At 53.7% G+C, this 278,075-nt stretch overlaps 12 protein-coding genes and 3 long non-coding RNA genes across 32 annotated transcripts; 4 read left to right on the plus strand and 11 right to left on the minus strand.

Moving 5' to 3' along the window:
- Window positions 1-7,707: 7,707 nt before the first annotated feature.
- Window positions 7,708-22,528, minus strand: LOC311523742 (RNA-binding protein 4B-like). 4 transcript variants are annotated; one of them, XM_084634038.1, is made up of 4 exons: window positions 22,461-22,528; window positions 20,382-20,804; window positions 11,946-12,665; window positions 7,708-8,330 (listed from the first exon to the last, which is right to left on the minus strand). In XM_084634038.1, exons 2-3 carry the CDS (start codon window positions 20,791-20,793, stop codon window positions 11,953-11,955), a joined length of 1,125 nt encoding a protein of 374 aa, XP_084490164.1. In that variant the 5' UTR covers window positions 20,794-20,804; window positions 22,461-22,528; the 3' UTR covers window positions 7,708-8,330; window positions 11,946-11,952. The 4 variants fall into 4 exon arrangements, 3 of the variants coding, with proteins under 3 accessions (XP_084490164.1, XP_084490165.1, XP_084490166.1); XM_084634039.1 differs by lacking the exon at window positions 11,946-12,665; XR_014712412.1 differs by lacking the exons at window positions 7,708-8,330; window positions 11,946-12,665 and adding an exon at window positions 14,327-14,436 and having other exon boundaries at window positions 18,780-20,804.
- A 1,565-nt stretch (window positions 22,529-24,093) lies between these two features.
- Window positions 24,094-87,191, minus strand: SPTBN2 (spectrin beta, non-erythrocytic 2). Of its 4 annotated transcripts, XM_084634247.1 has the most exons (38): window positions 86,943-87,191; window positions 71,506-71,614; window positions 67,868-67,938; window positions 67,517-67,702; window positions 55,693-55,844; window positions 53,559-53,732; window positions 53,065-53,156; window positions 52,786-52,866; window positions 52,476-52,591; window positions 51,673-51,785; window positions 47,142-47,329; window positions 45,823-45,940; window positions 45,287-45,445; window positions 44,743-45,045; window positions 44,044-44,197; window positions 40,688-41,558; window positions 40,196-40,333; window positions 39,060-39,816; window positions 38,442-38,644; window positions 37,893-37,983; window positions 37,663-37,809; window positions 36,664-36,927; window positions 35,998-36,222; window positions 34,622-34,711; window positions 33,974-34,234; window positions 33,349-33,479; window positions 32,553-32,757; window positions 31,715-32,089; window positions 31,057-31,301; window positions 30,507-30,645; window positions 30,026-30,110; window positions 29,564-29,760; window positions 28,551-28,699; window positions 28,199-28,274; window positions 27,642-27,880; window positions 27,214-27,387; window positions 27,001-27,043; window positions 24,094-26,173 (listed from the first exon to the last, which is right to left on the minus strand). In XM_084634247.1, the coding sequence occupies exons 4-38, from the start codon at window positions 67,671-67,673 to the stop codon at window positions 25,940-25,942; spliced, it is 7,146 nt and encodes a 2,381-aa protein (XP_084490373.1). In that variant the 5' UTR covers window positions 67,674-67,702; window positions 67,868-67,938; window positions 71,506-71,614; window positions 86,943-87,191; the 3' UTR covers window positions 24,094-25,939. The 4 variants fall into 4 exon arrangements, with proteins under 4 accessions (XP_084490373.1, XP_084490374.1, XP_084490375.1 ...); XM_084634248.1 differs by lacking the exon at window positions 71,506-71,614; XM_084634249.1 differs by lacking the exons at window positions 71,506-71,614; window positions 86,943-87,191 and adding an exon at window positions 82,849-82,994.
- Window positions 87,192-89,206: 2,015 nt separating this feature from the next.
- On the minus strand, window positions 89,207-97,703 carry LOC311523911 (acylphosphatase-2-like). Of its 2 annotated transcripts, XM_084634455.1 has the most exons (5): window positions 97,584-97,703; window positions 96,188-96,281; window positions 94,798-94,814; window positions 91,970-92,079; window positions 89,207-89,806 (listed from the first exon to the last, which is right to left on the minus strand). In XM_084634455.1, the coding sequence occupies exons 2-5, from the start codon at window positions 96,240-96,242 to the stop codon at window positions 89,692-89,694; spliced, it is 297 nt and encodes a 98-aa protein (XP_084490581.1). In that variant the 5' UTR covers window positions 96,243-96,281; window positions 97,584-97,703; the 3' UTR covers window positions 89,207-89,691. The 2 variants fall into 2 exon arrangements, with proteins under 2 accessions (XP_084490581.1, XP_084490580.1); XM_084634454.1 differs by lacking the exons at window positions 94,798-94,814; window positions 97,584-97,703 and having other exon boundaries at window positions 96,188-96,331.
- Window positions 97,643-151,316, plus strand: TOP6BL (TOP6B like initiator of meiotic double strand breaks). Its single transcript, XM_084635100.1, has 14 exons — window positions 97,643-97,730; window positions 106,215-106,356; window positions 106,444-106,497; window positions 108,312-108,421; window positions 109,627-109,710; window positions 110,937-110,992; window positions 115,166-115,237; window positions 130,166-130,404; window positions 134,308-134,474; window positions 135,269-135,379; window positions 138,114-138,212; window positions 146,635-146,752; window positions 148,751-149,034; window positions 151,198-151,316. Exons 1-14 carry the CDS (start codon window positions 97,707-97,709, stop codon window positions 151,249-151,251), a joined length of 1,614 nt encoding a protein of 537 aa, XP_084491226.1. The 5' UTR covers window positions 97,643-97,706; the 3' UTR covers window positions 151,252-151,316.
- Window positions 151,317-156,275: 4,959 nt separating this feature from the next.
- On the plus strand, window positions 156,276-164,383 carry RCE1 (Ras converting CAAX endopeptidase 1). The gene is made up of 8 exons (XM_084634453.1): window positions 156,276-156,507; window positions 159,486-159,588; window positions 160,281-160,364; window positions 160,904-160,982; window positions 161,544-161,711; window positions 162,355-162,426; window positions 163,509-163,571; window positions 164,056-164,383. The coding sequence occupies exons 1-8, from the start codon at window positions 156,314-156,316 to the stop codon at window positions 164,283-164,285; spliced, it is 993 nt and encodes a 330-aa protein (XP_084490579.1). The 5' UTR covers window positions 156,276-156,313; the 3' UTR covers window positions 164,286-164,383.
- Window positions 163,569-165,336, minus strand: LOC311523912. Its single transcript, XR_014712448.1, has 3 exons — window positions 165,237-165,336; window positions 164,679-164,752; window positions 163,569-163,667 (listed from the first exon to the last, which is right to left on the minus strand). It is a non-coding gene; the product is annotated as an uncharacterized lncRNA (long non-coding RNA).
- A 4,557-nt stretch (window positions 165,337-169,893) lies between these two features.
- Window positions 169,894-211,584, minus strand: ACTN3 (actinin alpha 3). 2 transcript variants are annotated; one of them, XM_084635555.1, is made up of 24 exons: window positions 211,546-211,584; window positions 210,732-210,792; window positions 210,282-210,354; window positions 209,835-209,949; window positions 188,402-188,516; window positions 187,676-187,795; window positions 187,100-187,186; window positions 185,454-185,541; window positions 185,052-185,130; window positions 184,444-184,525; window positions 182,460-182,545; window positions 182,000-182,092; window positions 181,356-181,586; window positions 180,636-180,783; window positions 180,074-180,224; window positions 179,570-179,678; window positions 179,280-179,420; window positions 178,032-178,214; window positions 177,630-177,764; window positions 172,873-173,052; window positions 172,472-172,618; window positions 171,740-171,805; window positions 171,431-171,589; window positions 169,894-170,574 (listed from the first exon to the last, which is right to left on the minus strand). In XM_084635555.1, the coding sequence occupies exons 3-24, from the start codon at window positions 210,344-210,346 to the stop codon at window positions 170,416-170,418; spliced, it is 2,739 nt and encodes a 912-aa protein (XP_084491681.1). In that variant the 5' UTR covers window positions 210,347-210,354; window positions 210,732-210,792; window positions 211,546-211,584; the 3' UTR covers window positions 169,894-170,415. The 2 variants fall into 2 exon arrangements, with proteins under 2 accessions (XP_084491681.1, XP_084491682.1); XM_084635556.1 differs by lacking the exons at window positions 209,835-209,949; window positions 210,282-210,354; window positions 210,732-210,792; window positions 211,546-211,584 and adding an exon at window positions 200,084-200,401.
- On the plus strand, window positions 202,520-208,482 carry ZDHHC24 (zDHHC palmitoyltransferase 24). Of its 5 annotated transcripts, XR_014712471.1 has the most exons (5): window positions 202,521-203,038; window positions 203,610-203,887; window positions 204,526-204,838; window positions 205,889-206,298; window positions 208,330-208,482. XR_014712471.1 is itself a non-coding variant. In XM_084634749.1 (4 exons), the coding sequence occupies exons 1-3, from the start codon at window positions 202,764-202,766 to the stop codon at window positions 204,834-204,836; spliced, it is 708 nt and encodes a 235-aa protein (XP_084490875.1). In that variant the 5' UTR covers window positions 202,520-202,763; the 3' UTR covers window positions 204,837-204,838; window positions 208,330-208,482. The 5 variants fall into 5 exon arrangements, 4 of the variants coding, with proteins under 4 accessions (XP_084490875.1, XP_084490873.1, XP_084490874.1 ...); XM_084634749.1 differs by lacking the exon at window positions 205,889-206,298 and having other exon boundaries at window positions 202,520-203,038; window positions 203,766-203,887; XM_084634747.1 differs by having other exon boundaries at window positions 205,889-208,482.
- A 2,075-nt stretch (window positions 211,585-213,659) lies between the features above and the next one.
- LOC311524448 lies at window positions 213,660-214,350 on the minus strand. Its single transcript, XR_014712560.1, has 2 exons — window positions 214,254-214,350; window positions 213,660-214,011 (listed from the first exon to the last, which is right to left on the minus strand). It is a non-coding gene; the product is annotated as an uncharacterized lncRNA (long non-coding RNA).
- Window positions 214,351-217,346: 2,996 nt separating this feature from the next.
- On the plus strand, window positions 217,347-231,283 carry LOC311524447 (serine/threonine-protein kinase D3-like). 3 transcript variants are annotated; one of them, XM_084635559.1, is made up of 18 exons: window positions 217,347-218,177; window positions 220,555-220,693; window positions 220,986-221,114; window positions 221,480-221,634; window positions 221,995-222,190; window positions 222,870-222,953; window positions 223,969-224,122; window positions 224,412-224,535; window positions 224,918-224,995; window positions 225,165-225,414; window positions 225,875-225,903; window positions 226,135-226,207; window positions 228,086-228,192; window positions 228,548-228,709; window positions 229,323-229,421; window positions 229,723-229,990; window positions 230,441-230,526; window positions 230,871-231,283. In XM_084635559.1, exons 1-18 carry the CDS (start codon window positions 218,037-218,039, stop codon window positions 231,060-231,062), a joined length of 2,466 nt encoding a protein of 821 aa, XP_084491685.1. In that variant the 5' UTR covers window positions 217,347-218,036; the 3' UTR covers window positions 231,063-231,283. The 3 variants fall into 3 exon arrangements, with proteins under 3 accessions (XP_084491685.1, XP_084491683.1, XP_084491684.1); XM_084635557.1 differs by having other exon boundaries at window positions 217,347-217,587; XM_084635558.1 differs by lacking the exon at window positions 224,918-224,995 and having other exon boundaries at window positions 217,347-217,587.
- Window positions 231,284-231,460: 177 nt separating this feature from the next.
- TMEM223 (transmembrane protein 223) lies at window positions 231,461-232,962 on the minus strand. The gene is made up of 2 exons (XM_084634900.1): window positions 232,535-232,962; window positions 231,461-231,983 (listed from the first exon to the last, which is right to left on the minus strand). Exons 1-2 carry the CDS (start codon window positions 232,911-232,913, stop codon window positions 231,691-231,693), a joined length of 672 nt encoding a protein of 223 aa, XP_084491026.1. The 5' UTR covers window positions 232,914-232,962; the 3' UTR covers window positions 231,461-231,690.
- A 439-nt stretch (window positions 232,963-233,401) lies between these two features.
- NXF1 (nuclear RNA export factor 1) lies at window positions 233,402-243,389 on the minus strand. Its single transcript, XM_084633059.1, has 21 exons — window positions 243,213-243,389; window positions 242,380-242,593; window positions 241,829-241,994; window positions 241,406-241,489; window positions 240,907-241,011; window positions 240,499-240,579; window positions 240,336-240,405; window positions 240,142-240,230; window positions 239,912-240,019; window positions 239,712-239,821; window positions 238,042-238,078; window positions 237,883-237,951; window positions 237,605-237,660; window positions 237,307-237,414; window positions 236,773-236,831; window positions 236,320-236,435; window positions 236,032-236,074; window positions 235,824-235,896; window positions 235,131-235,313; window positions 234,982-235,042; window positions 233,402-234,546 (listed from the first exon to the last, which is right to left on the minus strand). Exons 1-21 carry the CDS (start codon window positions 243,241-243,243, stop codon window positions 234,508-234,510), a joined length of 1,902 nt encoding a protein of 633 aa, XP_084489185.1. The 5' UTR covers window positions 243,244-243,389; the 3' UTR covers window positions 233,402-234,507.
- Window positions 243,390-245,793: 2,404 nt separating this feature from the next.
- On the minus strand, window positions 245,794-261,507 carry STX5 (syntaxin 5). Of its 2 annotated transcripts, XM_084633062.1 has the most exons (12): window positions 261,018-261,507; window positions 252,169-252,285; window positions 249,936-250,146; window positions 249,764-249,834; window positions 249,397-249,452; window positions 248,941-249,011; window positions 248,629-248,745; window positions 248,373-248,429; window positions 248,185-248,257; window positions 247,854-247,954; window positions 247,639-247,760; window positions 245,794-247,375 (listed from the first exon to the last, which is right to left on the minus strand). In XM_084633062.1, exons 3-12 carry the CDS (start codon window positions 250,125-250,127, stop codon window positions 247,216-247,218), a joined length of 1,020 nt encoding a protein of 339 aa, XP_084489188.1. In that variant the 5' UTR covers window positions 250,128-250,146; window positions 252,169-252,285; window positions 261,018-261,507; the 3' UTR covers window positions 245,794-247,215. The 2 variants fall into 2 exon arrangements, with proteins under 2 accessions (XP_084489188.1, XP_084489187.1); XM_084633061.1 differs by lacking the exons at window positions 252,169-252,285; window positions 261,018-261,507 and adding an exon at window positions 251,529-252,149.
- Window positions 261,508-261,643: 136 nt separating this feature from the next.
- Window positions 261,644-266,685, minus strand: WDR74 (WD repeat domain 74). Its single transcript, XM_084633060.1, has 11 exons — window positions 266,533-266,685; window positions 266,326-266,432; window positions 266,122-266,243; window positions 265,367-265,424; window positions 264,956-265,099; window positions 264,484-264,585; window positions 263,664-263,764; window positions 263,203-263,258; window positions 262,755-262,897; window positions 262,530-262,586; window positions 261,644-262,288 (listed from the first exon to the last, which is right to left on the minus strand). The coding sequence occupies exons 1-11, from the start codon at window positions 266,591-266,593 to the stop codon at window positions 262,106-262,108; spliced, it is 1,134 nt and encodes a 377-aa protein (XP_084489186.1). The 5' UTR covers window positions 266,594-266,685; the 3' UTR covers window positions 261,644-262,105.
- Window positions 266,686-270,033: 3,348 nt separating this feature from the next.
- Window positions 270,034-277,797, minus strand: LOC311523341. Of its 3 annotated transcripts, XR_014712320.1 has the most exons (12): window positions 277,740-277,794; window positions 276,641-276,667; window positions 275,923-275,965; window positions 275,133-275,172; window positions 274,842-274,875; window positions 274,569-274,592; window positions 274,142-274,185; window positions 273,865-273,908; window positions 273,408-273,447; window positions 273,077-273,127; window positions 272,713-272,747; window positions 270,034-272,428 (listed from the first exon to the last, which is right to left on the minus strand). It is a non-coding gene; the product is annotated as an uncharacterized lncRNA (long non-coding RNA). The 3 variants fall into 3 exon arrangements; XR_014712318.1 differs by lacking the exon at window positions 274,569-274,592 and having other exon boundaries at window positions 277,740-277,797; XR_014712319.1 differs by lacking the exon at window positions 274,842-274,875 and having other exon boundaries at window positions 277,740-277,796.
- Window positions 277,798-278,075: the final 278 nt, after the last annotated feature.

Consider the following 278,075-nt stretch of genomic DNA (forward strand, 5'->3'; position numbering starts at 1 on the left):
TGTGTTATAAGAAGGAGTAAATAACACTTCCTTACTTTCTCCACACCAGTCATGATTTTAGAGACCTCAATTATATGGCCCTTTAGTCATCTCTTTTTCAAGCTGAAAAGTCCCAGTCCTTAATCTCTCACCATACAGAAGCTGTTCCATACCCCTAATCATTTTTGTTGCCCATTTCTGTACTTTTTCCAGTCCAATATATCCTTTTTTGAGATGAGGCAACTGGGTCTGCATGCAGTATTCAAGATGTGGGTGTACCACAGATTTATATAACGGTAATATTTTCTGGCGTCTTATATATATCCCTTTCCCAATGATTCCCAACCTTCTTGTTAGTTTTTTGACTGCCCCATCGCAGTGAGTGGATGTTTTCAGAGAACTAATCACAATGACTCTATGATCTCTTTCTTGAGTGGTAACCGCTAATTTAGACCCCATCATTTTATACTCCAAGAAGTAGTACAAGTACCTAGCACTCCTTCCTCACTAAGCACAAACCAACCCTGGCTTACTGGCAGTTGAGTTGTCATAGATATGCCACAAACTGTAAACAAATGGAACTACATGTGCGACTCCAAATTTTACCCTATTTAGCACGAAACTGCCTGCTACTAACTGCTACCTTTATGCTAATATTGTGCCAATTAAGCAGCAGGCATTTCCACTCACTACCATTAGGCTAAATCTGTTCCAATAAAGCAGAGTTAATACTTCATAAGTACACAAGAAAAATCAGAAAGTAACAAGTGATCAGTCAGGCTACCCAGCTTGGGTCCAGCTAAGGGAGCAAAACAGTTACCCTTCAGGAAACAGGAAGGCAATAGAACATAAATGGTGGCAGGCAATGTGCAAGAATGAAATTAGGACTATGAATTTGAACAAATAACTAAAGGGTGTTTTTGTTGTTTAAGACAATTAACGAAAGCCAAAGCTGGAAACCTGTGGGGATTTAGGAATGAAGTGGCTGAGCTGCTAGGAAAAATGTATAATGCAGGGGTGGCCAAACTTACTGACCCTTCGAGCCACATACGACAATCTTCAGACGTTCAAGAGCCGGGGCGGGAGGCACCTGCTGGGGCTCAGGGCTTCAGCAGGAGTGGAGCTGAAGCCCTAAGACCCCCCTTCCCGCTGGGCAGAAGCCCCTATCCCACCACCCTGCTGCAAGGCAGAGGTCCCAAGCTCCTCTCCCCCCAGAGTCTGGTAGGTGGAGAATGGGGGGTGTCTGTGAGCTTCACTTTAACTGTAAAAGAGCCATATGGGTCTGGTGAGCCAGTTTGGCCACCCCAGTATAATGCTTTATTAAAATCAGTTTTTGGATTGGAGAATATTAAAATAGTGTACCTATGTTTGAAAAAAAAGACTCTAGGCATGATCTAGGGAATTACCAGTCAGTCAGTCTCATTTCCGTCTGGTAAATTAGTTGAAAGGATAACTTACTAAAATACCTATATCATATTAAGATAGACTCCAACCAACAGAGCTTCTCCAAAGAAAAACTGTCTCACCCAGCTATAAAAATTATTTGAATGTGTCAATAAGACTGTCATTGAAAGAGAAGTGGGTGATATACTTTGTTTTCAAAAGGCTGTTGACAAAGGCCCTCTGTAGAGGCTAATAAAGAAACTATTGATGATGTGAGATGTAAAGTACCATCCTGAATCAAAAACTGGTTTAGAGTAGAAATAAATGGTAGTATGGCCAGAAGTTGACAGTGTTGTGATCTGAGGTTCTGTATTAAGATGGGTGGTGGTAATATATTTGTAAATGATTGGGAAAAGGAAGCGAGCAGCCAAGTGGCAAAATTTACGTATGCCACAATGTTTTTAGGTCAGTAAAGACCAGAGAAGACTCTGAGGAACTGCAGAGAGCCCTAACTATGCTAAGGGAAAGGGTAACCTGATGCAAAGTAATGCATGTTAGGAGGGAGTTCTTTAAACTACTTATATACCTTACTGGATTGTAAATTAACTGTATCCACTCTAGGGAAAGCCCAGGGCATCACTGTGGACACTAAAAACCACTGATGAATGAATAGCAGCAGTCAAATAAGCAAACAAAATGTAGAATGCTTAAGGAATGTGACAGAACATATTCTATTGCCATTATAAATGGGTCATCCTCATCTGGACTACAGGGTGGTATTGGCTCTCATCTCATCTCCAGAGAGAGAGCAGAATTAGAGGGGATTCAGAGACAGGGAAGGAGACTGATTAAGATACTGGAAAAAATACATATGAAGAGAGACTTAAAAGATTGAGACTGTTTAGTGAGACATGATAAAATTATACAAATAAATGACTGGCATTGAAAAGAGATCAGAAACTTCTATTTTACTAACACAAGGACAAGAGGACAATCAAAACTGAAAGGTGGCAAATTCAAAGCTGATAAAGGGAAATACTTTTTCACACAAACACTCTGCACCCATTAGCCAGTGAAACTCATTGCTACAGGACAGTGTTGCTGAGAGCAGAGTTCAGTAAGAGACTTGATGTTTACATGGGCTGATGCTCTCACCCTTCCAGCTATGGAGATCTATGTATCAGGAAGGTGTGTCAACATATCCCTCCAAGCTGGAAAGCATGCCCAAGTGGGTCAGCAGATGGAGCATAGCATGCAGGACCCAGTTTGAGTGGGTAGATGGACAGATGTGTTGGGTGCATCCTAAACCCTCAGGGTGTGTCACATGACTTGCCCCCAAACACTGGCTCCACTCTGGTGGGTGAGGAGTGGCACAGAAGCAAAACCCCCTCTCCCCGAGAGGTGTGAAGAGTATAGTAGGTGGATGGGGCAATGGGACTGCTTTTGGCAAAGGTAACTGTCCAGACTCTCAAAGTGACTGAGGTGCAGGGGGAGACTGGGATATTAGGACAGCATATACAGATTCCATTCCTATTCCTACCCCTACCCGGGGCTTGGTGGCACACAACAACAGAGACAGACCCAGGCTGAGAGAGCAAATCTTAGTGTATGCACAACATGCCTCAGGTGGCATGTGACCAGGATTCATCACCAAATTTGATCTGCTGGTTGGATCATTAACTGGGCCGGGTACTGACGGGAAGTACAATGTGAACACTAATCCATGCCCCTCAGAAAGCACTGATGTAACTGCCCACCTGAATATTTCTGTTCCACCAGAGCCAAATACTCCAGCCTGCCTGCACACTTTTAGAGGCAGAGGGAGCTTGGCATACATGGGCCTAGTCTGCTCTTCACAGCTCCAAACCTGGGACACAGCTACCTTTCCCCATTCAGCACAGAATCCCCCCTGCACCATTAGCTCGGATTCCCCCCTCCTGAATGCACCTGTATGGCCCATTTACAACAGAGAGGTCTCCATAACCAGGTGAAATTGCAACTTCCCAGTGAACTCTGATTTCCCATGCCAATAACAAGAGCATTAGGGTTATAATCCCATTCCCAAAGCAGGCCTTGGATTGAAAACCTGAGTGCTTCTGAAAAAGGAGGGAAATGGTGGGTTCCTGAGAGAGAACTTTTCATCCAGCAAACCGCTAGTGGGAAGATGAGAGGTCAACCATCCCTCTGTTAGCACTGGTATTCCTTGGAGGGGATGAATACCTAGTTTAACCTTAATACTCCTCAGGATTGAGTTTCCCTCCACCATACAAGTCCACTCAGTGGCCCCTCCATACTCTCTAAACCTCCCACCACTGTGGTGGTTCAGCCCAAGGAGAAGTTAATTAAAAGCCCCACCAGCTGCACAGGAAGCAATGAGGACTGTAAGGGCCACGGTCTGAATGGCTGCCTATAATGTTGGAGTGATTAAAGCCCGAGCCTTTGGGGGAAAGGAGAGCATGTAGACCTGGGACCCTGCACTTCAGTCAATTACACCAGCGTAAAGTCCTAGCACATCACAGCAGCAGCATTCTGCACACCACTGGTACTGGTGTCAGAGACCACACAAGCCCCCCTCTTTCTCCAAAGAGTGGATGGTAGGAACAATGCCCCTGTGTTGTATCAATTGAGAAAGGCGGATTTTCACATCAAGTCTGGCTGCTTATTTTTTGTGTCTAAATGGGAGCTGAGTGCTTTAGAAAAAAAACCTGCCTGCCAGTCACTATCAAACACCTTAAAATTTGCCTCCCAGCATTTAAACACATTAAGAAAAGGAGATCCAAGCAAGGGGAAGATGGTGCATCTTTTGCGAGACAGCTGCCTGGTGGGAGTGAAGGCATATTTAGGACTGAGAGAAGCCTGCTGTGGATTTTAAATGTCTGTTCTGATAACATTTAACAGAATAAGTAGAACTATGTATGTGTAAGAAATTGTAAAATAATCGTGTTTAGTGTTGCACATGTGTAAGAAATTGCAGAATAATAGTGTTCGTAAGAACAAGAAAAGATAAAGTAACCGAAAAGATCAGTTTGAACGAAACTAAACTTGTACTGACAGGGGAAGGGAGTTAACATGGAAATGAGAGCCTAACACAGATGTATAAGAAAAAATAAAAACTTATTTATGTTTGTGTAATAGAGGGAAGTTGAAACTGTATTGTCCACTGCTGAAGGCGACTGTGATGAGATCAACCTGCTGATCTTCCCACTTGTAACTGATCACTACCTGCTGAGTGTTTTGCCTTAATAAAGATTTTAGCTCCATCTGCTGAGAAAGTGAATCTTAATCCACCACCACCCAGCCTAGCAATCATGAGAGGGCATCAACACTTGAGATAAAAACAGCTCTTCTTTTGGCTCAAAACAACCAGACTATGCACAAGAAACCATAAACTGCCCTCTCTTGCCTGCAAAGGGTTAGAAATGAGCTTACATCAAGTCTGCTCCTTTGTCAGCCATGCAGATTTTCAGTGGGCGTATCTGCTTTGGGTACAAGCTTCTGCCAAAACAGGAAGAGGAAGAATGGATCACACTTAGGGTTCATTTACTCCAGTTTCTTGTCTCCAAGAGCAGCCAACACCAGATAGTTCAGGGAAAGGAAATCTGCAGTAGGCAGTGACGGGCTAACTGCCTCTCCCTGTAGTTAGAAGTTGGCTTATGCCCTCAGTACTTCCAAACACCTGCTTATTTTTAATGTCTCTTCTAACTCTGATTATTCTCGTTAACTATGTAAGTGTCTGATATCCTGCAGAGCTTATGGCCTCAATGATGTCATGTGGCAATGAGTTACATAGGCTAGTTCTACATCATCTGGTGGCTTGCAAGAAGTGAACTGTGGTGGAATTCAGTCCCCCATCATTTAAATCTGCAAATAGAAATTGGACATATCTTTTTAAAAGCTATGCTTTAGCTCAACCCTAAGCAATTGGGCTTGATGTAGAAATCACTGGGTGGGGTTCTCTGGATTGTGAAATGCCGGCCAAATGAGGTGATCACAGTAGCCACCTCCAGTTTGAACTTTCATGACTGAGCAGGTGCCTGCATGAACAAAACCAATACAATTGTCACTCACTTGTCAGTCTCTTAGCCCAAAGGCTGACTAGTATTTAGAGTACTCTGAATGCAGTAATGAGGGGCTCCCCCCCCCCCCACTCCAGCTATTTGACAGTAACCAACATCTGTAACTCATATTGCTGCTGCCTACAGTGTATTTGTAGGGAGACAAGTAAGACTTCAATCTCAAGATGCCCATGTAGCCACCACGAACAAATTCAATTGGAAAAAATGATGTTTCACAGGGAGGAGAAGGGCTATTGTCTACTGAGCAACCTTGTACCCCAAGGTGTGTGTTTTCTGTAAGGGTGGAGTCTTTCTTGAAAGCAAGCAGCATTATTAATAATAAAACACATTGCAAGAGCAGCTAGAGGCTAACCAGCTCAGTCTCACCATGCTAGGCACTGGGCAAACAATTGCATATTGTAGAAGCCTAGAGACCGCAGCATAGTAAGCACTGTATAAACACACAGCGTAAAGAGAGACCCTGCAGCAAAGGACCTACAAAGAGACATGGCAAACAGAAGGTGGCATGATAAGCAGCAGTCACAGCATCACATGTGCCGAATGTTGAGCTTTTTGTAGATTGCATGGTAGAGGAGAGTTTTAAGGAAGGTATGTGAAAGATGACATAGGTGTTGAATGTTTATAGAAAATGCCCAAAGAGCTTAGGTTCACACATCAACAGTATTTGAGGATCCACACCTTATTTTTGTTGCCCTAATGTAGCCAGAAAGGCAGTGATCACCAGCTGCATAAGAAGGAAGTTTTCAGGATGTGTTAGTTGGAGGATAAGGGGATGATGGCTTTCCAGATTTGGATAGGGAGCTTTTCCCCACAGGAAAAAGGCAGCATAGGACAATGCAGAAAGGTGGTGTGTGAGAGAGGATATTTAAAACACAAGAGAGTGGAGGAGTGTAGAAAATGGCCTCAGCTGATCAGATGGGACCTGTTGAGGCTTCTTACACGATTTCTGTTTTCCTACTCATTTATTCACTAGACTAGATTAGGTGGCTAGATTTGAGGACATCAGGGATCTTGAGACAGGGGCGGCAGCAGCAGGAAACCCCACCCCCAGGAAGAGAACCAAGTACAATGGCCTACTAAGCAGGCCACAAGGAAGCAAGACTTAATAGCAGGATGGCTATGAGACAGCTTTGGATAGGTTCAAAAAGCTAACAAAGTACAAGGGGAGCAGTGGTTGGGAATATCAATGCCATGGAAAAAAAAACCCTCCTTGTTCTAAGCCTACACCAGCTCAACTGCTGTTTCTTCACTAAGCAGATAAGGCCTTTGTTTGTCACCTTGAGACTGCTGAAGTTAACAGGCAAGATACCTGACTGAGAAGGCAACGGCTGTGAGTGTACCTCCATGTACTCATCTGGGAATGCACGTCAGAAGCATTTCTTGTATCCACACTTTTTGTGCAGGATCTCACTCAGCTCAGGAGCTTTTCCTCTTTTGCAAATAAATCATAAACTGCCACTAGCCACCTCACCCCGCTTTCCTTGCGGACTACAGATCTGATTAGAGAATGGTGGTAGTAAGACAGTCAGAGTAGACTAAACTAGATGGAAATAGATTTGTTCAGGCACCTCCAACTCTGAACTTGGCTCATGCCCTTCAAGTTTATCAAGAGAGACATAGAGCAGCTCTCTTCAGAGGGATTTGACAAGAGCTGGGCTGACCGCAGCAGGGTTGCTGCTGCAGAGATCTACTTACCTCCTTATATCTTTTTCAAGCTGCAACTTCTTCACAAGAGGAAACTACTGAGAAGCAGTGACATCGGCCTGTGGCTCTTTCCCCATGCAGCATGGACCCTATATACCCTGAAGAGGGAGTTCCACATCAAAGTAGCATGAATAAGGCTGTTAAGTCCTGCAACAGCTGACCACTCAGAAATTCCTGCCTACTGTTGCCTCTCAAAGGGTATAGCTTAGACCTAGACAATGCTCAGAGGTGAACTAGAAAGGACTAGTGCATAATGCAATGGCTGAGGACTCTGGGGACCTGAGTTCAATTGCCAATTGAGCTACAATTTTTTCCTAGTGTTACTGAGTCCCTGCTCCTGCCCCTTGTCTTGTCTATTTAGATTGTAATCTTTGTGATACCTATATGTATTTACAGTGCCTACCACAATGGGACCCCCACTCTCCTTTGAGGTTCCAGGCACTACTATAAATAGTGGCTTAAGTACTCTGTCTTGAACTGTTTCGTTCCATAAAATCACTCCCACAAGCTTAGACCAGTGCACCATGCATGGTTCTGATTTACACAAGACACAAGTATACTCTCATCTGTTATAAGTGTTTATTTTGCTGGAAAAAGAGAGGTGGTCAAACGATGCTAAACTTCAGAGAGAAGGAGAGTTACAGATTATATTCCAAAAATAATGTTGGGGCAGAAGAGATGACTCCAGAGTGCAGGCTAGAACTAAGGGGAGCAGGCTTTGCAATACTACGTTAAGATTAATATTTCATACTTAACTAAGACTGGTTATTCACCTTTAAAAACAAACATACTATTAAATAGGCAAGCTACAAACTGAACTGCAAGAGGAAGACAGTAATCCCAAGCACGTCTCCAAAAAAGAGTTAACTGGCATTGCAACTACTCTAGCTCAAAAGCTGGGCTTAGATTGGGTAAAGGGTACTAACGTCCCAAAGAGCAGCAGAGAATAATGGCTCTAGGGTCATTGGAAAATAAAAGGCCAAAAAATTATTCAAAGCATTTTCTGAAAAATAAAAAAAGAAAAGGAAGTTAAGTTACTTTTCACTACACTTTGACGAGAGACAAATGTCCATTATGAGTAAATGCATTAGCCGCGATCAGTATGCTTTGAAGCCCAGCACAGTTTGACACGTACGATATAGATTTCACGTGCAACAGGAACCCGACGTCCAGCCGCACATATCCTACCTGAAAGATAAAAAGCACAATTCATTCAAAGGCCTGAAGACAGATTTCTGCCCTCAAATACACTCAGGCCACCTTGAGTCTCCTGTACAAAGAAGAGGCGCATTTCCTAGAGAAGAAGTCAACCTATTTGTTCCTGAAAGCCACAAAAATCAACATGAGAAATCCTTAATGGTTATGGTATTAATGAGGTTCCTGTTTCCAAGCTCTGTGTTAATTGGGTCCAAAACCAAAGACATAAATTGAGCTTCATGTTTACTCCTTGGTCTTGGCTGTGGTTTGGTCAAACAAGTCCAGGCTTTTGTTTTACCACGAAGAGCTGCTCGTTTATAGAATTCATTGCATTTATAGAGAAAACTACTTCATGTGTAATTATACTCCATTTATTTCCTGTTAGAGGCAACTGTATGTAAACTGAGCTCCAAACACTGAAAAAAAACTAAGGTTATATTTGTACGGGAAGGGTCCTTAATGATCAACGACTGAGTTTTGAAAAAAGTTACTCCACAGCACGTGCAGGCAGCCCTCCCACACTGGAGTCCATTTCAAGTTCTTTCAGTTAAAAGATTAAGTTTCTAGTCTTTAGACAGCCTTCCTAACCTGACCAGTACAGCACATCTCTGAGTCCGCAGGCAGATCTAGTGCTTCTGCTGATGCTCATCATTTTGCCAAGCAGCAAAACAAAATTAACTAAACCAATTCTGTTCATTGCTGCTGTTTAGAACTCCTTACCCAGAGCTAGGAAGCCAACAACCAAGTCAGTTTCACTTTATAGCTGCTTGGCAAAGCAAACACCACCAGCAGGGGCTGGAGCTGCAGAATCCTCATCCTGGCCCTTCCCTACCAACAGCCAGCTGGTGTGGGAAGAAGAGAAAGCTCCTTTTTCCAGTAGTTAGAGGGCAATGGCACTCCAAGCCAACTGGACCTCTAATAGCCAGAGCCTGATACCGAAGACCAAATGTTCACATGGGGCCCAGGATGGACATCCTGATTAAAATCCCTGTGCTCACCCCCATTACTGGGGTGACAAGAGGAGCACAGAGGGCTTCCATCAGTACACTGACCTGGTCCTTTACAATAGGCCCGCTCCACCATACCTACTTCTAGGTTGCAGGGAATATTTTTCCAAGGACAGAGAGTAGTTCTGCTTCTTAGAATGTGCCTAAACAGAAAGTTTTAGAGAAGGCATCTGCTGTGCTGTAGCTATTGGTATGACTGGGCCAATTAAAGAATCACTGTAGTTTAATACAGTTAAGTGTAGCATTCAAGTTATGGCATTAACAAAACCCTGTTCAAATATCTTCTCTGAAATGCAGGAGCATCAAGACCTCCAGCCCATTTAGAAGCTCATCTTCTTGCCATGGATCTAAGTTTCCAGAACATGGACTAAAAATAGCTCTCAGGGTTGAGGATGTTCTTGCTCACAATTCAAAGACAGCTTGAATTAAACAAGAAGAGAAAGAATTAAGAACTCGGATAACTCAGTCTCCAGAAGATTTTGGGTGAAGTCTTCAAAAGCACCAAAATGACATAGGAACCCAAGTCAACAGGGGTTAGGCACTTTTGAAAATTTTGCCTTTTGGCCTTTAGACAATGGCCAAGAAATTTAGGTTTAAAAACCCCATTTACTTTACACAAGGTTTCTTTTAAGTTTAAAGTGCCTGAGGACCCTGCTTACTTGCAGAAACTGCTTCCTGAACACAGACTCTCAGCAGCTGACTTTAGGGATTAAGGGTAAAATGTTCCAAAGTGCCTAAGTGATTTAGAAGCCTAAATCCCAACAGACATGGTGTCTTGTATTCAGCTTGGTGTCTTCTTGCACTGAAATTGAAACCTATTACAAGATTCATTGCAACCCTACATGAACCTGACAGCTAATGCACTTTTGAGAGAGGATGCAGAATGGCGTACTCAGTGGGGGAATCAGTAGATAACTCCCCAATGCACTGTAACAGAAGTAACCCCTGGAAATGCACTACCTGGGCCTCTTCTGCTGTAGTCAAAGAAGTCATTGAAGAACAATATGCTACTACCTGGGCTAAGCTCAGCTCAGCGTACAATGCTGTTATTTGAGTCAAACTTCTGATCTCTCTCATTACTTTTACATTTGAACCCTGGCCACATGCAACAGGAGCCCTGGCAGATTCCCAGGTCCTTCCCACTAGGCGTGGTGCAATGACAAGGCAAGAACCTTTATGCAAGGTGAGCTGAGTGAAGAATCCAACCCTGTAAAGTGAAGTCCCTCCCATGACAACAGACTGGGAGCAGAACTGGACACACCAGCTACACCAGGTGTGTAAGAGGGGGCTCAGATTTAAGATGAGAATTCTAATCCTCCATCACCTGTCAAATCCTCTGGCCCCTCCTAGGTCACCTAGTATCACTGGAGGCCATGCCACAAGCTTCCAACTGTTTAAACTGAGGCAAGTTAAAGCAGTTGTGGGTGAATGCTCCTGTTCCTTGGGAGCAGGCATTATGGTAAACAGGATGCTCACTGGCAGGAATGAACGAGACAGTGACCATTGTCTTCAATGTAAGACACTCTCCTGACTCTCAGGCAACTTACAAGCTCCAAATATTATTTTGTGAACAGTATTTGTGATAGTTCAGACAAGTAAGACACTGTCCCTGCCCTCAAGGCCTTAACTCCCTGACTCATCTCTGCTCCTGAAGTCCCAAGAGGAGCAAACATGTGCCAGTAACTTCTTTCATCTTTGACTCATTCAGCACATGTGCCCTCCCACTTCCTAAATTAGACTACTACAGCTCCCTCTCTGTGGGGGCTCCCACAAGGCCATTGGGAAGTTTCATCTACTGCAGAAGAGATTGATCAGAGGAAACTACACCCATGCTCCACACAATAGTTGTAAGTCGTTTCACCTGGAAATTCGTGCTTACTGCAATTTACAATGCCCTAGATATTCTGGGTCCTAAATAGCTCCCCACAACATCATGTCCCAGTGCATGAGTTTGAAGGATCACCACCGCAAAGGGGGGGAAAGAGCTCTCAAAAACCCTCTCATCATAAGGCTGAAATTGGCTATTCTTAGAGTACAGTGACAACTGTAATCATGCTCTAGCCTTTAACTGCAGGAATTTGAATCCCCTTGACAATTAATCCCCTGGCTGTATCCCCATAATTCCATTTCTGGCCTTATTAATGTAGCTGTACAGTAGCAGCATTGGTAATATAAAACATGCTCTATTTGGGGGAAATGTTCCAAGCCCTACATGTACACCTGTTTCAGTTATATGCACAATGCACTAGATACTCTTGTGACAGATACCTCTGAAAAACATGCAGTATGTCTAGATTTGACTCAGTTTACATTTCATTTTTAGATCCTGGCTTTGGAAAGTGTCTACTTCCAGGTGAAAGGCCTGATGTATTATTAATGTAAAGTCCTAACAAGGGTCAAAGCTTTGCCAAATGCCTGACAAGTGAAATTCAGAGTTTAATAGGTATAAGGCACTTTTTGCTACCATCCAGTGATACAGGGTCAAATGTGCCCCTGTAGCACCATATATGTTAAGTACTTAGAACCTAGGAAGAGGATCCCCAGGTCCTCAAAGTATCCGGGACAAAAACCTATGAACTAGACCGGAAAGTGCTCTCACCTCCGACTCAAAACGCAGAGTACCGCGCCCTGTCCGCATACGACTCCCGCCCGAACCGCTGAACGTCGTAGAGGGAGGCCCGAGCGACCGACGAGACTGGAGACAGCTGACAACGTTCATAACCGTACGCCTCTCCGACGGTGGTGGCCGCGGTTGCCGTGCGACGCAGGGGGCTTCTATCCCGGGTGTAATAGGTGGAGGATGCGGCTGCTGCAGCAGCAGTTGCAGCTGCAGCTACTGCCGCTGCGGCTGCTCCTGGGGTTGGCAGCAGCGCTCTATCGTAAGGGTCTAGGGTAGTAGTGAGGCGATTGGCCATGGCTGTGGTGGCGGCCATGGCTGTGGTGGCGGCCATGGCTGTGGTTTGTACTTGGGAGTATTGCGCGTACTGCGAATACTGGGCCATTGTTTGCTCTGCATAGGCGTCGTATGCAGATGCCGTAGCATAGGGCCTCACGCGGTATCTTTTGTAGTAGTCGACCATTGCTCCATACCCATCATCGTAATACATGGTCTCCCCATAGCCCGCGGGGTAGGGAGTGCGCACCGCTCCGTACTGCTCATTATAGGTTTCGGTAAAGTCAGGCACTTGCCCCGTGCGATCTACCGGACACTCTTTAGACCAGTGCCCTTCTTTCCCGCACCGATAGCAGCCACTCTTGTCTCCCATCCCGGGCGCGGTCCTGAGCCGACTGGTGGACAACTGCACGTGCATCCGCTTGCCTTTAAGAAACAGACGCAAGAATGGTTGCTATAATAAACTGATGCCACATGGAAAACCACAAGATTTGTAACAAAACAAAGCATATTAAATCTTGATCTAAAAATGTATCAAGACAAGCTGATCGATTCACCCCCTCAGTACATCTAACCAGATAGCTACAACTATTGAACATTCTGCCCATGAGTCAAACCAACAACTTTACCCGTCAGCTTTTACGGGATACTGGCTCCTCACTGTCTACTAAGATTTACCCACGTGAAGTGGTACAGAGCCCCAAGAACAGACAGAACTCCCAAGATCTCCAGTGATTGTATCTGACTTGGAATGGTTATTGATGGAACTCCGGAAGGAAACATCCTGACAAATCCCAAGATGACTTTTCAGAAGGTATCCATATAATGATTGTCAGAGCAGACAAGGAACACTACAACATGAACTACCATACTTAGCAAGAGAGTTCAAGTTCAAGAAAGTTACATACATTGTTAGCCTATGTACAATTCAAAATGGCCTACAATCTCTGGCTTCTGCTTCCAGGCCTGGTGAAGGCTGGGCATTAGCAGAGACGTACAATAAGCTCACACCACAGCAATCTTATGGCAGGCGATTTGCAGAGAAGCTAAACAAAAAGGAGCCACATGCTGACCATCCAGGCCACAAGGGAGACCAGGAGATGTTAACTGGCAGAAAGGGCACTGGTTACATTGGGATGGCTCCTAGCAATGTCCAAAGAGATCTTTAACCCCCTTTTTAAAACACAAAGCCTGCAGCACCTGATGGGAAAAAGTAGCAGGATGTATATAGATGTCATGGGCTCTGTGGACAAAGCATTGTACGACTATTGCATGTGCTTGTGGGTTTCCATTGCTTATGGTCAGGTTTGTGGAAAAACATTTTCCTCTGACACTGAAGTCAGTGGGAGCTGCTCTGAATGTCAGGCCACTTATTTAGATGCCTTTATAGCAATCTTGATATGTAAGTTTAGACCATCAAGTTTGAAAGCACTAACCAAACTGTCAGGCAATCTTGCCATTAAAGTTAGCTATAAGCCTCTGGATCATTAACAGTTTTGTAAGAGCAATTTGCTCTTCCACCTCAAATGAAAAAGCTACACACACACGAAATTTCTCACACTGCAAGCACTTTGGCTGCATGTTTAGTCTGTGAACCTAACCTAGAACGGTTTTCAGTACCAGTGAGTCCTGCAGAACTCAGTGCTAGATTTTTCTTTGGCAGTTTTCTTTGCCAAGATGTCTCAGGTGATTGCATACAGCAAGTGAGCTTCTCCTTGCAGAGGACGCAATCTATTCTATTTAGATTCTTATACCATGCACCTTAGAACAGCAGGAATGCTGTAGTTGCATGCTAGATGTAGATGATGTACTACAAAGAAAGTGGATTTGCCAGTTAGCCCAAAGCAAAGGAGCATTTCAGACCAGAAACTGTCTACTTGTCACTCAAAGTTTTGACTGTAGGACAAGAGACTGAATATAGACACTACAAAGGAGTTCTTGGTGTGAAACAGCCAATACTTCAAGGAGCATAAATGTAGGAATCCTTGTGGCTTTGGTATTAAGTGCAGATTTAAGCATAGCACTTTTGCCGGCTAAACTGAAAAATATTTAATTGTTTGAATTACTGAGTTACTTGCTACTTTCAGTGAATTAAAGCTATTTATTGATCACCATTCTTGTGCTTTGCAATGTACAAAAGCAGAGGTGAGAAGATCTCTCCAACCGGGTGACACTGGAGGAGCTTCTGCACATAAAGCTGGAAGAGAAAAAAGCATTGTAACCATAACATGCGACGTCTCTCTCTGACATAGAATCCGGCCCTCAGCAGCATTCAGAGAGTCAGAGCCCAGATTATATTCTACATCAAGACACCATTTCATTTAGATGTTACAGAACATAAATCACAAGAGAATCCAGTAATCCTTTAGCCAGAGAGTCCATAAAACAGTCCCAGTTTAACTGCACAAGTTGATGGGTGACCTCTTGCCAACCTGACTTACCTTAAATTACAGAGATATAGCCACTATTTACGGTAGCAAAGCAACTTACCACTATGGGACTTACCTGACAGAGAAGGACACCATGGCATTCGCCCTCTACTGTGCTTCAAGTGTTTGAGACTGATACTAAACAGGTAGGAAAGTGCTGCAGGCTCAGGGCTGGAAAAACTATTTATACGATACTTGACTATAGCAAGCTACCCGTGTCACTTTTGAAAATAGGTCTTAAGAGGTTAAGTGACTTGGGCATTTTTGAAAATGTTACCCCTAGTGGTGCTTGTGTTTTCAGAAGTAATAAAGCTGCTCTCAGAAAAAACCACAAGTAACTTCATCTTTTATATATTCTAGATTTCCCACACACACTATGGTGTAGTATACGATATTGGCAGCTCTGAAAACTGAAGTCACTTATCTATAAAACAGGTTTGGCACTACCAGTGCCCACACAATGTGCCAGCACCCTCACCCAGCCAATATGTCTCAATCCTGACCTGGAAGGCCACTTTGAAGAGAAGCGGGTTCATCCTCTATGGCCAGTTCAATCTTTGGACTTTTCAATAAAGCACCTGAATGCAGTGTTTATGAGAGGTGCACAGTTGTTCAACAGGAACTGGGCTGGGACCCACCAGCTTATTTCATGGGAATTATGGAAGTGCAATGAGTAGGTTTGGAAGAATTTGATTTTTAATCAGAAAACATCTATTTCACTGTACAACAGTGGTTCTCAAACTTTTGTACTGGTCACCCCTTTCACATAGCAAGCCCCCTTATAAATTAAAAAAACACTTTTTTATATATTTAACACCATTATAAATGCTGGAGGCAAAGTGGGGTTCGGGGTGGAGGCTGGCAGCTCGCGACCCCCCATGTAATAACCTTGTGACTCCATGAGGGGTCCCAACCCCCAGTTTGAGAACACCTACTGTACATACACTAACCATTGGAAAAAATATTTCCATCGATTAAAATTATTATTAAAATTTACAAATAGGCAACATAAGAAAAATGCTGCTTGAGAACTTAAAGAGTTTGATTGAAGGATATTTACTTTGTATAATTTGATATGTGACGTTGACAATCTGTGTTTTAACTGTTATAAATCTTTAATGTTTTGAATCTCAATGTCTACTGTCATTAAATAACTATTGTCTGACCCTCCCTCCCTTAATTTCACACAACTGTGAACATTTAAATCAACAAAAATCTAAAAAAAATGTTTAAAAATAATATTATCCACCAACATTTTATAAAAATAAAAATATTCTGCCAGGCCTAGCTTGGGGTGTTAACAGCTTTTGGTCACTGAGCCTGGGACAGAAGAATTAGTGGCAAGGTGCAAAATACCCTAGTATTAATCTGTCTGTCTCTCTCTCTCTCTCAACACCCTTTGTTGAATATCATCAGTGAGAGTTCTATTTCTGCTTGTCGCTAGAAAATGGAAACCAAATGTCTTAGCCTACATACAGTGCAGGGAAGTTTATTAGTAGAAACATGAAACAAGCTCTCATGCATGAATATCAGCACTGCCACAAGCTTCAAATGGCTAACTCCCTAAGAGCCGATTAATTTCTATGTAGGCCGTATGGGTGTATGCAATGCTGCGTCATAGACCCAAGACAGTCAGGCCTCCAGGCACACATCCTTTCTTTTACAGAGTTGCCTAAAGATACACCTAGCTGCTACTTCTAAGAGAAGACAAATATTCTGTTCTAAACAGAAGAGCAGCTGTTTTTTTTACTAGAGATTATTTCTACAAACCCCTACCAGGTTAACTTTTGGGATGAGGTGTTGAGAGATGCAGCATCACTTTCAATGGTGATACCAGACACGCCCCTTAGCTGCCCTCTCTGAGGTAGAGCTTCACAGCCTAACTCCCAAGACTAGATAGGGCTTATCCATTGTAGGACCCAAAGATCTGTGCACAGGTGTAACACTACAGTCTACAAATCCACTTGCTTTCCACATTGCACTAACAGATGGCTTTTGTACTGCTAGAGCAGAAGACAGCTTGTGCAACCAAAACATTGGAAACAACAAAAACTGCATGTCTGCTTTGTTGCCACTGCTCAATGTTGATAAATGGAAAGTATTCCCTGCTATGTGCATTAATCTGAACGCCTATTGAATTCCTAAATTATCGGGATCAACTCTGTAAGAGGTCTGGGCACCACTCTGGGCAGGTCAATGGAAACCTCTGTGCAATGTGCAGTAGCAAAGTTCCAAAGTACCATAAGGGATGGGATGGAGAATCCTGAAGATACAATACCTTTCTATAAATCATTGGGACATCTCCACCTAGAGTACTGTGTTCTATTTTGGTTGCCCCAGCTCCGTAAAGTATGTATCAGAAACAGATGAGGGCAAAAGACAGGTGATGAGAATTATGAGTCTGAAAAAACTCTCATATGAAGAGATTACATGAATAGGGCCGTTTATCTTAGAGACAAATGAGAGAATGTGATAGGAATACATAAAAAAACTAATGGAATAGAGGCAGTAGACTGGGCGCTACTATTTACCCTTTCATCATACAAAAACATGGGGATATTCCACAACACTGATAGGAGCAACATTAAAACAGGTAAAAGGAAACACTATTTCCACACTGAGCACAATTCACACGTGGAACTCACTGCCTCAAGGTATCACCAAGATCAAAAACTAAGCCGGATTGAAAGAGTATTGACCATTTACATGGATAAGGATAGCCAGAACAAGAATAGTAAGTAATATAAACAGATGTAAGTTTTGGAAGAGATTTAAATTCTCCTGCTTCAGGGCAAGAGCTAATCTCTGCTGGGGTCTAGTTATCCCATCAATGCTATTACAGGGTCCCTTGAACCTTACGCTGAAGCAGTTGGTATTGGCTGCTGTGAGAGACAGAATACCGGACCAGAAAGACCACATCTCTGATCCACTTTGGCAATTCCCATGCTCCACAGCTCAGAGTTCCAACAGAACACGTCAATATCAATTCATCCTCTACCTTGAACTCCCACTTTTTAGTTGATTAAGTCAATTTGTCTCAAGCTAAGTTTGAAGGTACAATCTTCAAGACACCAGACAAATGACATTTTAAAAATTCAGCTGGTTCTCTTTCAGCCTCTTTTAAATGCTTAAGGCAGCCAGGGAGGTTTTAACTAGGCTTGGTAAGTCAGTCAACTGACTGGTCAAATAATGTCAATTGATCCCCTATTCAGTCAAATACTCCAGCAAGATTGCCATTCTGATTCCATTATGGTCCATTCTTTCATTTTTTAGACCTTCTACTCCTGAGGGAAATCTGCACCAAAAAATTAAATAAGCGCACAATATTTTAAAATTCTGCAAATTGTATTTATCAATAAATAAATGTATCTCCAGCATGGCAGTGGGGAGCACAGGCCACCCACTGGCTGCACTGAGGTGGGAGATCACCCTGAAGCCCCCACCTCCCCTGGGAACAGGGACTCCACAGTGAGGCTGCACCTAACCTGCTACAATGCAAGGTCTGGGCCTGCCCCAGAAACACCCTGGGGCCCTGCCCCTCTGTGCCAGGTGCACCAGATGTGGGTGGGTGGGCAGGCTCAGCCCAGCAGGATCTAAGTGTGGAGGGGCTTGGGGGGGGGGGAACAGGTGTGGGGCAATCTGGGTGCACAGAGGTTCGTTGGGGGGTTCCAGTTCAAGGGCAATGGGACTCTGCAGGAGATCTGGGTGAAGGTGAATGGGGTTCAGCAGGGAGGTCTGGGTGTGGGGACATGGGGCTCAGGGGGGGCTCCAAACGCCAGAGGAGTGGGGCTTGATGGGGTGGGGGGGTCCCGGTGCAGCTGCTTGGGGAATCAGTGGGGTGGCAGTCTGGGGGGCTCATCAGAGGGGTCCAGGTGTAGTGGGGAAGGGCTTGTCAGAGTGAGGGTTCCATGGGCCTGCTTAATGGGGGAGCCCGAGCTGCGGCCAAGGGAATGCTGCATGCCCGTCTCCTGCTCCCCTTGCAATTCCCCTATCCTCTTTACTTATCCATCTCACTCCCACATTCCCCTCCCCTTGCCCTATTCCACTCCCCTTCCTTCCCCACACCCTCATTTCCCCCACCCCCCTTACCCACCCCATTGCAGGCACTCACTGTTGCACAGAAAACAGGAAGGCTCCTAGCACACAGAAGCAGAGCAGGACTGGCACTAGGACCCAGGAGGTGGTGTTCAGCTGCAGAGTCGAAGACAGCCTCATTCAGCTGGGTAACTCTGTGCTTGCAGAAATGGGGAGGAGGGGAAAGCTCACTGGCTTGTAACCCTATGTGTCACCCCATGCCTCACCTCTGTTTCAAGGGGAGCAATCCCCCGCAAAAAACTGCACCCATGGTCGCTCCCCCCCCTTTTACTTCCCTGTTTGCAGGGAAGCACAGGTATTCGGGGATGGGGGGGGCCCAGTCACACAGAATCCCCCCAGGAGTAATCTTCATTTCACGTTTTTTCACATTCTTCTGAGTTAAAGTAACTCAGTTAAGTAACTTGTATTTTTGTAATTAGGCTAACTGTCTAAAGCTAAACCTATTGGAGGCCGTAACATCTTATGCTTGTTTGTTCCTGTTCTAATAAATTGGTGGTTTAAAAAAAAATAGACAGTTTTTGTGGACCAGTCTAATGTCTAACACTGGTCTTAACCTTAGAAAGATCAGGAATGCAAGGATCTGATCTTCTTTGGTTTTGCAGGACTACTGGGAGATCTCAAAGCTCTAACAATTTAAAGGAGAAATTAATAAAGGCTTCCTTATTCAAAAGGTTGATTGGTAACCAAAGTTCATTAGGAGTTAACACAGAGAAAGAAAGTTATTGTCTAACTAAAAATCCCTTCTCCTCTTGATACCTCAGCTTTCACTCTTCACTTTTGTGAGGTCATCTCTGTCTCATGATTAGAGAGCTAAACTCACACCATAAACAAAACCCAAATTTCTGATGTAAAAAAAAACAAGCAGAGTTTTAATTTAATAAATCTGTTCAGACCAACTTTATGTATCATAAAAAAAGCAGACAAGCCCATTTCCACCCCACCCCTCCTTGCAGGTCACCTTTAACGTGTTTTGGATCTCTTGTTTAACACCTTTTAAAAACTGCACAAAGCTTTAAATACTCCTAAAGATGAGGGACCGACATGTCTGGTCTCATGCAAGCTTCCTCCACATTTCTGTCATGCCCCACAATCTCAACCCTGCTATTCAAGTCCTGGGCTTCTGCAAACACACAGTTCTGCCCATGAAACTCAATCATGACCCACAGTGCACCCTGCTATTCCAGTCCTGGTCTCCCCACAGCTATGTCAATACCCTTCAATCTCCTGTAACACTTTTTCCAACCATAGTTGCAGCCACAGGACTATTAAATGTACAACAAACAGTTCTCCAGAGGAGCAGCACTGAATTACCTAGTTCATTAGCTAGACATGTACTTAACTGAAAGTATTTCTCAAATCCAATGAAAGCACTTTTCTAACTTGAACAAAAACTATGGTTTATCCAATTCCTAAACACCTCCCCAAGAACCCTGCACTTCTTGTGTTCATCTACACTGAAAAACTCATCCAGACAACATGATCAGTCTGAACGCCATTATTCATTCAGCACAATTATGACCCCATCACCAACAGATTTCCACCTGACCTGATCTTCTGGACAGAACCTGGCGCTACCTAGTCCTAGCGAAGGCTGCACTTTCCCTGGTTCATGTTTCACCTTGGAACTCTGTGTTGTCTAGGCCCCTGATGGCCTCCACCGCATCCTCAGCCCGCTCCATGTGCACAAATGCATAGTCCTTCACTATGTCGCACTCGATTACCGGGCCATACTCTTCAAACTTGGCCCGCAGCTCCAGGTTCGTGCAGGTGGTGCTGATGTTGCCCACATGCAGCTTGGTGGACGCCTTGCTCTTGTTCTTGCTGGCTTCCACGTTGATGCAGACACCATGCAGTTTGTGGTGATGCAGGTTACGGATGGCATCTTCGGCCGCTGTCTTGTCTTCGATGTGCACAAAGCCATAGTTTTTGATGATGTCACATTCCAGCACCTTCCCATACTGCTCAAAGAGCGACCGGATCTCTTGCTCCGTTGCCTCCCGGGGTAGATTCCCAATGAAGAGTTTCACCATCTTGGCAGAGCCTGGGGGAAGAAGAAAGTGGTTTAAGAAGAAGCACCCATCCAAGTGCAATGCTCTTTTACATCTCTGTACTTATATGGCCCTCTTCACCACAGTATTGCCCCCATTTTATAGATGCAGGAGCTGAGGCATAGGGTAGATTAAATGACTCGCCCAGGGTCATGCAGAGAGTATAGCTGATCTGGGAATTGAACCCAGGTCTCCAGAGTTCCAATCCAGTGTCCCATCCTTCCTATATAAGCTTTACTAATACTCTTCAGTGATAGGGTCCTATCCACGTAGTCTATTTACATGAAAGCTAAGTACAATCAGGAGAGACGACCCTATGTCCCATTAAAATTGTTCTTGACAATTAAGTAGGAAGTTTGGTATCAGTGGTTTCGAATGGAGTTCTAGGCGCTTTGCTGTTGGAGATGCATCTTTTGTACGAAAGACAGAACTAAGGCCGGGACCAGCATAATTCACTAAGATCCTATGCTACATTTTGTATAAACAAAGATGGTAACTGCAGTCTCCGGGTCAAGTCCTAACTCAGATAATTGCACTCTGCTGCCTAAATCCTCTCCTTGCACCTTCAATAAACATTTGTCATTTACTAAAGGGCTGAGCATAGTTTGGACACAATGCCTCTATTTCAACGACCTCACAATTTTATCCACATTGGACAGAGTGAAAGTATGGTATGGGCTTCCTGCACTGCTATGGTGATTTAGCTGCTGGGGAGAAGGTGCAATACTCTGATTTTGAAGGTGCTCAACGAGGACAGATGAATTAAGAGCGTGCGCATGTGCAAACAACCTTGTCTCAGGACTGCAGCATCTTACATTCATTCTGAGTACAACACCTGCTCTGCCATCAACACTTTAACCCAGGTTCACCCCTTCCTTCCACATCCCCAGACCCTGAACTACCTGATCATCTGCATCCATGCCACCTCCACCCCTATCTCATATCCGCCCTTTGCCCTGTATCCCCTATACATAAAGCCAACGCCCTCACCGCCTCTCCTGCCCTGACTCCACCATGTACAGCAAAGCCTTCATTGGTGCCCCATATATTCCTGTTTCCCATATACCCCTCCTTATACACACTATCAATGGCCCTCATTTTCCTCAGCTGCCCTCCAACTCCCACTTCTGTAACCCTCCCTACCCAGGCAGCTCAAAGGCCTGACGGCATCCATCCCCAGTTCCTCCCCCATACACATCCAGAGCCCCCACTGGGACCTCTCCCACCCCACAATCCCCCACCCCGCCGCCACACACACACAGCCCACCTCGGTACCTCCCTCCCGCCCCCAAACACAGCCCACCTCGGTACCTCCCCCCCCAACACAGCCCAGTCGCTCATGCTGACGCCTGCCCTAGAACCCTCACGTCCTCATAGTGCCCTTTGCTGTATAACCCCCCCACCTCCAACCTTGGCCCTACGCAGGCCCTGCCCCCCATCCCCCCCACGCACAGAGCCGCAGGGTCTGGATAAGCCCCACCCCATCCATAGCCGCATCCCGGCCCTCAGCTCCACAGACCCCGCCCCAACCCACCGACACAGCCTGGGCCCTCGCCCTCCCCACAGATCCCTCCACATACTCCTTCCCTCGTGGGCCCACACAGTAGCGCCCCAGCGCAGCAACAGGCCGGCCCCAAACCAAGACTAACCTCGCCAGGGACCGCACCTCCTCTCCCCGCGAAGCACACAAAATGTCGGCTGCAGCGGCGCGAGGCCCAGTCCCACCCACTCACCCCTCCCTCCGCTTCCTCATTGGCCAGCCGAGTGTCCCGCGCGCCTACTGGGCAGCGCTGGGTGTCAATCAACTGGAGAGCCATGCAGAGCCCAAGGATAGGGAGTGGGGCTCCTGGGTTGGGGGGGAAGGGAGGGAGGAGATTCACCAATCGCGATCGAGCGTTCCAAGGGTGAACCCGTCCCCCCACTTCTCTAGAGCCAATCACACCGCCGGAGAGGTGGATTGCACCATTGTTGTTTTAGGGAAGGGGGGGACAAGTGATAACATTGTTCTATTGTGCCTCTGCGTGGAAGGGGCGGAATGTGGCGCTGTTGTGCATGGGGGGCGGGGGTAAGCTGTTATGATGGAATGTCCTATTGTGGATCTGCACGGGGGGGGAGGGAGCGGTGATAATGGTCCATTGCAGCTCTCCATGGGGGAGCCGTGATCGTGGATTGTTCTATTGTGCCAATCCGAGGGGGAGCATTGATTATTCCAATGCTGCTCTTTATAGGTTTCAGAATCCACAAAAAGAACAGGAGGACTTGGGGCACCTTAGAGACGAACACATTTATTTGAGCATCAGCTTTCGTGGGCTACAGCTCAGGAATGCAGCCGATGAAGTGAGCTGTAGCCCACGAAATAAATTTGCTCTTTATAGGGAGAGCAGTGAAAATGGATTGTTCCATTGTGCCTCTCCATGGGAGGGTCAATAGAAGGTTGTGCCATTGCGGCTCTGGATGCGGGAGTGGGGAGTGCAGAAGTGCATTGGGCTGGAACCAAAAGACGGGTTCAAACTAGCCGCTTCCCCTCCCCTGCTCTACAGATCCGGTGGGGGGGGGGGTAGCACAGACAGGGCTCTGCTACCCCTCCTCCCTCCCTTCCCGTGCGTCGCCCCCAGCTGCAGGGAGGTGTCAAGGCAGGGAAGGGGTCGATTCTTAATGGCAAAGGTGGGTTTGCCCCCCTTCCCCGCAAAATTCCATCCTAATACTGGAAATCTCCCCCCCCCCCCCCCCGGTGCTGCACAGTAGGAAAGATGCTGTGGGAGCAGGTGGAAGGATAGTTACTGCCGCACTTCCATACGCCCTGCTGACAAGGAGCGTGAAGTGTTCTAAAGCTTTTTGAATCCCAGCCTCCATTGCCACTAAATAATTGACCAACCCCCATGTCTGACCCTCCACCATCTCCCGCAACTGTGAATATTTAAATGGATAAAAACTGAAAAAAAATGCTTAAAATAAACATTGATATTATCCCCCAAAATTATTAAAAAAACCAACACCCACCTGCCAAGCCTATTTGTAAATGGCCAGTGGTGGCCACATATGACCCGGTGGTTGGAAGCTGGGCATGCTCCAGCTAGCAACAGGCCACTCTGCCATTATTGTCATCAATGATTTGTGTTGCAACAATCCTGGGAGCCAGTTGCACTGGCACTGTGACACTAGGTGGCTGCATGTGTGATATTCCTGCATTAACTGCACCCACCATGCCCATCAGCCCCCAGGGAAGTTGTGTGAGCAGACATGCTCTCGTCCCCATTCCTGCTGGGAAACAAAGCCTCTTGGTCTCTACACAGACTCCTTTATTTCAGAGTTTCTGTCAAAAATTGGAACAGATGCCACTGCAAACACATGAATAATGTTTCCCACAAGCACAGAAAGATCACCAGGATGCGCTCAGGGGATGTCCCAGCCAGGGGGTGCGAGGAGCGAAGTCATGGTCCAAATGCAGCAGCGACATCTTGTTTCCAGGCCTCCCGCTGCAGGAAGCAGGCCCCGCCACCATCCAGTTCTGCAATCCTGCCCACCCCTCGAGCTCCAAGCTGCCTGTCCCCAGGGCCCCAGAAGAGGGAGGAGACTTGGCTCATTTCACAGTCATAGGGGCGAGGGAGCCATGGTGCCCTACCCTGGCAGGGATACGGTTTCTCCTTAGACAGGGAAAACCAGGGGAGGCAGAGAGCAACCACTCATAGCAGGAAGGCACAAATCATTTCTGGGCCACAGACTGGGAGATAAAGGCAAAGGAAACCAGCCAGGGCTTGGGAGGGGTGGGTGGAAAAAGACACCAGATTGGGCACTGGTGGGGAGGAGGGAATCTTTCCCCCAGTTCACCCCAGGAAATCCTATGGATGACTGGAGACCAGTGGGGTTAGGACATTGGGAAAGTCAAAGGGGCAGCCACCTACTGAACAGGGGATGGATTTTCAGCTCAACTGTTTGACAGGCCGGAGGAGACAATTCTGAGCATCCAGCCTGACCTCTGCCCACCCCCGGGTAACCCTGGCTAGAGGATCCCACCCAGTGATTCTGCTAGCTGAGCGGGGTTGCTTGGTGAGAGACACTCTGTCTCAATTCAAAGGCCCCACACAGCAGGGAGATTTCCAGAGACACCAGGAGCCCAGCCCCCTCAACTTTCAAGGAGGATAAGGGCTCCCCCTTTGTAATTTCTCCAGCTCTTAGGTCCTGGATTGCCAGAAGCACTGAGTCCCCCTGCTCTGAAGTCCATTGTTTGGGGGAGCTCAGCCCCTCTGGGAATCCCATGCCCCTTTTGGACAGCAAAGCCCTCAGTGTGAGAAGGGCGGTGAGAGAACTGCCCGCCACAGCTGTCTGCATCCTCATGCAGGGAATCCCTGGTACTGCTGCTGTTTGCAAGCAAAAATAACCCCACTCCAAAGACCGAGCCCCAGCCCTGGGAACCTGATCCCATCCCCATCCTGTCCAGCTCAGCCACAGCTTCCCTGTGAGGGTGTGGCTGTCTGCAAAGCAGGGGGCACGGAGTGGGGGCCTCACTATGGTACGGATGCACCATGGACCCTGCCACATGATCTGCTAATGTAGAGCAGCTGTAGAAAAGGGGTGGGGGAAGATGTACCACCCCATACTAGGGCAGCTCCAGGAGATGGGGGGAAGCAAGGAGAGAAGGTTCATGGATCAGAGAGACAGGAGGGGACAAGGCAAGTCAAACATGTCCCCAAATGTGCATCAGCCCAAATGCCCCTCCCCCACCATGCCTGGGTCTTGGCAACCTAAATACTCTTCCCCACACAGCCTGGTAACCCTAATGCTGCTCCTCCCCTGCACTGGTGCAGAAGGTCACAGGGAGGTTTTTTCCCAGCTTGGCTTCATGGCTGATGCACTCCAGCATTCCCCAGTGTATGGGGGAGTCAGCAGGGATCTCCCCAGCGGCTCCCAGGGTGGGAGGGTTGGTTGAAACTGTCACATTAGCACAGCTACCAATCTAAAATGCAGCATCCCCATCCAGGACCCAGAGTTCCACTCCCTGCTCCGATCCATCTGGAGCCCAGAGTCTGCCCCCCCTGTGCAGAGCCCCTTGTCCCATCCCGTGTCCTTCCATCAGTTCCATGGATTAAATAGCCGGGCAGTGCCCCTCCAGTAGCAAGCCCCCCAGACCCTATTGCTTCTTCTTGAAGAAGCTGAATCTCTTTTCTCGGTCCTTCTCCTTGCCGTCCTTGCTGCGCAGGGCCACGGAGACCTCAGTGGTGCTGTTGGGGGACACGGGTGGCATGCTCACGGCCCGTGTCATGCCCTTGCCAGTGAGTGAGGGCGGATCCTCCGTGTCCTGTTGGGGCGTCGGGGTGCAGGCCACTGAGGCATTGATCACTCGCATCCAGGTGCTCATCTCAGCCTGGCGGAAAGAGAAGGAGCTGTCAGCCGTGGGTTGGGGCAGGGAACTGGAGCACAGAGAGGGCAGGGCACTGGCTCTGGGAGGAGACAGGGCACCAAGAGGGGTTGGCAAGGCAGAGGGGTGGGACTTTGGAGCACAGACAGGGTGGATCTGGGAGGGAACAGAGTTGGGCAGAGCTCTGGGGTAAGGCCCAGGATTCAGAACTGATGAGGCAAAGGGACTGAGAGAGGGTGCAGCACAGGAAGCATGCAACTCAGGATGGTAGGGGGCAGGGCAGAGTGGGGAGGGATATCTGGGGGAGGGCTCTAGGGCTGGAATGGGGCAAGGCAGAGGGTCCAGAACATTGGTGAGCATGGCAGAAGGACTGGGAGAATCCTGTAACCTGTAACCCAGGTGTTTGGCTACTGGCCCCAGGTGCATGGAGGAGAGGCTGTGCGGTTAGCCCTCTCTGCCCCCTACAGACCTCCCCCACTAGAGAGAGAGACATTACAGCATAGCAGACTTGGATCCCCGAGCGGGTGGCGGCGTGTGCATGTAACACCGACAGACCTTAGTCGGGATCCAACCTGGGACCTCTGGAGCTTAGTACATGAGCCTCTCCTCCATGAGCTAAAAGCTACATGGCCATTAGCTAAGGCTGTAGCAGACTCATTAATCTCTAAGTGGTCTTGGTGCCAGCACCACACCCAGGAGGTGTATGGGTTACATGTGTGCACACACGTAAACCTAGGAGCACTAGGAGGGGCCACAAGGAGCTCAGAGGCCAGTGTGCAGGGGTGCCCCCATGTGGACAGGGCAAGCAGTGCCCTCATGCGTAAGAGATTCACCTCATCCTTGGCCTGGAATAAATACTCTTTGCCGTCACTCAACCTGCAGAGAGAAAAAAAACACAGGTTACGTCACCTCCCCATGGCTAAGCCAAACCCTGTCTTGTTCCCTATTCCCTTCATCCTATCCCCTTCACCAGGTCCCCTCCTTCTCATACGGATACCATCCCACCACTGCCCACCCTGTGTGTCTGCCACAGAGGCCGCTCCTACCCCAGCTTGAAGACATGCTTGCGTTTCTTGTAGTCCAGTGCCACGTTGCACTGCGCCCCCTGCAGGCTGATGGGCACCTCGCCATGATAGGGGACACCATGGCTGGCGTTCTTGGCGTCTTTGTAGAAGCCTAGGCTGCCTTTGTGCAGGACACAATACACGTTCTGCCAGGACCTTGGGAGGAAGCACAGAGCCGTCAGAACAGCCACGGGGAGAGGGAAGAGCTCAGAGCCATCAGCACAGCTGGCAGGGGAGCACAGAACCATCACCACAAGGGGACCAGGGGTAGGATATAGCCATCAGTGCAGGCGGGAGGGGCGGGAGGTGGAGCACACAGCTCCCCAGCTCCACCTCCAAGGCCCTGCCCACCACAGTGGCAGCTGGTCCCCAGGCTTCCCCAGTCCAGTAAGGGACAGAGCTTCTCTCACCTGTTGGCTGCCTTCTTGCCCTGGGCTTCCATCTCCTGCTTGCGGCACAGCGCCCCCTCCATGTGCTCCTGGGCAGTGGGGTCTGGTGACCGGAGTGGCAGCGTGGCCGAATGGGCAGGCTCAGGGGTGAGTGCCGGCAGCTTGGTGCGGGCCTTGGGCGAGGGGGCAGGGCTGTGCTCCTTCTCCTCGGCCAGGGCATCCGTCCGGGCGCCGCTTGTCACCTCCGCCATCTTGGACATCTGGAGGGACAGAACAGGTCTGTGACAGGGAGCACAGCTCCTAGATTCCTCCTGCCTGGAGGAGCCGTCTGCCTCTCCAGGCTCTGCCCCACCAGCCCAGCTGACCCCCTCCAGACCCCACTCTCCTCCCAGAGCTGGGGATAGAACCCAGGAGTCCGAGCTGCGACATGGAGTGGATGGGGCTGAAGGTGGCAGAGGCTCCCCCCACACACACACCCCGTTCCAGAATTGGGCACCTTAGCCCAGCTGCTGTTTGTGGGCCCTCCTAGTCCCAAGGTAGCCCTGGCTGGGGGGCTGCGTCTGGGGGAGCTGCATTACCTGGGGGGACTCGGAGTCAGGGTAGATCCCATTCACAGCAGGCAGCTCCGGGAGACGGCTCTGCAGAGTGGAAGTCCTGTGGGGGGTATGGGGGGACGGGACAAGAACAAGCATTAGGGGCTGGTGGAGACCCATGAGAAGGACTGCCACCAACCTCGCTGCCACTCCAGGATGTACCCCACATTACTGGGACTTCCCCCCATCCCCGCCAGCCTGTGCTCCCCATGCCACCCTCCTCCCCTGATGCCAGGACCCCTTCCCATTCTCCCCCGAGGCTGTACTCCCCATGCTGTCCTCCCCTAGATGCCAACCCCCTACACAGCTGGTGCTCTAGGCCAGGCCCTGCTCTCACCCATCAGCAATGCTCAGTCCTGGCCCCTGCTGGCTGTCAGGGGGCAGCACTGGCTGCACCGTGACCTCGGGCTCTGGCTCGGGTGGTGTTGGGGGCCGCCTCTTCCTCCTCTCCTCCTCTTCGTGCCGCAGCTGCTCCTTCTCCTCCAGCTGCAGGGGAGAGGGGCACACAGAGATGGAACAGCCTAGTCCCTCCTGACAAGGCCCCCGGGCTGGGAACACAGGCCAGGGGCATGTCTCCACATGGTACAGTGCAGGGCTTGGGGTGGGGAGCGGCAGTTCCATAGGGGTCTGGTTCTGATCCATATCAAGGTGGACGGCCAGAGGCAGAGCTGGGAACCTGCCCCCAGTGCCAAGGCATTCCGAACTGGGGTTCCAGTTCCGATCCGTTTGGCAAGAGACGAGCCGTAGTGGCAGAGCTGTCCACAACTCAAGAGGGTCCAGGGGTTCTGGTTCTGACCCATACGAGATAGACCATGAGGGGCAGAGCTGGGATCGACACCTCCTCAGAGTGAAGGGTGCTCCAGAATTGGGACTGCAGCTCTGATTGGCCTGGCAGAAACAGGCCTAAGGGGCACCATGCAGATCAGACCTGCTCCAGGGTAGGAGTCCAGATCCAGGGTTCTGGTTCTGATCCATCATACAGACTCAACACAGACACACCCATTGGAGGCTCCATTCACCAAGTTGGGTGGGTCTCAGGCCTTAGTTCCAATTGGTGGCCTCTGTGGCAAACCCAGCGCTACCTCTGGCCCATGGAGACATCCTAACCCTGGGCCAGGGCTAGGGTAGAGCACAGGAAACTGTGTGGGCTGGCAGTGTCACACCAAGGCACAGCCAAGGGCCTCAGGGGGCCATGTGTGGGACTGCAGCATCCCCAACCCGGGCATACACCAATGGCTCAACAGCCACCCCCCACCCCGGGGCAGAGCAGCAGGGATGTGTGTATGGGCGTGCAGCATCCCTGCCCCGGGCACACACCAAGGGCCCCCGAACCTCAGGCAGGCCTCTCACCGTGGTGAGCTTTTCCAGTGCCAGGAAGCGCTCTTCCCAGGCAGCGGCCAACTTCTGGAAGCCCTCGTGCCTCTTGATGAGGTTCTCCACCTCGTCTACGTTCCCGCCCAGCTCGGCTGAGCGCACAATGGGCTCCTGGCTGGACAGCCAGGCCTCAGCCATGCTGGCATCGCGCCCAAACATCAGCACCTCCATAACTGCAGGGGGACAGACCAGATGGGTGGGGCACTGCTGGGGACAGGAGCCCAGAATACCAAGCTGCCATCCCCCAGCAACCCACTAGACCACACTCCCCTCATGGTGCTGGGGATAGAACCCAGGAGTACTGACCTCCCCACTGCACCCCTCTGCACCCTACCACATCAGATTCAACCCTACAGCTGTGCTGCTGCCCCTTTCCCTCCTTGGTGTCCTCCCGACACATAGAGCCCCCTCTCTTCCCTGCCCCTTCTCCTCACTAACCAATCTGCAGCCAGTCCATCTTCTCCTGCCACCGGTCTCCGATCTCCTTGCGCCGCTCCTGCAGCTGGGACAGCTTCTCTGAAATCTGAGCAGAGGCGCTGGCTCAGGAAAGTGGGGGGCCCAGCCCACCCTGGAGGAATCACAGTTGTGTTGGTCACATGGTCCCACTGCTAGGAACTAGGGCCCAGTCAAATGATTGGCGGTGAGGAATGGATCGCGATGTGGGAAGGAACTAGAGCCCAGTCAAATGATTGGCGGTGAGGAATGGATGGCGATGTGTAAACCCTACGCAGGAGAGGGGCCTTTCAGGGGATGACTTGGGAACAGACTGGAGGAGATCCTGACCTGGATCCCAGCATAGGGGTGCGGGTACGAACTAGAGGGGACCCAAGACACCCAGTCCACACAACACCTGGGGGTAGTGTCAGGGGGCAGTGCTGGGATGGCAGGGGCATGGAGGGCTGTCACCTGGGGGTCTCACCTTGTCAGAAGCGTAGTGGCCCTTGTCCAGCAGTGCAGTGCCCATGGCTATGCAGGAATTGAAGCTGTCCGTCCGGGCCTCCACCTCGGCCTTGATCCCTTGGTGGTTCTTGATGACCAGGTCAGCCGAGGACACGTCCCTGGGGAAGGAGGATAAGGAGGTACCCTTCAGCATGGCTGAGCTAGCAACAGCCCCCCACTCACCACTGGCTGGCTGGGCCCAGGCGATTCCCTCCAGTCTCCAGACTTGTGTCCACTGGCACATGCTGTTCTGATCCCAGCTGGGCCATGCTAGCTGGGGTGGAGGCCTGGCCAGTCTGTCCTGAGCTATACTGGTCTGTGCTGGGCCATGTCAGGCTGAACTGGGATAGACTGGGCCACGCTGAGCTATATTGGTCTGTACTGGGCGATACTGGTCAGTCTGGTCCACACTGAGCCATCCCAGTCTCTGCTAGGCTGGGTGAGCTATGTTGGGCTATATTGACCTACACTGGGCCATGCCAGTCTGGGCTGGGCTATTCCAGTCCGTGCCCTGGGAGCTCCCTGCTCACCTGGGCTTCTCCTGGGCATCTATCTGCAGGTGCACCCCGTCCATCCACAGCATCAGGTCTCGCACCATCTTGAAGAAGCGGAACTTGTCCACGGTGTCAAGCAGCAGCTGCCGGCGGCCTTGGCTGCTGCTCAGCAGCTCAGCCCAGGCCTCGCTCACGGCCTGCTCATGCCGCCGGATGTCGTCGGCCTTCTCACCCGCATAAGCCTTCTGCAGCCGCGTAGCGTCCTCCTGCACCTGTTTCACCTGGGGAGCCGGGGGTCAGAGTGGCATCCCGCCCCCACCCCATGCCACCCTTCCCACTCGTAGGGGAAGTGTATGTAGAGAGAGGAATCCCTGACACTGCCCCACACTCCATCCTGCCCATCTCCCTTTCCTTACCCCATGCCCTGTCCCCTGTCCCATCCTGCTCTCCTCTCCATGCCCCAGACCCCCCCAGATCTTGCCCCCATCCTACCCTGCTCCCCTCCCCTTCCCCACCCCAGATCCTACCCCACACCCCCTCCCCATCCCACACGGCTCCTCTTCCCTCCCCCACATCCTACCCCACACCCTGTCCCCCCATCCCACCCCACTCCCCTCCCGCTGCCACAGACCCTGCCGCCACCCCCCTCCCCATCCCCAGACCCTGTCCAATCCCACCCTGCAGCTGGCAGTACCTGTGCACTGAGCGCCTGGATGTCATGCTCGTAGGCTGTGTGCATGCGCTGCATGGCCTCGGCTGTGTTCAGGTCGCGCCCCACCTCGTCAGGCAGCTGCTTCTGCTTGTGCTGCACCTGGGCCAGAGTCTGGCGGGCGTCGTGGTAGAAGCGATGCAGCTCGTAGGAAGCCGCCAGCATCTGGCTGCGGGTGTCGATGAGCTCCAGCAGGTCGGCCCAGGCATCGTTGAGCCCGTCCTTCCACTCGGCAATGGTGGCGTTCTCCGAGTGCCCTGATGAGATCAGCTCGTCCGCCAGCAGGTTCACGGCGTCCACGCGCTCCTGCCCGATGTTACTGGTGTCACGGGAGAACTCCCGGAACTTGTCCCGCAGCATCTGGGGAAAGAGAAGGGTCAGGGAGGGCCACGGGCCCTGCTGAGGGCAGTGATGGGACCCAGGTCTGGGGGGAGTGGGAGAGGGGGTCTGGAGGGGAGGTCAGGAAAGGGTCGACAGGAGAAGGGATGGGCTTGCGGGATGGGAGGTGCACCGGGGGAGGTGATGGGCTCCAGGCGCATGAGGCTGCCTCAGCTGGGCTCCACGTAGGGCTACCTCGGCTAGTGCTGCAGAGAGGCTACGCCACACTGCGTAGCCAGCCGGGCTCTGGCACCAGCCTGCACAGGAGCCCAGCCTGGCGGAGCCTGGGATGGTTCAGCATGGACCAGTCTATCTCAGTCCAGACTGACCAGTATCACCCAGTACAGAGCAGGATAGCTCAGCATGGACCAGTCTAGCCCACTTCAGACTGACACAGCCCAGCAGAGACCAGTCTAGCTCCCCCTGCTCTGCACCGGGCACTCACAGTGACATGCTCGTAGTCCTGCCCCAGCTCGTGGGAGGCAGCCACCACCTCACGCTCCGAGATCCACTGCTCCAGGTCATCCACGTCGCGCTTAAGCTGGCAGAGGCGCTGGTGCTCCTGCAGCTTCCCCCGCCGCTCCTCTGCCAGGTCCTTCAGGCTGGCGTACAGCTTGTCCACCTGGCCCTGGCGCAGGGTAAGCCGCTCACTGCAGGGGGAAGAGCCACTTGAGCCACAGAGCGGTGCCTGCCCCTCGCCGACTGGAAGTGGCAGCACTGCCGGGGAGCAGGGGCCGAAGACCTGCGAAAGCCCTGGGGCTAATGCGCTGCCCAAGAGGCTGGGGGTTCCCATGCTGTGGGGGCTGTGCTGGCATGGGCCATGCCACGCTCGACAGGGCTGTGCCAGGCTCGGGGCGGACCACGGCAAACAGGAAGAAGGGGGGCATGTTGCTAAGGGAGTCTCCACCTCCATCCCAAGCGAGAGGGACTGTAGGTTCCAGGTCTGATCTCCCCTGGACAGCCGCGGTGCCCCTCTCTCCATGCACAGCCATGGCGAATGGTGTCTGGGCACAGAGCATCGGGCCACAAGGTCTGTGATGCAGGCACAAGCAGCATCTAGCCGGGCTCAGGCCCTGCTGCGGGGACAACTTGGGCTCAGCGGGGCGGAGGGACGGGGCTTTCGACTGGGCTCCTGGCAACCCATGGGAGGCTATGGACTCACTGTCCCCCAGTAGCACAGGGCCATGGGACCTGGATCTGTGCCCACTGTTGCGGGGGGGAAGGGGCACAGGGGGTCTCACCTCTCTGGGTGCTCACTGGCCACCATGTCGCGGCTCTGATTGGAGAGCTGGTGGATGGTCTGGGCGTAGTCGTCCAGCGCTTGCTCCATCACCAGGTGCTTCTTCACCATGGCCTGGGCAATCAGCTCGTCCTGTGGGTGCCGGACAGAGAAGGATGGAGGGTGCCACGACGCAGGGGCAAAGAGGGGGAGGGGCGGGGGTGCCATGATGCAGGGGCAAAGGGAGCGGGTGGGCAGGGCTGTCCCCAGCTCCTAGGATGGTGGTCAGGCTGAGGGTCACTCAGCTCTCACAGGCCCACTGGCTTTCATAGGTGCGGGGTCAGGGTGGATGCAAGACATCCAAGAGCAGCCTTCTCCTGAGACATCATGTGCAGCTTCTGTGGCCGGGGGGGTAGCACCCAGCGAGTGAGAGGCACCCCAGCTCCCGTGGGTATCAGGGAACAAGGGGGCTCTCAGAGGCAGAGAGGGGGTGGGGCAGGCTGGGCTCTGTGCCCCCCGTACACCTTTGCCTTCTCTTGGGACATCGTGCACAACAGTTGCAGAGGGGGGGCACCCAGTGGGTGGAGGGGTACACCTGGTTCCCATGGAGGGGTGGGGGCGGGGCCTCCACTCCCTTTCCCCCAGACCTTGGCCTTCTCCTGGGACATCATGTGCAGCTCCTGCTCGCCCATCCAGGCCTCAGCTTCAGCCACGTCGAAGTAGAACTGCTGGGCAGCGTGTGCCCGCTCCAGACGCCGGTGCCGCAGCTCCGCCTGGTGCCCCAGCTCCCGCCAGGCCTCCTGCAGCTCTTCCACCCGCTCCACGGGCCCGCAGCGCGCGAGCCCTGCCCGCCGCCCCAGCAGCTCCTCCACGCGTGGCTCATGGCCCTGGATCTCCTTCTGCAGGGTCTGGGGCAGGGAGCATGGGCGAGGGGGGTCAGAGTGTGGCATTCACCCTCTCCCCTATGCTGAGCCCCCTGCTCCTGACCCTCCCCACCCCCCAACCTCAGCCTTCAGAGTGCTCTTTCAGTAGAGTCTGGGAGCAGAGAGGAAGGGGGGGGTCATGGTACGTTCACCCCCAGGCCTCACCACTCTTTTGACCCTCCCCCCAATTCACCCCTCCCTCATCTCCATCCCCCATCAACCCTCGCCCACCCCCTCCTCCTTTCATATTCCCCCTGCCCCCAACCCTCTACTCCTGCCTTGTCAACACTGCGTGAGGTAGGGAGCACCTCTGCCACTGAGTGGGGTGAGCAGACTCCAGCCCCCCAGTCCCTCCCCAGCCTGGCACCACACCTGGTTCTTCTTTATCAGCAGCTGGACGGTGGGCAGGTCCTTGCCATGGTCGGTGGAGATGGCCATCGGCATCCGCTCCCTCACCCACAGCTGAAAGCACAATGTGGAGCAGGGTCAGGGGCACACGAGGGGCACGTGGGGGGACTGTATGGGGGGGCTTCACAGTGAGGGATGCAGGGAGAACTGTGCAGGGTGGGGGCGAAGCATGGAGGCTTCATTGGGGGCTGCACAGGGTGGGGGATATATGGGGGGCTGAACGGGGGTGCACAGGATGGGGGATGCATGTAGGGCTGCACAGGTGGGTGCGCAGGGTAGAGGATGCACAGGGGAGTACACAGGGTAGGGGGATGCATGGGGGCTGCACGGGCACTGCACAGAGTGGGGGATGTTGCATGGGACAGGAACTGCAAGGGGGTCCATGCATGGGCAGCCTCAAACCTGGCAGCCCCTCCACTCAACATTGCAGTCTGAATATCAGAGTGGGAGATTAATGGAATTTCCCAGTTTAAATTTTTTTCTCCTCCCACGCAAAAGTCCAGCCCATGGACCCAGCCTGACCCCCCACCCCATCCACTTGTCACCAGCCAGGGTGGGACCTCCACACATGCTGCATAGAGCCCCACTGCTGAAGCTAAAGGGCATCACCGGCAGGTGAAGCAGGGACTGGCCACTGGAGGGGGACGGAGACTCACACTTAGCCAGTGAGGGCTCTATTTGTTCAAGAACACTAGGACACTGGGAGTCAGGACTCTTGAGTTCTCCCGCCAGCTCTGGGAGGGGTGCAGGGCCTAGTGGGTTAGAGCAGGGGGCTAGGAGTCAGGACTCCTGGGTTTTCCCCCTGGCTCTGGGAGGGGCGCAGGGCCTAGTGGCTTGGGGCTGGGAGTCAGGACTCCTGGGTTCTCCCCCCGGCTCTGGGAGGGGCGTGGGATCTACTGGGCTGGAACAGGGGGGCTGGGCTCTGTCTCTGGTTCTGGAGGGACGTGTGAGGCAGTGCAGCACAGCCAAGCCCAAGGATCTAGCACATTCATTCTGAAAGGCAGTGTGGCTCCGTAACTGAGACTCAGATCTGCCCCATTAGAGACCCAGGGCTTAGTGCTAGTCCCTAATAGGGACCCATCATTCAGCCCCAATACTGTCCAGGGGGCACAGTGGCCTGCAGGAGAAACCCAGCCTAAATGCCCCCTACCCTGCCCCCTGGCATGGGGGAGTGCTGGGTGCAGCGGTGGGGCTCTGCACTCCTGTAATTCTAGGCTGAGGCCCATGGAGTAAAAGGCAGCAGTCTCTGGGGCTGGATCTCATTCCTGTCTCCCCTCTCCAGGCCCCATTTCCCATCCTCTCCCCACACAGCAGCACCACCTGCACTGCCTGGGACTCACGATCTCGTCCTCCAGGTCACGGTTGAACTGGTGCTCCTCCTTGGAGGCCAGCAGCTTGTGGCAGCGCTCCTCCAGAGGGCCCCGCAGGTCCAGGAACTTCTCCTCCACTGCCCGGAACTTGCCTTCCACCTCAGCTGTGTTGGCGTCCTCCTGGCTCAGGGCTAGTGCCTGCGACTGGATGGCCTCCACCTCCTTCTCCCGCACGTCCATCTGATTCTCCAGCATCTGAGGGGCAGAGGACAGCATTACAGCCTTAGGGACCCCAGCAGAGAGCCCCAGCCCAGGGAGAGCAGGGAGTCTGGCCCTTCTCCCCACTGGTGTGATGCAGCCATGGGTCCCCCTCTGCTTCCCCATGGTGCTTGGGGATCCTGCAGGCAACTAGTTCCACCTTTGAGCCGTGGTGCATGGAGGGGGTGGTGTCAGGGATGAGGCCAGTCTAGGGTTCTCCAGTGCGGTGGCCAATGGAGCAGGCTCCCTCTGCCAGGGGATACCCAAGGCCTTGGAAATGGGAGAATGGGCTCTGGGATTGAGAGGGTCAGAGGGCCAGGATCTCCCATATCTCACGGGCCTTTGGGACCTGGAATTTTGGGTCATCTTGGAGCCCCATCATCCCTCACCCCAAGAATCTAGGCTGCCCTCCCCTCTATTGCACCTGCCACCCCAGACCTGTTGCTTCTTCAGCAGGATGTTGACGCTGGTCAGATCCTTGCCGTAGTCATCAGACTGGAGCTGGGCCTGCAGCCCGGCCAGCCAGGCCTCCAGGGCAGAGCAGCTCTGGGTGAAGAGCTCAGCCCGGTTGGCATCGAAGAGGCACTGAGCCTTGGTCTTGGTGGTGGACTCCAGCTCATCCCATAGCCGGTGGAGGCTGTCCAGCTTCTCCTTCACCACGAGCTCCAGCTCCGGCTTCTCCGCCATTAGCTGCTGCCCCTCCTGTCAGGGACCCAGAGCACTGGTTAGGGGGATGAGGCCCTGCATGTGCTGCAGGGTCTTCAGGCCCCAGCAGGCCTGGCCAAGCCCAGATGAAGGCCAAGTTGCTACAGCCCTGTGCCCTGCCTCTTGGAGTCATGTGATCACAGTCACACCAGAGTCTGCAGGAATCCTGAGACAATGGCTCTGAGAGGGGGGACCTGCCCCATGCATCTCAGTGGGGTATTAACACCCAGCCCCACTTCTCCAGGGGCCTGGCCAGCTCTATCCCAGCAGGGGGCTCAGTATGAGGCAGGAGCAGCAGAGTCCAGTGGGCCCAGCTCCCCCCTCAGTCATGCACAGACAACCCGACTGGTGGGACAAGTCCTGGGGGCCCTGTTGACACCCCAGCATCTCTGGGACCAGAAGTGGGAGGGTCCATGGTCTGCAGCAGGGGGTCCATGGGTGAGAGGGTCCATGGTAAGGGGTGGGACTGTGGGGGCAGGGCCATGGTCTTAGGGCGAGGCTGTGGTAATGAGTCCATGGAGAGGGGGCAGAGCCATGGGGCAGGTCCATGGCACTGGGGAGTGGCCATGGAGTCAGGTCCATGATGCTGTGGCAAGTCCACCATGAAGGGGCAAGTCTCTGATGCTGGTGCATGGCCATGATGGTAAGTCCATGGCAAGGGGACAGGGCCACGGTATTCGGGTGCAGCCATGTGGGGGGGTCCCCAATTTGCCATACCCTAACCGCCCCCACCTTCTCGATCTTGTCCAGCCAGTCCTTGTTGGAAGCCAGCTCGGCCGTGAAGGCCTGGTGCTTCTGCCACTTGGTGTGCAGGTTGCGGGCCTCGTCATAGGACATGTCCTGGGCTGTCAGCATCTTCTCATTGATCCACAGGGTGAGCTGGTGGGGAGGCAGAGGACAGAGTGAGGATCCCCAGACCCATGGCCCCCTTGCCCCTCCCCCACAGCCCCCCCTCCACTCACCTCCTGGCAGTCCTGCAGGAAGTGCTGCAACTCCCGGTTATCCCGCAGCCGCCGAAGCAGCTCGTTGGCAGCATCCCGATTCCGCTTGTGCCTGGGGAAGGAAAGCAGAGACTCATGTGATATTCACCTGCAGGGTGAGATCGGGGCCTGTCCTCTGTATGTCATAGAGCCAGCACTGCCTTTGCTCGTGAGGACTCTCCACTACCTCGGGCACTAGCAACTTGTGGTCTCTGAACAGGGCAAGCTGAGATCCGTCCCACAGGCTGCTCTGACCTCCTGGGCCAGGTTTGCCTGGCTCTGGCCAGGGAGGAGCTCCTAGCTCATCACAATCATTAATCTCAGTATTGTCCTCCCTGTTTAACTCCAGGGGGAAGGGACCTGTCCTAAATCACAGAACTGGGGATAGAACCCAGGAGTCCTGACTCCCAGCCCTCCCTGCTCTAACCCACTCGACCCCCCCATCCCTTCCTAGAGTGGGGATAGAACCCAGACAGCAATGACACAACAGGGTTCCCACTCCCAGAAGCCCTTGTGGGGCTGGGCTCTCACCTGCCATCAATGGAGTCAACCTTCTCCTGGACTTTGTCTGCATGGACACTGTCCCCCACAATCAGCTTCCGCCCGGCGTCCACCAGCCCCTTGATCTTCTCCCCATTGGCCTCCATGGTGGTCATGAAATCTTCATGCTTCTTAATGGAGGCCTCTGCCCCTTGCAGGGTGCTGGGCATCTCAGTGTGGGACAGTACGTACTCCTGCAGGGGCGAGCCACACAGAGCCATGGCACTGGGCACAGCTTGGCCCATGTTCCAGGCCCCTGCCCTGAGTGAGATGGAGATCCCAAGGGAGGAAACTAGGGGCCAGTGGGATGGAGAGGTACTGAAACTGCTAAGGGTGGGTGGGGATGGGGTGATTGCGGGTCCTAGGGGACTAATACAGTGACAGGGATTTGGGTGGGAGTCTTGGGCAACTGGAATGGGGGGGTGGAGGGGAATACCAAGCTGGATGGGTCCAGGAGACTGATCAGGTGTCGGGGGAATACTGGACTGGATGGGCAGATGGGTCTGATCCGGGCCAGAGAAGGGGGTGGCATACTGGGCTGCATGGGTCTGTCCTATCTCCAGCACAGGAACCAGCCTCCCCCAGACATGCTGGTCGCCCCAGCCTCACCTGGTTGCTGAGCACGCCCTCCACCTGCTTGGTGTCCCGCAGGAAGAGCTGGAAGCTATAGGCCTGGGACAGCAGGTGATGCCTATTTTCCCACATCTGGCCCAGCTCCTTCCAGCCAGTGTCCAGGGCCTCCAGGCGTTGCTGCAGGAACATGTACTGGGCATCGGTCTGGCCCTGGGTCACCTCCTGGCCCATGGCCCGCATGCTCTGGTAGTCGTCCTTGTAGTGCTCGATCTCATTACGGATGCTCTCGTGCTGGCTCAGCAGCTGCTCAGCCTCAGCCAGGGTGGCTGGCACGTCCTCAGAGGCCACAGCCGTCTGTGTCCGTGACAGCCAAGCCTGGAAGTCATCGAGGTCACGCAGGAAGCCCTGCAGCTTGCTGGCCTCCCCCAGCGACTCCTCGCGCCGCCGCATGGTCTCACGCAGCTCGGCCCACACAGCCTTGATGTCCGCCAGCTGGTCTAGGATGGGCGTCGCCTGGCCCGGGTGCTCGGCTGCCAGCGTGGCCGCCTCCCCCTGCAGGTCCAACACCTTGCCCTGGATAGCCTCCAGGTCCCGCTCCATCCCCGTCAGCTTCCTCTGCAGCGCCATGACACCCGCCAGGTCATTGCCCAGCTCCTGCGTCGACTCAATCACCTTGGTCTTCTCCCTCATCCAGGACTTGGTCTCGTTGCACTCCAGGTAGTAGTTCTGGATGTTCAGGGCCGAGGTCAGTGCGGCCTTCTTCTGGTCGGCCAGAGTGCGGAACCGCTCCCACCTGGAGAAGGGACAGGGAGGTAGGTGCGGGGCCTGTTCCCACTGACCACCCTGGAGCTGCCGAGCCCACATTGGCGCTGCCAAAGGCAGACCTCCCAAGAGCCCTGATGCCTGTCACTGGATGCAGATCCCCCAAGAGTCCTACTCATCCCCATGGGTCAGTCAGAACCCCACACACAGCCTCTGACGCTGAGCTGCCTGCCCCCACTCCCAGAACCAAGCAGCCTGCTCTCCCCACAACCTCCCTGGTGCCAAGCCGCCTGCTCTCCCCATCTCCCCCCAGCACCGAGCCGCCTGCCCACCCCATCTCCCCCTGGCGCCGAGCCAACTGCCCTCCCCATCTCCCCCTGGCACTGAGCCGCCTGTCCTCCCGCTCAGACCTGGTGTTGAGCTGCTCCTGCGTGGCCTGGATGCTCTCTTTGTTGCGGTGGTCAGTGCTCAGCAGCTGCCCAGCAATCTGGTTGATGGCCGCAATGCGCAAAGCCAGGTTATTCATCTCGGGCTCCAGTGTCTCAAACCTGCAGGCCCGGAGATACAGGCTCAGCCAACAATGCACTCAACCCCACTCTTGCCCTGGCGAGCCAACCCCTCATGTTCCCCCCAGCACAGCACCAGCTGCTGCTGATCACGCATCTGCCCTAGTGCCTACTGGGAAAATCCAGGCTGCTTTCCCATAGGGCCTCAGCATGGATATAGCAGCCAGAGCATCATGGGGGAGCAATGCATTCTGGGATGTCCCACCACACAGAGAGCTGGGAGACAGGGAAGGGGGCTAGGGCCACAGTTACTCGTTGGCTGCAAGGGGCAGCGGGGTGTGGGCCTAACGAGGCTGGGCCAGGTGGTGCATGCGGGCCTGGTCAGCCCCCACTCACCTCTGCTGCACCACCTCCAGGTCCTCCAGTTTCTCAGGGATCTCCATGGCATGCAGCCATTGCTCCTTCTCACCAATCCACAGCCCGCAGGCATCAGCCTCGCTGAACATCTTGTAGAGGTTGAGGGCATCCTGCAGATCCTGCTTGCGGCGCTCAGCCAGAGCGGCCAGCTCCTGGTAGCGCTGTTCCACAGCGGGCAGGCGCCCTGCCACCTCGGGTGTATGGGCAAAGGCGGGTGGCAGGCTCTGGGCCTGCTCATGTAGCGCAGCGATGGCGGGCCGGTGGTTCTGGATCTCCTCTTCCACGTCCTTGTGCTTCTTAACCAGGCTCTGGGTAGAGTACTCGTCATGGCCCACCTCCGGGCTGGACACCAGCCGCAGGGCATCCATGAGCCAGGCCTCCATGTCGTCGGCATCAGCCTGGAACTGGTAGAGGCTGGAGGCCTCATGCAGGCGCCGCTCCCGCTCGCCTGCCAGCGCCTCCAGGTGTTGCCACTGCTCCTCGATCTCCCGGATGCGCTCGGCCACCTCGCGTGCCCCAAAGTGCCCCTCACGCACCAGGCAGTGGCCCTGGGCCGTGGTGTGCTGCAGGGGTCCATAGCGGCCACTCATCTCATCACGGAAGGCATTGTGCTTGCTGATGAGGCGCAGCACGCTGGTCAGGTCCTTGCCGAAATCATCCGACGACAGGATCTGCTCCTGCTCCCGGATCCAGGCCTCCTCCTCACCCATGTCCCAGAAGAACTTCCACAGCCGACGTGACTCCTCCAGCTTGGCCCGGCGCTTGCCTGCCAGCTCAACCAGCTCCTGGTAGCACAGCTCTAGCATGTCCACCCTCTCCTGCACCAGCTGGGGGTCACACGGCTTGTATCCTGTGGGGGGATGTGGATGTTGTAGCCCACAGGTTGATTTTACGGTAAAGGATAAGAATAGCAATGCAGAAATGCAAGAGACTTAGCGGCATAGACCTATAAGAATAACTTAAGCTGTTACCACAGCTATAAGGCCTAACAGCCTGCATAGGAGCAGTTGCTTAGGTTAGCATAAGTAAGTAAATCAACAGGGACCTTAAGTCCCAAGATGGCATAAGCTTTTGTTTTACTTGTTTTGTAAAAATCACAAGTGTTGAAAACTTCTGACAGGTACCTGCAAGAAGGCAGTTTGCACAAGTTTAGGGTATTTTTGGAGGGAAACATGAGAAGATGCCTAACCACAGGTAACCATGGTAATTTAATTGACATGTATGCTACTTATCCCATTAGTTTGAACTAATTAATATAGTCACTTATGGGATAAGGACACCCCAACATTACGAGGGTGAGAAAGTCAAGATAGTAAAAGAGGGCGGAGCTATTTATACATATGCACCAAAGGCCTATAAAACATCTGGTCTTAAGGAGAGCCACTGGAGTTCTCCATTGGCATGCCAGAGTCACACTAGGATCCGTCTCAACTTTCTGAGCTCTCCCCAAGGATACGGTGAGAACACCCAGTGGTGAGCTGGAGCCGGTTTGCACCAGTTCGCTGGAACCAGTTGTTAAATTTAGAAGCCCTTTTAGAACCAGCTGTCCTGCGAGGGGCAACCGGTTCTAAAAGGGCTTCTAAATTTAACAACCAGTTCTAGCGAACCGGTGCAAACCCGCTCCAGCTCACCACTGGGTGTACTCACCGGTGCTGGAGCACCCACGGGGAAAATTTGGTGGGTGCAGAGCACCCACCGGCAGCTCCCCACCCCGACCCCAGCTCAGCTCCACTCCGCCTCTGAGTTACCCTCCGCCCCACTCTGCTTCTCCACTCCCCCCTCACCTCCCCCCCCCCCCCCCGCTTCCCGCAAATGAGCTGTTCGCGTGGGAAGCCAGGGAGGGCTGAGAAGCAGGAGGCAGTGCTCAGGCCCAGGGAGGCGAAGCAGAGGTGAGCTGGGGCGGGGGGGGGGGGCAGGGGAACTGCTCCCTGCCCCAGCTCGCCTCCCCCTCCCTGGGCCTGAGCGTGAAGCTGCCACTTGCTTCTCAGCCCGCCCAGGCTTCCCGCTCGAACAGCTGATTTGCGGGAAGCAGGGGACGGGCGGAGAAGCAGAGGAGGGCGGCGCGTCCGGGGGGGAGGCGGAGGTGGAGTGGAGGTGAGCTGGAGCCGGGCGTGGGGCAGGGAGCTGCCAGTGGGTGCTCTGCTTCAGCCCTGGAGCACCCACAGAGTTGGTGCCTAAGGCACCACTCTTGATGTGATCAGTAGGGGGAGAGGCAGCTCCCCCGGCTTCCCTCCTAGCTATGCTCATCCACCCCTTGGAGCCAGAGGGACCTGCCAAATGTTTCCCGGGAGCCGCCCCAGGTAAGCACCGCCAGGACTCCCCACCTTGCCCCCCGGCAGGTCCCTCTGGCTCTTAGGGGCAGAATGGGGTGGGCACCCACTATAGTGGTCCACAAGACCCTCCTGCCTGGTTCCAGGGGCAGTCAGGGGACAGGGGAGGGGGGTGGATGGGGTAGGATCCTGGGGGGCGGGGGCGGGCCACGACTCCCTCGTGGGGTGAGGAGGGAACCGGTTGTTAAGATTTTGGCAGCTCATCACTGAGTACACCCAGGTATTGGGGTGGGTCATACTTACAGCATTGTATTATCTCACTTTACTTGTTTGAATAATTTTATTTATTGGACTGATCATTGTGGTAATAAAACTCCTACAATTACCAAAAGTCATCCCTGAGTGCGAGTGTTGCTGCTACTGCCATGGGGCTCCCAAACAAATAATAATTCTGGAGATACTGGGCCTGATCTTGGGACAAGAACCTACCAGATTGCAGAGTGCTAACTGGGGAAAATGAAATCAGCCACATAATCAATACATCAGGCAACAACATGGGATCCTTGCTTACAACCCCTCCTTCCCCTGCCATTTGCCCCACAGGAAGAGCCATGGGGCTCCTGACCCTTGGGTCCTGGGGGCAAAAGGGGGCCAGGGTCATTGGTAATGGTGCGTATGAGGCAGGGGAGACAAATAGGGGGCCCACAGCGAGTAATAGGGGAGGGAAGGCCCTTTTGCTCAGGCTATAGAGTCAGGGCTAGGCACAGAGCAGGGCTCACACCAGGCAGGGAACCTCCACAGAGACGCAGAGGGGTGAGAAGCTCACAGGGTGGCTTAAGATATGGCATTGCCCCCTGCAGATGTGGCCACCCCAAACTCAGCTGGGCTCTGAGCTGTTCTCTTGAGGAATGGGATGTGGGGGCTGGGGCATGGCAGGACAAGCACATGGAGGAGCAAACATAGAATGGGCTGGGACATGGCAGGGCGGGGATGAGGTAGGGGCCTGGGATGCGGCAAAGCTGAACACGGAGGGTGCTGGTTGGCTGTGGTGAGTGGAGCTGTTACCTTCTCCAGGGGTGGCGAATCTCTGTGCAGCAGTGCCAACAGCCTTGATGCGCTCGGCCTGCACGGCGATGTCGGCCTCCACCAGTGCATGGATCTGCAGCAGGTCTTCCACACCGTGCAGATGCTTCCCAAAGTCCTGGGACTGCAGGCGGCCCTGCGGAGGGACGGGCAGCTGCTGACTGCATGGGGAGCCCTCCCAGATCCCACCCACCAGTGCCCATACCTTGGCCCTGTCAGGGGAGGGGCACGCCTACAGACAGAGCCAGGCACCCTCCCACACTCTGCCCCAGTCAGGAGGACAGACACAGCAGCAGGCTGCACTGGGGTATGTGGGCACAGTCCCAGCTCCCTGCCCCCTGCAGCACAGGATATAGCACCCAGGGCATCTGAACTCCCCTTTGCGCCAGGGCATCGCTATCCCCTGCTCCCTCCCCTCCATTACAGACATTCAAAGCCTTCTGCCCCACTGACCCCCATGTACCCCATGTCTGAGCTGGCAGTGCCCCCAGCTTTACCCCCTTATCCTTTCCAAGAGGAAGGCCAGCCTGCCACTCCGCCTCCCCCTGCTGGAGCTCCTGGGGATGGGGCTGGCAGAGAGCACCTGGGACACCTACCCCAGACAGCTGGGCCCCTCGGTGGTGGCAGATGGTGGCGGCCCAGGCTGGGCAGGCTGCTCCCAGCCCCACTGCCCCCACATACCTTCATCTCCTCCATCCAGTCCATAAGGTAAGCCAGGTCCTGGAACATCTTCTGCAGGTCCAGGTTGAGGAGCAGGCGCTCACGGCGTGAGGCCACCAGCTCCCGCAGATAGTCCCACAGCCGCACCACGTTGTTCTTACGGGCCAGCACGCGCTTGATGTCATGGTAGCACTCCGCCTCCAGCTCGGTGGCCACAGCATTCACGGCCTGCACGCGCTCACTGTAGGCCACGATGTCTGTCTCAATGGCCTCATGCTTCCGCACCGCCGCCTCCACTGCCGAGATGTCCACGCCAAAGTTATCCTGCGGGGGAGGGCAGGCATCATGCCGGGGCAGGGCTGGCTGAGGGGGTCACTGCACAGCTCCTCCCACCTACAGGTCATGGAACCAGCCGCCTCTCTACCGGAGAGAGCACTGGGCTGGGAGCCAGGACTCGTGGTTCTATCCCCAGCTCTGGAGGGAAGTGGGGTGTCGTGTGTTGGGTGGGGGCTGGGAGTCAGGAGTCCTTGGCTCTAATCACATGGTTTGTGGGTTTGGGACTCACCTGGGACACCAGGCGCTGGTTCTCACTCAGCCACGTCTCCCGCATGGCTGCCTTGCGGTCAAATCGCGCTGCCAGCTGCTCCAGCTTTTCCTGGCGGATCAGCTCGTTGCGCAATGCCAGCTCCCGCTCGTGCTCCGCCTTCTCCAGCCGCTCCCAGGCCTGCAGGGGGGAGGGGGTTAATTACAGCAGGGAGTCAACATCTAACACAGGCCAACAATTAATGACAGCACCAATGACCATCTCCCAGGGATCTCTCTCCTGACATTGAGATGCAGCCGCCTCTGAGGTGGCGGGGCAGGGACTGTTTATACAGGGTTCCCTCGCCTGGTGCTGAGATGCAGCTGCCTCTGAGGTGGGACGTGGGGGCTGTTTGTACAGGGATCCTCGCTCAGCGCTGAGATGTTTTCTATCACATCCAAAATATGACACCTCCAGAAGCAAAGCCCCCCAGCACTGAGTTGAGGGAGGGGGGCCAGCACTGGCTGTAAGGGGAAAGCACCCCCTACTGAGTCCTTGTCCTGCCCTCTGCTGCTCACCTTGTTGATGTCAGAGATTAGCTTGCCCTCACGCGGTATATACACCTTCTGGTTGTTGGCGCGCATCTTGCTCTGGATGGTGAAGAGCAGCACCTCCAGGTTCCCCTTCTCTGTGAACCTGAGGGGTGGGGATAGGGTAAAGGGTCAGACAGAGTGCCAGGGGTATGTGTCTCAGAGGCTGGGAGCTGATCCAGGCGGGCTGGTCACAGAACCTGGGCGGGGGAGCAGGAGCCCATCAGAGCCCAGGGGACAGGGGCAGGAGCAGCAGTTCCTGAACCCAGAACACATATCCACATCCCTTCCCTCCTTGTGGTTCTCTTCAATCTGCCACCAGGGGGAGCTCATGTCATGCCAGAGGCTCCCCAGTCAGGGTCCTCACTAGGTCATCTAGTCCAGTCCCCTGCAGTCCAAGCAGGACTAAGTAATAACTAGACCATCCGTGACAGGTGTTTGTCTAACTGCTCTTAAAGGCCTCCAATGATGGAGATTCCACAACCTCCCTTGGCAATTTGTTTCAGTGCTTAACTACCCAAACAGGAAGTTTTTCCTAATTTCCAACCTAAGCCGCCCTTGCTGCAATTTAAGCCCATTGCTTCTTGTCCTAACCTCAGAGGTTAATGAGAACAATTTACCTTGTTTCAAACTTTTACATACTCTGATGGAGAACCCGACACACTGCTACCTCCCCCAGCGCCATTCTTCTGCTCTAACTCCCCAGACAGGCTGGAGACCACTACATGCTTTAGTCCCCACGTGGACTGGGAGGGAACCTGAGTCAGTCCCTCCACCTTGGGGTTAAAGTGGAGCCAACGCCCCCTAGAGGGGCAAGGCCCCACGTGCCATTCCCCACCCCCGTGAGCCAGCCAGCAGGTAGTGCCACTGGAACACACAGGGCACTGGAACACACCAAGATTGGGAAGTGACCAGCTCATACAAGGTCCCTCTCCCACAGGCTGGAATGGGGTAGGCTCCCTGGTCACACACAGCATGGTGGGCACCTGTGAGGGCAGTGCCGCCAGTGTGAGTAGCTGGACATGATGTGAGCACTCTTCCCATGTTGTGTAGGCGGCAGCTGAGTAACCAGCGTAGCCAGTCTGTCTGTAGCAAGGCATCCCAGAGTGCACTGCGCCCTGGGAAAAACACCCACAATCCTCTGCTCATGCCAGAGGTGGGGCAGGATAGCAGAGTGGCACAGATCTCTCAGAGTGCACCAATCCAGGTGCTGATTACAGTCCTGGGGGTTCCCTGTGCCGTGTTAGCTGTGCCAGGGCTGCCAAGTGGTGGCCCAGGGCCGACTCAGAGGTGGGTAAGGGACTCACTTGGGGGGCTTCTCGACAGTGCGATAGGTGTTGAAAGCCTGCAGCTGGTTCTGCACCCCGCTCAGGGAGTTGGCCAGCTTACGGTCGTTGAGTGTCAGGATGGTCTGCTCGATCCACTGCAGCAGGTCAGAAGCCAGCGTCTCGTACTTCTCGATCAGCTTGTCAGCCTCAATGGCATAGTCCAGCACCTGGCCAGGAGGGGAGGGGAAAGGAGGGAAGGAGTCACTCACCACCAAGCCAGCATGGGTCAAGCCTGTTGGCTGACAGCCCCCTCCGAGATGGATGGCAGCCTCAAGAACCCAAGAGGCCCCAGCCATAGGTACCAACTTTGTGGGTGCTCCAGGGTTGGAGCACCAACGGGGAAAAATTAGTGGGTGCTCTGCACTCACCAGCAACCAAACCTCCCCTCCCCCCACCTCACCTCGTCCCCTGAGCACACCGTGTCCCTGCTCTTCTGCCTACCTCCCACTGCTTGCTGCCACCAAACAGCTGTTTGGCAGCATAGCAAGCTCCGGGAGGGAGCGAGGAGGAGTGGGAATGTGGCATGCTCAGGGGAAGAGGCAGGGCGGGGATTTGGGGAAGGAGTCGGAATAGGGGCAGGGAGGCGGCGGAGTTGAAGCGGGGACTTTGGGTAACGGGTTGGAATGGGGTCAAGGCAGGGGCGGAGTCAGGGCAGGGCCGGGAGCAGAGGGGGGGTCAAGCACCCACCGACGTGAGCAGAAGTCAGCACCTATGGTCCCAGCAGCCCATCCTTGGGCTCCATAAGAGCCAATGCTCACCAGCGACTCAGAATTTAACATCCAGTAAAGAAACCCTTCCTCCCACACCATCCATCCATCCACCCCATCAACTCTTTCTCCCACTCCATCCATCCATCCACCCCATCAACGCTTTCTCACACTCCATCCATCCACCCCATCAACCGTTGCTCCCACTCCATCCATCCATCCATCCTTCCCATCAACCCTTTCTCCCACTCCATCCATCCATCCCATCAACCCTTTCTCCAACTACATTCATTCATCCACCACATCAACCCCTTCTTCCACTACATTCATCCATCCTCCCCATCAATCCTTTCTCCCACTCCATCCACCCACCCCGTCAACCCTTTCTCCCACTTCATCCAGCCATCCCATCAACTCTTTGTCCGAATCCATCCATCCACCAACCCCATCAACGCTTCCTCCCACTCCATCCATCCATCCTCCCTATTAACCCTTTCTCCCACTCCATTCATCCATCCACCCCATCAACCCTTTCTCCTACTCCATCCATCCACCCCATCAACCCTTTCTCCCACTTCATCCAGCCATCCCATCAACTCTTTGTCCGAATCCATCCATCCACCAACCCCATCAACGCTTCCTCCCACTCCATCCATCCATCCTCCCTATTAACCCTTTCTCCCACTCCATTCATCCATCCACCCCATCAACCCTTTCTCCTACTCCATCCATCCACCCCATCAACCCTTTCTCCCACTCCATCCATCCTCGCCATCAACCCTTTCTCCCACTCCATCCATCCTCGCCATCAACCCTTTCTCCCACTCCATCTATACACCCCATCAACCTTTGCTCCCACTCCATCCATCCATCCACCCCATTAACCCTTTCTCCCACTTCATCCATCCAACCCATCAACCCTTTCTCCCACTTCATCCATCCATCCACCCCATCAATGCTTTCTCCCATTCCATCCATCCATCCACCCCATCAACCCTTTCGCCTACTCTATCCATCCATCCCATCAACCCTTTCTCCCAATCCATCCATCCACCCCATCAACCCTTTCTCCCACTCCATCCACTCATCCTCCCCTTCAACCCTTTCTCCTACTCTATCCATCCACCCCATCAACCCTTTCTCCCACTTCATTCATCCATCCACCCCATCAACGCTTTCTCCAATTCCATCCATCCATCCACCCCATCAACCCTTTCTCCTACTCTATCCATCCATCTCATCAACCCTTTCTCCTACTCCATCTTTCCTCCCCATCAACCCTTTCTCCCACTCCATCCATCCATCCATCCCATCAAGGCTTTCTCCCACTCCATCTATCCTCGCCACCAACGCTTCCTCCCACTCCATCCATCCATCCTCCCCTTCAATCCTTTCTCCCACTCCATCCATCCCATCAACCCTTTCTCCCATTCCATCCATCCATCCACCCCATCAACCCTTTCTCCCATTCCATCCATCCACCCCATCAACCCTTTCTCCTACTCCATCCTTCCTCCCCATCAACCCTTTCTCCCACTCCATCCATCCTCGCCATCAACCCTTTTTCCCACTCCATCTATACACCCCATCAACCTTTGCTCCCACTCCATCCATCCATCCACCCCATTAACCCTTTCTCCCACTTCATCCATCCAACCCATCAACCCTTTCTCCCACTTCATCCATCCATCCACCCCATCAATGCTTTCTCCCATTCCATCCATCCATCCACCCCATCAACCCTTTCGCCTACTCTATCCATCCATCCCATCAACCCTTTCTCCCAATCCATCCATCCACCCCATCAACTCTTTCTCCCACTCCATCCACTCATCCTCCCCTTCAACCCTTTCTCCTACTCTATCCATCCACCCCATCAACCCTTTCTCCCACTTCATCCATCCATCCACCCCATCAACGCTTTCTCCAATTCCATCCATCCACCCACCCCATCAACCCTTTCTCCCATTCCATCCACCCATCCACCCCATCAACCCTTTCTCCCATTCCATCCACCCATCCACCCCATCAACCCTTTCTCCTACTCTATCCATCCATCTCATCAACCCTTTCTCCTACTCCATCCTTCCTCCCCATCAACCCTTTCTCCCACTCCATCCATCCATCCATCCCATCAAGGCTTTCTCCCACTCCATCTATCCTCGCCACCAACGCTTCCTCCCACTCCATCCATCCATCCTCCCCTTCAATCCTTTCTCCCACTCCATCCATCCCATCAACCCTTTCTCCCATTCCATCCATCCATCCACCCCATCAACCCTTTCTCCCATTCCATCCATCCACCCCATCAACCCTTTCTCCTACTCCATCCTTCCTCCCCATCAACCCTTTCTCCCACTCCATCCATCCTCGCCATCAACCCTTTTTCCCACTCCATCTATACACCCCATCAACCTTTGCTCCCACTCCATCCATCCATCCACCCCATTAACCCTTTCTCCCACTTCATCCATCCAACCCATCAACCCTTTCTCCCACTTCATCCATCCATCCACCCCATCAATGCTTTCTCCCATTCCATCCATCCATCCACCCCATCAACCCTTTCGCCTACTCTATCCATCCATCCCATCAACCCTTTCTCCCAATCCATCCATCCACCCCATCAACCCTTTCTCCCACTCCATCCACTCATCCTCCCCTTCAACCCTTTCTCCTACTCTATCCATCCACCCCATCAACCCTTTCTCCCACTTCATCCATCCATCCACCCCATCAACGCTTTCTCCAATTCCATCCATCCATCCACCCCATCAACGCTTTCTCCCATTCCATCCACCCATCCACCCCATCAACCCTTTCTCCCATTCCATCCACCCATCCACCCCATCAACCCTTTCTCCCATTCCATCCATCCATCCACCCCATCAACCCTTTCTCCCATTCCATCCATCCATCCACCCCATCAACCCTTTCTCCCATTCCATCCATCCACCCACCCCATCAACCCTTTCTCCCATTCCATCCATCCATCCACCCACCCCATCAACCCTTTCTCCCATTCCATCCATCCATCCACCCACCCCATCAACCCTTTCTCCCATTCCATCCATCCATCCACCCACCCCATCAACCCTTTCTCCCATTCCATCCATCCATCCACCCACCCCATCAACCCTTTCTCCCATTCCATCCATCCATCCACCCACCCCATCAACCCTTTCTCCCATTCCATCCATCCATCCACCCACCCCATCAACCCTTTCTCCCATTCCATCCATCCATCCACCCCATCAACCCTTTCTCCTACTCTATCCATCCATCTCATCAACCCTTTCTCCTACTCCATCCTTCCTCCCCATCAACCCTTTCTCCCACTCCATCCATCCTCCCCATCAACCCTTTCTCCCACTCCATCCATCCATCCATCCCATCAAGGCTTTCTCCCACTCCATCTATCCTCCACCAACGCTTCCTCCCACTCCATCCATCCATCCACCCCATCAACGCTTCCTCTCTCTCCATCCATCCATTTATCCCAACAACTCATCCTCCCTATCTATTCATCTAATCCAAGGGTTCTCAAACTGGAGGTTGTGACCCCTCAGAGGTTGCGAGGTTATTATGTGGGGGGTCATGAGTTGTCAGCCTGCATCCACCAAACTCTGCTTCACATCCAGCATTTATAATACTATTAAATATAAAAAAAAGTTTGAGTACAAAAGTTTGAGAACCACTGCTTCTAATCCATCCAACCCAATCCATCCACGCTCCCAACCCACCCACCTAGCACACCCCATACAGTGACAGCACTCCCTGCCCTTGGTTTCTGCCCTTGGTACCTTTCCAATGCGCTTTCCCTCCACAGCCAGTGCTTTCATTTTGGAGAAGTAGTGGTAGTAGGTCGCCACATATGTGATGATGGACTTCTCATCTGGCTGGTCCACGTTGACATCTGGGGGCAAGAGCCATGTATGTCAGTGAGGGAGCCGCATCTCCCATTGCCTCCTCACTGTGAGGGAGGGCACATCAGCACCAGGCACTTCCTGGCAACTAACACCTAGATGCCCTGGTGTGGGGGTGAATGGGAAGCAGCAGTAATTTCTCTTCAGTGGGTGGGGATTAACCAGTGGTGTCGTAGAATCATAGAATATCAGGGTTGGAAGGGACCTCAGGAGGTCATCTAGTCCAACCCCCTGCTCAAAGCAGGACCAATCCCCAATTTTTGCCCCAGATCCCTAAATGGCCCCCTCAAGGATTGAACTCACAACCCAGGGATTTGCAGGCCAATGCTCAAACCACTGAGCTATCCCGGAGCCCCTACTTCCAGCCATGAACCTCCCTCTTCGTGTATATGAGTGCAGGATGGGAAAGTGGTCTGGATTTTCCCAAAATGCACTGTACCATGGAAAAAGACCCCTCTGCTTTCAGCAGCACAGAGGCAGGATGGGAGGGGAGTCTGTCCCCCTTGTAACAGTGTTTCCCAGCAGCATTACCCAGCCACAAACTCCGCCCCGACCTCCAACCTGGATGAACGCATATGAGAAAGGCATTTTCCCCCATACCAAGAATGGACGACCATTGGACTGAGACCCCGGCTCACCCCAGCCCTCCCTCCTCTAGGCCCACACAGCTTGACACCCACCTTCGGGGTCCAAAAGCTTGGTCAGCCCCAGCTCCTTCTCTGCTACGTTAAACGCATTCTGCAGGTTGTAGTGGGCATTGCATTTCTTCAGCGTGTCAATATCTATAAGGTCCGGCCTGCAGGGGGCACCAAAGGGCATACAGTGAATGCCAGGCCGGAGGCTCCACCCCCACTCCCCCATGTCTCGCTGACCCCCATCAACCCCATCCTAATGCCCCACCCTAGGCCAATGCTAGAGGACAGTGGCAGCACGCGACGGGTCCCTGAGATCCTGGTGTCCCCTGCGCATCCAGACGTGGCCCACACTGACCTGTGCTTGTGGACAATCGCATTGAAGGCCAGGCCATCCCTCCAGCTGGTGGTGAAATTGTGAACGTTAACATTCTGGTACCTGTAACATACAGACACAGCAGTGAGGGGGATGGAGCTGGAGCCCCTTACAGGGGAAAGGGCCCATGTCCCATTCCCGACCCCCTCCCTCCCCCCAAGCCAGCCAGTCCTCTCACCATGGGGCTGCATCCGAACCAGCATCCCCTAGAGAGAAAAGACCTGATACTCTATCCCCCGATAGCTACCCTTTACCCCTTACCCTGCCGTCTTCATCTGGCACCAGAGCAGCAGGGCATCCTTGGCCGATTTCTTCTCCTTGTTATCCTCAGTCTCCACGCTGATATCCTGGATCTGGGGAGCAGATACAGAGGCAGGTGCAGGTTAGTCCCACCAGCACCAAGCCTCCCGGGCCATGGAGAGAAGGCTCCATGCTCCCTGGCCCATTCTTTCTAACATCACACGATTGGGAGGGGCTCTTTCCCCATGGGCAATTTGAACCAGGGATCCAAGTGGTCCCCAAGCAGCCACTCGAGTACTGGCATAACACAGGCAGCCATAGGGCAGTGGCCTGCAGCCGTTAGGGGCATGACCACTCCACCATGCCAGCAGGGACAATTGTTCCGTTGTCACCAACTCTCACCAGGGTTGGCTCTCCATGAGGGGGAGAGGTTGGGGAGCTCTGAGACTGCAGAGGGATAGAGGGCTTCAGGTCCAGGGTGGGGAAAGGGGTGGAGACTGAGCTGCTCCAGGTACCTGGAAGCGGAGGATGATGGTCCAGATGAGGCCCAGCGTGAGGCGGTGGTTGCCATCGACAATGTCATGGGAGCCCATATTCTCCAGATGCACCTTCTGCTCCTTGAGGAACTGCAGGGCCTTGTCTACGTTCTCCAGGCAGTGGATCCGCATTCGCCCTTTGGTGGGCTTGGGCTGGAAGGTGGGAGTAACAGGAAGGGGATCCCCCTGCCACCCACCTACCCTGCTGCCAGCACCCCTCTTCAGTATTTCCCCCAGACTGTGCTCCGCATACCATCCTCCTCTACTACTGGGATCCCACCCCAGCCCCCCTCCAGCCTGCACTCCCCACGCTGCCTGCTTCCCTGCTCCCAGGATCCCACCTCAATCCCCTACTGGCCTGTGGGCCCCACACTGCCTGACTCCCCCTCTGCCAGGACCCCCTTCCCTGACCTGCACTCCTCACTGCTGGTTCAGCATCCATGCTGCTCGCAGCAGGCAACAATCCAGGTGCTGGGCCGGATGCACCAGCTAGCTCTGGCTGGGAAGCCGGTTTAACAGGTCACCCACACAGACCAGAGCATGCTGGAGTCTTGGCCCAAGGCCCTTACAGCTCTGAGACCAACGAGGCAGCTCAGCCCAGCCCTGGGAACAGTCTGCTCTTGGTCCCTGACACAGGGGAGAAGCTGAAGTTGCGGCAGGGTTTGGTGCAGGAGCCTGACACAGGGGGGAGTTAGGATAGCTGAGCACAGCATGGGGCACTGACCACCACTTTGCATGCTGCACTGGGAGCCAGGATGCCTGGGTTCTATTTCCCGCTCTGCCTCTGATGTTGGGCAAGTCCCTTCCCCTCTCAGTGCCTCTGTTTTTCCTCCCATCTCTATTCAGACTGAGGTCTTCAGGGCCCAGACCATGTCTCACTCTGTGTCTGCGCAGCGCCCAGCACAATGGGGTGGTGATCTTGGTTGGAGTCCCTAGACACTGCTCTTCCCAGAGCCAGGAATAGAAGTCAGGAATCCTGGCTCCCAGCCCAATGTTCTAGACACTACACACCACTCCCCTCCCAGAGCTGTCAAAAGAAACCAGGAGTCCTGGCTCCCAGCCCAGTGTCCTACACCCTGGGCCATACTGGAGTCCACCCTTCAGCATGGAATTTCCATGCCTGCCCTCCCCATGATTCTGGCTGCCCTCGCCCGCCCTGGGGCTGGGTGCTGTGGGAGCCATCTCCCTGGTGCCAGGAAGCCAGGGCTCCAAAGCAGAGAGGACCTGGACCGCAGCACCTGTGGCAGTGAGGGCAGGGGCGTAGGGAGTGATGTGCCCCCTGAAGACAGGGTGGCGGGCCAGGGGCAGCTCAGACAGACACAGCCAGGTGGCTCCAGCACCTGACCTGCCCAAGAACCAGAAAAACCACCAGAGCAGGGCTGGGCGTGTAGCCAGCCTGCCCCACCCAGCCCAGCACCTGGCATGTAGGCAAGGAGCTGCACTGCATGCTGGGAGCAGGTGCTGAGCTCAGAGGGCAGCCAGGGCATGAGTCACAGAACCAGGAGAAGCCCAGCTTGACAGAGGAAGACACAGAATGGGCTACAAAGCCAGGCACAGGGAGCTGTGGGTGCTATTGGGTTCAAGTCTGCACATAGGTGGGGACGACCAGAGAGGGAGCAGAGCATAGTGGTTACAGCAGAGGGGGGCTGGCAGTCAAAACTCCTGAGTTTTACGCTGGCTCTGGGAAAGAAGTGGGGTCCAGTGGGCTAGAGGAGGCTGGGAGCCGGGACTCCTGGCTTCAGAATTGTAGGCATCAGTTGGGTCAATCCTGGCTTGGGGAGCGTCCCTGTAGTGGCATGTTCTGTGGGGAAGCAGAATTGGGGATAGGCACCATGGCTGCCCGTTTCTGAGGTGCCCTCCGGTGGCCACTTCTCTTGCAGATGAGGGTAGTGGGTCAGAGCAGGCAGGCTGGAGGTCAGGACTCCTGGGTTCACTCCTTGCTCTGAAAGGGGAGTGGGGCCTACTGAGGTGACTCCAGATTCTCCCTGAGGTAATTAAGATCTGAATTCGGCCCTAACCGCACTGGTATATGAAGCCTCCAGCAGAGGTGAAGGAGCCCAAATATCCCATGGCACTGCTCCCAGGGTGCCCTGTCCCCCAGCCCCACACTCACCAGCTGCTCACCCGACAGCACCTCCAGCAGGCGGATGAGCATGCGCCCATCGCGCAGGTCATTGTACAGGTCTGCGATGCGGCAGGTCACACGTGCCAGGTGAGAGTTCACCCATTTGGTGAAGGTTTTCTTCTGCACGGCCTCGCGCTCATCTGCAAGAGAAGCAGCCACCAGAAGGCTCCTCAGAAACGGGTGCCCTGGCGTCTATCCCCAATCCTGCTCTCCACAGAACACGCCATTACCGGAGTGGGGGCTCCCCAAACCAGGATCGACCCAACCAATCCCTACAATTCTGGATCCAATCCCAGCCTAGCCCCCTAATACTCAATGCTTCCACTCCCCCACAACTCAGTACTGGATCCCCAACCCCACTGCCTCCTTCCCCAGCCAGCTCACACCAGTCAGCTCTACCCTACAGTAATAAAACAGTACCTGCAGTCCCGAGTTCCTGGGAGACCCTACAATAACAATCCACCCTACTCAGCTCTAGTGCCTCAAGAGATCCTACAATAACAAACAGGTCTGTACAGCCCCAGTTTGCCCAAGACACAATACAATAATAACCAGTTTGCCCAGCAACAATGCTCACAGAAGACCCTACAATAACAAGCACCACTACAACGCATGCCTTCTTCCTCCCCTGTAATAACATTGGGGCTGGGGAGGGAGATACCAGCGGGGGAGGAGTAGGTCTGATTCTAAGGGGCAGGAGGCATGGGGGCATGGGGTCAGCACTGTCTGCAAGGGGAGAGCGCCCCCTGCTGAGCCCCAGCCTGCTTCCTGCAGCACAGTGCAGGGTGTAGCTGACAGCTTCCCAGCCCCAGGTGCCATGAGAGGCATCTGGGAGAAGCGCCCTGAGCCCCTCCTCAGCTGACAGGCCCTGGGGGTTCCCCCGCCCTGTGAATAACTCCACTCCCTAACCGCATACTTATTCCCAAGGCTCCTATTTATCCACAGCCCCGGCTGGGTGGGTCGTCCTGGCAGAAGCCCGGGGATGGCACAATACTATCTGTTCTTCCAGACCTGACGTAAGCCAGGAATATGGCGAGGGAACCGGGCTGAGCCAGAGCTCCCTGCAGGCATCCCACACCAGGCACAACCGGATTTACCTTCACCTTGAATCAGCTGAGGGGGATGGGACAGGGCAACTTTCCCCTCTAAGGGGCACCAGCTCCAAGCCACCCCAAGGTCCTCCCCTAGAGCTTCTGTTTTCCCTCCTGCCCTTTGACTGTTAGACTGTGAGCAATTTGAGACAGAGACTGTGTCTGGGCAGTGCCCAGCCCGAGGGGGCCCTGATCACAGTTGGGGAGGTCTGTGCAGCACCAAGCCCAGTGGGGACCCCAGTCTCATCTGAGCCCCGTCATACACGTAACAACAATGGGAAATGCAGGTGCCATGAGGCTGGGCCCTGTCCTGCTTGTATCTACCAGAGATCTGGGAAGGGGATGTAGGGGAGTACTGTTTGCATATGATACTGGGTGTTTCAGTTGGTCCAGGCCAGGGAGGGCTGTGGCCCAGGAAATCTGGGAGGAGCTGCCCTAGCTGGGAGTGCAGGCAGCGTGAGGGTAGGGCGATCTTAGGGACTCCCACTCCCAGCTGGGCTCCAGAGTGACTGTGCAGTTCAGGGAAAGGCCAGGCCATACTTGTGGGCGGCTCTGCACAGCCTGGCTCAGTGGGCAGTGGGTGCCAATGCCCGCAGTGATGGGATGGTGATGGACCAGTGTCTGGGAGCGGGGGGGAAATGGAGGCTAGGAGCCCCCAGCCCCACAGAGCACTGAGGCACCAGGACAGCAGGGCAAGGAGGGACTTGCCTGCTCCAGAAGGGGATTCCCTGCTCCCCTCAGGCAGCCCAGCGAATGACAATCATTAGAAGCTTCTCCAAATGTTAACTGAGCTATTCACCACCAGAGGCTGGGGAGCAGCATGGTCAGCCACAGACTGGGAAACTGAGGAACTGAGCTGGGCAGGTCAAACAGGGAGTCTGTGACTGAGCTGGGGATAGAACCCAGGAGTCCTGACTCCCAGCCCCCTTGCTCTAACTGCTAGACACCACTCTCCTCCCAGAGCCAGCCAGACAGCCTTGCTTGACTCTGGCTGCATTTACTGAAGGGTTTGTGCATCCCAGCCTCTCTGGAGGGGTGTGTCTCTGTTTGTCCCTGAAATGCACATTACCCCCCACCCCCACCATTTGGTCTGATGACTCCTTGTCAGGGCTGCTGCTCTGAGCAAACACGGACCCAGCCTTGGGCAGCCCAGCCAAGCCCAGCTCCCTCCTGCCCTGACTGCACCGGCCACAGGAGCATGTGTGTGTGGGGGGCGGGGGGGGTTGTCACGTACTGAGGCGAGAGGAGAGTGTGTTTGTGCAAGGGCGAGAGGCAGTGCGACCTGCTGGGGACAGTGCGGGGGGGGGGGTGCGTTCATGTGCGCTCTCCAGTGTGTTTTTGCCCTCATCTGAGCAACCCTCAGACCCCCCTCAGGCGTCTCATCAGTCTCATTTGTTTGGATGCAGGTTCCAGCCCCAACTTGTCAGCAGCTGCTCCTGTCAGGGCCCTTGTGTAACAGGCCAGACCTACTGCAGGTCCTCACTCCAGCCCCCACCCCACCCTGATCTCTTGCCCCCCAACCCCCTCCTCCACCAGTTCCTGCTCCTCTCCCTGCCCTCTCTGCGTCCCTCACTCAAAACCCACAGTCCTCCGGCTCTGCCAATGACCCTCAATCCCAGTCTGCAGTCCCCAGCTCTGCCAATGCCCCTCAATCCTGACCCTCAGCCCTAACCCCGGCTGCAAAGCCTGTCTCTCTCTCTCTGTTGCCTCTGAGAATCCCTTTAGTGCTTAATCCTGTGCCGTTTTCTGGGCACTGTGGGCAGAGCCTGCCTGTGGGATGTTAGTTTATCACCCCAGGTTCTGGCAGATGCCAGAGCCCACCCACCCCACACCTAAGCCAGAAGCAAGTGCCAGCATTTCCTGTTTGAAGCTGCATGTTCAAAGCCAGGAGCCCAACACTCCCATTTCCAGGACCGCAGTGATGGCCAGTAGCCCACACAGGTACTCAGCAAGTCACCTAGGGTGGGGGCATCCCCACTTTCCCCTGGACTTGGCCTGGCTTGGGAGACGGTGGGAGAAATCCACCAGAAACTCTCTCCTAGTGCCACATTCACTGAGTTTGTTGCATTTACTATTCAGTGTTTTCCCAGTGAAAAACTCCAGAAAAGGGAAAATGGGGGGATCTGGAGTGGGAGGGACCTTTTCCTAGGGCAAGCACAGCACAGGGCAAGCATCAGCTGCCTTCCGCCACCTCCTCACCCCACAGGCCCCAGTGTAAAGCATGGGGCCGTTGCACCTGGAACTGCATGGGGACCCAAGGATGCTGCTGGGAGGCAAAGAAGCCCTGGGGCTGCTCCCATTTACACTTGGGAACAGGAGGTCTATGTCCAGGAGGCAGCATATCTCCAGCCATGATTCTGTTTGTTGCCTTGAACGCTGTCATGTTAAAAGGCCCTTTCCCCTCACTGAGCTCTAGCCTCATGTGGATGTGTTTGTGGGGGCAGTTCTGGGGATTGGCTGGAGACTGGGGGTGAAGATTAAGGGTGCATGAGAGAAGCTGGCTGCAGGGAATCCCTTTGCATTGTTGGGGAGGGACTCCTGGGTTGTATCCCTGGCTCTGGAAGGGGAATGAGGTCTAGTAGTTAGAGCAAAGGGGTGGGGGGATCTGGGAGCCAGGACTCCTGGGTTCTATCTCCTGCTCTGGGAGAGAAGTGGGGTCTAGTGGGTTAGAGCAGGCAGGGAAGGAGACTGGACTCCTGGGTTCTATTCCTGGCCCTGCCCACAACTGGGCTGGGTGGCCTCAGGGAGCCCCTTCCCCGCTCTGTGCCTGTTTCTCCTGCTATGGGGTTTGTCTGCAAAGTGCTGTGAACTCCTGCTCTGGGCTGTGCTCCACCCTACCCTGCTGGCTTCTGGTCTGGGGCTGGTTCATACTGGGGGGGCAGGTCCTGGCAATGAGGAAACCTCTGCCCTGCAAACAGAGTGTCTCGTGCGGGTGGAGCCTGGTGGGACTCCTTAAGAAGAGGAGTGGGGGATCCTGTCTGAGAGCACAGCCTTGGGAAGGGTCAGGGCTGACTGTGAGATAATCTGGGCTGGGGGAAGGGTAGCGTCAGTAATTGGAGGAGGGGGTGGCTCCTGGACAGGTGCCCCACAGTTACTGGGTGGCGAGGAGGGTGAGGGATGGAGACGTTTTCCTTTCGGAACAGTCTGAGACCAGATCTCAGGGCAGAAAGCACCTTATAAATGCTACCTGCAGGCAGGTTCACAGCAACCACTCCATTACAAAGGCGAAACCAAGCCATAGATCAGGGGAGGGACTCGCCCCCATGGCACTCTGTTAAGTCAGGGCAGAGTCCTGACAAACCCACCCGCCATCTATAACCACTAGATCCATTTCCCCTCCCAGAGCCAGCAATACACCCCAAGAGTTCTGGCACCCCCCTCACTTTAACCATGAGCCCCCTCTCCCCTCCCAGAGCTGTGGAGAGAGCACAGGAGTTTAGGGAATCCCCTCACCCTCACCCCCACCCAGCTGCAGATCACAACACTCAGCCTATTTGCATGTGCGATCTGGGCTGTACCTACCTAAACAACAGGTGTCTTAGTCCGGAGGCTGGGGGAGGGAGGCTCCAAGAAAGCACTCTGGGGGAGAGCGCCAGACTGAGTCACCCATCCACAGCCAGGCTGGGAGGGGAGCACCCGAGACTGGTTAGAGGAAGGGGGCTGGGTGCTAGGACTCCTAGGTTCTATTCCAGTTCTGCGAGGGGAGTGGGGCCTAATGGGTTAGACGAGGGGGTCTGGGAGTCAGGACTCCTGGGTTCTAGTCCCAGCTCTGCCTCTGAGCCCAGTCCCTTCCCCTCATTCACTCCTCTGCTCCAAACCCTGAACCCCAACAGTGCTGACTTCAGCCTCAGCCTGTGGGCTCTCCTGGCTGCAGGCGGGGCCATGTGCAGAGACGACCAGCAAAAGAGGTTCACCTGTTCCCCAGGAGCTGCCTGCACAGGGCAATGTAGGACCCTGAGGAGGGAAGTGGGGATGGTTAAGGTCTGACTGGAGCCTGAATCCCAATGAGAAGGGGGCAAGGCCACAGGGATTGCAGGCTCCAGGGCCTGTCTCATCCCTGCCTCTTGCCCCCCTGCATCCCTCCCAGCTCTGTCTCACTCTGACCATCAAGGTCCCCATTTGAACCTCTTGACAGCTCCCCTGTGGGTCTCCACCCACAGATGTTTCAACTGGCTCCCCCATCCAGACACATCCACCAGGGACGTGCCATCCCAACACTGCTGCCAGAACCCCGCATCCAGAAGCTCTCACCCAGCTCCCACCAGCAAACCCCAAGACATCCCCACCCCATCTTCAGCTGCTGTCCCCTCCTGTGAAGAACACCCTCCGAGCCCCATGGGCTTTGCCCAGAAACACAGCTGTTGCTGTCCCTGCTATGGACACCGGTGGGGGCAAGGTGACCCACATGGCACTAAATTAGGGGATGGCCAGGGTAGGAAGCCCAAAGCTTTTCTCCTACTGCCCCTTGCCCAATACCCACACATCCCCTCTGCCTCCCACTGCTACCCCTGACACGGACTCCTCTCCACAGCTTGTCATCACTCCCTCAACACAGGGCTCATGCGCCCCCCAGACCCTCCCAGCAGACCCTGGATGCCCAGGCCCCACAGAGAGCAGCCAGCCAAACCCAGCCCAACCATCTGCTGTCATTGTTCCTTGGGACAATGAACCTGGCCAGTGGCAAACACTGCTCATTCCATACCTGCCATTAATAAGCAAGTGATGGGGGCAACCAGGATTGACCTGGCCAGAGCAGAGCCAGCGCCCACTAGATGGGGAAAGCCCAGTGTTCTGTTCCCCACCGCCCTGAGCCAGCCAGTCCCCTGCTGTGGGGCTGGACTGGAGCTGGGCCCCTTAGAGGAGAAAGGCCCTGTGACCTATTCCCCACCCTCTGCTGCTGTTTTCGGATGAGGGATAGTTCCAAGGTTTTACCCTGGCAGGCCGGCATTGCTTTGTCGCAGGCCCACTGGGCCGAGTGCGATCTTGGGGATGTTGTCATCCCAGTGTGGTATTTACATAGCCTCCCGTGTGCCTGGTATTTACCCATTTCTGGTCCTGCTGCCTCTGCCAAGGTCCATAGCCCTTGGCCCCATGCAGGGCAGATCGGGGAGTGGAGCCACAGTGCCCGGGGACGCACTCCATCCCCTTCCTGAACCTGAGCTGCTCTCCTCATTGCACCTGGACATACGGCCCCGCTTCAACTCCCATTTCTCAATCTGAGTGGTTTCTCTAAAACACAGCCAACCCTGGATGTGGTATCCCAAAGCCATCCCTGCTCTGAACCGGACCCATAGCTGGGCAATAAGGGCAGTATGAATTTCCAGAGAGCTCTTCCCCACTGCACTAAAGTGACATCAATGATCCAAGCCCCACAGCCTCAGGTTGCAGTGCCACTGGTCCCCTGTTACTGAAAGGGAAACTGAGGAACCAAGGTCACATAGCAGAGCAGTAGCACAGCCAGGTATCTAGTCCTGGCTCTCAGCTCTCCCTAAACTAACCCACTCAACCCTGCACCCTTCCCAGAGCTGGGATAGAACCCAGGAGTCCTGGCTGCTAGTCTCCAGAACACCCTGAGGCCCAATACAACAAAAGACCCCTGAAGTAAGTCATATTCTAGGCCAAGATTGCAGCTACGCATCCCAAGTCCTGCTACATCTCAGCCCACCTGCATAACCTTCCCAGACACAGGCATCCAAACCCACCCCATGCCAGCCAACCCCTTGTGCAAAGGAGTAGTTCCTCAGCCCCAGCACACAGAGTGGCCCTGGATCTCTCCCCTGCATGGAATTTACGGGGAAGGACTGGGGGAGATGGGAGGGGTCAGCTGGAGTATGAGGCCCCAGTTTTGGGTGGGGGATAGAAAATTGAGTGGAAAGGCTGGTGGAGTCCGTTTGGGGATGAGAGTTTGGAGGGTTGTTTTCAGTTTGGGGTGATGGTTTCAGGGGGCAGGGTGAAGTTTGGGTGGAGGCTTCTGCAGTGATAGATGAGGGGGTCAGAGTCTGAGGTAATTGTGGGATCAGTGGAGTTGTGGGGTGATAACAAAGATGGATTGAGTTTTGGGCTGATAGTTGGGAGTCAGTGGGACTTGGGGTGAAGTTGGCTGGATATTTGGGGGGTTAAGAGTCTTGGGGTGACAGTTTGAGAGGAGGTACCTAGACAGAGTTTAGGGGTGACAAGGAGGGAAGTGTTGGAGTTCAGTGTCAGATCTGGGGTGCAGTGCCTCATCCCCCTATCCCCAGCATGTGGCCCTCATTGGGGCGCAAGCTGTCACTGTCTGTCAACGCGCCTCAGTCCAGATCTAAAGGGGAAAAACAGGAGCAGCAAGTGCTGGGGAGGCCTGGAGACGCCTATGGGGGCAAGGGGCTATCACTGAAGAGAATGGGGCAGGCACAAAAGAATCTCAAACATGCAGCCGCTTTCCCCCCTGCAAATCCCTGTGGAGCGGGAAGCTAATTCCCAGCAGCACCTTGGAGATTAGGGCTCAGGGTCCTTGATGTGGCCGCTTGAGCAGGATAAAGCAGGGAGATTTCAGGGCGCCTGATCCCCCTCAACTTTTACCTATTGCAGTCACTCCCTGGATCAGCCCCACCCGTGGCGAGCTGGCCAGGCTCCTGGGCAGCTCCCAACACCCCTTAACCCCAGACTGCAGGGGTCGCTGCCCCCTGCAATCTTACCTTGCAGCTGCTTGAACCTGCCTTCCAGCACATTGGAGTATTGCGCGGCATTGATGAAGGCGGCAGGGGAGAGCACAGGCGATGGAGGGGCACAGGGTACCTCCATCTGCCCCAGCTCATGCTGGAACATCCTGGGGAGGAGTGCGGGGAAGGCACCTCTCTCTCCCTAGGGGAGTGGAGGCCGGCAGGCGCAGCTGGGCCCAGGTGCTCTGGGGGAATCAGCTCAGCGCTGAGTGTGCAGAGGCTCTGCCCTCCTCCCAGCCAGGATGGGAGGGCGGTCCTGGGCAATTTACATAAAAACAGGTTGGGCCGCTCTATTGTGAAAGGTGTGTGTGTGTGTGTGTGAGTGTGCAGGCAGCCTGCCCAGGGGAGCAACAGCTCCAGCGTTAGAGGCCTGAGCGGACAAATCCCAGAGCTGGGATCAGGCCAAGGCAACGCCGAGTGGAAAGGTGGCAGCGACTCAGTGCATAGGGCATTACACTGAAGCCAGGACTTCTGGGGTCTATCCCACTCTGCGGTCTGGTGGGTTAGAGCTGGGGAGGCTGGGAGCTAGGACTCCTGGGTTCTACTCCCAGCTCTGGGAGGGGTGTGGGGGCCGGTGGGTTAGAGGCTGGGAGCCAGGACTCCTGGGTTGTACTGCCAGCCCTGGGAGGGAGTGGGGTCTGGTGGGTTAGAGCAGTGGCAGCTGGGATCCAGGACTGTTTATCTGAGCAGAGCCTAACGCAATGGAGCCCTGATCTCAGTGCAGGTGTCTACGTGTGGTGGCAATACAAACAATGACCAGGGGTTCCCCTCCCCTCTGGAGCAAGATTCTGACTCCTGGTCCCCTTGTGCCGAACCCTAGAGGATGCATTTGGACTTGCACTGCACTCTGCAAGGATGTCTCTCACTGGGCACGGGGCAGCAGGAGCCCTTTCTTGCGAGGGAGGGGTATGTGCTCAGGGCCAGGAGACGGTATTTGCACTGGTGGAGGAAGGGAGGCTCTGAGCTGGGTCCCCTGCAGCTGAGGCCCCTGCCCCCCCTTAGAGCCACAGCCATGGATAAAGCCCATTAGCTCATGCAGCACATCGCCCTGACAACGGAGGATTTACACCCTATTGTACAGAGCCCTGGGCTTTGTTCTGCCTGGATTCAGGCAGGCCCAGCTCTGGAGCTCCCACCCCTCCCCAGTGGGTAGGACCAGGTCCGTCGGGGTGATTTCTATGTGTTTCATCCTCCCATATCTCCCCCAGTCTGGATGCTGGCCCTTCACCATGTGGTGCCCCACTGCAAGCCCCTGTCTCACTACCTGACCCCCTACCAGGGCTTAGATGTGACTCCTCCATGCTGGTATCATGTCATTACATGCTGTTAGCTGTGTCTCCCCTACTGGTATTCCAGCCTGGCCCAGAGACCCTGCTGTGCTGGGCAGGGCCCGTTGCCCACTCCCAGAGCTCCGCCAAACCAAATTTCTACCACAGGCAGGATTTTGCAAGTGAGTAGGTATACCATGGCACTGCCGTGCGCCTGCCACGCACAGCCACTAACCTCCTGCTTGGGAGGCCTGGTGGTCAATTCCTAGCTCTACCACTGAATCTCTCCAGACCTCAGTTTCCCCCAACTGTAGAATGGGTTTAGACAGTGATTTCCTTGGGGCAGCGACTGTGTCTGTGTGGCGCCTAGCATGATGGGGACCCCAATCTCAGTCGGGGTCTGTGCAGCACACCGGGAGCCCGAGTCTCGGTCAGTCTCGTTACTCAACTGTAGGACACATGCCAATAGCTATGCTACCATGCTCAGCCTACAGATCCTTCCCAGTGAAGGCTGGTTACAGGAGCACTGCACTGGCAGCTGCTATTTTCCTGCTATTTCAGCAGACAGTGCTTCCTGCTGGGAAAGAATCAGGGCTTTGATGTCAAGACCAAGTACAGGATGGAGCCAGAACTGGCGGGTTTGGAGATAGTGCGTGAGATGGTAATTCCAGGAGACCCTGGCTGAGACAGACCCAATCGCTCTGGGCACTGCACAGACTCACACTGAGACACACGCCTTGTCCCAGGAGCTCACAATCTAAACAGACAAAGGAGGGGAGGGGAAAGGCATCAAGAGGGCAAGGGATTTGCCCAAGATCAGTGGCAGAGCACATGATAGAACCCAGGAGTCCTGGCTCCTAGCCCCCGCAAATACATGAGCCCCTACTCCCCTCCCAGAGCTGGGATAGACCACTGGAGTCCAGACTCTTAGCCCAGGGCTTTACCCACAAAACTACACTGTGCCTCTCAGCTTTGCAGCCTGATCCTCATCTCACTGACCTTCCTCCTGCCCTCCCCGCACCCAATACCTTTCTGTCCTGGTGCCCCCTGGCTCCCAGCCTCCTGGGATCATCCACCCCACACAACTTGCATGTGCTTTAGCTGTATTATCTTCCCTGACTCCAGGCCAATTGGACTTTGTCCATCCATGAACTGCCCGGGCCCGCCCGGGCCCCACTGTCCCTGCTCCCTGTTTACTCCTGAAGCATTGATCTGTTTGGCCTGTGAAGGGCGTGTGGGGAGCTGTTTACTGTCCTGCCTTGGCTGCCCACCAAGATCAGATCCAGCCACTGTTGACCCCTCTCCCCCCGCAGGAACCAGTGTGACTAAAGCCACCTGGGCAGGGGCAGGGCTGGGGCAAGACTCCCCCTAGCACCCCTCAATCCCAAAGGCCCCCAGAGCAGGGAGGGAAGGGAACTATGCCTTGGGGTTGTAGTGTCCAAGTGGGATGGGACAGGGGAGGGTTTATCAGCCCCAGTTTTCGTACCGATGCCCCCTGCCTCCTAATGGTAGGTCCAGATGGGCTGGGACTGCAGAGGGGAGGGAAGGGGAGGATCCATGGAATGGTGAGGGACAGCAGGGCTGGGCTATATGGGGGGGGCGGATCCTGGGACAGAGAGGCTGGAGGGAGGATCCCCAGGAGGGGGAAGGACGGCTGGGCTGGGGAGGGAGGATCCCCTGGACAGGAGGGACAGTGGGGCTGGACTGGACTGGGCTGGGCTGGGCTGGGAAGGGAAGGGAAGGGAAGGGAGGATCCCCAGGACAGGAAGGGATAGTGGGGCTGGGCTGGGGAGGGAGGATCCCCAGGACGGGGAGGGGAGCCTAGTCCAGCCCATCCCTGGTGTCAGGTGGCTGCCAGGCAAGCGTTGCTATGGGAGCTATCAGGCTGGAACGCAGTTAGACTGGTTTGTTTGTGCTGTTGGGGGGGGGGTGGAGAAGGCAGGGGCAGAGTGTAGGGTGTGTATGGGATGGATGGACGGACAGAGGCTTTGGATCTCTGGGGTTCAGAGTCTCAGGAGGATCAGTCTGCCCTCCTGCAATGCCCCTTTCCTGTGCTGCCCCGAATTCCCCACCTGGATATCCCCCTCCCACTACAAGGTAGCTGAGCACAGGGGGCTGGGCGGGGCTCAGCTGGGCAGGGCACCTGCTGCCTCTGCAGGCCTGTGCTGCTCTCTTGTGGCCAATTGCAGCCCCTTCTTGTGACTGTGATCTTGGTGGGGGTGGATTCCACAGGAGCATTGGGGACTGGCTGAATGGGAGCGGTGGAATAGGGGGGACATCTGAGAACCCCATTCTCTGCTCCCAGCAGGGTCACCCCAGGGCAGTCCAAGTCAGGGCTGGCCCTGCCTTTTGTGGGGAGGGTGGATGTGGACACACAGGCCAGCTGGCATCTCCTGTAGCTCCACAGGGAAAGCTCCACGCCAGGGACAGGAGCCTGCACTCTGGATGCCTGGCCTGCAGCTTCCCCAAGGATGTCCAGAGCCTCTCAGCATGCCCAGGGCAGCAGGGCATGAGAGAGCCCTGCTTGGACTCAACTCGCTGTATCCATTGGCATTCAGACCTTTCACCCATCTCAGAGACAGGAACAAACTGTCCCCCGCACTCCAAATTCCCTGCTGGAGCCACACCCGGCACCCATATTCCCTACCACTGCCACCCTATGAATTACACATCCCCTTCCAGAGTCAGTGCTGTCTCCTGCACCCAGCCCACACCGGGAAGATACACCCACACCACTCCACATGGTGCCCCTCACCTGCCAGCGCTTTGATGCGGGAGCGCTCGAAGAGGCGTGCTGAGCTGTTCTCATTGTCCCAGTCCTCATCTGCCAGCTCCCACCGGTTGTTGATGTCGTTGTACTGTTGCTGGATCTCCAAGCTGTCGTAGTCCGTGGGGGATAGGGTGCTGCTCATGGTGCCTACCACAGGGTCTCTGCATCCACCTATGGGAGACCAGAGAGCCGTGAGTATCCTCTGACCCCCCTCCGGCCGGTTCCCCACCCCACAGCCAACAAGTCCCCCTACCCTGGGGCTGGATTAGAGTCGGCGCCCCCTAGAGGGGAAGGGCCCTGCATCCCAGTCCCCACCCCCAGGGGCTGCGTACCTACCTGTGTGGCCAGGGCTCTGTCTGCCAAATCCTCTGCTGAGCTACAGCATGGCGCAGTCTCCCCCCGAGAACCTGAAAGCAAAGAGGTAGCAATGTGAGCCTCCCGGCGGGGACCCCACTCCCAGCAGCACCCCAGGGGAGAGTCTGCATCTTGCATCAACCCCCAGGACCCCAGACAGGCAAGAAATGCTTCCCCCACCCTGCAGCAGGATGACCCCACACTCCCAGTGCAATCCAACCCCCTGGCACCCAGGGCAGCCCACTCCTCAATAGATCTTGCCCTGTCCACTCCCCACACAGCCCGAGCTATCAGTGCTTCTGGGCATGGGGACTGCAGCCATGTCCCTTCCCCAGGGCCACACCTCCACCGCTGCCTTGGGACCCACCAAAGGCAAATGGTCTCTCCTGGGTCAACTTTCCCCTGGATGGAGGAAGCCAGGTTGGGGGGAGGGGCCTCCTGCTGCTCCCTCCCTGACATAGAGAGAGGCAGCCAGGCCAAATTTGAGAGCGTGGTGCTGCGTGGTGCTGCGATTCGACATGCCAGGCTGCATGAGCCCAGCCCTGCAGGACAGGAGCTGCCGCTGTGGGGTTAGTAGGGGGTGGGCTCACTCGCCAGCCCCCACCCTTAGCCTCCTACCCTCCTGGCTGTTATTAGGGTTGCAGTGCATGGTGACAGGTGCTGCTGTGGATGGGTGGTGCCCCCTCGGCCCTTTAGTATAGTACACTGACTGAATCAGGAGGCCACATCTGTCCTTGGGGCATGGCAGTACATAGCATGGCTCACCCTCAGGCTCTGGGTATCCCAGCCATGCCCACAGAGCCAATCCCTCGCTGGGCTCATTGCAGGTCCCTTGACTGCTCTGTGCTCCCAGCTACAAGGGAGGCCCCGTTCCCACCTGAGCTGTGATACTCCTGACCCACTCACCACCCCCATCAGCCAGGGCAAGAGGGTTTAGCACTGGACTGAGCCTGGAGGACAGGAGCAAGAGAGACTGAGCCAAAGAGCAGCCAAACTCTCAAGCTGCTGATTCTGAGATGAGCAGTGACTACAGGAGGGCTGGAACTCCAGAGCCATAAAGGGGCTGTTCTCTAGCTGCTAGAGCCCACTCCTCTCCCAGGCCCAGGGATAGAACCCAGGAGTCCTGTTCCCAGCCCCACACCCACTGTAATCCACAAGACCCAACTCCCCTCTCAGAGCTGGGGATAGAACCCAGGAGTCTTGGCCCCCAATCCTGGGCTCTAACCACTAGACCAACTACCCTCCTACAGCCAGTAATAAAACTCAGGAGTTCTGGCTCCCAGACAAAGCTGGGTCTGAGACCAGGGCCCTGTCACATCAGGCACTGCACAGACACAGTCCCTGCCCCAAGAGCTCATAAGCTAAATAGACAAAGTTGTGGGAGGGGAAACAGAGGTACTGAGAGGGGAAGAGACTTGTCCAAGATCACACAGCAGGTCAACAGCAGAGGCAGGAAGAGTACCCAAGTGTCCTGACTCCCCATGCCGTGCCTTACCCACTGGACCATGCTGCTTTTGGCTAGCTCGTCCACTGGCCATAGTCTTCCAGGAAAAGCAGTGTGGGCACGACCTGTATTTCTAGGCAGGGTAACAAACCATCCAGGCTCCATGACTGCACTGTTGTGAAGCCAGTTACAGGCCCAATGTTTCCCCAGCCATTCCACACGCTCCCTCATGCTCCAGGCTCGCAGCAGGGCCCCAGGGATGGGCTGGGAGCACAGCCTGCCTGTGTCTCTATGGCAGTGGCTGTAATTGCATTAGAACAATGCAGGCTAGGCTAGCGCACACATCCCATCCATGTCACACCTGGCTGGGGCTGTCAGCACTCACTGGCATTAGGGAGGGAGACCCATTGTGCTGGGCTCATTGCTATTAGAGGCTGGAATCTGGTAACAAGCAGCCTCCTCTAGCCAAATGATGGCCCTTGAGACCATGGGGACCTCCAGCCCAAAGCTGAACCCTGACAACCCACTGGTCTGCCCAGTGGTGCTGGAACTAGGGCTGCTGGGAGTGCTGTCACTCCCCCTGGCTTGAAGTGGTAATAACAAAACACCAAATACAGGGTTTCCATCAGCAGCACCCCCACTATAAAAATTGTTCCAGCACTCCTGTCTCTGCTCCTGCCCCAGAGACACAGTCCTGTTTCTCAGCAAGGGTGGGAGGAGGTCTAGGGGTCAGAGCAGGGGGGCTGGGAGTCAGAACTCCTGGGTCCTGTCACAGTTCTGGCAGGGGAGTGGGGTCTAGTGGTTTAGAACAGGGAGGGCTGGGGTTAGGACTCCTGGGTTCTATCCCTGGCTGCGGTAGGAGAGTGTGGGCTGGTGGTGACAACCAGGCCACCTGGGTTTTGCCCCAGGTCACTATGTTTCCTTAGGCCCTCTGTGCACCTCAGTGTTCACTATCTTTCTATGAGGGATAACAACACCAGTCTACCCCCGATCACAGAGGGTTGTCGTAAATGAATGGCTACCTGCAAAGGGCTCTAAGGGGCGCTGTGGCACTGAGGGGAGCCTTCGGGGTGGGCTGCTCTAAGTTGTCCAAGCCTTGGGCTGGTTTCTCTCCCCCTCCAGCCTCCACCAGTCCCTGCCCTGTTCTGTGTCTAACCTGCCCCGCCTGGTGCCTGCTGACAGGGCCCATCTATCATCTCCCTTCCCCAGGACGCTTGGCGCCCTTTGTTTACGCTGTTGCCGAGTTGTAGGGGGGGCACGGGCGCCATCTTGGTTCCTGTCCTGCTCTTGCTCAGAGTGATTGAGAGCTAGGCCCATGGCTGTATCAACACAGCAATGCCTGGAACTGAGCATATCCTCATCTCAGTCTGCTGGGCCTCCTAATAGAGCTGGCCTCTGCATCTCCCTGCTGGTGCACTACATTCCCCACCCAGCCCCAAGTGCTAACAGCAGCTAAAAGCAGGAAACAGCTGAGCAGATCCAGCCCTGAGTCCCAGAGGCATCCCATACCAGAACAGGGAGAGCAAAGCTCCACTCTATCCCCTCACTCCATTGGTACCCCACATGCAGCTCTGGGCCCTTAGGCCCAAGAACTGGGTGGAATTCAGACAGCAGTGGATCCCAGGACAGCTCCTCATATGGCTTTGTCCACTCTGGTTCTTAGGTGTGGCCCATCACCATGGTATCAGATGCCCTGTCTGCACAGACCCTAACCAAGATCAGGGCCCATCGTGCGAGGCACTGCACAGACTGAGATCAGGGCACCATTGCGCTGAGTGCAGTACACAGCCCGGCCAAGATCAGGGCCTCATTGTGTGAGGTGCTGCACAGATACATAAAGACAATCCCTGCCCCAAAGAGCTTAAAATCTAAAGAGACAAGGGGTGGGAGGAGAAACAGAGGCATTGAAAGGGGAAGGGGTTAGCTCAAGGCCAAGAGAAAAGCCAAGAATAGAAACCAAGAGTCCTGACTCTCAGCCTTGCCTCTCTCTAGGCCACTAGACCCAGGTCCTAGCGCAGAGCCAGGATTTAGACCCCAGCAGTTCTCACTCCCAGCCCCACTTTTCTAACTGTTAGACCCCATTTCCTTCCCACAGCTGGGAATACAACCCAGGAGTCCTGACTCCCAGCCCAGTGTTCTGGCCAACACACCACACCCTATGAATGCTAAAGGCCACCTGCTGCTGCTGAACTGGGTGTCTTGCTGCAGTGCCACGTGGTCAGGATTGCTCGGCTCTGTGGTCTCTATTCCTATAGCTGGATTCCCTTCATGGGCATCACTCTGTCCTACAGACCAAAAGGAGAGTCAGGAAAATGCTCACAAAGAATCCCTGTCCAGCCCACACATCTCTGGGGGGTGAGGGCCGGGCAATTCAGGGCCCAGGTACCCCGGGAGCTCAGTGTTAACTGCTGGTTATACACAGAGCTGGGGCAGCACCACCCAGTGGTTTTCAAACTGGGGTACGCAAACTCTCGTAAGGGTGTACGCAAGAAAAATCCTGTAACGGCAGACAACGCATTTCATTTAGTAAGACTTGGCAATCTAATCAGCATTTAATCTCCTTTCAATTAAAACAGCAGCTGCATTGGTGTACGTTTTCTTTCTGCTGTGCAACTCAGAACGAGAGGTTTTCAAACTGGGTGGCCTGCTGAGGTGAGTCAGGGGGTGGAGGTGGCACTCCCTTCCCAAGCCCTGCCATGCGGGACTGGCCTGAGCCGCTTGGTGTCACCGCTCACCTCTCCAAATGTTCCTAAGGGGGTGCATCCCACGGTTGGAAAACCTCTAGAAGCTGTTGCTAAATGAAAGGCAGAAATCGCGGGGTGGGGGGGAGACATATGACCCCGCCTTCTACCCCCCACGTGTCGCCTCTGCCTATCTCAGCCCGGGTGCATGGCAGACTACCTTATTTGGAAAGGAGTACACAGCCTAAAAAGTTTGAAAACCACTGATCTATAAGTAAGGTTGCCATTAGAAGACCCTGGTTTTGGTTATTTATAACTTTGCCAAACTTCAGTTGTCCAGTCCTGAAATTTTCCTGGTCAGGACTCTGCCTCAGGCTGAAACTTTCTGGGAAGTTTCAGCAAAAATGGTTCACCTGTTTCCAAAGATGAAACTAGGGAAAAACTGTTTTGCCCATGTTAAAAAAAATCTCAGATCCATTTTGCTGAGAAGCTCTAGGGCAGGGGTAGTCAATACGTAGACCACAGGCCAAATTTGGACAGCCAGATGCTTTTGAATGGACCGTGACATCTTTTTATTTACTTATTATTATCAGTATTGTTATTAGAAAAGGAGTACTTGTGGCACCTTAGAGACTAACCAATTTATTTGAGCATGAGCTTTCGTGAGCTACAGCTCACTTCATCGGGTGCATACCGTGGAAACTGCAGAAGACGTTATATACACAGAGACCATGAAACAATACCTCCTCCCACCCCACTCTCCTGCTGGTAATAGCTTATCTAAAGTGATCATCAAGTTGGGCCATTTCCAGCACAAATCCAGGTTTTCTCACCCTCCACCCGCCCCCCCCCCCCCCAACTCACTCTCCTGCTGGTAATAGCCCATCCAAAGTGACCACTCTCTTTAAAATGTGTATGATAATCAAGGTGGGCCATTTCCAGCACAAATCCAGGTTTTCTCACCCCTCCACCCCCCTCCAAAAACCACACACACAAACTCACTCTCCTGCTGGTAATAGCTTATCCAAAGCGACCACTCTCCCTACAATGTGCATGATAATCAAGGTGGGCCATTTCCAGCACAAATACAGGTTTTATCACACCCCCCACACACACACAAACTCACTCTCCTGCTGGCAATAGCTCATCCAAACTGACCACTCTCTTTACAATGTGCATGATAATCAAGGTGGGCCATTTCCAGCATAAATCCAAGTTTAACCAGAACGTGGGGGGGGGGGTTAGAAAAAAACAAGGGGAAATAGGCTACCTTGCATAATGACTTAGCCACTCCCAGTCTCTATTTAAGCCTAAATTAATAGTATCCAATTTGCAAATGAATTCCAATTCAGCAGTTTCTCGCTGGAGTCTGGATTTGAAGTTTTTTTGTTGTAAGATAGCGACCTTCATGTCTGTGATTGCGTGACCAGAGAGATTGAAGTGTTCTCCAACTGGTTTATGAATGTTAGAATTCTTGACATCTGATTTGTGTCCATTTATTCTTTTATGTAGAGATTGTCCAGTTTGACCAAAGTACATGGCAGAGGGGCATTGCTGGCACATGATGGCATATATCACATTGGTGGATGTGCAGGTGAAAGAGCCTCTGATAGTGTGGCTGATGTTATTAGGCCCTGTGATGGTGTCCCCTGAATAGATATGTGGGCACAGATGGCAGCCGGCTTTGTTGCAAGGATAGGTTCCTGGGTTAGTGGTTCTGTTGTGCGGTATGTGGTTGTTGGTGAGTATTTGCTTCAGGTTGTGGGGCTGTCTGTAGGCAAGGACTGGCCTGTCTCCCAAGATTTGTGAGAGTGTTGGGTCATCCTTCAGGATAGGTTGTAGATCCTTAATAATGCGTTGGAGGGGTTTTAGTTGGGGACTGAAGGTGACGGCTAGTGGCGTTCTGTTATTTTCTTTGTTAGGCCTGTCCTGTAGTAGGTGACTTCTGGGAACTCTTCTGGCTCTATCAATCTGTTTCTTCACTTCCGCAGGTGGGTATTGTAGTTGTAAGAATGCTTGATAGAGATCTTGTAGGTGTTTGCCTCTGTCTGAGGGGTTGGAGCAAATGCGGTTGTATCGCAGAGCTTGGCTGTAGACGACTGATCGTGTGGTGTGGTCAGGGTGAAAGCTGGAGGCATGTAGGAAGGAATAGCGGTCAGTAGGTTTCCGGTATAGGGTGGTGTTTATGTGACCATTGTTTATTAGCACTGTAGTGTCCAGGAAGTGGATCTCTTGTGTGGACTGGACCAGGCTGAGGTTGATGGTGGATGGAAATTGTTGAAATCATGGTGGAATTCCTCAAGGGCTTCTTTTCCATGGGTCCAGATGATGAAGATGTCATCAATATAGCGCAAGTAGAGTAGGGGCGTTAGGGGATGAGAGCTGAGGAAGCATTGTTCTAAGTCAGCCATAAAAATGTTGGCATACTGTGGGGCCATGTGGGTACCCATAGCAGTGCCGCTGATCTGAAGGTATACATTGTCCCCAAATGTAAAATAGTTATGGGTAAGGACAAAGTCACAAAGTTCAGCCATCAGGTTAGCCGTGACATTATCAGGGATAGTGTTCTTGACGGCTTGTAGTCCATCTTTGTGTGGAATGTTGGTGTAGAGGGCTTCTACGTCCATAGTGGCCAAGATGGTGTTATCAGGAAGATCACCGATGGATTGTAGTTTCCTCAGGAAGTCAGTGGTGTCTCGAAGGTAGCTGGGAGTGCTGGTAGCGTAGGGCCTGAGGAGGGAGTCTACATAGCCAGACAATCCTGCTGTCAGGGTGCCAATGCCTGAGATGATGGGGCGCCCAGGATTTCCAGGTTTATGGATCTTGGGTAGTAGATAGAATATCCCAGGTCAGGGTTCCAGGGGTGTGTCTGTGCGGATTTGATCTTGTGCTTTTTCAGGAAGTTTCTTGAGCAAATGCTGTAGTTGTTTTTGGTTATTGTTTTTGTATTATTTTCTCTGGAGTCTGGACCTTGACCATACCTTGACCAAGAAATTTTGACCTTGCCAAAAAATAATTGATTACCCCTCCTCTAGGGCCTCAATCCATTGGAGCACGGAGTTGAAATTTGGCAGGGGGACCACTCTGGGGTCAGGAAGATGCCTTTTGCTGTTTCCATGAAGATCCACCCAAATCTGGCCTATTTATGAGCCTCAGGGGGAAAAAATTCAGTTTTCACATGCTAAGTAGAGACTTGTTAAAGTTTGGCAGCTAAATTTTCTAAAGATTCCACTGCGCTGAGCATGCTCCAGACCTTCACATCAGAAGTGAGAGCAGGAAAATGGTCTCTCCTGTGCTCTCAATGCTCCCCCATGCTGGAGAAGAAGGAGAATGCAGCCTCACTAGAGTGCAGAGGGGAGCAGAATAGATGTGGGGAAGAGATGTGGGGGAGACAGGGACAGAGGGAAGATAATGGGGGCAGGAGCCAGGTGGGGGGCATTGGGGTGGGCATCCCCACGATGGGAAAAGAGCAGAAGGGGCTGGCGACAGGAGCTACATACAGGGAGACAGGAGTGGGAGACGACTGGGGGAGTTAGGGAGCAGGATGAAAGGGACAGAATGGTCTGTAACCACTAGCAAACATCACCTATAAAACCTGGAACTAAACCCAGGAATCCTGAGTCTCTGCATTCCTCTGCTGACAGCAAATAGTCATAAAACCCACTTGAAAAGTATGTACCTTACTCCTTCTAGAGCCTAATCCACAGAGGATAACAGCCTACTACTCCTACCTGTTATGCTGTTAGCTCAAGTGGTAGAGAATTAAAGGTTGCAGCACTGCTGATGACTCAAACTGGGGGATGAGTATGGTTCCTCATGATGACATTTTTTGCCTGTGCAACCTCAGTTCGTCCCCCTGTGCGTATCCATTATGATATAGTCTTTAATTACATGATCACATACTATTTTTTCACAGGACCCCTGCTTTGTCAGTGTACAGAACAGACATGTTCTGGACATGGATCAAGGTAGGGTAGTGAAGAAAGCTATTGTCAGACCCCTGCTTCATTTGTTGTAGAAGCTGGAAGGTGGGCAGTGAATGAGGCAGGGGACTGCAGGAAGAAAAAGGAAGGTCTGGCATGGTTAAGGCAGCTGAATGCTGCCCTATAGAACTGGACTCTGCTACAAAGTTCCTGTGTGATGCTGGGCAAATCACTTACATCAAACTTTTCACAGGTGGGCACTAACTGTGTGGGCCTCATTTTCTGAGCACTCCATTTGAGATCTTGGGTTCTGATTTGCAGAAGTCCTGAGCACTCACAACTGTAACTGAAGTCAAGGGGAGCTGTGCTCTGACCATAAAAAGTGCCATATAATGCTAAATTCCCTGAAACAGAAGGCCCTATGCATCTCATACTGGGCACCCAAAATTAACTGACCCTTTTGACACTTTTGGCCTTAATCTCTGTTTCCCATCTGTAAAATGGGGATAAACTGCCAAGTCATCTCATAGGAAAGTTGCAAAGATAAATTCATTCACATCTGTAAAGCACTAAGATAGTACAATAAGAGCAACACTGAAAAGCCCAGGGGGAAATTACTAATTCTGTATGAAGTGTGGGGTTTGGATAGTGTGCAGTGAATAATGCATGGCGCCACACCTAGTTTATGTTACTGTCCATCCTGTGCATTGAACAAGGCAGGGGTCCTGTGGAAAAAAACCAACATGTGATCATGTAATTAAAGACCGTATCATAATGCATAAACACAAGGGGGTGCAAATTAACGTTGCACTCTGAGGGCCGTATTTTAAAATCTTAACATAGTTCTTTGGATGTAGTGTTCTGGGATATAAAATAATTGTTGCAGTGAGGTAACTCCTAGAGATGACTGGGCTCCGGGCCCCACTATGATCGGTGATGTACAGGCACATGGTCAATGAAAATGCTCTGCTACAAAGAGCTTATGCTCCCCTTGTCACCATAGTATCCAAGTGCCTCACAATCAATGGATCTTAGCTTTATGAGGCAGCGAAGCATCAGTCCTATTTCACAACTGAGGCAATGGACATGACTCATGCAAGGAATCAGTGGCAGTCCTAGGAATAGAATCCAGGTACCCTGCATCCCACTCAAGTGCCCTCCCCACTAAACCACCCTTCCCCACTGCATGTATATTTATTGCTGCCTAATCACACTGCATATGCACAGCCATGCTGTCAAATGCTTCAAACATGCATCTACCACCACCTACACAAGCGTAGCTCCAACTGCATGATACTGGAGTATCAGCTGACAAGTATGCCCTGACAGAAAGGGAGTGGGGTCTAGTGGTTAGAGGAGAGTGAGGCCTGGAGTTGGGAATGCTGGATTCTCTCCCAGTCCCTTGAAGGAAAGTGGGGTTCAGTGAGTTATATCAGGGAGGGCTGGGAGCAAGGACTCCTGGATTCTATCCTTGGGTCTGAGAGGGAAGTAGGGTCTAGAGCAGGGGTGGCCAACCTACACCTGAGAAAGAGCCAGAATTTACCTATGTACATTGCCAAAGAGCCACAGTAATACCTCAGCAGCCCCACATCAGCTCTCCCATGCCTACCAGCAGCCCTGATGATCAGCACCTCCCCCTCCTTCCCCATGCCTCCTGCAGCATGCAGGAGGCTCTGGGGGGAGGGGGAGGAGTGAGGGCATGGCAGGCTCAGGGAAGGGGGCAGGAAGGAGTGGGGGCCTTGGGCGAAGGGGTAGGGCCTGTGGCAGAGTCAGGGGTTGAGCAGTGAGCACCCTCCCCCGGCACATTGGAAAGCTGGCGTCTGTAGCTCCAGCCCCAGAGTTGGTGCCTAAGCAAGGAGCCAGATATTAACTTCTGAAGAGCCACATGCGGCTTTGGAGCCACAGGTTGGCCACCCCTGGTCTAGAGCTTAGAGAAAGAGGGCCGAAAGCCAGGACTCCTGAGTGCTATTCTCAGCTATTTTACTCACTCACTCGTGCCTCAGTTTCCCTCTAATTTCCACAACAGAAGCTGAGAGGGCATGCAGGGTTAGTGTTTGTAAAGCGATGTGCACAGCTGAGCAGGGGCACAGGATTACATGATATAAAGCCCAGAACACTCCTGGTGCCAAGTGACGGGGGCAGGGGAGGGTTGACCAGTGCAGTGGGAGGCATTAACCCAGCTCTGCAAGTTGCCAAGATGGCCAGCCAGCATGCCCAGGGTAAGACTGGGGTCACAGGGCTGCTGATCCTTTAGATGCAGAAAGACACCAGCAACATGGCACCAAATCCATGTCAAATGGCCACCACAGCTGACTTGGCAGGAGTCACTGGAACACTGGCAGGAGGCCATTGAAGTCCATGGGCATCCCAGACCAACTCCCATCTAACATCAACAGCTGCTCCCACAGAGACAGCACCCTCTACAAGGTGTATATGGGCCCCAGACAAATGACAGCCATGCAGGAGAGCCAGTGGATGGTGGCAGGTGACTGAGTGATGCCACTTTGCTGCCCAGAAGGGGGGAGGCAACTGCATGGACAGGCTTGTACAATCACAAGCAAGATCACTTCAGCATGAGGGCTGGATTAGTGCAACTGCACACACAAATTCCTACTGACACGAGGGGTTGGTTAGTGCCATTGTGTGTGCACGGATTCCCATTGACACAAGGATTGGGTTAGTGCAGTCACACATGCACAGGTTCCCGCTCACATGAGGGGTGAGTTAGTGCAATCACACAGACATTCTCTCTGCCTTGAGTGCTGGGACTAGGGACTGGCTAGTGTGACCGCCAACATGCAAATTACCTCCAGCACAAGGGCAGTGCATGCACAGATTTACATGAGGGCCAGGTGAGAGTGACAGCACAAACAGATTCAGTCTGGCAATTGGGGTGGGTAAAACAGATAGTGAGGTTGAGGTGACTGGGAATTGGGTGACGATTCGGAGTAATGGAGAATTTGGGGCAATTGGGGTAACAGGGATTTTGGGAGGTCAGGTAATTGGGGGATTGGAACAATGTGTTTTTGGAGGATTGGAGCCATGCATATTTGTGGGTGTTTGGGATCAGAGGGGTGAAAGGGATTTAGATTGGTGGTGATGTAGATGTGGGGCGATTGGGATTTGAGGGATGTGGTGATGTGGTTTCAGGATGAGTGTATTTTGGGGGTTGGGGTGACATTAATCTTGGGGTAATAAGGGACTAGGGCAATTTGGAATGCAACAAAGGGGATTTTGAGGACTGGTGATTTGGGATTGGTGGTAATGAGGATTTGGGGCAATTGGGTTCAAGGGTGATGTAGATTTGGGGGATTGGGCTGATGCAGATTTGGGGGTATCCAGAATTGGGGACAATGGGGATTTTGGGGCACAGGCAGCTGACAAGGAAACCTAGCCTGGCTGGCAGGGTGACCCCAATGTCAGGAACCCCTGAGGAGAGGGGGACCTAACTGGGAGAGCTGGGCAATGAGGAGTGGGTTAGAGGGGTGTAAGGCACAGGGGGAGGAGATGAGACAGAGTGAAAGGACTCTGAGGGGGAGTGCGGTTCTGGGCTGCTTCCTCTCTCCATGAGCTGAGAGGGCTGGACCCTGGCCTACCACAAGGCTGTAGAGGGGAAACCAGGGATGGGGCATGAGGTAAAACCCAGCCACCTCCTGTGCCCAGCCTCCTCTGTGGGCCCTGGCCTAGCGAGTGTCTGGGGGGAACCCCTGATGCTGCCCAGCTGGGCCCAGCCTCCCCAATGGGTCCTGGCCTAGCGAGCATCTGGGAGGAACCCCTGGCGCTGCCCAGTTGGGCCCAACCTCCCCAGTGGGCCCTGGCCTAGTAAGTGTCTGAGGGGAACCCCTGGTGCTGCCCACCTGGCTTGATCCAGCTTCCCTCACAGGCCCTGGCCTAGCGAGTATCTGGGGGGAATCCCCAGTGCTGCCCAGCTGGACTCAGCCTCCCACACAGGCCCTGGCCTAGCAAGCCTCTGAAGGGAGCCCCCAGCACTGCCCGGCTGGGCCCAGCCTCCCCCACAGGCCTAGCCTAGCGAGCGACCGGCTCTGACCGTACAGGTCCCAGTGCCACATTGCGGTAGCCCCACCCGCCCACACAGAGGACCCATGCCAAAGGCCAGCATCTCACTGCAGATCATCCCCAGATTACACTGCTGATTGGGCATCTTATTCTTAGCTGCACAGCCCCAAGGAGGCTTATGCTCTTAAGGCCGAAGGATAAATAGCCCAACTCCCTGACAGCAGCCAGGCCACCTCCCCGATAACGGCATCCTCCCCCCACAGCCGGCGCCAATGCCAGACTGAGGTAATTATGCCAGCAAGTGTTCCTGCAAAATCCAATCAGCACTGCCATTGCTGGCACTCAGGGACCAGCCTTTCCAGAAACAAATGAGGGGAGACAGGAATTGGGCCTCCTCTGTGCTGGATAAAGAGACCTCAAGGAGGATGTTTGTAGGGGAGGAAGCATGGGCCAGTGGACAGAGCACTGGCCTGAGAGCCAGGACTTCTAGGTTCCCCAGCTCTGGGAGAGGAGTGGGGCCTCATGGCTTAAAGCCAGGGTAGTTGGAGAAGGTCAGGACTCCTGGGTTCTATTCCAGCCTCTTCCACAGCCCTGCTGTATAGTTTTGTAGTATAAATATAGCAGTGGGCCTGTTATGCCAGGTACTGCACACTCTGTACCTCAGTTTTCCCTCCCATCCTTGGCCTAGTGAGATTGTATGTTCTTCAAGGCAGGGACTTCCAGTGTGTGTCTGCTGTGCCTTGCACAATGCGGGGCTTTGATCTCAGCTGGGGATGCTGGGTACTACTTTAATAGTACCGATGATCCCTCACTCAGACCTGAGATGCAACCATCTCTAGGGTGGTGCACTGCCTCACCTTGCACTGAGATGCAGCTGTCTGTGAGGTGGGTTCTTTAACCCTGAGACCAATGTCTCTTACCAGCCCCCTCACTCCCACACAATGTCCTCTCTTTGCTCCACTTCCCCCCATACACACCATCATCTTTAGCCACCCCTCCCCTGTGACTTTTGAACCCTCTCCCCCAGCAGGCCCAGCCCCTGCTCCCCATGACTTCTGATCTCAAAACCATTGGGGTCCTCTGCTCCCTCATTCCCCAGACAGAGGGCAGGAGGGGAGGGAGTGCAAGTAGAGAGGAGATGGGTCTAACCAGACAGCTGCTCCCACTCCCCTGCAGTAGCCCAAGCCTTACCTCACCCCATCATAGGCCCCCTACTGCTATACTGAGGCACTGGTGTCAATACTATCAAAGAAAAGCACCACCTATTCAGCTCCTACACCACTGCATAACATACACACACACCCAGCACTGCATCAAGGCACCGGAGCCAGCACTGACTCCACAGGGCGAGCATTCCTCACTGAGCCCCCACCCTGTCCCCTGCAGTACAGTGCCCTGTAGTGCTGAACTGGGGCACCGGGGTCAGCACTGACTGTGAGAGAAAAGTACCGCCTACTGAACTCCCACTCCCCTTGCTGCAAACCACCCCAGTACTGTATTGGCTCTGCTCCCCTGGATCTGTGACCGAAATACCATGGCTTGCATCCCTACATTCAGGAATAGGTTGGTACCACCCAGCCCAGCACCTCTGGGCTGAATTGGAAGCCTATTTGCCCCATGTTCTGTGTTAACATGCCCAGATCTCCATGGGGAAGTGTGATCACTGCATTAGCACAATGGCACCTGCACATCGCTAATGCCACCATAAAGGCTTTGAACCACTCAGTCCCAGGCAGGCCTGATAATCTGGATTCAGCCCCCAAGATACTCATCCCCACCCCGGGGCTCCCTGCACCATGGAGTTCTTCCCAACACACATCTGAATTGTGCACCCAACTTATGACACCGCCGCCCCAGAAGCTGGGCGGCTTGGACCCCCTGTATCAGAGATTGGAAAACTATTCAGCCCAATCAAGCTATTCTTGACTTTCCCTTGCCAGCCCCTCTCCACGCTGCAGACAGGGCTAACCAGATTGTTCCCATTGCATCATTTGCATCAGTTCTTTCTGCATAAAACTCAGATCCCACTATTGACCTACTAGCGAGCTCAACCCGGACCCTAAATGCAGCGCAGGGCCCTGCCATGTGGCACTAGCTGGCAGAGCCATCTTGCACGCACACACATGCCAAACATTTCAAAACAGAGGCTTCCAGTTCTGCCCCACAGTGCAGATTTCTGTTCCTGAGTCAGGTGGCCAGACTTCCGAAAGAACTTGTACCCAGCAGCTCCCAGTGTTGGCAATGGCCGCCCAGTGCCGGGGCACAGCACGGCCAAAAACAAGCCCACACGTACAGAGAGAGGCACACACCAAGACAGATAGGCAGGGATAGAGACACAAATCTATGTATGCACACTGTGAAACACCCCAGCAGAGCTGCGCACACAGCCAGCTCCACATCCACACACACATACAAACCCTCACAGCCAGATATGCATGCAGGCAGAGACACATACTCCAGCAAATACGGAGACAGGTTCACGCACCCAGATACACAGAGGTGCAAACACAGAGAGCTATTGCCAAACAAAGGCACCCAGAGACACACAAAGAGCCATGCACACACCAGAGGGAATCCAGCTCAATGTGCGCGCACACCCGGCATCTCAGACTGGCTGCTCCCCCTGCCATTCCCCAAGGAGCATGCTGGCCTGCCTCTCCCTCCCCCACAGCCCGGCCTCGCGTCAGGCGCAGAGACCGGCTCTAGCCTACATGCCCCTCACTTCCCAGGTGCCTGCATCCGGGTGCCCCCACATCCCTGCCCCACCTGGGCATCCCCAGCCCGCCTCCCTTCCCCACCCCGAAGCGCCAGGAGCAGCCGGGAACCCCTCTCCTCCTCCTGCTGCCAGGGATGCAGAGACAATAGCAAGCCCCTCCATCACCCAGGAGCCCGGCTCACCTCCCTCCGGGGGACACCCAGGGCTCCTTCCCCTCGCTCGCGTCCAGATTCCACAGCCAGGGAGGCCCCCAGCACCACGCGGGCAAGCTCGGGGACCGGCGGGGAAGGGCTGGCTGTGGCTGCTGGCTGCGGTGCTGTGAGCGCATGGATCTGCGTGTGTGAGCGCGCGTCACCCGCAATAGGGAGCCGGCAGGAAAAAAAATCACAATAGCATCCTCTGGCGCCCACCGGGGCTCCCGCAGGACTCTGCCAGCCCTCCCCAGCCAGCCAGCTGGTCCTGCCACGGCGGGGTCGGGGGGTTGGGGGAGAGGACAAAAGGAAGGGGCTTTTCCCAGCTGCACAGTGGGAGGGAGCGGGGAGGAAAGGCTGGACATGGGGCCTAGACAGGGATGGGTAAAAGCCATGTGGTGCTCATCCAGCACCCGGATGCAGCCACCTCTGGGGTGGGGTGTGGGGGGCTGTTTATACAGGAATCCATTGCCTGGCCCTGAGCTGCAGCTGCCCCAGGGGTAGGGAGTGGTGGCTATTTATACAGGGATCCATTGCCCCAGTGCTGAGATGAAGCCACCTCTGGGCTGGGAGCAGGGCCTGTTTATACAGGAATTTTTCACCCCAGCCCTAGATGCAGCTGTTTTTGGGGTGGGGAGAAGGGCTTTTTAACAATATACAGTAGTGTAGTAATGTTATACAGCTGTTTAGGACAAGGGTGAAAGGGGAGGATCCCAGGGACAGTGACACCCTCAGTCCTTGGTATCTGTAATGATCTTAAATAGATCCTTGCTCCAGTCGATGTCCCCAAGCCCCCCCTCCCACATGGTCTCCCACTCCTACCTAAAGGCCACAATCACAGCCAGCTCATTCCTAGCACCATAGTCTATGGTGTCGACTCAGAATGCCCCCTCCTGGAGCACACTGCTCTCTGTACACCAGCGGTTCTCAAATTGTGGGTCAGGACCGCAAAGTGGGTTGCGAACCTGTTTTAATGGGGTCGTCAGGGCTGGCATTAGACTTAAGGGTCCGAGCCAAAGCCTGAGCCCCACTGCCCAACCCCTACCACCCAGGGCCAAAGCTCGATGGCATCAGCCCTGGGTGTCGGGGCTCAGGTTACAGGCCCCCCACCTAGGGCTGAAGCCCTTGGGCTTTGACTTTGCTCCCCACTCCACCCGGGGAGGCTGGGTTTGGGCAGGCTTACACTTTGGTCCCCTCTCCTGGGGTCATGTAGTAATTTTTGTTGTCAGAAGGGGGTCGCAGTGCAATGAAGTCTGAGAACCCCTCCGTGTATTCAATGAGTGTCCTCAGCTGCACACCACAAAAGGGGGCTTAAGGTGGGTGCGAATGGCCCCCTAAGCCTCCCACTCCCCTTGAAGGGAGCATCTGGTAATAGGGCTCCTAGCCCCCCATCCCAGTGTATGGATGCGGTGCAGTGCACACTGGCTATTCACTGCATCCCCACCGCTATGGGACACAGGATAAAAGATCCCTTGCAACTGACACACCTGCAGATGTTCGGAATGCAAACTTGTGTTTAATGATAACTTGCACCATATCTTACACGTTAGAAGAGCTTTTCACTATAAAGCCTATTTGAAAGGACTCCTCGCTGTGGGAATTGCCCACCCTAAAAGCAGCTGCACCTGAGTGCTGGGTGAAGGTGTATAAACAGCCCCCACACCCCAACCCCCAGGTATCTCAATGCTAGGCATTGGATCCCTGTATAAACAGCATTGCACACTACCCCAGAGGTGCCTACAACTCAGAGACAGGTGAGGGATCTCTGCATAAACATCCCCCTCTGTCCCATCCCAGAGGCAGCCGCATTTTAGCACTGGGTGAAGGATCCCTGTAAAAGCCCTAATTTTGTGAATTACCCAAACCAGCTGTTTAAAAAGAAAAATAATCCCCTGTTGCTTGCAACTATCACATTCCCCCATAAGTCATGAACAGAGCTTGACCCCATAACTTTCTGACTTGAGCATAGACCTTTGCCACCCGAGCTACAGGAGTAATTGCTGCATGAATTAGCCTCTAGAGTAGGGCTTTGCATACACTTTGCCAGTGGGTTACACAACTCCATTAGCACTTTTCCAAACACCAAAGTTGTCCCTCTTTGACTACTCCATTCTAGTTGAAGAGGTACAACCCCTGCTAGTGTGGATATGGTTATGATGAGATAAAAGTGCTTATCCTGGTATAGCTATTCCTGTACAGGAAGGGGAATAAGCTATCCCAGGATAAGACATCTTTATATCAGTATAGCTGCTTCCACACTTGGAGTTGTCCTGGCATAACATACGGGTAAAAAAAAATTCCCTCCCCAACCAAAATAGTTATACCGGGACAAAATCCGTGTGTAGAGTAGCTCTCAGATAGCAGTAGGCTATTAGAACACTGCATGCTAGCCCTGGGTCTGGGAGGGAAGTGGGCAAAGCGTTTAGCAATTGGATAACCATGGCACATATATTTAGCACGTTCGTTCTAAAAGGCAGTGCAGCAGAGTGGCTCCGACACAGCTCTGAGGTGTTAGAGTGTGGACTCAACTCCCAGCTCCACCTGAATTGACCTTGTGTAGCCTCTCTTTTAGATTATTTGCAAAATGGAAGTGGGGGGCTAATATCTGAGTAATTAAATAGTGGGGTGGAATGTTGTCTTGGTCAATAGTAAGGTCTGGGAAGTGCCTGGAAATATAAAAAGCAAAAAGCAAAGGGGAGATGTGAAGGCAGGAGCTTCTGGTTCCAAGCTCAGTGCACATTCCCCTTGACTACAGGATATGCAGTGGTGCCATCTGCTGTCTCTCAAAAACGTTGGGTAGCCTGATTGCATGGACTGAGTATATATTAGAGCAGCTCTGAGGCTGCTCTCATTTACACCCCAGGAAAAGACCTCATAAGCCCCCTTAAACCCTTCTCCTGTATCTGTGTGCTGAGAGCAGGACTGAAGAGGACAACCCAGCTCTGGGGAGACCCTCCCTCATAGACTCTGCACTCAATTCTGATCCCCTGCCTTTGAGAAAGAAGGTCAGAGTGGGGCCTGGGGGTGGAAACCAGGACTCCTGGGTTCTTTCCTGGGCCAGAATCATCACACTGTCAGCAACCTGTTCAACTAATATTGTCCATAACTGGGAACGGGTGACGGGGGATGGATCACTTGATGATTACCTGTTCTGTTCATTCCCTCTGACGCACCTGGCATTGGCCACGGTCGGAAGACAGGACACTGGGCTACACGGACCTTTGGTCTGACCCAGTATGGCCATTCTTATGTTCCCCGTCCATATTCCATGGCCCGCCTCTCATTTGCACCCCATAGTAATCCCCTACCCCCTAGGGTGAGTGCTCTTAGAGCCTGCAGTAGGTTACCTGACCTCCCTCTTGCCAGTGTTCATTATGGGATACATCAGCATCTCCCTGCTGACTAGCAATGGAGCAGCCTGATAGCGCAGCATAACCCAACAACATCATAACCTAACATGACTGGATGACTCTGCTTAGGAGAAGCCCGGAGCTGGAATAGCAGGGGGCTGTGGGCTGGGACTGGGGGGCTCAGCAGAGCCATGTGTGTTTGTGGGAGCCCAGGGCTGGGATTTCACCAGGGTGACTGGTCAGGACTGAGGGGCACTGGCAGAGGTGCAGGGGAGCCCAGGGCTTGGGTAACAGGGGGTTGCAGGTCAGGATTGAATGGCACTGGCAGAGCTGTGTGCAGAAAGCCCATGTAGTGAGCAACTGGAGCCAATAGTATGAGCCCCCTCATCCGCCCTGTTTTCCTGGCACCCTGGGAGCAGTGAGGCAGGGAGCTCTGACCCTGCCAGCTGCAGGCAGACACCCTGGCCCCCATCCTTCCCCAGATATATCAGGTGGGTCCACTATGGTATCAAAGGCCCCTCAGCCCCTCGCAGGACCTGCCTTCAGATCCAGAGACCATCCCCTGGAGATACCCCACTGCACCCATCCACTCCTTCCCAGCCCCACTTGGGCATCCCCAGCCCAGCTCCCACCCTCCCCCGCACCATGGGTAGCTGGGATCCCCCTCCCCTCCTGCTGCCAGGGATGCAAAGACAATAACGAGCCCCTCTATCCCCCAGGGCCCGACTCACATACCTGGGGGGTGGCATCCAGGTCTCCTTCCTCCCCGCCGTGGGCAGACCTCACTGCAGGCAGCGTCTGGCTACTTGGAAGCTAGGGGGCTGCCAGTGGGGGGCTCCTTGTGAGTCTTAAGGCTGATCCGATGAGGTCCGAATCACCTGTCCCATCCCCCGTCCCTGATGGGGGTGCAAGCATCACATGTTGCGCTTGGGTGAAACCCGGCGTCCAAGGGCTCAGCCCGAACGAGCAGTCCTGGGCGGCAGAATGGTCCGGCCAGGAATGGCTGGAAAAGCGCCCGCCTCCCAGCCACGAGGCACAGCCATTGGGCGCCTTCCCCACATCAGTCACACACAGGGAAATGGGACTGGGAGACGATTGAGGGGGGGTTGATTGGGGGCTGGGCTGCCCTATCTCACCCAGGGGATCAGAGCACAGAATGGGGAACCCCCTCCTCATATCTAGGAAATGGGCCCGATCCTGCTCTCATTAACCGTGGTGTAAATCCAGAGTCGCCCAAACAGATGAGGACAGGATCCTGAGGTGGAGATTAATCCAGAGTGAGTCCTGATTGGGTTTGTACAAGCGCCATGGCACAGTCAGGCCTCATTAGTTGGGTGTGAGGGGTCTGACCTGCCAGGGGCTGAGTGTGGGGCACCTCCCCAGGAACAGTGCTCACATCCCAAGTGCTAGGAGCAGGGTTTGGCCAAAGAGATCCAGTTTGCATCCTTGCAATCCAGCTCCCTGGTGCTTAAGGGCATAAGAGCGAGTGCAGTGCAGCAGGCTGGGACCCAGAGCTCATGGGTTTTCTTCCCACATCTGTCACTCACCTTGGTCAAGTCTCCACTCTCTTCCCCTCTCTGTGCCTGTTTCCCCTCCTACCCTTTTTGGTTTCAACTGTGAGCTCTTCGGGGCAGGGAATGTCTCTCACTGTGTGTCTTTGCAGCACCTGGCATGGCAGGGTCCTGACCTCAGTCAGGGTCTGTGCAACACCCCACACAATGGAGGCCCCAATCTCAGTTGACATTTGTGCAGTGCCTGGCACCATGGTGGCCCTGATCTCTGTTGGGATCTGTGCACCACCTCGCACAGTGGGGGCTCCTGATCTGATATGGCACTACCATATTACACATAACAATAGGATTGTGTCATCACAGGCTCCAAACCAGTGAAGCCAGAGCTCTTGGGGAGGAAGGACTTTACCTAGGCTGTGGAATGCCTTTTGTGTTAAAAGCCCATTTAACTCAAAAACCAGCAAACACTTGGCAGAAAAGTGTTCTCCATTAATCACTTAGGCTCAAGTTTTCCAAAGTGACTCATTTTGGTACCCAACTAGCCTTGACTTAAAGGGCCTTGATTTTTACTTCACTCCTGAGCAACAGGCCCCTTTGAGGTGTCTCAAATTGGGCATTCCAAAGACTAAGGCCCCCCAAATGTCCAGTCACTTAGATCCAAGCCCAGAAGGGATCATTAAATCATCTAGTCTGCCCTCCTGTATAGCACAAGCAGGAAAATATCCTCCAGACACCCCTGCATTGAGCCCAGTCACTTGTGTTTGACTGAAGCATTTTCCAGAAAGGCAGCCAGCGTGGACTGGAGATGGAGACTCCACCCCTGCCCTTGGGAGTTTGTTCCAGTGGTTAATCACTCTCCCTAGCACACGTGTGCCTTTTTTCTCATTGGAATGCGTCTGGCAGCAGCTTGCAGCCACTGGCTCTTGTTCAGTCTTTCTTTCCCCACAAGGTTAAAGAACCCCTACCTCGTACCTGGCACCTTCTCCACATGAAGGCCCCCAGGCACCATCATCAAGTCACATCTCAACCTTTTTTTTTGATAAACTACACAGATTGAGTTCCGTATGTCTCTCACTGTCGGGCATTTTCTCCAACCCTTGAATCATTGTTGGGGCTCTTCTCTGCACCCTTTTCAATTTTTCACCTTCCTTTTAAAAATGTGACCACCAGAACTGGATGCAGTATTCCAGGCTCAGTCTCACCCCTGGGCAATCCCAGCCCGTCTCTACTCTGCTACTGAGCCCATCACTGTGGGATGGGAGTGGTTAGTACAGACCCCTTCCCCTTCCTTCAGAGGCTCAGGGACAGCCCAAGCCACATTGCTGAATCGCCGCCAGCCCAGAGAAAGGGGAAATGAGGCATGATGCTGCTATTTCTAGATTAAAAACCCAAGGGGAGAACACCATTCCCCTTGGTTTTGTATTTTAAAATCCACCCAGGCAGACCCCACCCACCCAGGAACCAAACATAAGGGCACAGGCATCAACCTTCTCGCTTTCTCAGGTCATCTTTACTGAGCCCCTCTGCAGAAATACAGTGTGCAGGTGGGAGGGGTATGTTGGCAGCATAGGCAGCATCTTCTTCACAGTGGGGGTGGATTAAATAGTGGGGGGCCAGTGCAGCCATTTGTATTAGTGCAAAGCAGGTGTGGGGTGGGGCTCAGGTCCCGGGGTGGGACCTTATCCACAGAGCCAGGCATCAGGTGTAGGGGTTTCAGGTGTTCTGGGGGCAGGGTCCCTGCTGGGGAATGGGAGTTTAGTGAGAGGCTGGCAAAGGAAATCACAGGTCCACGTGCCGGGAGCTAGGCCCACACCCTGACGTCCGGGAGCAGCAGGGGAAGACATGCTCAATGGCCAGGCTGGGATGCAGGGGTCCTTGCATTCCACCCTGGAGCTGCAGCCAGCCAGCAGAGGTCACAGTCATCTGTCCCCCAAGGAAGGGGTAAGGAGTTGCTGTGGTCCTGGCCCCACCTCCTAGTACTTGGTGGTGAAGTTCGAGAATTCCAGAGTGGAGATCTCCCTCTCATTGGAGAAGACAGCCCGGTCAATGCGGGACATGGGGCTCCCTACGTTGCGCAGCCAGTTCTTCCTGTGCGGGTAGGGGGTAGAGCATCCATAAAGAGAGCTCGGGCTCCCAGCCCCATTGCTTTAACCACTAGACCCCACTTCATTCCCAGAGCCAGAGATAGAACCCCAGAGTCCTGGGTTGCAGCCTCCCCCATGCCCAATACATTCCACTTCCCTCCCAGAACCAGGAATAGAACTTAAGAGTCCCAGCCCCTCTGCTCTAATCACTAGACACCACTCCTTTCCCAAAGCTAGGGATAGAACCCAGGAGTCCTGGCTCGCTGTTTACACAGCTGGCATTTACCCAGCTATGATCCCACACAAACAGGTTCAGCCTGTAAAGTCCATGTGGAACCTGTTTCCTCTTTTATCTCCTTCCAGGACCTGAAGCAAAGATGGGGGAGACTGGTTGCTATAGAACCTGCCTTTCCCCCATTATCTCGTTCATGAAAAGGGATGGGGGAATGAAGCAGACTGGCTGTTATAGAAGCAGCCCCAATTTGTTCAAGCCCTGAAGGTGGTGGAAATGGGGGGAGACTGGTTTCTATGGAAACTGTTCCACTTCTCTCTCTGTCTCCAAATGTTGAAGGTGATGGAAGGGGGACTTGTTGCTATGGAAACTGTCTCCGGTTGTCATCTCTGAAGGTGACGGAGCCGTTGCTACGGAAGTTGCCCCGCCTGCCCTTCCCGGTTGCCACGGGTGATGGGGGATGGGCAGGCAGGTTTCTATGGCCCCTGAAGAGAGAAATTAATCAGACAAATTCTCTGTCCCTTCCTGAGGGGACGCTAATTGGGGCCGAGCCAAGGCCCAGATTTTCCAGCCACTGATTGGCTAGGGCAGCAGCACCGGGGGAACTGCCCTAGTTAGAGGCAGGAGGGTTTCAAATGGGGAATGTGACAGTCTATGATCCTGCAGCTTGGACCTAGGGATTAACCCCTTCCCTCCTGCAGGGGAGGGGATCGGACTTGCCCCCCCCCCACACCACCCCTGCAGTCTGGCCGACACCTTGGGCCTGCATATCACTGGAGGCGCCAGAGAGAACATAGGTCTTTGGAAGCGGCTTTGCTCCTTCACAAAGGGATGTTTCCCATCTTGGAGATCTCAGGAATGTCAGGTCAGCTCTCAGGATCAGGCACTTTCACAGCTCTTCTTAGAGAGGCAGTGTTGCCCAGTGGACGGGGTGCTGGGACTTAGGATTCCATTCCCAGTGCTGCCCCTGACCTTGGACAAGCCCCTTCCCCTCTCTGTGCCTGTTTCCACTGCCACCATTTGTCTGTTTAAACTGAAGTGTGTGTGTGAGAGGGTGCGCATGAACTGTCTATGCAGCACCCTGCACAATGGGGCCCCAATCTCAGTCAGGGGGTCTGTCCGGCACCTAGTATAACAGGACCCCGATCTCAGTCTGCAATGCCTGGTACAAAGGTCTGTGTGGCTCCCAGTACAACAGGTATCCGATCTCAGTCAGGGGCCTGTGCGATGCCCAGTACAACGGGGCTCTGGTCTCAGTTAGGGGGGGGTCTGTGCAGCGCCCACAACAAACAGGGACCTGATGTCAGTCAGGGGATCTGTGTAATGCCCAGTACAATGGTCTGTGTGGCTCCCAGTACAACGGGGACCTGATCTCAGGCGGGAGGTCATGTGCTGCAACCAGCACAACAGAAAGGATCCTCAGTCGGGAGGGTTTGTGCAATTCCTGGCATGAGGAGGTCCTCCTCTCAGTCAGGGGGGTCTGGGCAGCACCTGGTGTGATGGGGGACCTGATCTCAGCTGGATGCGGGTGTGCCACACCTAGCACAATGGGGAACCCGATCTACAGGGAGAAGCTGACTGGTGGGTGGGTGGAAAAGTCTGGAAGTTCTTCGAGTGGGGCAGGTGCTCAGCTATGCTACAAAGGGCCTTCAACACTTGCAGCTTGTGTTTGATGTACACGGGTGAAGGAAGAGCTGGGGATACACAAAGAGGAGTCTTTTCCGTATCTCTCCACATCCTGGGATCCTTTATCTCCTCTTTACGCTGGAGTGATATCAGCAGCTCCCTCCCGCACCACTAGGGGGAAAAAGCAGCTCCCCAACCCCAACCCTGGCAGCTATTCACCTCCCCCTGCTCTGATACCCGGAAGGGTGAGCAGCACCCATGTTTAACACTGAGCCAACTGGTGAGCTAGGAAGCCTAGCTGATACTCACATGATCTCAATCTTCTCCTTGGGCCCTTGCACCTGCCCAGTCACAGTCCCACGGGAGGTGTTCTTCACCCAGCCTACCACCCCCAGCTTCTTGCCCTGGTCTTCTGTGTACTGGAGAGGAAGAGACAGGATTATCAAGGCCTTGCATGAGCCAACAGAACGGGCATTTGCCTCAGTCCCCAGCATACAGCCTCTCCTGCCCTGTGCACTGATCTCTGAATGGCACAGCCCGGGCTGTGCACCACCCAGCATGTAGCTCTCTACATATCCATGTGGAAGTGCAACTCTGAGGGGAAGGATTCTAGCTCCCTCAGGTCTATATGGGGAGCTTCCACCCCAGAGAGGGTGGGACAAACTTGGTTTTCTCCCTGCCTCCTGCAAGGCTTCCAGCTTTTCATATGCCTTTGCAGATGGGTAACCACATTCCTGTCTCGGCTTGGGTATCAGCTGCCAGCCAGGGGCACCAGCAGGAGGAGGAACAGTCAGCATTAGACAGGGCGCTCCCTACAGGCTAATGACTTCACAAGCACTTGTCCTGGGTGGTGGCCTGAAGCCTCATTGCAATTATCCATCTACTGCCTCTATTCAATCCCTATAGACAGAGAAACCAGCATCCTATGAGCTGAGCTAGACAGGTGGAGGGGTGTGTATGGGGATAGATAGATCACTAAATAGACAGAGGGATGTTTATGGAGGGGGGGGGTGGATGGATGGACGGCTAGAGACAGACAGCATCTAAGATTACTAGAATCTAGGCGAATAGCTGGATGCAGTAGATAGAGCCAAATATTAGGAGAAAGGTAGCTAAAGCAGGCCAGGAGGATTGAGAGAGCACAGCATCTGAGATCTATGATGATAGCTGGATCACAGAGGCACTAGCTATGCCAGAGTTCAATCAAACCAAGCTCTCATGGTAAGAGCCGACGTTTCAAAGTGCTCTAAAATTTACGCACACACTAAGTCTGGAAAATTGCTATGCCCCACCAGGGTCACCCCCGAAAACTGAGCTCATCCAATCAGCTTGGACCAACCAGCTTAGGCTCAGCAGTCAGTCCAAGGTCCTGGAAGCAACATTAACATTATGAGAGAGTCTTTTGGGCAATATAAATTGGCATCCAGGATGGATGCACACCAGAGAAAGGATTTGCAGGTACATCATCGAGATGCATTGGGCCATTCCTTCCTTTTAAAGCTATTGTCCCAGGCTCTCTGCAGAATCTAGCAGACACTGCTGCGTCAGTTACACTCAGGGAAATTCCCCCTCTCAGAGCTGTTGTCTCAGATTCAGGCAGATTCTCCTGCAGTTGCTTCACTTGGGGCATGTTTTGAAGCTTGTCTTTCCAACAGTAGCATCAGAAACTTTCTTTTTTTTCTTTAAATGGCCCTGAGATTCCACTGCAATCAGATGGCTCCAGTATCTGGGGCCCAAGGCACAGCCCTCTAGCACTTATGCCTGCATCTGGCCCTGATTCTACATAGTGATGCCATCCAGTCACGTTGCAGAATCCCAAGTTTCAGGGCAAGAATCAGGCCGGCTCGTTGTATTCATGGCTCTGATCAGCCCTGCTTCAAAAAGGAAGAGGCTTGGGCTTACAGGCAGTATGGATTTGGCTCCATCCACCTGATCCACACTTCAGTTATACCCACTGGCCTTTTCTCTAGTAAATATTGGAAAGAGATTAGAGATTTGGTTCAGGTGTGTACACAGATTAGAATAATTCCCTTTCCCCAAATTTGCACCACCACCACACGTGGGGGATTTTTAAATGGTAAATGGCTCAAAAACTTCCCTTCCTTAACCTGGAATCTCATCCAAAACACTATTTATTATCATTAATATTTTGAAAAAGAGATGGAAGGTGATGGATTGAAACAGACTCTTCACTGTTTGGTAGGGGTGCAGCAAATGACTGAATAGGAGTGGATCATAACAGGGGACCCATGTTGCCCAGTATCCCATCTCCCGCAGCAGCCCAGTCCCTGCAGCTCTGAGGAAACTGCAAGACCTCTGTTCCCAGGGGAAATTCCTTCCTAACCCCAATAGTTATAAATTGGCTCATGCCCTGAAGCATGTGGGTTTAGATCCCTCTCAGACTCTTGTCTCTTAGTTAGTATTTACTATATTAACTCTGTACATTCTCATTACACATAGAAATGGCCAGTTCTTTTGTGAACCCTGCTCAGCTCTAGACCTTAATAAGATCAAGTAGCAATGAGTTCCACAGTCTAACCATGCACTGGGTGAAAAAGCTTTTCCAAGGGAGGTCTGCACCAGCAAACTCAGTGCCCAGGAGGGAAGCAGGGTGGCTGGGGCAGGGAGGTCCAGCACTTGTATTCACTGCATCAAGCTCCTGAGAACCCACACTAGGGCCTTTCAAAACTTCTTGTAGCGTGGGTTGCTGGCCATAGAGGTGCGCATGCTGATCAGTGAGGGAGTTCTCCTCTCCCTGCACATGTTGCTCTATCACCAGAGACTTTTCTCCTCTAACCTGCTCCTTGCATCCGCAAGCCCAAGACTTCATCTGGTCCCCTTCTGCCTTGGACCGTCCTCTCCAGCAAGCAGCTCCTGATTTTGGCTACCGTTTTCAACATTACTGCTGGCCTGGGGACCCTGACAGCAGCTCCTGTTTGGTAGCATAGGCCCTTAGTGCATCCAACTATGGCTTCTCCTCCCTGCCCGCAGCTGCTTCACACTGGCTTGGGAAGGAGAGTCTGGACTAGGGGCAGTTGGGAATCAGGAGACAGTGTCATGCGACCCAGCATGCTGCCCCCTCCAATGGGCTGTGCTCTAAAAGCTGGCTCCCGCCTCGCCCGCTCACACACCCTTACCTTTCTAAAGAAGACACCTGGTGGGAAGAAAGAAAAGATGAGTCAGTTGCAAATAGACAGCAAATGCTGGGCATTAAATGCCAGCTCTGCTTCTTAATGATGTGGGAACCGCCAGCCTGGACCAGGCCAGGAGCCATCTATCCTGGGATCCTGGCACTGTCCAGCACCAGCTGCTCAGAGGAAAGTGCAGAAAACCCTGCCGTGCTGAAATAACCTGCCTCCTGGAGAAGTCCCTGCCTGACCCTTCATTAGCTCATGCCCTAGAGTATGATGGTGTCTGTCCTTGCCACAGCCTTGTTTGGTTTGTAAGATTTACTGCTCTAACTCTGGATAGTCCTGTTATCCACAGGAACATCCTATCTTTGTTTGGCTCCTGCTCAGTGCTTCAGCTCCTGTGGCAATGAGTTCCAAAGGCACCCAATGAGCCCACAACTCCACAGCATGTGAAATTTACTTCAGCATCTGAGGTATGAATGCAAATGAAACACTAGGCCCTGGCATCATCTAATTTACACCAAGGATCAGTCCTTCTATCTGGGTGTAAAGAAAACTCCATCAATTCTGAGGCCAGAATTGACCACTGTGATAATTCAGTCGGACCGCCTACAGCATCCAGGTCCCAAAATCTCACCCAGCGTTTCCTGCATAAGGCTAAGACATGAATGGACCTCACAACATCCAATGTATCAGTGAAGCACAGTGAGTTACCAGCAGCTGCCCACCAAATCAGTGGCAGAGCTAGGAAGAGAACTCTAGAATCTGGACTACCAATCCTGTGATTCAGTCATGACACTTTGCTTCCTCCCAGAGCAAAGAATAAAACCCAGGAGTTCTGACTCCAATCTCCCCTGCTCTAACCACTAGACCCTGCTCCTTTCCCAAGAGCTGGGTCTAGAACCAAGAAATCCTGACTCTTAGCCCCCAAACTCTTGCTTCAACCCACTAGACCCCACTCCTTCCTGCCTGAAAGAGCTCTACTGAGGGGTTTTACAATGTGCAATGGATGAAATCTCTGTTTTCTTCTACCGAGGGGCCCCAATCTCAAAATAGTAACCCAGGTGGGGTCTGCCCAGAGCTGGACAGAGGGAGACAACCTCACTCCCATGCTGAGAAATATCTCTGCACACACTGCTCAAGATGACAGTGGCATGTCTGGAATTGCTCCCTGTTCCCTATCCCTGGGATACTGGCTTTAATCAGATCATTTGGGGCTCACTGAAATCCTCCCAGCCATGCTGCATGGTAGCAGCTGTCCTGCTGCTAGTGAGATTTACTCTCCTTTCATGGGCTATTTGCAGCATTTGTGGCTAGAGCCAGCAGGGGAATGATCCTCTCCATTTGCAACAAAATCAATGCAGCAGGGCAACAGTGCAAAATGCAGCACACTTACCTTGCACGTCCCCATGGACCTCATAATCCAGGGCCCAGAGTCCTGAGGAAGCCATGGCACGGCATGGGCTAGTGTGGTGGGCTGCAGATGGAAGCTGGTGGGAGTGAACAAGGGTTTGCAGCACAGCATGTTATATGATCTGCTGCCGGCAGCTCCGTCTGCCTGTTTCTAAATTGGGCCTTTTGGATGGAGGCAGCATGGTGAGGAAGGAGCAGGCCAAGTCACTCATGCCACCCCCACCCTTACCCCTGCACCCAGCCCTCTCCCACTGCACTCACAAGCCCCACAGCAAACGCCTCCTCCTTCAGGCTCAGCCCCCTCTGTGTGGTTTCCCAGCTCCCTTACTTCCATACTATGGGAATTCCCCCCCCCCCCAACTCCCAGTTACCTCCCACTCACCCCAGTGCTAACCTTCTTTCCCAAATACCCAACACCTGTATTGGGATAGGGCACTGGACTGACATGCAGGAGCCCTGGGTTGGCCACTGATCTGCTCGGTGATTTTAGACAAGTCACTTTCCCTCCCTGTGCTTCAGTTTCACCATCAGCTAATGATACTGCCTCCTTTATAAAAAGAAAAGGAGGACTTGTGGCACCTTACAGACTAACCAATTTATTTGAGCATAAGCTTTCGTGAGCTACAGCTCACTTCATCAGATGCATTCAGTGAATGAAGTGAGCTGTAGCTCACGAAAGCTTACACTCAAATAAATTTGTTAGTCTCTAAGGTGCCACAAGTACTCCCTTTCTTTTTGAGAATACAGACTAACAGGGCTGCTACTCTGAAACCTGCCTCCTTTATAAAACACTATATAAGAGCTTGGTATCCCTCATGCTCAGTGCAGGGGTAATCCCCTCCTGTAACACCCACTCCTATCTCAGCAGCAACCTCCCACCCCTGTGCCAACCCCCTCCCAGCTACTTCAGACCTGCCCCCCCACCCCCACCTGATCTCTATTGCCCTTGGAGAGCCGGGAGGGTTGGGCCAATTTTGGGGGGGAGGGAAGGATTGTGTGTGTCGAGCAGGGGGTAGAGCTAGGCGTTAGGGTCTGGAGTGGAATAAACTGGGGGGTTGGTCCTGGAGACGGTGAAGTATGGGGGCAAGACTGGGGGGGTGGCTGGGGTAGAGCTGAGGGCTGGGGGTTCAGTGACGGGCTGGGATGTGGGGGATTCAGCGCGGGAGCTGGATCTGGGTGGGATGGGGGGAGCAGGCTCGGGATGGGGCCAGGCGATCAGTCCTGGATGGTTGGATCTGGGGTCTAGGGCTGGCTGCGAGGGGTCTGGCTATGGCGCTGCGCTGTGAGGTTTTCGGGGGGGCTGGCTGCGAGGGGTCACGTCTGGGGGTGGAGGTGGGACCGGGGAGCTGTCTCTGGATGGGGCGGGGGGCGGTTCAGACCTGGGTGGCTGGATCGGAAGGCGGCGGAGGGGGCTGCGAGGGAGTTGGAAGCACAGGACGGTCGGCGCGCGCTCCCGCGGCTCCCTCGGGCGGGAATGAGCGTTCCCAGGGCGAGGCGGCGTAATGGAGGGAGCGGCTACGCGCACGGTGCGGGGGGGCGGAGGGTGATGGGAGGCTAAGTTGAGGGGTCAGGGTGGGGGGTGCTGTGGGGTCGGCTGGGGGAATGAGGGGATGAGTTAGGTTGCTGGGTGCAGATGGGGTTGCTGGGACCAACGGGGGCACTAGAGGATCAGGGATGTCATTATGGAGGGTGGGGTGTGAGGAGGGTGCCGGGGGTGGAGGCATTTCTCCCACTGCCTTTGAGGGCAGGTCCCTAGTATAGGCCTCCCTCTCTGCGTGTGTTGGGGAGGGGGCATCTTCTCTGGTATTAGGATCTAGAAAGGTCTTCCATTCCTCTCCACCACTGTACCCCCCAGCATACACATCTCTATTGCCCCTGGGAGCAGTTACCCTCACACTCACACCCCGCCCCCCAGACCCCTGTGACCAGCCTCACTGCCCTAGCCACCTAAATACATCCCCCCTCCCACACCCGCCGATCTGTGCCGTGCTTTACTGCACCATTATCCTCTGGCTCACTGGCCTTGATGGTGACCATGACATGGCTCACTGACCCTTCCAGTCTCCTTCGACCTGGGCAGGCTGGACATTATACACTCACTGGCTGCTTTTTTGTTTTGTTTTGTTGGGGATTTTTTTTGTTTGTTTTTTTAACATACAACTTTTCTAAGTGTTTTAAAATCCACATGCTTATTTGAATTGTCTTGAAATTTGTCGTGCTTCATAAGTGCCTGGGATTTGGGTAGTGGTCTCAATTTGGGGTCATGTGAATACGGGGTTTCTGACATAAATTCCCTCCATAAAAATCATGTCATATCAAAAACCTCTGATTCTTATAATGTTTTTTCCACATCCCTGAGGCTCAAACTATGGTTCTGATCTTGCCCACTTGGCACTGATCTCAGTTAGTGCATGGCACCCACTTCCTTCTGGGGAAGCAATATTTCAAAAGTAATTGAGGGTAAAGTTGGTAACTCCAACACGGGTTGATCCTGCTACCTATCACCCTTGTGAGCTCTTTCCATCTAAAATCAGTGAGTCCCTAGTGGACTTTGTGGCTCATTCCACAGAAGTGATCCCTAAATAGATATGATCTGTGTATAGACCAGACTAGAGTGTGACTTTAGAATCCTAGTGAGAAGAGCAGCAACAAACAAGGAGATTTCAGGACTGCAATGCTTACAGATTTGATCATGTTGACAGAACCCTGTTGTGCTCTCAGGGATCAGACAGTGATGTGACTTTTGATGGAAAAAGTATGATTTCTTCGCAACTTCAGCCCAGGTAGAGAGAACTAGAAGTGCTTTTGGAATGAAAAATCATTTATAGACCTTGGAGTATTTAGTTGGGCCTGCAGGGGAAATAAACTGGAACCAGAGAGCTGCAACAAGGCTGTGCGAGATGAGAATACAGGCTGAGATTTTCAACAGGGTCTAGTGATTTTTGGGGTGCCCAATTTGAGACAGATTAAACGGGTTTTCAGAGGACAGTGGCCAGTCCAAGAGGGGAAATGGCTTTGTGGTAGTTACCTGCTTTGCTACAGACTTCCTGTGTGATCTTGGGCGAGTTACTTAGTCTCGCTGAACTGTTGTCACCCAGCTGTGCAAAGGAGATAATAGCCCTGCCCTGCCTCCCAGGGGGGATGTGCAGACAGATGCAGTAGAGAGGGCAATGTGCTCAGATATTCTGGTGATGGAGCTGTAGAACTAGCTTAGCCATCTAGAGACGTGCTCAGGGCTTTCTGAAAAATCAGGTGTCTTAAGCTCATCATGTCAAACATTGAGGCATCCGAGATCATTAGTAAAACAAACATTACAGAGTCCTGGATAGGCCATAACACTCATCCTGAGGCTGATGTAAAGGTGGCAGCTTCCACAATGGAGGACTGTGCTGTTGCAACAGCTCCGCAAAACAACAAGGGACATAGAAAACTCCCCAGTTTATTATTATTAACATCACAGTACCTCTTAGAAGTCCCAGCTGAGATCAGGACACCATTGGGCTAGGCATTGTATAGCCGTTCAGTGAGAGAGAGAGAGTCCTTACCCCTAAAGAGTTTACAGTCTAGAAGGACAACAGATAGGAGAGGAAACAAGCATCAAGTGTGAACTTGCCCACAGTCAGCAGCAGAGCTGGGGTAACATAAAAACATAAGAGCAGCCATACTGGGTCAGACCAATGGTCCATCTAGCCCAGCATCCTGTCTTCCGACAATGGCCAATGCCAGGTGCCACAGAGGGAATGAACAGAACAGGTAATCATCAAGTGATCCATCCCCTGTTGTCCATTCCCAGCTTCTCGCAAACAGAGGTTAGGGACACTATCCCAGCCCTTCCTGGCTAATAGCCATTGATGGAACTATCCTCCATGAACTTAGCTAGTTCTTTTTTGAACCCTGTTATAGTTTTGGCCTTCATAACATCCTCTGGCAAAGAGTTCCACAGACTGACTGTGCGTTGTGTGATGAAATATTTTCTTTTGTTTGTTTTAAACTTGCTGCCTATTAATTTCATTTGGTGACCCCTAGTTCTTGTGTTATGTGATGGAGTAAATAACACTTCCTTATTTACTTTCTCCACACCAGTCATGATTTTAGAGACCTCAATCATATCCCCCTCTAGTTGTCTCTTTTCCAAGCTGAAAAGTCCCAGTATTATTAATCTCTCCTCATACGGAAGCCATTCCATACCCCTAATCATTTTTGTTGCCCTTTTCTGAACCTTTTCCAATTCCAATTTATCTTTTTTGAGATGGGGCAACTACATCTGCATGCAGTATTCAAAATGCGGGCATACCATCGATTTATATAGAGGCAATATGATATTTTCTGTCTTATTATCTATCTCTTTCCTAATGATTCCAAACATTCTGTTCACTTTTTTGACTGCCGCTGCACATTGAGTGGATGTTTTCAGAAAAACTATCAACAATGACTCCAAGATCTCTTTCTTGAGTGCTAACAGCTAATTTAGACCCCATCGTTTTATATGTATAGTTGGGATTATGTTTTCCAATGTGCATTACTTTGCATTTATCAACATTGAATTTCATCTGCCGTTTTGTGGCCCAGTCACCCAGTTTTGAGAGATCATTTTATAGCTCTTCGCAGTCTGACTGGGACTTAACTATCTTGATTAGTTTTGTATTGTCTGCAAATTTTGCCACCTCACTGTTTATCCCTTTTTCCAGATCATTTATGAATATGTTGAATGGTCCTAGTACAGACCCCTAGGGGACACCACTATAGCTCTGAAAACTGACTATTTATTCCTAACCTTTGTTTCCTATCTTTTAACCAGTTACCAATTCATGAGAGGACCTTCCCTCTTATTCCATGGCAGTTTACATCGCTTAAGAGCCTTTCGTGAGGGACCTTGTCAAAGGCTTTCTGAAAATCTAAGTACACTATGTCCACTGGATCCTCCTTGTCCACATACTTGTTGAGCTCCTCAAAGAATTCTAGTAGATTGGTGAGGCATGATTTCCCTTTACAAAAACCATGTTGACTCTTCCCCAACAAATTATGTTCATCCATGTGTCTGACCGTTTTGTTCTTTATTATAGTTTCAACCAGTTTCCCCGGTACTGAAGTCAGGCTTACTGGCCTGTAATTACAGGATCACCTCTGGAGCCTTTTTAAAAATTGGCATCATATTAGCTATCCTCCAGTCATTTGGTACAGAAGCTGATTTAAATGATAGGTTACAGACTACAATTAGTAGTTCTGCAATTTCACAGTTGAGTTCCTTCAGAACTCTTGGGTGAATACCATCTGGTCCTGGTGACTTATTACTGTTTAGTTTATCAATTTGTTTCAAAACCTCCTCTAATGACACCTCAATCTGGGACAGTTCCTCAGATTTGTCACCTAAAAAGAATGGCTCAGGTTTGGGGATTTCCCTCACAAGCTCAGCCATGAAGACCGATGCAAAGAATTCATTTAGTTTCTCCACAATGGTCTTATCATCTTTGAATGCTCCTTTAGCATCTTGATCATCCAGTGGCCCCACTGGTTGATTAGCAAGCTTCCTGCTTCTGATGTACCCCTTCTGATGTAACCCTGGTGTCCTAAGTCCTAGGCCTGTGCCTGAGCCACTGGTCCACGTTTCTTTCCTGAAATAAAGAGCCTGTAGTTTTCTTTCCCTGGTTCTCTTGTAAGTTATGAGCCTCAGAAATTCAGAATCATGAAAGTGAGGTGTAAGTTTCCTGCATTAATAACTGTGTGTCCACATGTGCGTGTGTGTGTTCATGCTGCATGGGCCTTTGCAGGTGGAGAGGTAGGAATGATGCTCTTTCATGGACTATCCAGGGCTTTAGCAAGTACCTGCAACCTATGAGATACTGCTATGCAGGCTAGCAGTGTCATATGGAGTTGGATGCATATAGCAGAGGGGGTGCCTCTGCAGCTAGGAAAAGTGTTCAGTAAATAGCACTGGCTTAGGTCTGGGTTCAGTTCCTGGCTTAGCTGTGGATGCCATATGCGACCTTTGTGCCTTGCTTCCTCCTCTGTAAAATGGAGAGGATATCTTCCTGCCTCCCAAAGGTGGGGGAAGATCAAATCCATTAATGGTTGAGATACTATAATGAGGAGGGCTGTAGCAATAGGCTGCTAGTGCTGTGTTCTCTCTCCTAGGATCTACAGATCCGTGTGCCCGGGGATACACATACGCTGCACTGGCTCAGCCTGTGTGTGTGCACTCATGCCTCAAGTAGCAACTGGAATAGCCTGCTCAGAGCTGGATGAGCTAGTTCCAGGGAGCCTCTGCTTTTGCGGCTGAACATCTGGGTTCGATCACTATGGTGTCTATATGCACGTGGCCACAGTTTATTGCATGCCCATCCTGAGGTCTCTAATGAGAGCCCAGGAAACAGCTGCTGTCTGTCTTCCTCCTTTCTGAGCAGCGGGAGATCCCTTTCTGAGTTCCCAGCCCTTCTCCCTAAGTAAGGCCTAGAGCAGGGGTAGGCAACCTATGGCACATGTGCCAAAGGCGGCACACGAGCTGATTTTCAGTGGCACTCACACTGCCCGGGTCCTGGCCAACCATCCGGGGGGCTCTGCATTTTAATTTAATTTTAAATGAAGCTTCTTAAACATTTTAAAAACCTTATTTAGTTTACATGCAACAATAGTTTAGTTATATATTAAAGACTTATAGAAAAAGACCTAAAAACGTTAAAATGTATTACTGGCATGCTTTTAAATTAGAGTGAATAAATGAAGACTCGGCATACCACTTCTGAAAGGTTGCCGACCCCTGGCCTAGAGGATGTCAACAGGTCAGTGGTTGTAAAGCTGCTTTCCCACCTCTCTGCAAGGATTCACCCCTGTCCACATTCCTTTCTCTGGCTCCATCGACCTCAGTAGGAATGTTTTCCCAGGATTGGAAATCTAAGAGGTTGTCGAAGGGGAAAGAGAGGCCCAGTGAGGGTAGAGGAGGTTATGAAACTGTGGCCTCATACAGGTAACCAGCAGAGATTGAACCAAGGATAGGCAGCACCAGGTCTTCCCAATGAGGTGGGTGAGAGGGAGGCTGTTATAGTTATTGAGACTATCATGATCACATGAACTCTGCCATAGTGTTACCCCAGTGCAGCGCCAGCTGAGATAGACTCCTTCCTCACAACACAGCTCCCCAAACTCCAGGCCTTCAGCTCTGAAACCCTGTGTGGCCCCCCACAACTCAAACCCTATATCCTTCCATGTTTAAAGGCTCAAGAGCTGGCCCTTCCAGGCTGAGCCAGTTGCAAAGGGGTTAGTATGGCAGATCCAGTCGAATCAAGGTGCATGTTTTGCAACCTCCTGCTGGCTGTGGCATCTGCCCAAAGAGGGAAATTGTTTGTGACACTGGCAGAGGGGGACCTGCCATGAGAGATCTTAATCTACTTTCCATCCTGCTTCAGGGGATTATACAGCAGCAGAGTCTGGGGTGGGGGCAGGGGAAGAGAGGAGTCTTCTACTCAATGAGATTGGCCTGTATTTTTCCCCCCAGCTGCCTATTGTGTGACAGAGAACTTTTGTTTGTTAATAAGGACTTTCTCCCTTTCCCAGTCCTGTGTGGATTGGTGTGTGACTGGTTTCATAGTAACAGCCGTGTTAGTCTGTATTCGCAAAAAGAAAAGGAGTACTTGTGGCACCATAGAGACTAACCAATTTATTTGAGCATAAGCTTTCGTGAGCTACAGCTCACTTCATCTGTGAGCTGTAGCTCACGAAAGCTTATGCTCAAATAAATTGGTTAGTCTCTAAGGTGCCACAAGTACTCCTTTTCTTGGTGTGTGACTGATTTCCCAGCCCATCTACAGGATTATGGGCATGCAGCATTGGTCTGTAATGCCACAGGCAGTGCATGGCTCAGTCCCTGCCCCAAGGGGTTTACAACCCTACGCGTGGCCCTAGCATAGAAAGGGAACAGGACATGTTTGTGAAGGAATAAGATGTTGAAAGTCAATAGCAGAAGGCAGCATGGCCCTCTGGCTAGGGCACAGACTGGCAGCCAGGACTCCTGGCTTCTAGGCCAGGCTCTGGGTGAGGAATGGGGTCTAGTGGGTTAGAGCAGGGGAAGGCTGGGAGTCAGGACTTCTGGGTTCTATTCCCAGCTCTGCCACTGACTTTGGCCAAGTTCATTCCCCTCTTGGTGTCCCTATTTCCCCTCCCACCCTGTGTCTATTTAGACTGAGCGCTTGGAGGCTTGGCCTGTAGGCCTGCTCCACACATACATTTATTGTATCAGTATAATTATTTTGGTCAGGAATGGGCTTTTTTACCAGTATAATTATACTAGGACAGCCCCTACTGCAATGCAGTTATATTGGGATAAAGGTGCTTTATCTCGTTATAACTTATTCCCCTTGTGAGCTATCTTGGTATAAATACATTTACCCTGGCTGGCTGCATCCACACTAGGCAGGTTGTAATGCTTTAACCAGACCAAGAGAGTTAAAGCAGGGCAACTTTTGTGTGCAGGCAGGACCTTAGTATGTGTTTGTACAGTGCCTAGCACAACTGGGCTCTGCTCTCCACTGGGGCCTGGAGGTGCTACAGTGAGACTTATAGCAATGGTCACTCAACTCCGCATGGATCAGAGGAACGGAGAGCCTGTCTTACGAGCGGAAACTTAAGAGCTGGTTTTTCTAGCCTGGCAAAACAAAGGCTGAAAGGGGATCTGATTGCTCTCTCTGAATACATTGGTGGGCGGGGCCCAGGGAGGGAGAAGAGCTGCTGAAGCTCAAGGACAGCATTAGCACAAGAACAAATGGAGATAAACTGGTCAGGAATCAATGTTGGCTGGAAAAGAGAAGAAGGTTTCTAACCGTCAGAGGAGTGAGGGTCTGGAACAGCCTTCTAACAGGAGAAGTGGGGCCAACCACCTAGTTCTAACGTGGATTCTGGGACCGAGTTGCCTGCAGGGACTGGACTCAGTAACCCAGGAGCTCCCTGCTGTTATGTTTCTGGCATACACACAGGGAAATTAGTCACAACCATAAATACTCTTGCTGGAAGATTGCATCACACTACGCTATTTCTTAGGGCTTGGCTACACTTGCGAGTTAGAGGGCATTAAAACAGCCCCAGGTGCCCTAGCTCACTACCCATCCACACTGGCAAGGCATGTAGAGCACTCTGACTCCACGGCTACAGCATTCCTGGTACTCCACCTCAGCGAGAAGATTAATGCTTGTTGTACCTTGGCTGAAACACCTGGGTGTCAGTGTGAACGAGGTGTTGCATTACTGCGCTCTGATCAGCCTCCGGAAACGTCCTATAATCCCCTTAAGTCAAGTGGCCACTCTTCTCATTGTTTTGGAATCGCTGCAGGAATGCGCCGTTGAAAGCTCTGTTTCTGACAGCCGGCGCTTATCTTTGAGACAAAGCAACCACTATTGTGGAATGCTGTGTGTGAGAGAGAGAGAGGCAGGGGGAGGGGGGTCTGCTGCTGTCTGAACTTACAAGACAGCATGCTGATATGCTCTCAGCCCCCCAAAAACCCACTCTCTTTCCCCCCACATACACACAACACACTCTCTGTCACACTCCACCCCACCCCAGCCCCCCATTTGAAAAGCATGTTGCAGCCACTTGCATGCTGGGATAGCTGCCACAATGCACTGCTCTCTGTGGCTGTTGTAAGAGCTGCTAATGTGGCCACGCCAGTGCGCTTGTAGCTGTCATTGTGGCCAGATTGCAGCGCTTTCCTTACTGCGCTCTACGAAGGCTGGTTTAACTCAAAGCGCTCTACATCTGCAAATGTAGCCATGCCCTCAGTTTGCACTAGGCCCAGATCATATGCTTCCCTACAGAGTCCCTTGTCTGGAAGCAAGACCAGGAACCCCCCTAAAAGTTTAAAGTGATAAAGGACAATTTTAACACGGTTTTCAATATGCCATATCTGCCAGCCCTATGTCCCTATGTTCAGCAGCTCTGACTCAGCATCTCAACGGGCGTTTTTGCTTTGCTGTTCTCGTGCTTTCCCAGAGGGGCCAATCACTTTCTCACAGTCCCTACCATTTCAGATTTTAGAATATCTCATCATTTGCCTTAAGAGTGAGGAAGAAAGGCAGCTGAAAGGATTAGCCCTGGAAGGGATAGTGCTGGTTTCCATTGATCTGAGTGATTCTACGCGTGGCACAAGCCAGCGCCGGTGCACGACCACTAGTGAGTAGAGTGAAACATAATGAGGACTCTGCGGTGTCTGTGTTGTTCCTTTGGGTTTAACGCTTGCCTTGTATTTTCTTCCTACAGTTGCTGCAGCAGGGAATTTTTGCTCTAGACGCCTCAATGAACAGATCTGGAAAGGTAAAAACAAACAAACCCTCAAATCTGTTTCCATAGACCTGTGGCGGATCCTGGGGAAGCTGTTCTAGGGGCTGATCCTCCTCCCTGTTAAAATATGTTCCTTCTTTGTACTCTGAGTTCTGCTGACTGCAACTCCCAGCCATTGGATCTTGTTTGGCTAAATCAAGAGCCCTCAGTGGGAATTAACCCCTTGCTTGCTGGTGAAATCATGGCTTTTCGCACTCAATGGGAGCATTACAGAAGGGACAATGGGACTGCCAGATTGGATCAGACCAACGTCGTTTCAGTTTTATGTCTCTGTGGCCCCCTACCACATGCTTCAGGGTATGGTGTGAGGAACCACAAAATGAGCTGTTCTGGAGTCACCTGTCCATAGGGAAAGTTTAATCACCTAGAGTACTGGTTCTCAACTGCTCAGGACCCATTTGTAAAACTTTGTGGCCTGTCATGACCCAGACACCTTCCAAGATGCCCTCACTGGCAACTAGGCAGGAGGGGCAGTGAGCTGAGACCCCCCCCCACCTCAAACACATACTGCCTCCCCATAGCCCATGAGGGAAAGAGGGTGTGGTAATTTGGGGGTCTGGAGGTGAAATGGGGAAGCCTGGGGGTGTAGTGAGGAAGAAGTTGGGGTTTTGGGGAGCCTGGGCATAGAATGCAAGGGTAAAGGGGTAGGGAATTTGGGGACAGAAGGGGCTTGGAGTGCACTGGGGGAAGATCTGGGGGGATGGGGGCCAGAATGAGTGATATGACAGATGAGGATTTGCCCTGCTGTGTGGGAGAGGTACATCTGGGTTGATGGGCAGAACAGGGAGTAAGAAAGATGGGGTGTAGCCCAACTGCAGGGTGGGAGTTCATAGTGGGGCTGGTACTTACCAGAGAACAGGACATCAGCTGCTCCCTCCCAGCTCCTGACATACAGGGCTGGCTGGACTTAGCTTCCTCCTTTTGGCTTTGTAATCACCAGGGTCACAGTGCTGCTCAGATTTGGTCTGGCCCCACATCTGGCCAGCCCAAATTTGTGTGAATGGCATTGCAATCTGGCACCTGGGATCGCAGCACCACTCACTTAAATTTGGCCTGGCCAGCAGGTTCCCCCATCCTCATAATGGAGGAGTGGCTGGGCCAACCTGAGCAGCGTGGTGATCCTGTGCATCAGCTTGCATCAGCGTGGGGAGCTGAGCCCAGCTAGCCCCGCAACTCTTTGATGCGTTCTGGTGACCCAGTTTTGTGTTGTGACCCATGGGTTGAGAAACCCTACTTTAGAGGTTGGCTTGTGCCCTGAAGCTAAAGCGTCTCTATTCCTAATTTATCTGCAGTGAGATCTCGGTGTTCATAGGGCACAAGATTGGGCATCAGGACACCTGGGTTCTGTTACCAACCTGTGGTGTGACCCTGGGCCAGTCTGTTCCCCTCTCTGTGTCCCCACCCGCCATGTGTCAAATTAGCTTGCAAGCTTTTCCAGGCAAGGACCATCTGTCACTGTGTGTCTGTGGCACTCCCAGTACAATGGAGCTCCATTGGGCGGGTGCTGCACAGACTCCTAGTGAGAGAAAGGCCCTGTCCCAAAGAGCTCATAGGCTGAACTGACACAGGGTGTGAGGGGAAACAGAAGCACTGAGAGGGGCAAGCCCAAAGTCACACAGAAAGACAGTGACAGCTGGAACCCAGGAGTCTTGGCTCGTGCCGTACTCACTAAAGCACCACTCTGCGTCTATGGGAGCCAGTGCTTTTAATTGGTTTCAGTAGCATGAATTTTCAGATTGAACTAGTTTGTTCTGGCATATGTGACCCAGAATCTCTCCCTTATGCAGAAATGGATGGGATGCTGGCTGAGCTCTCTGTGCCCTGGACCAGGCCTTGGACAGCAGGTGGATGTAGCCATGAACCCCTGGATTCTACCGCATTCCAGCTGGCCTTCGAGGTTTGACTTTCCTGCTTACCTGATCATATTTCTCAAAGTGACTTGCAAGTATCACATGGCACCCAACTTGGGGCCTGACCTTGCTAGGTGCTGAGCGCCTCCTGGGAGACGCCGAATACCCTTGGCTTGACTCTAGTGGAATTTGATAGTATGCCACACCCTGCAGGATTGGGTCCCCAGAGATTAAAGATGAACCAAGTATTTGTATTAAGGTAACACCTACAGACCCCAACCAAGATCGAGGTCCCCGTTGGGCTGGGCACCACACAGACCCCAACAATGATCTCAGTTGAGATTATCTTCAGGGCCTGAAGTAATGGGCCGCCGATCTCAGTTGGGCCCTCAAAGTGTTACCGTAGTACAAATAACATCTTTCCTGAAGCAAATAATCACTTTCTAGCAGAGGTAATCTCAGGCTGATGACTGTGTGATAATGGAGGAAGGATGGGGACTGGGACCCCTACAATACACCCTACAACCAACCGCTCCAAAGTCCCAAGGCGCTGGAGCGCAGCTGTTCTGGAATCTAGGCCATTTATTTAGGTCCCTAAATATAAATAGAGCGGACTGATTTCTTGTGGCATTCTGCTGTCATTGGTGGGAGTTGTGGGTGCACACAAATCAGGCCATGAGTACCCGACTTCAGGCACTCACATGTACATGGCTCTTTCTAGCATAGTCTTGGTTGCTCTTGAAGACACTGAATTCAAGACTAAGGGCCAGATTCTAGTTCCTGATCCAGCCCCTTTATGCTGTTGAGGTGGACGGATTCTGGCCATAACTCTGTCAGCATAAACCAAGCCATCACCATGCCAGCCAACCCTGGCATCGGAAGCAGGCTAGAGACACCATGGAGCTGAGTGGCATTATGCTGACAAACCACTGGCATATGATAGACCTATCTGTCTCTTGGTGGCTCTAACTGATGCTGGGGCTGGGCTGGCTCTGGATCAATTTGCTGATTATGGTTCCCTGACTCAGTGCCGGCCTGGTCCCACAGAGCTCAGACACAGGGAGAATTGAGCCCTATTATTAGTTAGGAAGCTTATTTTGCCCGCCAATGATGACGTCCCACTTATTTCTGTTCTCCCGTGAGGTGCTCCTGTTTCTGTCCCTAGGGGTTTTGCAGCAACCTTGCAAGCAGCAGTCAAAGTCACGGCTGTATTTTAGGGCATGGAAAAGCAGCTTCTTTATTTTATTCTCAGCTCCACGAAAGGCCTGGGGTTCTGATGACGGACTGTCTGGCAGTAAAACAGTTCATGCACAAGATCAGCATGGTGCACCCAAAGGTAACAGCACCTGGTTTTCAGTGACTCTAAGGCCCCTTTGTGCTGCCCTGGGGGGAGACATTCCCCTGAAAGTCCCCTCTGAGCAAAGGGCCTCCCGACTGGCATGAGAGTTCACCTTCGGCCCAACCCCCCAGGGTAGTGGGGATGTGACTGGACCACATTGTACAATGGGTATTCCAGGAAGCAGAGCAGCCCTGGGGTTACTCTTAACTTCCGGGGGCCGGGCTGCACAGCCCCAGAGCACAGGTAGCTCCCTTCTCCCCACTCAACAATCAGGGCCTGTTTTAATTACTCCTTGCAACATACATGTAATCCCTGGGCCAATGTACATTCCCTGGCACAGCTCCATCAGCTCCTACACAATTACTCCCACAGAACTTGCCCCAGTGCCTATCTATTGGGCAACACCCCTTTGGCTTTGTCATTTCAGCTGGTTTAATTGTTGTTCATTACTCTGTCGGGATGAATCCTCCTACAAGATCTTGTATTATAGCCCATCATTATCCCCTTCCATGGCGTTACCTTTTCCCAGACAACAGTACCCCCAGCTTATCCACTGGGCCTCTGCACTAGTCTCCTCTCTTTTGCACAGGTGTTTACCCCAGTTTTTGTGACTGGCACCAGCCCTCTCCTAGGTTCTCCTTCCCTCAAACACAGATCTCTTGCCCTTCCCTAGTTGGGCTGGCAGCAGCAGGAATTAAATCCTGTGCTTTGAGATTTGCAAGCAGGATCTGAGCCACAGCTTCTTGAGCTGAAGGATCCAGTTCCTAGTGCCAAAAGGCTGTAGCAGACTCATAACCCTCTCCATGAGGCCTGGGTGCAAGAAGGCAATGGGAAGTGGCGGGTGTGCGATAGGCTGCCTGGCCCTGCTTGGCACTGGTCTGAGAGGTGCAGGGTACCACATGCTCACCCAGGGCAGCAAGGGTGCCTGAGGAATGTTTTTGCTTCCCTGTGTAGACAACTCATATTGCTGAAGCCCACACAGCTAGGGAACACCCAACCTTGTCTGTGCTTAGCATGCCAGCCAGGTGAGTGGGCAGAGCAGTGGGCAACACGACAGGGGTCCTAATCTCAGTCAGGGTCTGTGTGGTGCCCGGCATGATGGGGGCCCTGATCTCAGTTGCAGTCTGTGCAGAGGCCAGCCCGGAAGGGCCCCAGTTGCAGCTGGGATCTGTGCAGTGCCCAGCATGACCTCCTGACTCTCCTGATTCCTTGTTGATTTGCAGATCAGATTCCATTACTGTGTGAATGTGAATGGTGCTGTGTCTGCGGAAACGTACTGGTGAGTAAGCGAGTGATTGGAATGCCCGTGTGACAGGTGGTTGCGTATTTACGAGACGGGGCTACCTGGGCACTTCACACAGGCCAGCACTCATAGGAACTTAGGCGTTGCCAGACTGGATCAGACCTTAGGTCAGGGGTAGGCAAACTTTTTGGCCTGAGGGTCATATTGGGGTTCCAAAACTATGGAGGGCCGGGTAGGGAAGGCTGGGCCTCCTCAAACAGCCTGGCCCCTGCCTCCTGTCCACCTCCTCCCACTTCCTGCCCCCTGACTGCCCCCCTCAGAACCTCCAACCCATCCAACCCCCCTGCTCATTATCTCCTGACCACCCCCTCCCAGGACCCCCTACCCCTAACCGCCCCCCCCGGGACCCCACCCCCTATCCAAACCCTCCACCCCCCATCCCCTGACTGCCCCGACCCCTATCCTATCCTGAGATGGTCGAATTCAGGATCCTGACACAAGGAAGAAAGGAAAGCAGCAGAATACGGACCCTGGACTTCAGAAAAGCAGACTTTGACTCCCTCAGGGAACTGATGGGCAGGATCCCCTGGGAGAATAACATGAGGGGGGAAAGGAGTCCAAGAGAGCTGGCTGTATTTTAAAGAATCCTTATTGAGGTTGCGGGAACAAACCATCCCGATGTGTAGAAAGAATAGTAAATATGGCAGGTGACCAGCTTGGCTTAACAGTGAAATCTTTGCTGATCTTAAACACAAAAAAGAAGCTTACAAGAAGTTGAAGATTGGACAAATGACCAGGGAGGAGTATAAAAATATTGCTCAGGCATGCAGGAGTGAAATCAGGAAGGCCAAATCACACTTGAAGTTGCAGCTAGCAAGAGATGTTAAGAGTAACAAGAAGGGTTTCTTCAGGTATGTTAGCAACAAGAAAAAGCCAAGAAAAGTGTGGGCCCCTTACTGAATGAAGGAAGCAACCTAGTGACAGAGGATGTGGAAAAAGCTAATGAACTCAATGCTTTTTTTGCCTTTGTCTTCTCGAACAAGGTCAGCTCCCAGACTACTGCACTGGGCAGCACAGCGTGGGGAGGAGGTGACCAGCCCTCTGTGGAGAAAGAAGTGGTTTGGGACGATTTAGAAAAGCTGGACGAGCACAAGTCCATGGGGCCGGATGTGCTGCATCCGAGAGTGCTAAAGGAGCTGGCAGATGTGATTTAGAGCCATTGGCCATTATCTTTGAAAACTCATGGCGATCAGGGAGGTCCCGGAAGACTGGAAAGTGCCCATCTTTGAAAAAGGAAAGAAGGACGATCCAGCGAACTACAGGCCAGTCAGCCTCACCTCAGTCCCTGGAAAAATTATGGAGTAGGTCCTCGAGGAATCAATTCTGAAGCACTTAGAGGAGACAAAAGTGATCAGGAACAGTCTGCATGGATTCACCAAGGGCAAGTCATGCCTGACTAATCTAATTGCCTTCTATGACAGGATAACTGGCTCTGTGGATGAGGAGAAAGCAGTGGATGTGTTATTACTTGACTTTAGCAAAGTTTTTGATACGGTCAACCACAGTATTCTTGCCAGCAAGTTAAAGATGTATGGGCTGGATGAATGGACTATAAGGTGGATAGAAAGCTGGCTAGATCGTCTGGCTCAACGGGTAGTGATCAATGGCTCCATGTCTAGTTGGCAGTCGGTATCAAGCGGAGTGCCCCAAGGGTTGGACCTGGGGCCGGTTTTGTTCAATATCTTCATTGATGATCTGGAGAATGGCATGGACTGCACCCTCAGCAAGTTTGCAGATGACACGAAACTGGGAGGAATGGTAGATACGCTGGAGGGTAGGGATAGGATACAAAGGGACCTAGACAAATTAGAAGATTGGGCCAAAAGAAATCTGATGAGGTTCAACAAGGACAAGTGCAGAGTCCTGCATTTAGGATGGAAGAATCCCATGCACTGCTACAGACTAGGGACCAAATGGCTAGGCAGAGGTTCTGCAGAAAAGGACCTAAGGGTTACAGTGGACGAGAAGCTGGATATGAATCAACAGTGTGCCCTTGTTGCCAAGAAGGCTAACGACATTTTGGGCTGTATTAGTAGGGGCCATGCCAGCAGATTGAGGAATGTGATCGTTCCCCTCTATTCAACATTGATGAGGCCTCATCTGGAGTACCGTGTCCAGTTTTGGGCCCCACACTACAAGAAGGATGTGGAAAAATTGGAAAGAGTCCAACAAAGGGCAACAAAAATGACTAGGGCGCTGGAGCACATGACTTATGAGGAGAGGCTGAGGGAACTGGGATTGTTTAGTCTGCAGAAGAGAAGAATGAGGGGGGATTTGATAGCTGCTTTCAACTACCTGAAGGGGGGTTCCAAAGAAGATGGATCTAGACAGTTCTCAGTGGTACCAGATGACAGAACAAGGAGTAATGGTCTCAGGTTGCAGTGGGGAAGGTTTAGGTTGGATATTAGGAAAAACTTTTTCACTAGGAGGGTGGTGAAGCACTGGAATAGGTTACCTAGGGAGGTGGTGGAATCTCCTTCCTTAGAGGTTTTCAAGATCAGGCTTGACAAAGCCCTGGCTGGGATGATTTAGTTGGGGACTGGTCCTGCTTTGAGCAGGGGGTTGGACTAGATGACCTCCTGAGGTCCCTTCCAACCCTGATATTATATGTTTCTATGATTCTATGATCCACACCCCCGCCCCCTTACAGGTCCCCTGGGACTCCCACGCTTATCCAACCCCCCCTGTTCCCCGTCCCCTGACTGCCCCACCTCCAGAACCTCCGCCCCATCCAACTGCCCCCTGCCTTCCCCCCCCCCCCCCGGGACTCCCTGCCCCTTATCCAACCCCCCCGCTCCCTTACCGTGCCGCTCAGAGCAGCAGGACTGGCAGCCGTGCCACCCGGCCGGAGCCAGCCATGCCACTGCGCTGCCTGGCAGGAGCTTGCAGCGCTGCTGCCCAGAAAGCTGGCAGCACAGCGCGCTGAGGCTATGAGGGAGTGGGGACAGCAGGGGAGGGACTGGGGGCTAGCCTTCCCGGCCAGGAGCTCAAGGGCCGGGCAGGACAGACCCGCGGGTCGGATATGGCCTGCGGGCTGTAGTTTGCCCACCTCTGCCTTAGGTCCATCTAGTTTACTATCCTCTCTCTAACAGTGCCCAACACCCAATGCTTCAGAGGAAAATGTATCTATAGTGACTGCGTGTGGACAGGACTAGCAAGGCAATGTTCGGGAATATGCAAGAACCCCACAGTAAGCACATGTGGGACAGTCTGCCCCCAAACAGCTGGGCCATGTCTACACTACAGAGACTATAATGGTATAACTACATCACTGTAGCTATGCTGGCATAGCCCCGTAGTGTAGACACAGCCTACACCAATGGAAGGGGGTTTTCCATTGCTATGGGAACATCACCTCCCAGAGCAATAGTAGCTAGGATGACGGAAGCATTCCTCTATTGCCCAAGCTGCGTCTACACCAGGGGTTAGGTCGATTTAGCTACATTGCTCAGGGTGATAAATTTTTTGCACCCCTGAATGATGTATCTATGTTGACCTAAATTGTAAATATAAGCTAGGCCTAGACTCACCCTGATCTCTAATAGTTAGAGATTGGCTTAAGCCCTGAGCGAGGAAGTTTAAGTATCCCTGCCAAAATTATTGTCCTTTTTCAAGTCTTCATCTGTGTATATCCCGCTCGTGGTGCATATGTATCTCACCTGCATAAACGCACCATGAGTGGGGTCCACCCAGACTAAAGATCTGGAAAAACCACAGTTTTGTAATGCAAGCAGGCATTCTTTCTCACTTACAATGCATACTTGGTATACTCTTGATATCTTTATAAGCATCTGATCCCTGTTTGATTTGTGCTCAGCTCTTAGCTGCAATGCCACCCCATGGCAGTAAATCCCATAGGCTGATAACACGTGGTGTGAAAAAGGATTTCCTTTTATTGGTTTTGAATCTCCCACCTTTCACTCTCACCAAATGTCCCCTTGTCCCTGCATCAGGAGACAGAGAGAACGGAAGCTCCTGTTCTCCCTTTTCTAGACCAGCCATTGTAATAGAATGATCTCATCTTTGTCCCCTTTCTAAAATAAGGATGGGAGGAGCTGAGTGAGTTGCCTTATTTAAAAATGGTTTGGTGATACTTAGAAGTGATGCTTACTGGGTTAAAATCCTGTTTTGTTAATTTCTGCTCTCTAGTGGGGAGAAGAGAGAGAGTACATGTGTTCTGAATGGAATAAAGCTCCTTACTGACCAGAGACACTATATAAGGTAAGAGACGACTTGGTCACAGTCTATAAGTACCAACCTGGGGAGATGATTTCTGATAGCAGACCTCACAGACAAAGGCAGAACAAGTTCCTATGGCTGGAAGTTGAAGCTGGATAAATTCAGATTAGAAATGAATGCACATTTTTAACAGGGAGGGGAATTAACCATTGGGACGGACCTAGGGACAGAGTGGATTCTTCATCAAGACTGAACATCTTTCTGAAAGCTCTGCTACAGCTCAGCCGCCAGACCTGGGCTGGATGCATAAATCACTGGGTGGGTTTCTGTTACCCAGGACATGCAGGAGGTCGGACTGCACTATCAGAACAGGCCCTTCTGGCCTTCAGACCTCTGAGTCTTTCAAATAGTGCAAGTGCTGTGTTATGTCGATTGACATGCTAGTTATTGACTGGACTCTCAGTACTGCCGTAATATCAATAATGAGTAAATGATCATATCTCTAGTGTCGTCATCCTACTAGTTCTACCTTTGTCCAGAGAGTCTTCCTGGAAAAACAGGTTAGATGGTTATTATTACATTAGCACTTAGAGGTCCCAGCCGAGAGGGGGACCCCCATCATACAGTGTGCTGGACAGACCCCAAACAAGATTGGGGCACCCATTGTGCTGGGTGCTGCACAGATCCTGACTGAGACTGGGGCCCCTGTCATGCCTGGCACTGCACATGAACATAGAGCTTACAGTGTGTGAGGAGAAGCAGAGGGCAGAGATGGGAAGAGACCTGCCCATGGTCATACAGCAGGCAGTGCCTGAGCTAGAAACAGAACCCAGGTGTCCGGAGTCTCAGTTCAGTGCCCTCACCACTGGACCACACTGCCTCAGACGAGACCTGAATTTCTAATGTGAAGATACACACACACAAGAAGTATTATTCCTTCTGTATTTAGACTGTGAACTCTTTGGGACATGGACCATCTCTGTTGTGTGTTTATACAGCACCTAGCACAATGCCATTCTGGTCCATGATGGGGGCTCCTAGGTGCTATAGTAATACAAATTATTAATAATAATAATAAATTATACATTAGAGAGAAGCAAAGCCTCCAGAAAGGGAACAAAGCTGTGTTCTTTTCCACTGGCCTCTCTGGGTGCACAGTGGAGGGGAGCTGCTGTTACCATACAGATAGCCTTGCCGTGTGGTGAATTCTCCATCGCTTGGAGTCTTTAAATCCATAGTAGGCATCTCTGTACATCAGTGGTTCCCAAACTGGGGTTCGTGAACCCCTGGGGGTTCTCAAAATGTTACAGGGGGTTCTCAAGAAAAAATTCCCTAATGGCGGACAGAGCTGTCTCTAGGGACCCCGGGCAGTATGGGGCCAGCAGCCTGGAGCCCCTGGACTTCCAAGAGCTAAGCAGATCAAAGCAAGCATATCTATCACACTGAGGAGATTTAAACTTCAAGACTGCTTATAAGAAATGGAAAGGGAGGTGGATAATTTTTGCTGTTTTTTAAATTAAATAGGCAGCAAGTATTGTTTTTAAAATTATTATGAAGAACAAGTTTAAGCTTTGTTGTAATGTGCGTTGCTTGCTTGGACTGCTCAAGACCTGAATGCTTGTGTAGAAAGAACTTTTTGAGTTGGCTTCTTAAATACCTTCATGCTGTTTCACATCTGATACTCCTTGATGAAACATAGGACCCTTGTCATATAACAGGCTTATTCAAAGTGATACAAGCTACGAAAGTGAGATCTTGGAAGAGTGTTGCCGTTTTCATAATGTAATAAAAATACTGTAATGATAAATAATAATTAATAATAAATAGTGTATAATAAGCGTGTCATAAAAACAAATTTTATATTTCTAAGATCACTGCTTTTATAATTTATACTCAGGTAAAGGAGAAAATCCCTGGAAATATTCATTTTTAGGAGGGGGCTTACGAGACTTTGACATTTTAGTGAAAGGGGTTCACAGGTTGTTAAAGTTTGGGAACCACAGCTGTATATGATACGCTGTAGCTCTGCTGCAAGTGATGGCCCATGGGATGCAGGGGATCAGCCTTGATTATTGAATGGGCCCCCTCTTGCCTTTAGGAAAAAGAAAAGGAGGACTTGTGGCACCTTAGAGACTAACCAATTAATTAGAGCATAAGCTTTCGTGAGCTACAGCTCACTTCCTCAGATGCATATCGTGGAAACTGCAGCAGGCTTTATATATACACAGAGAATATGAAACAATACCTATTCCCACCCCACTGTCCTGCTGGTAATAGCTTATCTAAAGTGATTTCCAGCACAAATCCAGGTTTTCTCACCCTCCACCCCCCCACACAAATTCACTCTCCTGCTGGTGATAGCCCATCCAAAGTGACAACTCTTTACACAATGTGCATGACAATCAAGCTGGGCTATTCCCTGCACAAATCCAGGTTCTCACATCCCCCCCACCCCCATACACACACAAACTCACTCTCCTGCTGGTAATAGCTCATCCAAACTGACCACTCTTCAAGTTAAAATCCAAGTTAAACCAGAACATCGGGGGGGGGGTAGGAAAAAACAAGAGGAAACAGGCTACCTTGCATAATGACTTAGCCACTCCAAGTCTCTATTTAAGCCTAAATTAATAGTATCCAATTTGCAAATGAATTCCAATTCAGCAGTTTCTCGCTGGAGTCTGGATTTGAAGTTTTTTTGTTTTAAGATAGCGACCTTCATGTCTGTGATCGCGTGACCAGAGAGATTGAAGTGTTCTCCGACTGGTTTATGAATGTTAGAATTCTTGACATCTGATTTGTGTCCATTTATTCTTTTACGTAGAGACTGTCCAGTTTGACCAATGTACATGGCAGAGGGGCATTGCTGGCACATGATGGCATATATCACATTGGTGGATGTGCAGGTGAACGAGCCTCTGATAGTGTGGCTGATGTTATTAGGCCCTGTGATGGTGTCCCCTGAATAGATATGTGGGCACAGTTGGCAACGGGCTTTGTTGCAAGGATAAAATCAATGAGTTTCCACCATGGGCAGAATTAGGCAAAGAGAGGGTTAAATTAGCAAGTAAACCAGCAACACCAAAGGGCATGAACCTGAGCTCTGGGTGGAAGTTAGAGAGCTGTGTGCTTTAATCCCCAAGCACAAAACCTCACAGATGCCCAGGTTACCTCACTGGAAAAGTACTGGGTTCGAAAGCACTGGGAACAGAGGAATGTTAGTCTTTTTTTGAGTGATTGCTTATGTGCATTATACTCGAGGTACGCGTGTGTCCCAAGCAAAGTCACTGGAATTTTTTCCCCTCAGTGATACCCGTCAGGGCGGCTCGAGCACCCTCTGCAGCCACATGCTTATAGCACTGGTATAAAGCACCCAGCCAACCCTGTGCCCCCTCAGTTCCTTCTTACTGCCCGTGACAGTTGCTGGAATTGCTATCCTTGCTTCGGCAAGCTCTCTCAGTGGTCTTCTTTTATTGTATCTGTACATAGTTGTAGTCAGTTTTAGTGAAGTTCTGTAACTTCGTGTCTTAGCAGAGTTTTTGTCTGTTCCCCGGTGCCATGACATGCCTCCGCCACCAGGCTTTAAGCCCTGTGTCTCCTGTAAAAAGACTATGCCCCTTAGTGACATGCACTCAAGCTGCCTGAAGTGCCTGGGAGAAGCTTACGTTGGGGACTGTTGCCAGATCTGCAGAGACTTTAAGCCTTGCACAAAGAAGGACCAGGAGGTCAAACTGAAGTTTTTGTTCGTGGAGGCGGCACTGAGACCTCCATCTGAGGCAGACCAGTCGGACTCAGCACTGAGTGCCTCGGTGTAGGTAAGTAGTGCTCCTCCTACCATACTGGAGTCCGAGCACCATCCCCAGCACCTAGGAAAAGGCACAAGAAACAGTCAGCCAAGAGGGAACAATCCCCGTCACCAAAGACGGCCAGACATGGGGATCAGAGTAGAGTGCAACCTAAACCAGGGCACTCTTCTGTCTTGGTACCACAGAAGTTGGCACCATTAATTCCAGCACTACGCAGACACCATTGAGTCCGGTACCAGATGAGCCATCTACATCTGCAGCACAGCTTGGTACCAACGACGCTGGAGGCGTTGGCTGCTGCCAGAGACTTTCTCTCGCCGTCGGTACCAGTATCACCAGCAGTACAAGAGTTGGTGTTATCAGTACCAGCCGTCAGGAAGGAAGCCATTGGTTCTGGTCATTGTTCGGTTCCATGCCTTTGGGTGCCATCAAAAGGGAAACTGGCTATGCTTACTTCAGTGTGGACACCTCCACCTCAACAGCAGTCTCTGCCAGTGGTGGGAACTGCACCACCATGGTCACCGGACAAAGATTCATTGTCATTTGAGTTGGAGGTGGAGTCTCACTCCTCCCGTCCTAGGAGTCGTTCCCGCTACTCCCTCAGGCATTTCTACCCTTCCATGGACATGGGCATCGAGTACGTGCCCAGGAGGTCATTGGGGACCTACACCAGTCCTGTGGCCCTTTTGGAACATGTGGGGTTTTCCCCCAGTTTCCAGGGCTTATTCCAGGAGCTCCTATTCAGTGGCCTTGGAATGGGAGGCGGCATCATCCCATCAGCCAGCACCCAGCCTGGACTCTGGAACTGAGCCTGTTCTTGTACTGCAAGACCCGGCACAGCAGGATCCTACAGAGGCAGAAAGGGAGGAAGTGCTTGCACAGCCAGTGCTGGCCTCCACCTCCTCCCATGATGAGGCAGTCTCAGGAGGGGGCGTCACCTCCCCCTCCCCCCAGTGACTATAAATCTCATCAAAAGTTGCTAAAGAGGGTGGCCTTAAATCTGGGCATACATGTGAAGGTAGTGAAAGTGTCCTCACAAAGCCTACTTGATATTTTAACTGCTGTGGGCCCTTCAAAAGTAGCCTTGCCTCTCAATGAGGCTATTATGGACCCTGTTAAGCCCTTGTGGTAGACCCGCACATCCCTTCCCTCCACATCTAAAAGGGCTGAACCCTGTTCCTGCACAGGGTTATGAGTTCCTGTACGCCCATTGCCCCCCACCCCTGGATCCCCAGTGGTATCTGCTGCCAATGAGAGAGAAAGACAGAGTCATCAGGGTACAACCCCAAAATCAATGGATTTGGTAGGAAAATGTATTCTGCTGCGGGGTTACAACACAGATTTGCAAACCAGGAGGTGCTGCTGGGCAGATTTGATTTTAATATGTGGGACTCCATGCAGAAGTTCAAGGACTAGCTCCCTCAAGAGGCTAGGTATGAGTTCTCCTCGCTGGTGGATGAAGGAAAATCAGTGGCAAGGATCTTGTTGCAAGCTGCTTTGGATGTGGCTGACTCAGCAGCCAGGTTCATGACTTTGGCAGTGGCCATGTCCAGAAGTTTGTGGCTACAGTCCTCAGGACTCCTGCAGGAGGTCCAGCAAACCCTTCAGGACCTACCTTTTAAAGGAGCTTTGCTCTTTTCAGAACAGACTGATGCAAAGCTTCATGGGTTAAAAGACTCCAGGGTATCCCTTAAGTCCCTTGGATTGTACACACCAGTGCCTTCAAGGAAGCACTACAGGCCCCAACAGCCATCCAGTACTCTGCCCTGGCTGCCTGTCAGAATCTGCAGAGGAAAAGAAGCAGGGGTTAGACTACCCGTTTCTACCTCAACGTCAATGCCAGCCTCACCCAGACATCCAGGGGGTTCTAAGCAGGTGTTTTGGCAGGATGCTCGAGGATGCCACACCAGTTCCCGTGATGCCAGACCCTGTTTCTCCTTTGTTTACAAACTGTCTTTCCCACTTCTTCAGTGCATGGTCCTGTATCACCACGGACCGTTGGGTGTTTAGCACAGTGAATGTGGGATAAACCCTCCAGTTTATTTCTACTCTTCCTTCCCACCTTCCCTCCCCGTCTCTCTTCAGGGACCCCTCTCAGGAAGAACTTCTGGCCCAGGAGGTTCAATCTCTCCTTCAGGTGGAAGCTGTGGAAAAGGTGCCACTGAATTTAAGAGGGAAGGGGTTCTACTCCCATTATTTCCTAATCCTAAAAGCCAAGGGAGGTCTCAGATGAATTTTAGACCTGCATCAACAACAGCTCAACAACTATCTCAAGAGAATAAAGTTCGACATGGTCACCCTGGCATCCATTATCCCTTCCCTGGATCCCGGGGATTGGTACGCTGCCCTTGGTTTAAGAGACGCCTACAGTAGAACCTCAGAGTTATGAACACCCCGGGAATGGAGGTTGTTCATAAGTCTGAAATATTTGTAACTGTGAACAAAATGTTATGGTTGTTCTTTCAAAAGTTTACAATTGAATGTTGACTTAATACAACTTTGAAACTGTCCTATGCAGAATTAAAATGCTGCTTTCTCTCTCTCTTTTTTTTTTTAGTAGTTTACATTTAACACAGAACCGTACTGTATTTGCTTTTTTGTGTGTGTCTCTGTTGCTGCCTGATTGCGTACTTCTGGTTCCAAATGAGGTGTGTGGTTGACTGGTCAGTTCATAACTTTGGTGTTCATAACTCTGAGGTTCTACTATATTTTCGTAATTCAATATACCAAGGACACAAAAGGTAACTCAGATTTGCAGTGAAACACTCGCACTATCTATTCATGGTCATCCCATTCAGCCTGTCTGCAGCTCCGCAGGTGTTCACAAAATGTCTGGCAGTAGTGGCAACCTTCCTGACGAAGTTAGGGGTGCAGGTCTACTCTTATCTAGATGACTGGCTGGTCGAGGGTCGGTCAAGGGCTCAGGTAATGTCCGACAATTGACTCGTCCAGTCGACATTCAAGGCCCTAGGCCTTCTGATAAATATAGAGAAATCTACCCTCACTCCGGCACAGAGGACAGAGTTCATTGGGGTGGTTTTTGACTCTACTCAGGCCAGAGCTTACCTCCTAGAGGGACGTTTCCAGTCAATCGGATCCCTGATAACGCACCTCAAGGGTCATCTAATCACAACAGCCCGAAATTGTATGAGGCTTTTAGGTCACATAGCCTTGAGCACTTACATGGTACAACACTCAAGGCTGTACTTCAGGCCCCTCCAGACATGGCTGGCCTCAGTATACTCAACAAACCTCCACCATCTGGACACTGTACTCATAGTAACTGCTTGGGTTCTTATCTTCCTTAGTTGGTGGTTGGATCTACTCACTGTTTGTGCAGGTGTTCCCTTTATACCCTCTTGTGATAAATGAAATGGGGCCGGGGGGTAGCTCCCTTTGATGGACACCCAGCCAGCCAGTTAGCTGTAAAATCCCTCTTGGTCTGTTTTATGCTTGCTTCACCTGTAAAGGGTTAAAAAGTCCCCCAGGTAAAGAAAAAAAAGAAAAAATGGTCACCTGACCAAAAGAGCCAATGGGAAGTTAAAACTTTTTAAAATTGGGAATGAACCTTTCACTTTGTCTATTGTTCTCTGGAGAAGGAGAAAGGGAGTAGCAATGCTATAAGCAGGAATGCTGTGTAAGGCTTGAACCAGGTATAAACATTAATCTTCCATACCTAGAAGAAATCATTGGACAGGGCATGTTTAAATAGACACGATTAGGTTTATTTCTGTTTATTTTTTAAGGCTTGTGGATTCCTCTGTGCTAACCCCAGATGCTTTTGTTTGCTTGTAACCTTTAACCCCCAAGAAAGCTATTTTGGGTGCTTAATTTTTGGAATTGCTCTTTTAAAATCTAGCAAAAGCCTAAGTTCCAGATGTATTTTCTTCCTTTTTGTTTTTAATAAAATTTACCTTTTTTAAGAACATAATTGGATTTTGGGTGTCCTAAGAAGTTTGTGCATGTTGTTTGATTAGCTGATAGCAAGGCTAATTTCCTTTGTTTTCTTTCTCAGCTCTTCCCCGGAGTGGGGTGAAAGGGCTTGAGGGTACCCCACAGGGAGGAATTCCCAAGTGTTCCTTCCTGAGTCCAAAGGGGTTTTTGCACTTGGGTGGTGGCAGCATCTACCCATCCAAGGTGAGAGAAGCTGTGACCTTGGGAGTTTAATACCAGCCTGGAGTGGCAAGTATTAATTTTTAAAATCCTTGCAGGCCCCCACCTTCTGTACTCAGAGTGACAGAGTAGGGATTCAGCCTTGACACCTCTCAACCGTCAATGACAATTTGGTCTTAGAGGCATCAGCACTAGGGTGGGGATCTCACCTGGGGCCCCTCAGAACTCAAGGCCTTTGATCTCCGGAGGAACTTTCGCTCCACATCAATGTCAGGGAACTCTGAGTGGTTCGCCTAGCATGTCAGGCCTTCCGGCTCCACATTATGGGCAGAAACTTGTTTGTTCTCACAGACAAAACTGTAACCATGTTTTATCTCAACAGGCAAGGAGGAGCTCGCTCTTCCCTTTGTCAAGAAGCGACTCAGCTATGGGGAGTTTTGCACAGCCCACTCAATCAACCTTGAGGCCTATTACCTTCCAGGAACAAAAAACAAGCTGGCAGATCACCTCAGCAGGTCTCTTGCCAGTCACCACGAGTGGTCCCTTCACCTGGATGTAGCGAGAGATGTTTTCCGGCATTGGGGGATTCCCCAGATAGACCTATGTGCAACTAGGTACAACAGGAAGTATCACCAATTCTGCTCCCTCCCAGGCCACAAACTGGGTTCTATCATGGATGCCTTTCTGCTACCATGCATGGGACATCTTTACTACACTTCCCCCCCATCCCTCTTGTGCACAGAGTACTGCTAAAGATCAAGTGGGACCAGGCCCTTGTTGTTCTGATAGCCCCAGCATGGCCCCACCAACACTGGTTCTCTTAGGCCTCTCAGTGTCTATTCCAATCCCGCTTCTTTTACACCCGGACCTGATCTCTCAGGACCACGGTTGGCTGCTCCACCTAAACCTGAGCTCTCTTCAACTAACAGCTTGGAAGCTCCATGTCTAAATCCCAGAGAGCAGACTTGCTCAGAGCAAGTTTGTCAGGTTCTGTAATAGAAAGCCCTCCACCAGGGCTACTTACCTTTCAAAGTGGAAGTGGTTCTCTCTCTGGGCATTCCAATGCAGAGTCTCACCATGCAGTCATCCTTACAAGAAATACTTGAATATCTACTGCACCTGAAACAACGAGACTTAGCAATCCTCTATCAAGGTTCACCTTGCATCAATATCAGTTTTCCACCCTTGGGTGGATAACCAGTCCTTTTTTCCAATGACATGTATATCTGATTCTTCAAAGGCACAGAAAGATTATACCCTCAAGTAAGAGAGCCCATTCCTCCCTGAGACCTGAACGTAGTCTATTCAAAGCTTATGGGACCACCATTTGAACCTTTGGCAACATGCTCCTTATTCTACCTCGCCTGGAAAGTAGTTTTCTTAGTGGCTATCACTTTGGCCAGATGGGTCTCAGAGCTCCATGCCCTCATATCAGAGCTTCTGTACACAGTCTTCTTTAAAGATAAGATGCATTTATGTCTTCACCCCAGTTTCCTCCCAGAAGTGTTTTTGCAATTCACAGCAATCTACCTACCTGTCTTTTACCCAAAGCCATATGCAAATAGGAATGAACAGTGCCTTCACTCATTGGATGTTAGACGAGCCCTAGCTTTCTACATATACAGGATTAAACCATTCTGAAAGTCCACCTAACTGTTCGTAACTGTAGCTGACAGGGTGAAGGTCTCCCAATCTCTTCATAGACAATTTTGTCATGGATCTCTTAATGTATTCATACTTATTACAATCAAGCAGGTGTTTTGCCACCTGCTAACCTGACCTGCTCATTCCACAAGATTGCAAGCATCCTCAGCAGCATTCCTAGCGCAGATCCCTATTCACTACATTTGTAAAGCAGCAACCTGGTTACTGGTGCACACATTCTCCTTCCACTACACCGTCATTCAACAGTCCAGAGATTATCCCAAATTTGGTCGAACTGTTCTGCAATCAGTGTGTCGATGAACTCTAATCCCTCCACCTATTCAACTGCTTGTGAGTCACCTAGAGTGGAATACATATGTGCAATCACTGGAAGAAGGAAAAACGGTTACTAACCTTCTGTAACTGTTGTTCTTTGAGATTCTGTGGCCTGTGTTGTGCAGGAGGTCGGACTAGATGATCATAATGGTCCCTTCTGACCTTAGTATCTATGAATCTTTGTGTTGCACGTGTCCATTCCCTGACCCGCCCTCCTACCCCTCTACATCAGAGTTTTCTGGAACGAAGTAACTGAGGGGGAGTGGGGTCATCTGGGCACGCTATACCGGTGCTATAAGCGCGCTGCAGTAGAGGTTGCTTGAGCCTCCCCAGTGGGTACCACTGTGGGAAAACATTTCTGGTGACTGTGCTTTGGGCACGCGCACACCTACAGTGGAATGGACATGTGCAACACCTTTCGAAGAACAACAGTTACGGAAGGTTAGTAACCGTTGTTTATTCTACACCCATTATGCTTTAGCCCCATCTAGCCAGCTTCTAAGGTAATGCACTCCTTTGGAAGGCCCCAATTCAGCAAAGTACTTAAATATATGCTTAAGTCCTATTGCGGTCAATGGGATTTAGGCACAGATTTACAGTTGAGCACTTGCTTAAGTGCTTTGCTGACTGCTGGGGCCCCATCCTATAAACACTTATGCATGTTACAGAAGTTGTGTATAAAAAGAAATATGTATATGTGTGTGCACACAGGAAGAGACCTGGTCAGAACCCAGAATTTTTGTTCCACTGGAAATGCTGACATTTCGGGGGGGCCGAGGGGGGGGGGGGACAGCACACACACGACTCATTCCAAATCCAGATGAGAAGCCAAAATGTTATAACTTCCCATGAACGAAAACTTCTGATTCAGGACCATCAGCAAGTTCTGTTTGGATCATGTCAAATTGCATCATTTTATAATGTCAGAATGTTTCATTCTGATAAGGTATGTCATTTTGACTTTGATTAATTTCATTTCGACTTTTTTATTATTTTAAAATATTAATTTAATATATTTAATATTTTAATACAATAGTGGAACAAAATTAATCAAAATGACAAAGTCAAAATTATACATTTTTACTGTATCAAAATGAAATGTGTTGTTGGAAAAAAACGAGAATCCCATAAAAATGTCATTGAAATTGATATGCTGCCACAAAACATTTTGATTTCAGCTAAACTGCATTTTGACAGAAAACGATTCCATCAAAAATTTTTCAACCAAGTGCTAATGTCTAGTTGGTACATACTGTACTGTGACAAAGTTCCTGGTCTACCTTGGTGGGTCTTGCACTTATTGGCGGATTTGCTCGCCTTGGAGCTTCACGGCAGCCCTCAGCTTGCCGTTTTTCTGAATTCACAGTCCAGGTCGACTCCTCCTATATCTGACCAGGGTTCCAGCCCAGGGCCCTGTGGAATGCAGCTGTCTAGAGTGCCTCCTGGAACAGCTGTGCGACAGCTACAACTCCTGGGCTACTTCCCCATGGCCTCCTCCCAACACCTTCTTTAACCTCCTCCCAACACCTTCTTTAACCTCCTCCTCAACACCTTCTTTAACCTGCCTCCTGGTGTCTGATAATGCTTGTACACCTCAGTACTCCAACAGTCCGCATTCTCACTCTCAGCTCCTAGTGCCTCTTGCTCCCAGCTCCTCACACGCACACCACAAACTGAAGTGAGCTCCTTTTTAAAACCCAGGTGCTCTGATTAGCCTGCCTTAATTGATTCTAGTAGCTTCTTGATTGGCTGCAGGTGTTCTAATCAGCCTGTCTTAATTGTCTCCAGAAAGTTCCTGATTGTTCTGGAACCTTCCCTGTTACTTTACTCAGGGAAAAGGGACCTACTTAGCCTGGGGCTTATATATCTGCCTTCTACTAGCTGTCTCCAAGAGTTTTCCATCTTAAGAATGAAGGTCTCATCTGTACAGGTGGTAGCCCTGAGCTTTGCCGTTCTGGACTGGTTCTGGTCTTTGTAGTTGAATGTGGCAGGTATACAATAAAAACCTGGTTTGGTTGGGGAAAAAAAAATTACTCTCCTATAGCCATCTGGCCCGACCCTGTCAGAGTACATAAAGACAGGTTTCTGAGTAGCAGCCATGTTAGTCTGTATTCGCAAAAAGAAAAGGAGTACTTGTGGCACCTTAATGACAGGTTTCAGAGTAACAGCCGTGTTAGTCTGTATTCGCAAAAAGAAAAGGAGTACTTGTGGCACCTTAGAGACTAACCAATTTATTTGAGCATGAGCTTTCGTGAGCTACAGCTCACTTCATCGGATGCATACTGTGGAAACTGCAGCAGACTTTATATACACACAGAGATCATAAAACAATACCTCCTCCCACCCCACTGTCCTGCTGGTAATAGCTTATCTAAAGTGATCATCAAGTTGGGCCATTTCTAGCACAAATCCAGGTTTTCTCACCCTCCACCCCCCCACACACAAACTCACTCTCCTGCTGGTAATAGCCCATCCAAAGTGACCACTCTCCCTACAATGTGCATGGTAATCAAAGTGGGCCATGTCCAGCACAAATCCAGGCTTTCTCACCCCATCCCCACCCCCTTTTTTTTTTCTTTTTTTTCCCGGGGACACACACACACACACAAACTCACTCTCCTGCTGGCAATAGCTCATCCAAACTGACCACTCTCCAAGTTTAAATTCAAGTTTAACCAGAACATCTGGGGGGGGGGGTAGGAAAAAACAAGGGGAAATAGGCTACCTTGCATAATGACTTAGCCACTCCCAGTCTCTATTTAAGCCTAAATTAATAGTATCCAATTTGCAAATGAATTCCAATTCAGCAGTTTCTCGCTGGAGTCTGGATTTGAAGTTTTTTTGTTGTAAGATAGCGACCTTCATGTCTGTGATTGCGTGACCAGAGAGATTGAAATGTTCTCCAACTGGTTTATGAATGTTAGAATTCTTGACATCTGATTTGTGTCCATTTATTCTTTTACATAGAGACTGTCCAGTTTGACCAAAGTACATGGCAGAGGGGCATTGCTGGCACATGATGGCATATATCACATTGGTGGATGTGCAGGTGAACGAGCCTCTGATAGTGTGGCTGATGTTATTAGGCCCTGTGATGGTGTCCCCTGAATAGATATGTGGGCACAGCTGGCAACGGGCTTTGTTGCAAGGATAAGTTCCTGGGTTAGTGGTTCTGTTGTGTGGTATGTGGTTGTTGGTGAGTATTTGCTTCAGGTTGCGGGGCTGTCTGTAGGCAAGGACTGGCCTGTCTCCCAAGATTTGTGAGAGTGTTGGGTCATCCTTTAGGATAGGTTGTAGATCCTTAATAATGCGTTGGAGGGGTTTTCGTTGGGGGCTGAAGGTGACGGCTAGTGGCATTCTGTTATTTTCTTTGTTAGGCCTGTCCTGTAGTAGGTAAATTCTGGGAACTCTTCTGGCTCTATCAATCTGTTACTTCACTTCCGCAGGTGGGTATTGTAGTTGTAAGAAAGCTTGACAGAGATCTTGTAGGTGTTTGTCTCTGTCTGAGGGGTTGGAGCAAATGCGGTTGTATCGCAGAGCTTGGCTGTAGACGATGGATCGTGTGGTGTGGTCAGGGTGAAAGCTGGAGGCATGTAGGTAGGAATAGCGGTCAGTAGGTTTCCGGTATAGGGTGGTGTTTATGTGACCATTGTTTATTAGCACTGTAGTGTCCAGGAAGTGGATCTCTTGTGTGGACTGGACCAGGCTGAGGTTGATGGTGGGATGGAAGTTGTTGAAATCATGGTGGAATTCCTCAAGGGCTTCTTTTCCCTGGGTCCAGATGATGAAGATGTCATCAATATAGCGCAAGTAGAGTAGGGGCATTAGGGGACGAGAGCTGAGGAAGTGTTGTTCTAAATCAGCCATAAAAATGTTGGCATAATGTGGGGCCATGCGGGTACCCATAGCAGTGCCGCTGATCTGAAGGTATACATTGTCCCCAAATGTAAAATAGTTATGGGTAAGGACAAAGTCACGAAAGCTCATGCTCAAATAAATTGGTTAGTCTCTAAGGTGCCACAAGTACTCCTTTTCTTTTTGTGGCACCTTAGAGACTCACCAATTTATTTGAGCATAAGCTTTCGTGAGCTACAGCTCACTTCATCGGATGCTTATGCTCAAAGAAATTGGTGAGTCTCTAAGGTGCCACAAGTACTCCTTTTCTTTTGACAGTACATAAAGTTTGCCACCTAGTGGTATGTATGAATAATAGCATCTGTTGCATTGTTCGTTGGCTTATGAGTTCAATAAAGTTGTTATGATTATGAATGGCTTCTTGCGGGCAGCTCTTAATGCTGCACATGTTTAGCTTTACCCATGTGAGGCCTGCTGACATCTAAGGGCTTATGGGTGTCAGTGGTTTTATACTCAGAGCTCCAGACCCGTCTGTGCCCAATCCAGAGCTCTGCGTGTTCTGGACAAACTGTGTAGGTATGGGAAGCAGTTGCCTCCCTGCCTGCAGGGACTGTAGTGGAGCACTACATCCTGTGAAAGCAGCCAGGTTGGAGTCACATTATAGGGCAAGTGCCTTTTAAGGAGTGTGCACTGTTCTGCCTGTAGGGACAGGAGGTGTCTTGCTGTCGCAATCCGTTTTCCTAAGAGAGGATGTAGCTCAGATGGCAGTTATTTGTGTTGCAGTATCACTCCAAAGGCCCAAATGAAATCGGGCCCCCCCACTTGTGCCAGGTGCTGCACAGACCCTGCCTGAGATTGGGGCCTCCCCTTGTGCCGGGTGCTGTACACACCCCAACTTAGATTGGAAGCCAGTTCTGCTGGGCAGTGCACAGATCCCACCTGATATATGGGCCCTATTATGCCAGGTACTATACAGAACCTGCCAATCTCGGTCAGGATCTGTGCAGCACCCAATGTGATGAGGTGTCTTGGTATAGGAACCTGCACAGCACTTGGCACTACAGGTATTAGTGTAAAATAAGTAATAACAGCTGGATCATTGCTCTTGGCCTGTGAGGGGTAGAGACCAGATACAAGAGTAGATGGGTCATCGGTCTGATCTGTTGCAGCAGTGCCTCTGTTCTTATTTCCTTTTGTTTATTTCTGTCCCACATAGGGTTGTGGACAGCTTGGTGTCCTGTGGCGCTAACTTCCTTTGTGACAAAATCCACCCTGTGCTGGGCAGGGCTATCAGCCTCCTGATTCCCCGTGAAGTGGCTGAAACTGGCTTCACCGGGGAGCTGGAAGTCACGCCGGCTGCTGCGCTGTGTCCCTGCCTGAAGCTGTATCCCAATCAGCCTGCTAAGATAGTTGCTGTCTCCATATCCTTTACAAGAAAAAATATTTCCACATGGGGCTGACCAGGGCCTCAGGGGGCCATGGGCCTGCTGCACAGAGGTGAATTGCACCTGGGAGGGATGCTCGAAACATAGGAGTCGCTTCATCAGGAGCCACCATAGCAGAAAGCAGTTTAGCCTGAAACTGTGGGCTGAGCTTCGGTCCTTTGTATTTGTCCAAGATGCGTATCTGGCCCCCACCACTGTAGTGTCTGAGCACCTGAGCATACTTTTACTGTATTTATCTTTCCAATCCCCCAGGAGGCAGGGCAGTGCTATTAGCTGGAGAACTAAGGCACAGAGAGGCCAAGTGACTTGCCAAGGTCACCCAGTGCATCTGTGACAGAGCAAGGACTTGAACCTGGGTTTCCCGAGTCTCATGTTAGCACCCTCTGCACTGCAGTGTTCTTCTTCTCAGATAGGCTCACGAGCCATCTCATCCTACTGCAATTTTCACTGGTCACAATGAACAAAGGAGTTAGTTTTAGCTCTTGTGGGGCTCTCATTGATCCTGAGAGACACTGAGGTGTGGATCCAGCACCCCTCAGGGTTAGACCATCCTGAAAAAACTGCCACAGAGAAAATGTGCTGGGTGAAACTCTCATGTGCTGTGTAGCAGGCAAGATAAGGAAGTAAGAATGGTCCATTGGGCCTTAACATCCACTATAATGTAAAGGGTCAGCAGGTCTCCAATATCACACTGCTCCTGGAAATTGCTGTACCTTGTAGTGCCTAAGAACACTAGGACTGAAAGATCAAAGGGTAAATACACATGTCTTTCCAAGGGAGAGGGAAAGGTGTTTGTTGTGCTCAAATTGCTTTGCATTAAGCCTCACAGTGGTTTCTTCCTTAGCCAACAATACATATTTTTTTACGACCCGGCGGGTCTGCCCATATCATTCTATGCAAAGGGGAAATCATCTGTGTTTTTCAATGACCCATCGAACTTAGCAGAATGGGAGAAATACAGCTATAGTACAACATTGGACTCAGATCCAAGGCAGGAAGAAGGTGCTGTCATTCTCAAAGGCAACTGTGTAGAGCTCACAGCCTTCTCAGATTCCAAAGATCTAACCAAGATCAGGCCCCAATTGTGCTGAGTGCTCAACAGTCCCCAGCCAAGATCGGGGCCCTGTTGTCCTGGGTGCTGCACAGATCCCAAATGAGATTAGAGCCCATTGTGATGGGTGCTGCACAGATGCGTATTTAGAGCTTCCCATATTGGCTGGCTCAGATCTCAAGACAAATCAGAATTTGTCTGTAGCCAACAGCACAAGCATCTGAAAATCCATTGATTTGTCACAAAGGATGCACTCAGACTTGAACTGGCGATTTTGTGGCAAAATCTGACCCACCTCACTCCAATCCTGTTGTGTCAATTTGGCAGGGGTGGCCAGTGGTAAAGACAGAGAAGAGAGGAAAGGTATGTCTACACCGCAAAAAACCCTGCGGCAGCAAGTCTCAGAGCCTCTGTCAACTACAGGGCTAAATATAGCAGTGCAGGTGTTCAGGCTTGGGCTGGAGATCAGGCTGTGAAACCCGGTGGTGGGGGTGGGTCTCAGAGCCTGGACTCCAACCCAAGCCCAATTGTCTACACCAGCGGTTCTCAAACTGTGGGTCACGACTCCATTTTAATGGGGTTGCCAGGGCCAGCATTAGACTTGCTGGAACCCCTGGCTGAAGCTGAAGCCTGAGCTTCACCCCCACCCTGGGCAGCGAGGCTCAGGCTGTGGTCCCATCTTCCCCCACTTGGGGTGGTGTGGCTTGTGATCTGCTCCCACCCGGGGTCATGTAGTAACTTTGTTATCAGAAGGGAGTCACAGTGCAATGAAGTTTGAGAACCCCTGGTCTACACTGCTAGTTTTGTCCCCTTGCCTCAAGCTCAAGTCAGTTGACCTGGGCTCCGAGACGGGCTTTTTCTGTGGTAGACATACCCTCGGGACAGAGCTGTGGAGTGAAGTTGGGGGGCTAGACAGGCAGGCACAAGAATGGGACTCAGGACTCATGGCTTCTATTCTGTCTCCTGATATTAACCTTGGGCAAGGCCCTTTCCTCCTGGTGGCTCTGTTTCTCCTCCCCCTTTTTGGAGCATGGACTCTCTTGTGTGTCTGTGCGGGGCCTGGCCTGGCAGGGGCCACAATCTCAGTCCAGGTCTCTGAAACACCAGCACAATGGGGCCTGGATCGTAAATGGTGCCTCTAGGTAGCACTATCATGCTATTAAGTAGCAGTAATACCCAGTGGTCATTATTAGAGCCCCTTCTTTCTCCATCATGCCATTTTGTGGCACTGAGAAGCCCTGTGGCAGCAGGATCCCAAAGTTCTTTTAGGTACCTAAATGAGGGCAAGATTTTCCTGAATGCTTCTACCCTAAAATACTGAACAAACCATGCCATTCTCTGTCGCCCATTTGAAAAATTTCCCAGCATGCACCTTTGCGCTTTCCCCCATGCTGCCCCTTCATGCATGGTGAGAGCTGCCTGCAAACATCCTCAAAGCCATCTTGCTGTCCTTCCACCCCTATTAGCCCCCATTTGCTGTGCACTGCAAAACGTTCCCCAGGGGCTGTGCAGCTGGTGAGTTGGGAGTGCTGCTGAGTGTGCAGATTGCAAGCATTTCATTGCTTCTCTTTGCTCTTCCTGTCTCTTGGTTTTGCCGGTGGCTATGATCTAACATCAAGGCTTTATCTGCTCACCCAAGTTGTGCTGTGCCTGGGTAGTTAAGGTGGTGCAGCCCCCTAGTGTAGACACAATTATACTGGGATTAATGTGCTTTCGGCCAGTATAGTTATTCCCTAAGCTGTACCAGGATAAGGCACCTTTATCCTGGAATAACTGCATCCACACTAGGAACTGTCCCACTATAACTAGATCAGTTAAACAAATCACCCCTTGGCATTGCTTATAGCAGGAAGAAGGCTGGATGTAGACCTGGCTATTGAGTGCGAGCTCTTTGAGTCAGGGAACAGTCTCTTTGTTTCGTTTGGACAGCGCCTAGCAGAACTGGCATTACCACAGTGCAGCCTAAGTGGGATCAGAGCGGTGGGAAGTCGTGGATGCTGAGCGCCATCCTAGCAGCAGCGCTGCACCAATATCATGAAGCCGTTTGCTTGATTAAAGATGGCAGCACTGGCTGTGTCTCTGTGTATAAAAATGCTGCGTGATGTTCCATTGCCCCCCAGATCGAGTGAACCCAGACGTCAGATATAAACTTCACTGGGAAGGTGGAAGCCAAGTAGATGATCCGGATACCTGGGAGCAGACCCTGTTGCTCTTCCTCTTTCTCCACTACTCAGACCAGTTTCAAGATAAGCCATTTTACGATTTCTGTATGTATAAAATCGCTTGGCTGTTTTCCAGGGTAACATCCCAGCCCAAATCTTGGGCTTGTCTTCCCCTAGAGGCTGGAAACAAAAACTGCAGTGTTGTATATGATTAGGTCCTAGAGCCCCAACCAAGATCGGGGCCCCTGTTGTGCCAAGAGCTGCACAGACCCCAACTGAGATCAGTGTCCCAGCGTGCCTGGTGCTGCACAGACCTCACCGAGGTGGGGGCTCCTGGCATGGCAGGCATTGCATCGGCTCCAGATGAGATGGGGGTTCCTGGCATGACCGACATTGCACCGGCTCCGAAGGAGGTGGGGGTCCCCAGCATGCTGGGTGCTGCACAGACCCCAGTGCAGTGCTAGGGGGCACTATGCTGCAGGGAACATGAGAGAGCCCTGTTGATGTTGCGGGGTTTGTGCAGCACCTGGAAGGACAGGGCGCTGCTCTCACTCAGGATCTGTGCAGCACTGGGGACCTGGTCTTGGTTGGATCCTCGGGGCAGCCCTGCAACATAAATAATAACTGATTTGCCTTTGGGATTTTGACCTGTTTTTTGACTCCTTGGATCATCATCGCCTAAAAATGACTCTTCCCTAAGCAAACCAAACCCCATGTAAACGAACCCCGAACTGTTGTGACTCAGGGGCCCGGCGCATGATTGCATCCTATATGGACCAGATTCTCCTGTGCAGCCAGCAGGCAGTGAAGCGCGGAGTCCAGGTTGTCATTGACGCAATGCTAGAGGAGCACTGCAAGAGGGGGAAGGTAGGAGCTTGTACTGGTATGTGTATTAGGCAGCACTGAACCCATGAATCTGAGATCACAGGGTTAGCTCTTCTATCCGGGCTCCTCTCTCCATCCTCTCTGAGCCTGCTGTTGTACTGGGGTGAGTTGTGCTCTTGCCTGCTTTTTCTGTTCTCATTGTTTTATTACTGGGTCAAGTTGGCTTTCACCACATATCCTGCAGCCAGACTCCTGTGAACTGTGCTCTCAGGAGATTTTGCCAGCTCAGCAGCTTGGGATTTGGTTAGGACTTGGGTTGGAAATGTCTGCACAAAACTTCAGATTCCACAAGAAGTGGTGTGGGTGACTCAGCAGGAACTGCTCCCTCTTCTGAGTCAGTGAGCTGCTGCAGACACTGTGCTATAGAGAGAAGGGTGGGGGAGCCGCAGGGGGCGCTCTCCCTTTGGAGTCTGTGCTGAACCCAGTGTGGCATTAGGGCATGCTGTGCTAAATGGAACAGTGCCAGGCCCTCAGTAGGGGGTGCTGTCCTCTTGGGATTAGTCCCAGCCCCAGTTCTCCAGGGCTGTGCTAGGCGATGCTGTACTGCTGCGGATGACATCATCTGAAAGAGACATAAACCCGCTATATGCATGGTGCTTTTCCTAGGTGTCAGGCTGATCCCACAATGTGCTGAGCCAATTTCAGTAGGACTGTCTCATTCTGACCCCCCAAGCTTCCCCACCACAGGATCTGCCTTGGTTTTCTGATCTGTCCCTGGGTGGCCAGGGGTCGATGGGAATGGAAATGTTCAGTAAAATGTTCTTGGCCCTTCCCAGAACCAGCAGAGGTTGAAGCTGTCCCTGCCCGTCATCCTAAGTGCCATTTCCAGCGTGGTGTCTAGCAGCACTAACAGCCAGTTCAGAAGGGAATGTCTACAGAGTTTGCAGGTAACTATTGTATGTGGTGGATTTTTTAGGATATAATTCTCCATAAGAGGCAGCATGGTCTAGTGACTAGCTGTGCTGACTCAACTGGAACTCAGGGCTACTGTGATCTATTTATGGCTCAGCCACTGACCTGCTGGGTGATCTTGGGCAAGTCCCTTCCCCTCTTGGGGCCTCAGTTGCCCCTCCCACCCTTTGTCTATTTAGATTGTGAGCTTTTCAGGGGAGGCACTCTATCTCACTATGCATATGTGCAGGGCCTGACATAATGGGGGCCCCAGTCTCACTTGGGGTCAGGGCAGCTCCTGGCAAGACAGGGCCCCCAAGCTTGGTCAGGGTCTGTGCAGCATCTGGCATAATGATACCCTGATCTCAGTTGAGGTCTGTGCAACCCCCAACAGAATTGGACACTGATGAAAGTGGTAGCCTTCCAGGGCTACTATAATATTAATAATGTCATGAGAGGAGTCACCAGATGGCACTCAAGTATCAGGGGGTAGCCATGTTAGTCTGTATCCACAAAAACAATAAGGAGTCCGGTGGCACCTTAAAGACTAACAGATTTATTTGGGCATAAGCTTTCATGAGTAAAACTCCACTTCTTCAGATGCATGGAGTGAAAATTACGGATGCAAGCATCATATACCGACACATGAAGAGAAGGGAGTTACCTCACAAGTGGAGAATCAGTGTTGACAGGGCCAATTCAATCAGGGTGGATGTATTCCACTCCCAATAACTGATGATGAGGTGTCAATTCCAGGAGAGGCAAAGCTGCTTTTGAAATGAGCCAGCCACTCCCAGTCCCTATTCAAGCCCAACTTAATGGTGTTAAATTTGCAAATGAATTTTAGTTCTGCAGTTTCTCTTTGAAGTCTGTTTCTGAAGTTTTTTTGTTCAAGTATAGCTACTTTCAAATCTGTTATGGAATGTCCATGAAGATTGAAGTGTTCTCCTACTGGCTTTTGTATGTTACCATTCCTGATGTCCGATTTGTGTCCATTTATTCTTTTACGTAGGGACTGTCCGGTTTGGCCAATGTACATGGCAGAGGGGCATTGCTGGCACATGATGGCATATATAACATTAGTAGACATGCAGGTGAATGAGCCCCTGATGGTGTGGCTGATGTGGTTGGGTCTTCTGATGGTGTTGCTAGAGTAGATATGGGGACAGTAGGCAACAAGGTTTGCTACAGGGATTGGTTCCCGGGTTAGTGTTTCTGTGGTGTGGTGTGTAGTTGCTGGTGAGTATTTGCTTCAGGTTGGGGAGCTTTCTGTAAGCGAGACCTAGCCTGTCTCCCAAGGTCTGTGAGAGTGAGGGATCGTTTTCCAAGATAGGTTGTAGATCGTTGATAATGTGCTGGAGAAGTTTTAGCTGGGGGCTGTATGTGATGGCCAGTGATGTTCTGTTATTTTCCTTGTTGGGCCTATCCTGTAGTAGGTGATTTCTGGGTACCCGTCTCGCTCTGTCAATCTGTTCCCTCACTTCCTCAGGTGGGTACTGTAATTTTAAGAGAGCTTGATAAAGATCTTAGAATCATAGAATATCAGGGTTGGAAGGGACCTCAGGAGGTCATCTAGTCCAACCACCTGCTCAAAGCACAACCAATCCCCAATTTTTTTCCCCAGATCCCAAATGGCCCCCTCAAGGATTGAACTCACAACCCTGGGTTTAGCAGGCCAATGCTCAAACCACTGAGCTATCCCTTGCACCCACCCCCAAAAAATCTTGTAGGTGTTTGTCTCTGTCTGAGGGATTGGAGCAAATTTGGTTGTATCTTAGGGCTTGGCTGTAGACAATGGATCGTGTGATGTGTCCTGGATGGAAGCTGCAGGCATGTAGGTAAGTATAGCGGCCAGTAGGTTTCTGGTATAGGGTGGTGTTTATGTGACCATCACTTATTTGCACTGTAGTGTCCAGGAAGTGGATCTCTTGTATGGACTGGTTCAGGCTGAGGTTGATGGTGGGGTGGAAATTGTTGAAATCCAGGTGGAATTCCTCAAGGGCCTCCTTCCTGTGGGTCCATATGATGAAGATGTAATCAATGTAGCACAAGTAGAGGAGGGACGCTAGGGGACGAGAGCTGAGGAAGTGTTGTTCTAAGTCAGCCATAAAAATGTTGGCATACTGTGGGGCCATGCGGGTACCCATAGGAGTGCCACTGACTTGAAGGTATAAGTTGTCCCCAAATCTGAAATGGTTGTGGGTGGGGATAAAGTCACAAAGCTCAGCCACCAGGTGTGCCATGGCTTTATCAGGGATACTGTTCTTGACAGCTTGTGTGGAATATTGGTGTAAAGAGCTTCTACATCCATGGTGGCCAGGATGGTGTTTTCAGGAAGATCACCAGATGGCACTGTCATACAGTCTTCCAAGTTGTTTAAGTCCCCTGTGAGCAAGTTTTTAGTATTTGAAGAAATGCTGTGATACTAGTGTTGTGATGCCACGGTTCTTGGAGAGATGTCATGGCAGGTGGCAGAGAGTTTGCTGTTTGCTCTGTTCTCTGGATTTGGAGGCAACTCTTGGGCTTCATTGCTCCCCCCAGAATTCTGCTCCCCCCCAGCAGAGGGATGAAAACATCATCATTAGATGAAGTGCTATTTTAGTGCTTGTAAGGATAAAAGTAGCTTAAGATCTCGTGCAAACCATGGAGGCATGAGAACTCTTCAAAGGAGAGGTCTCAAGAATCCAAAGCACCTTTCCCCAGGTGACTGTATTCTACTAATGTGTCCAGGTTTCAGATACCCCAGAGCTAATGGCAGCCATTCAAACAGCCTTTGAAAATGTCACTCGGAAGCGACTGATGCCCAGTGGCACATGCAGCATCACAAAAGTAAGTCAGTTTCACCCTGTGGCTCCCTCTTTGAGGCCCTGTATACTGATCTGTGTCTGTCACCTGTCACCATACATATCCACCCACCCACCAACTCCATGCTCGTGACCATGGTATGTGAGCACCTTTTAGTCATCAGAGATAGCAGAGATGGAAAGCGTCTACTGAATCCCATGTGGCCCGAGTCCCTACAGACTATTCCCTGTGGATTGTTCCATCAGAGATGGAGACACCCCACATCAGATCCCATCTACCCCATACCTCTCTGGGACCCAGGGTAGGATTACCCCCCTGTAAATTATCCCCCAGGATCTTGTTCAGCCGGTTTTCAATGCCCTTCAGTCTTATATTAGAAAAATATCTTCATTCTGCTATCACCTGCTGCTGGGAAAAAAACAAACAGTTACTCTCTTGTATTGTAACTGTTGTTCTGCAAGATATGAACTCCACTCAGGTGTGTGTGCACCCAGCACTCAGAAGTCAGAGAACTTTCCCTAGCCATAACCATGGGTTGGTGCTCATGTCCTATGGCCCCTTCGGCCCTCCCCATGCTGTTTAAGGGCTCCAACCCCCCCTTATTCCTTCACACCAAACATTACATGGTAACACTCCAATGCAGAGGGGACAGAGGGTGGGGCATGGAAGACACCTCTTCACCCACATCTCGAAGAACAACAGTTACTGTCCAGGTAGGTAACCACTCTTCTTTGAGTGGGTGCAGACGTGTATTTCACTCAGGGGACTCACAAACCAAGTTAAGGGGCAGGGCTCAGAGTCTACTTAAAGAACAATTGCAGCACTTGCCTTCCCAAAATTTGCATCTGATCTAGATGCAGCCCTAATAGCATAATGCTTGGTAAAAGTATGTATGACAGACCAAGGAGCTGCCCTGCAAATGTCCAATATCGAAACATCATTGAGGAAGCTGATTAATATTGCTTGGGCCCTTTTGTTCAGGCTGTGCTTTCATGGTATGTATACTGAGCGCAGCCATCCCTGTAGGCAGCACATGTGTAATCGAGAGTGTTTTCCTACGAAGGTGGCGGCCGCCATATGTCCCAGTAGTTGAAGGCAGGTGTGTGCTGATACTCGTGAGCTGTTTGTGACCACTGATATGAGAGTGGTTAGTGCACGAATCTGGTCATTGGTGATGATGCTTTGGCCTCTACGAGTCTAGGTGTTCTCCAATAAAGTCCAATTGTTGTACTGGTTTTAGAGTAGATTTCAGCATATGCGCTCCTGGGCTGGAGCACCCACAGAAAAAAAAAATAGTGGGTACTGAGCACCCACTGGCAGGCCCCTCTTCCCCCCAGCGCCAGGTCCCGCCGATCAGCTCGTCCGCGTCGCCCGCAATGCCTCCCGCCAGCTGCCATCAGCTGTTTGGCGGCGTGCTGTGGGAGGAACAGGGGGCGGGCCTGGGCAATGCATGGCCCAGATGCAGGGAGTGGAAGGGACAGGACTAGCCCCTTCCAGCCACTGAGATGCTGTTCTCCAGCCCTGCGCAACAGTTGCCTGAGAGAGCATGGCTGGGGAGGTGACTCCCACTGCCTGCCAGGGTTCGGGTGCTGGGATCCCTGGCAGCTAAGCCAGGCAGGGAGTGGAAGCCAACTCCTCCCCAGCCAGGCTCTCAGACAGCTGCCAGGCAGGACTGCAAAGCAGCGACCGGGAGGGGCCGGCGTTAAAAGCAGCTCCCTTCTGCTCCCCTCTTGGACTCCTGGGGAGCAGGGAGAGCAGCACGCAGTGGGAGGACAAAGCCCCCCCAGGTAACATGGGGAAGGGAGAGTGTGCTGGCCCCGGGGCTGGGCGCAGGGGGACACACACGTGACCTGCCCTTTTGCTTGTGCCCCCGCACTATGGGGAGGCACCAGTTGAATATGGGGTATCCTTGGGGGACAGGGTGGAGCAGGGGCAGGAAGAGGTGGGGTGGGGCATTGGGGGAAGGGGTGGGGCCTAGGATGGAGCAGAGGGTTGAGCTGGGAAATCTGGAAGTCGGTGCCTATGGATTTCAGTTTCTTAATTTGTAACCTAAGGGTGTGAAAGAGGGTGATATTCCTCTGGGGAATATTTATTGTTTCTGCTTGAGTAGGTCCTTTCAGTGGGCAGTTGTCTAGGTACTGGAAGATCAATATTCCCTGTCTGCGTAAATGCACCACTACTACTGCTAGGGTTTTGGTAAAAACTCTCAGGGCCGTCAAAAGTCCGAAGGGTAGCACTCTGTACTGGAAGTGGTCTTTTCCTGTTGTGAATCGTAGGAACCGTCTGCATGCGGGAAGGATGGTAATATGAAAGTATGCCTCTTTTAGGTCGAGGGCCGAGAACCAGGCCCCCTTTTCCAGCACTGGGATCACTGAGTTTAATGTGACCATCTGTGGATACGGACAAACTTGTTAAGTTTTCTGAGATCTAATATGGGTCTCCATCCACGGTTTTTGTTTTGAGTCAGGAAATAGTAGGAATAAAATCTCTTCCCCTTGTGTTGTGTTGGAACTTGTTCCACGGCACCTAGTTGTAGAAGATGATTCACTTCTTGTCGTAGAAGGTGCTCGTGAGAAGGGTCCCTGAAGAGGGACAGGGAAGGGGGATGGGTAGGTGGAATGAAAATAAAAGGGATGGTATAACCTGTGTGGATGATCTCTAATACCCAGTGGTCTGTGGTGATGGAGGCCTGCGTATAATAAAATGGTCATAGCCGATGACCAAAGGTCTGGGTTGTTTGTAGTATTGGCGCTGGTTGTTGGGGGAGGTCAGTCAGACCCTTGACCAACGTTTCAAAATTGCATCTTGGCTTATGGTGCTTGGGACGCCACAGACTGAGACTGGGAAGGATAACGTCTCTGTGGCTAGTGTCTTTGTCTCTGGTTGTCGAATTGTCTCTGTTGTTGTTGCAATGTATTGTCTCTGTTGCGGGAGTATGGTTGGTATTTCCTCCTTCTGTTTGGGGTTGTGTAAATGCTGAGTGTTCTTAGTGTCGCTCATGAGTCCTTCATGGAATGTAGGACCTCATCTGTCTTGGTGGAGAACAGCTTATCCCTATCAAATGGGAGGTCTTCTACCTTAATTTGAAGTTCCCTCAGGATTCCCGAAGAATGTAGCCATGAAGCTCTGCACATTACTATTGCTATTGTGCATGCGGCTGTGTCTGCGACATCGAGGGATGCTTTGGGTGCTGTTCTGGCTACGAGCTGTCCCTCGTTAATGATGGCTTGGAATTGTTCCTTCTTGTCCTCTGAGATTTCATCAAGGAACTCATTCAGTTTAGTGTAATTATTGTGGTTTTTGTTGCTAGTAACGCTGTGTAGTTGGCCGTGTGGAATTGCAGAGTTGCCAAAGAGTAGACTTTCCATCCAAATAGATTTAATCTCTTCCAATCCTTGTCTTGGAGTGTGGATCAGGATTGTAGTTGTTTACCCCATTGGTTGCCCCCATCCACCACTAAGGGTATGTCTACACTATAAAATTGATACCCACATTGCCAGGGCCCGTGCTTTGAGAGAAGTCTTTGTCCATGTCCTCATCACTCTCGTCACCGTGCTGACGTTGCCTACTCACTCAGCCGTTTTTCTCACCCCACTGGATATTGCAGTCCTTAATATACAGGTTTGTTCCTTAAACCTGGGCCAATCTCCTGTGTTGGAGTCTTGTCTTCTTCTTCTCAGTGTCTTGGCTTGCAGCATAGGTGGGGGCAGGAGAAAGGCTCAGTATGTGTCCACTCTGTCTGTTTTATACTCTCAGTCCATGTGCTTGGAGAGCACAAGTCTAGGCATGTCTGGAGGGCATTGCTGAGTCTCCTCAAGCAAAGGTTGAGCAATTCCCCTTGTGTGGCCTCATGCAGGAGAGTCATTGCTTTGTAGCTCCCTTGCTGGGCAATGGCTGTTGATGGGTTGTTTGGCACTCCTCCCAGGCGTTAGTTACTTTCCTTGCTGTTGCATCTGGGGAGCTAATATCTGGCTGAGTCCCCAACTTACAGCATGCTTTAGTGACCACCATATAACACAATTCTCATAACTTAATATGCATTAATGATACACATATATGGATAGATAAATGTCTTTCAGCAGATCATAACCTTTCCCCTGATACCTTACAAGGCATACTTTATATGTAAGATCATGATTATATGAAAATGAGGAATATGGGGGTTACACTATGCTCCCCCAAGGTATAGAATGTCACAATGGTATATCTGATAGGTTTCAGAGTAGCAGCCGTGTTAGTCTGTATCCGTAAAAAGAAAAGGAGTACTTTTGGCACCTTAGAGACTAACACATTTATTACAGCATAAGCTTTCGTGAGCTGCAGCTCACTTCATTGGATGCATCTTTTTAATGGTATATCTGTATTTCAAAACTTGTGCTGTGTTTCTGGGTGACACCCCCAGACAGATTGACATCAGCAGTGCCTAGCCTGTTTGATGGCCCATGATCAAGGGTCATCAGCTTAGAAACAACCCACTGAAAGAAGCCAGGGGCTACACCTTATGAGTCAGCAGGACTTGTAGGGGCATGCGTATGGACAGAGGACTCCAAGGTTTTTCCATGCCGTGTGCTATGAGTTTGTGTATGGGACAAAGGAAGTACCAAACACATGGCAAAGGATATAAAAGACAACTGCATCATCTCCATCTTGTCTTCAATCCTGCTTCCCACCTCTGGAGTAATTTCTCTACAAATTTAAGCTCTGAACAAAGGACTGAATGATCCCATCCAAGCTGTGGATGTGTTCCAGAGGGACTTTCAAGCCAGCAAATTCACCAATACTGCTGAGAACCTGATATATGCACTTTGAAGTCTCTGTATATATGTGATTGCTTTACCATTTAAAATCGCTCGTCTTGTTCTTTCTTTTTTCTTTATAATAAACCTTTAGTTTTAGACACTAAAGGATTGGCTGGCAGCGTGGTATTTTGGGTAAGATCCAAACTAATATTGACCTGGTAACATGGCTGACCCTTTGTGGTTAGAAAAACATTTTGCATAGTGAGTAGAGTTTTTAAATAACTTCTCACTGTACTGGACCTGTGTGCTGATTGGGAGCCAGAGAACTGGAATGCAATAAAGGGGGCTGTGTGATTTCTTTTTTCAGCTTCTTGATAACCAGTGTGGGGGATCAGAAACACAGTTTGTGACTGGTTGGTGAGTTTAACTTCAGTGTTAACCACCAGTTTTGGGAGTATCTGCTCTTCCTTTTGCAGCCTGAACAAAAGCCTAACACTAATACCAAAAGTCCAACACTTCTTACAATGGTGGACAAATCCAGGAAACATATGCTCAGGGACCCCATTCCAGCAGGATCCACCTTCCATACTGATCACAACGGTTGCTCACCGATTTGCTGGGGCACCCACCGAAACCAACATACAATCCAAGAGAATCCGCAGTGACACATTTACACACCAACCTGCTTGAATTATGCACAGTTCGCAATGCATGCAACCATTTCAGAACAAAACAATAAGAGTCATGATGGACAACATTGTATGTATGTTCTACATAAACCGACAGGGCGCAGCACGATCTCGCTCCCTATGCACAGAAGCCATAAAACTATGGAACTGTTGCATAAAACACAACATCACCATTACAGCATCATACCTCCTGGGTCAGCAGAACATGACGGTGGACACATTAAGCAGACAGTTTCCTCAAGAACATGAATAGGAACTGAATGACAACATAACACAACACATATTCCACATGAAAGGGTTCCCACACATCGACCTATTCATATGAAACAACAAATGCCCAAAGTTTTGCTCATGAGCAGGACTGGGAACACAATTCCTAAGAGATGGCTTCCTCGTCAGATGAAACACACCTCTCCTGTAGCATTCCCACTGACACGGTTAATCTCCAGGGTAATACACAAGATATGAAACAACGAAGCCAAGGTCATACTTATAGCCCCGACATGGCCCAGACATGGTTCCCATACCTGAGATGCATGGCGATCTGCGCACCATACACTCTCCCACGGTGACGGGATCTTCTCTCACAAGACGCAGGTCAAGTCCTCCATCTGGACCTGGAGAAACTTCACCTGAAGGCATGGCTCCTCCAGGGCTCCAACACGAAGAATTAGCCTGCTTAGAACAGGTTAAACAGGTATTACTAAACAACAGAAAGACATCCACTTGTGCAACATACCTACAGAAATGGAAGAGTTCTCCATGTGGTGCAGAAACAGATGCATAACTGCACTTACAGCACCACTTCATTTGATCTTGGAGAACATATTAGAACTGAAACAATCAGGACTTTCCATAAGTACGGTTAAAGTACACCTGCCAGCCATAGCTGCTTTCCACCATAAGATCGATGGTGTCTCAATATTCACACACCCGATCACAAAGCATTTCCTCACAGGTATAACCCAGAAATACTCAACCCCACATCAGCATGGGATCTAAACCTGGTCCTTAGAGGCCTTACCAAAGCACCATTGGATCCATTCATGACTTGTTCTCTACTACACCTCTCAATGAAGGTAGCATTCCTGGTCACAATTACTTCTGCACAAAGAGTAAGTGGACTAGGGGCTCTCATGGCCCACCCTCCATCTACCGTATTCGTCAAAGACAAAGTGACACTACAACCACACCCAAAATTTTTCCCCAAGGTATCATCATCCTTTCATCTCAACCAACCAATCACTTACCTACATTTTACCCTAACCCACATGGGACTGTACAAGAGACAGTCCTACACTCTCTAGATGTTAGATGCGCATTAGCATTTTACCGAGATAGAATGAAACCATTCAGAAAATCACTGAGACTGTTCATCTCCACAACTGAATGATCAAAGGGATCCGCAATATCAAAACAAAGACGTTCAAAATGGATCTCCAATTGCATCCACCTATGCTAACAACAACAAAAAAGGGAACTCCCAGTGGGGATCAGAGCCCATTTGACGAGATCAATATCAACCTCAACAGCCTTTTTGAATAACCTACCACTCACAGAGATATGTCGAGTCACCACTTGGGCATCCAAACACACATTCATTAATCTCTACGCAATAATGCAAAGCTCAGGCTCAGATGCGATACTAGGCCGAACGGTGCTAGCACCAACTATGCATACAACTCCGCAGCCCATCCATCGACAGTAGGGCACTGCTTTACAGTCACCTGAAGTGGAGCATCCACAGGGATAGTACTCAAAGAAGGAGAGGGTTACTCACCTCATGCAGTAACTGAGGTTCTTCAAGATGTGTTCCCCTATGGGCGTTCCACTACCTACTTTTCTCCCCTCTAATTCGGCGTTCGCATTAAAGACTCTGTGGTAGGAAAGGAACTGAAGGGGTCAGGCCGTGCACATGCTAGATGAAGCGCTAATGGCACGGCAAGCCAGCTACTGCGCATGCACATCCTGACCAGGCACTGCTCCCGAAAATCTCCCATCAACCAGCGCCAGGATGCACCAACACCTGAAGTGGAGCACCCACAGAGATACTCATCTCGAAGAGCCTCAATTACTGCACAATGCGAGTAACCCTCTCATTCCTCTTTTCTGAGATATGCTTCTACTGTAGTCAGGCATTTGGTAAATACCCAGGGAGCTAAGGACAGGCCAAAGAGAAGCACGGTGTACTGATAATGCTGATCTGTCATTACAAATCTCAGAAATCTACTGTGGCTTGGGAAAATCAGTACATGGAAGTAAGCGTCCTGAAGATTGAGAGCGGCAAGCCAGTCATTGTGATTCAAAGAATAGTAGTTAGCGTGACCATGTGGAACCTCATGTAATTGATGTACTTGTTGAGACGCAGACTGAGGATAGATCTCACCCCCTCCCTTGGACTTGGGGAGCAGGAAGTACCATAAGTAGAATCCCTTTCTCCAGTTCCGAAGGGGAACCTCCTTTCTGGCCACTGAAACCTGGAAAGAGTGTGCAAAATCTTATCTAACTATTAATAATAAACTAAACTTAAGGGCACTGGTAAGCTAGCCACAACTAAAAACTATATACAGAAAAATCACATCACTGTGGAATAAAGCCTGAGGAGAAAACCACTCTGACTCAAGCCATGGGAGATGAGAAGGAACTAGGGAAGAGTGTTGTGAAGCCCTTAAATAGCCAGGGGAGAGGCTAAGGGGTCAGGGGGTGCAAGTGCTGCCCCATGTGTACTGTTAGGTAAAGTTCTCTGGCTTTGGTGCACTGGGCACACACTGACCTGAGCAGAATACACGTCTGCAACCACTCTGTGGGATAGCTACCCAAAATGCACTTGTACTGCCAGGCGTGCTGCTGAGAGCACCGTGCTTGGCTGTGGGGAGCAGTGCAGTCAGTTCTGCATGGCTGCTGGGGACTTGCTGCACTTTTGCGTCAGTTCAGCCTCCCCTACCCAGTTTTCCAGTGTAACCAGGTTGGCAGAGCTGTCCCCTGCTCATCAAACTTAATGAGGGTAACTTTCAACAGCAGGTACCTGAAGATGCCAACCCAGCCTGGCTTGCTGCGTGTGACTTACCAACAGCTGGCCAGAAGCTATCACAGGAAGAGGCATCTGACAGCATCAGTTCTCTCAATTCAGAGCCGGGTAAGAAAATGTACAGAGGACACACATTCTCTCTGCACACTGTGACAAAGTTCTGTCCTTGTCTCCGTGGGTCCCGCGTTTCCTGGCAGATTTTGCTAGCCTCAGAGGCTCACTGTGACCCTCCACATAGCCCTTGTCTCTCTAGAGGCAAGGGTCACAGCCTACTGAGCCATTTTCATCATAACCCAGCGAGGGAGGTGAGGAGAAGCTGTCCTCCCTTTCACAGTTTCTGTTGTCTCCCAGTCTCAGTGAATAATCAGAGGGGCAAAGGGGGGAGCCCGGGTCCACCCTCTACTCTGGGCTCCCCCCTTTGGCCCTCTGATTATTCACTGAAGATGCCAACCCAGCCTGGCTCGCTGCGTGTTTCTTACCAACAGCTGGCGAGAAGCTATCACAGAAAGAGGTATCTGACAGCATCAGTTCTGTCAATTCAGAGCCAGGTAAGAAAATGGGACCCTAATAGTATCAGCTATGGTAGCTGACCTTTGAGAAACAGGACACATACAATTCCCTGGGCTACTTCCCCACAGCAGTCCCCACTTCCTCAAGTTCCACTTCACCCTTACCTCAGGGCCTCCTTCCTTGTGCCTGATATGGTGTGTACTGCTCAGTCTCTTCAACAGCACAACTTCCTCCCACAACTCCTGACATGCACGCCCACCTGACTATCTGGGAGGTTTTTAACTAGTTTCAGCCAGCCTCTGATTTTCTCCACTGCTTTCTGGAAGCTATCTCCACTGCTTTCTGGAAGGATCAACCTAGCTGTCTCCACTGCTTTCTGGAAGGATCTTAATTGGCCCCAGGTGTCTTGCTTAACCTGGAGCAACTGCCATTTGGTTACCATGTAACAGGGATTTGTTTAGCCTGGGGCTAACATACCTGTTTCTCACTACTTTCCTATAACCATCTGGCCTTGCCCTGTCACAACACAAACACACAGCTCCTCCAGGTGATAGCCACCCAGACACCCCACAAATCCTCTTTCCAGTGACCGCACTGGGGCTTGGATCCAGCCACATTAGTACTAGAAAAGTAGATAAACAGGCCAGCAGTTCATAGAACAACCACAATCATATTGCCTGTTATTCTTTGCATGACTGAATTAAGGCCCCTATTGTGCCAGGCTCTGCACAGACCTTCCCCGACTGAGATCAGACTCACATTAGACTGAGCACTGCATAGACCCACAGTGAGAAACAATCAGAATAGACACAGAGTGGGAGGGGAAACAAAGGCACTGAGAAGGAAGGGACTTGCCCAAGGTCATGCCGCAGGCCAGTGGCAGAGCTGGGAATAGAGCCCAAGAGTCCTCTGCCCTGCTCCCTGGGATGGGCTGTCTCTACTCTTAACACCCTTTAATATCTTATTCCTTTCTCTAACCCCCTCGTCCTCCCTTCCACACTGAGCAGCCCCACGATGGCTCCGAGATCATTTTCCTGTGCAGTTTCTATTTCACTTACCACAAGCATTGGAGCTGATTGAATGGCATGCTCTTATCTGCATTTACACATGCTCACAGTAGATTTTGCCCACCATTCATCCATAGATTTCAAGGCCAGGGACCATTCTGACCATCGGGCATGACCCCCTGGCCTGTATCAAACAGGCCAGAGAACCTCACCCAGTGATTCCAGCATTCAGCATCAATCCTGTGGTGGAGCTAGACCAGATAATTCAGGGAGACATCCGGTCTGGATGTGAAGCCGCTAAGGGATGGACAATCCCAACCATGGGATTCTCCCTCCTGGCTAAACATTTTCCCCTTATTCCTAATGTGAATGTATTCAGACTTCCAGCTGCTGGCCCTGCTCAGTCTGTGTCTACCAGATTCACGAGCTCCCTAGGGTTACATGTGGCCTTTGCCAAACTTGGCAAAGAGGTCCCATTCGCCTACAGCATGGTATGAGACACTGGGTAACTAGCTCTGCAGCATTTCCCAGCGATAGAACAGTATAAGACAGTTATCGTGAGAGCATCATGTTCATTTTATGTTTACAGCCTCTCTGCTGGACAGAGCTGACTTGTGGGGAGAAATGAGTGAAACTAAGAGGAGGAAGACAGCAACCATGGAGAACAATGCAGGTGGGGCTCTGGAGCGAGAGCCACTGGGTGGCTTGCAGGAGAGGACGGACGATCTCATGACAGACTTTGGTAGCCAGCTGAGTTTTTGCCTGTGGAGTCCCAAGGAAGGAGCAGATGCCAGCATGTTCCTACGTGAAAGAGAGGAAGGCTTTACAGCTGTATCAGAATGCAGAGCCAGAAGCAGTGAGAATCTGTGGCAGGTTGGTGAGGGAAGAACCTCTCCAGAAATCAAACTTGGTTTGAGCAAAAGGGAAGGGCCAAACTGGATGGCACCCACAAAGCCATGTTCGCAGGAGCATGGGCTTCAGAATCAATTGGTGCTGAGTTCTAATGTGCCTTCCCTCTCTACCTCACTTTCCCTGTCTGCAAAATGGGGATAACACTGACCCAACTACCAGAGGGAGCTGTGGCTTCAGGTATGAATGTGTGTGTGACAGATTGGATCACAGAAACCCCTTGGGAGCTGCCACTTGATGTGCCAAGACTATTTTTGCCCCTGCTTTCCCTGCCAGCTTAGGACTCCAGAACCCTGCCTGGCTGTGCCAGACACACTTACTGGCCACAAACACAGACCCAGGTCTAAACCACGTCCCACAAACGGCAAGCTTAACTGAAAGCAGCTTAGGAAATGTTCCTGTCTTTAACACTCAGATGCCCAACTCCCAGTGGGGTCCAAACCCTAAATAAATCCATTTTACCCTGTATAAAGCTTATATAGGGTAAACTCATAAATTGTTTGCCCTCTATAACACTGATAGAGAGACATGCACAGCTGAAGATGCCAACCCCCACCCCAGGTATTAACACATACTCTGGGTTAATTAATAAGTAAAAAGTGATTTTATTAAATATAGAAAGTAGGATTTAAGTGGTTCCAAGTAGTAACAGACAGAACAAAGTGAATTACCAAGCAAAATAAAATAGAACACGCAAGCCTATGTCTAAGAAACTGAATACAGATAAAAACTTCACCCAGTAAGCTTCCTTTTACAGAATAGTCTCCTTCTAGTCTGGGTCCAGCAATCACTCACACCCTCCCCCCCTCCTCCATAGTTACGGTCCTTTGTTCCAGTTCCTTTCAGGTATCCTTGGGGGGGGGAGAGGCTCTCTCTTTAGCCAGCTGAAGACAAAATGGAGGGGTCTTCCAGGGGTTTAAATAGACTTTCTCTTGTGGGTGGAGACCCCCCTCCTCTCTCTTATGCAAAGTCCAGCTACAAAATGGAGTTTTGGAGTCACCTGGGCAAGTCACATGTCCATGCATGACTGAGTTCCTTACCAATCAAGCCACATTCCTGGGAAAGCCCAGATGTGGATTGGCATCTCCAAATTCATTGTTGGCTTAAGGCTTCTTGATTGGGCACTTACTGAAAATAGTCTTTTCTCAGGAAGCTGACCAACTGCTTCACTAAAACCTACTCAGAATCAAACAAGTATGCAGCCAATATTCATAACTTTGAATACAAAAATGATACATTTATACAAATAGGATTAATAGATTCAGTAGATCATAACCTTTACAGATATGTTACATGGCATATGTAGCATAAAACACATTCTAGTTATGTCATATATACATTCATAAGTATATTTCTGTAAAGCCTTATGGGGGGCATCGTCACAGTGTGGAAAGCACTTTGAGAGGCTTAGATAGAAGGGCTAAGGATTATCAATCAGGAGTAATACGTAAACATGGCTATGGGGATTTCTTTTCAAAAATCCTTCTAGATTATGCAAAAGTCTGGGTTTGGTTTTCAGAGGACAGCAAGGTGGGCTGGGAGTCTGGAGCTCAGCAAGGGGAGTGGAGGGGGGTCTAGTGGGTTAGAGAACAGGGGCAGGGACTGGGAATCAGGACTCCTGGGTTCTAGTCCCAGCTCTGGGAGGGGAGTGAGATCTAATGGTTAGAGTAGGGAGGGTGGGAGCCAGGATTCCAGGAGCCCACTGAGATCTGTGGGAATCACATACAATTAGTATCTTGGTCAAAGGGGCCTGTTCAGCACAAGGGAAAGACTGGAAGTTTCTTGGGGTGGAGACTTCCATTTACTGTTTGAAAAAGGCACCAGTCATTTGTGGGGCCAGGCTCTTGGTAGCCCAACATGAGAGCCCTCAAAGGGGCCTGAATTTGAGGGTGATGTCCAAGCACTGTCTGGAAATCAGGGTCCTTACAGCATCTCTAGTTGCATGCTCAAAAAATGAGGCACCTGATGTCACTCTTTGCTTTGGAAGAGTTTGGCCTGGTTGTGTGAGCAGCACCTGGCATGGCAGGACATGGCCTCCAGGTGTTGCTGTAACCTCCCTCGCCAGTGGGGAGGCTTCTCTGCTCCTGTCTAGTCACAGACCAATGCCTGTTTGTATTTGTCCTGCAGGCTGACCACTTGTGGCTGCAAGAGATTTCCAATCTTTCTGAATGGACATCCTGAAATGGAGATGCCCTTAGCCAAGGGTATGAGAACAGCTGTGCTCCCCCATGCAAACAAAGCCAAATAAAGACCATCCGTTCAATGGGGTTCTTGTTCTTTATTGTTGGATGGCAGTAGGGCAGGGGTTCTCAAACTGAGGGTTGGGACCCCTCAGGGGGTCACGAGGTTATTACATGGGGGAGTCACGAGCTGTCAGCCTCCACCCCAAATCCCACTTTGCCTCCAGCATTTATAATGGTGTTAAATATATAAAAAAGTGTTTTTAATTTATAAGGGGGGGTCGCACTCAGAGGCTTGCTATGTGAAAGGAGTCACCAGTACAAAAGTTTGAGAACCACTGCAGTAGGGCTTAGGAGCCCCGATACGCACTAGGACCCCTCTGTGCTGGGCACTGTACAAAAATGGAACAAAGCTGGTCCCTTGCCCCAAAGAGCTGACACTGTTGTATTAGAAGGAGGGAGGGTGGATGGCTTTGTGGTCAAGGGACATGACAGTGGTGGAGGACTTCTGGGTTCTTCTTTGAGTATATGTCCCATGGGAGCTCCACCATAGGATGTTTGTGCCTGTGTGCTCTTGATTGGAGACTGCAAAGTAGTGCTCGCGGGCCTGCCCCTGTGCAGAACACCTCATCCTCTGAATGAGTGGTGGTGGGCTCAGGTCCTCCTCAACTGCCAGCAGCTCAAGACAGAGTCTTTGCTGTTAGTTTCCCACTTTTGTTTCATCTCATGAAAGTCTTTCTTTATTTTTGTTTCATAGTTATTGATTTTTCTTTTTTGTGGAGGGAGTTTTTCTGCCTCCTTCTTCTGGAACCTTTATTTGCGCTGGAGGGAGCACAATTTGTTATGCCCAAGACCCCAGGGTTTAAGCCCTGCCAGACCTGCTACAGGTTTTTTCCCAACAGTGACGGACATTTGAGTTGCCTATGGTGTTTGGGGGACTCCCATATCCCCTCATAGTGTAGGGTCTGTCTGGGATTTAAGGGCAGAGCCAGAAAAAGATAGGGAGGCTAGACTAAAACACCTCTTAAGGGAATATGGCCTAGCTCTGGAGGGGTCCACTTCCTCCCCCGTACATCAGCCTCAACATTGCAGACCACTCTCGTCACTGGTCCAGCCTCATCTGTGACCACAGACACAAAGACCTCAGAAAGGAAGAAACACACCTTCCTAACCAGAGAAATTAAGAAAAAGGGTAGGTCACCCCATAAGACCCACTCTTGGGAGATCTCACATCCCTTAAAGGGTACTGTAGATGCTCCAGTTGAGTCAGGTACTGAGGTGTTGGTACTGTGTAAGTACTGTGCTGTGGGGTTCCTGAAGGGGTGCAGGGGATGGGCCCAGGGCTGGGGTTTCCTGGAGAGATGGGGGTGCTGTGGCTGGGAGCTGTGGGGTGTGTAAGAAGCCTTGTCTGGATAAGCACTCTACCGGACAACCTACCACAGCAACACTGCCTGATCCTACATGGCAGCATGGGAGTGCTGTGGGGTTCCTGAAGGGGTGCAGGGGATGGGCCCAGGGCTGGGGTTTCCTGGAGAGATGGGGGTGCTGTGGCTGGGAGCTGTGGGGTGGTGTGGACCCAAGACAGGGAGTACTGTGCTGGTGGTGTTGGGGAAGAGGAGTCATCTCAGCCATGGTGTGGAGGTGAGGAGGAACTATAGGGATATTGGGGCCAATGGATGGTTGAGGGGGCACTACGGTGGAATGACCAGGGAGTGCTGTGTGGGAGGGAGGGTGAGAACATAAGAACAGCCATAGTGGATCAGACCAAAGGTCCATCTAGCCCAGTGTCCTGTCTTCCGACAGTAGCCAGTGCCAGGTGCCCAAGATGGAATGAATAGAACAGGTAATCATCAAGTGATCCATTCCCAGCTTTTGGCAAACAGGGGCTAGGGACACTATCCCTCCACATCCTGGCTAATAGGCATGGATGGACCTATCCTCCATAAACTTATCTAGTTCTTTTTTGAACCCTGTTATAGTCTTGGCCTTCACAACATCCTCTCGCAAGGAGTTCCACAGGTTGCCTGTACGTTGTGTGAAAAAATACTTCCTTTTGTTTGTTTTAAAGCTGCTGCCTATTAATTTCATTTGGTGACTAGGGCTGTCAATTTATCGCAGTAAACTCATGCGATTAACTAAAAAAAATTAATCACAATTAAAAAATTAATCACAGTTTTAATCACACTGTTAAACAATACCAATTAAAATTTGTTAAATATTTTGGATGTTTTTCTACATTTTCATATAGATTGTATTTTGTGTTGTAATTGAAATCAAAGTGTATATTATTTTTTATTATAAATATTTGCACTGTAAAAATGATAAACAAAAGAAATAGTATTTTTCAATTCACCTCATACAAGTACTGTAGTACAATCTCTTTGTTCTGAAAGTGCAACTTACAAATGTACATTTTTTGTTACATAACTGCACTCAAAAACAAAACAATGTAAAACTTCAGAGCCGACAAGTCCACTCAGTCCTACTTCTTGTTCAGCCAATCGCTAAGACAAACAAGTTTATTTACATTTACAGGAGATAATGCTGCCCTCTTCTTACTTACAATGTCACCAGAAAGTGAGAATAGGCATTTGCATGGCACTTTTGTAGCTGGCATTGCAAGGTATTTACATGCCAGATATGCTAAACATTTGTATGCCCCTTCATGCTTTGGCTACCATTCCAGAGGACATGCTTCCATGCTGAAGACATTACTTAAAAAAAAATATGTTAATTAAATTTGTGACTGAACTCCTTGGGGAAGAATTGTATGTCCCCTGCTCTGTTTTACCCGCATTCTGCCATATATTTCACACTATAGCAGTCTCGGATGATGACCCAGCACATGTTGTTCATATTAAGAACACTTTCACTGCAGATCTGACAAATGCAAAGAAGGTACCAATGTGAGATTTCTAAAGATGGCTACTGCACTCGACCCAAAGTTTAAGAATCTGAAGTGCCTTCCAAAATCTGAGAGATGAGGTGTGCAGCATGCTTTCAGAAGTCTTAAAAGAGCAACATTCCAATGAGAGAACTACAGAACCCGAACCACGAAAAAAGAAAACCAACCATCTGCTAGTGGCATCTGACTCAGATGATGAAAATGAACATGCGTTGGTCCACACTGCTTTGGATTGTTATCAAGCAGAACCCGTCATTAACATAGACGCATGTTCCCTGGAATGGTGGTTGAAGCATGAAGGGACATATGAATCTTTAGCACATCTGGCATGTAAATATCTTGCAACGCCAGCTACAAAAGTGCCATGAGAATGCCTGTTCTCACTTTCAGGTGACATTGTAAACAAGAAATGGGCAGCATTATCTCCTGCAAATGTAAACAAACTTGTTTGTCTGAGCAATTGGCTGAACAAGAAGTAGGACTGAATAGACTTGCAGACTCTAAAATTGTACATTATTTTGTTTTTGAATGCAGTTTTTTATTACATAATTCTACATTTGTAAGTTCAGTATTTGTATTAGGTGAATTGAATAATACGATTTCTTTTGTTTCTTTGTACAGTGCAAATACTTATAATCAAAAATAAAGTGAGCACTGTACACTGTATTCTGTGTTGTAATTGAAATCACTATATTTGAAAATGTAAAAAAATCCAAAAATATTTAAATAAATGGTATTCTATTATTGTTTAAGAGTGCGATTAGTCACAATTTTTTTAATTGCGTGATTAATCGCAATTAATTTTTAATGACTTGATAGCCCTATTGGTGACCCCTAGTTCTTGTGTTATGAGAAGGAGTAAGTAACACTTCCTTATCTACTTTCTCCACATCAGTCATGATTTTATAAACGTGTATCATATCCCCCCTTAGTCGTCTCTTTTCCAAACTGAAAAGTCCCAATCTTATTAATCTCTCCCAGTTTTCTTAATCTCTTATTAATCTTCAGCCATTCCATACCCCTAATCCTTTTTGTTGCCCTTTTCTGAACCTTTTCCAATTCTAATATAACTTTTTTGAGATGGGGCGACCACATCTGCATGCAGTATTCAAGATGTGGGCATACCATGGATTTATAAAGAGGCAATATGATATTTTCTGTCTTATTATCTATCCCTTTCTTAATGATTCCCATCATTAGTGGGGGAAGCAGCCCAGGAGAGTGATCCAGGGGTGCTGTGGAATGGGGATGGGGTGACCAGGGAGAGCTGTAGAGGCAGTGTGGGGACAGGAGTGACCAGGGAGTGCTGAAGGGTTGTAAGGGAAGGGAATGATCAGAGAGTGCTGGGGACTTGCGATGGGCAGTGTGTGTGATCAGGGAGTACCGAGGGGTAGTCGGGTGTGTGTGTGTGACTGGGGAATGATGGGGGGATGACCGAGGAGTGCTGGGAGGTAAGGGGGGAGTGAGTTGGGAGGTGACTGGGGAGTGCTGGGGGGGTTATGGGGAAATGATTGGGGTAATGGGGGTTGACCAGGAGTGCTGGGAAGGTGACTGGGGAGTGCTGGGGGTGTAATGGGGGGTGACTGGGGGTGTAATGAGGAGGTGATGGGAGGTGCTGGAGCTGTAATGGGGGTGACTGGGGGGTAATGGGGGGTGACCAGGAGTGCTGGGGAGGTGACTGGGGAGTGCTGGGGGTGTAATGGGGGGTGACTGGGGGTGTAAGGAGGTGGTGATGGGAGATGCTGGAGGTGTAATGGGGAGGTGACTGGGAAGGGCTGGGGGCTAATGGGGGGTGACTGGGAAGGGCTAGGGAGTAGTGGGGGGCACCAGGAGTGCTGGGGGAAAAGCGAGGGTGACCGGGGCGGGCTGGGGGAGTAGTGAGGAAGGGGGGTGCCCGGGGAGGGTTAGGGAGTAGCCGGGAGAAGAGGGGTGACTGGGAAGAGCTGGAGGAGGCGGGGAGGCCGGAGGCGGTAGCGGGGACGCGGGTGACTGGTCGGGCCGGCGGGCAGATCCCCGGGGCGCTGGGGAGGTCCCGGCTCTCCCGTGACGGGGCGCGGAGCCCAGGCCGCGGGCGCTATGGGGGTGTCTCGGCCCGTCCCGGTCCCTCCCTCGCTCCCGCCTCTCCCCGTCACGGGGGGCGGGCCGGGCCGGCCGGGCGATGTCGGCTGCAGCGGATGCGGCCGCGGCCGGGCCGGAGGCGCTGGGCCCGGCCAACTCCCCCTGGGTCTCCGCTGGCGGGCTGGCGCCGGGCCCCGGCTCCCCCGCGCTCTGCTGGGCCGCGCTGCTCGCCTGCCTCAGCCTGGCCTGCGCCTACGTGGGCAGCCTCTACGTGTGGAACAGCCACCTGCCCCGGTGAGTGCCCCCCCCCGGTACCAACCCACCTGCCCCGGTGAGTGCCCCCCCCCCGGTACCAACCCACCTGCCCCGGTGAGTGCCCCCCCGCCCGCGAACCACCTGCCCCGGTGAGTGCCCCCCCCGGTACCAACCCACCTGCCCCGGTGAGTGCCCCCCCCCGGTACCAACCCACCTGCCCCGGTGAGTGCCCCCCCCGGTACCAACCCACCTGCCCCGGTGAGTGCCCCCCCCCGGTACCAACCCACCTGCCCCGGTGAGTGCCCCCCCCCGGTACCAACCCACCTGCCCCGGTGAGTGCCCCCCCCCGGTACCAACCCACCTGCCCCGGTGAGTGCCCCCCCCGGTACCAACCCACCTGCCCCGGTGAGTGACCCCCCCGGTACCAACCCACCTGTCCCGGGGAGTGACCCCCCCGGTACCAACCCACCTGCCCCAGGGAGTGACACACCCCCCGCGAACCACCTGCCCCGGGGAATGACCCCCCCCGGTACTGACCCAGGCCCCCCGGTACCAACCCACCTGTCCCGGTGAGCGACCCCCCCCCGTACCAATCCACCTGCCCTGGGGAGTGACACCCCCCCCCACAAGCCACCTGCCCCAGTGAGTGACCCCCCCCCCCCGGGTACTGACCCAGCCCCTCTGGTACCAACCCACCTGACTTGGTGAATGACCCCCTCTCCCAATCCCGACCTGCCACCCCTCGAGCCATCTCCCCAGGTGAGTGACACCCTGCTCCCCAGTACTGAACCCCCCCCACCCCTGAGCCACCTGCCTTGCTGAGTGACACCCCCCCCCCCGTGAATGACCTGCCCCAGCTCCCGCCCCCAGACACCTGCCCCGGTGACTGACACCCTGCTCTGTGGTACTGACCCGGTACCCTGGAACCACCTGCCCTGGAGAGTGACCTCCCCGGTACTGGCTGGCCCAGTTAGAGGGAACCCTGGCATGTCCTGCCCAGTCACCTATCCAGGTGAGGAGGAGACTCTAGACCCACTTTGCCCCATACTCCTGGGATGCCCCCTGCCTCTCCAGCAACCCCAATGCCCTGGGACTTCCCAGGGCATTAATCAGATGAGAGGGGCATGTTACGCCCCCATAAACACAAACCAAACCTCAGCCTAATAATCTTTGTCTCTAGAATGTGTGTGTGTGTGTGTGGGGGGGGGGGGGGGGTTGATGAGAGGAAGAGTGTGATCCCTGACCCACCCTGCACCTTCTTCACCTTGGGTTGTTTCCAGCTCTGGGTGGGGAGTTAGTGGGTTAGAGTGTGAGGGGGAGGGAGTCAGGTTACCAGCTTGGGTTCTATTCCAAGTACTGTGAGGAGAATGATTAAAAGGGAGAGGGGTGGGAGGAGCCAGGACTCTTGGGTTCTATACATATATATATATCGCTGAGACAAACAAGTTTATTTACATTTACAGGAGATAATGCGGCCCTCTTCTTATTTACAATGTCACCAGAAAGTGAGAACAGGCATTTGCATGGCACTTTTGTAGCTGGCATTGCAAGGTATTTACATGCCAGATATGATAGAACCCAAGAGTCCTGGCTCCTCCCACCCCTCTCCCTTTTATATATATATAAAATTGGTAGAAACATTTCTCTTGCTGTGAGGATTTTATAAAATGCAAATATTGGGTGCAGTGGGTGCGTCATGGGGACATGATGCAAGCACATACACTACAATAATGACTGGGGGATAGAAAGCACCAGGTGCTGCTATTCACCCCTCGTCATACACTGGCTGTTAGGAGGGTACAATGGAATTGGGAGGCAGCACATTCACAACTGATGAAAGGGATTGTTAAAAGATGTTATCCAGTGCATAATCTGTGGAACTCACTGGTTCATGATATCAAGGCCAAGAGTCAAGTGAACTTCAAGACATATTTAAAAAAGCAAGGTTCCTCTTAAATTCTCATGCATTTAAATTGAACACCTCTGACAGAACTGGGAATGGAACCCAGCAGGAGTTCTGACTCCCAGTGTTCTGCTCTAACCCTTCAAGAGGGATTAGGGAGAAATCTCCCTTATATGTTGCTGGTTATTGTTATGTGTATTGCAACAGTTACTGAGATCCCTCCCCCACCCCCCACTGGGCTTTGCACTGCACAGACATACAGTGAGAGACAGCCCTCTACCCAGATCTGGCCCCCTGTAGTATCTGCATTGCCCATAGGACATATTCAGATTGTGCAAAATCTTGGATATTACTTTTTTTTTTTTTAAAGAACCAATCTAGCCCTTGTGCTTCATAGATTCATTGATTCTGAAGCTAGAAAGGACCACAGTGATGGCCCATTCTGACCCTCTACAGTAGCTAGGCCATCGCTTCTGGCTGGGAGAAACTGTCCAGTGCCTTAGAATGGAAACTCTTTGGGGCAGAGGGGCTGTCTCTTTCCTCCAAGTTTGTGCAGCGCAATGGAGTTCTGGTCCGTGACTGGACAATTCACATAATAATAATAATGGTAACTGACATAGTGTTACCTTCCTGAGTCTGCAGAGAGCCTGAAATGATGTCTGGAGGAGATATGAAGGCCTCAGTCCTCTATGGGAGACAAATGCCAGTGTTAACTGTTGCATGGCCAATAAGCAGATGATATAGGAGAAGTTGTGGGAATTGGCAGGAAAATCATTAGATGTGAAGAGCCACAAAGATGGGGAAGAAGGAGGGAACTCCGGGAAGGAGGGTGGGGAAGGAAGAGAAATAAAGGCCAGTGGGATATGGGGTGGGGGAATTCTGTCCCCAACATGAAATTGTCATTAACAGTGGGACCCGGCTCCCTCCCCCAAATGAGCTCGACACCCCGGCTTACATCAAGACACACAGAGGGAAAAGCATAGCCCAAGCTCATACAGTGGGTTCGTGGCAGAGCCAGGAATAGAACCCAGGAGTCCTGAGGACCTAGCCCCTAGGCCGCACGACAGAGCGGCCTCCGTTCCTCTGCGCCCTGAAGGTTTGTCTCCATTTGCAGAGACCACCCGGCCGTGATCAAGCGGCGATTTACCAGCGTTCTGATCGTCTCCGGCCTCTCGCCACTCTTCGTCTGGCTCTGGAAGGAGCTGACAGGCATTAAGGTAAGATTGTCACCTGTTCCCTATCTCCTCCCTCCCCGATATCTGCAAGCTGGGCTGCCTATGTGGGAGAGTAGTCATGTGACTCGTAGCAAGCTGGGACAGTCCTGGCTGATAAGGATAGTCACGTGACACTTGTCTTGTGAGGGCCCCAAGGCCAGTATGTTGAAGTGTGGAGCCGGAGGCTGTCCCTCAAGCCCTGGGACTCCCTTGCAGCTAGCCTGGCCCTTCACATCGCCCCTCCTTCCTGGCTAATCCCATCAGGGAGAATCTTTTTAGTTAGTGCTGTGCCAGCCACTGCCTCACCCTCTGGGTCTGAGTATTGTATTACATGGGTGCTTGCACACCCTGATCAAGATCAGGAGCCCAGTCATGCCGGGGACTGCACAGACCCCCCCCCCCAAACCGAAATCAGGGCCCCATCGTGCTGGGTACTGCACAGGTGCACAGTGAGAGACAGGCCCTGCCCCGAAGAACTCAACAGTCTAAACAGACACAGAGTGGAAGAGGAAACAAAGGCACTGAGAGGAGAAGGGACTAGCCCAAGGTCTCTGGCAGAGCTGGAATAGAAACCAGGAGCCCTGAGTGCCAGCCCCATGCACTAGTCACTGGGGTGCAGGAGGTGGCTGCAGGGCTGGGCCAGGGGGTGATGGCCTGCATGGTCTTGATCCACATGTGTCTTGTGTTTTGCTCAGCCAGGTATATCCCTGCTAGTTCTGCTGGGCTTCCGACTGGAGGGCATTGTGCCAGCGACTCTACTGCCCTTGTTGCTCACTATGGTATGTGTGGGGCTAATGCCCTAGGGCTGCCTTGCCCCAACCTGCTAGGCCCTGATAGAGGCTCTGCTGGAAGCAGGTGCCTGCTTTCTCTTGGGGGCCAATGGCTGGCCTGTCAAGCCGCCTTCTCTCCACCCTCGCTTGCTATAGTGTGCCAGCAAACACAGAGATGCCAGGCTCAGTCGTCTGCTCTGTGCTGCTGCCCTCATTGCAGGGCATGGACTCCTCCATGGTGGGGATGTGGTGCAGGCTGCTTTGTCCTGACTTTGCTAGCAGACTGTGCATAGAAGAGCTGCCCTTCTGAGATCAGTCGGAAGGACTGTGACTCACTGAGCAAACAGGGCTTAATGGTGCTGAGCTGAGATTTCCAAATTGCCCAGGGCCTTTAGGTGCCCATTAAAATGCCAGGGAACCAGGCACCCAGATCCTTTATGTGATGTTTAAACAATGGCTGTTGTCTCGGTGTGGGGACAGGACTGACAGCTGGGGTAAACCTGAATGCCAAAGGGGATGCTCACTCAGCACCTCCTTTTCTGTGCTAGGTCCTGTTCCTTGGGCCCCTCATTCAGCTCTCGATGGACTGTCCCTGGGACTGGGTTGATGGACTGAAGGTCATGTTTGGTAAGGCCTTGCTATTTAGATGATGGTAGCACTTAGGAACGCAGACCGAAATCGTCTCCTCTCATGCTGCGTGCCGGGTGCTGCATGGACACAGTGAGAGACAGTCCCTGCCCTGAGGAGCTCACAGTCTAGCTAGACAAACGGTGGGAGGGGAAACTGGGGCATGGAGAGGGGAAGGGATTCACCTGAGGCCATTGGCAGAGCCAGGATTAGACCCCAAGAGTCCTGGCCTAGCTTGAAGTCTCTAGACCACGCTGCCTGTAACAGCAAGCTGCAGGGAGTGTTGGTGGTGAGCTAAGGGACTAGTGGGCATAGGTCGGCAGAGCTCTGTGTCTCCTGGGAGCTGCTCAGAGCTAGTGGGAGTGCACAGGGACAAAGAAGGGGGTCCCATAGTCAGGGGAGGGGGCATCCTCGGCCTGGTCTGTGCTTTTTGTTCATATCTATTGAGATGAGATGCCCAAGCAGCACTGGGCAGGGGAGCTCTGTGCCAGGCCTCCACAGGACATTCCAGAGACTTCTAGCAGCGCCAGACACATAATGCTACCCCCCTTCTCCCTGCAGACCCCCACTTCTGGGTGCTGTGCCTGAGCGACATGCGCTGGCTCCGCAACCAGGTGATCGCACCCCTGACAGAGGAGCTGGTGTTCCGGGCCTGTATGCTGCCCATGCTTATCCCTTGCACCGGCCTGGGGCCAGCCATCTTCACCTGCCCGCTCTTCTTTGGTGTCGGTGAGTACCCAGCACTGCTCAGGCCCCCTGACTGAGCCGCCCCACGGTGTCCAACAGAGCTCCCTCCCCAGCTACTGCAAAGCATCCAGGCAGGGTCAACAGTATGGCTCTGAGCACAGCTTCCATCCCCCACCCCCAGGTTGCTGGGAGTGGTGGGGGCAGAGTCAGGGGGCATGTGACCTAGGCCCAGCATTGCTCCTTCCCATGTCACTCTTTCCCACCCCTCCTCTCTGTCTGTCTCCCTTCCTCTTCCTGTACCCAGTGGGACTGAGGGGTTTGCACTGATCCCCACCCCACCCCAACCCCCGAGCAGCTTGGCAAGGGAACAAGTATCTACCTCCTCCCATACAATGAGGGGAAGGCTGAGTTCTGCTTCTCTGCTCCCCTCCCCAGTCCCACTGAGCACAAAACAAGCCCTTCTGAGCTAGGGGTGTCTGCCTTGGGCACAGGAGCATGGATTAGAAGCCTCCGCCCTGTGCACAACCCCCTGCCTGGTGCCCATTAGGGGCCAGCATGCTCACAGAGACGGGGTGCAGGTGGGGTTGGTGCAAGCAGGGTTCTCCTCAGATCAGCTCCTCCCAGTAGAGGCTGGGGAGGGGGGCTGGGCTAGCCACAGGCATTGATGGACATTTCCCTCTTCCAGCTCACTTCCACCATGTTATTGAGCAGCTACGGTTCCGCCAGGGCAGCATAGCCAGCATCTTCCTGTCGGCAGGTAGGAAATGGTTGCTAGGGCAATGGTCCTGAACTAAGGACCCCTAGACCAGCACTATCTTAGCCTGCTCTGGGTGCAGCTGGTTGTGTGTGAACCTGTTAGCGTGTCCTCCTCATTACCAGGGATAGAGGTAGTTATGGTCAAACCCCTACCTAGAGCAATCACACACATCTAGCCAGCCCTCACACATCTAGCCAGCCCTGGAGCTCCCCTGGGCCTGTCTCTGGCTCTTGACTGAGGAGAATCCCCTCCCTCAGCCTCACTCCCAGTCTGGCAGACAGGTACAATGTGTGCCTGTACCACTGGTGTGGAGATGCAGCCATCTCTGGGGAGGGGAATATGTATCGCCCCACTGTATTGGAGGCTGTTGGGTCAAAAGCACAATGAGAGCAGCACAAGTTGTCTGTGAAGGGTCTGGAGCGAGTTGGGGGTGGGGGAGGATGAACAGCAGCTTCCCTCCAGAACAGCTGGTGAAGTCTGGAGGGAAGCTGCCAGTGGTGAGCAAGGCAGCAACAAACACCAGAAAAGAAGGGGATGCAGTAAGTGGGAAGCCAGTGGATACAACCCCAGTGACTGAGTTCCATCATCAAAGGGGAGCTAGTAACAGAGCTGAAATAGCCACAAAAGGGTAATACCTAGAAAGAGGAAAAGTTAAGGGAAGACCAGGGAAGGAAATAGGCTTACTAAACATCCTTTAGACAAGGTAAAGTGACAGGAACAGAGACATTGGCAGAGGAGGGTTAATTGTTCAATCAGCCAAGAAGCCAACACATCAAGAAATACATGTCTTTATTGAAGCTGAAACTCAAAACAGTATGAAAGGGTGGGGTTTATGTTCTAGTCCATTGTATTTTCTAAATCAAAATTCTTTTGTTCATTAAATGTAAATTGTAATCTATAAAGTCAGTTTAATTAACATAATTGTAGTTAGTTTGGCCTCTCTCTGGATCCCTGATGGTGGGAAAAGATGTGGCAACTCTGTTTTAAGCACACACAGTTTTTTGCCAGAAGTGATCAGTCGTGATACTGTATAAGGGAATTTCAGTGGCTCTCTTTCTAAAAGATTCTACTCTCTCCTGCAGCTTTCCAGTTCTCATACACAGCTGTCTTCGGGGCCTATACAGCATTCATCTTCATTAGGACAGGTCAGTGCTGCAGGTTGCCTTCCTGTGCAGACAGAGTTCCCTCCCCAGCCTGGCATGGAACCACCATCCATTTCTGTACCCTCTACCACAGGGGCTCTAGTGAGAGAAGACCAGATGCCTGTCTTGGAAAGAGTCCCTTCCCCTGTTTATGCCCAGTGTTCCTCCCTTATAACCAGTTGGGCTCCAGTTTAAGTTCCCTCTAAGCACTGCAGCGAGAGAGGGCTGGGGGGGTTGCCTCTCCCCCAGGGCAGCCTGCACCCCAAACTCCCCCCCACCAACCTTGTGTCACACATCACCTCCATATTGGTGCACATAAAACAAAATTCATTCTGCCCATGGATGTAAAAAATTTGAGAGAACACTGGCTCCAGTCCCCCCAAAGTTGAGTCACAGAGCTGCTTCAGCTCATCTCTAGGGGTATGAATACATGGTTGTAACACACTGTGGTTAAAAAAAAAAAACCTTGTTCTCTTCTCCCATCCAGGACACCTGATTGGCCCTGTGTTGTGCCACTCCTTCTGCAACTACATTGGCTTCCCTGCCATCTGTGCTGTCCTGGAGCATCCCCAGCGCCTCACTGTTGTCATCTTCTATGTGCTGGGCATGGTGCTCTTCCTCCTGCTCCTGCTCCCCATGACTGACCCAGCTTTCTTTGGAGACATCCCTATTTGCTCTCTGCCTGCAGCCAGCTCCGGCTTCTCTGTGTGTTCCTGACATCTGGGGCACGGGTTTCAGACCCGACAACACCCCCTGCACCCTCCCACTGAGAGCAAGAGATATATTTTTTTATTATTAAAGTACTTTGGAAGGTGTGCTAACTTGTCTTTCTTCTACTGATTTTGGGAGCTGCTACAGCAGCCCCCCACCCATGGGTAACTTATCATTTAAATCAGCTTCTGTACCAAATGACTGGAGGATAGCCAATGTGACACCAATTTTTAAAAAGGGCTCCAAAGATGATCCTGGCAATTACAGCTTGGTAAGCCTGACTTCAGTACTGGACAAACCATAGTAAAGAACAAAATTGTCAGACACATCCATGAACAGAATTCACGGGGGAAGAGTCAATCAAGAAGCATGTGGACAAAAGGGATCCAGTGCACTTACATTTTTTGAAAGCCTTTTTAAGCAAGATAAACTGTCCTGGGATATGGTGGGAAGGTCCTGTCATGGATCAGTAACTGGTTTAAAAGATGGGAATAAATGGTCAATTTTTGGAATGGAGAGAGGTAGAGTGGTCAGTCCCTGTCCCCCCACGGGGAACCACCAGTCCTATTCATATGAGCTACAAAAGGATCTTTCAAAATAATCCCAGCTATGTATATAGAATGGGCGTGGGGGGCTGGAAATAACATTAACAGGCAGAAGGTTTAAAAGGAAGCCTGGACTAGACCCCGCATGGCCAGTAGACCCTCACTTAGGAGCAACCTCATCATGCAGGTTTCCGTAACTCTACCCGCCCACCACCTTAGGGTGGGTCTTTCAAAAGTTTACACCCGACCACGGTTAATACAGCCTGAAAGTAGCGTGCAGACGGCAAGTTCGTCGTTCGGACTCTGCGGTCTCGTTGCCCCGCCCAGTAAAGCCAACAGGCAGCGACTTAGCGCCTGCCGCGCTGGGGCCGAGTCTCACGGCTCCGCCCTTCCCCCTGCCAGCGCCCCTCACCCCAGCCGGGCTTCAGACGGAGCAAAGCAGCGCCTCTGCGTAACGTAGCTGGGCCTCGGCTGCCCGCGAGCCTGTGAGCGCCACGGCCACGCACCGCCCGCGACCGGGGTCGGGCTCCCTTGCAGCTGCAGCCGGGCCCCGGAAGGGGGCGCGCGCGCTCTGCGCTGCTCTCTCTTTTCGCTCCGGAAACGCCTCCGCTGGCTCGCGCCTAGGCCGGTTGCTTCCGGGCTACGCCGCCGACCCGGCCAATACGAGCTAAGCCCCGCCCCCCGCCTCCAAGGGGGCGGAGACTGCGCGTGCATCATGACGCATGCGCAGCTTCTCTGGAGGGTGCTTGGTCCTGTGCCTGCCCCCATCCAAGTGGTTACTATATTAGGGGCCACTAGGGGGCAGCGAAGGGGCTAACGCCTGTGCTCTCTTGGGCCCTGTGGAGGGGAGAGGCAGATCTCTGTGTGGGGCACGATCAGGGAGCCTACCTCCCTCTGTAGCAGGGAGCTCTGCTTAGGAGCAAGTGGTGCTGTTGTAGGAGAGGGGCACAACCTGACAGAGCCTAGTAGCTGCTGCTAGTGTTCTAGGAGGTGCTAAGTAAAAGCTTACACATGGGGGAAGTCCCTCTGTAGGGGCCTGCACTTTGGACAGGGGAGGTGATGCCTGGATATCATAGAATCATAGAATATCAGGGTTGGAAGGGACCTCAGGAGGTCATCTAGTCCAACCCCCCGCTCAAAGCAGGACCAATCCCCCATTTTTGCCCCAGATCCCTAAATGGCCCCCTCAAGGATTGAACTCACAGCCCTGGGTTTAGCAGGCCAATGCTCAAACCACTGAGCTATCCCTCCCCCCCTATGGGTGGATATGGTGGCTCACTAACAGTCTCTCTCTCCTGCTGCACCAGCTTGTTTTGCCACCATGCAGGAACATTTCCACTCTCACTGGCAGCATCACCAACAGGCTCGGCTGTGTCCACACACACACACACACCCCCACACCCCTGCAACAAAAATCATGCCTGGTGTGGAGAAAGCAAATAAAGTGTTATTAACCCTTCACCCAACACACAGACCAGGGGTCACCCGATGACTAGGCAGCTGGCTTAAAACAAACATAAGGAAGCACATCACACAAGGCACAGTCAGCCTGTGGAACTCATTGCCAGGATTGTTGTAAAGGCCAAAAGTAAAACTACCTGGCTTCAAAAAAGAATTAGCTGAGTTCATGGAGGATAGGTTCCTCAATAGCTAGTAGCCAAGATGGTCAGGGATGCAACCCCATGCTCTGATTGTCCCTAAACCGTTAACTGCCAAAAACTGGGACTACAGGGGATGGCTCATTTGGTAAATTGCCCTGTTATGTTTATTGGCTCTGAAACATCTGGCACCAGCCACCGCTGCAAACCAGGATAATGGGCTAGATGGACCATTGGTCTGAGCCAGTATGGCTGTTCTCATGTCCTAGTGGGGGAAGCTGGATCCTAGTGGATTAGAATCAGCAAGGCAAAGATTTCTGACCCAAAGAGGCTTGAGTCTCCTGCAAAGGCCAAGCAGGGCCAGCAGCTAGGAGCAGATGTTGGACAAATCCACACTGGGAACAAGAGGCAGATGTTTAGCAGGAAGCATGAATCCTCAGTGGGGCAGCTCCCCTTGGGGCCAAGTTAGGGTGGGGAGATATGTTTCATTCCTTGGGGGCTTTACATGCAGGCCAGATGGCTCAAAAAGCCATGCTCTGGCTCCACCACCAGATCTGAGCTGGGGACAGGAGTGACTGTGGGGATCCTCTGGCCTCAGGACCTGCAGGGAGTCTGGCTGGGGACTCAGAACAGGTCCCTCTGGCCTTAGAATCCCTCCCCACACTAGCAACAAACAGCCCCAGTGTGTGGGAGCTCAGAAATGTACAAGATCTTCTGGTTTCACTAATTGCATCCCCTGACTTTTCTCTGCTTTGACACTCGTTCATCTAGCAGCAGTCTTGTAGCACTAGGGCCACTCCCTATCCAGTACACCCCACCCCACCCCCAGTGTGGTAATGATCAAACATAACACGTCCCAGGGGAGGTATTGGCTTAATTTTACCAGCAGAGATAACAATGTCTACACTACCACGGTAAGTCGACCTACACTACGCAACTCCAGCTGCGTGAACAACATAGCTGGACTCGACATACCTTAGGTCGAGTTACCGCAGGGCCTACACTGCGGGAGTCGACAGGAGAAACTCTCCCATCGACTTACCTTACTCTTCTCACTGGGATAGAGTACAGGGGTCGACTGGAGAGCAATCTGCTGTTGATTTGGCGGGACTTCACTAAACCTGCTAAATCAACCCTGGTGGATCAATCCCGGCTGTAGTGTAAATGGTGGGTGGCTTCCCCAGGATTACACAGGGATGAGGAATAGAGCCCAGGAATCCTGTCTGCCCTTTTCTAAGCACTAGACAATCCACCCCCCCCAGAGCTGGGGCTAGAAGCCAGGAATCCTAACTGCCAGTCATACCACAGTAACAAAAGGATTTAAAAAGCCCCCTTCCCCCACCCCAAGGCAGCCACAATACAAAACACTCAAGTCACCAAAACCTTAATTAACAGGGAAAAAAATTCTTAAGGCCCAGCCTGCCTGACTCTCTGCCACATGCACCTCAAGGAAGCACACTGACAAATGGCTTAATACCGCATACACAGGGGCATTTATAAAAGGCTCCTTTCCCATCATGCTCAGCAGCAGGGGTAAGCCCACCCCACTTGCCCCTGATGGGCAGAGAACTAGCCAATCACTGCAGCTTTTGAGTATTTTTCCCACTTTGCCAGGCTTTCCTTCACCTGGAGGTACAACATCTGTTTGGTCATAGTGACAGAGCGCACAGAAATTCCTCCCCCTCCATCCTCAGCACCCTCTGAAGAGATGGGTTATGCCAGGAGTCATCGATTCATGGCATTAGGCTCCAGGCACGGAGCTGGGAGCAACAGAAGCCCCAAGCCCTGCAGGGAATGACTCACCCAAGGCCATACAGAGCTGAGGGTAGAACCCAAGCCTCCTAACTCCCTGATACTGTAATCCACTAGATTCACACACACACCTTATGAGCCAGGACTCCTGGGTGCTATCCCAGCTTTGGCGGGGAGTCCTTTTTGGGCAGACACCCCCACCCTCACACACACTGGCTGTTTAACCACCACCAGATATGGCAAACAAGTGACATTTTACCCCCACATAAAGCACTAAGCTTCTTGGCTTTACTTTCACAGCCCTTCACAGCCTAGCCCCAGCCAGTCTATCATCTCCCATTTGCTATAGAGATGCAACAGCCACCTGCCATCAGCCCGTGACACCGGCCTCCATTGCCGACTCATTACATTTCCAATCAAGCCCCTTGGTGCTTTCTCCTGCACTGCCCCACCCACTTGGGAGGAGCTCCCTGTAAACATCCAGGTCACCTCCTGAGCCTCCTGCCAATCCCGTCGCAAAACTCTCCTTTGCCACAACCTCTGCAGAAAACTTGACACTGCTCAGGCTGCTGGTGCAGAGCTCACGGCCTCTCCTGCTGACCAGAGTTGTCTGGTTCCTTGTGCTCCCCTGTCTGGCCAGCTCCACCTGTTGACCTTTGTAGTAGGCTGATGGCGCTCTGGGGGCAGGGACTGCCTGGCTGGTCTGTGTTTGTACAGCACCTGGCAGAATGGGGTCCATGACTGCAGCTCATAGGCCCCACTGCAATACCCTCATTAATAACGATGACTTTATTTTTCTTGGGGATTTCGGGCTTCAATCTCTAGGAATTAAGCAGAAGACACCTAGACCCAGAGCTAAAAAGACATCAAGATGCCTACCTCCCACAGACCCTAGACCTCATCCCGCCCTTCCATCCCCCAGTAATAGGCTTTATTCTCTTCTCTGGTCTTGTCTTCACTGAGTCTTAGACCAGCCTCCAAGAGAACTGGAGCTCCTACTAGGGGTGCAATAAGCGACACAACCAGCATCTGTCCCAGTGGGTTTGCTCAACCTCGCCCCAAGGGGAGAGCTGTGTGAGCAGTGGAGTGTTGGTTTTGGTAGGGTTTTTATAGCACACGCCGCTCTGTGTTTATATTGGCGAAGGCTGGCCGGAGACGCCCACCAGCATGGAGGCTGACAGGTGAGGAATCACGGGACGTGGAGGGTTTGATCTCCCAGTTTCTTCACATTCGTAATGGCAGGTGGCTGCCAGTCCCCATGCCCCGGGGCAGCAGAGTTCAAAACTTTTCCCAGGAGGAGCCCTGCAGAAGGGCAAGTTACACTGTGGCTGGCTGGAGAGCTGCTCACACCAGTACAGGTACATTTGCACCCACACTGGCTCGTGGGCACCTCACCCACCAGTGCTGTGGCCAAATGGACTCACTCAGACCTGTCTGCAAGACAGGCACCACCTTTGCCCAGCAGTGCTTGTAAAACACCTGGGAACCTGAGAATGGCACCGCTCTGCTCACCCCCTGCCCCGTACGCACTGATTCTGCCCCACACACATGCACACACACAGTACGGATCCTCTCCAGCCCAGGGGGCAAAGCCTCTCTCACACGCACTGTACAGAAGCCAGGTGGTTGGTGGGTCTCTCTGTTATGTTTCATTTATTAGCGGGTGTAAGGAGCACACCTGGCCCAGCCCGACCTGGCTCTGCTCCCCAGCTCCTCCCAGCCCCGTTCCTTGCACCCCACCCCCAGCGTGCAGCTCCCTGCACCGGAGCCACAGAGACGGGGGCCACGGGACCCCTCGACGGCGCAGCTAGCCCCCTAGCTGGGGACAGACATGCCGAGAACTGGCCCCACCGCCTTCATTTCTGAGGCATTGAGGGGGAAGTTTGGGGTTCAAAGCACAAGGCCTGCACCCCTAGAGGGGGAAGGGAGGCGCTGAGACTGGGGGACGAGAGGGGCTGATCCAGGCTGGGGAAGCAGGCATCTACTTGGGCAGCAGCAAAGACACAGAGCTGAGGCGGCTCCTAGCTGGAGCTGGGCTTTGGGGAGGACTGGGGGCAAGACGTCGGGGATAGAGGGTCCTAGCCCAGACAGATCCCCATCCATCTGTCCAGGCCGCGTGGGGCTCCACAGTGTCGTCGTTCCATGGGGCAGGGGGTGGGAATCCAGGGCAGGTTCCCCCCACCGATCTGGGGAAGGGGTGTTGATCCTGTGAGGTGCAGCGGGGGGCTCCCAGTGTGGGGGTTACAGGTCGCTCTCCCCGTACAGGGCGCTGGAGAAGGAGACATAGTCCAAGGCGCCCGACACTGTGTCAGCCCCGCTGTACTTTGTCATGCGGCTGATGCAATACTCGGCCTGCTCCGGGGGCAGCTCCCGCCGTAGCTCCTCCACGGTGATGTAGTTCTGAAAGGTGGGAGGGGAGACAGTTAGAGGGGCAGAAGCCCAGCCCCCCGCCCCTGCCCAACAGGGGCTCTGCTGCTGCTAGCGGACCCCAGGCCCTGGCTAGCCTAGGGAGACGAGCACGGGTCTGTGGGGCCCATTTGGGCCTGCACTGCCCACACTCCCTGCTCTAGCACAGTCTGTCCCAAGGACTTGCCGCAGGGCCACCCCCACCGGTGCCACCTGGCTACGCAGGGTCTAACTCAGCGGTTCTCAAACTGTGGGTCGGGACCCCAAAGTGGGTCACAACCAGAGCCAAAGCTCAAGCCCAACTGCCTGGGACTGAAGCCCTTGGGCTTTGCCCCCCCGGGGCAGTGGGACTCAGGCAGGTTCAGGCTTTGGTCCTCCCTCCTGGGGTCGTGTAGTAATTTTTGTTGTCAGAAAGGGGTCACGGTGCAATGAAGTTTGAGAACCCCTGATCTAACTACATGGGCAGGTGGCCCGGATGCTCTGAGAGCCTGATGCTGCTGCATCCAAACCTGGGGAGGGGAGAACCCTCCTGAACCGCAGCCTGTAACTCAGGGTCCTCGACAGGCATGGGGTGGGGGCACATCGCTAGGGGCCAGTGGAGGCGGAGTGGAATAAAACCTGCCCTCCACATATCTTCACAGCAAACAAGAGACCCAAGGGAAACCGCAGCAGACCCATGGGAGCTGGCTCAGTGTGACCTAGAGGCTACCAATCCCAGCATGCCCTGCAGCAAGCCCAGCCCCATGCCCTTCATCAGCTGCTACCCCACAGGCCCCAGTGGTTGAGGAAGACACTCCCAGCCCAGCAGAGCCCTCCGAGGGGTCTGGGTGGAGGACCTGGCTGGACTGACCTTGTCTGATGCCAGGATCTTGAAGGAGGCCACGACCTGCTCAGCCGTGTCGGTCTCGGCCGTCTCACGGGTCATGAAGTCGATGAAGGCCTGGAACGTCACCACGCCCGTGCTGTTGGGATCCACCAGCGTCATGATCCGGGCAAACTCCACCTCGCCCTGGGGGAGAGGAATGGGGGTGAGGCTGGGGCTGCACTGAGTTAGGCTCGGGGTTGAGCCCAGTGTGGCACTAGGGGGCGCTGTGCTGCAAAGAGTGGGGCATGGGCTCAGTTCAGCCAGTACTGGCTCCCCTGTGTGGGGGTCTCTTACCAGGTCATAGCCCATGGAGATGAGGCAGGCGCGGAAGTCGTCAGGGTCCATCATCCCGTTCCTCTTCTGTGGCAGGAGGCAGGGAGGGAAGAGAAGACGTCAGGCCAGGAATGTGACCCTAGGGACCAGACCTGCCTGGCATGGGTGCAGCCCAGGCAGTTTGAGCTCCTGTTGCCAGTGAGTCCCTCCCGAAGCCCCACAGGGACCTCCACTAGGGTGCAGAGCTCCACTTCTATGAGCCATTCATGCCCCCACACCACACTCAGGCTGTGTCAGGATTGAGGGGCATCGGCAGAGCTGTGGGGCGGCGGAAGCCCAGGGCTGGGATAGCAGAGAGCTGTGGGTTGGGACTACGAGGCACCGGCAAAGCTGGCTGTGGGCGGCAGTGGTGGGGAGTCGGGTTACCTAGATGGGAGACAGCTGGGGGAGTGGGGTTATCGGGAAAGGTTATCAACGGGGCTGAGCTATCTGGGCAAGGGTGGAGTTATGGAGGATGGTTCTCTATGGGGGGGAGCTATCCAAGCAGGGGCGGGGTTATTGATGGGGAAGGGCTATTTAGGCAGGGTTGGGGTTGGGTTATTGATGGGGGCAGGGCTATCCAGGCAGGGGCGGGTTTATTGATGGGGGCACGGCTATCCAGGCAGGGGCAGGGTTATTGGGGTTGGGTTATTCATGGAGAAGGGCTATCTAGGAGGGGGCGGGGTCATCAGGATGCAGGGGGCCGTGTCTCACCCGGTCAAAGTGGTTGAAGGATGCCCGGAACTCGTTCATCTGCTCCTGGCTGATGCCCTTGGCATCGCGGGTCAGGATCTGGTTCTCCACCTCATTGATGGTTCGGGCGATCGTTGTCAGCAGCTGCTCCCAGCCCACCCGGATGTGCTGTGGGAACAGAAGAGGAGATCACAGCACCTGGGGGATCACCTGCCATCACTCCTGTTCCCCATGCACAAAGCACAACCACGTGTCCCACAATGAGTCACGACAACCTGCCCCTCCAAACCCCTCCCCTGAGACCCTCTGTCCCCTCAGAGCACCCTTAGCCATCCCCTCCCCTCGAGAGCCCCTGTCAGCCCCTGATCCCTGCTTGGAGAGCCGCCCCTCAGGGAACCCTACAGCCCCATCTGGCCTCTCACCTCCATGGTGTAGCTGGTGTGCTTGTTGTCAAAGACCAGGGCCTCCTGGATGAGCTGGTGGTCACCCTCCAGCTTGTCGATGTTGGCCTTGTAGTTAATGATGTTCTGCTCCTGCTGCTTGAGATGGTTCATCTGGTCCTCGAGGGAGCCGCTGATGTCCACTGAGATGTGCCCAATCTCCTGTGGGGGGCAGCGGGCTATCACTGGGTGAGGACACTGTGCCCTGCTCTCCTTACTGAGTCCCACTCCCCTCCCAGAGCTGGGAGTGAACCCAGGAGTCCTGGCTCCCTGCTTCCCACTCCCCAGCTCTAAGCATTATAGATTCATAGAATCATAAGATTGGAAGGGAACTCGAGTGGTCACCTACTCCAGTACCCTGTACTCCATCAGGACTAAGTAATAACAGGATCATCCCTGACAGGTGTGTGTCTAACCAGCTCTCAAAAACCTCCAATGATGGAGATTCCACAACCTCCCTAAACAATTTATTCTAGTGCTTAACCACCCTGATAGTTAGGAATGTCCAACCTAAATTTCCCTGGCTGCAATTTAAGCCTATTGCTTCTTGTCCTATCCTCAGCGACTAAGAACAATTCTTCTCCCTCCTCCTTGTAACAATCTTTTATGTACTTGAAAACTGTTATGTCCCCTCTCAGTCTTCTCTTCTCCAGACTAAACAAACCCAATTTTTTCTATCTTCCCTCATAAGTCATGTTTTCTAGACATTTAATCATTTTTGACAGGTTTCAGAGTAACAGCCGTGTTAGTCTGTATTCGCAAAAAGAAAAGGACTACTTGGTTAGTCTCTAAGGTGCCACAAATACTCCTTTTCTTTTAATCATTTTTGTCACTCTTCTCAGGACTTTCTCCAATTTGTCCACATCTTTCCTGAAATGTGATGCCCAGAACTTGACACAATACTCCAGTTGAGGCCTAATCAGCACGGAGTAGATTGGAATAATTACTTCTTATGTCTTGCTTACAACACTCCTGTTAATACATCCCAGAAGCATGTTTGCCTTTTTTGCAAGTGTTACATTGTTGACTCATATTTAGCTTGGGATCTACTATGACCCCCAGATCCATTTCCGCAGTACTCCTTCTGAGGCAGTCATTTCCCATTTTGTATGTGTGCAATGATTGTTCCTTCCTAAGTGGAGTACTTTGCATTTGTCCTTATTGAATTTCATCCCATTTACTTCAGACCATTTCTCCAGTTTGTCCAGATCATTTTGAATTTCAATCCTATCCTCCAAAGCACTTGCAACCCCGCTCCAGCTTGGTATCGTGCACAAACTTTATAAGTGTACTCTCTATGCCATTATCTAAATCATTGATGAAGATATTGAACAGAACCGGACCCAGACCTGATCCCTGCAGTTCCCCACTCATTATGTCCTTCCAGCCTGACTGTGAACCACTGATAACTACTCTCTGGGAACGGTTTTCCAACCAGTTATGCACCCACCTTATAGTTAGGGCCCTACCAAATTCATGGTCCAATCGGTCAATTTCACGGTCATAAGATTTTAAAAATCATAAATGTCATGATTTCAGATATTTAAATCTGAAATTTCACGGTGTTGTAACAGTAGAGGTCGTGACCCAAAAGGGAGCTGTGGCAGGGTTGCAGGGTTATTGTGGGGGGTCACAGTATTGCCACCCTTACTTCTGTGCTGCTGCTGGCAGGATGCTGCCTTCAGAGGTAGGCACCTGGCCAGCAGCCTCTGCTCTCCGGCCACCCAGCTCTGAAGGCAGCACAGAAGTAAGGGTGGCAATACTGCGACCCCCCCTACAATAACTTTGCAACCCCCCACAATCCCCTTTTGGGTCAGGCCCCCCAGTTTGAGAAATGCTGGTCTCCCTCATGAAATCTGTATCGCACAGGGTAAAAGTACACAAAAGACCAGATTTCACGGGGGAGACCAGATTTCACGGTCCGTGATGTGTTTTTCATGGCCGTGAATTTGGTAGGGACCTACTTATACTAGCTCCATCTAGGTTGTATTTTCCTAGTTGGTTTATGAGAAGGTCATGCGAGACAGTATCAAAAGCCTTACTAAAGTCAATATATATCACCTCTACCGCTTCTCCCTATCCACAAGGCTTGTTACCCTTGTCAAAGAAAGCTATTACGTTGGTTCTGAGGAACTGATCTGAGGAACTGTCCCAGATTGAGGTATCATTAGAGGAGGTTTTGGAACAAATTGATAAATTAAACAGCAATAAGTCACCAGGACCAGATGGTATTCACCCAAGAGTTCTGAAGGAACTCAAACGTGAAGTTGCAGAACTAACTGTAGACTGTAACCTATTATTTAAATCAGCTTCTGTACCAGATGACTGGAGAATAGCTAATGTGACACCAATTTTTAAAAAGGGCTCCAGAGGTGATCCCAGCAATTACAGGCCTGTAAGCCTGACTTCAGTACCAGGGAAACTGGTTGAAACTATAATAAAGAACAATATTGTCAGACATATATATGAACATAATTTTTTGAGGAAGAGTCAACATGGTTTTAGTAAAGGGAAATCATGCCTCACCAATCTACTAGAATTCTTTGAGGGGGTCAACAACATGTGGACCAAGGGGATCCAGTGGATATAGTGTACTTAGATTTTCAGAAAGCCTTTGACAAGGTCCCTCACCAAAGGTTCTTACGCAAAGTAAGCTGCCACGAAATAAGAGAGAAGGTGCTCTCATGGATTGGTAACCGGTCAAAAGATAGGAAACAAAGGGTAGGTATAAATGATCAGTTTTCAGAATGGAGAGAGGTAAATAGTGGTGTCCCCCAGGAGTCTGTTCTGGGACTAGTCCTATTCAACATATTCATAAATGATCTGGAAAAAGGGGTAAACAGTGAGGTGACAAAATTTGCAGATGATACAAAATTACTAAAGATAGTTAAGACCCAAGCAGACTGCGAAGAGCTACAAAAGGATCTCTCAAAACTGGGTGATTGGGCAAAAAAATGACAGATGAAATTTAATGTTGATAAATGCAAAGTAATGCACATTATGCTTTCCAATCCCAACTATACATATAAAATGATGGGGTCTAAATTAGCTGTTACCATTCAAGAAAGAGATCTTGGAGTCATTGTGGATAGTTCTCTGAAAACATCCACTCAATGTGCAGTGGCAGTCAAAAAAGCAAACAGAATGCTGGGAATAATTAAGAAAGGGTGATATTAGGACAGAAAATATCATGTTGCCTCTATATAAATCCATGGTACGCCCACATCTTGAATACTGTGTGCAGATGTGGTCGCTCCGTCTCAAAAAAGATATATTGGAACTGGAAAAGGTTCAGAAGAGGGCAACAAAAATGATTAGGGGTATGGAACGGCTTCCGTATGAGGAGAGATTAATAAAACTGGGACTTTTCAGCTTGGAAAAGAGACGTCTAAGGGCAGATATGATTAAGGTCTATAAAATCATGACTGGTGTAGAGAAAGTAGATAAGGAAGTGTTGTGTACTACTTCTCATAACACAAGAACTAGGGGTCACCAAATGAAATGAACAGACAGCAGGTTTAAAACAAATAAAAGGAAGTATTTCTTCACACAACTCACAGTCAACCTATGGAACCCCTTGCCAGAGGATGTTGTGAAGGCCAAGACCATAACAGGGTTAAAAAAAGAACTCGATAAATTCATGGAGGATAGGTCCATCAATGGCTATTAGCCAGCGTGGGCAGGAGTGGTGTCCCTAGCCTCTGTTTGCCAGAAGCTGGGAATGAGTGACAGGGGATGGATCACTTGATGATTACCTGTTCTGTTCATTCCCTCTGGAGCACCTGGCACTGGCTACTGTCGGAAGACAGGACACTGGGCTAGATGGACCTTTTGTCTGACCCAGTAGGGCCATTCTTATGTTCTTATGGTTTGACAGGATTTGTTCTTGATAAATCCATGCTGACTGTTACTTATCACCTTATTATCTTCTAGGTGTTTGCAAATTGATTCCTTAATTATTTGCTCCATTATCTTTCCGGGTACTGAAGTTATGCTGACTGGTCTGTAATTCCCCGGGTTGTCCTTATTCCCCATTATATAGACTGGCACTGTATTTGCCATTTTCCAGTCCTCTAGAATCTTTCCTGTCTTCCATGACATTCGAAGATAATCACTAATGGTTCAGATATCTCCTCAGTCAGCTCTTCGAGTATTCTAGGCTGTATTTCATCAGGCCCTGGTGACTTGAAGACATCTGACTTGTCTAAGTAATTTTTAACTTGTTCTTTCCCTATTTTAGCCTCGGATCCTACCTCATTTTCACTGGCATTCACTATGTTAGACATCCAATCACTACTAACCTTTTTGGTGAAAACTGAAACAAAAAAAGACATTTAGCACTTCTGCCATTTCCACATTTTCTGTTGTGTTTTCCCTCTCGTTGAGTAATGGGCCTACCTTCCTCTTGCTTTCAATGTATCTCTAGAATGTTTTCTTGTTACCCTTTATGTCTCTAGATAGTTTGATCTCGTTTTGTGCCTTGGCCTTTCTGATTTTGTCCCTACATACTTGTGGTATTTGTTTATATTCATCCTTTGTAATTTGATCAAGTTCCCACCTGTTGTAGACTCTTTTGAGTTTCAGATCTTTGAAGATCTCGTGGTTAGTCCCCACTCTCCTCCCAGAGCTGTGGCTAGAACTCAGGAGTCCTGACTCCCAGCCCCCCACCCCCACTCTAACCCTTCGTCCTCCCTCCCCTTCCAGAGCCGTGGTTAGAATCCACACACTGGAGCTCTCACCTCCATCTTGCTCTGGATCCAGGGCCCCAAGACATTGGCCTGGGCAGCGAATTGGCGCCGCAACCGCTCATTGGCCTGTTGCCGCGCCAGCTCCTCCTGCAGCGTCTGGTCTCGGTGTGGCACCAGCCGCGTCACCTGTGGGGAGGGAGCAGCAGGCGGGACGCTGTGGGACAGGACTCCAGGTGGAGGAGGCTGAGCGCAATGGGCTGGGAAGGCGGGGCTCCAGCTCGGGAAGGGCAGGGTCCAAGAGCAGTGGGGCTGGGGAGGCAGGGCCGGCCAGACAGGCAGGCAGGGGGCGTGACGCCTGCAGGGTCAGATGGCTAGATGGACAGTGGGGTGGGACAGACACAGTCAGGGGGCGGGAGGGTCAGCCGGGTTCCCGCTCCCAGTGGCCGCACTCACCGTGTCCCATTTGCTGGCGATGTCGAGGTGTGAGAGGTTGGTGTAGGGGTTCACCCCACTCAGCTTGATGCCGTAGGTCTGGGCAATCTTCTGGATCTCGTTCTGAATGCCTAGGATGGCCATGCGCTCCTTGTCGGCCTCCGGCAGTGTGGCCTTGAACTGCTCGTGGGCCGTGATCAGGCTCTGCAGGCAGGGGGACAGTTGCCATGGGGGGAGTGTGGCCCGAAGAGCCCCTCACAGCCCGTGGGCTGTGGGCCCACCGCCCTGTGTCAGATCTGGCCTGACGCCCTCACTCCCCATCACGCTGGGGGCAGAACGTGTCTGCGAGGTCTGGTGTGTACAGTGGTGGCCCACTGGTCCCCAGATCCCTGTGGGATGCCTGCGCAGGTTCTGCCCAGAGTTACCGACCTGCTGGTTGTGTGTTCGTACAGCGCGTTTGGGAGGCAGAGCTCACACTCAGCCTGGACAGCGCACGGGGCAGTGACCCGGCTGGCTGGTTGGATAGTGACAGGATATTTACATATAAGGCAAACAAAGCCATTAAGCTAACAAGCGGTGAAAGAGACACCTGAGTGATCACGCCTGGGACAGAGCCTGCATCCCAGGCCGCCCTCTGGCTCTGGATTCAGGGACAATGGCCTTTGGTGACACAGGAGGAACAAAGAGACCTCATTACCCATCACGGAGGGGCCAGAGGGAGCAGTGCCTTTGAGGCTGGGAAAGCTGGGTCCCCTGGCCAGTGGGGATGGAGATGCTGCAAACTTGAGGTGGATGAGAAAACTGCTCAGGCAAAGGCTGGAAGTTTGGGAAATTAAGTGTGTTAGCTAGAAAGTGGGTTTTGTTCTCTCCAGCAAAACTTTGTCTGGCTAAGGGGTAACACCGGGGCTTACAGTTTTGGCCACCTGAGCAGAGCATCACAGGGATACTGTGCCTGACTGCGCCACACCCCATAGACCCCCCCCCAAACTTCCCTTGACCCACTCCCACCCAGCCCCAGCCCTGCCACTTCCCCTAATTCCACCCCCCTTAAGCCTCCCGCCTCCCCTGACCCCAGAGAGCAGGGGGCCGAGGGATTCATACACCGAGAGGAAACTAAGGCACAGAGCAGGAAAGTGACTTGTCCAAGGTCAGAGGCAGAGCCAGGATAGAACCCAGGAGTCCTGGCTCCCAGCACTCCCTGTTCTAACCACTAGACCCCACTCCCCTCCCAGAGCCAGGGATCTAGCCCAGGGGCCCTGTGGGCTGCACCTGGATCTCCTCAATGCTGTGCACGATGAACATGTCCTGCAGGTCCTCGGTGGCGCCATCCATCCAGTTGTTGAAGGGCGCGGCTCTCTTGGCAAACTCCAGGTACAGCTGGTCGATGGTCTCCAGCAGCTTCTCCACCCGCTGGGCAGGGACAGAGCCAGAGGGTTAGAGGGGAAGAGGCACCTACCATCCCTCTGGCCCCTGCACTAGGGCAGGCCTGTCCCCGGCCACACCCCTCCCCACTCCAGTTGGCAGCAGGAGCTCCCCTGCCATCCGGGGCCCCCTCTCACCTCCAGCGCGTCCCTCCTCTTCTGGGTCAGGGTGCCCAGCGTGTCCCATTGGTCACAGATGGCCTGGCAGCGGGAGTTCACCGAGGCGGCATCATGGTAGTCCAGCTCGCTGCGGGGGAGGGGAGAGATGGTGGGAAGGTAACGGCAATGAGCCATGGGGCAAGGCACTGAGCCATTGGGGTGCCACAGGGCAGGTCACAGAGCCACTGGGGTGCCACAGGGCAAGGCACAGAGCCATTGAGCAAGGCATAGCGTCATGGGGCAAGGCACAGAGCCCCTGGGGTGCCACTGGGGAAAGGTACAGAGCCCCTGGGGTGCCATGGGGCAGGGCACAGAGTCCTGGATACTGCCCAGCTAGCTAGGGACACCGCCTGCCCGGGCACTAGGAGCTGGGTGGGGCCTCGTGGTTAGAGCAGGGGGCTGAGAGCCAGGACTCCTGGGTTCTCTCCCTGGCTCTGACAGGGGGATTCTGGCCGGGGTGTGTGTCTCAGGCCCAGCACTTACTTAAGCTCCTGGGCGATGGCGGCAATCTGCTCCACACGGTCCTGGTGGGCGGCCAGGTCGCTTTCAAAGGCCTCGTGTTTGCGCATCAGCGCCCGCACCTCCATGAGCGAGGCCGACTCATAGTCCCTCTGCGAGAGCATTTCCTCCTTCCCTGCAGGGGCAGCGCGGTCTGAGCCTAGCCAGCCTTCTCCACCCCCAGCCTACCAGCTCCCGCCCTCTGAACCCCCTGCCCCATACCCCATGGGCCTCTGTGGCAGGGAGGACCCCAATGGGGATCACCCACATGGGGGGTCACTGAGGGCAGAGCCCACCCCATCCCAGAGGGCAGGGAAAAGCCCAGAGCAGGGCCTGAGGGGTAGTGCCCTTCTGGGGCAGGGACAGGAGCAGTCCCCTCTGGGGGAGATCTGCAGTGGGGGTACCCCATAGCGGAGGTGTAGGGGAAGGCAGGGTGATCCCTGTAGCAGAAAGGGGTAACCCCATAGTGAGGGATGGGGGTGGGGGAAGCCCTGCAGCAGAAGGGGCTGGGGGAGATCCCTGGTCCAGGGGGGCAGGGGGCTGATACCTCTGGTCCAGGATTCATGCAGCGTTGCCTTCTGCTTGAACTTCTCGGCCAGGTGCTCCAGGCGCTCCAGGCGGCGGATCTCGGTCAGCAGCCACTCCTCATAGCCCTTCTCCACCTGCTCCAGCCCCTTCCAGGCGTTGGCGATATCCTACCTCCACCACAGAGAGAGACGTGTGAGCCTGGTCGCTGCCCCCTCCTCCCACACACACAGCACCAGGGGAGTGCTGGAGTTGGCCACCTGCCCTGCCCCACCCCCACTTGGCCCCTGGGGCAGCAGCACCCAGATCACAGCCACCCCATGCCCACCTGGGGGGCAGGAACTGCCCCCTGGACACACCAGCCTTGGCCCCATCAACAACTGACAAGCTCTGTGATGGTCCATGCTCTGTGTGTGTCCTCACTACCCTCAGGGCACATGGATCCCCACACCATGGATACTGCCCCCCAGGCACACATACCTCCCTGCCCCCTGGGCACTGCCCCTGGGCACACATGTCTCATTGCTTCCTGTGTACATGTGGCTCCCTGCCCCATGGGCACCATCACGCAACAGGCATGTGTACGCCCCTGGTCCATGTGGACCCATGCCCACTGGATGTGCCATGCAGGCCTCATCCCTTCTCAGGGTAGCAGAGGCAGACTCCATGGATGGATGGCAGATCCCCCCCAGGTGCCAAGGGCCCCATGGCAGGTGCGTGGCCTCCCTGTGCCATGGCTCACCGAGACCATCTTGCCCTCGGAGGGCATGAAGGCGGGCCGGTTGCTGAGGCGCAGCTTGGTCTGCAGGGTGTTGAAGTTGATCTCGAGCTGGCATTTCTCCTGCACGCGGGGTGGTTTGTGGACTCGGCGATAGTCCCGGAAATCCTCCAGCTTGCGCCGCATGGCGCTCATGCTCTTCTCTGCCACGCGGTTCTCCAGCCATGGGATGGTGCGCCGGATCCACTCCAGCAGCTGTGAGGAGCCGTGGGGAGGGTGAGGGCCAGCAGGGGGCAGTGCTGGGTCACTCCAGCCCCTACAGGCCCTTGGGGGAGAGTCACAGGCACATAGCCCAATGCTAGCTCCTCACTCCCCACTGGCCCTCCGCACCCCTTCTCTCTCTCCCCACAAGCATTAACTAATATAGCTGCACCCCATCAAGCCAGTATATCACCCCCACTGCACCCAGGGGACCTGGCTCCCACCCCTCCCACTGTTCTAACCCACTAGATCTCCCTCCCCTGCTGGAGCCAGGCCAGAACCCAGGAGTCCTGATGCCCATTCCAGGCCTTGCTCCCTCTCTCCAGCATGCCCAGGTCTGGGAGCAAGCCCCCAGCAGATGTTGGGGAGAGGGGGCATGGCGTCTTCAGGGCAGGATGGATTGGTACCTCGCTTGCCAGCTTCTCGTACTCCTCCATCAGTTTCTCGTTCTCCTGATTGACAGCCAGCACCTTGCAGATCCTGTTTGCAGCCGTCTCGGCCTGGGGTGGGGTGGGGGGAGAAACACCACATTACTTCTCATCGGGGGGGAAGAGAGAGCAGCCTGAGCACAGTCCTTCCCTTCCCTTCCCCTGACTGAGATCAGGGCACCTGTCAAGCATCTGTGGGGCCTCGCAGGATAGAGCTGTGCTGGGCCCTGCATGGACCCTGAGCAAAGTCAGGCCCCTGTTGGGCAGGGTGCTGCACAGATGCTCCCACCTGAGATCGGGACCCCTCTTGTGCCAGGTATCACACTGATCCCAATAGAGACTGGGGCCCATGGGGGTGGGCACCACACAGCCCTCAACCAAGACTGTCCCCACCCCCAGTCCCATGTGCACTGGAGGTGCACGCATTCACACCCCCTACCTGCTCTGCTCCAGCAAAGGCATGGTAGAAGCAGGACACGTAGGTCATGATGGCTTTCTCGTCCGGCTTGGGCGTGTTGACAATATCTGCGGAGAGATGCCAGCTGCTCAGTGGGGGTGGAGGTGGGGTGTGCGAGGGTGTGTCCTGGCCACACACTCCTGCACTCGAGTCTCGACTGCTTCTCCCCCGAACCCAGCACCCTGTGTGACCTCCTACAGCCCTCCCCGTTCCTCCCTCCTGGAACACCTGTCCCCAGCGCACTCCTCCCAGCCTCTGCCCTTCCCTTGGGATGTGCCTAGGACAGAACGGGAACGTTTCATAATGTTTGTATGAAGCCTATGTGTGCCTCAGTTTCCCCCTGTACTTTGCATGGTTAGCCAGCGGGGGGAAGGGATTATGTTTGCTCTCAGGGCAGGTTTACACTAAACACTGACATCGGGATAGCCATGTCTCCCTAGGGTGTGAAAAATCCACCCCCGAGTGATGTAGCTATACTGACCTCCCCCCAGTGTGGACAGGGCTAGAGGGATGGAAAAATTCTCCCACTGACCTAGCTACCGCCTCTCAGGGAGGTGGGAAACTACAGCCACAGGCAAAGCCCTCCCCTGGTATAGGTGGCGTCTGCAGTGACTGAAGTGTAGAGATACCCTGCCCAGGAGACACAGGGGTGCGTCACTTCTCTGCTAGGCTGGAGTGAATACATTTGTTAAGAAACTGGCTGAAACTGACCAGTTCAACAAGGTGGCCAGCGAGAAAATACCAGCCCAGAGAGTCAGGGATCTGGGAGACGGATGTGAATTCAGCCCAGCTCGGCCGAGGGACCAAGGACTGGGCCATGCCCTGGAAGTCCAACAGCTAGAGTCTGGCACTGGAGGGGACTACGTCTGGGCTGGTGAATTGCTCTGGGCTGAGCGGATGGACTATGCTGGCGCCTTGATTTCTCTGTACAAACCTCAGGATTCCAGGTGACTCACAAGCCCTGCTCTTTTTGGAGAAGGCTCTTTGGTGCCACGGCAGATCCCGGCTGCAGTGTGTCCGTCCTTGAGGGGTGGACAAGGCTCTGCCAGGAGCTTGTCTCAGCTGGACTTGCAGGGCAGAGCTCAGGGGGTGAAGCAGGGGGGCGGGAGCCCAGGAGCTCAGTCTAGGAGGCAGTGAGGCCACATGGCCTGCCCTGAAGGGGTCCTCCATGGAGGCGGGGGTCTGGCACATGTAGGGGTTCCTCCAAGAGACTGTTTCAGAGCTGGGGTGTATCGCAGATCCTGGGGATCTATGACGGTGCCCCCCAGTCCCTGCCTGGAAGCACGTTCCCCCCCAGGCTGGGCTGCACAGGCCCAGAGTGTCAGCTGCCCTGGGCATTAGAGCCATGTCCCCTGGATCCACGGCCCACAAAGGAGACCAGCAGGGTTGGTGATGGCAGCCGAATGGGCCATGAAGGGAGGGGAGAGTCTGGCTCCAGGCACCTCGTTCCACAGAGCATCCCTGCATGGTGGGTCAAGGGAATAGCATGAGATCCCCACAGGAGTAAATGGAAAAAGGGACACTGGAGAGGAGGGTCGTCCTACCTACCCATCAAGGAATCAGTGGCAGAGCCAAAAACAGAACCGAGGCATCCTGGCTCCCAGTTCCCTGCTCTAACCCACTAGATCCCCTCCTGAGCTGGGAGAGAACCCAAGCATCCTGACCTACAGAATCAGGTCGGGGGGCTGAAGCGGGAGCTCAGGTAGGAAGAGGATAAATTATCATGTTTCCAGGACCAAGCTGGCTCATCCAGGCCCTGACGGGACCCAGGAGAAGGGTCGGGGTCAGAAGTCAGGATCAGGTTCAAGGGTTAGAAGTTAGGATTAGGACTGGGAGCCAAGATCAGGATTAGGGGGCCTGGGTCAAGACAAGGTTCCAGGGTCAGGGTCATGCAAAGGGCCAGGCCAGAGCAGTGGGTCCCCAGGCCCCCCTGTGCAGCTCTTGAAGTGTAGCGCTCGGCCCCCACCTTCAGCGTCCAGCATCTTGGGGATGTCCAGGTACTTCTCAGCCACCTCAAAGGCCGTGTTGAGGTTCCCAATGGGGTCATCCTAGGCACAGAGGGGCAGAGCTGTGAGACTGGGGGGGCTTGGTGACAGGCTGGGGCAGGAGGCAAAGGGGGCTGCGTGAGCCGCAGGCAAGGGGGGCACCATGACAGGGATGGGGCCCTGCACGGATCAGGGCAGGAACGGGGGCCTGAGCCATGTAGTGGGAGGTGGGGTGGCACGTTGGCGGTAACAGGGATGGGAGGGCGTTCACGGGGGCAGGAAGCTGCTGCTCAGAGCTTGGGTAACAGGTCAGGGACAGGGATCTGGCCGGCAAAGAGCTGAAAGTCCTTGGGCAGAAACAGCCGGGGAGAGGGGAGAAAGAAACTAAATGGGGGGCTGGGGTAGTGCCAGGAGCCAGGACCAATGTCACTGGGGTGGTAGCAGGGAGCTGGCAGGGGTGAGGGCTGGGGCTGTGGGGGAGGGGGCTGGGAGGAGGGAGTACAGGGAAGCAGCAAGGGTGGGGGCTGGGGCAATGGAGGGAACACCCGGGGAAGGGTGGGGGAGACAGCAGGGGCAGGGGCCGTCACACCTTTCTGAGCTTGGCATAGTCGATGAGGTCAGGCCGGTGGCGGTGGATCAGGGCGCACAGGGCCAGCCCATCCTTCCAGCTGCGCCGCATCCGGGGGGAAGGAGAAGGAGAAGGAGAAGGAGAAGTCGGGTGATCCTCAGCTATGCCCCTGGCCAGCTGCAGGCGCTGTGCTGGGGCCTGGCACTACACACGCTCCCCAGCCCCGCCCTATGCTCCCTCCTCCGGCCCAGCTGCCCCTGGGCTCCTTCACTCCAGCCAGCACTGCTGGAGCTGCTGTCTCCTGGGAGGGGGCTGAGCCCCAGCCAACTCGACTCACGAAGGCCGCAGGGCGAGGGCACCCCTGGGGCCTGCCCCAAAGCCCCGAGCCCCCAGCAAAGCCCCCCTCCCCACGGCGCCCCCTACCTGATGTGGAAGTTCTGCACATTGACATTCCGATATGGAGCCGTCTTCCTCTGGCACCACAGCAGCAGCCCCTCCTTGGCCGAAGTCTCTGCAAGAAACCAGGCAGCATGGCTCAGACCCCCCTGGCTCAGCTGCACAGAGGGGCAGAGGAGCAGGAGATGGGGGCGGGGGGAGTGGCCCCTGGCAGAAAGGGCCTGCAGTGCAAGGGAGAGCCTTACCCACAGCCCCTCATTGGTGGGTGTGGGGGGGCAGCAGGGAGGTCTCAGATTCATGGAGTTCCAGCCCAGAAGGGACCATTAGATCACCCAGTCTGCCCTGCTGCACAGCCCAGGCCAGAGAACCTCACCCAGCTACCCCTGCATTGCACCCGTTACTTCTGTTGGCTAAAGCATTTCAGGCCTCAGGAGACTGACCTGTTGTGAGCCCCAGACGGAGAACAGCAAAGACCCAGGGGCCACCAATGCCCAAGCCCCCTGTGATGTCAGGGAATGGATTTGACAAGGCATGGCCAAAGATGACCCATGCCCTGTGCTGCAGGGGAAGGTGAAAGGTCCCTGCCAATCAGACTGAGGGAAAATTTATTCCTGACCCAAATCTGGCCATCAGTTTAGACCCTGAGCATGGGAGCAAGACACACCAGCCAGGCAGCTAAGCCAGAGTCTCTGGACCATCTCAGAGCACTGGCCAACCCTCCACATGTCCCGTCTCCAGCTGTGGCCGATCTCTGATGCTTCAAAGAAGGAAAAAACACCCAGACAGCTGGCCAATTGTGAACTGGAGAAAAAAATTCCTTCCTGATCCCTGCCCTGTCCAGCTGCAGCCCTGAAGCATGAGATTAGATTATAGTGAATACTGGGGTATAGGGGTGAGTATGTGTATGGCTATATACAGAGATGTGTAATGTATAGGAGGTGTATGGGGTGTGCAGCTAAAAGGCATTTGTATGGGGGTGTATAGAAGTGTGTATAGGGGCTGTTCGGGGTGCATAGTGTACAGGGGTATGTATATGGGATATGTATGGATTATATGATATATAGGGGTGTATATGGGGGGTGTAGTACAGTGTATAGGAGATATATGGAGTGAGTAGGGTCCATGTATAGGGGTTTATATAGGGTGCATGATTGTGTAGATGGGTATGCATATAATAGGGTATAAGGGTGTGTATAGAGGCCATATGGGATATATAGTGTACAGGGCTGTCTATATGGGGTGTGTATGGAGTGTAAGATCTAATGTATAGGGGTGTATGTGTGTAGAGTATAGGAGTGTATAGTGTATAGGTGTGTGTGTAATGTATAGGAGATATATGGCGTGTACAGTGTTTGGGGTGCATGTATAGGGGTTTATATGGGGGGATTCAGATATTTATGTATAGGGGCGTTTGTGGGGCTATATGGGAGGCATAGGGTATATATATGGGGTGTGCATGGAGTGTATTGTGTATAAGGATAGGTGTGGGGTGCACAGTATATAGGGGTATGTGTAGTGTCCAGGACATATATGGAGTGTGTAGTGTATAGGGGTTATATAGGGTGTCTGTGTATGCGGACGGGGTGCAGTGTAGACTGGTGTCTGGTGTATACGGTACAGGAGTACGTATTGGGGGTGGGGTGTAAAGGGGCAGAGCCCAGCCCCACACTCACCTTCCACTGAGATGTCCTGGATGGCGAAGCGCAGGATAATTGTCCAGATCATCCCCAGAGTCATCTTCAGATTCCCGTCCACAATTTCTGAAGTGGGGGAGAGGGGAGAGTCAGAGCGGCGTGGGGCAGAGTGACAGAAAGAGACGGGTGTCCAGGGGGCAGGGGGAGAGATGGGGTGCACAGAGATAGACAGGGATGGATGGGCATGCAGAGGAGAGCATATGGGGGGGGACAGACAGAAGTAAACCCAGCCCCACCCCCACAGTGTTTGTGCTGCTCGGGGGCCTGCACATCCCCAGCCCAGGCGCTGCTGACAGGCAGCCTCCCCGCCTCGAGACAGAGCAGCCCATGGGATTACGAGGGAACGTGGCTCAACCCCAACCCAGCCCCCCCGGACCTGCATGGAGGGTGCTGCCAGCGCCTGTGGCCACCCGACCCTCCCAGACATGCACAGGGCCGGCCTACCAGCGCCAGAGCGATGGGGCTGGCATCACCATGGTAACGGGGCATGCAGGAGGAGACTGCGCCAGCGCTGTGGACCCTCATCACCCTAGTCAGGACCACTGCCCCACTCACCCTCAGCCCCGATGGAGACCAGCTTGACCCCCTTGCTGGCAATGAAGTCCAGGGCCTTGTTGACATTGGCGATCTTGTGGAAACGCATCTTGCCTTTGTCTGGCTTTGGCAACCGCTCACCTGAGGGGTTCGGGAAGAGTCACCAATTGGGAAAGGCACAGAGCATCTGCACACCCATGCACCTCCCCACTTGCCTAGGGGCAGAGTCAGTGATGGGGTGAGGGGGCACCCCCACACACACCCTGGAGTCCCCTGCACCTCCTCCCATGCAGTGTGGGTGGGGAAGCACAGATTTCCCCCCCTCCATCCCCACATACCCTCCTCACACACACTCACATCCGGAAGCAGAGTCGGTGACAGACACTGCCCCCCAGCTGCACCCCACATCGCCAGACCGCAACACACCCCACCACACACACACCCAAGCAGTGTGACACAGCCAACCCCAGATCACATAACCCCAGATTCAGAGCCAGGGGTCCAGAGCCCCTCCCCTCCCCGCCCCACTACAGCTGGGCTACACCCTGGTGACTGCACCCTCTGGGTCCCCCCCAAGTCCCTCTCATCTTCCCACGGATTCTCTCCCACACTCTCCCACATGGTTTCTTGCCCCTTGTGGCCGCTGAGCCCTTACTGGTGGCTCCCCATGGATTCTTGTCCCTCTCCTCATCACCCCCACATGGTCCTTCGCGGATCTGCCCCCTGATTCCAGCTCCCCCACCTTACCCGAGATCACCTCCAGCAGCAGCATGAGTTTCAGCCCATTGCGGAAATCCTCCTCGATGTTCTCGATCTGGGTGCCCGCCTTGCGCAGGTGGGAGTTGCACCAGGCCGTGAATGTCTGCAGGAGAAAATGGGGGGTGGGGTTTAGAGAGACTCCACAGCCGCCCCCCCCAGGAACAGGACAGCAGAATGAGTAGGAGGCGCTGGGCTATTCCCACGCCAGCTCCTGGGTTGGTGTAGGTAGGGACAGGCTGCACCTCACATAGCCCCCATTGCTCGCCCTCCCTGGGGCTTCTTCATCATAGCTCCCCCATCCTCCCCCACAGCACCCACCTTCCCCCCAGGATCACATCAGCAGGATTGAGGCTCTGCTCACTGGAGGGGACACAGCCCAGATGGCCTCCCAGGGCACTGTGCCAGGCCCTTGGCACAAGGGGCTGATTCCCACCAGAGCCGGGGCCCCCACGAGCCTTACAGCACAAGCCAGACACAGGCTTGATCCCCACATCGCTGACCTCTGACCCTAACCCCACCCTGGGATGGGCAAGCCCTGACCCTAACATCAACATCACCAAGCTCTGCCCTTAAGCCCACTGTCAACCCTAGCATCACACGGTCCTCTGCCCCTAACCCTGGCGAGCCCCACCCCAGCCCTGGTATTGGCCTGTCCTGCCCCTAACCCTGCTCCCCACCTCAGTCCCGGGGAGCCCCACATCTAACCCCAGGGCTGGCCAACCCCATCCCAACTCCCCCTATTGCTGAGCCCTCACCCTCTTCTTTTAACCTACCCTCCCAAACACCAGGGACCCCAAAACTGCAACACTCCCAGCTCCCCGTTAACACACTGCTGACCCCAGGACTCCCACAGCCTTTGGGCTCCCTGAGCTCTGCTAATAACACACACGCTGCTGGCCTCATCCGCCCCACTGCCCCCACCCCACCCCTCCTGGGTGGCTGCAGGGAAGGGGGTGGAAATGGGGCATGTGTGTGTCACTGCTCCCCCTGCTGGTGAGTACATGTTCCTGCCCACAACACCTCCCCATATTTAGCCCCAGCCTGGGAACTCGGCTGTCCCGGAGGGGCTGCGTGAATCAGGCCTACAGCAATGCATCAACTCTGCAGATCTAGATGGCACACGACAATGTGCCTGCTAGGGGGCAGGGTGTACCCGGGCGTCCCAGAGGAGTGAGCTCATGATCCGCAGACTGCAGCCAAAGGGCCTCGGCTGGCTGGCTGCCACCCCCACCCCTGAAAGGGGACACTGGGAATCCTGGCCCACAGACCCCCCTCCCTCAGTGCAGAGTGCTCCTGCTCCCTTTGCCCACCCAGCTCAGGGTGGGGCTGGGTGGATGGGGACCCCCCCCCTGCAGACAGGATGCAGCCTCATTCCTAACATGACTAAGATGGAGCATGGCAGGGGGAGGGAACAGCTGTTCTAGCCCCCCACCGCCAGCCACCCTGAAGAGAACAGCTGCTGGGATTCAGCGTCTGGGATTTCCTGGGCAGGGGGATGGGCTAGATGGGACCTGGGTGGTTCTAACGATAGTCCCACTAGCCCTGCACCCCCTCCCACTGCACAGCAGAGTATCCCCCACTCCATGTGCCCCCATGTCACGCCTTCCAGCTTCCCTGGTCCCCTAGGGTGAGCATGCTTCTTTGGTTTAAATGGGAGTGGAGATTCCCAGGACTCCAGGAGCTGGTGATTGATGGGAAAGACCAAACAGCAGGAGAGCTGCAATGAAACTGCAGGGGTAGGCAGCACTGGGCATGGGGGTCTGCAGAGCCCCACTGTAAAGCACTTGGTGCACATGCGGGTGAGTGCATGCACACCTATCTGTGAGCGGGGGGGAGTGGTGATTACAAGGTGTGACACAAATGGGCTGGGCCTTAGAGCAGGTCTACAGCCAAGGACATTTCTCTAGTGTAGGTCTGACTCAATTCTCTCCCTCAGGGGGCCGTGGGTCCCTCTCTCACACACACAGATCTTACGCAATATAGCAGAGGCGATGACACACTGCCACACACTCACACCTTGTAGCTTTAAGTCCGTTGGAGAGCTGCGGATACCCCACGCTGGGGGTCTGCAGGATACAACCAGGCAGGCAGGAGGTTGGCGGGAGCAGGATCCCCCCTGACTGGCTGGATTATCTAGGGTCATCCTAATAGTCCCTTGGAATCACCCCCCACCTTGCACCCTATTCCTCACCCATCCCCAATGGGGCAGGATTGTCCCTACAGTTTATTCCCCCCCATTCCAGCTCTGGGGTGTGGATCATTACCCCTTCGATGGTTTAACTGCTTTTGAAAACTGTACTCTGCACTGATGATGTAGTGGACGCCCTGGCCCCATGCCCCTCACCCCATCCCAGCAGCACAACACAACAGCTGAGCAAGAACTATTCCCGGGGAAAAGAAAGGGAAATCTTGAAAATTCCCAGCCAGGAAGAGCACAATGGGAAAGCCTAGCCCACAATCTCCTTAAGATCCCTTTGGGGTCTGGCTGAAGGTTCCCAGCAATGGGAGACAAAAGATGCCCCTTTCTGAAGCATAAAGAAGGTTTAAAGGATGTTGTAAGCTCAGGGAGACTCCATGGCTGATGGGAGAACTTAGAGGGTCATGACAACCTAAGGAGATGGACTGAGCGGGGAAGAGTTTCTAGCTGGACTGATTCAAGATCTGTGGGACTTTGGTATCTTTACAGTTATCCGAATGCTCCTAATTGGAACTGACCAACAACATATGGGAGAAGAGCGCTCATTGTTAAAATCATTGCTAGATGACAGTAGCTTCTAGGGGCCTGTCATGTTGATCGCTGCAGAAACCCACAGCGAGGGACAGTCCCTACCCCAGACAGCTCACAGTCTGAACAGTCAATGAGCGGGAGGGGAAAGAGGCACTAAGAAGGGACGGGACTTGCCCAAGTTCTGCAGCAGAGCCCAGAATAGGACCTAGGAGCACCCCCAGCTCTAGCCCACTAGACCTCCTCCCCTCCCAGAGCTGGGGACAGGTCCCTGCAATTCTGACTCCCAGCCCAGCATGCCACCTGCAAGCTCCTGTGCCCTGTTGCGAGCTGAGCTCCGTGTCCAGACAGACCCAGCTCTGGAGACTCAAGCTGGATGGTTTATAAATAGATTCTCCCTGCATCATTGCAACATTTTCTCCAGCTCAGCCGCAGGGTTATTTTTAGGGGGCCCTAGAATTTCATAGCATCATCCGAATGCCAAGCTGCCACCTCCCGCGCAGGCCCCCGAGGAGTGACCAGAGACGTTCGCCCCCCTTGGGCTCTGCCGGAGGGCTCAGTGGATGACGCAGAGATGTGGAGCAGGCGCCTTCTCAGCATCCAGCCCCAAGGCCTGAGCGACAATGAAATCTTAAGGGAGGCAGCATGGTCTGATGGCTTATGCATTGCACCTCGCATCAGGACACCTGGCTTCCATTCCCAGCTCGGCTACTGGCCTTGAACAAGCCCTTTCCCCTCTCGGAGGCTCTATTTAGTAGATTTCAAGGCCAGAAGGGACCATGAGATCATGTAGTCTGCCCTCCTGTGTATCACAGGCCAGAGAATGTCCCCCAGACATCCCTGCATTGAGCACAGTGACTTGTATCTGACTAAAGCATCTTCCAGAAAGGCAGCCAGCCTGGAGCTGGAGAATCCACCCTGCCCTGGGGGGTTTGTTCCACTGCGTAATCACCCTCCCTTTGAAAAACGGGACTTATTTCTCATTTGAGGTTGTCTGGCTTTTACTCCCAGCCAGGTACGCCCACATCTTGAATACTGCGTGTAGATGGGGTCGCTCCATCTCAAAAAAGATATACTGGAATTGGAAAAGGTTCAGAAAAGGGCAACAAAAATTCTGAGGGGTATGGAAGATTGGGACTTTTCAGCTCGGAAAAGAGACAACTAAGGGGGGATATGATAGAGGTCTACAAAATCATGACTGGTGTGGAGAAAGTAAATAAGGAAGTGTTATTTACTCAGTCACATAACACAAGAACTAGGGTCATGAAATTAAATTAATAGGCAGCAGGTTTAAAACAAAGAAAAGGACGTATTTTTTCACACAACGCACAGGCAACCTGTGGAACTCTTTGCCAGAGGATGTTGTGAAGGCCAAGACTATAAAAGGGTTCAAAAAAGAAGTTCATGAAGGGTAGGTCCATCAAGGGCTGTTAGCCAGGGATGGTGTCCCTAGTCTCTATTTGCCAGAAGCTGGGAATGGGTGACAGGGGATGGATCACTTGATGATTACCTGTTCTGCTCATTCCTTCCGAAGCACCTGGCATCGGTCGGCAGACAGGATACTGGGCTAGAAGGACCATTAGTCTGACTCAGTATGTCTGGTTTTATGTTCTTATGGTTCTTGTTCTGCCTGTCTCGGCTAGATTAAAGAGCCCTCTAGTACCCAGGGCTTTCTCCCCATGAAGGTCCTTGTACACCATGATCAATCACCTCTCAATCCGCTTTTGGAGAAGCTAAACTGATGGAGCTCTTTCACATTCTCACAATCAGGCATTTTCTCCAGCCCTTGAATAATTTGTTGTGGCTCTTTTCGGCACCCTCTCCGATTTCTCAACATCCTGTCTAAAGTGTGGAGCCCAGCGCTATACGCAGTCCCAGTCCCAGCCTCATCAGTACCCATCTCCCGTTTATCCATCCACAGGCCGAATTCACCCTTCTTGGGCAGAATCGCACTGGGAGCTCATGCTGAGTTGCTGGTCCACTCTGACCCCCTAGGTCTTTTTCAGTCACTGCTTCCCAGGACACTGTCCCTCATTCTTCGGGGGCTGACCTGCCCTCCTTGCCCCCAGGAGTATAACTTTGCATTTGGCTGTATTAAAACACAGGGGGTTTGAATGGGCCCACTCTACCAAGCGGTCGGTTGCTTGGGAGGAATGGCCTGACCTGATCACACCACCATCTTGTGTCATGTGCACACTTCACCAGCAGTGACTTTATATTTACTTCCTGGTCACTGATGAAAATGTTAATCAGCACCTGGCCTAGAATGGATCCCTGCAGGACCCCACTAGACACACAGCCCTGCCACTACTCTGGAGCTAAATGAGTCTCCATTCACAGAGGCCAGCAGCAGACTCATAAGCCCCTGTACGAGGCCCAGCCCTAGCAGGGGACTGTGCCAGGTGGGTTTCCTAGACACAAGCTCTCAGTGTAAGGGCTAATGTGATCCTAGGATGTGCAGACTGGGGGTGGGCAATGCAGAGAGGGGATGGGGCCTCTGTGCACAATGTGGCAGAGCCCACAGCCCCACTGTGAAAGGCTGGGGAGGTGCAGAGAGGAGCCACGGGAACGGCCCACAGGCTGGGATCCTGCCACCCAGCCAGACACTAAAGTAACCCTGCAATTCAGAGGAGGGGGCTGCATCCCAAGCTAAAGCCGCGGATATGGGGAGGAGATTTCAGACCTGAGGAGGTTCGTGAATCTCATAGACTAAAGCTGAGCAGAGCCAGGAGCCAACACTGGACAAACCCACCCTGGGAAGAAGGGGGAAATGTTTAGCAGGGATTCCCTAGTGGAACGGGCACTGAACAAACCCTGACTGGGATCAGCCTCTGGCGTACTAGGCCCTGCACAGACATGGTGAGAGACATAGCCTGCCCCCAAGAGCTCAGTCTGAATAGACAAATGGTGCAACTAGGGCAAACAGCAGTATCAAGAGGGGAAGGAACTTGCCCAAGGTCAAAGGCAAAGGTGTGAATAGAACCCAGGAGTCCAGAGTCCCAGCCCCTCCTCCTTCTCCAACCACTAGATCCACACACCTCCCAGAGCTAGGGATAGAACCCAGGAGTCTTGGCTCAGAGCCCCTATGCTCTAACCCCTGGACACCATTCCCCTCCCAGAGGTGGGATTAGAAGCCATGCATCCTGGCTCACACTCCAGCGTCCTAGCTGGGGCTATATCAGCATAGCGAGGTCAGTCGGAGATGTGAACAAAACACCCTGACTGATGTAGCTCCCAGAGCAGACATAGCTGTGCAGACGGAAGAGGGCATGTGTAGACATAACCCTTCCTTCGGGAGGGGTTCCTACCCCCTTTGTTGGCGTAAGCTGTGTCTACACTATGGGGCTATGCCGGAAAAGTCCCACAGCCACTGGGCCATGCTGCCTGTCAGGAGGCTGGCCTGGTGTGTCTCTGGGGAAGCTGCTTTTGCTCCCAGCCCCTACTCCACCACTCCCCGAGCCATGCACCGGCACTCTGGCCCCCTGCTCACCAAGCAGGCATCTACCTGGGTAATGGGAGCTGCGGCACAGCCGGATTTCCACTGGCACTGGGAAGCTCTGTCCTGTGCCTGGCAGCGGGCTGGGATCCCCTGGGGCTAATCCTTTGTTACCGGGAGTATTTGTGGCTCATTCCCCGCTATTTACAAGGGCTTAAGGGATTTGGCTCCAGCTAACACAATAGTCTGAGGGGCTGCCCTCCCTGTGGGTGCTGGTAAATATGCTGGGAGCTGATGCAGCACAGGGGCAGGGGCTTCCCCACTCCCAGCTTGGCCTGACACCCCCTGTGCTCATCCACCCACACCTACACACACTGCACCAGCATCTATCCATCCAGCACCCCACCCCAGCCGTCCAGCCTACCCCAGGCACCCCTCTCTCCAGCCAGCTCTCCTTTCTTTTCCCCCATTCCAGTCATCTCTCATCCATCCCCACACACCCCTTCTCCCATCTTCCCTTCCATTGCAGGGGCCAGGGAGAGCTTTGTGCTCCCAGAATGTCTCCAGTTCCCCACCCTGCCCCTCTCTTGGCCAAGGCCGCTCCCCCTGAGACCCATCCAGGCTCTCTGCCCTCTCCAGCTTTCACTGCCCTCCGCTAGTCTTGCTCCCCTGATACTCAGCTGCACAGACCTCTCCCCTCCTGCTGGTTGCTCAAGGAACTGTGTGGCTGCATCTCTGCCTCCTCCAGCTGTGGACCTCCAAGCAGCGAGCACTTGAGCATCCTCAGGGCAGATCCCTCCCTGCTCCTTCCCCAATTCTGGCTGTACCCCACAACTCAGAGATCCCCCTTTCATCTCCCAGCTGAGACCTTGCATCCAGTCCTGGGGCTGCGCTGTGAAAGACCAGAGAGGGTGCACAGAACGTCCTGCCTGCTGGGAACTTGCCTGCTGGCCAGAGACTGAAGCAGCCCCCGTGATTTAGCATGACGGGAGGGGGGGGCGTGGGGCTGGACCTTGATCCAGGACTAGAGGCACCAACATGGGAGATTTCTGATCTGTGGAGACTCAAGAATCTCACAGACAAAGGCCTAGCAGGGCCAATGGCTGGGAGCAGATGCTGGACAAATCTACTCTGGAATGAAGGCAGATACTTAGCGGGGGGGGGGGGGATTCCCCACTGGAGTAGCTTCCCCTTGGATGGGGGGAGGAGATTCTCCAGTCCTTGTGGGGCTTTAAATCCAGGCCAGAGGGCTCTAGGCTATGGTTCTGCCACCAGACCTGGGCTGGGGCAGGAATCTGCTTGAGGGAAGGTGCTGCAGGGGGTCAGACTGTGTGATTCAAAGGGACCTTAGCATGGACGGGAGGCTCCTGTACCTGAACAGCAGCACATTCCCAGCCCTGCTGCAGCATGGTCCCTCCCCACACGCCCCAGTCCCTCATGCAGGCATTTCCACAGCTTACACTGGCCTTGCGCAGGGCGGAGGGCGCAAGAACAGGGCATTCTGGGTAGAGTCGGCCTGCAGGCCGGCTGTGTGGGGCTCTGCAGAACATTCAGGGTAGTCGGCCTGCAGGCTGGTTGTGGGGCACCTGCGACAGAGATGCCAGGAAACCCTTCTCCCAGAAGGATTGCAAGGCTCTCTCCAAACACCTATCTGTAGATAGCCCTCCTACAGATGGGGAAACCGAGGCAGAGAGACTGGAGCAATGTCACAGAGCAAAAGTGGAAAGGGAACCCAGTAGTCCTGAATTCCAGCCTCACCATCCCCACTCTAACCATTAGACCCCACATCCCCTCCCAGATCTGGGACCAGAGCCCAGGAGTCCTGGCTCCCAGTCCAGTGCCCTAACCACTAGACCCCACTCCCTTCAGCCCCTGGCACTCACCCTCCCCCGTCACACAAGCACACACGCACACACACACGCACTATCCTCTTGAAGCCACCTGCTCTGCCCATGGGAGCAAGTGTGCCCCCCCCCCATCTGTCTCTGTAGTTGATTCAGGATCCCTTGCAGACATCTTTAAATAGCCTCTCCCACAGGAGCCCTGCAGCAAGGCCCACCCAGGCTGGGGACTGCTGCAGCCCCCACCCCACCCAGCCCCCCTCTCCTAGGCCATAGCCTAATTAAGAGGTGTCCTCTTCCAAAATACCCACATGAGCTCACCCCACCCGGGAAGCAGCAGGGAACGGACAGAGGGTGGGGGGCGGTTTATTATAGAAACCACCTTACAAGGACAGGGTGTCTGGAATAGCAGCAGCCACCTGATCCCCCTTCCCAATCCCCCAAAACACTCGAATCAGCAGGAACAGCTTCCCAAGCACATGAAACTATCCCTGCTCCTCTAAGGAGGGGGTGGGGGATTCGAAACAGACAATCCCCTGCTCTGATCAAATGCCTATTCTTTGTACTGGGGTAGTGCTGAGGATCCCCTGTTGTTCTAGGCACGGTACAAACTCAGAACAGAATGACTAGTCCCTGCCCCAAACAGCATACAACTTAATCAGGCACTCTGGGGAAAAAATCAAGACACGCAGATTCCTCCAACAGGCAGCTTGGGATGGGGACCCCTGAGGGGGTGTTAGGTTCTCAGAGGGAACAATCGGGCAGGTCACCTGTCTGTGTCATGTCGGCACCCTCCCAAGCACTGACAAACTGGGGTGCACACACAAACACAGCGCTGGTACATCAGAGTACGTGCACACAGACACCCAGAGCACTGATATGCACAACACTGGTACACAAGGGTACACACCCAGAGCACTGTCCCACTGGGTTCCACACACACATACGCATACTCACCACCTGTGCACTGGGCCCTTCCCTGACAACTTAACACAAGAGTATAACAAAGAGCAGGTGCAAACTTCCACAGGTATGGCCCACTTGGGTCAGCTCATGGCCCATCTATGTCACCCCAATGCCCAGAGGAAGGGGTAAGAGCCCTGCAGTGGTAGGATAACCTGCACCCAGAGGAAACACTTTTCTGACCCCAATTGCTAGAGTTCAGGGTGTAGCACCCAAAGCAGGTGGGGTCACAACCCCTCCCCCAGCTCTCCTCTGCTCTTTCAGTCTTTACTCTGACTCCGGACAGCCCTGCTATCCACCTCCTTTCTGCACACCCAACTTCAGTGATATCCAGTGGCAGTGAGTTCCATAGCCTAACAGAACCGTGTGTCAAAGAGACAGCAGGTGAGCGGGGAGCAGGGACAGGCAAACATCTGTATGGGGAGGGTGGGGAGCGGTGGTCCAAGCAGTTCAGTGTGAGCAAGTGGTACTTGTGGAGCTCAGGTCAGGACTGTTCGGGCTGGATAAGGGCTGGCAATACCCAGCCTGCAGCTCAACCTAGACAGCAGCACCATTCTGTGGGGAGTTGTGCCAACAGAAAGGGCTGAATTCTGGTTTCCAGAGTCACCCCTGACTGCAACAAGGCCAAGGCCGGACTCTGATCTCAGCTTTCCAGGGCCAATCCAAAGTCAACCAGTGAACCCCAGAGTTGCCCTGGTGTAGGGAAGATCAGAACCTCCCTTTACATGGGAGGCAACTACTTCAAAGCGGGTGGCATTCTCTCATTGACGTGCCCGTAGCCAGACAGTGCTCCCCACCAGGAGGGGCAGCCTGGCTGTCCCCTGGTCACAGGGGCTCTAATAGCTTTTCCCCACCTGATGTAGCTGTACCACCACCCTGGGTATAGGTTGCCAGGTTAGAGCCTGGTGTTAAGGGGTACACGCGGAGAGGATCCTGGGGGGGCTGAGGATCACGATTAGGACTGGTGGGAGGAAGGAACATCCCACCTTGCACCATCCCCACCTGCTCAAAGCTCCCTGCAGTGGTGGCAGGCCAGGGGAGAGACTCCAATGGTTTGTACAGAACCATAGGGAGGGGACACGTGGCACCCATGCCTGACGGAGAACAGCAATGTGCACGCCTGCCCTATTGCAGCCACCTGAGCACACCTCAGCCAAGAGTTCTGTGGTGCTGGGACCAGGGGCTTTGGGTTAGCAGTTTGGGTTGTGCTCTGGCTCTAGGGGTTCCTGGGCCTGATCCACCCTGGGCATAAGAACATGGACTTTGACAGAGGTTCCTGGGGTAAGGGGCACAGAATTCGCTGGGCCTGATCCTGCTCCCACTCACGCCAGTGGTACTGCATCAATTGCAAGGGAGACAGCCTGGATGTGCTGCCGGCTGAGATCAGGATCAGGCCCACTGCTCTGGGGGTGTCTCACTTTGAGAGTGTGTGTGAGAGTGAGAGAATGGGGGGAGCTGTTGTGTGTCTGTGTGTGCAGGGGGGTTGTTGTTGTGTGTGTGAGTGTGGGGTTGTTGTGGGTCACTGTATGCAGGGGAGTTGTTGTGTGTGTATGAGAATGGGGTTGTTGTGGGTCAGTATATGAGGGGGGCTTGTTGTGTGTGGGAGTGGGGTTGTTGTGGATCAGTATTTGCAGGAGGGTTGTTGTGTGTATGTGAGAGTGGGGTTGCTGTGGGTTAGCGTATGCAGGGATTGTTGCAAGGGAGAGTTTGGGTGTGTGGGGTGTGTGCGTGAACCAATTGCCCAGGGCTGCTCACAGCCACTGTACACACAACATCTTGGCCATATGCATAAGCAGCAGTCCAAGCGGGCAAGCATGCCACATACACCTGGAAGATCCTGGTGCACAGCCTGCCCAGAGCCCAGATCACAGCAAGGCAGGTGGGTATATTTAGCCCAGCAGGCCCCTCGCATCCCCATCATTCCTGACATAGTTTGGATGCCGCAGACTCTGTTCCAGGACACAGGCAGCCACCTCCTCCAACTCCCCACTGCTGGCGTCACCCTTCTGGGTCTGGGAGTGGGAAGGGGCATCAAGCCGTATCAGTTACCCTTGCACAGCAGCTGTCTGCTCCAAAGATCACCTCCCCACACCCGCCACTTTGGGGCTTGGCTCTTGACAAACCTACGTGGCACGGAGCCCGGCTCTCCAGCCTTGCACACTGCTCGGAGTCTGCCCTTACAGATAGGGGCTTCTGCCTGCCCCGTTACCCAGGGCACCTGGCACCACTCAGAGGCTGCCCCTTGCAGATATGGAGCCCTGTGCCACCCCTGTAACTCCAAGCACCTGGCACCGCTCAGAGGCTGCCCCTCGTAGAGATGAGATCCGGCCTGCACCCACCCGTGTAACCCCTAGCACCACTCTGTGGCTGCCCCCAAAAGCCCCAAATCTTTGCAGTGATGGCACCCTGTACCTGTCCATCTAGTGCCCAACTTGGCCTCTCTCCTGCTCAGGATCCACCCCCCCACACCCCACCTGACTCTCTCTCTTGCAGAGATGGGGCCCTGGGCCAGCCTCTCACCATAGTGCCTGGTACCTCTCTGAGGTTCCCACTCTGCTGAGTTTCCCCCATGGGCCCTGACTCACACAGACACAGCCCCTTGCCCAGCTCTCCAAACCTGGTCACCATGGGCACCTGCCCACAGCACCTCTCGCGGGCTCCCACCCTGCTTCCCCGGCCCATAACTATCCCCCATAGCCACCCACCTTCCTCTGCTGCTTCTCCCAGGCGGGGTCTAGCAACAGGTCCCGGTCCCAGTCCTCCTCCTGCTGCATGTACTCTTCAGTCATCATGTATGAGTGGTTGTACTGGATATGGCTCTCTACTTGCGTGGTCATCATGGCTTGTCCTCTTGTCCCTCTCTGCAGGTCTGACTGTCCCCTCTTCCACCTTAGTCCCCAGTCGTCCCTCTCACAGGCCCTCCTCGCTGCTATGCACTGCCCCTTGCCCAAGGCACCAGTTCCCTTCTCCTGGAGGTCAGATCCCTCTGCCCCTGGTGGCTGGCAGCTTTGCCCTGTCCTGAGCTCCTGGTCAAAAGCCACCCACGTGACTGGTCCCCATTAAGTATTATCAGCCTGGGGAAGGGGGATCAGGTTCCACCTTTAAAAGGCTAGGGGGAGGGTGCAGAGGGACTGTCCCCACCAACCAGGGAGGGTGAGGACAGCTGCTGGCAGGCCAGAGACCAGACACCCCCCTCCCCCCTTGCAGGCTCTTAAAGGGACCCTGTACCTGGAGGGCAGGGGGTGGTGGCTTGCTGGTGGTCTGGGGACAGGAAATGCACAATAAGCCGCAGCGGGAGCTGGAGGGGTGGTGAGGCAGGTAGTTCATAATAAGGAGCAGAGGTGTCAGATCTGGAAAAGGCCATTAAGTCATCCGGAGGAACCCAGGGCCAAGGAATGAGCTGGGAGCAGGGATAGTATGGCGTCAGTTGCAAAAATCAAAGGGAGGCACCATGGCCACTGAAAGAGCCAGGACTCCCGGGTCGCACTCCCAGCTCTGTCAGTGCCCTGTTGTATGACCTTGACCAAGTCCAGTCCCTGCTCAATGCCTCAGTTTCCCAGCTCTAAAATCAAGGGACTGACACTCCCCCCTAACCCTCCCCCCCACAAGGCACTTGGAGATACTTTGCAAGAAACACGAGCCTACCTACCATTCCGCAAGGCCCCTGCAGGGAAGAACATGTCACTGACCAGCGCCATGCATGTGGGGGAGACCTGGGCGGGCAATACCATATCCACCAGCCAGCACCTTGCAGAGAAGCTGTGATCTGGTACCCCACCCCAGTCTCAGCAACACATAAACATCCCGGGCACCTGCAGGGGGGCCCAGGTGGGGGGGGAATGCCCTGGGAAGGGAAAGCTGGAGGGACTAGGAGAGTTGGCTTAGAGGACACTGATTTCCCCGCAATGCAGCAGCACTGCAGGTGTCCAGTGCCCACTCCCTGTGCTGTGGCTCCAGTTACACCAGGGCTATTATTAGCAGCACAGGCTGGGCTCGGAGCCCCCAGAAGTGGCTAGCGATTGTGGGAAGGAGAGGAAACCTCAAAGGAGGACCCGAATTTCCAGGGACCTGAATCCTGAACTTCCACCTTTTGCAAACCAGGCCCATTTAAGGGGTTGGCTGCCTCCTGCAAAATGGCAGTTCCCCCTCCACCCCAAACACTAACCACTTGGCTCCGGGATTTCAAAGCATTGTCCAGCACTGCCGCTGCCTGGCAGCATGTGTCCAACCACAGGGTGCGGCATCCCGCAGGACGGCATGTGGAAGGGAGGGTGTCTGCGGCCTGCACGTGGCATGGGAAGGTCTGTGCCAAACCATGACCCCAAAGGAAGTACCACGGAATGAACCTCCAGGGCAGGGGCTGTACTGCACCGAGGTGTGGCAGTGGGGCAGAGCATGGGCCTGGGAACCAGCGGGGCGGGTGGCCACCTGGAAAAAGGGCAAAGCTCTGCTAATTCGATCTGAGACCTGTGGGCATTGTGGGCCCCTCAGGCACGGTGACTCCCCTGGACACGGTGACCCCGGTCCCCTCACTGGGCACCATGACTCCCCCGGGCATGGTGACTCCCCCGGGCACGGTGACCCTGCTCCCCGCACTGGGCACCATGACTCCCCCGGGCACGGTGACCCCGGTCCCCGCACCGGGCACCATGACTCCCCCGGGCACGGTGACCCCGGTCCCCTCACTGGGCACCATGACTCCCCCGGGCACGGTGACCCCGGTCCCCTCACTGGGCACCATGACTCCCCCGGGCACGGTGACCCCGGTCCCCTCACTGGGCACCATGACTCCCCCGGGCACGGTGACCCCGGTCCCCGCACCGGGCACCATGACTCCCCCGGGCACGGTGACCCTGCTCCCCGCACCGGGCACCATGACTCCCCCGGGCACGGTGACCCCGGTCCCCTCACTGGGCACCATGACTCCCCCGGGCACGGTGACCCCGGTCCCCGCACCGGGCACCATGACTCCCCCGGGCACGGTGACCCCGGTCCCCGCACCGGGCACCATGACTCCCCCGGGCACGGTGACCCCGGTCCCCGCACCGGGCACCATGACGACCCCCGCTGGGCACCGCGATTGGTCGATCGCGGTTTCTGTCAGAGGGAAGGTTGGGCAAAGCAGCCCTCCCCGCCCCCGATTGGCTGGGCGCGCTGTGGCGCCCAGCTGGCGGCGGAAGCGGAGGCTGAGGGGAGAGTGGAGGAGAGGCCTCCCGAGAGCCCGGTCCGGGGCAGAGACCCTGGGGAGGGAACCAGCCCCCGGAGAGAAGCCCCCTTCCCTTCGGCCAGGGTGGCAGCCAGCAGCCCCGCCCCCCCTCCGCCCCCGCGGGGAGCAGGCTGCTCTGTGCCCCGGGCAGCGCTCGCGTGGGGCGCCCCCTGGCAGCCATGCAGGCGGGCCGGGGCGGGCGGTGGCAGCGCCTGGATGCCGCGCTGTGCCTGCCCCTGTGTGTGACCGTGGTCCTGATGGGGGCCGTGTGCACAGAGGTGCTGTGCCTGCTTCTCTGGCCTGCGGAGCCCACCCAGCTGCCCCTGGCCCTGCACCTGCCCCTCCTGCTCTTCCTCCTGGCCAACGTGCTGGGCAATATGGGCCTCTTCGTCACCAGCAGCCCAAGCATCAAAGGGGTCATGCTGTCCGGAGGCGCCGTGGGACAGGGCTGGGAGTGAGTATGGCTGGGTCACAGAGGGAGGCAGAGGGCTCTCTCACAGCCCAGAGGCAGCGTCATCTCAGCGCCAGGTAAGGGATCCCTGTGTAAACAGCCCTGGCACCCCACCCCAGAGGTGGCTGCATCTCCGTGCTGGGTGACGGATCCCTGTATAAACAGCCCCATTCCCCTCTCCCTCCGCGGCGGCTTCATCTCCGTGCCGGGCGAGGGATGGGATCCCTGTATAAACAGTATCTGTGCCCCACCTGAGCAACTGCAGCTCAGCACCCGGCAACCTTTAGGTTGGTGCTAGAGTACTGTCATGCTGTTGTCGCTGTGTTTGAGAGAGGGCTTTTCTACAAGATGTGGTGTGGCAGTGGCCTGAGATTGGGATGGGGACAGATTGGGATTGACTGTGCCCGCTCCATTGTTCTTTGCTGGGGACTCCCTGCCCAGGACTGCCCTGCTTTTGGGGCTGCCGCTCTATTTCCAGCCCTAGGGACAGCACAATATGATGTGCTATTCGGATGCTAGGGGGAGAACGGGGAAACGCTTCATCACCCCCCTGAGGCTCCTGCTTCCCTTCCAGGTACTGCTACACCTGCCAGTCCCACGTGCCCCCCCGCTGTCACCACTGCTACACCTGCAACGTGTGCATGCTGCGCCGGGACCACCACTGTGTGCTGCTGGGCCAGTGTGTGGGCTACCATAACTACCGTTACTTCCTTTGCCTCCTGCTGCACAGCTGGGTGGCCCTGCTCTACGCCAGCCTGCTCAACGCTGACATCTTCATGGCCATGCTGCATGAGGGAGTCACCCTGCACAGCATCCTCCTCCTCCTCATGCCGTGGCTCATGCTGCTGACGGGTACAGCCATGGCAGGACCTGCTGGGAAGGGCCCATCCACACATGGGGGCAGAGCACCACTGATTCCCCTAGGACCGAGCTGTTCTCAGCTAGTTTTATTTCAAAACAAACAAACTAGGAAATACCCAGTTAAAAGCTTAGTGTGTTGCAGCCGAGCCTCAGGAACATCAGACCAAGATTTGGTGATTCTGGGCATCAGCCAGAAGCTCCATAAAGGGCCCTGATTTTATAGATTGCTGATCCTGTACCCTCTGAAAAATAGACCCTTTTAGGACATCTCCTTGGAAACTGAGGGACCTGTAAATCACATGTTGTTTTTGCAGATTGTGTCTTGAGTGTGCACCTGGGGGGCTCTTCCAGCATAGGCAGCTCCTTAGAAACTCTACAGCCCATTCCCGTCACCTGAGCCACCCAGCCCTCCCTCAGTCCCTACCCCAGAGGCAACTATGATATCCCAGTATAAACAGTCCCTGTGCCCTACCCGAGAGGCAGTCACATGTCAGTGGAACAGAGAGCAGAGCAGGGTTAATGGGAACATGCCAAGACCTGGTTGTGTCTGGGGATGCTAAGTGTACCCTTGGGGAATGCCTGGCTTCTAGTTGCCCTAGCACTGACAGCACCCCCTTGTGTTTCCCCAGGCCAGGTGAGCACCTTGACCTTCATCTATGCTTTCGTGGCGGACACCTGCGTGGTCAGTTTCCTCTTCTGCTCTGGCTTCCTCTTCTTACACGTGCTGCTGAGCCTGCGTGGCCAGACGATCAGGGAGTGGTTTGGGGAGAGCCGCTGCTATGACCTGGGCTGGCGCCGCAACCTGCAGGAGGCATTGGGGGACAGGTGGCACCTTGTCTGGCTATGCCCGCTCCTGGCCTCCCCACTTCCTGGGGATGGTGTGGCCTTTGAGAGGAGAGCGCCCTGCACTGAGCCTTCCACCAAGCCAGTCGTTTTCTGAAGGTGGGTTCAGGAGCCACCCTGATGCTGAGGGGGCAGGATATGCCAGAGTCCTGGCCACGTTGCCAACACCAGCTGACTGGCATAATGGGTAGGGCACTGGGGTGCAGGACTCCTGGTTTCTGGTCCCAGCTCTGCTGCTGACCTTGGACAAGAAGAGATTCTCTAAACACATCAGAAATAAGAGTAAGACTAAGGAAAGTGTAGGCCGTTACTCAATGGGGAAGAAGAGCATATAATGGAGAAGGTTGAAGTATTTAATGCCTTTTTTGCTTCAGTGTTCGCTAAAAAGGTTAATTGGGAGCAGATGCTTAAGACAATTACTATTAGCAAGGGGGAAGGATCTCAGATCAGACCAGGGAAAGAACAGATTAAAGGAGAAGGGGGGGAAACAGTCTTCAAGTATGTTAAGGGCTGTTATAAAGAGGCCAATGTTCTCTATGTCCACTGAAGGTAGGACAGACAGTCATGGGCAAGAGAGATTTAGATTAGATAGTAGGAAAAACTTCTTGACTATAATGGTACTTAAGCTCTGGAACAGGCTCCCAGGGGAGGTTGTGGAATCCCCGTCAGTGGAGGTTTTTAAGAACAGGTTGGACAAACACCTGTCAGGGATGGTCTAGGTTTTACTTGGTTCTGCTTCAGTGCAGGGAGGTTGACTTGATGACCTCTTGAGGTCCCTTCCAGCCCTTCAGTTCTGTGATTTTTATAGTATTTAGATAAGTTAGATGTCTTCAAGTTGGCAGGGCCTGATGAAAATTGCCCTAGCCAAACTAGGAACTAGCCAAAGCAATCGCAGAACCATTAGAGGATGTTGAGGTCCCAGGGGACTGGAAAAGGGTAACATAGTACCTGTCTTTAAAAAGAGGGAAAAGTAGGACCTGGGAATGTATAGACCAGTCTGCCTAACTACAATACTGGAAAGATACTGGAACAAAAGATTAAACAATCCATTTGTAAGCACCTAGAAGATACTAGGGTTATAAGAAATAGCCAGCATGGGTTTGTCAGAACCAATCATAACCAAACCAATCTAATTTCCTTCTTTGACAGGGTTACTGGCCTAGTGGATAAAGGGGAAGCAGTGAACATGATGACTGGACTTTAGTAAAGCTTTTGACACAGTCCCACAGGACATTCTGATAAGTAAACGAGGGAAATATCATCTAGATGAAATTGCTATAAGGTGGCTGCACAACTGGTTGAAAGACTGTCCTCAAAAAGTAGTTATCAATGGTTCGCTGTCAAACTGGGAGGATGTATCCACTGAGGTCCTGCAGGGGTCTGTCCTGAATCCAGTACGATTCAGTATTTTCACTAATGGCTTGGATGATGGAGTAAAGAGTATGCTTATAAAATTTGCAGATGATGCCCAGCTGGGAGGGGCTGCCAGCTCTTTGGTGCACGGAAGTAGAATGAAAAATGACTGTGATAAACTGGAAAACTGATCTGAAATCAGCAAGGTGAAAGTCAGTACAGACAAGTGCAAAGTACTCCATTTAGGAAAGAAAAATGAAATGCACAACTGCCAAATGGGGACATACTGGGTAGGCAGTAGAGTTACAGAAAAGGATCTGGGGGGTAGTGAATCACAAATTGAACATGAGCCAAGAGCATGATGCTGTTGTGAAAAAGGGAAATGTTATGCTGGGCTCTGTCAGCAGGAGGGGCAGATGTAAGACACAGGAGGTAATTGCTGTGCTCTGCTCAGCACTCTCAAGGCCTCAGCTGGAGTGCTGGGTCTGGTTTCATGCCCCACGCTTTAGGAAAGCTCTGAACAAACAGGAGAGTCCAGAGGAGAGCAAGGATTTGTGAGGAACGATTGAAAGAATTGGGCATGTTTAGGTGAGAGAACTGAAGGCTGAAGGGGGACATAAGTCTTCAAATATGTAAAAGGTTGTACTAAAGAGGATGGTGAGCAGTTGTTCTCCATGCTCACCTAGGGTAGGACAACAAGTAAATGGCTTAATTCACAGCAAGAGAGATTTAGGGTGGCTATCGGGGGGGGGGGGGACTTTGTATATCTCTGGTGGTTAAGCACTGGAACAAATCACCCAGGGAGGCTGTGAAATCTCCATCTCTGGAGGTTTTAAGAACAGGTTAGACACACACCTATCAGGGATGGGCTAGATCTATGTAACCCTGCCATAGCATGGGGCTAAGGACTAGTGGCCTCCTGAGGTCCTTTCCAGCCCTACATTTCTATTCTACGTCCCTTCCCCTCTCTGTGCCTCAGTTTCCCCATCGTAAATGGGAATAATCCCTCACTAGATGAATTCACTAATGATGGTAAGGGTCAGCAGCTGGAGGGGTGAGGGACAGGTAGAGAGCCTAGCTCAGGACACTGCTCTTCTGTTGGTATTACAGTAGCACCTAAAGGCCTATCCCCCCCACCCCAAATCAGGTGCAGCACAGACACAGTGGGAGACAGGCCTTGCCCCAAGAGCTGACAGTCTGAACAGACAAAAGACAGAAAGGAAACAGGCACCAAGAGAGGGAAGGGACTCACCCAAAGTCACTTGGAGAATCAGTGGCAGAGCCAGGGACAGAACAGAACAGAACCTAGGAGTCCTGGCTCCCATACTCCCCCAACCACTAGACCCCTCTCCCCTCCAGAGCTGGGGATAGAACCCAGGAGTCCTGTTTCCCAGCCCCCACACTGTAACCCACTAGCCTATCACCCTGCTCCATAATCCATTCATCCCAAGATTAGGCTGCTCTGCTCCAGTCATTGCTGGTTGTGGAGCTGGCAGCCTCAGGCCCGTGGGAGGGGGAGTGAATTTGTGCTGGCATTGAGATGGGCCAGGGACGGGGCACAAAACTGCTCTGGGTATGTCCCATGGGAGGCCTCGTCCATGATGGCCCAGGTCAGCTCTGATCCCTCCCTCTCTGATTGCAGGTCTCCTTCCGGATGGTGCTGCAGTACTGCAGTGGGGCTGGCGCTGGCTTTGCCTCTCCCCAGAGCGGGAGCGCTGCTGAGGGGCAAATGTCAAGCTGTGTCCACTGCTCTGCCCTGTGGGTTACTGGCACCCCCATCTGACCTGGGTCCTGACGCTGCCCGGTGGGTGATCCTGTGCCGTGTCTGAGCCACGTCTGCACTGGACTCTGCAGTTGTTGTGACTGTTGCGCCAGGCACTGGACAGATTCCAACCAAGATTGGGGGGCCCTGTTGCACTGGGCATAGTGCAGCCGGTGAGCAAGATCAGAGACCCCTGTTCCAGGTGCAGCCCAAACACAGAATGAGAAACAGTCCCTGCCCTGAAGACCTCACAGTCTTAACAGTCCCAAGGTGGGAGGGTAAACAGGCACCCAGAGGAAAAGGGACTACCCAGCTCAGGGAATAGAGCCCAGGAGTCCTGGCTCCCAGTCCAGTGCCCTCCTGACTGCACTAACCTTTTGTGGTTTCCAGTTCTCTCCTTTTAAAGCACAAGCAGCACAACACTGTCGTTCTGCAAGCCCAGGGCTAAAACTGCTTGTCTTCTGTGTTTGCACAGTTCTCCCACGGCCCGGCCCGGCCCAGCAGGACAGCGCACCCTCCAGAGGCTGGATTCATTGCCTTACCAGCCCCTCTCCCAGGTGGGGGCTTTCCTCTGGCACTCTGCCCCCACTGGTTTCCAATAAAGCTCCAAGCCCCAGGTGCACAGTGACTGAAGATTGATTTGTCTGATTTTGGAGGGGCCTGTTTTGAGCCCCAGCCTGACCCCCTGCAGCTTTTCCTGCCTCTGGCCCAGATCTGGGGGTGGAACCAGAGCATGGCTTTTAGAGCCGTGCAGCCTGGATGTAAAGCCCTCAAGGGATGGAGCATTCTCCCAGACAAGGAGAGCTGCCTCGGAGCATTCTCCCAGACAAGGAGAGCTGCCTCCTGGGGCATCCCCCTCGCTGCTTAACCTCTGCCCCTCGTTCCCCATCTGAAGCAGTCTGGCATCACTCCTGGCTATCGACCTCAGTCAGCCTTTGTCTGTGAGATTCCCTAGGACCAGCTCAGCAGGGATCCCTGGGCAGCTGGTGCCTGCCCACAGGGGCGGGCAGGCGGGTTAAGTGGCTGCACCGCTGGCCCTTGTAAATGCTTCCCCACAGGGCTCAGCTGTCAAAGCCAGGGGCTGCAGAGACCTTTAGCTGAGCTTCTGCATGTCTTGTGTTCAGGGAGGGCCAGGAGTCAGGGTACATGGGAAGACCATCAGAGCTGGGCATAGAATCCAGGAGTCCTGGCTCCCAGCCTCCCACCCCTACGCTAATGCACTAGACCCCCCTCCCCTCCCAGAGCTAGGTGTAGCACCCAGGAGTCCGGGGCCCAAAGCAGGGAGAAGACATGGTGTGGCATGACATCCTTTCCTTTCCCTCACTGTTACTCTTCACACGCCATTTCCCCTGCATCCCTGGTGGCCAGGAGCCTTTTAATACAGAGCCGTGGCAGCATCTGGGCAAGGGCTGGATGTGGGGCCTGTCCCAGGCTCATGCCTGCAGTGGCTGGGCCTCCGGGCACGTCCTTCCCCCACAGCGTGGGCAGCCCAGCTTTTTCAGTGGTGGGGAAAGTCCTGCTCAGCTGTCTGCAGGGAACAGAGGGGAGAGAGTAGTGTCCCAGGCCCCTGGGGTCTCCTTGCTGATCCCTGCCCAGAGGGGGTGGGGCAGCATGGTGCCCTCTGGCATGGAGCCAACCCTGACTCGCTGCACCATGGGGCCCCCCAAACTGAGCCCCACCCCAGAGGGAGGATCTGCCCCGGACTACTGCCTCTGGCAGCACAATGGCTATTGATGGCTACCTAGCGGTGGGTCCATCATACGCAGTATCCTGCCCCTTCCCTGCTACTCTGAATCAGACCCATGGGTCTATCCCACCCGGTGTTCCCCTTCCTGCCATCCTGGGTCAGACCCCTGGGCCCATCCAGCCCAGTATCCCCCCTCCAGCCACCCTGGCTCAGCGCATGGGCCCATCCAGCCTGGTATACCCTGCCCTGGGTCCATTCAGCCTTTCCCTGCGCCAGGTGCCAGTATCCCCCACCTCGAAGAAGCTGTCGACAATCTTGTCAGTGGTGGCGGCCTGGGAGCGGAACTGCTGCTGGAGGTGCTCAACTGATGCCATCAGCTGCAGGTAGGTGTAGAGCAGCTGCTTCTCCCTGTTGGAATGGGGCACAGTGACTTCCCTGGGATCAGAGCCTGCTTTCCTAAGGTGTCCTCTCCTGCCAGGGCCCCTCTGGGTACATGCACCCCTGGAACTGATCTGTGTTGGGTGATACCAGGCTGGATGGGCCCATGGATCTGATGGTGGGGGACAGATACCAGGCCGATGGGCCCATGGATTGCGGGGGGGAGGTTCCAAACCGGATGGGCCCGTGGATCTGAAGGGAGAGAGGAGCTGGAAGGGCCCATTACCCCACTCTGACATGCCCCATGTTGGCTACTTCCACATGGGATGGAGGGGAGAGGCTGTGCCATGAGGCCCCCTTACCTCTCGCTGCCATCCATGTGCTTGATGAACTGATCCAGGAAGGCTTCATCATCCTCCGGCTTCATGTGTCCCTCTGTGTGGGGACAGAGAGAGATGTCTGTGAGACTCCAGCCAGGCAGCAGGACACCAGCCCCCACCCGCCCCAGGGAGGAGAACCTCACCACTGCCAACAACCCACAGCAGGGGGTGGCGTGTGGGTGAGATGAGTTTGCTGGATCCCAACAATGGCCTGGAACCCCCTTGCCCCACAGTGTCTGGGGGCTGAATGCATTACAGAGACAGCCCCCTAGAGGGGATTCCCCTCAGTGCAGGCACTTGGGAGTCTAGCCTGGTATCCAGGGGCCCATCCAACCCGGTATCCCCCACTCCCTAAGCAACCCAGAGGAAAGGGGTTCATACTGTCCCTTTGAACTGTCCCCACCAGCCAGAGCTAGAGGGAGGGGAGCTTACCCTGAGCTGGCTTGCCTGATACAATATCTTCTATGCTGCTCTCCTTCTGCTCCAGCAGAGTCTGTAATGCAAGTGGGGGAGAGGAACAACCCCAGCATTAAACATGGACCCAACAGGGGGAAAAGCCCATTGTACCCTTGTTTCAATAGGGGAAACTCAGGCATGAAGGGAGTCAGGGACAGAACCAGGAAGAGGACCCAGGAGCCCTGACTTCTGCCGCCCCCACTCTAAGCACTAGATACCACTCTTCCCCCAGAGCCAGGGATAGAACCTAGGAAGCCTGCCCCCCAGCTCACCCCACTCTAACCACTAGATAACATTGCCCTCCCAGAGCTGGGAATAGAACCCAGGAGTCCTAGCTCCCAGACCCACACCCCTGCTGTAACCCACTAGAGCCCACTCCCTTCCCAGGCTGGGGTAGCTGGGCAGCTGAGACAACTCCCTCCCATGCCTACTTCCCCCATTCCTTAGGGTGTGGGGAGAGGCACCTTCTGCTTCTGTAGCTCTTTGCGCTTGATCAGGGTCAACTGGAAATTGTCCACCAGGACAGCGATGACCAGGCTGAGAGAGAGAGAGAGAGGGGTGTGGGATAGGGCTGGGACAATGGGTTCTTTCCCCTCTAAGGGACACCAGCTCTGATCAGGCCCCCAGGTGTGGGAACTGGCTGGCTCAAGCAGGGGGATATGGGGCCATTTCCCTCTCCAGGGGCTAAGTGCCAGGGGGAAGGAGGTGTGGGGAGAGGCATAGGGATATGGAAGGAGGATGGGGAGCTGGGGGCAGGGGAGGACCAGTGTGGTAAAGGGGCTGGACTCACTTGAGGAAGGTGAAGTACTCGATGAGGATGTAGGCCATCAGGAAGTATATAATGTATGAGGCACCTGCAAAGGGAAGGGTGAGCTTCTATTGGGAATGGAGCAGTGTCAGGAAAAGAACCCAGGGGTCCTGGTTCCCAGCCCCTCCTGCTATAACCCAATAGATCCCACTCCTCTCCCAGAACTGGTGCTAGAACCCAGGAGTCCTGGCTCCCAGCCCCTTGTCCCCCACGCTCTAAGTACTAAGACCCCACTACCCTCCCAGCATGGGGATAGAACCCCAGGGTCCTGCCCTGTGGTGGTGGGGAAGGTTTCTCACCCACTTGGACGCAGTCCAGGTAGATTAAGGACCAGTCGTCTAGCGTGAAGAGCTGGAAGAGGGTGAAGATGGTGTCGAAGAGCTCCCCGAAGTGATCGGGGTTAGACTTCTGGAACAGGTCATGCAGCACCACTGAGAACATGACTGGAGGGGTGGGGGGTAAGGAGCAACAGTCCTGTGAACGAAGGACCTCCCAATGCTACCTGGGGAGGGGAGTGCAGAGGGGTTACAGGAACTGGCTGAGTCTGACATGAGCTGTCTAGTTCACCAAAGAACGTCACTTGAGGTCTCAGATACAAGCCAGTGTCACACCGCTACCATCACAAAAGGCACGTGTGGCGGATGCTGTGTAAGGAGTTCTGTACCTGCACTGACAATATGGTCTGACAGCTGTGGCTGGGGGGGGTGGGCCACCAGTAAGTGTAGATAAAGGTTTCCTGTCAGACAAGGGCCAGTTAGCCATGGATCTGTCTACATGTGTACTGTCTCCTTCACAAGGGGTTGCCTAGCATCAGTCTGAGCTGACTGCAAATGAAGGCATGTAAGAACTTCAGAAAGACACTAAGGAAGAGAAATGGGGGGGAGGGAGGAGAGACCTTGCCTCGAGATACACTTCAAAGGTTTGACTTGACTATAGTTGAGGGGCAGAGAAGACAGGCAGGAATCCCTACCTAGGAAGGGAAGGGACAGTAGGTTTGCTTCATGAATGTGGGATCTCAGCCAGGCTTGATGGAACATGCTGGAGTGACCTTTGGGTGACAGCAGGCTCTTTCAACAGGAGGATGCCTGGAGAGTTAAGCTGAGGTGCTAGAAAGTAGGCAACGATTTTATTTTGTGTGTCACCATTTGCTTCCAGTATGTCACTGGAGTCTTTGTTCTCGGACAATACACTTATTGTTTTCCCTATAAATGCAGGTGCTGTGGTGCCAGGCAAAGGGATGGGCCTGAGCTGCCTTACCAGCTGCTTTGTACGGCTCCTTTGGGAGCAGTAAGCCTGGGGAGGCTGGGAGCGTCCGGTGGCTAAAGGGCTAGATGCTGAAGGACATGCTCCGAGCACTCGGGCCTGGGGTGTGGCTGTCATGACCTGGACAGAGAGAGCGGGGTTGGGGGGGCCTGGAAGGCTGGGCTGGTGTTGCCAGAGGCTGGTGGGTTGAGGCAGCTGATCTATAGTAGGCACAGACAAGGTTGCTTCATACTAAGGGCAGGTGGTGGTGAGGTGCCTCCCAGCCCTGGGAAGTGTCAGGTACCCCCAGGAAGAGAGCCCCCACTGCACCCTGATCCGACAGGGAGAGAGCCCCTGCTGCGTCCCCCACCCCACAGGGGAGAGAGTCCCTACTACACCCCCTCTCATTCCATAGCACCCCCCATCTATCTCACTGTGGGAAAGGACAGAGCCCCCGCCCCACGGCAGGATACAGAGGCATGTGAACATCAGCAGCAGGATGGCCCCAATGGACGGGCCGGACAGTGCGAACGTGCTTGTCAGCTCCTGCAGGTTCTCCAGCACCCTGGGGGCAGAGACAGGGGCTTTGTGGGGGGCCTCAGGGCTGCAGGAGCCCCAGAGACCCATGAGATCTGCTGTGGATGGGGCACTGGCCAGAAAAGAACCCACTCATGGGGGGTGTCCCAGGGCATGTGGGGAGGGAAGAGTGAGGTTCCCAAGGGGGACAGGGATGGCACTGGGGTCAGCAGGGGTGTGGCAGCACAGGGCAGGGGCACAGCACCTGGGGGACAGGGAGAAGCCCAGGTGGCAGAGCACACAGGGGCAGGGAGCAAAGGGGCACCCAGGAAGGCACAGCAGGGAAGGCCACCCAGAGAGGCAGGGAAAGAGCAAGGGGGCATCCAGGTGTCACATCCGGGACAGCCCTTGGCGAGCAGGGAGAAGGCAGGGGTCATAGCAAAAGTACAGCACCCAGGGCCCCAGCAGGGCCCCAGCTCCATTGCCCGGCACTTTGCTCCCTCTATCCCCCATGCCCGCCAGGCACTGACCGTAGGGTGAGCAGCAGCCTCAGGATCCGCACGGCCCGGACACCCTTGAAGACGCGGAGCACACGTAAGAGGCTGACAGCGTTGCCGTGGGTGGTGTGGCCCGGATAGATGAGGAGCGGCAGCACGAAGTCCAGCACCATCATGATCATGATGAAAAAATCTGTGAGGAGGGGGCACCAGCATTGAGGAGAGGGGGCACCACTGCAGCCCCCCAACACCCGCTTCCCCTGCAGGCACACACCGCCCCATCCCAGGCACTCGCCCCTCTCTTGCCCCATTGCCCTGACCCCGAGGCCACCCCGAGGTGGCTTGTCTCATCCTCCCGTGAACCCCAGCCCCAGGGAATCTCTCTGCCCCACCTCCCTGCCAGGATTGCCTCGGTCCCCTCCCATGGTGACCCACCAATGTCGTTCCAGGGATCGCGGAAGTAGTCAAGGTCCAGGGCGATGAGTTTCAGCAGTGCCTCCAGCACGTACACGCACAGGAAGACGACGTCCATGGCGGAGAAGAACCACTCTGATGGGGTGAGGGGGCTGGTGTGAGGGCATGTACCCACTAGGCCATACTGTCCTCGCCATCCACACCCGGCCTAGAGAACACACCCTGTGTGGCAATGGACACCCACATGCTGGACTCAGCCCCTTCCTGAATGCAGACAGCATGGCTTAGTGGGTATGGGAGCCAGAACTCCTGGGTTCTATCTCTGTCTCTGGGGAGAGGGGTTCCTAGTGGTTAGAGCAGGGATGCTGGGAGCCACAAGTGCTGGGTTCTATTCCCAGCTGTGCTATTGACCTCCTGTGTGACCTGGGGCAACGTCCTCCCACTTGATGCCTCAGTTTCCCCGTGTCCATTCAGACTCTGAGCTCTTCAGTGCACGGATTGTCATTCACCATGAGTCTATGCAGCGCCCAGCACAACAGGTGCCCTGGTCTTACCCAGGTCACTAGGCACTACCATAATACTCAGAATAACCATGAGCTAGTCCCTGAGGTGAGATGGATGCACCACCCACCTGCTTGGAAGGGGAAATGGGGCGACCTCGGGGGGGTGGGCAGCATCTCTTAGGTTAGCAGGGGGCACTGGGGAGACCACTGGCTGGGTGAGTGGGAACTGGGATGTCCCAGGGTGGGCAGAGAGAAATAGGCCAAGCCTGTGACTGGGGCAGGGGCAGGATGGGAGTGGTCAATCCCCATAGCTGAGATGCGGGAGCAATGGGGCTATCCCCATGGCTGGGATGGGGAAGGGGAAATGGGATGATCCCCATGGCCAGACAAGGGGGGGCACAATCCCCATAGCTGGGATGGTGGGGTTGGGTAATGGGATGATTCCCATGGCCAGGCCAAGGCTGGGGGGTGATCCCCATGGCTGGGATATGGGGAGGGGAATGAGATGACTCCCATGGCCAGGCCAGGCCAGGCCAGGGCAGGGGCAGTCTTACCTCCGCGGACCTGCACTACGGCGAAGGTTTGCGCCACCAGTACTGCTGTGTGGATGCCAACCATGCTGATGATGAAGATTTCGAAGGCCAGTAGCTGAGTGAGCTTGTGGATGATAGCCCGCAGGGTCAGCAGCCAGGACACGGTCTTCTTCCACACCAGGCACAGCAGGACCATGGTGCCCCTCCACTTCCGCCCCTGCCGGTGGTCCTGCTTCCCTGGGCACAGATGCCACGGATCAGCCATGATAGGGAAGGAACAGGACAAATCATAGTTATGGGAGGGTGGGCAGGGCGGGCTGTGGGTTATTTGGGGGGCTGTGTAGGGGACAGGTGCAGTCTGTGCGGAGCTTGGGGTGGGGTAAGGCTCCATGTTCCCTCTGGCTCTCCTCCGGCAGTGGTGCTGGGTCCTGGGGCAGGGGGGGAGTATGGGGTGTTTGCGGGTGAGGGGGAGTTGCAGGATGGCGGGAGGAGCCCCATCTTACCTTTGGCTCTTGTTGGGGAGGTGTTGGGCAGTGGGGGGTTGGGAGCTGGGGTGGGGGCATGTGCAGAGGCGTGGGGGGATGGGGTGTCCAGGGAGCACCCCGTTACCTTTCAATATCTTTGGGGGGTGGGAGGAGGCCGAGGTGGCATGCAAGGAGGCCTGGAAGACAGGGGGCATCTCCTCCTTGTACGGAGACTTCTCCATCTGGGAGTTGGACACAACAGGCACGGTCAGGTAGTCCATGGTGTATGTGTGCCCCAACTCTCCCTGACTGGGACCCTGCAACCCAATTCCCTCAGTGAACCCCAAATGGCCCTCCCTCCTTCTTTTGTGACCCCAGCCAAGCCCACGTTCCAGACTGACTTCCCTGGTGGCCCCAGAACCCCGGGGACCTGGAGGTTCCAGATCAGAGCTCCCCGCCTTTGTAATGCCGTCACTGTGGTGACTCCTAAACACCACGGTGCGGGGAGGGGACAGCGCAGGGGGCCTAGGAGGGCTCCCTTTAGGGACAGGATGGGGCTTAGCAGTATGGAGGGAGCCTGGGTTGGGCCCCAGGAAGAAGCTGGGGGACAGAGCATGGTTAGGGGGGCAGGGCAAGGTGAGGCCTACGGGTGTAGGGAGGAGTCGGGGCGGGGGGAGTGTCTGTGGGGGGTGCAGAGTAGGAGGTGGAGGGGGGTAGGGGTACTGTGAAAGGGTGGAGCAGGCAGGAGTAGGGCCTATGGGGAGGACTGTCTGGGGAGGACTCTGTGTCAGGGCCAAAGGTGAGGGTGAGGATGGGGAAGGTGTCTGTGTGGAGGTGGAGGGCAGGGAGTCTGCAGAGTGGGAGTGGGGTGGGGGCCAGGAGGAGTGTAGAGCAGGAGGGGGAGCACTATCACAGCTCCCTGGCCTGCTGCAATTGCAGCCCCTGGTGCTTTCACTTCCCCTCCCCACCCCCAGCTGTGATGAAGGTTTCCTAACCCCTCCCTCCTGAATCTGGACTGTACTGGGAGCTCTGGCCTATGCTGTTCACCCAGAGAACCGAACCTGGGTCCGAGCAGGACAGCTCCAGCCCAACCCCATTGTCCCCACCCATTGCCCCTGTGGCTCTGCAGGCCCCTCACTCCTGACAGATCCAGCTGAGGGTGTGGAGAGCAGGAGCTGGCTCCGATGCCGCTTGGGGAGGGGGTGACTCCAGTTTCACCCAGGGGATCTGAGAATAGAATTGGTCCCTGACCCACTGCAGTCAATGGGTGACTCTCGACTGACGCCAGGAGTCAAGGGGATCAGACAGGGACCCTACATTAGTGCAATGAATGAAAGTCATTGGGGCTGAGTTAGATCAGTGGGTCTCAACCTTTCCAGACTACTGTACCCCTTTCCGGAATCTGATTTGTCTTGCGTACCCCCAAGTTTCACCTCACTTAAAAACTGGTTGCTTACAAAACCAGACATACAAATACAAAAGTTTCACAGCTCATTGTTACTGAGAAATTGCTGACTTTTACATTTTTACCATATTATAAAATGAATCCATTGGAATATAAATATTGTACTTACATTTCAGTGGATAGTATATAGACCAGTATAAACAAGTCATTGTCTGTATGAAATTTTAGTTTGTACTGACTTTGCTAGTGCTTTTTATGTAGCCTGTTGCAAAACCAGGCAAATATCTAGATGAGCTGATGTACCCCCCTGGAAGACCTCGGCGTACCCCCAGGAGTATGCATACCCCTGGCTGAGAACCACTGAGTTAGATGACAGCTGAGAGGTGACCCATCATGTCCAGCACTTCCATCTCACCCTGTAAGCTCCCTTCACCAGGAACCAAACTTGGGGTAATTCATTACCATCCGGGTGTTGCTTTGATGGGGGAACACCATAGAAATGCAGTTATTAATACTAGCAAAGATGCGAATAGGACCCAGGAGTCCTGGTTCCTCCCGCCCCATCTAATCCACTAGACACCTCTCCCCTCCCACAGCTGAAGACAGAACCCTGGAGGCCTGGCTCTCCACCCCATGCACTAACCCACCAGGCTGCGCTGCCTGCACCCATCATTATCAGCAGACAGCTCTGTCCGTTGGGGAGCAGAGAGTTAACACTGCATTTCCTGCAGCTCAGAGAAGCCGTGGGGACAGGCGGTGCAGGGAGCCAGTGTGGGGACTGTGGGGGGGGAACGAGAAGGGACCCCTTTCTCTCCTGCCTCCTGCCCCATCCCCACGTGAGACCCTCAGGAGTTGGATCCAGCACAAGACCCAGCTTTCCCGGGCACCCGGTGCTGCCCATGGCTCTGGAGTGCCAGCCCCTGGGCACAGTATCTGTGCGCCTGCAGACTGGGCTGTCCCGAGAGTCATACATGCTGCCCCCAGAGGAGCTGCGTTATGAGCACCTGCGGCACCTGGCAGTGGAGCTGGTGGAGAGGAAGGTAATGGGGCTAAGCTGGAGGAGTGTCGAGAAGGGGAGCACGGGCGAAAGGGCCAGGATCCAGGGTGCGGGGATGGGAGGGGTCCCCAGAAGGAATCCCAGAGGTTGTGCCCAGATGCCAATGGTGGGTCACGGAGACACCAGGGGAGTTTGCTCAAAGTCTGACTAGTGCTTGGAATGTAGGGGAGCAGCTGCGGAACCCAGCAATGTCCTGACTTCCAGCCCCAGCTGCTCTAACCGTGAGTCCCCACTCCCCTCCCAGAGCCGGGGACAGAACCTGAGAGTCCTGGCTTCCACCCGGCATACTCTAACCACTAGACTTCACTCCCCTGCCTCAGCTAGGAATAGAATCGAAGAGTCCTACCTTCCAGTACCTCTCCTGTTCTAACCACTAGACTTCACTCCCCTCCCTGAGCTATGAATAGACCCCAGGCATCCTGCTCTCCCCTCCTCTAACCACTATTCCTCCTCCCTTCTTGATGCCTGGAGATTGATTTGCTGTTCTCCTAAAACAGATTAAATGAGGCACAGCCTGGGGGAAACACTGGGCTGGAGACTGCGGTGTCCCAGAGTTAGGGTGGCAGATGGGAGTTGCTGGGCTGCCAGGCTTCAGGGGGCTTGCTCCCTGGGGAACCTCATGGCATTCAGAGCCCTTGGACAGCACCCTTAGGGGAGCAGGGGGGGCACATGGGATGGGTCAAGGGGCCTGATCTTACCAGGAGACCTGCAGACAGGATTCGAGGTCGGGGTAAGATGATGTGACCCAAGTGTCAGATGACTGGGAGATATAGAGCCCTGGGCCAGGTCCAAAGAGGGGACACCCTTAATATTATGGAGTATGGGGGTGTGTCTGCCCCTCTGCTGTGGACCTGCGCTCTCTCATTCACAGGAGGGTGGCTATTCAAAGGTTCCCTGGCTCCCCCGCATTTCCTTTGCCCCCTGCCCCCTCCCCGCCAGTTTCCATCTCAGGACAGCACAGGGAGCACTTGGGTGTGTGTGGGGGGGTGCTGCAGCAGCCATGCTGAGTCAATCTTTCCGCTGCGGCTGGGGTCAGCAGGGCCCTGTGCTTCCTACCTGCACTCTGAGGGCCTGCCCCCTCCCCGGCTGCCCAGTCCCCCTGCACCGAGCAAGTGACAGAGGAAACCAGCAGAGCAGCTCGTTTCCGCTCCGTGCTCACTCATGGCATTGCAGCGGTGGGCTTGTCTGTCTGCAGGGAGCGGGGAGTCTCATACAACTAGCCCTGTACAAACAGCCCCCCGCGCTCCACCCCAGAGGTGACTGGATCTCAGCGCCAGGCAAGGGATCCCTGTATAAACACCCCATGCAGCCCAGCCCAGAAGCAGCTGCCTCTCAGCACCAGGCGCAGAAGGCTTGTGTACACAGCCACCATGTCCCACTCCAGAAGTGGCTGCATCTCAGCACCAGGCAAAGGAGCCTTGTTTAAACAGCCACTGCACCCCACCCTAGAGGCAGCTGCATCTCAGTGCCAAGCAAGGGATCCTTGTATAAACAGCTCCTGCACCCCACCCCAGAAGGGTCTGCATCTTGATGCTGGGTGAAGGATCCCTGTATAAACAACCCCATGTCCCACCCCAGAAGCAGCTGCATTTTAGCTCAGTGCAGTTCCAGTGAGAACACACAGCATTTCTGCAACAATGCAAGCATTCAAGACGTGCTACAGCAGTGGTTCTCAAACTTTTGTACTGGTGACCCCTTTCACATACCAAGCCTCTGAGTGCAACCCCCACCCCCTTATAAATGAACAACACTTTTAAATATATTTAACACTACTATAAATGCTGGAGGCAAAGCAGGGTTTGGGGTGGAGGCTGGCAGTTCGCAACCCCTCATGTAATAACCTCGCGACCTCCTGAGGAGTCCCGACCCCCAGTTTGAGAACCCCTGTGCTACAGGAATCCAGGAGGCTGGTGTTAGCGGTGGGACTCTATCTGTGCTCCCCTCCCTCTCCCAATGTGTCACAAGCCCTGGCAGGCTCCGGACTCTGTGAAAGTTTTGGGCGTGGGTGATTGCCCAGCCAGGGAATGGTGCTGGGAAGAGCTGGAGCCCGCAGCCTGGGAGCAGCAAAACCTGGAGCTAGAGTGAAGATTTCATGTCTATAATAACCAGGCCTATTCCAGTCCCATCTTCCCCTGCGGGGAGGCGCTAATGTGAGCTCACAGGCCAACCTTTACCAGCTGAGAGCAGGCTGGGGCAGTGGGGTCGGGGGAAGGTTACTGTCTGTGTCCCCCATAATTCCCCAGAAAGAGGCCATGACTTCTGAGTTCTATGCCTGGCTCAGGAAGGGGAGTGGGATCTAATGGTTAGTGCAGGCCAGGGGGGCCCAGGAGGCCTGGGTTCTAATACCATCTCTCTCCTAGTTCCCTGAGTACGGCTTCCTGGGAGTGTCAGAGAAGATCATGCTGTTCCGGCACGACACCGCGTCAGAGAATGTGCTGGAGCACTTGGGGCCAGACGGTGTGGTGCGCCCTGGGGACCTGATTGAGGTCGTGCTGTCGGGTGAGACAGTCCTGGGGCACCAGAGCCTGTGGATGCCAAACAGGGCCTGGAGGGGAAAGACCTCAGCTTCCCCTCCCTGCCCCATGTTAGCCAGCCAGTCTCCCATCCTGGGGCAGATCAGAACTGGCGCTCCCTAGAGAGGAAAGGCCCCTTGTCCCATTCCCCCATCCCACCCAGCCAGTCCCCGTGCCATAGGGGCAGATTGGAGCCAGCGGCCCACAGAGGGGCAGGCCCTGGACTCCCATGCTCCCTACCAAACCCACCCCCTCCTCATTCTTCTCTCTCCCCACAGCCTCAGTTTCTTTGGATTTCACTATCCGGCCCCATGTGCTGCTTGTTCACTCCTACAAGGCCCCGGCCTTCTGCGACTACTGTGGGGAGATGCTCTGGGGGCTGGTGCGCCAAGGGTTAAAGTGTCAAGGTATGGAGCAATCCGTGTCCACCCCTTCCCGTCCCCGCCCTGGGACTGACCCAGTTGCCTGACCCAACCCTCTCCCGCTTCCTGGGTCCCTCTGGTGCCCATACCCCCATCTCTGCACCTGGCCCGATCCCCTGGGTCCCACTGGGCAGACAATGTTCCCTTCAGATCTCCTGGGTCCCTTTGGCACCCCTCTCCCCAGGCCTGGCTGAATTCCTCAGCCCTTTGCACACCAGTAGCCCCCTCCTTCCAGGCCTGCCCAATCTCCTGGAGCCCCTCTGGAGCTCCCACCTCCATGACCAGGGGACCCAGCTCCCCCCATTCCAGGCCTGGCATGGGGCCCAGTCCTCACTCTCCCCTCCCACCAGGCTGTGGGCTGAATTATCACAAGCGCTGTGCCTTCAAGATCCCCAACAACTGCCGCGGTGTGAGGAGGAGCCAGCTGGCCAGTCGCTCACTGGGTGCTACCACCAGCCCCAAGACCCCTGGCCTTGGCCAGACTGTGGGGGGCAGCCTGGAGGAGGTAGGAGCTGGGACCCACACAGCCGGGGGAAGTATTCCAGAGGGTGACGGCTCTTGGGTGTTGGGAAGGTCAAGGACTTCAGAGGCGATGGATACACCCTGCAAAGGAATACGATGTCTGCTCTAGCCACTACACCCACTCCTCTCCCAGAGGAATCCTGGCTGCTAACCCCCTGCAGTGGTGGCTGGATAGGATGGGGAAGGCCAGGCAGAGACCCAGGATAAATCAGAATTGGGGATGGCTGGCAACTTGGCTGGGCCCCTGGAAAGTGGGGTGCAGTGAGGGACAGTGACAGTGCGGAGTTGGGAGGAGGGTGGGGACACTCACCACAGTCTAACATGGACTCTGGTTCCCCTGCAGATCAGTCACTGGAAGTGGGGCCAGCAGACACAGGGTCCTGTGCTGATTGGCCGCCCACTCTGGAAGGACTGGATGGATCTGAACCGGGTCAAGGTGCCACACACCTTCCAGGTCCACTCGTACACCCGGCCCACCGTGTGCCAACACTGCAAGCGCCTGCTCAAGGGGCTCTTCCGCCAGGGGTTGCAGTGCAAAGGTACCAGCAGCTGGGACCATGCAGAGGACTGGGGTAAAGGGCTGACCCCGGGCTGGGACCCTGCCAGGACTGGGATGCTGCTGGGATTGACCTCAGAGTCACTGTGGCCCCACTGGGGTGTAGTGGTACAGAACCCGGCAACCCAGCTTCGAGCTGTGCCCCCATTGCTTCCCCTTTCAGCACTGAAGCTCCTTCTGATGGCATGTCCAAGCAACCACCCCAGGGAGGTGTCCCCTTTGACGGCCGTCTGTTGACCCAGTGAAGCCTCCCTGCCCTGCAGGGGCCACTTATCAAGAGAACCCTGTACAGACAGCTGGGAGTCACGGTCTCCGTGGCTTCTCCCCATCCTTCTGGGGCTGACAGGGAACCAGCAGAAACAGTCACACACGGCAGGGGAACCTACATCACGGGTACAAAGGGAGAAGTGGGGGGGATTCAGGGAACAGAGATAAAAGGGAGGAGCTGCCCTTGCTGTAACCAATGCAGCAACACTGCCTGAGTCTGCAAAGAGCCTGAGCCAATTGCTCTGAGGAGGGAGCTACCCCCTTTGTCGCAGTTGGAGGTAGCACCCAGCCACACTGCTCCAGGGACCCCAGCAGGAAAGGGGGAGAGCTGGATCCCAGCTGGCCCGCTGCCCCACCCTGTCCCAGCCCTCAGCCTCTCTCCTCTCCCCCCACAGACTGTAAATTCAACTGCCACAAGCGCTGCGAGCAGTTCGTGCCGGAAGAGTGCGTGGGGGAGGGCCTGGCCCCTGGCACAGCAGGTAAGGACGGGGCCGCATGGGGCAGGGAGGCAACATACCTAGCACTACCCCATTCCCAGCCCCAGCTCTGCCCCCTGCTCAGCTTGCCCACTGGGGAAGCCTGACCCCTCCGAGAGTGCCCCGCATGGCTATCCCACAATGCATTGGGCACAACCCAGTGACCCTGTCCAATCAACAATAGGGCTCCACTGCTCTAAGCTTGTCTGGGCCAGAAGCGCCACACCTCATTCCCCTCCCTGTGCGAGGGGTAGAACCCAGGAGTCCTGATTCCCCCTTGGGCACAAACAGCACTTTCCTGAGGGCCCAGAACGCTCCCTGCCCTGCCTCGCCTCACCCCCAGCTTAGTCTCGCCCGCCCCCCCACTCTCCTCCTGTCCCCAGCTCCACTCCCTCCCCACCCCACCCAGCCCTGCACTTGCCCCCTCCCAGTCCCCCATACCCAGCCCTGAGCTCACCCCCTCCCAATTCCCCATACCCAGCCCTTACTCTCTTACACTGCCCCCACACCCCACTCTGCTCCCAGCCCTGAGCTCTCACCCAGAGAGGTGTCAGGCTGAAGAGCACCATCCTCACCAGGGCCCAGGAAGTTCTGGGAGCCTCAGACCCCATCCTCTTTCTGTGTCTCCTCTGCCACAGGCAGCACAAAAAGCCCAGACCCAATCTTCCCACCCTCCTGGGGGCTGGGGGTGTAGCACTGCAGAGGTAGGGAGGGTCAAGGAGGGGTACAGGGTCACCACATTCTCAGATTTGGCCTGGTCACCCCTCTGGCAAGACAGCCAGGCTCAATTTCCAATTCTAGTCAGGGGACAAGGGGTGGCCTGAGTCCTTCTTTGTTGTACCCCTGCTTCCAGCCCATCTGCTCTAACCATTAGCCACCACTCTGCTCCCAGAGCCAGGCAGAGAACCCAGAAATCCTGGCGCCCAGTGGCCCCGCTCTAGTCCCTATCCCCCATCGTGTTTTCCCTGCTGGCCTTGCAGAAAGCAGGGTATCTCACTCTCTCCCTTCACCCACATAGATGGCGAGAGCCCAGAGTGCCCATCTAGCAAGCCAGAGCCAGTGGAAGGGGAGGCAGATGGGGAGGGCACCAGTGGGCACGGGCTGGCAGAGGACACAGAGGAGACAGAGCCCAACCCTGGGACTCTAGAGGCAGAGATGCACACCAGCCTCAGGTAGGGACCCCCCCAAGGATGGGTGGGTGGGGTGGGATGTGGGGGCTACATGGTTCCCCAGCGCCTGCTGCTCTATAGTACAGAAGGAGAAGGGGATCTCCCATGGGGTCAGTGAACTCAGGAATCCTGGTTCCCAATCCCCGCTCTAACCACCAGACCTCACTCCCCTCCCAGAGATGGGCATAGAACCCAGGAGTCCTGACCCCAGGGAGCCTGGTGGGTGGTGGAAGGCTGTGCCTTTGGGGGCAGGGGAGTCCAACATCTGAGTCCCTGTCTCTCCTGGCGCCAGCCCCTGTTTCAGTAGCTACATCCCCTTGATGCGGGTGGTGCAGTCCTGCCGGCACACCAAGAGGCGGCGTAGCGCCATCCTGCTGGAGGGATGGATGGTGCATTTCACCAGCAGGGACCCCATGGTGAGTGAACAGAGGGTGGAGACAGAGAGTGAGGTTACAGGAGGGTCGGGGTGGAGCCACAGGAGATATGGGGTCAGGGGTGGAGCTTCAGGCAGGCTGGAATGGGGGGTGGAGTCAGAGGAGAATGGGAGGCAGGGGTCATGGATGGGCAGGGGGCAGGATCACAAGGCAGAGTAACAGGATGGGGCATGGAGTGAGAGGGTGTCAGGGAGTGGGGCTTGCGGCTGGCCAGGGCTGGTTATGTGGGGACTGAGAGCAGGAGAGGGGGATTATTGGCCAGGCATTTCAGGGCAATGTTGGGGGGGCAGCAGAGGTTTGGGTTGGGGGGCCTTGGGATGGGATGGGCATAAGCCCCCAGAATAACATCTCTGTGCCCCCCCAGAGGAAACGCCATTTCTGGGTGCTGGATAGTAAGAGCCTGAGCTTCTTCCACTGTGAGAGCGGAGGCAAGTTCTACAAGGTGAGGGGTCCGCTCTTCGTCCCCTCCGCTGCATCCCATTCCCTACAGCACCCTGTTTCCCCTGAGCCCAAATCCAAAGCAGCCTGCACTCTCCCTGTGGCACCCCCCCTCCTGATTCCTCACCCCAGAGGAGCCCAGCCACTGTCCAATGGTCTTGCTCTTCCTGCAGGAGCTGCCGCTGTCTGAGATCCTCCAGATCCGCCCCTGGGAGGGGCTGACACCCCTGGCCCCCAGTGGGAGCCCCCCCTGCTTTGAGCTGGTGACGGAGGCCCTGGTGTACTACGTGGGCGAGCACAGCAGTGAGCGGGAGCCAGGGCAGGTCTGGGCGAGGGCGGAGGCTGGAAAGGCCTGGGCCAGGGCCATCCGCCAGGCCCTATGGCCTGTGAACCCCGAGCCCGACGGCTCTGTCCAGGAGCCCAGTGAGTACCATGGGGATCCCTCTATAGGCAGCCATGAGCCCCACCCCAGAGCCAGCTGCATCTCAGAGCTGGGTAAGGGATCATCCCTGATTCAACAGCCCCTATGCTGCACTGCAGAGCCAGCCAGACCTCAGTGTTGGGCAAGGAATCCTGTTAACAGCCTTCGTGCCACACCTCAGTGTTGGGCAAGGAACCCCTGTGTTAACAGCCCCTGTGCCCCACCCTAGTGCCAGCTGCATCTCAGTGCTGGGCAAGGAACCCCTGTATCAACAGCCCCTGTGCCATACCCCCGAGACAGCTGCATCTCAGTACCAGGTGAGGGATCCCTGTATAAACATCCCCAGTGGCCGTCTGAGAGGTAGCTGTCTCCTGCTCCCAGGGTAACGGCAGTGGGTCTGGATGTCCCAGTCCCAGCTGGGCCAGGGTCTTCTCATGTCTCCATTGTGTCTTATCTCTGCAGATTCTGACTATGAGTCCCCAGATGACACGGTGAGTTGGAGAGGGTGGCACTGGGGAACCCTAGGAGTGGTGGGGTGCATGGTCTAGCACGGGGAAGGGGATGAGCAAACATGGGGGCTGGTGTTGGGGTGAGGAAGCCAGGCATAAGGGTTGGTGGCGAGGTGGCAGTAGTGGGAGCATTAGGCCTGGTATGTCAGGGATTTGCCCCTAGCGGGCACCATGCCTCAATCCCCCCAACTCTGTCCTTGTCCCTCACCCCAGGACATCAGCCGTTCCTATCAGATCTTCCCTGACGAGGTGCTGGGCGCTGGGCAGTTTGGGGTGGTGTACGGCGGTAGGTGCCTTCCCCCGCCCCTGCTCCCCAACTCCCATCCTGGCTCCCCTTTCCTGTGTCCCTCAACAGCTCCCCTCCCTCTGTGCTGATCCCCCCACCTCCCCTTGGGCACAGTCTGGGATCTGTTTGCATGTGCACCCCCCAGGGGCAAACACGTGGACTACAGCTCTCCAGGTGCCGTAGCCATGCCCATCCCATCACTGCCATGCTTCCAGGAGCATGGTTTGCCCACTGCTCACCTGTGGTGTGCCAGTGCACATCTCCCCCCAGCCCTGCCCCACACCCCTCCCACTCCAGCCCTGCCTCCCCCTCTGCCCCCAGCCCTACCTCACACCCCTCCCGCCCCAGCCCTGCCTCCCTCTCTGCCCCCAGCCCTGCCACACACCCCTCCCGCCCCAGCCCTGCCTCCCCCTCTGCCCCCAGCCCTGACTCACACCCCTCCCGCCCCAGCCCTGCCCCACACCCTCCTGCCCCAGCCCTGCCTCCCCCTCTGCCCCCAGCCCTGCCTCACACCCCTCCCGCCCCAGCCCTGCCTCCCCCTCTACCCCCAGCCCTGCCCCACACCCCTCCTGCCCCAGCCCTGCCACACACCCCTCCCGCCCCAGCCCTGCCTCTCCCTCTGCCCCCAGCCCTGCCTCACACCCCTCCCGCCCCAGCCCTGCCTCCCCCTCTGCCCCCAGCCCTGCCCCACACCCCTTCCGCCCCAGTCCTGCCTCCCCCTCTGCCCCCAGCCCTGCCCCACACCCCTCCTGCCCCAGTCCTGCCACACACCCCTCCCGCCGCAGCCCTGCCTCTCCCTCTGCCCCCAGCCCTGCCTCACACCCCTCCCGCCCCAGCCCTGCCTCCCCCTCTGCCCCCAGCCCTGCCTCACACCCCTCCCGCCCCAGCCCTGCCTCCCCCTCTGCCCCCAGCCCTGCCCCACACCCCTCCCGCCCCCAGCTCTGCCACACACCCCTCCCACCCCAGCCCTGCCTCCCCCTCTGCCCCCAGCCCTGCCTCACACCCGCCTCCCCCTCTGCCCCCAGCCCTGACTCACACCCCTCCCGCCCCAGCCCTGCCTCCCCCTCTGCCCCTAGCCCTGCTTCCCCCTCTGCCCCCAGCCCTGCCTCACACCCCTCCCGCCCCAGCCCTGCCTCCCCCTCTGCCCCCAGCCCTGCTTCCCCCTCCCGCCCCCAGCCCTGCCACACACCCCTCTCGCTCCAGCCCTGCCTCCCCCTCTGCCCCCAGCCCTGCCACACACCCCTCCCGCCCCAGCCCTGCCTCCCCCTCTGCCCCCAGCCCTGCCCCACACCCCTCTCGCCCTAGCCCTGCCCCACACCCCTCCCGCCCCCAGCCCTGCCTCCCCCTCTGCCCCCAGCCCTGCCCCACACCCCTCCCGCCCCCAGCCCTGCCTCACACCCCTCCCTCCCCCTCTGCCCCCAGCCCTGCCTCACACCCCTCCCGCCCCAGCCCTGCCTCCCCCTCTGCCTCCCGCCCCAGCCCTGCCTCTCCTTCTGCCCCCAGCCCTGCCTCCCCCTCTGCCCCCAGCCCTGCCTCACACCCCTCCCGCCCCCAGCCCTGCCTCACACCCCTCCCTCCCCCTCTGCCCCCAGCCCTGCCTCACACCCCTCCCGCCCCAGCCCTGCCTCCCCCTCTGCCCCCAGCCCTGCCTCACACCCCTCCCGCCCCAGCCCTGCCTCCCCCTCTGCCTCCCGCCCCAGCCCTGCCTCTCCTTCTGCCCCCAGCCCTGCCTCCCCCTCCCGCCCCAGCCCTGCCACACACCCCTCCCGCCCCTGCCCTGCCTCTCCTTCTGCCCCCAGTTCTGCCACACACCCCTCCTGCCCCAGCCCTGCCTCCCTCTCTGCCCCCAAGCCCTGATACCACTGCCCTGCCCCCCAGGAAAGCACAGGAAATCTGGCCGGGATGTGGCCATCAAAGTCATCGACAAGCTGCGCTTCCCCCCCCGGCAGGAAAATCAGTTCCGCAATGAGGTCTCTATCCTGCAGGTGAGCCCCTGGGGATGGGAAACACAAGGACCCTGGTGGGAAAGGAGAGGTGTGTGGAAAAGGGGACCCTTGGGTGGGGGGCACGTGGGGACTCCTCCATGGACATGTTTAGCTGCCTCTGCCCCCCAGACCCAGTGGGGGAAACGGGGCAATGGCTGGACAGGCAGCACTCCCTCCCCCAGTGCACTGGGGGCTTTGTTGGGGCCCTGCCCCCTGGAGGGAGCTCCAAGCCAGTCCAGCACCAGAGAAGGGCCTGCAGGGTTAGGTGCAGGTCTGAGTGGTGGGGAGGGTTCTTGGGCTGTGAGCAGGGTGCGGAGGATCCCCGTTCAGGGAGCTCCATCCTCTCCCCTGCCAGAGCCTGCACTCCCCCTGCGTGGTGCACCTGGAGTGCATGTTCGAGGGCCCTGCCCGGCTCTTCGTGGTGATGGAGCGGCTGCGTGGCGACATGCTGGAAATGATCCTGTCCAGCGAGACTGGGCGGCTGCCCGAACCCCTTGCCAAGTTCCTCATTGCCCAGGTGGGTGCCGCAGCTCTCCCCGCCCCACGCCCTGCAGTGGCCTCACAGCAGATCAAGGAGGACCAAGCAAACCCTCCAGCCTGGTGCTCCCCACAGGTGTCCCCATCAGGCATGTTAATGATGCTGCACCATCCATGATCACAGCATGCATACTACTCAGAGTCCTTGTGAAAATGTACACACCCCCACACACTGCTCCCCCACGGCCCACCGCTCCCGTCCTGGCCCCCCAACATGCTGCTCCCCTGTGGCACGCCATTCGCTCCCATGCACTGCTCCGCATGGCTGCTCATCCCCTTCGTGCCCACCACTGTGGTCCCGTCACCATTGCCTACCGCACCCAGGCTCACCACTCCCGCCACTCAGCACGTGGTATACTCATGCGCGTCAGCACCGCACATCATTGCATGCGCCTCGCCATCACTGTGCACGTACACACACCATCCCATCACTGCCCCCCAATGCCTGGGGCGCGGTTCACACAGCACTCACCAGCGCACGTGAGCGTGCAACAGCCCCCATGCCACACCCAGTCTGTGCGTGGGCCTGTCAGGAACTCCCCCCACCTGGCAGGTAACCACCCCCTCCGGTGACGTTCCCGCTGTGCTTGCAGATCCTGTCTGCCCTGCATCACCTGCACACCCGGAACATCGTGCACTGTGACCTCAAGCCAGAGAATGTGCTGCTGGCCTCGGATGAGCCCTACCCCCAGGTGGGACAATCCCTGCCCTGCCTCCCAGCCCACCTCCCTGGAGCCCTGCCCCTCCTGTTCTACCGCCTCATCCCTCTAGCCCCCTCTCCCTGAACACCCATCCTAGCTCATGCCCCATTGCACCCACTCTCCCTTCCCCTTTCCGCCAAGACTCTATTACCAACCTGGGGCCGGACCAGACCTGGCACCCCCCAGAGGGGAGAGGCCCCTACCCCAAGCCAGCCGGTCCCCGCAGAGTCAGGCCCCCTAGCAAGGAAATGCTCCATATTCCCCACCCTCATGCTAACCCCTCACCTCTCAGGTGAAGCTCTGTGACTTTGGCTTCGCCCGCATCATTGAGGAGTCGTCATTCCGGCGCTCAGTGGTGGGGACCCCAGCGTACCTGGCGCCCGAAGTGCTGCGGCAACATGGCTACAACCGTGCCCTGGACATGTGGGCCGTGGGCGTCATCATCTACGTCAGCCTGAGCGGGACCTTCCCCTTCAACGAGGAGGAGGACGTCAACGATCAGATCAAGAATGCAGCCTTCATGTACCCCCGGCAGACCTGGGCCAGCATCTCCCTTGAGGGTGAGACCCTCCTACTCCGACCCTGCCCCCCCACCTCCAGACTGCAGCGTTCATGTACTCCCAGCAGACCCGAGTCAACATCTTCCTTGAGGGGGAGACCTCCTGTCTCCCCCACCACCCTGCATCCAATCACACTGCCCCCTTACCTCCAGACTGGCCATGTACCCCTGGCAGACCTGGGCCAGCATCTCCCTCGACGGCGAGACCCTCTTCCCCCACCACCACCCTGCCCTGCCCTGCTCCGCTCCCCTGTGGCATGCCACTTGCAGCACACTACTCCTCCCACTGCCCCTGCACCTCCAGAGCATGGGCTGCATGTACCTGCAGCAGCCCTATGGCACCTCCAGGAAATTTGGCTGTTGCAGGCCTCTGGCAGCCAATGGCTGTGCTCCCTGGGGGGAGGAGTTGGGGAGAGTTCTTGGCCTATGTAACCCCCTCCTTCCCTCCCAGCTGTCAGCCTCATCCACCAGCTGCTGCAGGTGAAGCTGAGGAAGCGACTGAGTGTGAACAAGGCGCTGAACCACCCCTGGCTGCAGGTACCTTCCCTCCACCCCTCAATCCCTATTCACCCCACCCATATCCCTGCCTGCAGATACCTTCTGTCCCACAATCCACACCCCATAACACACCTCTTCCATCCCCTGGCACTGTCTAACTCCACGTAAACTCCCTCCACCCTAGAACTCAACACCCTGCTCTCCCCTGCCCAGCTTCACCCCAGTCTCCAGTCCCCCCTCCCAACAGTAAATGGCTAACTCAACCCCCTCCCTAGCTCTCCCCATCCCCTGTAGATCCCTTCCTCAGTACACGGTGGACCCCTGATAGGAGGAGCCTGGACTCCCCACAGCACCTGTTGATGAGCGGTCTCCATCCCCCCCAGGATTTCCAGACCTGGCTGGCCCTGCGGGAGCTGGAGACCCATGTGGGGCAGCGCTACCTCACCCATCCAAGTGACGACGCCCGCTGGAAGCGCCTTGCCCATGAGCAGGGGCTGGCCTGGCCATCAGGGCTCACCACTCAGCCCAGCCTGGAGGAGGAAGGGGACAGCGACAATACAGGCGAGGGAAGCTGAGCCCTCCCCCAGGACTCACTCATGGGAAAGGGGGAGGGGGGGCTGGGACCCCTTAGCACAACATCGCCCCCATAAACTGATTTCCCCAAATTTAGCACCATGTGGTCTGTGCAGGGTGTGCACCCATCTTGCTGGAGCTTGTTCACACGTGGGGGGTGTCACAGGCTCAGATTCCCCTGCACAAATGCTTCCCTAGCTCAGACCCTCTCCAGCATGAAATCCCGCACTCTGAGTCACAGGTCCACCATGGTGCATGCCTCCCCTTCCCCATTGATCCTTTCCACCCTAGTATCCCCAGTCCACTGCTTCTTTATCAGCTTCCTTGCACATGACCACCACCTCCCAACCCTGCCAGCTCCAGATACTCATGGCTGGCAGGAAGTTCACAGCAGCTGCTCCACAGTTTCACTTTTATTTCAAAAGCACACAATTGGAGCCCCATCCTACCAAGCCATAGTACCCTCCTCAATGGGGCTGGGCCCTGCTGTCCTTGGGGAAAGGCAGGAGGTTGGTGGGGGTGGTGTGGTGTGAATCTGTCCATTGCCCCCAATCTGGGGACTCTTCTCTAACTGTCCAGCGGCAACCCCCCAGGATCCTCCAGCAGCGGGAAGCATCCTCATTCCCCCAATCACAGCTTCCTGTAAGCCCCCACGGTGAGGTCAAAAAGCTGGGGGTTGTAGACCTGGCCCTGCTTGTCCAGCAGGAAGTAAAAGGGCCGCCCCTTGACCTTGAGAGGAATCATGGCAGGCACCTCAGAACGATGGGCCATGCAGGAGACCTGGCGCAGGGGCACTGTGAAAGACGAGCTCAGCCCGAAGGGGTAGTAGGTGCTGAGGGTCACATCCCGTCCCCCCTGGCGCAGCACAACCTGCCACACCGAGCGGCGTGAATACATGAAGCTGGCAGCCACGATCAGTGAACCTGGGATGGGGGAGAAAGAGAGGAAATGAAACGCCCAGATGCCATCCACCATACCCAGACTGGGCTAGTAGGGGGCTGTGGGTTGGAAGGCACTGGCAAAACTCGGGGGGGGAAACCCAAGGCTGGGATACCAGGGGGCCGCAGATTAGAAACGAGGGACATCAGCAAGGCTGGGGGTACAGCCTCCCCATCTCCCAGCAGCAGGATTTGGCTCTGAGTTTCAGAAGCCTGATTCCACTCAGCTGCTCCAGGTGGCCCAGGCCCAGCTGCGGGGTGGAACCAGGCTCGGGTCCCAGATCCCTCTTCCCCAGGGCAATGAACCGGACTCAGACCCAGCTCCCTGTCACTGACCACCTTCCCCGGGGCAGACTCTCTCCCTGCGGAGAGAGGGGAGAATCCCATTACCAGTGTCTTCGGTTCATGCTTCCCCAGGATGCAAGGACTGGAATCACCAGTTCCCCGCGCCTGAGTGCTGTGCTGCCCTAGATGCTGGGTGGGAAACCCCTGGTCCCCACACCCCTCTCTCCCCGGGGCCCGCTCCCGGCTCTCACCCACGGTCAGACAGGACACGGTGAATCCGTAGCGCCACTTGTTGGAGGCCGGGTTGATCGAGGCCCCACCGGGCAGGGTGGGCGCGGGCCGGGCGCTGGCCGCGGGCCGCCCCGCGGGCCGCAGCGCGCTGAAGGCGAAGTGCGCCAGGTACGCCCAGAACGCGAACTGCCCCGCGCAGAACAGCCCGAGCAGGCGGAAGAAGCGGCCCCGCTCGTGCCGGAACAGCAGCAGGTCCCGGGGCACGTGCGTGTCCAGGGGGGACGCCCCGCGCGCTGGGCCTGCCAAGCCCCGCGCACCGCTGAGCCGGGCCCAGGGGCCCCCCGTTCCCCACGTGCAGCAGCGCAGTCCCCACAGCCGCAGCTGCCCGGCCCCCGCCATCTCTCCGCCGGAGCGCGGGGGCGCCTGGGACTTGTAGTCATCACGACTTCTCTCAAATAGGAACTTGGTGCTTCTGCGTAGGGGCAGGAGGCTCCTCCCCCTTACCCGCAGCGCCTTCTTACACTGGGGGATCGCTGTGCTGGGGGGGAGCCACCCCGCCAGGACGGAATGTGGAGAGAGCATGGAAGGGTGGAGGGACTGAGAGGAATGTAGAGAGGGGCTGGGGAAGCAACTGGGATGGGGGAGGGGGGAAGATGACCTGGAAGGAATGGTAGTGGTATTGGGGGGTAATATGGAGAAGGGGGGACTGGCAGGGGGGAGTGGATGACAGGGACTGGAGGGGAATGTTGGAGGGAGGGGAGGGGGGGACTGGGCTGGGGAGAGGACCTGGAAGGGATGGTACTTGGATTGGGGGGCAACGTGGAGAGGCCCTAGAGGAGGGACTGGGGAACAGGAGGGAATGTATCCAACAGAGCCTTCAGCCGAGATTCTAACAAACACCACTTTATTGAACACGCAGGTCCTAGCACATACAGCCACAGAGAAACAGAGGGCAGTGGTGCCCAGCTCTGCCCTGCAACATTCTGCTTCAGCCCAAAGATTTAGGGGGTGATTGTACAGCACAGATGTACAAGCAGGAAGGAGTGCTGCAAGCACTGCTGGCAGCCCCTCGAGGGCTAAGGCAGTACCTTCCCCCTGGGTGTAGGAAAACCCCTGGCGCCTGCTACTCCAGTGCTGCCCTGGCACATAGGAATCTTGCAGCCCCACACTCTGCCCCTAGCTCCAGGGTGGGGAACAGGGGAGAGCATAGCCAATGACAACCCCATTGCTCCTTAGCTGAGAGCACCAACCACTCCAGATCCCACACAACCCCACAATCCCATCAGCACCCTAAGGGAAGCCATGTCAGCTTCCTGGGGCTGTGTCCCATGCACCCACACAGCAGCTGCTGCAATAGAGAGCAGGCAGGTGGCAAAGGCCTGCCAGGACCTGGCAGCTCCTCTCTCCCTCTCTCAATCTCAGCATGCATGAGGCATGTTCTCAGGGAGATGGCTCCAGGGCCCTTGGGACTGCCTTTCCCCAGAGAAGAGTACAAGTCCATTTAGGGGGTGGGGGGTGCTAGGGACTGTGAACACCACAGGGTTGAAGTCTGAGGGCAACTTGGCTCATCTGCTAGGAAAGCGCAGGGCCTATAAGCGGTACACCTAGCCCAACTCACTGAAGCCACTCACAAGACTGCTTGTTTTAAAACATACCAAAAAAAGTCATTTTCCCCCTACCGGCCAAAAGCCTGAGGGGAAGGATTCTGGCTCTGTCCTCCAAGCTTCTGGGTGCCCCAGCACCACCTGCTTCTCAGTCTTGCTTCCACTGCCGCTGGAAATGGCTGGGGCTGGAGGCAGGGCAGCATGGCCAGAACTGTCTGTATCACCCCTGGCTCCATGGGCCTGCTGCAGGGGCTCCCCCTTCAGAGTCCAAGCCCCATGGTTGCTCCCAGCGATGAGCCCCCACCTTTGTTATTTTAAACTTTCATTTATTTACAAAAACTGTCATGGAAAATAAAACATCAGTGGTGGGGGAACTGCAGGGTCACTGCTCACTTGAGAAATGCCACGTCTGGGATCTTCCCCTCCGTCTGAAAGAGACCAAGAACCAGACACTGGGACTCTGGGCATTGCAACGCCCCCATTGCCCATGGAGAGGCTGCACAGAACCCCTGCATCCGAGCCCCCCACCAATCTACTAGACCCCACTCCCCTCCCAGAGCCAGGGATAGTGTTGACACAGGAGTCCTGACTCCTAGCCCAGTGCCTTCTCCACAAGACTGTCCTTTCCTGTGCCTATGAGGTGCCTGGGAACAGAGAATGATGGAGCCAGGCCCCTGGAGGAAGGCAGCCCTAGGAAAGAAGATCCTTGTGGGGATAGAGAGGGGTCAAGGCACCCTCAATCTCTGAGTACTGAGGCCACTGGTGAGGAATGAACATGCCCGTGGCTCCTCCCCTCCCCCTCGCTGTTGCAGGATTCTGACCCCAGGCCCCAGGGATGGAGTCAGGCCCAGGCACTGTCTCACCTTGAGCTGGGTGAAAACCTGGGCTGCCTGGCTGTAGTCCCAGTCATTGTCCTGGAGGCACCTAGGGCAGAGGGACACTGTCAGCAAGCAAGTGATGGGCTATGTGGCAGCATCAACCCTCCCCACAACCTTCCCCAAGGCCTACTTACTTTTGGGACCACTCAACATTCATGCCAGACTGCATGGCGAAGGCCTGTAGCATCTCCTGCTGCTCAGCTGACAGCGTGGGCACAGGGCTGGATGAGGGCGTGGGTGCTGGCATCACGAAGGCCTTGCGGATCTCTTCCGTGTTCGCTTTGCGCACAAACAGCTGGTCGTTCACGATGCACAGCCTGAAGGGGTAGGGAGAACGAGGCACTGGCGGGGGATCTTCATCCATTCCTTCCCCCAGAGCCTGGGGGCACAGGGGATCCCCATCCATCCCCCACTTAGAGCCCACATGTGAGGGGAAGATCTCTTCCCCACCCACAGAGCCTAAAAGGAGGGGAGGGGCACTAGGGGGATTTCTCCGCCCAGAACTAAGGAGGGGAATGTGGGGATTCCCATTCCTCCCTCCACACCCTGGGGTGAGGATAAAGGATCTCCATACATTACCCCCTCTCCCACTTCCTGGGGGAGATGGGAAGGTACTAACTAGGGGGAACCCCCTCCATTGGTCCACCTGCCATACACATACACTGGAAGGGTAAGGCACTGCTGGGGGGAATCCCATCCATCTCCCCTCCTGGGCATGTGGGGGGAGGGACAGGCTATCGACCCGTGTTCTACCCGTGCACATCCAAGGGGATACCGCTGCCCCCCCACCCGGGGTTCTGTCCCCAGTGTCCCCTTCCCCCACTTACCCTGTGATACCAGCCGGCACAGCAATGAACATACGGGTGAAGCCTCTCACCACATCCCGGGACTTGCCATCCACTGCACACAGAGAGAACAGAGCCCAGTGAGGTGGGTATGGGGAAAGGGGTCTGCCATAGGGGTGAGGGGATTTTAGCAAGGAGAGGTGCAGAGAGGAGCTTGGAAATGGAGGGTAGGGGGCTTCTGGACACTCACCTTCCTTGAAGACTCCATGGACAGCAAAGCACAGCAGGGTGTTCTGCAATATGAGAGGGGGTCATGTCACTGAACTGCCACTCCCCTACCATGCCCATGGCCCAGGGGAACCTGCCAACGCTGCCCCCCACTGCCCGACCACTCCCCCTCTCTCCCCCACACTGCCCCCAGGGGCACTCTCTCGCCCCACCTCACAGCACAGCTTGCCCTGCCCCCAAGGTGGAGACATTTCCCCTCAACCCCCCATCACAGCACAGCCCACCCGGACCCCGGGACAGAGGCACTCACCGTCTGTGCACAGACATCCACCACAAAGGAGTTAATGTCATGCTGGGTCTTGGGCAGCTCGTTGAGGAAGGCCACCACGTTCAGCCTCGTATGCTTGAGCAGTTTGAAGCGCAGGGCTGGAGGAAGGAGGGGGAGGTGAGACCACAGCCAGCCTGACAACCCAGTCACAGCACCACAACCTCATTTGTGCCCTGCACAGAAACCCAGACCTGGAGTCTGCAGGGAGTCTGAGCTGGTCACTTGCGGGAGGGGCGGGGAAACTACCCTGAGTGTAACCAATGCAAAAACGCTGCCTCAGTCTGAACAGCCAGAGCTGATCCTTCAAACAGGGGCTAGAGCTGCCTCTAGTGTAACTGACCCAGTGATGTTGCCTGAGTCTGCAGAGCCTGAGCTGATCACTCCAAGAGGGGACTGCTCTTTTGAGTGTGATCGATGCAGCCCCCTAGCACTTACTGGGGTCCTTGAGTTTCTTCACATTCCTGCTGCCCTTGAAGTATTCACTCAGGATGCTCCTGTTGAGAAGAGATGCCCAGTGAGTAGCTGGAGAACAGTACCCTGTAGCTCCTGCCCCATCAGCCCCACAGGAAAATGCAATGGAAATCTTCCTCTTACCCGGCTCTTAGCCTCTCCGTGAACTTCACAAATGGGAACAGAGGCAGTCTCACCCTACTGGGCAGGGGAGGGGTGAGCCCCATGTAACATAGAAAAAACAGGGCACAGAGAGGGGAAGGGAGTTGCCTGAAGGGACATCGTGAGTTGGGGTCAAGCCAGAAATAGAACCCAGAGTCCAGGCTTCCAGCCCCCTGCTCTAGCCAGAAGACACCATTCACCTATGAGAGCTGGGGATAGTACCCAAGAATCCTGACTCCCAGCCCCCCACCCCCATAGACCTCACAGCCCTCCTGTGCCGGGGATAGAACTCAGGCGTCCGAATTCTCAGCCCTGCGGTCCCTTGGGAGGGCAGTGACTAACTCCTAGTGGACTCACCTGGAGGGGTTCTGCGAGAGGAATGGGATGCTGAGGGAACAGCAGGCCCCATCGTGATAGGCATCCAGCAGCCCCTGCCTGTCGCCAGAGTCATATACAGAGTAATACCTGCCAGGGAGAGAGCGCGTTAGCAAAGGGCAGCTGTGCTGCTAGGACACTATCCCTGCCCCAGAGCTCTCCCCACACCTGAATGCCCTATGCCCGTGACTCTGGAACATGACCCATATGCCCCCTCCCCATACATCCCCCTCCATTCTAGCTCCCAAAATAACTCATCCCCCCACATCAAAGTACTTACTGCTGCAGGAAGCGCAGCACCAGCACCTTGAGGTCATCCGAGCCGAAGTAGCTGCCCTGTGGGTCAGAGAATGCTCCAGTTAGTACCCTGGCTCGGAGCCCTTCCCCCCAAAACACCCTTGCCCTTGCCCTGCTGGCAGAGCAGTTAGCGCCCTGGCTCACAGTCCATCCCTTCTCCACACCCCAAGAGTGCCTTCCCCAGCCCAGCACCAGCACCTCATCTGCTGGCAGACAGATTAGTGTCCTAGATTAAAATCCCCCACTCCCTGGCCCCTTTACCTTGCAGGGGGGGAGGGTGGTGGGTGCTTCCACATCAAAGACAATAGGAGGGGGGAGCTCATGGCCGTCCTGCAGAGAGGCAAAGGTAGAGCAGTGAGCAGAGAGTGCCCCAGCAATGGGTCCTGAACAGGGCAGCCCAAGTTAGCGCAAATCACTCACCAAGCGCAGAAGCTTCGGGAACCGCAGTCGGATGGAGCTGTCAAAAATGGGACATGAATCAGTGAGGCAGCGGGGCCAGCCTGGCCCCCATGGGGCCTCCTTCCCTCCCTGACCCCACCCAGCACTTTGGACCCACCCCCCCATGCCCTTGGCACTGACTCTGCAGGCCACAGAAAGGGGCTGTCCCTGTGCCCACCGCACTCCCCTTACCCAATGCAGCACCCCCTTCTCACCCCAGCAGGGCAGAGACAGAGCAGATGCCCCAAGATTCTTCACTAAGGTGGGGAGGGAAAGAAACCAAGGCTTTACTACATCTTCCCCCTCCAGATCTTGGAGCCTTGGCAGAATTACAGGCCCAGGAACACTATGGGGCTGGTGCCGCATGGCTGAAGGGCTCCACACTTACCTGGCTCTTACTCACCTATGCGGCTATTCTCCAGTGAGGAGAGAGTGGGGGTGGGGAGGGGAAGACAAGGGCAGGATGGCAGGGGGAGAGGACATGGATTCCCACTGATCATGGAGTCGCCGTCATTGCAACCAACTTACAGCTGGGGGAAGCTTCCTGCATCAAGGCCCAGATCTAATTAATGTCCATGCCATGGCACGCAGGGCAGGAACGACAGAGGAGAGGGATGCAATGGCACAGAGGAAAGGAGGACAGAACAGGAGGAAAAAGGGATCCGGGAGCCCAGGAGCAGAGCCTCTTCCTGCCCTGCATGGCTCCTCACCCCTACCCCAGACGCATTGGTGATGCAGAGGCTCGAGAGAGACTCGCTCTGTGAGAACACAGCATTCTGGTCAATGGAAAGCCCGGGCCTCCTGCTCCTGCTCCGAGCCAGTCCTAGCCACGCCTGCTGCCATGGCAGGACCTGGGGCCACTGATGGGCTTGTGTGCAGCTGCTCACCGAGAGCACAAGAGAACAACGTAGCATGTGCCAGGCCCTTACACCAGGAAGGACCCCTCTGCGCTGACCGCTGTGCGGTCTAGTTTGGCCACTGCACGGCTGTGCCTGTCTTAGGTTGTTCCTTCCGTGAGGAATCTTACCCGTCTCTGGCTAGCCAGCCATCGTTGAGGGCCAAACAGCGGGCGCAGGGACTGGCAATCACAGCAGCTCCGGGACTGCTTGGTGCAGAGCGATATGGGGGGGCATCCCCCTAAACATCCATCAGGGGGCAAAGACAACAAGCCCCTCCTGTGTGCGACTGGGGAGAGCAGGTGGGGACAGTGGCTCTCCCATGGCCAATGTGGGAACAGGGATACTAGAAGAGGCTGTGCATCCTGGAGTCCCAGTGCCCAAGGTGAGGGAGGAGGAATGGGGAGAGAGAGGGAGGGGAAAGCAGCGTACAGGCAAAGTCTAGCTGTTACTTTAGGGGAGTAGAGCGCATTGTGGGGAAAGGGAACAGGGCTCCGAACTGGCTGAAATAAAAACCACATCATCAGCCATGCAGCAGTCAGGTCCCATGCGCCCAGGGGGGCCCAGAGCCTCAGCACAACCAGAGAGGGATGCAGGGAGACAGACACCATCACTAGGGCCACTGGCAAGAGGAGCCGGGATCCAGCTCCCAGCAAGTAGATGGCATCTTCGTTCTACTGCATTGTCCCCCACCGGGCGGGAGAGGCCAAGTGATTGGGGCCAGGCGATCCACAGGCCCCAGAGGCTGCCACTGACCTGACGTAGTTGGACTGGTCCCGGAAATTGTTGCACAGAGGGTTTCCATCCAACCATAACTCCTCCAGCTTGAGCCCCTTCACCTTGTCCAGCTCGCACTCAGACTTCAGCTGTGGCAAGGAAAAAGAACAGAGCGGCAGAGCATGAGCGCAAGGCCACAGAGCGTTGGCCAGACCGGGGATGGTGGTGGCGGCGCCTACCTCATTGCGGGTCAGATTGAGGATCTTGAGATTGGTGGCTTTCTGGGCCAGCTCCGCCAGGTCATCCAACTGGTACAGCTTGTTGCTGGTGAGATTCAGTGAGAGCAGCTGCAATTGCAGAGGGGACAGAGGGTCAGAGGAGAGTCCAAGGCAGAGCTACCCATCCCCAGTTTGGTGGCAGGGCACTGAGTGCCCAGACCGAGGTTCCAGGAAGCCTGCCCCCAGCTCACCTCCGGGATGTTCTCTTCAATGATCTGCAGCACGGCCTGCATGCAGTTCCGCCGGTTCAGAACCACATCAATGTTCTGTGCCACCAGGTCTGGAAGAAACACACAGGCTAAGCACCCCACACCAAGGACCCACCCGCTCCCTCAACACCACTTCCTCGGTACCAGCTCCCCACATCTGCCAGGAGAACACGCACCTGGGTCCGTGCGAAGGTTCTTCAGGTCCAGGGCCTGCTGGGACCCGTCATATCTCTTACTCATGGTGACCTGAAAGTACAGAGACCATGGGTTAGAGGGGACTGGCTGCAAAACCCTGCAGAGCCCAGTGGGGGCACAATAGAGCTACCCTGCACCACTCACTTTCAGCTGCTCAATCTCCTCTGGCTTCAGCTCCTTCTGGACAGACTGGGGTGGAGATGAGTGGTTGACAATTAACACCACCTGGAACAGAGGCAAGCTGGGTCACAGAGGGGCAAGAGCCAATGCTGGGCAGGAAGCCCATGTCAGGGTACTGGTAGGGTGGAGGGGGGGTGCCACAGAGGGGGCCCATGCAGGGCAGAGATGTGTCTGTCAGGCTATGTGAGGACCGGACACAGGACATGCTCCTATTTAATCCAGCCAGAAGAGCAGAGACCTGGCCAGGCCCAAGGGGTCCCCCAGGGAAAGAAGGCAAAAGGCCAGTTCTAGGCATTACATCCCTCCCTCACCATGGGAGTCTTTCCAGCCAGGTGCCAAACACAGAATGGCCCAGGGAAGGGAGAATCATACCTTGTAATTGTCTCGATCTGTGATCTTGCGGGACAGCTGCTTGAGCGCATTGGCTGTCGTCATGTCCTCAATATAGAAGTAGGCCCGGCTTTGGTCGTAGTGGAACTGAGGGCAGAAGACAAGCAAGTCAAGGAGCCCTGGTATCCCCGCCCTGTCAGGAAGAACCTGGCTGAGCTACGCCTGCCTACAGGCATTCCCATCCCCGCAGCTCCACTAGGGAAGTGGAGGCACAGGGAGACTGACTCACCCAAGCCTGCATAGCAAGTCTGTACCAGAGCCAGGAAGAGCACCCAGAAGTCTGGCCTAACTACTAGTGCCCCCCTGCTACAACCACTAGACTCTACTTCCCTCCCAGAATTAGTAATTGAAACCCTGTCCCCTCCCCCACCGCTCTAACTCAATAGACTCCATTTCCTTCCCAGAAACTGGGATAGAACCCAGAAGTGCTGACTCTGTCTCCCTGCTCAAAGCCTGTATGACATCTCAATGCAGCTCTCACCTCCACTGGAGTAAAAGGGACACTGGACAAGTTCTGGAGCGAGCTCAGAAGCCATGACTTGTCATACTTCTTTCCATAGGGAATCTAGGAAAAAAAGGCACTTGTAAGTAGCATGTCAGTAAGCTGGCAGCAAACTATGGGGCTGGGAACTAGGGAGGTCTTAGGGAGCAGCCCTGTGTGTTAGGAACCAGGAGCATCAACCAATGAGCAACAGGGTCCTTCCCCACTGCCCAGGGAGCTGCCTGCTGGTCAGATACCTGGCAGCCAGGCTGGACATTATGCCCCCTTCACAAACTGAGTCAGAGGGGCAGGACAGCAAGGTGACCTGCAAGGGATGTGCCTTGGGTTACCAGGATGTGCCAGGGCTGTGGTGTAGGGGCTTGGCCAAATTCCCTGTTCCCTCCCTCACCCTCCAGCACTCACTGTGACCTTGTACCACCTCCTCCGGCTGCTGTTGCGGCTGGCACTGCTACTCCGGTCCTGGGGCGTGAGATCTCGTTTCACTGTGACATGGATGTTGGTGGCACTTCCCCGGCCCCGGCTGTGCCAGTCATCACCTCGCCTATTCAGCCGTGGCCCATAGGGAGCGCTGGGAAGCAGAGGAACACGAGCGCGTAGCATTAAAGATGGGGGGAGAGGGGGATACCTTGAAAGCTAAAGGGAACCAGAAACACCTGACTGAACCCTGGGGTCATCGCTGCATTGGAATAAAATCTCTGCAGCAACCTCCAGACATGGAGGCCCTATTTATCCACAGCACAGTGAGAGCGCTGCTTTCCCCTGCTCCCCAGTCAAGAGTTGGAGTGGTGCTGGTGCCCCCCAGAGAAAAGAGGCCCCAGATCCCATTCCCTGCCTCCCTGAGCCAACCAGTCCCCTCCCCTTGGAGCCTGACTGAAACGGGCATCCCCTAGAAGGCATCCCACCACCCTGAGCCACTCCATCACACACAATGCCCAACAGCCCCTCTCACTCACTATCTGGTTCGAAGACTGTCATGGGCATCGCTCATGGGAACATCTCCATCACCCTCCTCCAGCTGACCAGAAGGGCTGGGACCTGCTACACCCCGGTTCCACGAGCGGTGGTTCCCCTCACTGTACATCTTGCCTCGGAACGGTCCCCGACCTTTCCTCCTCCTCCCAGCGAAGCCCCCACCACCACCTGTGCCGCCCACACGGTCATCATGTTCTGTGCAGAGGGGCAGAAGGAACGTCAGACACCATCCAGGGACTTCCCTCTTTGAATGCTTGACACATGGCAAACTGCCTACACTAAGCCCCTAACCCTCCTGTCGCCTCCACCTCTTTCCCAGTCCATTCCGCAGGGATCCCAACACCCCCCAGCATTTCCACTGCACCCATCCCCCCAGAGCCCCTCGTCACCCTGCCCTCCCCCCAAGCTGGGCTGGGAGATAGGGAACAGGGACTCCCCAGGAGACAGGGACGCCCGAACTAGATCACAACAGAGACAGCCTCCAGCCAGCATCCCCTCCGCACTCCGCAGGCCCTCCCCGAGACGGCACAGACCCCCCCCAAGAACGCACCCCCAAAGCCCCGCCCTCCAACCCTCTCCCCTCCAGACCCCGAAGGCCCCGCCCCCTCAGAGGCCCCTCCACAAGCCCCACCCTCCAACCTTCTCCCCTCCAGACCCCAAATGCACCACCCCGCAGCCACCTCTACCAGCACCGCCCTCAAGCCCTCTCCCCACCCGACCCCACGGCTCCGCCCTCCCAAACGCCACCCCCAAGAGCTCCCAAAGGCCTCAGCCACAGCCCCTCCCGCCTGCCCGCGTCACCCAGCCCCCTCACCACTGTACCCCCCTTTCCCTTCCTCCGCCATCGAGGGGGGGCTCCGCGCGCCGCTGCTGGGCGGGGGAGGGGAAGGATAATCTCGCTAGTTAGCCGAGCGGAGGGAACCAGGCAACGATTCCACCGCTCAGCTCCGCTCCGCTGCCCAAGCGCATGCGTAAACAGCCTCTCCAGAAGGTGCGCATGCGGTGGGCGGCCCGATTGAAGGCACAGCGCATGCGTAATTTAGCAGCGTCGGGCGCTTTCTGATGGGAGAAGTTACGCGTGCGCTGAATTCCGCCTCCCCCTATTTGTTCCCGAAGAGGTGGAGACACTACGCATGCTCAGAAAAGCCGACGCTCAACGCGGCTCAGAACGCTGCGCATGCCCACAAAAGCCCCCTCTCTTTCCTTTCTGTAGTATCAGCTGCTGCTGGAAGGAGAGATTCCTAGGGACAGAGCTTTGCCTGGCTTGTGGGTTCGAGTCTTACCTCCGGCAGCCAGGATCCCCAATTGGATCTGCATTCAAGTTGCATCCTAGCAGAGAATGTAGCAGTGGGACCACTAGCTACCTAGATCATCTGCCTTTTCTCCTGTCCCACACCCCCAAGGTTCTGGGTTCAAGTCCCGCCAGGGAATCTTTGGCCACATTTTGTGGCTGCAGCTTCATCTTTAGAGAGCTGCCCTCTCCTGCCCCCATTGGCCTCGGTCCCTGGGACCACCCATGTGAAGGCCCCAAGCAGGTGGAAACCATTATGAACCAGACCAAAAAGAAATCAATTCCCCAGATCATTTTATAAAATAGAAATCTTGTGATTTTTATGGGGGCCAACTTTTTTTTTTAACCCTTTATTGGCACTATTTGCAACCTCTTTGGGGCACAGGTTGTCTGTGCTCTGTTTTTGCAGTGCCAGCACAACAGGGCCTGGGACTAGGGTTCCCACACACTACCACAGACCAACTAATGAACTAGAGGTGGAAAGTGGGAGGTACTGAGCCTGTAGAGGAGCAACTGGTGGGATGGACACTTTCCAGGGCCCTGAGACTGCTAGAGATCCCACAACCAGAACAGGCATTTCCCAAAAACATGCCCCAGACAGTATCTTTTGGGACCATAACATATTAAATGACCATATCACATTAATGCTTTATGTATCACTGTGGGCCAGGAACTGTATGCACTCCATGGGGGGACGGTTATCCCAGCTCGTCCAGGAACCAATACCCCAGGGGGCGATTAAGATGAATTACTTAAGGCTTAGGTTGTAAACACCTCCAGAGAGGTACAATCCCATGGGGAGGTTTGAATATCTGGTCCAATCTGGTTTTTCCAGAGAACCAACAACAAAAGGGGTTTTGCTCTACAAAGGTAAACTGACGCAGGGCCATTTCTCTGATCCAGCAAACAGACAGGACTTTCTGTCTAAGTGAGGGGGGACCCCAACCCTTGTGGAACATTTGGAAAGACTTTAGCCGATTGGGGGCCCCATAAGAGAGATGGGTGATCTCCAGTATAAGCATGCCTCTAGTCTAGGATCTTTTTTTAAAAGATGTTCTCTGTTACGCTTTTACCTTAAGAATACATGTGCTTAAAGAGCTGCATGGTGACTTGTAATTGCTGGCAATGCGCTGGTCATAGTCCTCAGGCACTGGTTGTAAGACAAACTGGCTTGCTGGAGATATCACAGTGTAAGGCTGAGCAGCCTTAAAACCCCAGTGAGGAGGGAGCAGGACAAGCTGGAGACCTGAGTGGACCACAGGGGGGATACAGTTGAAATTACCCTGAAACTATGGCACCCACTTTGCCTTGCACTGTGGGGCTTGTCAGGACATTAACCTCTCAGTGAACCAGAGTAAGCTTCTCCGTGAACCTTCCACCCATCCCCTGCAAGGGGTCTCTCCTTTCATGTCTGCTCCTTCCTGGTTGTGATACCTGATGCTCTGAGAAGAAACTGAATTGCTGCCACTAGGCCTGGCCCCCTGCTGGTGCCCAGCACCCCCTCCAGCACTTATTAAATTATCCTATTTGCAGCAGCCCTGTTGCCCCCATCCCAGCATCTGGTTTATATACAGTCTCCCCCCACCACCGTCAGCTCAGCCCAGGTGAGGACCTGGTGTTCCTCTCCCTCTGCCATCTCTCCTAGACAGCAATCAGCAGGTTCCAGCTGGAAGCAGCAGCCAAGCACAGGCCAATCTCCCTCTTTCCATCCAAACCCCAGAGGATCAGACCCAGCTGACCCACGTGGTAGGGCAGCGCAGACTGACCTCAGTGCAGCTGCAGGGGGCTGCGTGGCCCCAGTCTCTCCCATTTCCACTTTTCTCGGACAGAGGACACAGTCCAACTCCTCAATGCAAGAGGGAAGCTGGCCAGCTGGTTACCAGCTCAGAGGTGCAAGGAGCAGGCTCAGCCCAGGAACCAGCAGGTCACTCCCAGCAGCTTTCCAGGTAGGAGGAGACCAGAGCGCAGAGACCTCAGGGAGGCAGCTGGGCCTGTGGACATGACCCCCTGGTCTCCCCACCCAGGACAAGAGTGGCATCCCTCCCCACAGCCCCGTGCCATCCCCAGGGCCCAGCCCGCAGGAGACATATGGCTGGCAGCAGGCTGGGGTTACAGTCAAGCTTTAATTTCTTTCCAGACTGACTCTGCGCTCACTCCTCCCAGCCAGGAAGGGGCAGGTTACACCCCTCCTCTTCTCCACAGGTCTGTGTCTCCCCCATCACCTGACTGCAAAGGGGCTCTCATTAGCTAGAGGGGGCAGCACCCACATTGGAATGTTAAGACAGGTGATTGTGGGGAAGAATCCTGGGGGTGAAGGGGAGCTGAGGTCACAGCAGGGTCATGACCAGGGGTCATCGCAGCCACCATGATCAGACCCCAAGGGCCCTGGGCTAGGCCAGGGCAGCGTTATTTACATAAACCATTGGACAGGACATTGTGCAAGAGTGCCAGCAGGGGGAGGAATAAGGCCCCTGCCCCTCCCCACTCTGCTGGGGGAAGGGGTATCACCTCATAAGGGGTTGGGGTTTAGCAAGACCATAGAGAGATGGTGAGGGGGGCACCATGGCCTAGCACCTCCTACGATGTTAAGGGAAGGAGCCACACACAGCTCACTGCAGGGAGCAGAGTGGAGGGGACTGAGCTCTGCCGCCCCCGCCATAATCACAGCTCAGGGGCAAGGAGCCCAGCGCTGGCCGCCCCCCTCCCAGAGTGGGCCATCAGCGCAGGGCTCAGAGCACCTATGGCAGCAGGAGCTTCTCTGGGGAAGGCCAGTGCGTGGTGCTACTTAGGCAACAGAGCAACAGTGGGGGTGGGAGACACCCACCTCTCCCTCTGCACTGACAGCCACACAGCCAGACCTAACCAACTGTCAGGGCCAGCCCCAGCTGCAGTGGCGCCCAAGTGGCCACGGAGGGGTGCAGAGTGGGGACTCTGTGCTTGGGGCAGCCCCATAACTATGGGAGAAGGATGAGACTTAAATACACAAAATAAAACTAGGATGGGGGGCACAGGGCTAACCTGTCACTCAGCCAAATGCCCCACGGGGCTGGCGAAGGCACGTCCAGGGGGCAACCCCTTCCCCATGCACACCAGAGAGCTGCTAGGTGATGAGTGCTGGGGTGGGGGAAGTTAGTCCTGGCTGCAGACAGCTGGTGAGCCCCTGAGCAGGATAGGGGGAGGGGAAGCCCCACACGAGGTGTGAGGTGGGCTCTGGTGAGAGTCCCAACACTAGAGGTTCCTCCAACACTGGTGTCAGCACCCTTTGCTGCAGAGTCCTGGCGCTATCATACATGGAAACCGAGGCACCTGCCTGCCCTCACTCAGTCCTGGGACGTCCAGCCTGGGGGTTCCCGGAGCTGTAGCAGAGTGCACAGGTCACATCATGAGGAGGGAGAGCCCCTCTGGCACCAGGCTGCCCCACCTGGGTGAGAACTAAGAGTCCAGTGCATACATGTCCACAAGTGGCTCCGCCAGAGACAGGACGGGGTCTCCAAGTGCTGGGGGAGGGCAGGTGCAAGGGGACAGCTCAGGCCAGGAACACCACAAAGATGATGAAGAAGACTATGAGGATGAGGAAGATCTTGACCATGAGCCAGCGGTTGGAGGTAACTGACTGGAAGTATTTGAGGATCTCAGAATGCGCAGCCTCCACATTCAGCTGGGCATCCTCCACATTGGCATCAATCCTGCGGAGGGGAGAGGGGAAACAATTGAGTGATAGGGCCCCTGGGCTGCCACATCCACCAGGCCTAGCCCCAGAGGATGAGCTCCAGGCTGTGTGTGTGGCAGAGATGAAGCTTGCCCCCAGGGCCCACGTGGGTGAGCTACAGATGGCCACTGTTCTGTGTGGGGAGCTGGTTCCAAGCCTCAGGAATGGAGGATGAGCCCTCCATTAGGGCTGCAGAGAAGTGAGCAAGAAGCTGCCCAGCCATGCCTATGAAGTTGGTACCTCTGGATGGTCTCCTCTTGCTCCTTAACCATGTGCGCCAGCTGCTGGAAGATGGAGCCCAGCTCCACAATGGTGGATTCAATGTTCTGCATGGTGTCCGCCCGGCTCTGGATATACGAATCCTACAGAGGCAAAGGGGAGTCAGTGCCTGGGGCAGCCCTCATCCCCCACATCCTGTCTCTGGAACAGTCCTCCCCATCTCCCCCTACCAGCACCTGTTCGTCAATCAACTGCAGCTGCTGGCTTGTCCGGCTGTCCATGTCAATGGCCACATCCCCCGCCCGCCGGGGTTCATCCTGCAGCATCGCGGAGCCGCCTGCAGAGAGACGCCAGTGCAGTCAGGGCTGCCGGAGACTGGGGAGCCCCACAGCCGAGCCCCAGGCCTCTGTACTCCAGGCTCCCAGAGAGGGGAGGGCTAGCCCTGCCTCCACACAGGAAGTTACCTACTGGTCTCCCTTCCCTAGAAGATGAACGCTATGCCCCCGCACAGGGTGCGCCAACCCCCTCCCCCAAGCATCCTCCCAAGACAAGGGGCTCTGGACTCACCCAGGTTGCTGGCAGCAAGGGGCACTGGGGTGCGGGAGAAGTGCTCACGTCGGCTCCGCTGCTGCTTCAGGTTCTAGGGGAGCAAGGAGAGATCGGAGCTGGGGTTAGATGGGGGAAGGCGGGGTCTCGGTATGCTACTTCTCCCCATGGGGGGGGACGGACGGACAGGAGACGCACTCAGATCTTACCTCCGTTCTCACCTCCAGCACTGACTTGAAGTCATTGGACATTGAGGCCAGTTTGGACTGAAAGGGAGGAAGTGAAAGGTCAAAAGGCAGCTGGGAGCAGGGCCCTGACTCAACTATTCCCACATCCAGCTCAAAACCACAGCCCCCTCCACAATCCATTCCCCCTCCATCAGCTCAGAGCCACCCCATTTCCCTCATCAGCTGCGAGCGCCACCCACTCCCCATGTCTGTCTCTAGCGGCTCCACTCCCCCTCACCTGCAGCGACACCACGATGGTGTTGGAGTGGGTCTGCACGTGCCACCCGCTCTGGCTGCCCTTGGCCCGCACAAAATCCTGCAGCTGGGCAATCTGCTTGTTCAGGCTGTTGATGTCCTGGGGGAGGGAAATTGCTCCAGTCTCAGTTGAGGCCCACACCCCTACCCGATCCCAGCTGCCCTTTGGCTCCCACCCAGCTGGGGCTGCTGTTCACAGGCTCTGGATCCTTTCATTCCTGCCCACCCCACCTCCCAAATAAAGAGGTCACCTCTGTCTCAGCCATCAGGAGATGCTAGCCTAGCTTACACTAACCTGTTTGATGATGTACGTCAGCTCCTCTATCTCCACCGCCTTGTCGTCAAACAGGGACTTCCGCTTAGCCACTGGGGACAGAGGGCGAGGTCAAGGTGTGTCCTCTGTGAGGCCAACCCACCTGGCAGGCAGTGGGGATGGGGACAACCCCAAGGCCAGCTCACAGGAGTCTCGGCTTCTTCCCTCCACTGCAAGTGCCCTGCTTTATCATGGCCCCCAGGATCAGAGCTAACAGCCCCGCACACATGCAGGTGCAGTACCAATTACCCTCCCTCACTGCTCCCCAGCAGCCCCATAGCCCATCCCAGCTGAGTGAGACAAGTCTGTGTCTCTAGTTCACAATGGTTATAAAGAGGCGAGAAGCCATGTTAAGCCCCAGTGCCATCAGTAGCCCCTCCATGTGTGAGCCCATACCCCCAGGCAGTCCCCTCCTACCCTCCCTCTCTCCCCACTCACAGATGGTCAGCTTCTCCAGCTTGGCAAAGGTGTTGCTGAGATCTTTCCCGATGCGCCTGGGTGGAGGTAGAACAGAAGACCAAAGTAAAGGGTGGGGTAGGGTCTGTGCTCCCCTAGTTGGGGCCTGCTCACTAAACACACCAGCAGGGCACTCCCTTATTACCCCAGCCCTGACCTCCAGGACAACTCCCTCCCAACCCCATTCTAGGCCAGGCGGCCTGCCTTACCGTCCCACAAGGTTCCTTCCTTGCCCATTGATCCTGAGCCAGCACCACATACTCCCAGGTTATCCAGCTGCTGAGCCCCCTCCCCAAGCCTTGACTGGCCCAGCCCTCCTCCAGGACCAGGTCACTCTGGCCCCACTCACTTGGCTATGACGGTGAATTCGCTCCTCTGGCGCATGGCATTCAGAGTGGGTTTGTTCAGCTGTAGCCCATTCTGAAAGGAGAAAGAGAGACTGAACTCAGGTGTTCTGGGGCTGAGCATCCCTCATACTAGGAAGGCGTGGGCCTGACACCCCACAGGAAACAAGGACTCACCTGTCTGCTCTGCAAGGACTTGCAGGCGGAAAGGAACTCCTGGGTACGATCACGACACGACATAGTGTCTGGGAATGACAGGGAGGAGGCAACAGTGGTGGCAGCAGGCGGGGGCAGCTCCTGTATCTGCGAAGGTCCCAGATAAACACCCTGATCCGTGTTCTTAGAGCCGTGGCGTTTTCTCGTATTCATTGAGGCTCATAACCTGGCGCTACGGAGAGGGGAGACCATAGGCTCAGGGGCTTGGTTAATGGCAGAGAACAAACACCCCTCTCACCTGTCCCTATTAACCCTTTGTCCCTCCCCCACTCCTCAAGCACAATCACTATCACATCACCTCCTCTGGTCCATACATCTCTCACTGCAGCAAGGCAGTCAGGCAGCTCCTAGACACCCCTGCCTGCCCATGCAGGAGCTGCCCTGACGCAAGATCCAGACAGGGGTCCAGGCTCCTAGGAGCTCAGAGGAGGATGTAAAGGGCTTCCCCAGCAGTTCATCTGCAGTTCAGAGAGGAGAATGCTTTGTGATGCCCAGAGTGCAAGGGAAGAGCCAGGCATGTACAGCAGGGAGAGACCCCCTGCTCCACTGCACAGCTGCAGAAGCCCCCCAGAGGTATCTGTGTTATCTTGCCCCAGGTTTCAGTGAGGTCCAGTCCCCATGTGAGCAGCCCCAGCCAAGCCCCATACAGACAATACAACACTGAGTGACAGAGATGGTTGCAGCAGGAGCCAGTGTCAGGATCAGGCCATTTGGATTACAGTTCCATACAAACAGAGGCAGGAAGGGGGCGGGACTGGGAGCTAGACTCCCCAACAGAGCCCAAAGTAAATAAATACTGAAGGCACTTGGTTCCCTCTGTCCATATGTTGGAGTAGTCAACTATTTTTCGTCAAGGTCCACGTTTCTTGCTCAAGCTATAGTCAAGTCCAGACTTCAGAGAAACATTTTTCACATTGCAATAACTATAGTGATTATAACAGATAAATAAAAAGATTTTGTGGTCCGTTCAAAAGTGCCTGGTGGTCCAGATTTGACCCACGGTCAGCCTATTGACTACCCCTGTATACCCCCCTTTTTCAGGCCACTTGCTGAGTGCTGCCCCACAGCCCCCTCTCTGCAAACCACTCAGTGTCGCAAACCCCACTAAACAGAGAAGGGAAGTGAGGCACAGAGCGGCGGTGGGGGGAGCGACTTCCACAAAACAGCAAATAACGGCTAGGTGGCAGAGCCAGAGAGAGAACCCAGGAGTCCTGGCTCCCAGCCCCCCGCCCTAACCCACTGGGCCCCAGAGCAGGGGGCCTGGGCAGGGGGCTCTGAGCTGGGGACAAGACTCCGCGGGGTGGGGGAGCAGGGAGAAGTAATGCTGTAAGGATCAGCCGGGGGCAGACCCTGAAAGAGGGAGACGGACCGTGTGGGGAGCACAGAGCGGGGGGGAGGGGAGCCGGGGGGGGCCCCTTTGGGAGCACAGAGCGGGGGAGGGGGAGCCGGGGGGCCCCTGGAGGGAACACGCAGGGGCGGGGGCTGCCCCATCTGGGCCCACCCCTGCCCGAGGGGGAAAGGGTTTGGGGGCCCCAGTCCCGCCTCCCGACTCACCGAGACGCGGATCTATCTCTGGTCGTTGCAACCTAGACCCCACCGGCCGGGTACAACGTCACTGCCACGTACGCCTCACGTAACGCGTCAGCACGTCACGCCGAGACGTGCCACGCCCCCTCCCCGGGGACCGGCTTCTTAAAGGGGCCGCGATTGCCATCGACAGTTCTGACCTCTCGTAACCCCGGTGGGGCGTGGAGCTCGCGCGGGTCGCCCCAGGGCAGCAGCCCCCGCCCGGCCCCTGGCTGCAGGCTCAGCGACTTCTGCCCGCCCTGCAGGGCACTGGGCCCCCCACAGCCCAGGCAGCTCTGAAACTGCCCGTGCAGAGCTGCTGTCCCCCCAACCACACACACGCTCCGCAGGTGGCCAGGGAGCCCACACCCTGCCATGGGGCTCTGCTCCCCAGCCCAGGGGGCAGTAAGCCCAGCACAGAAGCAGCTGTAAAAGTTATGTTTATTCCCCCTCTCTGCTAGCAGCAGGGCAGACGTCTAGGATGGAAGCTTTTCCCCAGCGGCCTCGGCCTTGGCCTCCTTGGCCTTGGCGGCCTCGGGACGGCTCTCTGGGCCAGAATCGCTGGCCCCAGGCAGCGTGGTGGCAGAGGTAGTGCTCTTGGTGCTCCTTATGGAATCACGCCGGCTACCAAAGATGGAGACACGTCTCCAGATGACGCGGATCTTGAGGCTCTCAGATGAATGCACCTCTGGGGTTGGGTCCGCGATCCGCAGCTGCTGCTTGCACCTAGGCCTGAGCTTGCTGTCTGCAATGGAGGAGCGTAGGCTATCAGCATCTTGACCAGACCACATGCATACCCCAGGCGTCACCCATCCTTCCTTTTTGTTGGAATTATTTATGCAGGATATTGTCATGACACTGATTTAACCATAAATTTCTTTATTAAATCCAAAGGCCAAATAGTATTTATACAATTGCTCTAAACATGCCTACAAACCCCAAATAATAAGCAATTTACCACATCCAGACAACAACAAAACATTTATAAGCCTTTGATCAAGATACTTACAAATGGGCTAAACCCCGTGGGTACATATACCCACATTGGTCAGCTACAATATAGCCAGGCAGGTATTAGCAAATAACCCTTTAAGACTTAACTTTTTTCTACCCTTTAACTAATAAGTGATGTCTGTGCCAGGTACTGACTTCAGCTAAAAAACAGTTGGAAACAGGTCACCCTTATTCCCAGTCTTAATTCAGATAAGATTACAAACTCCTTTCTCCCCCAGGTCTTTCCTCTCTATCTGTCCCCTTCTTTCTGCTGTCCAACAGTTTTTCCTTTGGACCTGGGTTTACATGGGCCCTAATTTTTGCGATAACACTGGTGTGGGAAGGGCCATGTTAGCTCATTGTAAAACAGATTCTCTTTGTTTTATTTAAAACCACCTGAGTCACCCCTAACAGTCAGAGGCCCTCTTTTCAGAAATGTCTCCTTATTTCATTAGTTATTCTTTGAACCAGATATGCTCCCTACTTCATGCCTTCTGGCCCTGTAACTAATTACTTTCAAGGCCTTTCTTTACCACACACATTTCTTCAGACAAACCTAAGGTAACTTGAATTCTCTAATTTTTATTTATTCTACATTCCCCACTTTGAAACCCTACATACATGTGGGTTTTACTACATTAAGCATTCAAACATACTTCTACAATTTTATACAACTGCCAAACTTTGCAATATAGAATTAGAATAATCACCACAATAACACTGGTAATTACCAAAATGTTAAATGACCACCATTACTATGGATGTGTAGTCCCACATTATAAGCTTGCTTTGCCGTTACCAGCACAGATAGTTTTTGCTTCACCAACTTCCCAGCAGCGTCTCAGCTGTACTGTGCAATTTGGAGATTGCTCCCCCAGAGTGTATTTACATGCTGACAAGGGTCAGTAAGATATTACACCTGTCTATGTAAGTGTCCTCCAAATGTAAACAGCAGTCCAGTTCTGGGGCTTTCCAAACCTTGTAATTGCCATGCAACACCATATGTGTTGTAGAGCTTTCCAGTACTCCCACTGTTAACACTCTGGCCAAGGCTTTTTTCCCCACAAACTTCATGGTATTGGACTCTTGTTCCTTTCTTACCCTGCACCAATGAGGATTACCTCCCTTGTACCTAATCTTTAAGTTTTCTGTGGTCATAAAAGAGGGCAACCTTCTTTGTTCTGTCACTTAAGGATGCTTTTATTTTATACAGCATGTATTTACAATATACTATGCATATTATTGCTTTTGCTTTTTACCTTTCATGATAGCGACTTAATTTTACCTTGTGCATTTCAAAAAAAGAAAAAAAAAATTAAATTACATCATGCTTTTTCTCAATATATTCTTTACTTTCTTCATTTTTAAGATACAATACCCTAGATGCTACCTCTTGTTGAAAACACTTCCTCATTTAATCATAGAACTAAAAGGGACCTGGACAGGTCATCCAGTCCAGTCCCCTGCACTCGTGGCGGGACTAATTATCTAGACCAGTGGTTCTCAAAGTTCAGGGAAAGTCCCTGGCGGGCCGGACCAGTTTTTTTTAACTGCCACGTCCGCAGGTTCAGCTGATCGCAGCTCCCACAGGCACTTCCCACTGCGGGAAGTGGTGTGGGCCAAGGGACGTGCTGGCCGCCCTTCCTGCAGCTCCCCTTGGCCTGGAGCGGCAAACCGCAGCCAGTGAGAGCCGCGGTCAGCCGAACCTGCAGACGTGGCAGGTAAACAAACCAGTCCGGCCCACCAGGGGCTTTCCCTGAACAAGCGGCGGACCGGCTTTGAGAACCACTGATCTAGACCATTCATGACAGGTGTTTGACTAACCTGCTCTTGAAAATCTCAAGTGATGGAGATTCCACAACCTACCTAGGCAATTTATTCCAGTGCTTAACCACCCTGACAGGAAGTTTTTTCTAATGTCCAATCTAAACCTCCCTTGCTGCAATTTAAGCCCATTGCTTCTTGTCCTATCCTCAGAGGATAAGAAAAACAATTTTTCTTCCTCCTCCTTGTAACAACCTTTTACATACTTGAAAACTGTTATGTCCCCTCTCAGTCTTCTCTTTTCCAGACTAAACAAACCCAGTTTTTTCAGTCATCCCTCATAGGTCATGTTTTCTAGACCTTTAATAATTTTTGTTGCTCTTCTCTGGACTTTCTCCAGTTTGTCCACATCCTTTCTGAAATGTGGCACCCGGAACTGGAGCCCTAATCAGCGCAAAGTAGAGTTGAAGAATTACTTCTTGTGTCTTGCTTACAACACTCCTGCTAATACATCCCAGAATGATGTTTGCTTTTTTTGCAAAAGCATTACACTGTTGATTCATATTTAGCTTGTGGTCCACTATGACCCTCAGAGCCCTTTCCACACTACTCCTTCCTAGGCAGTCATTTCCTATTTTGTATGTGTGTAACTGATTGTTCCTTCTTAAATGGATGCAATCTTTCTGCTGCTAGCTTCTGTTAAAATGTATATTCCCACAGCCACTCTATTTCAGCTTGATTTCAAAGTGACATACCAGTCCCAAATAGTTTAGCTTCGATGCCAATTTTACTAGTTCCCTCAGTTTTGCTGCTGCCCCTCCATGGCAGGTTTCAACATTTTAAAGCTTAAATTTTTGTCCATAAAGTCCTTTTAATAGTATTTAAGCATTTTTGACCAAATTCCAGGGACTGCAAATGAGTGAAATTCAATAAAGCTGGTGCATGAATAAGCTAACCATTATTATACAGTATCTCCTTAATGGATTTAACCCTAAGCCATTATTTGGATTTGTTTTCATTTTAAGGCATTTTAATCCTGTATTCAATTAGCTTTAGTAGAATTATTCTTTTTCCATTTATAAAACACTGCCATGTAGGTTTTCACTCCCTTAATAACATTTATTTTACACGACAGTTAAACAAAACTTTTGGACAGATTTTTAATGGTTAAGCTCCGTTTCTTATATTCACTAATCTTCCTTGGTTCTGGGTTGGCTTCTGTTTCCAAAGTACACAGCCATCTGAAAAAGAAAAAACAACCTATTCTGGCTCCTCTTTGGAGCTTTTAGAGGATTTTATTGAAATAAATCATTTATGTTTCTTTTACCCCTTTTACATATTCCATGGGGGAAATGCACATTCCTTCCATACTTTAACTAGAATTTTTTATTTTCTATAACATTATATTAGCCATATATCAATTTTCATGTGAAGTGTAACTGTTTTGTGTTTACAGAATTTCCATGTACTCTTACCAAAGTGACATTGTGTCTTTTGTATTCCTTTCTGCTGCTGTTGCCCCAGGAGTGCACTGTCTCTTCATTCATTTACCTGCTGTTTTATTACTACAATAGGATCAGGGTCTCTCCCCACTAGCCAGGTTCTGGCCGCCCCTGCCACATCCTCTAGCCCTTATTTAGAAGGATCTTTAACTTTATAAAAGCATTGAGGTACCCAAAGGTTTAAATGCTAAATAGCAAAGCTAAATAACACGAGCTACCTGTGTTTGGCAAAAAGTGTCTGTCTGTTTTGCAACTTTGAATGAAAAATTCAAACAGATTTTTAGTGAAATCTTTTAAAACCAACTAATTTTAAACCACACAAAATAGGGTTCTACAAACCAGGAGCGCTGGTTTAGGGCCTTAAAACCTTACATAATTACACAAATTTATTTCCATTTTTTAAAAAACATGTTTGCTTAACTCTCCTTGCACTGCTCTAATTATTTTTACACAACCATGCCGCGATTAGATTCCCCACTGGTAAATTTGGAGGCAGTCGAGTTCCAGTGGAACCCCCTTATTTCCATTTAGTGATTTTGAATAAATTGTCCATAGTCAAATTATGCAAATCAGATTGTCTCTGTAGTCTCTGCAGCAGTCACGTACAATTGATTATTTACAGACCGTTCTTGGGAAAGTGGCCCATTTTCCTTCAGAATGGCTGTAAAGGCTTCTAGGGACAAAACCACAGAGGTGGTAGTCCTCACCACCTATGCAGTGTTAATTTGCGCAACAGTTCCTTTTAGCTCCTTGCTCTTTTTCCTTAAATCACTTATCTCCCAAAGTGACACATCAGATGATTTCTTGGTTACTAGCTTAACTTTGTGCTTTTTTGCACCTATTCTGTAACTACAACTACTGTTCTCTCCATGGTCTCCCTTGGGCATTACTCTTTAAAATTCCAATGGCCGTCAATGGACCTCTGCCATGCCCTGCCAATAATTTATCTATTTACGGCATTCAACAGACCTTTGTTGTGCTCTGCCCGGAATTTATTTGTGGCATTCATAAGAACATAAGAATGGCCATACTGGGATAGACCATTGGTCCACCTAGCCCAGTATCCTGTCTTCCAACAGTGGCCGGTGCCAGATGTTTCAGGTGGAAGGAACAGAAAAGGGCAATTTACTGAGTGATCCATCTCCTGTTGTCCAGTCCCAGCTTCTGGCAGTCAGACATTTAAGGACACCCAGAGCATGGGCTTGCATCTCTGACCATTTTGGCTAATAGACATTGTTCGACCTATCCTCTATGAGCTTATCTAATTCTTTTTTTTAAAATCTAGTTTTACTTTTGGCCTTTGCAGCATTCCCTGGCAATGAGTTCCACAGGCTGACTGTGCATTGTGTGAAGAATGGATCCCTGCTGTGCTCCGCCAAGCATTCTTTTACATAGGTATCCAAACTACTTCTCTCTATTCCCCTTATGTTACTGAATTTCTCTTTGGGAGAGAATTCTCTACTGGCAGTATAGAATTAGACTTATTACTGTATATATACAGTAAAAGCTGTGTTATCTGGCACTTTACCTACCGGAAAGCTCTATAAACCAGCATTTCTGATCTTCATTGAAAGTCCAGTTTATAGTCCGGTTGGTGCGGGTCTGGCAGGCTCCCTACCTGCCTCCACATGGCTCCTTGGAAGCAGCAACATGTCCCTACTGCTCCTAGGCGGAGGAACGGCCACAAGGGGTTTGGAGTGTGGGAGGGGGTACAGAGCGCAGGCTCTGGGAGGGAGATTGGGTGCGAGAGGGGGCACAGGACAGGGGGTTGGGGCGCAGGAGGGGATGCAGGGTGCCTGATCCGGGCGGCACTCACCTCATGAATCTCCCTGCGACCTGTCCCTGCTGCTCATAGGCAGAGGTGCAGCTAGGTGGCGCTGTATGCTGCCTCTGGCCACAGGCACCGCCCCTGCAGCTCCCATTGGCCTTGGTTCCTGGTCAATGGGAGCTGTGGAGCCAGTACTCAGGGCAGGGTGGGGGCAGTACACAGAGCCACCTAACCACGACCCTGCCTAGGAGCAGCAGGGACATATTGCCACTTGCACAGAGCCACCCAAGGTGAGCACTGCCTGGATCCAGCAGCCGCACCCCCTTCCCCCTCCCCAACCCTCTGCTCCCTCTCCAGCTCTAAACCCTCCCCCACACCCACACATACACTCAGAGTAATAAGGCACCGGGACCAGATGGTATGCACCCAAGAGTTCTGAAGGAACTCAATAATTAAACTACAGAACTACTAACTGTGGTATGTAACCTATCGCTTAAGTCAGCTCCTGTACCAGATCACTGGAGGATAGCTAATGTGATAGCAATTGTTTAAAAAAAGTCTCCAGAGGCGATCATAGCAATTACAGGCCAGTAAGCCTAACTCAATACCAGGCAAATTGGTTGAAACTATAGTAAACTACAGAATTATCGGACACGTGGATGAATACAATTTGTTGGGGGAAGAGTCAACACAGCGTTTGTAAGGGACATCATGCCTCACCAATCTATTTGAATTCTTTGAGGTCAACAAACACATGCACAAGAGTGATCCAGTGGATATAGCGTATTTGGACTTTCAGAAAGTCTTTGACAAGGTCCCTCGCCAAAGGCTCTTAAGCAAACTTAGCAGTCATGGGATAAAAGGAAGGTCTTCTCATGGATCAGTAACTGGTTAAAAGACAGGAAACAAAGGTAGGAATAAATGGTCAGTTTTCAGAATGGAGCGAGGTAAATAGTGGGGTCCCCCAAAGATCTGTACTGGGACCAGTGCTGTTCAACATATTTATAAATGATATGGAAAAGGGGGTGAACAGTGAGGTGGCAATGTGTAGATTTTACAAAATTATTCAAAATAATTAAGTCGAAAGCAGACTGCGAAGAGCTACAAAGGGATCTCACAAAACTGGGTGTCTGGGCAACAAAATGACAAATGAAATTCAGTGTTGATAAATGCAAAGTAATGCATATTGGAAAACATAATCCCCACTACACATACCAAACAATGGAGTCTAAATTAGCTCTTACCACTCAAGAAAGAGATCTTGGAGTCATTGTGGAGAGTTCTTTGAAAACATCCGCTCAATGTGCAGCAGCAGTCAAAAAAGTGAACAGAATGTTAGGAACCATTAGGAAAGGGATAGACAATAAGACAGAAAATATCATAATGCCACTATATAAATCCATAGTATGCCCATATCTTGAATACTGCGTGCAGTTCTGGTCACCGCATCTCAAAAAAGATATTAGAATTGGAAAGGGTACAGAGAAGGACAAAAAATTATTAGGAGTATGGAACAGCTTCCATCTGAGGAGAGATTAAAAAGACTGGGAGTGTTCAGCCTGGAAAAGAGATGACTAAAAGGGGATATGATCGAGGTCTACAAAATCATGAATACTGTGGAGAAAGTGCATAAGGACGTGTTATTTACCCTTTCACATAACACAAGAACCGGAGGTCACCGAATGAAAGTAATAAACAGCAGGTTTAAAACAAACAAAAGAAAATACAATTTCACACAACACACAGTAAACCTGTGGAACTCATTGCCAGGGGATATTGTGAAGGCCAAAACTATAACTGGATTAAATAATGAATAGATAATTCCTGGAGAATAGGTCCAGGAATGGTTATTACCCAAAACGGTCAGGAATGCCACCCCACACTCTGGGTGTCCTAATTCCCTTAACTGTGAGAAGCTGGGAGGAGACAACAGGAGATGGAACACTTGATAATTGCCCCCTTCTTCTAGTCATTCCTTCTGAAGCATCTGGCATTGGCCACAGTCAGACGACAAGATACGAGGCTAGATAGACCATTGGCCTGACCCCGTATGGCCATTCTTATGTTAGCCCCAGAGCATTGGTCACAACCCCTTCACTCTGGAGTTTAGAACAACTGAAATTATTGTCATTTGTCCTGCCACGGGTGCCAAAACATTGGAATTATTATTTATGCAGACTAGTATCAGGATACTGATTTAACTATAAATTCCTTTGTTAAATCCAAAGGCCAAATGATATTTATACAATTGTTCTAAACAAATTGCCTACAAAGCCTAAATAATAAGCAATTTACCACATCCAGACAATAACAAAACATTTATAAGCATCTGATTAAGAGAATTACAAATGGGCTAAACATGGGTTCATATGGGCCCTACGTTTTTCAGTAACACTGGTGTGTAGAATGTGAAGGGCCATGTTGGCTTATTGTAAAACAGATTCTCTTTGTCTTATTTAAAACCATCTGCAGTCACCCCTATCAGTCAGAGGCCTTCTCTTCAGAAATGTCGCCTTATTTCATTAGTTATTCTTTGAACCAGACATCCTCCCTACTTCATGTCTTCTGGCCCTATAGCTCATTACCTTCAAAGCCTTTCTTTACAACACATTTCTTCAGTCAAACTAAAGCTAACTTTAATTCTCTAATTTTATATTTATTCTATACCTTTACAAGCTCTAAGATAAGGCAAATGAAGAGCCATCATGAAGTAGTGTTGTCCAGTGGGAAGCTGGGGATCCAGAGCTCCTGGGTTCTACTCCTGGCTCTAGGAGAACAGTGGGGTCTAGCTGGTCACAGCGGTGGGATAGCTAGGCATCAGAATGCCTGGATTCCCCTCTGCTCTGGGTACAATAGGGATGGGAATTTCCCCAGCGAATAAACCCAAAGACACAGAGTGCAATGTGGACTGCGACCCCAGCAGACCCAGGGGTAGGAGCGTGACCTGGAGGGAGCAGGGGCCAAAGGAGCCCCTCAGATGGACAGACTGACAGAGATTTCTATCTATCAGGGAGCAGCATGAAGGACCCAGTATCCTTCCCCTGTAGGGACTCCATCCCCCATGTTTCAGAGTAGCAGTGGTGTTAGTCTGTATTTGCAAAAAGAAAAGGACTACTGGTGGCATCTTAGAGACTAACCAATTTATCTGAACATGAGCTTTCGTGAGCTACAGCTCACTTCATCGGATGCATAAACCATGTGTACACCCCCCTTCCTTGCGGATGCCCCATGATCCCCCTCTCCCCAATGCAGGAAACCCCTGAAGATCCCCAACACGTGTAGCCCCACCCCCTGCACAGCCTCCCCCTAGAAGCCCAGTTGTAGACTCCTCCTTTCCTCGTCCAGAGGTTACCCGTGCCTGCAGTTCCCGCGCCTGCAGGGATTCCCCCCCCGCGCCCCTCAGGATGCCCCCACGTGTAGCCCCCCCCCCCAAGGCAGTAATCTCCTCACCTGCAGTGTCGCTGGGCCCCTCTGCTCCGTCCGACCCCTCGGCGCGGGCCCGGCGGCCGGAGTGCATGCAGCCCATGGGTGCGCTGCCGCCGCCTGGAGCCCTCGGCTCCGGACGCCGCGCGCTCCCCGGGCGCTTTGTGAGGTCAGCGCCCGGCGGCACCTCCCCGTCGCAGTCTCCAGGGGAGGAGGGCTTGGCCCGGAGCACGGCCCCGGTTCCTAGCGTGGGGACCCGCTGCACTCAGCGCCCCGCCCGGCTCGGGCCTGCCCCCACGGACCCCTCCCAGCGGCCCCGGCTGCACCACGCCCGGGGGCACGGCCCCGCCTCCGGCTCCTCCACGGCGGCTCCTGGCTGCGTCTCCCACGTGTCCTGCCCGCCCCAGGTGAGACTGGCCCCCTGGAGGCAGAGGCTCCTCAAGGAGGGGCCATGTAGGAGACTCCACTGCTGGGGGCAGGGCAGAGAAGGGTGAGCCAATAGCATGGGCACAGAACAGCTCCATGGGGGGGGAAATCTATGTACAGGGGCCCCTCCCCCAATACCCACCTTGGGGGCAGTCCTCCCCACACAGGCACTGGACTCACCGGCAGAGTAGGGCTCACCCCCCACACACAGACACACACACCTCCAGGACAAGGCACAGTTATAGGTTCTTTTTACACTGCTGTGTGATGGCCATTACAGCTTGGGGATGCAGAGGCAAGGTCCAAATCCCTCACCCCAAGTATCTGCTCCTCTCCCAACCCATCACCAGCTGGGCCATGGAACGGGCCTTAATAGATACAGCTCTGCCCTCCAGCCCCTTAGGGGGCTGTGGCTGCCCCCAACCCAACCTGCCTGTGCATTATGTTTGTCCCAGCTGGGGCACATTCTCTGAGAGGTTAGGGCCCTGCCAACCCCAAGCTAGGGCTGGCACATTTCCACCCCTCCTCCACCCCAATCCCTTTCAGCCACAGGGGAGAGGCTGGTGCCCCTGGTGAGCAGAGACATGAAGCTTCCCTTCCCCTTGTCCAAGTTGTAGTCCCTATGGCCAGGGTGGGGAGCGAGTTCATTATGCTTTCTGGCTTGGGCACAGGCTCCCCACTTGCCCCCCTCAAGGCCCAGCGCTCGTTCTCTTCTGCTTCTTGGGCCGCTTGCCTAGCTGGGTCTCCCGGACATGGGGGTCCATATTGCGCTTGAGCACTGTTTTGGTAGCCACCGTCTCCATGCCATCCCACAGCTCATCTTCTTCCTCCTTCACATCTGCTTGGGGGGCTGCAGGTTCAGGCTCTTCATCCTGGGGGGTAGGCAGTCAAAGCAAGTAGCACCCCCTGACTAGGTGAAGGGGCCTCCATGGAAGAACAAGGGAAGGGTCCCTACCCACCACCTTAAGCAGGTTTAGGGGAGCAGGAGGCCCCAGCCCTGGGGTCTCTCCCCAGCTCCCTGCCCCCAACAGCCCTCAACCCAATAACAATGCAGCCAGGAGAGAGGCAGCAAAGGTGCAGCAACCCCACCAATGGAGCTCCCACCACACTCACCTCCCACCTCTCACGGCTGGTCAGCAGCAGGCAGTTCAGCCGGGACTTCAGATACACCTGCAAACAACGGGGGTTAGAGATCAGGATACAGCAACAAGTCCATAAGGAAGAGGGAATCACTGCAGCTCCAGCCTCTCCCAGCAGGGGGTGGGGCAGGAGCAATGGCAGCTGAGGCACTACCAGCAGGGGTGCTGTGCATGGGGTGGGCAAGGGCGCAGCTCTCACCTTGTGTACCAGGCGTTTGTCCTCGATATTATGTACCCGCAGGAAGCGGTCAAGGCCACAGGAAGCCACGAGTGGGAGGGTTGGGTGACACTGGACGCTGCGCACGCTTCCAGCAAAGCCCTTCAGGCATTTCACCAGCCGTCCTGCCACAGAGGGAGATGGATCATCACTGAGCCAGCCCCCAGGCTCACCCCCAGATATCCAAGCTAGAGGGTCCAGTAGCATCCTCTCCACTGACAACCCAGCCTCCACCCCAACCCAGCCTCCACCTCCTAACTCCCCACCCCCATGAATCCGTCCTCCACCCCCATAGGCTTCTCCCCTACCCCAAGAGAAACACCATTCCCCCGCCCCTACAGAACCCCATACTCCCTCCCAACATGAGCCCTCCATACCCTGTGGCTGGCAGCAGCAAAGCATTGTGGGCTGCAGCCACGCCCCAGCTCACCTTGCCGCAGGTCGATGACAGCCATGTCCCCGTGCGAGCTGCCTACCACTACAGAGCTGCAAGGAGATGGTTATCAGACACAGGCAGGACGGGAGCCACCACTCTAACTCCCCACCCATGGTCCCAGGGACACCCACTGCCCAGCCGAACTTCTGCACTCCACCACCCACCAAGGAGCCATCAGCAACTCCTTCCCCTCCACCCCTCTCTCCACACAGATCTGGGAACAGACCCCCAGGAGCCAGACTCCCAGCCCCCCTGCTCTAACCCAGGAGCCAGTGCTGCCTCCCACCAAACAGAACCAAATGGAGGTCTGGTGCTGAGCTCTGAATAGCTCTCAGCTGCCTGCCCTTGGCATTCGTTATCGGTGCCTCACCCCAGGCCACAGAGCCACTGCCCTGCCCTATCTTCCCCCAACTGTGTTCAGTTCCTCCTCCCCCTCAGCAGGGAGAGTGACTCACTCAGCAGCAGGGGTGAGGGAGAGGGCTGTGAGGGGGTACTCCCCATAGGTCGCCTCCAGCACAGGGCGCCGCTGTGGGGAACTGGGGTCGTACAGCCGCACCTGCGAGAGACATAGAGGGCATCTAAGTGGCCCTGCACACCCCCTCCCTGGCAGGCAACCACTCTGCCCCAAGCAGGTGAGCTGGGGGCATCAGAGGTCAGCTGTCAGGATACGAACCCTCCAAACACCTGAATGCCCCTCCCCCCAGCTCCTCCACCCCTCCATCCTCTGCACCTCAAACTAATTCCCCTTCCCTCCCCCAGGCTCCTCCGGCCCTGCATCCAATGAACCTCAGACCCTGCTCCTCTTCCCCATCTGCCCAACCCTTCCAAACCCCAATCTAACACCTCTATTGCTCAACCCTTCCCTCCATTTCCCCAGCTCCGCAATCCCCCTGCACCTCAGACCCTGATATTCCCTTCCCCAACCCCTTCAGACCCCAATCCTACATCCCTATCACACCAACTATTTCCCCTCCATTCCCCCTGCTCCACAATCCCCTATCCATTTGCACCTCAGACTGATCCCCTTTCCCATCTCCCCCTCCCCAGGTCCCCCTCCCTCAACTCCCAGCCTCTCAGACCCCAGTCTGCTCATCCCTCCCCCTCTGTGGGCTCCCCAGACCGTGATCCATTTCCCACCTCAACCCAGCTCCCTCCCCCGACCTCCTCCAGAATCCAATCCTCCTACCTACATCCTCCTCCAGACCCTAACCCCCCCTACCCCCCTGCAGACTGCAGACCCTGCAGTGCATCCCAATCCACCCCTCAGGATCCTACCTGGTGGTGCCCAGTGCAGGTGACAATCTTCTCAGAGCCAGGTAGAAACTGCAGGTCACGCTCCCAGACAGGCACCCGGAGATTGAGCCAGTCATTCCGCACCTGCCGAGAGGGGCAAGGCGGGGTAAGTGGAACCACAAGGCCTGGGCTGGGTTTGCTCCCACATGGCCCGAGAGGGCGCTGGGCTCCGGGGAGCAACAGGAGATGAAACGTAGATCTTGCCAGGGATTTGGGGGAGAGACGGAGGGAGGAAGAATGTGTATAGTGGGGCTCAGGATCAGGGAACAAGGAGTGAGGTTAGGACAGACTCTCCCCCAACGGGGTAGGAGATAGACTTAGGGCCAGGCCAAGGGCTTCCCTCCCCCCAAGGCAGCCAGGGCAGATGCTGATAGAGGGTATGGCCAGGTGGGAGTAGGGCAAGGGCTCCCTAGACCATGGGCTGGTAGGGGACATGTCTAGGGCAAGCACTCACATTTTTGGCACGGAAGATGGGTTCCTCAGGCTGGTGCAAGTCCCAGACCTTCAGAGCGTTCTCCTTCCCACCTGTCCCCACACACTGCGGCTGGGCCGGGTTCTGGCGCATACAGCACACGCCAGCCCCCACCTGGGTTTCCACCTAAATGGGACAGCAGAAAAGAGAGAGTTATGATACCCCACTGTGCGGGAGTCCTGGCAGGACTGAGATCCACTGCACTTACCCCTCCCCACAGAGCAAACAGGAATTGTCCCCACACAGCTCAGCTCCCTGGGACCAGCCTGGGAGAAAATAGTGTTAGCCCTAATCCGGCTCAGATTCCTTCCGAATGCAGCATCCTCCACTTAGCCATACCCCACCACCAACCCAGCATCCACTGCCCCCGGCCTCTCCCCATACGAGCCTTACGTTTTCAGCATCCCGCCAGACCTTGAGGAGACCAGACTCCACACAGGTGATGATGGAACTGCACATGCCGGCCAAATGGTGGGGGGGTGAAGAGGGAGAAAATCCAGGTAGGGAGGAGAGAGAAATAAATCATTGTTAGTTTCTAACAGCAGGCACAGGCCACACTCACTACTGGAATTAGGGGGTGAGATGGATGGATGTACAGGCAGACAAGGAGTGGGTGTCACAAAGGGAACTCGAATATCCTGCCTAAAGAGAGTGAAAGAAATGCTTCTCACCGCTCTACCCCACAATGGGTGTATTTGTTTTTGGAAGCAGGGTAGTGAGCCATCCAACATCAGCTGCTTTAAGAGACAGGACAGCAGGCTAGATGGGGCCATTGGTCTGATCCAAAGGTAGGCGTGTGCATGCATGTTGTGATATGAGGTTCAAGGAGCTCCCGGGTCTAACCTGGAAGTGGCAGGGAGCAGGAAAGGGTAAATGATCTAATCCAGGGGGTGGCTGCATGAGACCCAGGGTTAGATGGATCTACAGGTCTGATAGGACGGAGAGGAGGAGACTTGGGGATAGAGGAGTCCCTGAGTCTGAGTCCCAGAAGGGAGAGAATATGAGCGACCTGGAGTTAGATAGGCCCGATCCCGGGAGAGGACGGGGGATGGGTGAAACCTGGGGTTAGATGGGCCCACAGATAAAAAGCTGGAGACAGGAACGAGGGAGCTGGGGGGCAGCTGCCAGGTTCGGGGCGCGGGACCCACCTGTCGTGCACGGCCAGGCCGCAGAACGAGCCCTCCCCGCCCAGACATTGCCGCGACTCTGTGAACTTTCCCTTCTCGGTGCTGAACAGCTTCACCGACCGATCCAGGCAGCCGACGAGGATCTGGGGAAGGAGAGTGGTCAGGAGGCGCCCCTGCTGCAGCCCGTCGCCCCGAGCCCCCCGGCTGCAGCCCCGGGCCCCTCACCTCGGACTCGGAGGGGTCCCCCCAGCACATGGCGCAGACGCCCTCATCCCGACGCAGCGCCGAGGCCGCCACGTAATTGGTGGCTTGTCTCCGCCGCAGGTTCACCCCTAGGAAAGAGACGAGAAATGGTCACAGCCGGGGGCAGTGGGGGAAATGGGACAAGACACAGCCCCCCCCACATCCCCATCACGACCCCCTCCCCGATACCTTTCAGGATGCCAGTCTCGGATCCAACCCACACGTGATTCCAGCGCGCAGAAGACGCCATCTTGCCCCGGTATGGCTCTCTATCCGCTCCGGCTCGCTTCCTCCTGTCTGTTCAGGTGGGTCGGAGTGTGCTGAAAGAGAACGGAAGTGGTGCGGAGCCGGACCGCTTACGGTGTTACGCCACAAGACGGATGCCTGTTAGACTGCGCGATGCGTGAGAGGTCCGGCTGAAGCCACTTCCGGTCTGTGGTGTCACAGCGAACCCTTTCCTGCCTACACCTAGTGCTACTCGCAACGTTCCCCGCTGCTGCCTGTTCATTGTGCACCCTTTCCCCGACCGACCAACCCAGATTTTGTGAGTTGCTTGCGGAGATGCTGTGCAACCTTTTTGCCCCTCCCCACAGTGGGGAGAATCTCCACTCTCTGCCCGCCTCCCACAGCGGCGGGGGGATCATAGCAGTAAGGGAGCCAGAGCAGTTGATGTAATTCAGGGGTTGAGGCAAGATTTGGGCTGGGGGAATCCCCGTCCACACATGATGGCACAGCTCAGAGTAGTAGTCCTGCAAGATGCTCAGCAACATGGAGCAGCGAGTCGTGGTGTCATGCCCCAAGCAGCAGCTGCACTCAAGGGTGCAGCCGAGAATGTGGAGTCAGGGAGCAGAGAGTGCCCTTTGTTGGCTGTTTAGATTCTGACCACTTTGGGGCAGGGACTGTCTCTTGCTGTGTCTGCCAGAGGACCCAATCTCAATCAGGGTCTGTGCAGTACCCAGATCTTGGTTAGGATTTATGCAGCACCAAGCAAGAGGGGACCCAGATGTCAGTTGGAGTCTCTAGGCACTATTATTATACACACGCTTGTAACTGATATGGGAGGAGACCCAGCACATTGTGTTGGTGCCTCGTTTTTTTTATATTTAACTCTACATAAATATTAGACCAGGAGATTCAAACCTGGTTCATTAAATGTCAGTTAAATGAGCATTTGACACACACCCATAAAAAACTTTATTTACACTGGAGTTGCTGAACAACAACAACAATAATAATAATAGAACTTCACAACTGACAGAATAAGACAAAAACGGAAGGGAGAAGAGTCAGTCCAGCTGTGGCTGGAGTCTGACCTCCATGTATCTTCATTACTGAATGTCCCCACAGGCAGTAATGGCCCCTTCAGGTCAAAGAGCTCCAGCCTCTTCGCATATATCTTATCTCACAGAGTAATCCCTCTTTGCCATTCTTGCAACTTCCTCATCTCTACTGACATGGGTGGGAATTTCTGGCTTTGTCTGTATTTTGGTATGGGAAAGGATGCCTCAGACTGTTAAATCCACTAGGGATTTTGCTGTAGCTAATGTGGAAGGTGCTCAGATACTCAGGGGCTGGCAGAGCCTAGGCATTCACACAATCCAGACCTCATCCACAGCAAGGATGGAAGAGAGACCTGATGACAAGGAATGGAAGGAACAGAAAGACAGCTGGAGCCACTCCAAGGGGTGGATTTATCCATCTATCCCTGGCCCCCATCACCATAGTATCTGGGCACTTCACCAGCTTTAATATATTTATCCTCATAGCCCCCTTAGGATGAAGGGTCATGCTATTATCCCCATTGAACTAATGAGGAACTGAGGCACATAGAAAGACTAAGTGACTTGCCCAAGCTCACACATGGAATCTGCGGAGAAACAGAAAATCAAACCCAGGTCTGCCAAGTCCCAGGCTAGCAAGCTAACCAGTGGGCCATGGTCCCTCCCTGCACCAGCTACTGCTGATACACAGAGAGAGGGTAGGGATTGTCAAGGAGGTCAGCAGATATGGTAGCATCAATCAGGGGCCATCTCAGCTCTACACCAACCCAGGATGGAAAAACTGCATGCCCAGGGGTCTCTGAATTTCTGTGAGCAGCACAAATACCATCCCTTATGGGGTCACAGTCTGTCCAGGCCCCTCCTCTGCAGGGTCAAGTTCCTCCCATCAGACCCAGCACAGCATGGGGGTCTCAGCAAAGCCAGAGCAAGACCAGTGGCCTTTCAGGTTCCTGCTTCCCAGAGCCTGTACATAAGCTGTGTTCTTGCTGCTAGCTGTCAGGGTGGGGCAGGCTGCACCACAGTGTGGCCAGGAGAGGTGGGCAGAGCAGTGCCAGGGGAGCAGGGCTGGGCAGGCAGCACCCCCAGGGCACATGGCCCAGACACAGAGCTCACCCACACCCTCCGCCTCCTGGAATGGCCTGGTGACATCAAAGCAAAGGCAGGTGTGTTAGCTTAGCAGCTCCAGGTCCCCACTGCCCATGCAGCCCTGCAGGTGCCTCTGGGGAGAGTGGGGTGTGTGTGTGTGTAATGAGCTCGTAGGGGCCTGCTCAGGTGGACACAGTGCCCGCTGCTGCAGGGGAGAGTGTGCTGGCATAGCTAGCTCCCCTCCCACAGAGCGGCTGCCACCATGGTGAGCAGGTCTCAGCGACTTAGTTCTGCCCTGACAGATGAGAGCCCAAGGGCTGGCTGCCAAGGCCCCTTTTAGCAGCAGGGTTGGCTGAGGTGGGAGTTTGCCTCAGCTAATCCTGGGCTCCCCAAGGCCAGGCAGGCAGCTGTTGTGACAGGATCAGACAGGTTAACCCTCCCTGCTCACAGCATCTACTGCACCCAGGAACACATCAGCCAGATGGCCAGCTGCAGGGGCTCCCCAGCAAAGTCTGAGTTGGGAGGAAGAGAGCTGGTGATTCACAGCTCTGCCCACAGGGGAGATTGCTATACCCAGGCAGCTTTGGCTAAAGGCATCCCACACAGTTCAGGTGCCAAGCCAGCATCTCTGTAGCTTGAGGGGGCAGGGAGAGACCCCTAATGCTCTATAGCATGTGCAAGACAGAATTTCTTCAGCATGAGGGGGGGCCCATCCCAGCTCTAAGCATGTCAGGCACCCAAAGGAGTCTGAGCCCAGCAGGATGAGCTTGGCCCCATCCCACAGACAGCTCTTTCTTCTCTACAAGCTGATGGTGCTGTAGAAGCCATGCTTCAGCCGTAGCATGACACAGCCTAGGCAAGGCCTCACACCTGCCCCAGGCAGCTCTTGGAACACAGATCTCACAGCTTCCCAGCCAGGGTTCAGGCAGAGGACCCCACCCATCATAGGCATGGACTCCTCCATGGTCCTGGAGCAGGCTGGGCCCAGATTAAATACAAGGGAGGAAAGTCTCCCTGACCCTGAAGTTGGGCTTAATAGCGTCTCTTAAACAGAGAAATTGTCCAGTAAGATATTACTATGATGTTGCACTCCATATGCTTTATGAAAATATGCTTATGAATATAATGTAACAGGATATGCTTTATGCAGAAAGTCTCTTGTAAGGTTTTACAATTCTTCTAATCTACTGTGTGTTCATCCTATTCGTTTGCATGTATTATTTCTCTGTCCGAAGTTAGAATAAGATAAACTTGTATTACTGATAGGTTTCAGATTAGCAGTTGTGTTAGTCTGTATTCACAAAAAGAAAAGGAGGACTTGTGGCACCTTAGAGACTAACCAATTTATTTGAGCATAAGCTTTCGTGAGCTACAGCTCACTTCAATGGATGCATACAGTGGAAACCGCAGAAGACATTATATACATAGAGACCATGAAACAATACCTCCTCCCACCCCACTCTCTTGCTGGTAATAGCTTATCTAAAGTGATCACTCTCCTTACAATGTGTATGATAATCAAGTTGGGCCATTTCCAGCACAAATCCAGGTTCTCTCACCCTCCGGTCCCCCAAACTCACTCAGTACTTTTAAATTTAGAAGGAGGGGTGGGGACCCAGAGAGACAAAAGATTCCCACCTTGGGCTAAAGCTATAAAAGGGGGTGGAGCAGGACAAAGGGGCTGCCAGTCATGAGAAAACACCTGCTTACCACCAGAGATGTCTGCTAGAACGAACAAGTACTGTACCAGGGAAAGGATTGGGCCCAGACTAGGAAGGAGTCTAGTCTGTGAAAGAAGCTTATTGGAACATCAGAGTGCGAGATATTACCTGTAAACAGTTTCTTAATGTATTCAGTTTAGACTTGCATGGTTTTGCTTTATTTTGCTTGATGACTTACTTTGTTCTATTATTTGAAACCATTTAATCCTACTTTTTATATTTAATAAAATCACTTGTTTATTAATGAAAACACAGTAAGTGATTAATACCTGGAGAAGCAAACAGCTATGCATATCTATCAGCATTATAGAGGGCAATTTATGAGTTTACCCCATATAAACTTTATACAAAGTAAAAGTTATTTGGGGTTTGGATCCCACTGGGAACTGGTGGGTGTCTGGGTGCTGGAGATCAGTAACCTGCTGAGCAGCTTTTAGTTAAAGTCTGCAGTTGTGGGGGCATGGACCAGACCTGGGTCTGTGTTGCAGCAGACTAGCATGTCTGGCTTAACAAGGCAGGGTTCTAGAGTTTAAGCTGGCAGGGAAAAAGTGCTCAGGTAATTTCAGCACACCATGTGCCAGTCCCAAGGGGATCTCTGACCAAACCAATCACAATTACCTCACCCACCTTGTCTAATATCCTGAGACAAACACCGCTACACCACATCCTTCACTCAGTATCAGAGGCAGAACTAGAAGCTGCTGTATGAGGGTCAGGGCCTTGCTCAGCTCTGGCTCATACAGCTACGCTGCAGAGAGTTGCAAGCCTGCCATTGCAGAAGTACCCAATCCATATTAGATGGCACCTCCATGTGGTTGGATCTGTGCAGCTGCTTAGAAGCAGCTCAGCTACTGTGCCATCCTACTACAGCCCCTCACATAACAAGTCCAAGAAGTGGATGGGCAGTTAGTGCTGTGAACTAGGGTTCTGCTCTCAGCTGTACCCAAGCAGGACTCCACCCCTTTGTGCTTGTAAGGTAGGTTGTATTATGCTCCCACTCCGGGGCATGAGGGTTAATACCCTGGAGAAGGGAGATATAGCTCTGCACCATAGGGATATCCAAGAAGCCTTAACAGGAAGTGGAGCACCCTGAGCAAACAGACACAGGTGATCTAGGACAGACCTGTGGCCCAGTTCCACCAGCTCACCCATTCAATTAAAGCTGAGTGAGCCAAGAGGAGCGTCTTAAACTCACCTGCCTGTGCCAGCACACAGGTCAGTTCTAGGGCTTTGGGGGAGGGAAGAGTGACTAATGGGGGACTGAAGACATGCCAGGAGTCCCTTCAGCATGACACTCATAAGGTATCACAGTGAAGATCCCCATTCCAGCCCTGTCACACAGCAGCCAGGTACTAGGCATTGCTCCTGCTCAGCACACTACCAGAAACCAGGGGCAGGGAGGTGCCTGCAACCCTGCTATTGTAAGCTCTATAACTTCAGGCTATGCAAGGGCTGAGTGGGTGCATTTAGTGTCCTGCCTCAGCTGTCCATGGCATACAGGGCCACCTAGGCAGAAACCAGCAACTCTGCCCCTTGTGGAGACAGGAAGGAGCCCCATGGACCAGCTGGCATGAAGAGACCCCCCTGAACATTCTATGGGGTTTGCAAACCACAATAAGGCTCCTTTTCTTTAGCATAAGAGCCAGCCCACCTCTAAGCTTTGTCCAGGGAGCTGTGACCCCCCACTGCAGGTATAGGTGAACAGGGCCCCAATTCCACCTAGTAACTGTCCCTGCTCCCCAGCATGACACCAGGCCTTCCCACACCCCTGGGAGGCCTTGCAACGCACACTGAGGCCCATCATGATACCAAGGCTCCAGCTGGTCTGTGCAGAGATGTTTTATTCAACAGTCACTACACAGAGAACCACACACTAAGGGGCTGACTGCCCTGGCCAACACCAAGCTGCTGCTGGGTTTGTCACAGCTCAGCAGGGAGAGCTCTTCCTCCTGGAGGGAGGGGTGATGGCAAAGCTGCATCTGGTCCACACACTTCAACCTGCAGGAGAGAAGGAGACTGATGAGAGCAGTGCCCCCAGCCAGGGGCAGACAGGGACCCCCAGGGTCAAGCTTCAGAAAGTACCAGTCAGTCACCAGCATCAGACTGGGGCGGTAAGTGCTCATCATATGCTCAACCTCTTGCCTGAGGGAAGGATCATCATGGAGGTGGAGCTAGTTTATTCCAGCAGAAGGCACCACAAGGAGAATGACAGCTCATCCCTGGAGATGGGAGAGGGTCAGCACACAGGGGGCAAGTACAGAGTCAGTGGCAATTACACTCACCCGCTGTGCTCAGATGAGTGTGCTTCCAGGCAGCCCTATGAGAAACAAGCAGAGAACTGCAGGAGAGCCACTTCCCACGGCGTACCCCACTCATCATCCCAATGCTGCCAAAGTCCCATCAGACAGTTCCTTTTGAAACAGAGTCTCCTCCTCTCTCTCCACCGGCCCAGTGGGTTCAACCTTGGCAGGTTCTGGACCAGCATGGACAGTAAGACATGACCTGCTTTCCTCATCAGGACATGGCACCTACCCCACCTCTCACCCACAACCCAGGGACAACCCAGGCCACCACCACCTGTATTGCTATAGAGGGAACAGAGCTCCTCTCTACCAGTCCCTTTCCAGCTGGTGCTTCTCAGCTTACCTGCAGCTCCACCAGTTGACTGCCCATCCCCTGGCAGGAATTCAAAGGCTCCTGAAACAGAAAAAACAGCTGTTGGAGGACTGGGCAAGGAGCAAGCAACCATGTTCTCAACCAACACTGCTGCCAGGCTCCTGGCCTCAGAGGGAACCACTCAGTCACGGGGATCAGACTGGGGCAGTAGGGGGTCTCATCACTGAGGAGCTGGAGAATGGGACAGGACCCCTGCCACAGGGCAGAGCTTGCCATTCAGTTTACAGCCAGGGGCAGGTGTGGTCTCTGCTTAGCTCCCCCTTGCCCATCCCTCCTTTACACCCACAGGCCCATCACTCACTCAACATTCCAGGCACTTCTGACCCCAGGCCTCTGGCTACCTGTTGGAACAGGACAACAGAGTCAGCTACTCCCCAGCACAGATGCCCCAAACTCACCCCAGCTCTGTGCAGTTTCTCAGTTGTTCAAATATTTTCATGTTTATATTAAATCAAAGTGAGCTAGTTTGGCTCATCATTAAAACTGCAGTGAGCGCCTCTTACCGCACAAGACAGCACTGTGCCATGCCTGCCACAATGGGGTGCTGACTAGGCCCCCTTGGCACTACCACAACAGTTTCTCACACCCAGAGCTGGTGCCCTGACACCACCATGAAGCTCTACTCCCCCCACCCTTGTCCCAGTTGTTCAGGGAGGAAACGTTGATCCCAGTGGCATTTGCAGCATCTGGTCTCTTACACATGCTTCTATGCAAGGGACATTTGCAAAGAGCCCTGGAGAGAGGTGAAGGGCACTTACCCATCACTCAGTGCAGAAGAACCATCCACTCCTGCATCTTTAATCTAGGGGAGGAGAGGTTATTTGATCTGAATCCTGAGGCCCTGAATTCTAACTTTGTATCCCTGATAAGGCAAAGCCTGCAGCCTGTTCGTCACCAAGCCTCAGGGTCAAAGTCTCAACAGCAGTGTTCAGCCGAACGAGATTCCAAAGTGAATTCATCATGTCAGTGGGAACAGGCAGCTAGGACTGAGCCCCACCCATCATCATCAGCTGATTATCTGATGTGTATCCTTACCTGGGTAGCTGGATCAGAAGCTGGCTAAGACTCACTCCAGGCACCTGAAAAGAACCAGAGCATCTGAGTAGTGTTTTCTCTCTGCTCAGTGGTATTCATCACCACACTGCTCACATACAAGGTGCTCTGGCTACATCCCTCTCCCCTTGTTGTTTTACAGGGTGCTGCTCCTGCCTGAGATGGCAGTGTGCAGAGCACAGTGTTACGGCACAGGTTAATCAGCCATTACACCCAGGAAACAATGCCAGACCCAGCCCAATGCCCCATCAGACTGTTCCTCTTGGAGCATGTTCTCCTCCTCTCATGCTGCAGGTACCAGTGGGTTCACCTTTGCAGGTTCTGGTACCAAGACAGACAGTAAGATGGCACAAATTTCCTCATTGGGACAGTGGGCAGAGGGGAAGCTAGGACTGTGTAGGTCACTCACCCTTTCCAGATCAAGACATCTCACCTGTACAAAGAGAAGAATTGGGTCAGTGAGCACAGGAATAGAGCACAGCTCATTGGAGCAGGGCCAGAGCAGTTTGATCAGGGCTTTGGTAACTAAATGCCATGAGACAAGTGTCGTCCAGCTAACGTGGTGTCATCCTTTCAAACTGCCACTTGTCAACTGTCGAAGTAATGGCCCATCCCAGAGCTACAGAAGGGGAACTGGCCAGGCCCTACTATGCTAGGGACACTATGTAGGAGATGCATTTACCTGAGACAGGCATTCACCCCCAGGATGAGTTCACCTAGAGGGAAAGCAGAGAGCCCTGTGAGACAGGTGTCTGAATGTGCAGCATCTTCCACCCAAGGGCCAGCTGCCATCAGAACTCTAACATGCTTATTGACCAATGTTCTTCAAAACTTTTCAGAGGAACTAGTTCAGATCACCTGGCAAGGGAGCTGGGCACTGATATACCCAGATGGGAGTGCTCAGCACACACACACACAGCCTTAGCAGGGTAGGCATTCCAGCCCCACAGAGATCAATAAATCCCAATCCTACCTGTATATGAGGCCGGACTCCATCTAGGGGTGGGGGTAACCTGAAACAGAAGGGGCAGATTAACCCTATTACTAGACCAAAAAATCCCACCCCAGGGACGATCTCCAAGTTCTCAGAAGTAAGCTGGCATCACAGACACTCAGCCATATGCTTGTCTGTTTGTATTCATCACTGAACAGCAAGGGAGCAGAAGCCTGACTGGGTCCATGGGAAATACTCCCACATTGCAGCCTGCACTGATCAACCACTGCAGCAGTCCTCAAGCTGGATAGAGGATTGAGCTGCCAGGCACACAGGTCAGAGCCATTCATGGAACCACAAATCCCCATCCTTAGAGGGGAAAAAAAAACTAGATGCTGCCCTAGCTCACACGATCATTTACTAAAAACCCAAGACATTGGAGACAGCACTGTTGCAGTGAGCAGGAGGGAGCAGAAGTTTGGATCACTCCAATACATACAGATCCTAAGCCAGCACTGACCATCCCCCTCCATCCTGCCCAGCCATTGATCCGAGCAGGGCACACAGCTTCTGCTGGTCTAAGAGGGATGCATACTTGGAGAGTTAAGGCTGTTTCAGACAGGAGACCCACCTAGCAGACAAGTGAGTCAGTGGATGAGGCTCCACTTAAGCCCCAAGGCAACAGTGTGTGTCCCTGCTCCCACCCCATCAACATTAGGGAAGACAGCTGCACCCTAGACATGGTGTAATGGAGCTGGTTTCCCCTGTGTAGACCACCCCATGTTCTATGTATCTTTTCATCAGAGATTGAAAAAGCTCAACTACTCACCCGTTGAGAGGCTCCAGATGCACATGACCGGTAAGACCCATGCCTTAGAGAAGAGAGACATGAACCTTAACATGCAGTCATGGAATGTTGCTCTTGTAGGAGCAGAGTCATACAACCTGGCCTACCCACTCCCCATGTTAAGGGCAACGTGGGCATATGCTCTCTTCTGGTGCTGTTCCACAAGGGCCTGCCCCTCCCAGCAGGGCTGAAGCACCAGGCCACAGGGGCCTAAATGTGATCCACACCTACCTGAGCTAAGGGCAGTGCCACTCAGAATCTGGTAAAGATTTTCTCCACTGAAGCCTCAGAAAGAGAGAGTTCAGCATTTATCATCTTTGCAGCACTTTCACTTCATGCACCACTCCACTCCCAAGACCAGGGACCCAATTAAAAGCAATGACATGCTGCATTAACAGCAACGTGTCAAACCCCCCCAAACCCGCTCCCTCCCCAGTAGCATGCCCCACTACTTGGTTAGTCTGCTATAGCAGGCAAACATCTGGGAACTTCAGCCATTTAGACACCACAGACAGTATGACACTATGGCCTTATAAATTTAACCATGGACCCCAGGGCCACCTTAAGAGTCCCAAATACCAGGAACACCTGCCTCTGGGAGGTGGGCTGAGTCCTGGGAAGGAGTGAGAATGGGAGGGGAGTTGCAGCTCTAGCCAGAGCTACACAAGCTCCAGCATACATGATGGCATTTGTAACTTACCTAGCAAGCACACCGGAGGTTTAAACCCTGCAAACAGAGAAACAGCATTAGGAACATGGAATGGACACATGTTCGCCATGGCAAAGTGGGCAGGGCTCTAAACTACACCCCAAGATGGGCAAGCTCCCCCATGGTCCCCAGCATCACGGCATAGCTGCCCTTCAAACCCCTGGCCACAGAGGTGGGGGCAAGTCTGTTCTCCTCAGATTTATTTGGGGTCCTCACAAGGCTGTCAGCACAGGTCTGTGATAGGTCTCATCATAGAAAGAACAGGCCTCGCCCCCTCCCCCCCCCCCGGCAGGAAACTACTCCTCACCCTTCCTGCCCACAGCACTGGCTAAGACCTTCAGGCTGCCTACTCCTGGGCAAGGGCAGGATGAGGCTAAGCCTTGTGTCCCAGCAATCTGACTGCCAGGGGGCCCTGGCCAGAGGTAGCTCAGCTGGGGGAGAGCACCCCTTGGAGGAGGAGGGGTGCCGCGCGTGGCTGGTGCCTCTAGCAGTAGGTGGGGGAGGGGGACAGGCGGCGGAGGCGCCTAGCCACTGTCCAGGGCGCTAGCTGTGAAGTCGCCCCCGCCCAATACAGCGTTCCTCCGGGGGCGGGGAGACTCCCGGCCCGGCCGGCGCTCCAGACGGGTTTGTCACTGCAGGGCTCCAGCCCTCCTGAGCAGCAGCCGGCGCGGGAGGGTTTCCCTGGGCTACCGGGCGGACCCGCCGGGAGCGCTCCGCGGGGTTGCTGTAGGAGCAATCAGCGGGGAGGAGGCAGCGAGCAGGGCCGCAGGCAAAGGGTTCAGGGGGGCCGCAGAGGCGACATGTGGGGCGGGTCACGAATCCCTACCACGAAGCTACGTGTCGCCTGTGGGGCCCCCAGCCTCCGCAGCGCTCCCTCACCGCAGCACCCGCCCCCCAGCTCCGCACCCCCCATAGCTCGCAACATGGCGGCGGAGCCTGCCCGCGCCTCCCACCCTGCGGGACGCAGCTCCCTGCCCGGTGCCCGAGTCACCCCCTCCCCAAAGAACCGCGGGCAGCAGCAGCCGCCCGCCCCCGGGCAGGGGCTTCCGAAACGGAGCCGCATGGCCACAGAGGGCACGTCCCCACTCACCCATACTCCGAGCAAACAGCAGCTGAGCAAATGGCCGAGCTTCCCCCCAGCCGGGACTTAAATACCCAAGAGCCAGGGGCATGCTGGGAAATCCCCCTTTCTCATTGAAAGCGAAGGAAGCCAAACGCTCATGTGCAACGAGGGAGTTGGCGAATGAGCGGCAACCTGAGTACGCATGCGCAGGGAGGTGGTGCACTGTGCGAGAGCCTGAAGAAGTGGCGGGATGAACTTCAGCCTGAAGGCGCATGCGCAAAAAGGTGGCGGGTTGAGCGGCAACCTGCAAGCGCAGCAGATGAGGGAATGCGCGGGGATCTGAGTGCGCATGCGCTCTACTGG

Source organism: Lepidochelys olivacea (genome assembly GCF_965140295.1).
Source record: "Lepidochelys olivacea isolate rLepOli2 genome assembly, chromosome: 7".
NCBI classification, from domain to species: Eukaryota; Metazoa; Chordata; order Testudines; family Cheloniidae; genus Lepidochelys; species Lepidochelys olivacea.

Bases quoted from the DNA above. Each gene is read 5' to 3' on its own strand.
- LOC311524447 (XM_084635559.1), top strand. From the start codon at position 218,037: ATGGCTCTGGAGTGCCAGCCCCTGGGCACAGTATCTGTGCGCCTGCAG. The intron at 224,536-224,917 runs GTGAGTGAACAG...GTGCCCCCCCAG, and splicing joins TCACCAGCAGGGACCCCATG to AGGAAACGCCATTTCTGGGT. The intron at 229,422-229,722 runs GTGGGACAATCC...CTCACCTCTCAG, and splicing joins CGGATGAGCCCTACCCCCAG to GTGAAGCTCTGTGACTTTGG.
- TOP6BL (XM_084635100.1), top strand. From the start codon at position 97,707: ATGGAGGGAGCGGCTACGCGCACG. The intron at 97,731-106,214 runs GTGCGGGGGGGC...CTACCATTTCAG, and splicing joins AGGGAGCGGCTACGCGCACG to ATTTTAGAATATCTCATCAT. The intron at 108,422-109,626 runs GTTTGACTTTCC...TTTTATTCTCAG, and splicing joins CATTCCAGCTGGCCTTCGAG to CTCCACGAAAGGCCTGGGGT.
- LOC311523742 (XM_084634038.1), bottom strand. From the start codon at position 20,793: ATGGTGAAACTCTTCATTGGGAATCTACCCCGGGAGGCAACGGAGCAA. The intron at 12,666-20,381 runs GTGAAACATGAA...TGTTTCTTAAAG, and splicing joins AGACAACACAGAGTTCCAAG to GCAAGCGGATGCACGTGCAG.
- STX5 (XM_084633062.1), bottom strand. From the start codon at position 250,127: ATGAATACGAGAAAACGCCACGGCTCTAAGAACACGGATCAGGGTGTT. The intron at 249,453-249,763 runs GTGAGTGGGGCC...ACCTCCACCCAG, and splicing joins GAATTCACCGTCATAGCCAA to GCGCATCGGGAAAGATCTCA. The intron at 247,761-247,853 runs GTGCTGGTAGGG...TTGCCTCTGTAG, and splicing joins TGCAGTTGATTGACGAACAG to GATTCGTATATCCAGAGCCG.
- NXF1 (XM_084633059.1), bottom strand. From the start codon at position 243,243: ATGGCGGAGGAAGGGAAAGGGGGGTACAGTG. The intron at 242,594-243,212 runs GTGAGGGGGCTG...CCCTCTGCACAG, and splicing joins AGGGAAAGGGGGGTACAGTG to AACATGATGACCGTGTGGGC. The intron at 240,231-240,335 runs GTGCGTGTTCTC...TGTTTCTTCCAG, and splicing joins GAACCTTCGCACGGACCCAG to ACCTGGTGGCACAGAACATT.
- LOC311523911 (XM_084634454.1), bottom strand. From the start codon at position 96,316: ATGCTGTGCTGCAAACCCTTGTTCACTCCCACCAGCTTCCATCTGCAG. The intron at 92,080-96,187 runs GTAAGTGTGCTG...CTTCCTCTCCAG, and splicing joins GGTCCATGGGGACGTGCAAG to TACACAGAAGACCAGGGCAA. The intron at 89,807-91,969 runs GTGAGTATCAGC...CTACCCGCACAG, and splicing joins AAGGAGAAGATTGAGATCAT to GAAGAACTGGCTGCGCAACG.
- RCE1 (XM_084634453.1), top strand. From the start codon at position 156,314: ATGTCGGCTGCAGCGGATGCGGCCGCGGCCGGGCCGGAGGCGCTGGGC. The intron at 159,589-160,280 runs GTAAGATTGTCA...TGTTTTGCTCAG, and splicing joins AGGAGCTGACAGGCATTAAG to CCAGGTATATCCCTGCTAGT. The intron at 162,427-163,508 runs GTAGGAAATGGT...TCTCTCCTGCAG, and splicing joins CAGCATCTTCCTGTCGGCAG to CTTTCCAGTTCTCATACACA.
- SPTBN2 (XM_084634248.1), bottom strand. From the start codon at position 67,673: ATGAGCAGCACCCTATCCCCCACGGACTACGACAGCTTGGAGATCCAG. The intron at 32,758-33,348 runs GTGAGACCCCCT...TTCCCCCTGCAG, and splicing joins GCCAGTGAGCACCCAGAGAG to TGAGCGGCTTACCCTGCGCC. The intron at 31,302-31,714 runs GTACTGCCAGCT...CCGGCTCCCCAG, and splicing joins TCCAGGCGCTCAGTGCACAG to GTGAAACAGGTGCAGGAGGA.
- ACTN3 (XM_084635555.1), bottom strand. From the start codon at position 210,346: ATGAAGCCGGAGGATGATGAAGCCTTCCTGGATCAGTTCATCAAGCAC. The intron at 173,053-177,629 runs GTGAGAGCTCCA...TGCCCCCCACAG, and splicing joins GGATCCAGAGCAAGATGGAG to GAGATTGGGCACATCTCAGT. The intron at 171,590-171,739 runs GTAAGAGACCCC...CCTCTCCCCCAG, and splicing joins TCTCCATGGGCTATGACCTG to GGCGAGGTGGAGTTTGCCCG.
- WDR74 (XM_084633060.1), bottom strand. From the start codon at position 266,593: ATGGCGTCTTCTGCGCGCTGGAATCACGTGTGGGTTGGATCCGAGACT. The intron at 263,765-264,483 runs GTAGGATCCTGA...TGTCTCTCGCAG, and splicing joins CCTGCACTGGGCACCACCAG to GTGCGGCTGTACGACCCCAG. The intron at 263,259-263,663 runs GTGAGTCACTCT...ATCTCCTTGCAG, and splicing joins TCCCTCACCCCTGCTGCTGA to CTCTGTAGTGGTAGGCAGCT.
- ZDHHC24 (XM_084634747.1), top strand. From the start codon at position 202,764: ATGCAGGCGGGCCGGGGCGGGCGGTGGCAGCGCCTGGATGCCGCGCTG. The intron at 203,039-203,609 runs GTGAGTATGGCT...CTTCCCTTCCAG, and splicing joins GCCGTGGGACAGGGCTGGGA to GTACTGCTACACCTGCCAGT. The intron at 203,888-204,525 runs GTACAGCCATGG...GTGTTTCCCCAG, and splicing joins GTGGCTCATGCTGCTGACGG to GCCAGGTGAGCACCTTGACC.
- TMEM223 (XM_084634900.1), bottom strand. From the start codon at position 232,913: ATGGCGGGGGCCGGGCAGCTGCGGCTGTGGGGACTGCGCTGCTGCACG. The intron at 231,984-232,534 runs GTGAGAGCCGGG...CCCCCATCCCAG, and splicing joins CGTGTCCTGTCTGACCGTGG to GTTCACTGATCGTGGCTGCC.